The sequence below is a fragment of the Canis lupus genome, chromosome 28 (genome assembly GCF_011100685.1).
Source record: "Canis lupus familiaris isolate Mischka breed German Shepherd chromosome 28, alternate assembly UU_Cfam_GSD_1.0, whole genome shotgun sequence".
NCBI lineage: Eukaryota > Metazoa > Chordata > Mammalia > Carnivora > Canidae > Canis > Canis lupus.
Window position 1 is genome coordinate 11,234,501 of NC_049249.1, and position 268,363 is coordinate 11,502,863.

The window sequence follows — 268,363 nt, forward strand, 5'->3', positions numbered from 1 at the left end:
ACTAGTGGGAGCACTGTGCAAGTCCCACAGACCTGTGGGTGGTGGTGGTCCCAGCTTCCTGTAGTCCCAGCTTCCTGCCTGGAACTCTCTTCAAGAAGCTATTAAGGGTCAGGATGGGATTCCAGAGCCCAGGATAATTTTTAGCATTTCCAAGGGAACAGTGTCTGCTGGTGCTGGGCAGCTCTGTGCCTGACTCATCCGAAAACACTTTATAAATAACCTGGAGGAGGGACGTGGGCTGTCCGTTCTCATGCCTCCCCTTACCCCTGTGCTCTGTAAGCAGGTTGCAGGTACGGAGGGCCCCAGAGCTTTCTAGATGTCAGGGCAGAGCCCCAAATCTGGTCTGAAGCCAGGGCCAGGGATGCTGGGAAGATTGGCGATTGGCACTATAGTGATTCTGGGGCCCCAAGGTCTCCTCCATTTGGCTATGTTGTCAGCACCCCCACTTTCTATAGGGTGCATTGGGCATTGCCGGCTGAGCCAACTGAGTCAGTACGGGCTAACTTGGCTGGATGATCTGGGACAAGCCATTCTCCCCATCTTTACCTTGAAACCCTCATTGATAAACAAGAGGGTCGAACAAGGCAAGTACTAAGATCCTGTCCAGTGGTTACATTTTTGACTCTGTGTCTGGCACGTTGTAAGTGTGGATAAGTAGCAGATGGGAGTGGGGGACAGGGCAAGGAATAGTGACCCACATCTGGAGCCTGGGTGCTGGACAAAGAGAATCTCTCTCACTGTCCCAGGGGGACACTGGGAGCCCTCAGGCCAAGTACAGCGACTGATAGGCCGGCCAGTCATCTGAAAGGTATGCTTAGATAGGGCCTGCTTGTTGTCTCTGAGGAAGAAGAGATGTTGACTTGCTTCACCACAGAAGGCCAGCTAGGACCTGGGAAGCTAATATCAGCTTGGCATATACTGTGCTTTTACTGCTAGAACATTTTTGACTTGTGAGGTTGTGAGTTCCCTGTCACTGAATGAATGTAAGGATGTGGAGGAAGGGATTCAGTTCAGTAGTTCTGATGCGGCAGGGCATCAGGATCCTGGAGGAGTTTGTTCATAATACCTGCTGAGTGGGACTCCTGGGGGTGGGGGCTAGGTGTCTCTGAGCTACCTGGCCCTACGGCAGCTGTGCTACTGACCTCAGAAGACTGGGGCTAAATATAACCCAGCCTCCTTTACCCTAAATGCAGCATGCCATTTAGGTTTCCAGTTCTTTGCAACCACTGACAGTAGATGAAGATCAACCACCTCAGGAGACCATGAATGTGAAGCTTAATCAGTTGGCTTGGTAGCTGCCCAGAGCCTGGACAGATGGCTTCCCTGGAGACCAGCGAGGACATGGCTAGCAGGCATCATGCTTTTGGGGATTACATACTGGAAAGGTCTTGGTATGTTTTGGGGGAAACAAAACCAGAGGGCCTTCAACACTGTGCTCTGTCAGCTAGTCTGGTTCAGACTCAGCCCCTGGCGCGCAGGAGGCTGGTGTAGTAGGAAGACCATGGCCACAGGCAAGTGCGAAGCCCTGCTGCAACTCCCTTCTGCTCCTTGCTTACTGTGTGGCTTCCAGCTAATCCCTTACCCTGTGTGAGCCTATCATTTACAAAGGGAGGGAGTTGGACTTTCCAGTCCCCCCTGACCTGATGTGTCACAGTGCCTCAAAAGACAAGCAGCCGGGACGACGTTCATCTAGCTTCTGGCATCAAGCATTGGTCTGGGGGCAGCCCGGGTGGCTTAGCGATTTAGCGCCGCCTTCAGCCCAGGGCCTGATCCTGGAGACCCAGCAGAGAGTCCCACGTCGGGCTCCCTGCATGGAGCCTGCTTCTCCCTCTGCCTATGTCTCTGCCTCTGTGTGTGTGTGTCTCATGAATAGATAAATAAAATCTTAAAAAAAAAAAAAAAAAAGAAGCCAGAGGTAGAACAGTATTATAAAAACAAAAACAAAAACAAAAACAAAAACCCCAAAACATTGTTCTGACACGTTCTGTTGCGGTGTAGTCTTTTCTCCTTATTTCCCAAAGGAGCCCTGCCCCTTTTAACTTCCCAGTATCTGCTGGGAGCATGGAAGTGGCTGCTTGGCCAGTCAAGCAGCAAGGTTTGCTGCAATGGGGCCAAACAGTTGGTGGGGAGGAAAGGAACGAGCATGCAGACATACTCAGGCAGTGAGGATGGGCCAGGGGGCCACATGTGGCAGGGGCTCCAGAGTGAGAGGCCAGGGCCAGGTGAGCTTCCAGGAAGCTACAGGCATTGCCTCAGAGCTAGGCCTCTGGCCAGCAGGGGGATTCCAGTTAATGATTGCAGAAGTCCCTAAGGGGTATGAGGCCAAGAGCACGCTGGCCAAGTGTTAATGTGCAAGACACTTCTAAAGACAGGCCTGGGTTAGGAATGGGGGTGGACAAGAGGCATTCATGCCATCTCCAAGGGCACGCCAAGGGCCAGGCCTGGTATGTGCACTATTTCCAGCTCTCATGCGACCCTTTCGAGAGGACATCATCTGCCCCAGTTTACAGATGATGAAGCAAGACCTGGGCTATATAATGTTCTCGGAGCCATAAGGCTGGTAAGAGGCAGCAGGATTTGAACTTGGGGTTGGCTGATTCTAAAGCATAGAGGGCTTCCTCTACATTGTGTACCTCCCCTTCTGTTGTAAGCATCCTTCTCCAAAAGTATGGTGGTATCTGTCAGCCCAAGGGCTCACACATATCTGTCCCAGGTCAGCGCTGGGACACTTAAATGTGCACTTAAATGAACATGTATGAAGGAAATATGTTTTAGAATAAAATAGCACTGGAGAAACTGGAAATATCCTAGGATGACCCAATACAGTGTCTGTAGGATTTGAACCTGGTTGCAAAACTGCTGGGGAAATGGAGGTGGAGAAGCGCTGGTGCTGGCCTTGAGCTTGTGTGGTGTTCAGGAGGCTAGCTGCAGAATTGTTGCAATGCTTGGTATTTCCAGGAGGATGTGAGCCACCACACTGGAAGCAACCTGGGAAGGCCCCTCAAAGAAGCAGAGCTCGAGTTGTCTCTCAAAGGATGAGTTGGAGTTTACGTGGCATTTAGGAGTGGGAGAAGAGCATTCTAGACAGTGGAACAGCACGTGAAGAAAGCTCAGAGGTCTGGAGGCTGTAGAGTTGGGGAAATTGGGGTAGTTATGTGGGGTGGTGGGTGGGGGTGGGGAAAAAGTTGGGGTGTGAGAGACAGGGCTATACAGGAGAGCGGAGCCAGATTGGGGAGGGGGCATGTTTGTGTGACTCTCTGACTTTGGCTGAGTCTCTGTTTCCTTAGTTGTAAGTTGGGAAAAATAAGGGCCTCTCTCTGTACGGCGTTGCCATGAGGTTTAAACTAGCTAATGAAAATAAAATGGGGGGCACTGGACCTGACACGGGTTGAATAATTGGTATTGCTCTTGTAGTTGTTGGTGGCGTTAATGGCGATGGTAATGATAATAATAATGACCAGGCTTTCCAGTTCCACTTTTGTCTCTTCTTAACACTGCAGCAAGAGTGATCCAGTGAAAACACGGTGTAGATTATGTCTGTCCTTTGCTCACAAGCCTTAGGGGCTTCTGGAAGCTACAGTCATTGTAATAGTCTTCCAGACCCTACAAGGCCTGACCTTCCTCTAACCTCTTCCCGCCAGTCTGATAACGGCCTCCCTTCTGTCACTGCTCTCTGGTCACACTGACCTCTTTGCCATGCCTTGAACACGCCAGGCTACTCCCACCTCAAGGCCTTTGTACTCGCTTTTTCTGTTTACCAAGCTGCTCCTCTTCAGGAATCCACATGGCTTACTTCCTAGCTCCTTCACATCTTTACTCAAATGTCCTCTCCTTAGTGAGGTCTTTGGCCAAACTATCTAAAATTGCCAGCTGCCTCCCCTCCCTCACATCAGCACCCCCTCTCTTCCTCCCCTCCTTTATATCCCTTCTCTATTACCTATCACCTTCCAACATACTATATATTTGTATCATGTATTGCTCATCACTCCCAATAGAACATAAGCCCCACAAGGGCAGGGCTTCTTGTCCGTTTTGTGCTCTGCTGTATCCCTAGCATCTAGCTCAGAATTGGCATTCAGTGATACATGTTGCTATTTCTTATATTATTGTCTTGGAGCACAGAGGGCAGGAGGGGCTGGCCTTCCCTAATAGGAGTGGCCCTACAACCAGGGGCTCTGAGCTCACCTTGCTTCTTCGAAAGGCATTTCTTCAGTCCCTCCTGTCTCTCCAACTGAAGCCCAGGAGCTGCAGGCTTCTAGCCAACCACTGCAACCCTCTCTGAAGGCCTGCCCACTTATTTCAAAACATGTTCCCCTCCACTTGCTGAGGGGCTCCCTCCCTGCCAGAAAACTCAGTAAACTCAAGGGTGGAGGCGTGGGGTGGATGGTTGGCAGCCTGTGTCCCATCTTTTTCCGGAGGCAGCTCCCTAGATCCCAAAGCAAACCAGTGCCTGGGAGCTCCAGAGCCTGTGTGTCCTGATTTGGATCCGGGGGGCAGGGCCCCAGCTGCAGCCCTCTTCTTCTTCTTTTTTTTTTTTTTAGATTTATTTATTCATTCATTCAGAGAGAGCGAAGAGAGAGGCAGAGACACAGGCAGAGGGAGAAGCAGGCTCCATGCAGGAAGCCCGATGTGGGACTTGATCCCGGGTCTCCAGGATCACACTCCAGGCCGCAGGCGGCGCCAAACTCCTGCACCACCGGGGCTGCCCTGCAGCCCTCTTCATGCAGCTGGAACCCCAGCCTGAGGTCTTTCCAAAGTTTCCTTAGCCTTATGCATCCTCACTCTTTAGATCACTGGGTTGAGTCTAAGCGTGGGAGAAAAGTACCACAGTCACTTGGGTCACTCTGTCATTCCGCTGGGCCAGACTCCTCCTCCTGTAGGAGTGTCTCCTTGAGTATCTCTGAGATCCCCTTCCTTCTCAATAGCCCTGGTCCCAGCCTCTACCCAAACTTGCTGCCTCCATGTCCTATTTGCTTATGGCCAGTTGGAATGGCTGACAATCTGATACATTTCCTGTTTGTCGTGTCCCCTCTGGGCTTCAGAGATAGAACACTTTAATTTGGATGTGTGGCTAATGGAACTGCAGGCTGCCATGGGTGGGATTCTGGAATACACTGACCTTTAGTCTCTGAAGTCATGCCAGGGAAGTGGAGACTTACTGGAAAGAGGACGAGATCTGGTTTAAGACAGATGGGAATTGGACAGACTTTACGACTTAACTGTGTCACCTTGGGCAAGTTGCTTGCCTATCTGAAAAATGGCATAGCAAAGGTATCACCTTTCTCCTTGGGGGGCTGTGAGGATTAAGTGAAAGACTCTAAATGAGGCCCTTACCTCAGGGTCATACGCAGACGAGGGCCAGTGAATGGGATGCTAGTGCTGTGGCAGGGTGTTGGGTCTGTCCTCTACCTGCTGAGTGCTGAGCCACAGGTGGGACCCAGCCATCCCAGGGTTTTCTTTCTTTCTTTCTTTCTTTCTTTCTTTCTTTCTTTCTTTCTTTCTTTCTTTCTTTCTTTCTTTCTTTCTTTCTTTCTTTTTTATTTTTTATGATAGTCACAGAGAGAGAGAGAGAGAGAGGCAGAGACACAGGCAGAGGGAGAAGCAGGCTCCATGCACCAGGAGCCCGACGTGGGATTCGATCCCGGGACTCCAGGATCGCGCCCTGGGCCAAAGGCAGGCACCAAACCGCTGCGCCACCCAGGGATCCCCATCCCAGGGTTTAAAGCAAGGTGGAGGCCAGCGGTCCCCTGGAACCTGTCTTGTCCATGAGGCGAGGGCTCCTCCTCAGGACCCAGCTTCTATCTGGCTGTGGATCTCTATGCAGGACTGGGGCCATGGGGGCAGAGGGGACCATCTCCACTTGGTCCTTCCAGCTGGCCCTTTCTGCTCCTCCAAGATGGGGCCCTTGATGAGGTAGGTGGGCCACCCTGGGGCCTATGACCGAATCCCTGCCCATTGTGTTGGCCAGAACTTTTGCTATTCAGCAGCTTCAATTTCAGAGGCTTTGGAAGTGTTCCAATTTCCTGCTGTCTTGTGTATAAAATGACCCTAATGAGGGAAAGAAATCTAGACATTTATGAGCAGCTGTAAGGCTGGAAAATTTGCAAATAGCATGGTGTCCAGCCTGGGAAAGCTCTTAGGGTCATGAGGCCCACCTTTCTCTTTAAGATGATGGAGAACTTGAAGTCCAGAGAGGGACAATGACCTGTTGAGTGTCACACAGGTAGTAAGACAGTAGTCTGGGATTCAAATGCAGGCTTCCTAACTGTTCATCCAGTGCTGTCAGCACGGCACCCTACCAGTCAGACGCTGATACTGGAAGCCAGTTCTCTCTGACCACGGAGCCTGTACAAGTGCCATTACACTACACTGCCATCAGATTACCTCTTCCTTCTAGAATGAGACCACTATACTTGTAGAGTCTCCCAGGCTTGGCTTAAGATGAGCTTAAATGCCTCTGGGGTGGCGTCCCACTCTTTCTGTTAGGAAACTGCTGCCCAACCTCAGAGCTTTCACTAGGAGGGAATAGTTCCTGCCACTAAGCCTAAAATTCCCATCAGATTCCATTTCACATAATTACACCCTCTTGTGTCATCTTCTGTGTTTCTCCTCCCTCTCCAGTAAGGGCTTCACACCCTTGGAGTCTTGCATGCAATTATTCTATTCTGCTCAACTTGGCAAAGCCCAGAGGTGGGTCTTTTTGTCTGTTATAATCATTCCATTTCCCCTGTTCCTGCATCATTTCAGACAGTTCATCTCTGAACATCTTCCAATTTCAGGGTATCTTTCTGGACTGGTGGTTGCCAAGAACTTAGTTCGGCTGTCAGGAAAGATCCCCTTAGGAGCAGAAAGAAGAGGGATGGGGTCCTCACTGGGCAGAGTTGTGTCCAGGCTGCCAATCACAGGGGCATCTGGAAAGCCTTCACTCCTCCCTTCCCAGATACCCAGGGCTGCCTGCATACTAGTCTGAAGGCAGAGGGGGCTTACCAAACATCCTCCTGGGCACAGAGGGGTGGATGGTGCCCTCTCAGTGCAGGGATGTGAGTTTGGATCTGCCTCCACGTTTACCCTCTCAGCCTCCTTTCCCCACCCTGGTCCACCTTTTTATTCCTTCAGCAAACATTAAGCACCTGCTGCTTGCCAGACCTAGAGCTAGGAAGTGTAATACTATGGTAAACAAGAGGCATATCATCCCTGCCCCCAAGGAGCTTATGTTCTAGTTCTAGTGCTTGAAAGGGGCAACAAACATACCAGCAACAGATGAAGGTGAACACATGAAATACAAGGAGGCCAAGGACAGAGTCCAGGGACAAAGAGTAAGAGGGGCTGCCTGGAGAGGGCGATTCTAAGCAGGTGGCATTGAAGCTGCTGTCCTCCAGACTTCTTGTTTAATTAAATGTCTTTAGTGCCCAAACCATGTTTGTGGGATAATCTTTTGCAACCCAAACATCCCGAGTGATAGAGGTGACTTTGTGTGGATTTCTTTCCCTTGCTTTTTTCTGATTTTCTGTTCTTTAGTTCTTTTTGTACTCCTCAAAATCACATTTTCAGAAGAATCAGTAATGTAATTCCTGTCAATCCAGTTCCTCTTGAACTTTCTATAATACCTGACATTGTTCATTCAGGCTTCCAGAGGACTCTGCCTCCTCAGGCTTCTGTGATGCTCCAGGGTGCTGGGTCTTAATCTGACACTCTTTTCTTCTCACACTGATTCCTTCCCACCATGATCTACTTTTGCTGAACACCTTTTCAGTCTGGGAGCTGGACTTGTCTATTTCTAGAGGTCATTTTGTTCACTGCTTACAAACATCTTGTGATAGCATTTATATTCCCACCATACAGATGGGGAACCGAGGCTCTGTGGGGTTGATGAACTTGACCAAGGTCATCCAGTTAGTAAATGACACAGCTGGGATTTAAATTGACGTATCTTTGACTTAATTACATCATCTTTTTTTTTTTTTTAAGACTTTATTTATTTGAGATAGAGCAAGAGAGAGACAGCATGAGTAGGGGGTGAGACAGAGGGAGAAGGAGAAGCAGGCTCTCCACTGAGCAGGGTACTTGATGTGGGGATTGATCCCAGGACCCGAAGATCATGATCTGAGCAGATGCTTAACCAACTGAGCTACCCGGTGTGCCTCAATTGCATCATCTTGCCCAAGACAGTCTCTTTCTCATGGTTTTTCTTTATCCTTCTTCCAAGGTCAAGTGATGCATTATGGCATCAACTGTGACTTTTATAGAGAGATCCCCTTCAAGTCTTAACCCACAGTCTTGTACTTATTCCTAAAAAATCACAGAAGCTTCTATTCTTTACATCTGACAGGTGTAGAGTTTCCTAATCTGCTTTTGTCATTCCTGACCATGGCGTCTCCCAGCTGTGGCAATGGATGGACAGTCCTGCGTTCTCTTTGTCTACCTCCCCACCTCCTTTCATCTCACGTACTCAGTCAGAAGCAGTGGCCTATGGCGACTCCATTTAAAATGTTTCCTGAATCTGTCCTTTTGCCCTCATTCCTAGGCAGTGACCCATCTTCTCCCCTCTGTCTAGCACAATAGCTTCCTTCCTGCTTCAGCCCCTCTCCTCCATTCCCTCTCTGAGATGCTCCCGTTCCTGAGATGACCTGTTCCAGTACGTTGCTTTCCTTATGCTTCCACTCTTTGGGCCCCCTTGTAGGCTCCCCATTGCCTCACTTTAATGGCTCTGTGTTATCTGGCTCCAGCCTTGTTTGTCTAGAGCAGTTCCAATCAGCCAATATGGTCTGCTGTTTCACATACACCTCCCTTTTCTTCACTTCCAGTTGCCCATTTGTCCAAATCTGTCTGTTCTTACCCTCTAGGTAAGAAACACCTCATCTTTCAGAATCCACGTCTGGTTTTTTGGGCCAGGAGCGGGATCTAGTCACCAGACTCCTGGGATCTCTCCCACTTCAGCTTTCCCATGACACTCATTGCCTCTGTAGGTCACTGAGGCATCTGTCATCTGCTCACTGTGTCCGTGTCATGGTATTTAAGCTGGGTTTCCCAAACGAGACTATGAAGTCCTTTACAATTTAAACCATGCCTCTCCCTGCCTGAGGCTCAGTGTTGGAAAACTGAATGGAGACATCCTCTGTCCTATAAATCAACCTACCTTCCTGTACAAGTATTGATTAAGCATCTGTTACATCCCAGGTACTATGCTGAGCACTGAGAATGCAGCTGAGGAGACAAAGTTTCTGCCCTCAAGGGGCTTATGGTCTAATAGGAAAGACAAATGAATTTTAGAATGTATGATTTGTTTTGTAGGGGAAGTATAGGGTGCTCATAATAGGGGCACCTAACCATGGCTAAAGTGCCAGGGAGGACTTCCCCAAGGGAGTCAATTTTATTTTTTATTTTATTGAATTTTATACTTTACAGTTCTCAATTTTTTATTATCAGATTCAATAAAGAATAACATTTTAATAAATGTACAAGAACAAACAAAATGTATGGAAAAAGAAAATAAAAACTATACTACCCAAGGTAGTGAATTTTAAGTTGGGACCCAGAAAGATTTATCCAGGTGAAGAAGAGGGAAAGAATGTTACTTGTGGAACATATATGAAGGCTCATAAGGGACACAGAATGTAGTACCTATGAGGGACTGAAAACTAGAAGTCCATTATGGCTATGGCTGGCATGGAGGGCGTGAGGGAGAGAAATGCCTAGAAGGGGCTGGGAGGGATGGGCAGGGGACATATGGGCTGGCCCAGGGAAAATAGGAGCCTAGGCTTTTGTGGCCTTAATGAAGAGATGATGATACTTTTTCAGCTAAGGAAGTTTTGGATACAGGGAAATATCAAGGGGCCCAGAAGGAGGAGTAGATGACACAGAGGCAGGGAATGGTGGAGTGGCTGGCAGAACTCTGAAGACCATGGAAACATTCTAATCAGTGGAACCTGCCTTGTGACCTGGCCAGTGGTCAGGAATTCCAAAAACTCTCTAGGGGTTTACCAGGCAAAGCATGGTAAGATGAAAGCCATGGAGAGGTAGCTATAAGGCCCCATGTTGGAAATGAGGTGGTTCAGCAAAGTCTTCTTGGGACTGATGGGCTTTGAGATGATTCTGGAAGGCAGGACTCACAGTGTGGGGTGTTTGGGTTCAGGGCTTCATTCTCTTCTTCTTGGCAGTGTCCAGGGCTCAGCCTTTGGCTCCATGGCCTCTGGCTCTGAGACCCATGGTGGCTGTCACCCTTGAAGAAAGCATCTCTGCTCCTTGCACAGCACATGTCCTTGTGAGAGTGGGGTTGGCAGAGGTCACTTCTCAACACTCATTTCCCACCTAGCCTCTACCAACCTAAGCAAATAGCTACTTTCTTTCCGAGGTGATTGGATGGACTTGTCCAAACATGCAAAACCAGTAAGTGGGTCTGAACTGAGGTCTTTATTTATTGTAGCACCCCCTTACACCATCCAGAAGAATTCTATATCATCTATAAATTAAAATTTTCATTGATATCCATTCCTTCCCATAGAATGAATCAGTTGTAAAATGACTGGTTGTATCTCAAAAAAGGCCAATTTCTTTCTCTCCCTTTTCCAGAGAATTTTGCTTTAATTAATTCAACAAATATTTATTGAGTCAGACATTATTCTAGGCATTTGGGATACATCAGTGAGCATAACAAAGAACATAATAAAGCTTATAATTTAGCAGGCAAGACAAACAGACGTAATAAGTTATATTGTTTGCTAGAAAAGGTGGTGAATGCTATAGAAGAAAGAAAAGGAAGAGAACCAGAGACGTTCTCTAATCCCATGAGCCAACCTACCTTGGTAGGAAGGAGGATAGGGGGCAAGAAGAAGGAAGGGATAGGACCCAGCTTCTGTTTTCTTGTTTTTGTTTATTCATTTTGCTAGGAGTCCTTGTTGCTGGTTGGAATTTTAAACTAATTGCACGTGTTACTTTGATAAAAATAAAAATTAAGTTCAAATAGTGCTGTAACTATATTGGGAGGTGAGGGTGGCAGTGTGAGCTAAGTTCTCTTCTGTCAGTATGAAAAACAGGACAGGTTTCCAACGTTAATAAATCAAGATATAGAAGTACAGGTATATAATTAGCAATGTAAAGGAAACTATTGGAAGAATTTAAAGGAGAAACAGCTAAAAGAGTGAAAAGTCATTTCTTCTAGGGGAAAAACAATGGAGGGTAGGAAGGCATAAGAGTAGGCAGGGGACTCCTGCCCTTTATTATAAATCTTTTGGTATGGTTGAATTTTTTTTTTTTTAATTTTTAAAACCATAGGCCTGTGTTACCTTGATGATTAAGAAACCCTATTCTACTGAGCCCTGGGCAGGGAGTGTCTACAGGGCTGTCTTGGGGGCTGATATAGAGAGTGATGGGGACATAGAGTAGGTAAGCTGTGCCTCCCTTTCTTTTATTTGTTTTATATCTCTGACTTTTATGCAAGAGTTTGTTTGAACAAAGGGTTCTGCAGTTGAAATTGGCTTGAACTTTATGATCTCTTTTGGTTCTCATAATTAGTGATGCTTTATGAGCACCTGTTACCCTTTACGCTCATGCCTGTTTACTTCCTCAGAGAATTGTCATCACTTAGAAGCTTTGTGTTTACCCCCAGCTGGCCATAGTTTGCCGTGATTGGTGAGTTTATTGCTGGTTTGCTTGGCATGGTAGTGACACCTGCAGTCAGTCAGTCAGTCACTGGATGATTACTATTTCAGAGGGCCCCTGGAGGCCCTGGGAGAACAGGGGTCTTTTGATTATTCTGCCCAACCCCCAGCACAGTGGCTGTTATAACAGCAGGTGAGGGTTTTGGCTAATAGTCCTAGAATCTGCAGTTTCTCCTGTGGTAGCTGTGAATTCCTATAGACACTTGCTTCCCACTCCACCTCCTCCAAGGGGGAGAGAGAGAGAAGGGGAGGGAGAGGGAGGGAGAGGGAGGCAGAGGGAGAAAGGAGAGAGAAGTGGAGGCAGACTATGAATGAAGTCAAAGAAGGGAGGCAACTCCCTATTAGCTTAGTCACCTCCTAGTGACTGCGCTTCTAGACATGTGTCACCGTTTTCCTGCTCTGGTACTATTTTTAGGGTGAGTCCCCTCCATTCATGTTTCTGGGGCCTTTGCAGTCATCCCTGTAGCTGCTTTACTGAGTTTTGAGGTTCCAGACGTTCTGTGTTCCCAGGCACTGTCATGCCTTCCTGCCTTTGCACACCATGTCCTTTCATCCGTCCTCTGGAGATATGACACCAACTCTTGAAATCCAAGCTCAAATGTTGTGTAGTTGTAAAACTTTTCCTGGACCCCAACTCTGAGGAAGCTCTCTACACCTTAGCATTTACCATAGTCACCACTTAACATTTTGGTGTCCTTGAGGGATTAGAAATACCCTGTGGTTTTTTTTTTTTTTTTTTTTCAGCCTGGTGTAGGGTATTCAGTAGCTGCTCACCGAGTTAAATGAAGCACAATTGCTGTTCTCTGTTTTAGGAAATCTTGCTTGGCCTAGAAGAAATGTTGCTGTGGGAAGATCTCCAGCAAGGCATCTCCATAAATCTTTTCCTGTTTTCCTCTTGAAATACGAAATTTGGAAGAGTCAGGTAACATCTAGAGAAAACCGCCTATACTTGGAGGAATCCTATCAGGCGAGGGAGCATTATTGCCACCATTTTACTGATCAGAAAACTGAAGTTCAGAAATATTGCGATTTGCTGATGGTCACATAGTAAATAGAGCCAGAGGCTGAAATCCACGTCATCTGACTCCTGGGGCACTGTTTCCTACCACATACTTCCTTGTAGTCCCCACAATGTGCTCTGAGATCACACCATTAAAGACTTTCCAGACCACAGTTTCCCCCTCAAGCTTTCATGCATTCATTTTCCTTACAGACCCACATGTTGAAAATCCGTCTCCCCAGCTTTTTCATTTCTCTGAGATTTGCTCTTTCCCTGTCTCCTCTGCAGTCTGCAGGAATTAATTTCTCTCTCATCTCTTTCCAGAGATCATAATTTCCAAATCTTGGTTTCTTTTTCTGGCTGTGGTCCTTTTTTTGGGGACTTTCCAAGATAGCCGCAGACAGGAGGATGATAACAATGAATTAGTTAGTAGATCTTCTTTGATGTTATTTTGTGGGTGAACTTATTAATTTATGACAAAAACATCAAAGAGCTTGGCTCCTGCAAAGGACTGGCTTGTCCCAAGGCAGCTGGGTAATAATGATTAGTCAGATTAAATCTCAACGTCTTCTTCTGCTTCAAGAGTTAAAGTCTAGATGACTGGAGTGTGGGAACATCCCATCCTGTAGCATCCCATCGACTTTGAGTCAGCCAGTATGAAACTCCCCACTCCAAATGTGGATCTCTCTCCATGGTCTCTAAGCCTTGAGGTCTGTCAAGATTGGTGTAGCAACTGTGGAGGCAATGTAAGGATAAAAGGCTGAGGCTATTAAAGTCTCTTTCCATTTAGGGGAACTAGATATTAAAAGGGATCATGGCCTAGTTCAAGGTTCTTCATAGAGTCCTAGTCCTATAATTTCATGGGAGGGAGAACTCTTTTTGGGCCACGCAAGAAAAGTGCAGCACTATGTTCAGCACATAGCAAGCTTTCCATATGTAATGGTTGAATGGACTTTTCTTTTTTTTTTTTTTTTTTTAATTTATTTATGATAGTCACAGAGAGAGGGAGAGAAAGAGAGACAGGCAGAGGGAGAAGCAGGCTCCATGCACCGGGAGCCCGATGTGGGATTCGATCCCATATCTCCAGGATCGCGCCCTGGGCCAAAGGCAGGCGCCAAACCGCTGTGCCACCCAGGGATCCCTGAATGGACTTTTCAAGAAAGGTCATGGTGCATGAAGTCTCTGGCTGGTTGAAGAGGAGCAAGAAGTAGAGCTCAGGTCTTTGTACAACAACGCCTCCTAACTTACTCACATCTATGGCCATTTACTTTGTTCTTCCACTTTGTTCATGGTGGAAAATTGTGCTCCTCTCTAAAGCCATCCCCACTATGTTTGCTCTGGATCCCATCCTTTGCTAACCTCTTAAGGGCTTGTGTCTGCAATTAACCCTCACCTTCCTGAGCCATCAGTGTTTCCCTCTTTACTAGATGATTCCTATTAGCAAACAAGCAAGCTCTAATGTCTCCCATCCGAAAAGAGCCTCCCCCTTGCTCCCATTTTTCCTTTAGGCCACTGTGCTACTCTTTACTCCCTTTTACAGCAAAATGCCTCCTTAGTAGCTCTCCTTCCTCTTCTCCATTCAGCCTCTGAAACCCACTTTAATCAGGATCTCATCCCTTTCACCACTTTTATCAAGCTCATCAGTGATGATCTTCTAGCTGTGAAGTCTAATGGTCATTTCTCAGTCCTCATCTTATTCTGCACATGAGCAGGTCTCAGCACAGCTGGTAAGACTGTGTTACCAGGTTTCTTGCTTGGTTCCCGGCACCACTCTCTCGGATCTCCTCTTACCTCACTGGTTCTTCCCAACCTGTAAGTAACAAAGTGCCCAGGATCAGTTCTTAGGCAATTTTTCTAGTTATACCCACTCCCTAGATGTTCTCATCTGGTCCCATGATTTTAAGCACTTCACATACTGGTGGCCCTTGTTGTTACATCTCCAACCCTCTACCTCCCTCTTGAAACTCAAGTGCTCATTCCTCTTAGATGTTTAATATGCACATCAAATTTCAAACCTAAATCGACTGAAGAAAACTCTGTGTTCTCCATCCTTTCAGGCCTACTCAGTTCTTATGCTTCCCTTCTCAGTAAATGGCAACTCCTTTCTTCCAGTGGCTCAGACTTCAAAACTTGGAATCCTCTTTGACTCACTTTCATACCACACTCTTACTCTATCATCAGATCCTTCAAATTATATCCAGAGTCTGGCCACTTCTTACAACCTCCATTGCTACTACCCTAGTCTAAGCCACCATCATATCTTGCCTACTCTACTTTAACAGCTTCCTAACTGGTATCACTACTTCTATCCTTGCCTTCCTCCCCCTTCCCTCCTCCTCCCATCCTAGCCCTAGCATCCAGAGTAGTCTTTAAAAACTGCAATTAGATAATGCCATGCCTCTACTCTAAGCTTTCTAAGGCTTTTGATCTCACTTTCTGGATAGAGTCCAAAGTTCTTATCAGGGCCTACGAGTTCTATAAGACCTGGTTCCTCTGATCTCAGCTCCCATCTTTCTTCCCTTTGCCCACTCCAGTCTAGCTACATTGATCCCCCTGCTATTCTTCAAACATGCCAAGCCCACTCCTGCCATCTGCTCTTGGAGTGTCCTCTAAGCTATCCACCCTTCCTCTAGTTACCTGCATGATAAGTTCTTTCACTTCCCTCAGGCCTCTGCCCAAATTTTGCCTTATCAAAAAGACTTTTCCTGACTATCCCTTAAAAAATAACCCTCCTCTCTCATTTTTCTTTATCATGCTTTAACTTTTCTTCCTAGCAATGATCACAACTCAACATATTTTATACTGATTTGTTTATCTGCCATTGATTGTTATCCCCATTAATATGTAAATTAAGTCTTTGTGCATGTAGTTTTTGCTGTAGCCCTAGCTCCAAGAACAGTGTCTGATACATAGTAAATGTTCAACAAATATACATTGAATGAATAGATTTGTTGAATGGATTCATCTAGGTCTTTTGTTATCAGATAGAGTGGCTTCCAGATAGTTGTTTATTTTTTTATTTTTATATTTTTAAAATATTTATTTATTTATTCATCAGAGATGCAGAGACATAGGTAGAGGGAGAAGTAGGCTTCTTGCAGAGAACCCGATGTGGGACTTGATCCCAGATTCCCAGATCATGCCCTGAGCCGAAGGCAGACGCTCAACCACTGAGCCACCCAGGTGTCCCTTCTAGATAGTTTAATTAGTATAATCAAAATCAAGTGTGAGAAACTAGAAGTGGTGTCGTGGAGATCATCAGATTATGCAACTATTTGATACTAATGACCACCATGGGATTCACAGAGATTTTCAGTTTGCTCCTTGATGCCAAATCACTGGCCAAACTCTAAGGCAGAATGAAACATCTGCCTTTAACTTCTTTGGCATGTCATTTATCCTCTAGGGCTCAGTGTATCCATTTGTGAAATAGGCAGCTGAAGATATGGTTACTGCTCTGCTGGTCTATGAGATACTGAAGGGAGGCAGTACAGTTAGGAGGAGCAACCACACAAGCTCTGGAACCTGACTGTATTTGAATCCTGCCTCCATTTCTCACAAGCCACATGACCTTGGGCAACTTTCTCAGTTTTCTTATTTGTAAAGTGGAAATAATAAAAGGATAATAATAGCATTTAATTCAAAGGGTAATTGTGAAAATTATATAAGACAATACATATAAAGTACATAGCATATGGTTTGGTACATAGTAAGTGCTCAATGAGTGTATTAAAAATGAAAAGTTCTGAGAGGCCATTGCTATTGTGTTTTATGGGCAGTAAAGTACCTTAGAATATTAGACAATATGAAATCTGTAAGGGTGTGATGATAACATTGTGGTTAGGTAGGATTCCCTTATTCTGAGGAGAGGCATGGAGAAAAACTGAAGGGTAAACTTCTCAGTGTCTGTCACTTATTTTCTAATAATCTATATCTATCAAGAAAATGTGTCAAAATGTTAACAAATGTTGAAGTGAGGTGGAGAGTATGGTTATTCTATTCTTTCAACCTTTCTGTATGCTTGAAAATTCAAAATAAAAGGTTTAAGAAGAAAAAAAAAAGGACCCTAGAAATAGTCTAGTGAAGTCCAACTGTCATTTTACAGAAAGAAGCTCAAAGGTGAAGATTTTGACCAAGGTCATATACTAGAGGAGCCTGAGCCAGACTCCAGGTCTCCTGGCTGACCATCTCTCCCTTTGTGTGGGTGGCTGCTGTTGCCCCTCAGGTAGTAGCAAGCTGCAGAGGAACAGACTCAGCTTCCCCAAAAGACCAAGGGGTGTTATGGGTGTGTAAAAAGGCACTTGTGTTGGTGTTTCCTTTTTGTTTATTAAGCAAATAGGTAGGTCACTTGGTTGGAAGGTATGAGGTCAAAGTTGTGAAGGCAGCAACCAGGGCCAGACCCGACATCCTGGGTAAACCAGTTTGGCACCATCTGCTCGTGTTTTCCGGGTGATGGTGGTGGTGTATATATATGTAAACGCTGGGATTTCAGGGAAGAGAGGAAAGAGTAGGAGTAGGGCCAGGGTCAGGAAGAGCAGTGGAGAGACTGGCTTAAATTCTGGAGCTCCCTGAAAGAAGGGACCCCCAGGGTTTCTCTGGGGGATGAAATGCAGGCACGTATTTAAAGAAAGGAAATGAGGGATCCCTGGGTGGCGCAGCGGTTTGGCGCCTGCCTTTGGCCCGGGGCGTGATCCTGGAGACCCGGGATCGAATCCCACGTCAGGCTCCCTGCATGGAGCCTGCTTCTCCCTCTACCTGTGTCTCTGCCTCTCTGTCTCTCTCTGTGTGACTATCATGAATAAATAAATAAAATCTTTAAAAAAAAAAAAAAAGAAAGGAAATGATTCTCTGCGGTCTGCAGGATCCTCCTCTAGCTAACAGGGTTCAAAGCAGTGAAAAGAAGAGATGAGGAGAGGAGGGAATGCCCATGCAAGTCTGGGGAGCGGGGAACAGAGAAGGAACCGGGGAGAAAGCACAGAAAAAAATACCGTAGAGGAAGCCTGGGCCACGGTGGAGGAGGAGTTGGGGGAGGGGTGCTGGAAAGGTAAGGAGGCCGCACCTGGGGGCCTGCGGCCGCGTGGAGGACGGTCAGCTTCCGCCAGCTAGCGTGTCTCGCCCCAGAACCGTCCCGCCTCCCTCTTCTCTGGGTCTGGAAGTCTCAGGAGGCCGCGGAGCGAGTGCAGAGCTCCCGGCGCTCTTACCAGGGGGAAGGGCGGGCAGGAGAGGCGGGGCCTCGGGGCCGGGCCGGGCGGGAGCGGGGCCTCTGGCCGCGGGCGGGGCTCCTCTCCGGCGGGCGGGCGCCGGAGTCTGGGGGCCGCGCTTCCCCCTCCCGGTCCGCGGAGGCGCCTGGCCCCTCCTCCCCCTGCCGCCCCCACTCCCGCGGCCGCTGTCAAAGATAAACCCGGCTGTTGCTTGCAGGAGCGGCGGCAGCCGGCGGGCGGGCGGGCGGGCGGGCGGGGAAGAGCCTCGGGCGCGGCCTCGCCTCCCGGGCTCGGCGCCCGCATCAGCACCGCGGACAGCGCAGCGGCGGTCGCCAGTGCTAGGCGCCCGCGGACCCACCACCCCACCGGCGCCCGGGCCCTCGGCGTCCTCGTCAGCACCGTGGACAGTGCCCCGGGCCCCCGCTCGCCGCCGCCAGCCCGCCCGCCCCTGGAGGCAGCACCGCGGACAGCCCACCGCCGCCGGCCTCGCCGCAGGCTCGGAGCGGTCAGCGCCCCTGGAACATGGCCACTGAGGTAGGGGGCGGGCGCCCAGCCCGCAGGCAGTGCCCGACTGGTGCGGGGACACAGCCCCGCTAGGGGCGGACTGGGCGGGAAAGGAGGAGGGGGGGGTGGGGTGCGGTGCGGTGAAGCGGTGGGATAGGGTAGGGTAGGATGGGGTGGTTTTCCGGATCTCTTACTGCGGGAAGAGGTGGGGAATGGAGTGGCAGGGTGGAAGGCGGGGGAGGGGGGCTTCTCCTGAGAACTCCTCTCACCCCTGGCGATCTTCCCCATCTGAGTGCCGAAGCTGCCCACGCCACTTGTCGGCACTGGCACCAGGTTTGCTCCAGAGACCCAGCTGGGGCTTCCCCTACCCTGGACTGCTAGTCTTAAAACTACTTCACTAGAGGATTGGAGGTGAGCTTGCCCCTGTTTTCGGGTGGGAATGCGGCTGGTTGCTGTTGCTATGCAGTGTAGCCTTCCAGCTTTTAAACTCAAAAGCCTGGTTAAGAGATGACAGATCTACCTCCACATCCACACTTCCTTCATGGGGAGGGAGGGGACAAAGAATCCTCAGGCCCAGACCACAAATGGTTGGTTTTAATGAGCTGCCTGCACCAGTCTCCACTTTTGCACATCATGCTTTCTTGCTTTTTCATCCCATTCAAGTTTCTTGACACCAGGGTGTCTAATTTCCCATGTCTGGTGGGAGGAGCTGTCCTCTTCAGGGTGTACTTAAAGGGGTGTCAACTTCAAGGGTCTTGAAAGCTGAACCAAGGGACTGTTGGCTGAGGGCAGAGTCTTGGTGCAATGCTTAAGAGACTAGGAATTTCCACCCATGGTCCCTCACTGCATGTGGGAAATGGAGCTCTTTCTGTTCTCACTTATAAGCGGTAAAGCTAACACACGGAGAAGGGGAGAACCTATTTGATACACAGCATGTTAGCAGCAGAGTTGAAAGTTTCTTCCTTTGGATTTTTGGAGTGGAACTCAGGACACCAGGGCCTCCCCAGGTCTGATTGTTGATTCTTTTTGTGGTGTTTCCCCATTTCTAACCCAGCTGGAACACAAGCCAGGGGAACAACACAGGCTTTTGAATGATTCTGTGCATTGCCTCTGGGCATCCTGGTGAGCAGTGTCACATCAATACCAAGTGTTATTGTTGCAATTCTGTCGTGGCCACACAGAACAAGGTGCAGTTGCTTGGTGCCACTTGGCTTTGTGACAAGGCACAGGATTAGCTAGGAGGGCTCACCTCCTTCCCCAGGACCTTGTGAGGGGGCAAGCCCAAAGCAGACCCATGGAGCTTGATTTTTAGGGTGGAGGAATGTAAAATAAATAAATAATTAGAAAGCTCAGAAAGTGCCAAAGTTACTGAGAAAAGCAGGAAGAACAAAGGAGAAATGGCCAAGGATCTGGTCACCTTCCAGATAGGGCTGCCAGGCTGCAGCAAAGGCTGCTGGTATTGGGCAGGAAGAGATAACTTCAGCCACCTGGGCCTAGCTGGGCCAGCAGTGTGGGCAGAGAAGGCAGCCACATCTGTGATGTGACCTGCCAGATTCCAGGAGGCTCCTCTGTCCCATCATATCTCCATTTCAGGTCTGTTGTGGTCTACAAATTCCAAACAGCAGGCTCACATCTCTAGGTTGAGGCGGTGTTTCTAGGAGGCTGCTGTGAAGCATGCATGACTCTCCCCAGGGAGAGATTCTGCTCATAATGCCTCTGTGAATGTAGCACTTTCCTGTGTACAAAGCACTATCACATGTGTGATCTCCTTTGAGCTTTAGAGCAACCCTGTGAAGTGGGCAAGGATGGTATTATTATCCCCAATTAACAGATGAGCTAACAGGCTCAGAAGCTTGCCTGATCCCTATGAAGAAGCCAAGGAAGGCATCATTATCCCATTTTACATATGATGCAACTGGAATGTGAGAGTTATTCAATAAACTATGGCTCAAAAGGGGCAGGACAAGGACTAGAGCTCGAATCTTCTGCCTCCCTAGTCAGTGTCTTTTCTGCTGCATCCAGGTGTAACCATTAGTTAACAGTGTTGCTCAACAGAGAGGTGGGTGTGAGGGGCGGTGAGATGAGGCTGTGATGGGGGAAGGGATGCCGAAGGACTCAGCCTCCCTATTCAGCCTGGCTGGGTCAGTTTGAGGGCAGAGGGACAGAGGAATGCCCAGAAGGGATGGAGAGCAGAGGACAAACATTACCCATTTCTCAATTTGGCCTCAGGTGGACCCTGCTGGCAGCACTGAGGGAGGAAGCCTTAGCTCTGCCAAGGCACAGAATGTACACGTTCCCTGGGCTGTGGACTGAGTCATTCTCCCCAGGCTGTTTTTACTGTTAGGACTGAGTTAAGATTCCCAGGAAAAACCTGTTGGGAGAAGGAATACCTCATGCCAAACGTCTTGGCCATACCCTTAGGAGTCTGAGTGGGAGGTCCTCAGTTCTAGCAGAAGGTGTTTTGAGAGGTGAAGAGGGGAGGAACAGAGGCAGAGGGAGGGGAGGGGAGAGAGAAGGAGAGGAAGGGGCAGGAAGACAGAGGAGGAGAGAGAGAGAGACACTGAGAAACATTGCATGTCCCTGGATCTCTAGATGGAAGGCATGGGAACTAGATCTTTTCTGCTTCTTAATTTCTGTTCAGGAGTTAGCATTAGGGGAGGAATCTGTGTGAGGAACTCAGAGGAGGGAGGAAGCCTCCTGAGTGATACACTGACCTCATTTGGAAAACTGTAACGAGCCCATTTCCTGAGCGACAAACCTCTGTGAATGTGTGTCACCGGGAGCAGGGTCTGCCCTGGGAAATAGTACAGATAGCCAAGGACATCTGGGAAATGTCTGGCGGGGAGGGCTTCTTTGAGTGGTGAAGTTTGGTCTCTAAGAGGTTTTTATTTTTATTTTTATTTTTTTTTTAATTTTTTTTTATTTATTTATGATAGTCACAGAGAGAGAGAGAGGCAGAGACACAGGCAGAGGGAGAAGCAGGCTCCATGCACCAGGAGCCCGACGCGGGATTCGATCCCGGGTCTCCAGGATCGCGCCCTGGGCCAAAGGCAGGCGCCAAACCGCTGCGCCACCCAGGGATCCCTCTAAGAGGTTTTTAAATGCACCCAAGCAGCATTATCCAAGCAAGGCATTTGGAGGTTTGATCTCTGAGGCCGGGAATTAACAACCAGCAGACAGTGGGTTGGGCTTGGCCCTGGTGTAGGCTTAGAAGAAGGGAAGCCCTTATGCTTGGGTTTCCATCCTGAGGCCTGACTTGGCTGCTTGTGACTCATGATCCTCATTCCTCCTCCATGCCCCAGCAGCCAGGGAGCACGGTGTTGGTTCATTAGCTGAATCTCCTGATTCTTGAGTTGAGCCTCAAATGCATCCTCTGGAATTAGCTAGTTTTTAATGAGGATGGAGATGTGGGCCAGATGGGGCCTCCTGTTGGATGTGGGCAGATTGGGACTGGGAGTGTTCTTCTGAACTCTAGTGCTTGTTCCTCCCCACCTCTACCGGGTTGGCTCTATCAGGTGTGTGACCCACTCTTCAGGCGGCCTCCCTATCCCTGTCCTACTGAAGTTCAAAAATTGGTGCCAACAGATATTACCACTGATTTTCTCTTTCTTCTTCACAAAATGCCTCTTGGTCCTGTTTATACTCAGCTGCCGGCAGGCCTGGGGACAGTGGTGGGAGAGAGGGCAGAGCTGAGGAAGGTAAAAAGTAGATGAGAAGCCCAGGTGTCAGAGTCAGTTAAGAAATCCTGGGGGAGCTGCTAGGGGAGACACAGAAGCTGTGGCCTTGTAGTGAGGTGTGTGCATATTCTGGGATCCTCTTATGGGATTTCAGAGCATCATAGATCTCTTGAAAACTCTCACTCATTTCCTGAAAGCTAAGTAGCTGGCAAGTGCCTGGGGCCTGGCTCTGGCTCTGGCCCAAGGACCCCAGTGATGGGGTTCTTCATTCAGAGGTCCTCAACTGGCAGTCCTAGGAATGAATGTCATTCATGATTGTGCCTACTTGATCTGCTTCATGCTTACAAATGTAAAAATTTATTTGAAACATTAAAAAATCAAGATATTTGATATTAAAGAAATCTGGATTTATGGCTTCTCATAAGATGTTGGAAGCGCAGCATCCTGGGCTCACATTACTGCATGGCAGTGATTGGTCGCTTTCCTGAGACAAGGCATGAGTTCTCTGATCAGTCACAGCCCTCACCCAGCCCACTTATATGCTTAGTCCCTATAAACATTTGCATTTGTAATCCCTGAAAAAGCCTCCTGAATGTCAGGGCTGGAATGGCTTTAAGTGATTACGTTGTTCTAGCTTCTCAGTTTCTAGCTGAAGAAATGGAGTCCCAGAGTAGTGTGGCACCCAGATCTCCTGCTCCCAGGTCAGTGGGCCTTCTTTCCGTAAGAGCCTTTCGATACCTCACAACTGAGTCATTGTGGATGGAGAGAGCCAGTAGATGCTGCCTTGCCTTAAATCCACCCTTCACCAACTACAGATGAATCTGTTACATTGCGCTTTACTGGGAGATGAGGGCTCTGGAGTATACAATGTGTCCGATACCATCTTCTAGCAACTCCTCAAGACTCCACAAATACTCTGCAGGGAGGGAAACAGATTCTTTGTCACTCAGAGGCAGTGTTCTAAGGCTCAGGATTTTGCGGGTTGGAAAGGGTGTTGGCCCCTCCTACTCTGGCTACTTGAGAACATATGGATCAAAGCCAAGAGGAGATGAGACTATACTGTGTAAGGTAGCACCCTAAAATCTTAATGGAATAATAAACTAGAAGTTTATTTATGGCTCAGTTAAGTCCCAGACAGGTGATTTTGACCAGCAGGTGGATCTCCTTCAGGCTGATTCAGGGACCCAGGCTCTTCCCAACTTATGGTTCCATCATTTTCAAAATATAGCTTCTTTGGTTTCTGTGGGAGGGGAAAGATTACAGAGGCTAGTCATTGTGAGCCAAGCCTGTACATACCACTCACATTCCATTCAGTCAGATGCCCACATTTAATTGCACAGCAGGCTGGGGATTAATCTAGCTGTATACATGGGAGGAAGAAGTGGCTCTGGTCAAGTCACTAGAGACAGTCACTAGAGACACATAGCTTCATGGTAGCACACAGTGCATGTGTGCACTAGGCACAGACAAAGGAGGCTGTTGGCGGGAAGAAGTAGAGTCCATATCAGAATGGCTGAAGCACTGGGTTTTTTTTTTTTTTTTTCTCTCCCTTTCTTTCCATTCGCATGATCACTTTCCTTGGTTTAGACACACTTTTGTGTTCCCCTGGACCACTACAAAGGTAATCCATCCCTTCAACTGGCCTCTTATCTCACTCATGCCCAGTTCCCATGCATCCCTCTCAGAGTTGCTTGAATGATCCTTTTGGGGCTAGGGAAATCTATCCTCAAGATCCACTGGCTCATGTCAGTTGGTTTTAGAAGGGCAGAGGAAGGCCACAGCCCCTTTCCTTGGAAAATACAAAAATATGAAATCTTAACCAGACAGAGAAGACACATTCATGAATAACAGTACTTAATATCACCAAAGCTTGCTTTGTTTCTCAAAGTTATCATAGGATCCTAGAGGATGTCAAGGGGGCTTTCTCAATTAAAACTTTGATTGGTGGAATCAAGGACTATTAAGACAAGAGGAACACTATACATTTTTCAATTCAGTCCCAATACTCTGGGACCACATCTCTTATGCAGAGCAAGGGTTCTCTGGATTAAGGAAAGTCTCTGATTCTCCTTTTTTCAGAACTTTGATTAACCAATTATCTGCTCTTACTTTTCTCTCATTACTTATTCTTTCTGCCTAGCTTTTTAAAAAATAAGATTTATTTATTTGAGAGAGAGAAAGAGAGGGAGAGAGAGAGAGGGAGAGGGAGATAATGTGCTATCATGGGGCAGGGAGGGGCAGAGGGAGAAAAATCTCAAGTAGATTTCCCATTGAGTGTGGAGCCCAATACAGGGCTCGATCTCATGACCCTGTGATCATGACCCGAGCCAAAATCAAGAGTTGGATGCTTAACCAACTGAACCACCCAGTTGCCCCTCTTTCCCCCAGCTTTTAAACAAGTTTAAGTGTCTTCCATTCTACACTCTCCCCTCTATTAGAGACTCCCCCCACCCCCCAGCTCTCTGTGATTGCACAGAGATTGTTCTCTGTACTGTCATCCCCTGGGCTCTTATCTAATCCACAAACCAACTCCTATCTTGCTGAAATCTGCCTGCAGTCACTGGAGTAGACCAAGTTCTCTGCCATCTTTGCTCCTTTGTACAAGCTCCTCCCTCCATCTGGGTTGCTTTGACATCCTCTCCCTACCCACTGCCTGCCCCCTATCACTGGCAGCACCTGGCCTTCCTTTATGACTCAACACAGACCTCAGGAAGTCTTTTCTGAGTAAGCATTTCTGGGTAAGATGTTACTTACCCAGAAGTAACAATGCTCTGAAGCATTTATCACAGGCTAATTTATTATATACTTACTTGTCTTCCTCCCTGGAGCTCACAGGCTGTCTTTTGCCCAGCATCCCCAGAGCCTGGCAGTAGTAGGGACTCAATAAATGAAAGGAATGACTGAATGGATTCACCTTAATTACACAGGATGAACTGGCTTTGTGTTCACTCTGCCCTTGGGGCTTGGTCTCCACGTGGTTCCAATGTTTGGCATATTTTACCCAGCGGAATGCTAGCTTGAAATGTGGGTGGCTAAGGCTGGAAGTGAAAGAAAGAGGACCTGTTCTCTTTTTTTTTTTTTTTTTTAAAGATTTTATTTATTTATTTATTCATGAGAGACACAGAGAGAGAGAGAGAGAGAGAGAGAGAGAGAGAGAGAGACAGGCAGAGGGAGAAGCAGGCTCCATGCAGGGAGCCTGATGCGAGACTTTATCCGGGTCTCCAGGATCACACCCTGGGCTGAAGGCGGTGCTAAACCACTGAGCCACCTGGGCTGCCCAAGAGGACCTGTTCTTCTGTGGACTTGAGCTCACTCCCCTCAAATGCTAGTCTGTGTCAATGTTAAGTCTGCAGGCGTGGGCAAGGGACAGAATTGCCCCACTCCTTTCTACCAGGGCAAGGTGTTTCTTTGATTTGGAGCTTCATCCCACTTTATTCAATTTTCTCTGGGGAAATTTGGGCATTTGGGGCCCCCTTCTTTCCTGTGATGAGATGTCCTGGATGGGAAAGCTATCCCTGATGTTCTCTGTCCTGGGCTTTAACTTGACCTGAACCCAAATATCCCTCCAAGGTGGTGGATATATCAGTTCCTGCACCCCCACCCCCCCACCCCCTGCTGCCAAACTGCTGTAATCCCCACTTCTGAGACCTCAGTCTTGTTCAGGGCTGGGTTCCCCAAGCATGAGGCCTGAGGAGTTGTGAATATTTTATATTTGCCAAGTAAACAAAAGTATGAAAGTTGCTGTGTGTGCATAAGACAGGAAAAAGGAGGGAGGAGGAGGGAGGGGAGGAGGAAGGGGAGGGTGAGGAGAGAAGGAGGGGAGGGAGGAGAGAGAGAGCGAGAGAGCGAGAGTGAGAGAAGGATCTGGGCCAGCCACCAGGAAAGGAAGTCTTTTCCTCTTATTAAACTTTGTTTCTAGTTCTGTTGCTGGTTCTAGAACCTCTCCTTTTGGCTCAGCTTTGGCCCTGCTTCAAGCTTTTTCCAGATCTTTCTGGGAAAACTTGAGGTATCTTGTCTGGTAAGCTCCACAGTCCTGCTTCCCCATGGTCTTCCTGGAGCACTTGTAGGGTGGCTAACATCTTGGTTTGCTGGGAACTTTTTTGATTTTGGTGCTGTAAGAACTATATCCTGAAACTCCCTCAGTCTTGGATGATCTAGATGGATGGTCTCCCTGAGTGTGTGTCTCCTGTATGCCTCCTTAGGTCCACAATCTGCAGGAGCTGCGGCGAAGTGCCTCGCTGGCCACCAAGGTCTTTATCCAGAGAGACTACAGTGATGGGACCATCTGTCAGTTCCAGACCAAATTCCCCCCAGAGCTGGATAGCCGGGTGAGGATGGCTTTTTTCTCAACTTGGAACACAGGCCATGATGGAATCAAGGACTTAATCAAATGTATTTTTTTTTCCAGTATAAAAGTATTATGTGTCATATAACTTGCTCAGTCACTTCACATGGAAGAACTAAACAGTGCCCCTGATAGTGTCTTGCTGTCACCACATGAAAAGTTAGAGCTGAAAAGGCCTCAGATTTCCTAGTTCAGCAGCCCACAAAGGTCAGCAGCACAAGAGTCACCTGGAGAGCTTTTTTTTTTTTTTTTTAATTTTTAAAAGATTTTATTTATTTATTCACGAGAGACACAGAGAAAGAGAGGGGCAGAGACACAGGCAGAGGGAGAAGCAGGCTCCCTGCAGGGAGGACTTGATGCCAGGTCTCCAGGTTCACGCCCTAGGCTGAAGGCAGCACTAAACCGCTGAGCTGAGCCACCGGGGCTACCCACCTGGAGAGCTTCTTAAACAAAAGCAGATTCCTTAGTCCTGTGATGGCAGCAGCTTCTGGAATCTCCACATTTTAGCAGCACTTCTTATCCCTACATGCAGAGCTTTAAAAAATTCTGACAGCCGGGTCATCAACCAAGGGCTCTGCCCACAGCCTCTTCCTCCAGACTCAGCTACCGGGGGGTCTTATAGACCACCAGACCCCTTGCAAGGCGTCAGATCCTGCAGCCAACTTTTGCTTCTGGTTCAGGGGTATCTATGGCCCTCATCCCAGGCTGCTGTAGAATTGGCCTGGGGTTGTAGTCTGCCCTCTGGAGGGCGGCGGGCAGACCCTGACTCTTTCATTCAGCAGCTCAGGCCCATCTGAATGGGCTTGGGAAGGTGGGACAGGGCTGCCTTTTGCTAAGCTGATCCCCACCCAGCTTTTAGGGAGCCACGGGCTCTCCTCATCTCATCAAAGGACATGCCTATCCTTTGGGACATAATGTTTTCTTATGCATCACTCCAGATCTGTGTAGGGATAGTGACTGGGAACCCCAAACTTCTGATTATTCTTGGGGAGACCTTTTGTCCTAGATGGGCACGGAAGATCTCTAACCTGTGTGATGGACAGTTCTGATCCTGTAGTGGTGAGTGGGGAAGGGGGTGCTCTGAGGAATGTAAAAAATGGGGCTGTAGATACTTTGACATCTGTTGAATTTGGAGTATGACTTTCCAACCTAGTGTAGGGTTATGTATTGAAGAGACAGACTTAGGTCAGAGCTGTGTAACCTTGTACACGTTCACTCAGCATTCAGCAAATATTTACTGAACAACCACTATGTATGAGGCAATCATACATACTCATAGGGGGTATAGAAGTGAAGACTTGGAGTTTATTTTCTACTAGAGGGTATAAAGACTAAAATAGCAAGTAAATGTGTAGCAGCTCTGGTGGTGACCAGTACTAGAAAACTAAGGGGTGGGGGTTGTCACGGGGCTGGGAGACCTGGGGAGAGGTGAATGGCTGGGGAGACTCGGGGATAAGGTGAGACCTGAGTCTGGGGTGGGAGTGTCTTGGGGAAGAGTAATGCATCCAAGGACACAGGTGTAAAGGACTTACATATTTTCAGGAAGCAGCAGGGCGGTGGGTGTGGCTAGAGTGGGGACTAAGTGAGCAGGAGAGTAGGAGGCCCAGGGGACACAAGGCCAGGCAAGGTATGGCCTAGCAGGCATTGTAAGGACTTCCTGGATTTTACTTAGAGATAAGAAGGCTTTCAAAGCTCTTCTTCAGGGCTGTGACATGATCCAACTTTAGCAGTTCCCTTGGCAGGGCTGGGAGCAGAGACATAAGTTAAGAGGACAGAGATGATGGTGCTGGACCATTGAGCAAAGCTTTGATCTGCTGAAAGTGAAAAAAATGCGTAAAAGTGCATTATTTATTTACTTACTTTTATTGAATTTTTTAAAAAGATTAGACTCTGCAAAGCTTTTTTCAGATGAATCAATTGTTAAATTTATTTTTTAAAGATTTTATTTTATTTTATTTATTTATTTTTTTTTAATTTTTATTTATTTATGATAGGCACACAGTGAGAGAGAGAGAGGCAGAGACACAGGCAGAGGGAGAAGCAGGCTCCATGCACCGGGAGCCTGACGTGGGATTCGATCCTGGGTCTCCAGGATCGCGCCCTGGGCCAAAGGCAGGCGCCAAACCGCTGCGCCACCCAGGGATCCCAAGATTTTATTTATTTACTTGAGAGAGAGTGTGTGTGTGTGAGCCTTCATCCCCCCCGCCGCAGCAGGGGGAGATGGAAAGGGCAGAGGGAGAAGCAGACTCTCTGCTGAGCACAGAGTCTGACAAAGGGCTCAATCCCAGGACCTGGAGATCATGACCTGAGCTGAAGTCTGATGCTTAACTGACTGTGTCACCTAGGCACTGCAGCTATTGCTTAATTTAATCTATAGTTGCCAGATGAATTTATAGAAGTCTTAATTTTTTTTTTAGAAGTCTTAAGTTTTTAAAAAGATTTGTATTCATTTTTCATGAGAGACACACACACACAGAGGCAGCGACATAGGCAGAGGAAGAAGCAGGCTCCCTGCAGGGAGCCTGATGTGGGGCTTGAACCCTGGACCCCAGGGTCACGACCTAAGACAAAGGCAGATGCTCAACCACTGAGCCACCCAGGCACCCCTATTTTTTTTTAAATTGATGTATAGTTGACACACAATGTTACATTGGTACCTGAAAGTGCTTTTAGAAATAGAAGGCATAGAAAGTGCTTAATAAAGATTAGCTATTATGATTATAGATGCAGGCTGGACAGCTTCCGAGCTGTGCACACACATGAGGCTGTTGTGTTCTTCATGACCTCTTACCTTGAGGGAGGTGCCCCCTCTTGCATAGATACTCCTGAGGTCTCACAAATCAGTTGTATGTTTGGAGTCCCATTCAAACATGGGGAACCCCTACCAATTAGGTCCTGGGTGCTTTCACAGGTATCAAAATGGGGGAGGGGGACAGAATCACTAGAATTCTTTCCTGATCCCCTGTAGAAAGTGTCCACATCTACGATACTGTGGGGGTTTCCTGCTTCCAAGGGAGGCCAAGTAGCCATTCTTATTCCCACCTTATAGATGTGGAAAGTGAGTAGTTAAGTCATTAGTCAAAGTCTACACAGCTAGGTGCTGGTCAAGTCTGGACTGAACCCCAGGTCTCCTGACTCCCAGTCCAGCGCTCCGTAGGCAGCCACGGCTTCTCTGGTCTTGCTTGTGGGCATCTTCTGCCACCAGTGTGGCACTGCCACTGCCACCCTCCCATTGGTGACTATACACTGTTTAGGGAGGCCGACCTCAACCTGGTTCCCTGTCGCCCTCTCCCTCCAGATTGAGCGGCAGCTCTTTGAGGAGACAGTGAAGACCCTCAACGGCTTCTACGCAGAGGCTGAGAAGATTGGAGGCAGCTCCTACCTTGAGGGCTGCCTGGCCTGTGCCACGGCCTACTTCATTTTCCTCTGCATGGAGACGCACTACGAGAAGGTAGCTCCCCTCCTGACTGCCCTGCATGCCCGTCCCCAGGGCTCCCCTGCTGTGCCCTCATCCTCAACTGGCCCCTCTCCTTGTAGGTTCTCAAGAAGATCTCCCGCTACATCCAGGAGCAGAATGAGAAGATCTTTGCCCCTCGAGGCCTCCTGCTCACAGACCCGGTGGAGCGCGGGATGAGGGTTGTATCCTTCCTGGCTGTTCTGTGTCCAGTAGGGCCCACAGTGAGGCTACCAAAAAATAGGGACTACCCTAGGGTCCCCTGCTAGGGGATTTCCTAGGACTTCTCACATCTTGGGTCATCTGACTCCTTCTTCCACCACAAGTTATCAATGCTATTTATGAATTTTAGGGTTTGCTTTTATTGGGCTGCATTTATTCAGTGCTTAATACATGGGAGGTATCATATTAACTGCTTTTAATACCCCTAAAGGTGGATGACTTATATTCTCCTTGTCCCTGAGCACACTGAGGTTCAGTCACTGGCTCAGGTTCAGGTTCAGTCACTCAGCTCAGGGTTACCCAGCTGGTGATCATCAGAGCCAAGACTGGAGTCCAGGCCTACACTTAGCTATGAGGCTGTACTGCCCCTCAGGGAATATGCAAATCTCTGTGGCCCTTTACCTGTCTATAGTCTCCTGTACTTCTGGGCGTCTGTCCTTTGACAGATCGGAAAAATGATCTGTGGGCTGCTGGCCCAGGGGTGGGTTATAGGTCTCCTCACCTGGGAAAGTGTGTGCCCGCATCCCATCCCCAGTCACTAGCAACAAGAGTTAAGTTGTTAAAAAAAGAAATTTCACTTGAAAATTGAGAGGAAAAAGTAAAGAAAGCACAAATACTGGAATCTTCTGTTTACAAAGCCCTGTGAGAAGGGCCTCTTTTTATTGAGCCTTTACTAAGTACCGGGCATTGTGCTTCGGGCCTCACGTGTTATTTCAGCCCGTCCCCAGACAGCCTGAGACTCTGTTACTGCCACCACCATCTTGCAGAGGCAATCATCCATGGCTAACAAGTTAAATGCCTGGTCTCAGGCCACATCGCTACCGAGCAGGGAGTCAGGACTGAAGCCAGAGCACCGAAGCCCTCCCACTTGCCTGCAGTGAAACCAAGGGTCCTGGGGTTGGGTAATTAGACCCCCTGGGGCGGAAGCTTCTGATGGGGTGTGCGGCTGCCAGCTCGGCCCTCGGGCTGCTGTGGGGCTGCTGTGGGGCTGCTGCGGTCTTGCCCGGAGGGTGCGGGGGTGGGGGGTATAGCTCGGCCTCCAGCTCCCCTGCAGGCCTCCGTCCGCAGGTCCGTCCGCCCCTTCTGGGCAGCTGGCCAGGGGTCCCTCCTTAACGCCGCCGCAGATCGAGATCTCCATCTACGAGGACCGGTGCAGCAGCGGCAGCTCCAGCAGTGGCAGCAGCTCGGGCAGCGGCAGCAGCGGCGGGGGCGGCGGGGCGGGGGCCCGGTGACTGGCCGAGAGTCCCTGCAGGGAGGTGTACGGCCGGACTGAGGGCCTCTCAGACCTGCGGCGGCTGCGCTACCAGAGCACCCGCTTCTGAGTCATTCTGTGCGCCCCGCTGCCCCCGGGGCGGAGGGAGGGTGACTGGCCCGGGGTCCCGCGGGGCTGTCTCCCGCGCCCCCTCCCGCAGTCGGCCCACTTCCTGCCCTGGCACTTTCCTCGGGGGTGGGGGGTAGGGGGCAGGACTGGTCCCTCCCCGCCAGATCTTCCAGGGGAAGGCTGGGGCGGCGTGGGCAACACAATTTGGACAGCCCCTTTCTTCTGCTGCTCTCCCAACACCCCGAAGGGGGGCTCAGGTCCCAGAGAGAAGTCCCACCCCGCATGATCCCTCACTCCAAATCCCATATCCACCAGGACTCTCTCCCGCCAGGGTCCTGCTCCCCGTGGCTGTCTCCCAGTGTCTGCTCTTTCTGGTGCCACTGCAAGGGCTCTGCCTGTCTGTGATCCTGCCTCCACGGAATTCGAGGTCTGGGGAGATGGGAGCCACTCAGTCCCCTCCTGACCCCTCCTACGCTCCTGGCTTCCCCTTCCTCCATTCAAAGCCTGGAGGCCACGTTGGCCTTGTCAAGAGACACCCAACTCCTGAGATTGTGCAGGACCCCAGGTGCTGGCTGTGGGGCACGCAGCGTGGGGCTCTGAGAGGTTATATGGGAGCCTAGAGAAATGCATCGTGGAGACATGTAGCTTTGGGAGGTTTGAACCTCCACCACTGGAGCCAACTTCTCGAGATTACAACCCGTGTGTATGTGAGAATGAGTGCACCATGGGCATGAATGTGCGTGTGGGCGTGCAGGTGTGTGCATGAGCACACACGTGGATGCATGTGTGTGAGTGCCCTTTGTGAGTGTGTGTGCACACGTGTGGGTGCACCTGTGTGTGAGTGCATGTGTACGTGTATATGACCATGCACTCGTCTGTTCCCTTTGGTTGCCAGGTTCCTTTGGTTGCCCTTCTCTGCATCCTGTCTTCTTTGTATGTGATGGTCTGAGGCTGTTTCCCTGCATGGGTCCAGCCTGTCCTTTGTAAATAAATGTCCTAAAGCTCCTTGCCCCTTGCCTGGGGCTGCCAGCTTGGCTCTTCTTCCTGGTCTCTCCCCCACCTGCAAAGTTCTCCCCACTGTGTACATTCTAGCAGAAGAGACGTTGGGGGTCTGGGAGAGCAGAGCCAACCTTCTGGGGCCTTCTGTGTCCCTCTCCCAAACCCCCTGTGACATGGCAACAGGACCACACATGCTGCATATTCAGCCCACCCAAGCTCTGGAGCTCTCTAAGGCTGCATGAGTGAGGCTTCCTTGGATGTTCAAAGGAGGTGGCAGCCTGCAGGGGGAAAAGGCAAATTCCTTTCTTGAAAGGGAAGAGAAGCACCCAGGCAATGAGGCCCTGCCTGCCAAGGCCCAGGGTGGCCAGTGGGAAGGAAGCAGCCCTGTCCTGGTGCCCTGATGATGGACAGGGAAGGCTGCCTGCCTCAGCTGGCAGGAGGTGCTCAAAGTGCAGGTGAAAGACTAGACACTGCAGGTAGCTTTCTAGAACCAAAGAGGGGTCTGGTTTTCCTTTGGACAAAAGAATGGCATAGGCGAGGAAGGTGCCTACCCAGGAACTGAAGAGGGCAGCCTGGTCCCTGAACCTGAGTCGGGGGGTGGGGTGGGGTTGTCCTGGTGCAAGGATCCCCCACAGAGGGTGGCAACCAGTGGGTTCCACGGCAGCCCCCTGACCCCTGGGCCTGGTCCGTGCTCACCCTGGCCCACTGTGTGGCTGGGCCTTATGTCTGACCTGTGCCTCTCCTGTGGGATGGCTGGGCACAGGTGATGCAGTGGCCTTTGGTTTTATTATTTCTTTTTCCAATAAAAGGACTTGCCCAGCTTGAGGCTCTGTGCTGCTTCTCTCCCCTAATGTGATGGAGTGCCAGTTCTATGCCCCAGAACCACAGTGAGGGGAGGCTCAGCTCCCCACCCGCCTCATGCCAAGGAGGTGGGGCTGAGTGCGAGTGCGTTCCTGAAGAAGCAGTGAATCTGAGATGGGCAGGACCCATCCTGTCTTCTTGGAGCTTGTGGTCTTTGGGGAGGCTACATTAAGGATCCTCTAATCTGGAGCTTTTATGGGTGCTTGCAGCCCTGGGTGGAGGGAATAGCTCGGTTAAAAACCAGGTCAAAAGTAAGTTATAAATTGATTAAATGCCCATGGTTTGAGCTCTTAACCTAGGTTGGGCCCTGTTAGGGAGTGGATCACAGAAGTCACTCAGCTTTAAAGACTAGGAAAGCATGTGAGTGTTGGAGCTTAGCAGGGTTGTGTCTTGCATTTTATAAAACTAACATTTATCGAGCACCTACCGTGTGCCAGATACTGTGGTAAAACCATATGCTAGAGCTGGGAGGGGATTTAAAGATCATCTAAATGGGGCAGAATGGAGGCCCAGAGCGGTCACATGACTTGCCCCAGGTCACACAGCTGGTTGACAATACCAAATTTAGAACCTGACTCAATGCTCACTAAGACACCACAGGGATGGTATCCTGATGGAAGTTGCCTTAGGCTGCAGGGTGGCCAGGGTCACACACTCAGGTCTGTGGACAAAGAGAGGCTCTCACCAGACTGTGGGGACAATGTCCAGCCTCAGGATGGGGGCTTTGGAGAGATCCCCCTCTGGGTGGTGCTGAGTGGCACTCTGGGTGGCTTTCACACTTGAACTTGCTGCTCTGAAGGGGCAGCTGGGCCTTTGCCTGAACCAGGAGGCAGGCTGGACTCACTGCCTGTGCGCAAACCTGGGGTGTGTGTGGGCGATCACAATGGTTCTTTAACATGCAGGTAGATTCTTTCTGTCCTGTTTGCAGGGTTATTATTAGCAATAATAATAAATAGTAGCTAACATTTATCACTACGTGCCAGGCACTAGACTATGACCCCACATAGTCATTCAGTCCTCACAACAACCCTGTGGTGTGGACTATTATCCCCATTTTATAGACGAGGAGACTGAGGCTCACAGAAGTTAAATAACTTGCCCAAAGTTACACAACTAGGAAGTGGGCAGAGCTTGGCTTTGAATCTAGGCAATGTGACTCCAAACTGTGGAAGATGATCAATCCAGCTTCGGGGACCCTGTCAGAGCTCAAGGTCCTCAGCCATGCTAGGTGAGGGTTTGACAGATCGCCAGATAAGAACGTGGAGCTGTGCCTGGTCCCTCCCAGCCAGGGCTGGTACCTCTAGGCATCATGGGAGTGCGGGTGGGCTGTGCTCTCCACAGAACTGTGGGGCCTGCAGGGGCAGCGTGGTGAAGGCAGAGTGGGGAGAAGCAGGTGAGGTGTGGCTTCTCTCTCCCTGGCTTTCCTCTGGTGTCTCAGTTATGGGGGACGTGGGCTCTCCCACGGGTCCAGTCACAGCCATGTCTCTGCCTCCCCATTGCCAGCCTGGAACAGGCAGGCAGCTCTGGATTACCATTCCCCTGTCCTCACTGCCGCCTTACTCTGCTTTCTAGCGTCCTCTGGGGTGTGGGAGAACCCCAGCATTTACAGAAGCTCATTGTGCCACCAAGTGGTGGAGTCGTGCACTGCACCCCGGAATCAAGCAGCTGGAAACATTCCTAGAACCTTGCAGCCACTTCCACCTGCTTTCAGAGGACGTGCAGCAAAGATGGAATCCATTTGGTGGTGGCTCTCCCTACAGCCAGCCCCTGGGGTGCTGCCCTTTTCCTGGGATCACTCGGCTCCCTTCTCCGCAGCTCTGGAAGGACTTACAGTAAGGAAAGTTCCTGGCAGGAGGCACCTGCACCTGGTTTTGGCTTTACTATTGGCCAAGGATGAAAGCAATGCAAATAGTGATCCTGGTGAGACCTGAATTGGAGTTCAGGCTTCATGAGAGTAGCACATGGTGGAGACTCCTTGAGCCTCAGCTTCCTTCCCCAGCTGTAAAATAGGGAACCTAATATTTTACAAAATTACTTGGACTAGTGCCTCTCATCCTTGGCTGCAATTGGTGTCACCTGGTGAGCAAGAGAAACACCGATGTCGGTTCCTAGCCCCAGAGATGCTGATTTCATTGTTCTGGGGGTGCAGCCTGGGCATCAGGATTTTTAAAAAATCTCCCTGGAGATTCTAGTGTGAAAATGAGGTCAAGCACCCCTGATTTCGACAGTACCTAGAGCCTAGGAGCCTTTTCACAGGCCTCAGAAAATGTCTGAGACCCGAATAAAAGTTTTTCAGTTCCACAAAAGCAACGATACACACAATGAGTGCAAGCTATGACTCCACTTATAACAAATTCTAATACAGGCACAATGAATCTATGGTGGTAGAAGTCAGGAGAGCAGGTGTCCTGGGGTGGGGTGCAGTGCACGGAAGGAGGCCTTGGGGAGGCTTCTGGGTGCTCACAATCTGTTTCTCTAGCAGAGTGCTGGTGACACAGATGGGTTCACTTTGTGAGAACTCATTGAGCTGTACACTTAAGATTTGTGTCTTTTTCTATATGTACGGTACATTTCAATAAAATTTGCCAAAAAGGTTTATGGGCTCCAAAATAGGAAAAGAAAACACAAAACTGAATTGAATGTTTCACTGTATATCACAAAAAGTAACACTGTCAAATAGTCAACTGTAATTTAACTCTGTGTGTGTGTGTGTAATTTAGTATGAGTTGTGGATGTCTATGACAATGTTTGATATAATGAGGGGTGAGGCCTCCAAAAGAGATGAAGGTCCCTGGTACTTAAGAAAATCATAAAACAGCCCAGGTTTACCCTGGGAGCTCTGAGCCCTGGCCCCACCTTCTGCACTTCTGTGCAAAATGATGTGCCTTTATCTGGGGAAGAGAATCTGCAGCTTTCAGCATATTTGCAAAAGGGATCACCCCCTAAGAAAAGGCTGAGAACAAGGGGTTTGAGGAGTCAGTAAGACACTGGCTGGGAATGTGCTCCGCATGAAATAGGTGTTCCCGATCCCTTTGAGGTTTCCATCTGACCCTTCTCAGGCAAATTTGGGAAGATTTAATCTCTGGCAGCACCCAGGGCCGACTGTGCAGAGCTCATGGCTCTTCCTCTAAGGGGCTATTTAACGGGCTTGGCGGTTCCACATCTGCCCAATGGCAGAACTTAGCATGAGTTCTGGAGTTGCACCGGACTTGGGGTTTTGAATTGGGGATGGCGGGGGAGGTGGAAAAGTGAGAAAGGAGTCAGAGGGCTGGCTGTAGCAGTCTGCCAACCCCGAGCAATGCACTAAGCTCCCCTGAGTCCCAGCTCTGTCATCTGTTACCCTGAGCCCCAGCACGATGAGAATGCATCTTTGTAGATGATAATCTGTTTCTCCAAAATAAAATATTATTATTATTGCTGAAGTTACACTAGGACCTCATTATACGGCAGCCTTGTGATACAGACTTAAAGCTAGGTTTAAGATTCTTGCATAGAATAAACATATTTATCCAAGGGTTCACTGATTCCCTAATATATGCCAGGAACATTCATGTACATTATTATTCCATTTAGTTCTCTAACACTCTGGTAGGTGGCTATATTTGAATTCTTATTTTATAGATGAGGAAACTGATGTTCCAGGTGGTTAGGTAGCTCGACAAGTGCCCACAGCTAGTGAGTGTCAGAGTAAAGACCTAAACCCAAGTGTCAGACCCCAAATCCTGCTCTCGTTCTACCAGTGTGTCACAGTGAAAGACTCTGTTCTACCTGGATTGCCTCATAAAGACAGATTTCAGACCCAGGGAGAAACACGTGGGCAAATGCGGACACAGAAAAATTAGCTTTGCAGAGGCATGATGGGCCTAGTTATTTTGGAGTAATTCAAGTTATCGATTGCTGTAATGGAAAAGTGATTGGGGACCAGCTAGCACCTGCGAGCAGTCTGAGCAAGGCCCTGGAAGGGGGAAATGTTATATCCAGCTTACTGGACTTTGTGGAAGGCAATGGCTTTTTACCCTGTCCCTAGTTCCTTGCTAAACTTTTTTTTTTTTTTTAAGATTTTATTTATTTGAGAGCAAGAGCAAGAGCCAGAGAGAGAGAGAGAGAGTGCGCAAGAGCTCAGGAGCACGGGGGAAGGGTAGAGGAAGAGGGAGAAACAGACTCTTTGCTGAGCAGGGAACCCCATGTGGGGCTCCATCCCAGGACCCAGGATCATGACCTGAGCTGAAGGCAGACGCTTAACCATCTGAGCCACCCAGGTGCCCCCATTGGGAAACTCTTGAAGGCTGGGGACCTAGTCTTACTCATCTCCACCAACTCCCTCCCTCTGCCCCATGTGCCTGTCACAGTGCCTCGCCCTTGGCAGGTGGATGGGAAATGCAGCCCACCGGGAAGGACAGGAATATTCAGATGTGAAATCCTCTGGCTCCGGGGCAATGTGAGCCGAGAAGGAGAAGTAGCATAGGCAGGTACAGACAGGTAAGTGGCCACTGAATGATACAATTGCACGTGGCCACTAACTCAATTAAAGGTTAGAGGCAGTGACCCTAGGCCATCCCCTGTGCTGGGCAGTTGCTTTGAGTTGCTCTGGCCGTGGTCTCGTGGCCATGATCTCGTGGCTCTGTTCACGATCTCCACCTGACCTGGGAGGAGAGGGTGAGAGGAGGAAGCATGCATCCTGACCTCACTTGGCCCCTGCCTGGTGCTCCCTGAACACCACCATTTTAAGGTGGGTAAATCCCCGTGGGGCTGCTTCCTGGAAAGTCTGGGTCTGGGGCTCTACGGAGTGAAGTACTGTGGGTGAGTGGATGGATAGACAGATGGACAAGTGGATGGATACAGAGAAGATGGGTGCTGGGAGATGACTGATGGTTCAGAGGTGAGCGAGAGGATGGCTGGCTTGAGATGGATGCTCGCAGAACCTGGAGAGGCAGGTGAATGGATGGCTACCGATCGGCCCTGTGCTCCCAGTGCAGATCTAAATACAGGGCTGGAGCTCTTCAAAGGGAAGATACTGTGTAACCTGGTCCCCAAATGAACTCTGCATTTGAGTGATGGATGTGTCTCGTTGGGAAGGATTCTTATAGGTTTAACATCGCCCAAGTTAATGACTTATGGATTGTTGTAAAATCAGGCAGTGCTAGAAGTGAAAGCAAGAGATTAAAAGGCCTGGGACAGATCTTTTAATAATATCTGCATTTTACCAGCCAGGCACGGCACTGTACACCTTGCATGCCTGAGCTTTGTGAGGTTTTCGACAGCTTTGTGAGGTTGCCGGCTCCCCCATTCTGTGGAGGAGGAAATTGAGGCTCAGAGAGAGGAAGTAGTGTGTTCAAGGTCATTAACAGGTCATGTAGGTGGGGTGTCTGGGAGTCAAGCCTTTGTCCATCTGATCCCAGGGTCTCAGGGCGAAGAGAACATTTTAGGGGTATAAGGAAGGAGGGAAGGAAGGAGGGAGGGAGGGCCAGAGGATTTTGGAACAGCTCTCTAAGAAAGAATGTGGCTTTCTGGCATATGAGACACATTCTGCGTGGGGGTGAGGCTTTGAGACCCCTCTCCACCCTCCTTCCTCTCTGTGTCTGTAAATCTTGAGCTGGGGGAGCTGAACGTGCAATGAAGGTGTGTATGGGGTTTACTTTCCTCCCTGTGGCCCAAGCTTGTTCCTCTGCCACGGCCCCCCATGGGCGGCCAGGGAGGTGACTGCACTTCTCTCCTTCCCCAGGAGCACTGCACTCAGGTCTGGGGTGGAGGGAGGAGAGTCAGCCCTTAGATGGATCTTGTGGTGGAGGGAGGCCATACATTAAATGATTCTAGGTGGTAGGTCCTTCATGGCTGCTCTGGGGCTGGCTATGAAGACGGACCATGAGCTCCCTTTACAGCAGTTGTTCTGGGCCCAGACTTCCCTCCTGGCAGGTGGGTCAGGCTCATGAGGTTCTGGGCAGGGACTTCCAGGAAGGGGTGATGCAGGTCTTCCTCCTGTCCCCACCCTCACCCTCTGCTTCCGACCTCGCTGCAGCCTCCCTTCTCAGCTGTGTAGGACCCTCTGTGCACCTAGAATCCCCATTCGGATCTTACTTAGCGGGGTTCCATGAGCCAAGCATGGTTCATGGGTTCACTTGCTGGGCACTTACCCTGACTCTGATGGTGGGTCAGCACCACGGAAAGAACTCTGCTCTGTGTCCTCCTCCCCCTGTCTCATATTTTTGGAAACTGTGGACACAACTGTGCTTGTGAAATACTTTGAGCTTTCTGGAGAAGGAGGCAGAGTGAGCAAGGAGGAGCCCCAAGTAGGAGTCAGACTCCCTGCTAGGCTGTGGTCCCTGGAAGTCACCATTCCTTTTGGGCCCCACAGCTGAAAAGGATGGGGCAGGACGAAATGACTTCTCAGGTCCCTCTGTACCTAATGCTCTAGGCGTCTGTGGCGGCGGAGGGCCCAATCCTCAGGCCGGGTCACTAGCTGCCGGTAGACCTATGCTCCGCATAGCCTGGTGGATTGCACACTCTCCTTGGTCAGTTTACCTTATTTTAGGATTATTCTCTCTGGGACTGGTGCTGTGTGAGAACTCAGCTGAACAGGGCCACAGCCTGAGCCCCAGGAAGGTTTGCTCTGCTCCCTTATGGCTATTTTTGGTTTGAGGTCTCTTCCCTGCAAAGCTGTCAGCTGCCCGAGGGGGGTCAGGTCCTCCTCGTCTCCCTCACTGCAGACTCCCAGGTGACCCGGGCCACGGCAGGGAGTGCTGGGAGCCCTGGGAACCGTGGCACTGAGCACACACAGGCTCTGTCCCGAACTTTGCTACTGATTAATATTATTAACCTTTTAAGATTTATTTGAGGCTTACTATGTGCCAGGCACCATGCCAAATGTTTTATATCATCTTGTTTAATACAATGACTCTGTGAGGTGGGTATTATCTCCATTTTACAGATGAGAAAACTGAGCCTGGGGAGGACAGCACACCTACTTTACATTTCTGCTCAAATGCCTCTTTCCCAGAGTGGCCCACCCTGCCTCACCCTTCTGTGTAAAGGGCCCTTCTGCCTCCGGCCCAGCACTCTAAATGGGCCTTCACGCTGCTGCCTCCACTCCGAGAGACTTAGCGCCTTCTGACACACTATATTCTTTACTTATTATGTTCTTTAGTGCCTGCCATGTGTCTCTAGGCTATTCGGGAATCTTTGCCAGTATTGGACACAGAGGTACAGGCCAAGCCACAAGAGTGATGCTCAGCACACAGTATGTGTCCAACCAACATATGCCAAGTGCCAGTCTGTTAAATAATTTGCCCAGGGACGCCTGGGTGGCTCAGTAGTTGAGCGTCTGTCTTTGGCTCAGGGTGTGATCCTGAGGTCCTGGGATCGAGACCCACATTGGGCAGGGAGCCTACTTCTCCCTCTGCCTATGTCTCTGCCTCTCTCTGTGTCTCTTATGAATAAATAAATAAAATCTTTAAAAAAATAATTTGCCCAGGTGTCAATTAGCTGGGGATGGTTCCCCATAAGGCTTAGGAACACAGGCTTTGGAACCAGTTGCCAGTCTGAATTACGGCTTTTGACACTTAACCAGCTACATGACCTTGGGGAACTTGTTCTTTCTGAGCCTTGCTTCTTCAGTGATAAAACAGATGAGTAACATTTATCCGACAGCATGGGTGTGGGGATTCGTGGGGACATGCATGTAAAGTTCCTGGCGTATGATAGGCGTTCCGTAAATGTTAGCTCCTTTCCCTGAGAAAGGGTCTCTTCTCTTCTTGTTTCTCATTTTTCTCTCATGGTCTACCCTTCCATCACTTTGCTGTTCAACCACAGTTCCTTAAGAAGACGGCTGCTGAAGGCGGGGTTGGCATTGTCTGTGGTGTTAACCAACCCGTGCTCTCTCGCCTCCTCCTTCCTCTTCTGGGATGTGTCTGTTGCTAAGGAGACACAACATCAGCCCTGACAGGATGTGGCTGGGGTTCTGGCCCACACTGAAGGAGAGACGTGGCTGACCCCAGGGAAGGCGAGGAGGGGAGGGACTTGGCTTGCCTTCTGGGCTGGGAGTCTGGGTGGGGTATAACTCTGGAATCTGCTGGAAAAACCTAGCTGGTTCCCTGAGGAAATGAAGCGTTTTTCTTCCTGTCTCCATGGGGCTCCGGAGAGATGACCAGCAGCCCTGTTGGGAGGCTGGAGTGGAGTTCTTGCGTGGGTCACAGTTCAGTGGTACCGGTCAGGGTGGGAGGCCCAGACCCTGGGAGGGGGCCATAGCAGCCAGAGTGACACATAATCAAACTCTTGGCCCTCAGAATGGCACCTCCCCAAAGCAGGGCTGGCAGCTGAGTAGATGCTTGAAGAGGCTGCGTGGGTGATTCATAGCTCCGTGTTTGCTAAGGCCAGCCAAGCTGGCTGGTGAGAGGACTCAGCAGGGGCACTGCCACCATTCCTTGCAGCTGGAGTGTGACTCCGTGGTGACCGTCACAGACCCTGGGCTCTTCAAGGACTCCATTTCCTCCTTCCCCACCCATCCTCTGCCCCTAGGCAGCATGGAGAGATAATGGCTTTCGTGTTACCAGCTAGCCACCCCCAATGGGAAGGAAGCTCCACGTTAAGAGCTCAAGCTGGGGGGTGGGCAGACTGCTCTGATCAAGTCCTTCCTCTGTTTGTCCCAGTTGTGTGAGCCGGACAAGCCACTTAGCTTCTCTGTAAAACTGGGATTGTCACAGCACTTTCCGTTTGGGATTATTGTGAGGATTATACAGGCTGATTCTTCTAAAGAGCTTAGATCTGGCCCAGACACCCCAAGCTCGCTTAATGTGGCTATTCTTCTCATGTTAAGGGGTACGTTTCTGGGGAGAGGAGTGTTCTTGGGCAGAATTAAAATGGTATTATTACTAGTGTTACTGTTATGACTAGAGTGAGCCAGGGCTGCCCCAGATGGGGCACGGCTCCTCTGTTCGCATGATCCCTCGTAGGCCCATGCCATTCGGCCCATGCCTGGAGCTGTTTGCAATTTTTGTTACAAACTCAAGTCTGGTGTAGTATGATGTCAGGAGCCCGAGTGGGGCTAAGGGACAAAGGGAGGACTGAATTGTCTGTGCTTAGAAGGGGAAGGCAAGGGTGTGGGCACCTGCGGGCTTCAGGGGACGGGGAGTTGGAAGAAAGAGGGATGGTGATCTTGTACCTGGCTAGCGTGGGTGTGGCTTGGTGCCCACCCCTCTGGGGCCAGCTCAGCACTGGACTGGGGGCACTTGGCTCAGAAAGCCTGGATTTCTGAGAAAGCTAGGGATTTCCCCTAGCCCGCTGGGGAGGCCCTATTTTTGGGGGGCAGGTAATGCTGAGTTGGGTCAGTACCTGGTTGGCCTCCTGTATCTTTTAGCCTCGTATTTCTTTCAATACAAGCATCTCGGGAACAGGAGACTTGATCCCCTCATTGGACTGTGTCACCTTCCTTGTAGAAGGGACTCAGTGCTTGTCACACAGGAAGCTCTCAATGGATACTTGCCGAATGAATATTTGAGTGAATGAATGCAAAGAGCTTGCTTGGGCAGCTCCGGTGGTGCAGCGGTTTAGCGCTGCCTGGAGCCCGGGGTGTGATCCTGGGGACCCCGGATCGAGTCCCACATCGGGCTCCCTGCATGGAGGCTGCTTCTCCCTCTGCCTGTGTCTCTGCCTCTCTCTCAATCTGTGTGTCTCTCATGAATAAATAAATACAATATTAAAAAAAAAGAAAAGAGCTTGCTTGCTGGTGTAGCAACCCAAGTATCTGGCTAGATTTTTCAGAAAGCCCCTATAAGTCCTATTCTCATTCCAGGCACTGGGCTCCTCCATTTGGCTGGAGGAAGACAGTGTGGGGACAGTAACTGTGTCATTTCTGCTTGCCATAGTATGCCCAGGGCCTAGCTTAGTACCTGGCACATAGTAGGTGCTCAACTAATATTTGTTGAATGAATGAATCATATCCAAAATAAGTCTTCTTACCCTGGAGTTGGGACATTGCAGTTGTGTTCTTGACAGCTGGGGGAATTTGGAACTCCTCTTTGTAACTCATCTGGCCCCACCACCAAGTAGGGTAAAACGACATAAATATACCCTGTTATAAGAAACTCATTGTGCGAGGATTCATGGTTATTACTTTATGAGGTATCCTCTGAAGTTTGCTGTCATCCTGAATTTCTGATGTCCTTGGCAGGCTGTCTCACTAGCTGTCCTGTCCCTTATTTCTCGTGCTGTCGTGTGTGGCCTGTCAATGGACACTGTTATCTTGTCATTTGCCATTACATTTGGAACCACTGCCTCTGTGGGTTTTGGGTTTTACTTATCTTACTATCTTAGATCTACTTGTTCATTTCTAAAAAGCAGCAGCTTTCAGAATGACTAGGGAATAGTCTGAACAGTGACAGCACTGTCTGTTACCCCTGACAAGATGGCATGGTAGGAAAGGGCTCAAGCGTTGGCTGGGGGCCAGCTGGCTCCGTGACCTTGGGCAGATCACTTCATTTCTCTGAGCCTCTTCTCCAGACCCATCCAGACCTTTAATTCTATGTGAACACACAGAAGTGGGCTTCCCAGAAGTGGAGCAATTTTTAAGTTGTTAGATGCTTTCCTGTGAAAATGTAGCTGTTTTTATTTTGAACCTTTTCATTTAAGCTCCTATTCTGAGTGTAAAGACAGTACTAGCTATGAGGAATTCATATTTTGTGATTTATTGGGAGTATTATTATTATATTAGAGAACGGTACGTTTTTGTAAATATGTTTTTAAAATGCTTGCTGCATTCTTAAGTGTGATTTTATTATATCTTGGGGCAACTTTTTTTTTCCTCATGAAGAACAGATCTGTGATTTATAACAAGCCTTCACTACCTAAGCTGGTTGTGAAAGTATTCTATGGTGTTACATCATTCCCAAAGGGTGCTCTTGGCTACAGAAGTTTCCAGGTTTCTAAGCATATTGCAGAGGAGACCAAGTTGTCAGATTCTTTCTAGAAATCAGGGTAACCTGAGACTAGCCATGTCTCAGTCCAGACTGAAGGGTCTTAGAAAGGAAAGGGCTTTATGGATATATCAGACTAAATCTCTTGCTCTTTAGGGAAACTGAGGCCCAGTGTAGAGAAGCGACTTCCTCCAGGTATAAGGCCCAGAATATTCCCTCCACATCTGTCCCTTGCTCATCCTACATCCTTGCCTGGTCCAGTCCCCCAAATGTGAACATTGGTGCACTATCCAAACCACTGCTCATGCTCCGGGCAGACATCTTCCCTGTCTCATGATCTGCTTTCCAAGTAACACATGACGGAATGCTGCTAACTCAGCATTCCAGTCAGCATCTACTTGCCCCAGACACATTTTTGTTTTCACCAGCTAGGCACTAATATCCAGCAGAGAGTTTATTGGCATAATTTCTCCAGAAAGAGGCTGGAAGACTTAGCAAATTCAAACTTTAACATTTTTATCAAGAGTCCCAAAGGGCCACCCTTTCCCCTCCCATCATAACCACCAATTCCAATAAGGCTTTCTCTACCACAGGAAGTCAGGGCGCACAGAGCAGAAACAGCACAGGCCAAACCAGCAGGCACATGATACATGAGTGAATCAACTGAGCAAGCAACCGCCTGGGAGCCATCTTTGTTAAGGGTGAAACAGGGTGCTTGGGACCCCAGAGAATACAGAAAAGACAGGACGATCTTGATTCTTCTGAAGAAGTGAAGGAGGGTAGATGGGGTAAGAGGGGAGCCTTTCCTTTTTTGTTTTCCTCAGAAAACAGGCAAAGAAAGGCTTCACAAATAACTAAGATTACATAAACGTTGTTATCTCCCAAACTTCCCTTTTCAAAGATGGCCACCCCTGCGGTCCATTCAGGGGGAGCACGCAGCAGAATCTACTGGGTGTGGAGAGAGAGACAGGCAGCAGGAGAGATTTAGTTTTCCACAAAGGTTGTTAGTTTTTTCTTTTTTTTTTTCCTTTATTGTTGGGGTTTAAAGTGCATATAACTGAAGGCAAAGTCCAAGGCCTAGAGAAAGATATGAGGCCCGAGAGAGAGGCTCAGAGATTCTAAAGGCAGCAGAAGGATACCCACCTAAAAAGGCCACTTGAGCTGCAAAAAGGATGGGGGAGAGAGAGAGAGAGAGAAATGGGAAAAAGAGAAAGGGGGTTGGGGTAGGATGGGGGTGGGGGGAAGCATTTGGGAGGAAGAAGACAAATACCAGTTCAGAAATTCAGACAAAGACGAGTAGTAGGAGCTAGTTTATATCCCTGGTAGGAGAAGATGGCCTGACTTTAAGGTAGGAACATCTGTTTTAGGACATGTGAAAGGGGAGAAATAAGAAAAACAGTTGCCTCTGGCCAGGGCACAGCACCCCAGGGACCCTTCAGATGGTGCTAGTAGTGGTGGGCATCCTCTAAACCTCTGTCATGGTCTTCCCGGGAGACCCAGTGGGGGTCTAAGGAGACTCCATGCAGCCCGGAGAGGTCAGGGGATGGGGACCTTGATATGGGGCCTCCCCAGAGCTCCCCAGTGGAAGACAGCTTCCTTGTTTCCTACTGGACTGTGGTGGGGCCTTACTCACCCACACAGGCTGTGCCGTCCTCATTGGGCTCGTAGCCCCGGCTGCACCTCTTGTTGGTCCGGCACCTATAGCTTCCATACGTGTTGACACACACAGGCTTGTCTCGAGGACACACGAATGGGAACTGGATGCATTCGTTGGTGTCTAAAAGGTGAGGGGAGTCACTCACCAGGGAGGAGTGGGACAGTGGGTCCTTGCTCAGGCTCTGCCGTCCCACCTACTTTGTGATCTTGGGCATGTCCTTCTCTCTAGGTCTTAACTTCCTTGCTCCTCACTTCAATCCCTTCGGCGGGCTCATCCTCTACTTGACTGCTACATGTTGGGGGTGTCAGACTTGGTCCTGGATCTTCTATCTACCACACTTTCTGTAGGTAGGCCCTTCACACATGGGGGATTCCAGATTCCTATCTCCAGCCCCAACCTGTCCCTGGAGCTCCAGACTTGTGAATCTAATGTGTATCTCACAGTCAGTAGGTCCAAAATGGAACTCTAGATCCCCCAGCCCTCAAACTTCTTCCACCCTGTGACCTTATCTTGCCTAAGTCAATCAACACCACTGTCACCCACTCAGCTGCTCAAGCACAGATAGGAGTGATCCCTAGTTCCTCTTCTTTCCTCTACAGGCAATTTTACAACAGATGCTGCCTTTCTGCCCCCATAGTACCCCTCTGTGCATCCAGGTCCTCCTCCTCTGCCACAGCCTAATCCTAGCCTGTACTACCTCTTGCCTGGATGTCTGCAGCTACCTCCAGGCTGGCACCCTGGCTTCCACACTTCCCTCCAATCTAATCTGCAATTCAGCAGCCCGGGTGATCTTTTGAAAATGTGAATCACACCATGCCACTCTCCTACTTAACTGCAAAGGGCCCTAGGAACAGAGTCCGGACACCTTAAGACCCTCCCTGACTTAGCGCTTGGCTCTGGCACCATCTCCAGGCACGCCAGCCTCCTTCCCAATCCCTTCACATGCTGAACCTTGTTTCTGCCTCATGCTCTTTGGACTTGTTCTTCCCTTGGCTCTTTCTGTGGCTGGGCCTTCTCGTCGTTCAGGTCTCAACTCAAAGGTCGTCTCCCTGACCACTCTGTCTAGAACAGTCTGCAGAGACACCTTGCTTCAAGGGTTCTTAGCCCATCTCATCCAGCTGTCAGGTCACATGTTTGTAGTTGCCCCCACTAGAGCAAATGCCACTCCAGGGCAGGTGCTTGGCCTGCATCCTCTGCACCCTGCACGAACACATAAACATCTGGTGGGTGATAAGAAGGAAGGGGTGGCCCTAAGTGTGACCTCACAGAGTCCTGCTGGTGCTCAGGCCAGATGCTGGAATTTCTGTGGACATGCACCATCTATTTAGAATGGTCACACGGAGAGTGGAGGGGACTCATTTCCTCCCAGGCCACCCTTAGAGCTGTACTCCTTCACTTTCTTACCTGTGGTCCTCTGCTCACGTGGCGCCCTCCACCTGAACACTTTCTCCCCTCTGCCTGTCTGGCAAACTCTCCGTCACCCACCAGGCCTCAGCTTAGACCTTGTGTTTTCTGGGGGCATTTTCTTAGGCCCTCCCCAGCTGGTGTAGGGCCCCACCTTTGCACTCCCACATAATACCGCCCCCCCCCCCAGCCCTGCTCACTCTGCGAGGTCATCACTGTTTCCTCGCGTGCCTCTCCCACTAGCTCTAAGCTCCCGGAAGCCAGGGAGTGTCTGTCTTGTTTACTCTTGAACCTCAGTAGCAAACCCACTGGCCTGGGACTCAGGAGCATCGGCAGAGTGGACTTGGGAAGAATGTTGCCTGAGCGTCTAAAGGCAGGAGGAGTCGTTGACCTGACCCCACACTGTTGGTCACTGACAGGGAAGGTATTGGGTTGAGGGTCTTTTAGATGCTAGGCCTCTTGGCTGTCGCTCTTCCACTCTAGGCCCTCGGAGGACTTCTAGAAGGGTCACTGGACCCTCACAGAGCTGTTGTCCTCTGAGAGTTGAGCTACCTGCCCCCAGCACAGCACGAGGCTACAATTTCCCTTCTGCTGTGTGACCACACTCCACGGCGGGTTGCTCCCCTGCCCCCGCCCCCCCCCATACCCATCCTTGTCTGCCAGCCCCTGGGCTTGCTGCTCCACCTGCTGGCCAAGCTGAAGCCACCAGCTCTCCATGGAAGATGCATGTGCACCATCGCCACTGTGGCCCCAGGGGCCAGGCCTCCCAGTGAGCACTGTCTTGGGTGTGTCTCCTCCCCACACCCATTCTGTCTGTATTCATGGCAGGAAGCACCCTCGTTCCCAGAACTGCGGTGACTCAGCCTGCTGGCCACTAACATCGCTCCCACCTTAGTGAGTCACATGGTACTCGTCTTGGCATCTGGAGCCCCAGGGACAAACAACACATTTCCCTCCCCACTTCTCCCCTCTCATCTGCAACCTGAGCTTTGCCAGGGCTCCGGCTGACATTCCCCAGGGAGATTCTGGCCTCTGCCCCATCCCCTGGGGCCCGCAGGCAACTCACCCATGCAATGGCCGTTTTCCTGCTGGGAGAATCCTTGGCCACACTGCAAGGTGGGCAGAAACCGAGACGCCAGTGAGTTGAGAAGATCCTACCTCAGTTTCCCTCCTAATCACGGCCACAGAGCAGCCATCGCCCTCACCCCAGAATGAGGGGTGCTCTTAACTCTGGGCCTGGGGGCAGTCCCTTCCTCCAGGACCCCTCCCGCTTGCTCTGAGAATAGGAAACTCGGGGAAGGACGAGAACACACTCAGTTCCAACTCCTGCTCCTTCCCCTCATGTGGGATCCGTGATGCCTAACAAAACCCGTCCCTCTTAAACTACAAAGCCCCACCTAAACTACAAGTAGAGGAATCGTTATGAAGCCTGCTCTTTGCTAAGACTTCCACCATTCTAGGGGCAAAGTCTGCAAATTCCTGGGAGTCCAGCTTCAGCCCATGGGACTGTGGGTGGGGCCTGCTTTTCTGGCTATGAGGCCCAGACACCCCACTCACCTCCAGTGGGGCTGGGTCCTGAAGCTGGTCTGCATCCCGGGGGTAGGGGATCTCCAGCACAGAGTTCATCTCCTCACTGGCCACACCCCGGCTTACCATCTTCCCATCTGGCCATGTCACCTCCACACTGCTGGCTTCATCCTTCCCTGTGGGACAGAAGACAGAACTGAATTTTAAAGTCTATTTAATTTTAATTAATTTACATTTCCATAGCCACACTTGGCTAGTGGCTACCATATTGGACAACACAACTCTAGAATTTACATTCCAGTGGACAGGCCAATCAGCATGAAGCTGTTTTAGGGAAGAAGGTAAAGCCTGGTGGTTAGCAGGTTGACTTTGAAGTCCCGGGTTCAAATCTTAGCTGTACCACTGGCCTGGTGTGTTGGAAAGCACATAGTGAGGGTCCGGCATCTTGGAGACTTGGGGCCAAATTCCAGCTCTGCTGCTACTTGCTATGTAATCTTGGGCATGTCACTGTATGTTTATATTTATATTATCACTTATATGTTTATATATTTATTTTATTTTTTTAATTTTTAAAAATATTTATATTTATAATTATAGCTTGCTAGGGGCCATGCTTTCTTTTGCCATTGGGAATGTGCCTGCATTCAGGGGGCTTCCTGGTGGGATAGACAGGAACAGAGAAATAACATCAGATATTAACAAGCTCTGTGAAGAAAACAAAAGTAGGCAAGTGGGTAAAGAGGAACTGGGGGCTGGCTGGGGGCTTTTTCTAGAGTGGGTGATCAGGGACAGGCTCCCGAGGACAAGGCACTTGAGCTGAGGTGATAAAGAAGCGGATGGTGCAAGGCACAGGAGAAGCACCGTTCTGCAAAGCTGAGATGTTTATAAAAGCTAATGGCAAAGCTCAGAGAATATTCGTGGAGAATCCATCCACACATGTTGCTACAACAGTGGTAAAGAGCAGCTTGGAAAGATCTGTCAGGTGTTTAGGCGGTGTCAGCGCTGGCCCCAGCCTCCTGCTTAAGGCATCAGGGCTGTCACTGCACCAAGGTCAGGCTAATGGTGATGAATTGGGGTGGGGGGGAGGGGGCTAGGCCTCACCTGTAGGCAGAAGCTCTTCTAGTGGGTCACCTGGGGAAGAGGGCAGTGCTCAGCCCAGGTAGGAGACAGGGTGTAGCCCCCTCATTACCACCCACCAGGGATGATCAGATGTGGGCCTGGTGCTCAGGGGTCTGTAGATCCAATCATACCCTCAAGCATCATTCGTGGGCTGAATAAACAATACATCACCCACATGTATGCACTGTCTCCCCTCAATGTATGCAGATACTCTTAGAAAAACAAAGGAAACCAGAAAGGGCTGCTGAATTTATAGCAGCTTTGGGTCCTTGGTGTCACCAACGGATTTTACAAGGATCCCTATGGGGGCAGAGGGTAGTCTGTGACACATGTTCATGTATAAAAAAGATTCCTGTGTTTTAGAAAAGGGTTGGCAGCCACAGCGAGACTTGAAGGGGAATGCATGTGTAGACTCCTCTGTGTAGAGATTCACCCTGGGGGTGAGGGCTGGGACAGCGTGGTGTGGACGGGCCCTGCCCCACCTTCCTCCCTGAGTCCTAGCACACAGGGCAAGCTGCCTGCCGTGAGCCATATCAACCAGCCTCTGGACCCTTCCTGCACTGGCTCCCCCCTTGCCTGGCTGCTGCTGTGCCATGTGTTAATGAGGGTAGGGACCAGCTGCCACCTATAGAAGTGTCAAAGGTGAGCAGCCCCTGCCTCTGTGGGCAAAGGTGGGGCAGTGGTACCCAGGGGAGGCTCCCAGAGCAGACCCAGAAGCCAGAAAAAATTTCGCATAAACCTTTCTTCCCCTACTCCCTCCTCCTATAATAATTCCTTTTGGAGGAGGAGGGTGGATATGGGATGGGGGATGGGGGTGGGTATCACCTGTAGATTTTTCCTCTGTTTTGAAATTGTCACTTGAAGTTAAAGAGACTTGGCGTTTTTAGGTTGTATAGTGTCCAAAAGAAGTGGCATATATAAAAAGTAAACATTTTTCCACTAAAAGAAGGAGACAAAGAATAGCAAATGTTTCTCACCTAAGCCAAGAGAACAGCTACATGAATACATTTTCCAGCCTGACTGAAGTGCCACAAATAACTCAGAAGAGTCACCGAATATTCATAGACAATCACAAATTTACATTCCGTTTGTAGCATGCTGTTCTGAGTCCTGCTTCCTCCCTCTCTCCAAACCCAGGGAGGGGCCAGGCTATGAGATAAATAAGCCAAGGAGAACACATCTCAGCAGAGCTCCCTCCTCTGCTGCTGATTATTATGCCGAATCGGGCACCCTGTCTGGGACCTTAGTTTCTTTATCTGTAAGATGGGCATTTGGCCTAGGGCTCTAGCACTCCTGGGGAGGATAGGCCTTCTTCCTTGCAATGTGAGCCCTGCCCCGGCTGACTGTCCCCTTGGTGTCCCTATCTCCATCATCTCTTAGGCACGAGGGGCACCCTGTAGTTCTCAAAGTACCTTCATTTACTGGCAATAATGCCGGAGAATATGTACCCCAAACTGTACCAGGTGTCCTCAGTGTTAGCACTGGATCCTCTCGGCAGCACCACGGGGAGGGTACTAGATTTACAATCTCCATTTTAGAGATAGAAGGGCTCAGGCCTGGGGAGGTGATGTAAATGGCCCACAGTTGCCCAGCTAGGGACATCTGACCCTAAAGCCCATTTCTGCTTTGCCTTTGTTCTACTGCTCACTTCACCTCCATGCCCAGCCCCACCACAGGCCAAGCATCATGCTGGGATCTGGGATTTAGCCAGAAGCAGATGAACCCGGGCCCCTCCTGTAGGAGCGGGCAATGAAGATAGTGATTATTATAATAAACTGGGAACATGCAGCCATAGCATTGGGGCCACTTGGTGAGAGAGGCGGGTGTTAAAAGTCATTTTATTTGGGTGTTGCAGGAGGAGTAGGAGTTTGTGAGGCAGGGAAGGATCAGTCCAGGCAGATGGTTCGGCAAGGCAAAGAGGTATGGAAAGGTCACGTGCATTGGAAGCTCAGGGAGAGGTTCAAAGTGGGGGAAGCTGAGCATAAGAATATGTATTAGGAAAAAAAAAAGAATATGTATTAGGCAGGGGTGGGGGCTGCGGACGGACTTTGGCGCCTTCATGTGTGAGGCTGATCTGAATCCTCCTGACTACCCTGCGACGTGGGTGGTCTATCCCCACTCTCCAGGTGTAGACATTGGCAAGGGGAAGTGACTTGCAGGTGTCTGAGCTAGGACGGGAGCCCAGGCTCCTGTCCCCAGGCTCGGCTGTTCCCTCTCAAGTCCCCAGACGTCTCAGGCCTTTCCAGGCACTGCGTGAGGGCCTAGAGTGCAGTGTTTATGAGCCGTCTGTCTGCCAGGCCTATGTGTCGGGCAGTGGGGCTGCGCACAGAGGGGGCCCCATTAGCCAGCACAGCTGAGAGGTCAAGAGCAGCAGAGTCACCCCCACCCCCCGCAGCTTTTAAAGGCCAAAGGCCAAAGAGGCACAGAGAATTGCGCTTTTCAGAAGAATTACCAGCAAAACAGATGGTGGGAATACAGTTGGTGGAATATTTTTGCACTTTAATAAAGCAACTTTTATGTGGGCCACTGAATTTTCCTTCCCTAAATGAGCACCAGCAGGCTGGGAGGCAGCTGTGAGTCACTTGCAAACAATTAGCTTAAAGGAAGGTGGGGTGCCTGTGTGTGTACGCGTGTGTGTCAGGGATGCCATCAATGCTTGGGGTGGGCTGGCCAGTGGGTGAGCCCCCCATGGGGGGTTGGCAGGGCAAAGTAGATTGTGGGTGCTTGTTTTCACTTTCTGGGTTTGGCTCAGCTGCCTCAGCCCTCCGTAAAGCAGGAACTGGAGAGTTCAGGGTGTGGGATACGTCGGGTGGGTGCGTGGGGGCCAGGATGCAAGTTCAGAGCAACCAGTGTGCTCCAGGGTGGAGAAATGCTTCTTTATGAGAGAGAGAAATGCTTGTTTATGAGCCCAGCTGGCCATCTGCTCCAGAAGGAGCAGGGAAAGGCCAGGGCGGGGTGCACAGGAGGGCTGCAACAAGGTCAGAGCAGGGGTAGGTAGGGGGGTAGCTGACACTGCCCTAGGAGGGACAGTTCCTCGGGACAGACTGAGGGCACTCTGCACAGCACAGTGGCCCCTCTGGGAATTCCAGAGAATGAAACAGCCATCCAGCGAGGTCCCTGAATTTTTATTGCGTGGTGCGATGCAGCCCAGACCCTTGGGAGTCAGGAGAACACAGGAGGGTCTGAGAAGCTAGTGCTCTGACCAAGGCTGAGTGCAGAGATGAGTGGGACATGTGCGTGCTGAGGAGGCAGCTGCTGGAGGGGTGCAGGTGCACACCTATGTACGGGTCCATGGAGAACACTCTCACCACACCCTGCTGCAGAGTCCAGGGGACACAGGGATGATTCACAGAGGGAGGAGGGGAGCGGGGTCTGTTGGGGTGAGTGGGAGTACCGTGAGTGCTGGAGGCGGGCTTTTTTGGGCCCTCTTCCCTCCAGAGACCTCTGGCTCCCGGCACAGTCACGGCCCCACATCTGTGGCTCAGGAATTCAGAACAACAAGGCAGGCCTTCCTTGCATTCGTGTTCTGCACATGTGCCTTCTCACCCCAAGCGCCACAAAACAAACCGCTCAGGACTGGAAACCATCGAACTGTCTGTCAACAGGAGACTTGCTCAATAAATGACAGTGCCGCCACACAATGAAATACCGTGTAGCACTGAAGGAAAGCAGAGGAGGGATGTGCGCACTTGGAACGATGTCTGGTTATATTGTTAAGAGGGGGAAATAAAAGCAAGTTTGGGAGTAATAGGAAGACTATAATCATTTTCGTTAAAAAAAAAACCTCCCGAGGAATATTTATCTATAAACACGCTCCCATGCACACTGCATGCAATAAAAACCTATCAGAAAGCACGGAAGTGGGAGCAGACCGTCCTGACCACTGTTCCTTACCTTCTTCTCCACATTCCCGATACCCCTACCCTTCTGCATTTCTTTTTTTTCATAGCACTTAATATCTTCTAATATTTTATGTATTTACCTAGTTATTATGTTTATTATATATTTTATGTTTCTGCTATTTCCACTAGGATATAAGGTCACCCACGGCGAGGATCTTTGTCTCCCTAGTGTTTGGCACATAGTAGGTGCTCAGTAAATAAGTGTTGACTAAATGAATCAAATGGTACTGGGAGAGGGTGAAGGGAGAAATGTTTACTCTCAATCTTCAAAACAGTGATGAGATTATGGGTTATCTTTCCTTTCTTTTTAACGATGTTATAATTTCTAATTTTCCTGTATCGATATGCATTATTCTTACAATCAGGAAAAAAATTAAATCCTTCTAAGAATGTTTGCAAGCACTGCTCTTCCTGCAGGGCTCCAGGTGGAGGCCACCACCCCTGCTAACAGCTCCCGGGCTCCTGGCAGTCCTGCTCTCACATAGCATCACCTGGCTTTGACCCCCCCTCCTATCTGTTGTCCCCCTCCAGCCTGGCTCTTGGCTCCCCCCACAGTTTGGCTTTTGCCTCCCTCTTCAGGCTCTGCTTCTAGTGGATCATTGCAGTTGTGTGGGCACACAGAACACTCCACCTTTGGGCCTTTGTTCAAGCCAGGCTAGCCCCTGGAATGCTCTCTTCTGCTACCCTGCATGCCTTCTAAATTCCTACCATCTGGCTAGACCTGACACTAGGCTCATGTCCTTGGGAAAGCAGAACTAATTCCTCCCGTGCTGGTCTGGCCAGAGTGGTGGTGCATCCAGATCTGTCTTGCACCGGAATCCCTGTGTCCAGCTGCCTCTTTCACTGTGAGCCTGGAGGGCGGGAAGTATTTCTTCTTTGTCTCATCTGTCTCTTTCCCCTGTCTCTCTGCATCTCTTGGTTTCCCAAGCTCCCTGTCTGCCTGTGTTCACTCATCCTCTCTGTTTCCTCAACCTTTCCTTTCAAGTGGCCTTCTCTCTTGGCTCCTCTTCTTCCTACCCCACCGCTGTCCCCTCCATCAATCAGGAAGGCTTGCGCTATGCTGGATTCATGAAGGAGACCTGGATTGGGGCCTCGGAGCTGTAGGGATGGAGCCCACCTGCTCCTGGCTGTGCCCCTGCCTCTGGCCCTGCTGCCCGCTCAGCTGCCTCGAGGAGTCTCCCTGCCAGGCCCAGGGCTGACCCACAGGGACCAGTCCCCAAGAGCAGCTTTCCTTCAGTGGCTCTCTGGGAGTGGATCCTGGCAATGGAGAGGAGCCTACAGGGGGACCCGTGGAGCAGTTTGAGCCAGAGTTCAGAGGTAGAACAAATCCCCTGGCATCGCAAAATATCAAGGATTGGCAGTCAGGAGCGGCTCCCAACTAGGTGCAGCGTCTATAACCCTGAGTATGGGAGGCAGACAGTTGCGGAGAGGCGCGGAGGCTCTTGGCTCCCTGCGATCCCACCAAATGACCTGGCTGAGGCTTGCCCAGTTGAAAAAGTAGGTCTGTTCTCTTGGCAGGGGCAGATTCTGGCCAGAGAGGAGACCCAATGAAGCCCATGAGCATGTCTTAAAAGAGCACAGGCAGCCCACGGGATGTGAGGAAGGAGAACCTCAGCTCCAGTCCCGTCCTTACATTGCTATGTGGAACCTCAATTTCCTTATCTATACAACAGGGTGGGAGTTGATATCCAGCCAGATACCTGGAAAAACATCTCACCTATGATACCATGGTAATTACTCTGGTGATCATATAGCCTCGCATGGATCACGTGGTAACTGAGGAGACGTGGATATCCAGGAATAAAGAGTCAGAGCAGGAGGGCCTTGGGGGCTCTTCACAGAGCTATGGGAGGTCAAGCTGTCAAGTCACAGTGGTCAAGAACTCAGTGGTGTCCAAGGAGTGGGGTCTAAATCCAACCCCTCTACTTTCTGGAGGTGGGATTTGGGGCAGATTACTTAGCTGGAGCCTCAGTTTTTTGACCTGTGTAATGGGGTTATGATTTATCATGTTGTGGTAAGAACTGAATGTGTATCTTTTGCAGAGGTTGAGCCCAGTGCCTGGCACACACTAAGCGCTTGATGACTGTTGGCTACTGCTATTTTGTGAGAGAGAACTATATATTCAAAAGTCATCGGGGATTCCCGGGTGGCTCAGCGGTTTAGCACCTGCCTTTGGCCCAGGGTGTGATCCTGGAGTCCTGGGATCAAGTCCCACATTGGGCTCCCTGCGTGGAGCCTGCTTCTCCCTCTGCCTCTCTCTCTCATGAATAAAAAAAAAGGTCATCTCGTGGGATGCCTAGGTGGCTCAGCAGTTGAGCATCTGCCTTCAGCTCAGGGCATGATCCCAGGGTCCCAAGATCGAGTCCCACATTGGGCTCCCTGCAGGGAGCCTGCTTCTCCCTCTGCCTATGTCTCTGCCTCTCTCTCTCTGTTTCTCAAGAATAAATTTTTTTTTTTTTTTAGGATTTGATTTATTCATGACAGACACAGAGAGAGAGGCAGAGACACAGGCAGAGGGAGAAGCAGGCTCCATGCAGGGAGCCCGATGTGAGACTCGATCCCAGGACTCCAGGATCACGCCCCAGCTGAAGGTGGTGCTAAACCGCTGGGCCACTGGGGCTGCCCAATAAAATCTTAAAACAAAACCAAAACAAACAAAGGTCATCTTGTACTTGGCCAGCATAGCAAATGGCTACTGTAAAAGTGACAAATGCTTCAACTGCCAGCTGACCCATCCAGGGTGAAACAGCTCAAGAACATGCTTATATAACCAGGCTCTGGGTCCCCTAAACATTTATGCTTCTTTTTCAGACTGCATAAATATTATGTGTTCCTATGAAAACTGGAACACACACAGAACATATGGAAGAAAATAAAAATCACATAGGTCCGGATTTGAATGTCAGCTCTGCCACTGATCTATATCATGTGACCTTGGTGGGTTTCTTAACTGCTGTGATCTTCAGTTTTCCCATTTGTAAAATGGGGATAAGTAATGCCCATTTCACAAGGGGGTTGGGGAGTGGTGGGTCATGAGCATGAAATGAAGCAAAGTGCCACCTGAATGAGTGGGAGTTACTATGTTAATCCTGCCCCTAGAATCGCTGTTCATACTTCCTGCATTTTCTTTCAGTTTTTTTCTTTGCCCATATGATGTGTGTGTAATATTAACACATACATATATATTAACTTCAGAGCATATTGCCTATTCTTTCGATGTTAATATATCACCCCATGAGGTGCTAGCACATGGGGGAGGGTGTCTGATTTTGAGCCTGGGTATATTTGACTCAAATGCTTTTTTAACCACTGCGTTTTAGTAAAGCCTCTCTTGGCTCCTCCACATTTTTCCCAGGATTGCCCCTCCTCTCAAGAAGGCTTTTCAGACATTTCTCCTTCCTAATTTCCTCCCCAATGCGTTTCTTTAGAAATGTTTGATGTTGGGGCAGCTGGGTGGCTCAGTGATTGTCTGTCTTCGGCTTGGGTCATGATCCTGGGGTTCTGGGATCGAGTCCTGTATCAGGCTTCCCACAGGGAGCCTGCTTCTCCCTCTGCCTATGTCTCTGCTTCTCTCTTTGTGTCTCTCATGAATCAATAAATAAGTAATCTTTAAAAAAAAACAAAACAAAACAAAAAAGTTTGATGTTGAAATAATCCTAGATTCACAGGAAGTTGCAAAGATCATACAGAAAGGCTCTGTGTACCTTTCATCCAGTTTCCCTCAATGGTTAGAGCTGACGCCACTTTAGCATGATGCCAGAACCAGGAAATTGACATCGGTACCGTGCCTACGTGTATGCACGCATACATGCATGTGCGCGTGTGTATAGTTTTATGTCATTTTATCACATAGGTGGATTTGTGCAACCATCACAATCCAGATACAGGACTGCTTCATGACCCCAGAGTCCTCTCTGAGGACTTATGGTCATATCCAACCCTGGCAACCACATCTCTATTTTCTGTCTCTGTAATTTTACCATTTCAAGAATATTACATAAATGGAATCAACAGTATGTGACTATATGAGATTGGCCTCTCCCCGATTCCCCATAATGCCCTTGAGAGCTATTCAAGTTGCTATGTGTATCAACAGTTCACTCCTTTTTATTGCTGAGTAATATTCCATGGGGTGGAGGACAACGGTTTGTTGAACCAGTAACCTATTACATCCCGGGTGTTTCCAGTCTGGGTAACTGCTGGTAAAGCTATCATGAGCGATCTTGTATAGATTTTATGAAAACATAAGTTTCATTTTAATTAAAACATACGTTTTCATTCATCTGGGACAAATACCTTGGAGTGCAATTGCTGGGTCTTATAGTAGCTGTGTGTTTGGCTTTTTTCTTTTTAAAGAAACCACTAAACTATTTTGCAGAGTTGCTGTACCATGTCACATTCCCACTGACAACGCATGGGAGAGTGAATTTCTCCGCATCCTCGCTGGCATGTGTTGTTATCACTATTTTTTTTTTTTTAAGCTGTTCTGATAGGTGTGTAGTGATAGTTCATGCATACCACAGATATACCGGATAGCTGTTTATGTGCGGTCTGTATATCTGTCCCTTTATACACATAAAGAGTAGGGTTTTCTTGCTTCCCCTCTCCTAGACAGGAACCAATTTTCACCCCCTTGCAGGTGATCACCCTCCCTCGCAGAATGCGAGGCTTCTCTAAGCTTTCTAGTTAAGGGAAGGCACCAGCGGTTTGCTGAGGCTTTAATCACCAAGCTGGTTCCAAGAGGCCAGGAAAACAGTTGATTTGGACAAATCTGGTTCAGGCCAGTGTTTGAACAAGGCCTCAGTTTTGGACATGAGGATTAAATACCCGGACCCCAAGGTGAATGAATTCAACAGAGGACCACAGTTGGGGGCCCCTGTGAGGCACAGGCTCATTTCAGAGTGGGGTTGTCTGTATGGCTGTGTCTGCCAAGGCTGTCATGGGATCTGGAAGTACCATGCACCTGGCAGTCCTCTGTTAGTGAGCAGGCTTCTGGATGCGTTTACAGGAACCCACTGTCTGGGCACAACAGCTCATTGCCTGCCCCGCCCTCAGCCCTGACTCACCTAAGCCAAAGTGTGCCACGGGTTCCATCTCACACAGGTAGCCCGAACCCCCGTCAATGATCCTCAGGTGGGCCCCACTCCTCTTGGTGTAGAGCACGACTTTAGCTCCCCTGGCAAAGGCCCCAAACTGGGTCCGAGGCACCACGCGCAGCCAGTTATTGCTGAAGCCCTGCAGGGAGGGAAGAAGGCAGGTGAATATGGCGGATGGGCAGGGGGAGCAGGGATGGGGGAAGGCAGGGAGGGTGGGCAGGGGGAGCAGGGAGAGAGGTAGAGAGGGGCAGAGGGAAGAGAGGAGGAAGGTGAACAGGGCAGACAGACTGGCTGACATTTGGAAAGAGAGGCACTGGAAACATGAAGGAAAAGCCAACAAAAGACTCAGGAAAAACAGTTTTTGGAGCAGAAGTGCCAGTGGAAGGCAGAGGGGCAAAGGGCTTCTCCCAGGAGCAGCCCTTCCTGGAGGTTTACTGTGTGACTGTGATTTATTTCCTGGGTTTCTATTTCCCACCACGCTGGACAAGCAAGCATCCCAGGTACCTCCGACCTCCATCCACTTTAGATCCAGGGGAGCACATGGGGCTGGGGTGTCTGTGCACACCTGGTTCCCCCGGAAGACGGACAGCGGCTGAGCCATGGACTCCCCGTGGGACAAGATGAGGTCCAACATCCCGTCTCCATCGAAGTCTGTCACCACACCCCCTGCAACAAGGCGGATTTCACTCTGGCCATCAGCCAGGAGATCCAAGAGGAAGAGGGGCTCCCAACCAGGGCCATGTCCTGGCACCCGTGCCCTGGGGTGGGAGGCAGAGAGCACAGTGCTGGGGCAGGAAGACAAGGGGGAAGCCCATCTCCTCTGCTTTCCCAGAGCCGGTTCATGGGAGGAAGTCAGGAAGGGGGGCTCCCTTTCCTTTCCCTGGACTTTTGCATGGACAGAGTGGGTGCAAATCATTCAGACCATGAGGACTCCTTTCTGATATATTACACATGCCGTTTGTATTTGCAGTTTTGTCAATATGTCATGTTTGCACATTCATGGTCTCCTTTCGGTCCTCACTACAACACAGAGAGGTGAGGAGGGCACATGTAATGATCCCTTCTGTGGGTGTGCAGAACAAGACTCAGAAGCTGAAGCAACCCTTCCACGATCACAAATGAGGCAATGGCAGGATGGGGGCTTGGGACTCCTGATCCAGGGCTCTTTCTTGGACACCAGGCTGAATGCCAAGAGGGGAAGGGTCAGAGTGCAGAACACCCCCCAGCCTCTCTTTTCAATCCCCACCTGGCACCAGAGAAGCTACTGCCCACGGATTTCCAGAGTCCCGCCCCCAGCTCTGAACCTGGAAGAGGGGACCATTGCCTCCTTTACTTCCAGCCTGGCACTCCCAGATTCTCACCCCTGCCTTAGGGTGTCAGTCTTCAGAGTGGCGGGGAAGGAGGGGTCCCGCGCTGTGGGACTGGCTGCCCCATCCCTCTTGCCCTCATCCTGTGCACCTGACAGAGCCTTCAGGTGTCCTCACCTGTGCCCCGGCCCTCAGGCTCCAAGGCATCACCAGGGTTGAGCTCCTCGATGAGGGGGTCTCCATGTTCTCTGCGGATGACACTGCAGGAGAGGAGACAGTCGTTGTCAGATGAGTCACATGCTGGCGAGGCCCCTGCGGGCCCCCTGGATGCAGAGAACCACTCGTTCCAGTCTCTGTTCCCTGAGCATCCCCAGGCCCCACTGTGCATCGGCCACCACCTGGACGCCTACGGAGCCACTCTCTGCTTCCAGAGCCTGCCTACACCCTGCCTGTTCCCTTCTTGGGTTTTAATTTACGTTGGTAAATATTGATTTTTCTTTCTCTAATGGATGAATTATAGACAGCCGGGGGAAGGGCAGTTGATGGATGGAGAAGAGGCAGGGATGCAGCTACCTTCAACTGACCTTCGCTTTCCTTCAAGTGGCCCTGGGTTTCTGAGTTCTGGATGTGCCCGGGATTCAAACCACTCAAAGGCCACCTCCTCCGAGTCCTCCCTGATCATCCTGCTGGAAGCAGTGCCTTCCTGCTCAGCCGTTATCACTTTCTGCCTTGCTTTAAAGCTCGGACGAATGCACCTTATCTCCCCAGTTAGACTGTGAGCTCGTTTGCGGCAGGCCGGGACCACGTGTTACTCACGTGTTACTCATTCTTGCATTTCCCACGGCACCTAACACAGTGCGCGGCTCGCAGGAAGCTCCAAGCACATGCCCGTGGGATGCGTGGATGAAGTCCAGCAGCAAAAAGGGAAGAAAGGGGTCCCTTTGGGCTGCAGGGGCTCTGTCTATTTTAAACTCTGAACCAAGGTAATATTTGCTTCAGAAAAGCCCACTGCGAATGTCCTGCTCTTTCTCCACGCCGAGCTGAATGCTGATGATGGTGGTGAGCTTTCCTCCGATTTTTCTCACTCATTAGATTCTCATGGCCTGGCTGTGTGGAGCAATGCTGGGGGAGACGGAGGGCAGGGAGGGATCTGATCGCCCTCCCCTCAACACTGCAGGTGGCTTTTGTCTGCTCAGGTCACAGAGAGTCACCAGAGGGCTGAGATGTGGCCAGTGATTTCAGGAGCTGGCAGGAGTCCCCTGAGCTGGAGCCTGTGGTGTGGAGAGGGTAGAGTGCAGGCTGAACTGCAGGGCATCTGCAGAGCTGAGCAGCGGCCCTGGCCCTGGGAGAGCCCTCTGTCCCTCTGTCCCTGTGTCCACCTGAGGCATCTGTGCTGCACATCCATGGGTGTAGTTGGGCAGAGGACAGTGTGCCTGTTGCCCTGGGGCATGTGCATCCCTGCTAGAGGTCTGTATACCTCAGCCTGCCAACAACCACAGTCCCTTCGACCACCTGTGTCCCACAGATTCTTCCACAGTTGGGCAGAGACATCCCTGGGCTCAGGTGACAATGCAGTTAAGGGTTCCTAAGGATAAAGCCCAGCAGTTGCCCTGCGTCTATGTATTGGCTGAACAAATTCACCTGCAGTGACCTCTGTGTGCCATCCACTGCGCGGGGCCCTGTGGCCACGATGTGCATCAGGGAGGATGGAGTTTAGGGTCCCTGATGACAGAGAATCTCCTGCAGAGTGCTGAAGGACCACAGGGAGAGGGGCTGGGGAGGGCAGAGCTGGGCAAGCTCGCCCAGGCTTCCTGGAGGAAGGCTCAACTAAGCTGAGACCAGAAAGATGAGTGAGTATGGTCACTCGGACCAAGAAGGAGGAAGAAGAGGCAGAGGGGGCGGGCATTCTGAGGGTCCGACCTGGTTGGCCCAGAGCTGAGCAAAGCTGGTGGAGTCTAGAGCTCAGCCACAAATGGGGAAGTGGAAAGTGTGTGGAGGCTAGGACACAGCCGGGATGCGTCCGAGAGAGGGCAGTGGGGAGCTTCCAAAGGTTTCAAGAGGAAGAGGGCTACAGCCAGATTTCCATTTTCAACAGCTAGGCTGCAGGACTAGAGGGGGGCAGGGGTGGGTGACACCTACGGAAGGCAGGTGCAGGAAGCCCCTTCAGAGTGACAGATGAGGAGCGGCAGAGGGGGTAAGAGGCGAGAACAGATCAGAGGCATGTGTCAATGTGTCAGTGGTGTGACCCTGCGTATCCTGGCTGGCCTGGGAGCGACCCTGTATGCTGGCTGTCCCGCCATCATTAACAGGACCCCTCACTCTCACTAAGCATCTGGTTTGGGTGATGAGTCCCCTGGTTACCCTACTCTTCACTGAAAGATTGCAGGCTCAAGCACACTGCGGCTTTGAGTCCCCAGTATCTCCTACAAGAAGCCTGCCGTGTTCCATTCAGTGACAGAGACAAGTTGGGGCCAAACTTCTAGAGTTGCCAGCTGAGTGGTGGCTCCAGCTGTAGCCCCTCACTCTCTGCTGTGTGCTCAGGACCCAGCCATCTGCCACCGGGACCTGGAGCACGGCCATGTACCTCAGTAGTGGCGTCTACTGCTGCTGCCTGGAGCTAAACCTGCTAACCCGTGGGGCCACTCTGTGGTGACCCTGTCCTGGTCCATGGCAGCCCTGGGCCGGCCCTTCCTTGGGGTGGCCAGAGGGGGGCTGGGCCATGTTTTAGAGCCCCATGGGCAGGTGGACACGGGTGGCGCCTGGGTTCTCGGCCACAGTTATGAGAGCACTAGACTCCCTCATGCTCAGGGGCCCTGGCGAGTGACACTTTATTAGCCAGAGAAGGAAAGCAGTGTCTCTGTTAACGAGCAATTGATCTTCCGCAATTAATCTGGAAGTTGTGAATAAGCTTTTTGCAAGGCACCTAATTAGTAAATCTAGTGCCTTCGGGGGGTGATTACATCCAGTCAGGATTGATGCTTTGTTAATAATTATATTTTAAAACATGCTTAGTCACAGCTCTTGCCTTTTATTAATAGTTGGGGCCCCCCTGGGGTTCAGGGTGGGGGCCTTGGGGAGCCGAGCAGGTGATGGAGCCTATTTCTTGAAGCCAAGGCCCCGTACCCCACCTGCCTCCTCTCCCCACCTGCTCCTGAGCCCCAGTAGCATGTTTTAGGCCAGGAACAGGGCTGTCTCAGGCCACATGGGTCCTGAGGTTCTCCAACGGCAGTTCTCAAACTTTCGTGTGATAAGAATCACCTGATGCCCAGTGTACTTGTTAAAAATAGAGAATCCTGGGCCTCACTCCTGGAGATTCTGATTTAGGAGATCTGGGTGGGCCCTGGGATTCTGTACTTTAAATAAGCACTTCGGGTGATTCTGATGTATTGCCTCCCAACATCCAACCTTTCCTCCCCAGACGCAGATGCTTGCAGATCCCTTCCATTCGGTCACTCTTTTCCTTATCTACCATTAATCATCGCATCCAGCATTTCCCAAGGGATGTTTTGCAGAGCACCAGTCCCAAGAGGAAAATCTTTGAAAGAGGTGTCCTGTGGTCAAACCTATTTAGAATACTCCAGCCACCTTTCAGAAAGTAAAAACACTCATGGTCATGTTAAAGGCTCTGAGAAGTCCTGCAGCCAGTAAACCTGCCTGTCTTTGCTTACCCTATGGGCACCGAAACAAGTTTGACTGTAACTCCTTTTTATGGTAGTGTGGATTTATCTCCTATAGAGTGTGGCTTCTGGGCACACTTTGGGCCGTGTCCCTCCTCCCCCAACAGCAGGAGGCCGGCTTCCTGCCTAGGATCTGTCCTCCATTCCACAGCCTCTCATTCAATCCCTCCTTCCCTCCTTTCTGTTCCTTCATCAGGGGACCTTCCTGCATCTCAGCCCTGGGAGCTCTCCTCTGAGTTCTACACCTTCCTCCCCAGCTCCCAGCTGGCGAGGGTGAGAGGCTACTGGCCAGGCTGAAGCACCTACCGGAAGAGGCGGTTGGCTGAGGAGCTGCGGTGGGCAAAGTTGTTGAAGAAGATCTCCAGCTCCTGGTCATTGTCAAAGTCGGCGGCAATGACTGTGCGGACAGGGGATGGCATGGAGAACTTGGGCGAGGCGATGTCCTGGGGTGCAGGGGGGAGAGGGTGCAGGTCAGCAGACAGAGGTGTGTGTGTGGGATGAGGGAGGTCGACTCCCCACACGTGTGTGTATGCAATCCAAGAGAAGAGATGGTCGACCTAACACCTCCTCTCTCACCTCCCCTGGATGGGACCTGCAGTGGCTGCACTCAGGACCACACAGACCTCGGGCTGCTTGTAGGAGGACAAAGAGGTGAGAGGGATGGTCCCAATTCACACCAGGCAACAGCCAGGTGCTTTACTGGTCAGGGTCATATGTAGCCCTCCCATCAGGCACTTGAGGCAGGGCAGACATTAGCATTCCCATTTTACAAGTGAGGTGATCATGTCCTGGGGGAAGGAGGGGAGTCAACCATGGTTATAGCTAATGATGGGGCAGTAGCCAGGGCTTCAGACTCAAGATGCTATGTCCTTCCCCCTTTTCAGAGAGTCAGAAGCAGGTCTGTGTATGGGGCACTGGAAAGGGCTGTGTATTTGAATCCAGGCTTCTCTGCTGACTTAGCTGTGTGATCTTAGGCAAGTTATTAGCCTCTCTGGTCTCACTTTCTTCATCAGTAACCTGGGGCTAGGAATAGTGGCCCAGGCTGTGAGGACTGCATGTAAAATGCTTGGCAGGCAGTGGGCATGAAATAGATCCCTGGCAATCCGTCCTGGCCCTGCTCACACTCTCAGTCTTGTGGAAGGCAGCAGAGGTGGTTTTTAGCTGTGTTTTTGCTGTTATGTTTCTTCTTGGAAGTATTTTGATTTTTTTGACCCTTGCTTTGGGGGTTTGCAGTATCAGATATACCTGTCCATGGTTCACAGGGAGACCCTAGGCCCAGGAGAACCCAACTTGGACCTCAAAGGGGGACCTGGCAAAGGGTCTCAGCTGTGGGGACCTCCCTTGAAATAGAATAAGAGGTGTGGAGAGCAGCCTTTTGTTTATAAGAATATATATTATGGATGGCTTTATCTCTTAAAGATTCTGACAGCCTGTCTAAATCTCAGGGCCCACATGGAAAGGGCTGGGAAGGCACAGTCAGTGTTTCTGGGAGGGCCCCTCCGCCCCCTGGCCTGGCCCAGCTCCTTGGCCTCTTACTGCAGGCACCCCCTCCATCAGCTGCAGGAATGAGCCTGCCTGGGACAGCTGCAAGCTGCCTGTTCTGGGGAGGCCAGGAGGGAGGTTGTCCCCATCAGCGCAGTAATGAGGCTGATTAAGAGGATGGCCAGTTGGCCAGTATAGGCTGAGCAGGGTCTTAAGAGCTGGAGAGAAAGACCTCAGGATCTCTAGTTCATTATTATTCTATTGATCCTATAAAAATGGAAACCTACATAGCCCCCTTGGGGTTGCCCCACTGGACACCCGGGCTTCTAAGATAATGTATGTAAAGCGCTTAGCACAGTTCCTGGCACATGGAAGGCACCTGATAAATGGGGCGTCTGTTATCATTATTATTGCTCCTGTGAGCTCTGGGGAGGGGCCACCAGAAGGCTTGGCAGTGTTCCTCAACCACAGCACACCGATGTTTGGGCCTGGATCATTCTTTGCTAGGGGTCTGTCCTGTGGATTATAGGACTTTCAGCAACATCTCTGGCCTCTACCCACTAGAAGCCACTAGGTGTCAGTAGCACCCTAATCCCATTCATGACAATCGAGAATGTCCCCAGACACTGTCAAATGTCCTGAAGGAGAAAATCACCCCTGGTTAGAACCTGGGTTAGAACAAAAAGCTGGGGGTGCCTGGGTGGCTCAGTCAGTTGAGTGTTCAACTCTTGGCTTTGGCTTAGGTTGTGATCTTATGGGTTGTGGGGTTGAGCCCCACATTGAGCTCCACGTCCAGTTCCACCTCAGTGGGGAGTCTGCTTGAGTATTCTTTACCTCTGCCCCTCCTCCCCACTTGTGTGTGCTCTCTCTCTCTAAAATAAATAAATCTTAAAATAACAAAAAAGCTGAATAAAGGTGAAAATCATCCAGGATCCCAGAATCAACTGCTTTAGTTTAGGGCATGCCTCCTTTTCAACCAGAGAGCCTGGGTCTCCAGGGAGGGAGCAGCTGGGCCTAAGCATCCCCAGGCTGGCATCCCAGAAGGAAGAGAGCTGGTGGTGGTGACCCAGACAGAAAGTTCCCAGAGACTCCACTGGGGCATCAGGCATCAGGCAAATTCTCACTCCTGCAGGGGGTTTTGGCAAGACCTAGGTACCTCCAGAACCACTCAGACTCCCTGAGATCAGTATCAACCATCCTATGAGAGCTCCCTGAAAAAGCTCCAAACTCTAGCTCATCACAGGGGTGGTGGTGGTACCTCTATTCCTGTCACCAAACAGCCCCTTTGAAGAATTCTTGCCTTGCAGTCTATTGACAGCTCAGGGACAGGACACATAAGGGTTTTGAGGTCATCTTGTCCACCACCTGCCATTTGTCCTTAGGGGGCAACTGTTGGGAGCTCTGTAGCTTCAATCTCTCCCAGTCCTCTCTTCACTGACCCTTAGCGTAAAGTTAAACTTGAAAAGATCAGGTTTTCCAGGAACCACCTGGAAAAATGCTGTCAGTCCAGGAATGAAGTCTACCTCCCAGAGCCTTCATTGCCCTGCTCTTCCCCCTCCATGGGAAGCTGCTGTCCCTCATTTGTCTGGCCCTTTCTGCCCTGAGCACTAGAGATGGAAGCCCAGGCTGGAGTCCACCATCTTCCCCCAGATGTTACCTTTATTGTGGCTGTCCTGCCTCCAGGCTCTGCAGAGCTGCAAGCCCCTTCTCAGCCCCTCCCTGGTGGGAGGCAGGCTGCATCCCCAGGATATGCCAGGGCCACTCACAGAGCTGGGTGGTAGAAGGAGGGAGAGGGCCCGTCTTACCCGGAAGCGGACCTTCCCATGGGCACTCATCTGCAGATAGAGCCGGTGGGGGCCATTCCAGTTGCCATAGACGATGTCCACTTTGCCGTCACGATTGAAGTCGGCTAGGGCAACACCTCGCCCGTGCTGGTGGGGGTCGTCCACACCTGGGGAGGAAAGGCAGGTTCCCTCAGGGCAGTGCCCCCTGCAGGCTCTACAAACACTCACCTTGCTGGAGCTCCTTTGAAGGTGATAGGGAGGATGACCCTCCAGCTGACCCTGCCATCCTGGAGCAGCTTTGTCTCAAGCTGCAGCTGTCAGCTCAGAATTTCTCCATGGGGGCGGGAGGTGGGACAGCCATGTGGTCGCAAAGAGAACCACACCTGTCTTCAACTGCATCTGCCCAGCAAGCACACAGTTTTCACTCTGTTTTGGGGTAGCTTAGGAAGGGGAAGGAGACATGGAAATTCTGGAGGACAAAGGCCTCTCCAGCCACCCCAAAACTGTCAGTGGGGTATATAGTAAGCTGGTCATCACTCTTTTGCTTAAATCTCTCCATGGCTCCCCAGTACTATTGGGTCAAATTCAAATTCCTGCCTGGGGAGTACCAGGCCATCTTTTTTGTTTTTTTAAAGATTGTATCTATTTATTTATGAGAGACACACACAGAGAGAGGCAGAGACAGAGGCAGAGGGAGAAGCAGGCTCCATGCAGGGAGCCCGATGCGGGACTCGATCCAGGGACCTCGGGATCACGTCCTGAGCCGAACGTAGCTGGTCAACTGCTGAGCCACCCAGGCGCCCCGAGTACAAAGCCACCTTATCTAGTCTTACCTAGTACCCCTTCCTCTTCCCCCTTACTCATAAGCTCTGGCTACCTGTATTCCTGTCATTCCTCAAATGAGCCCTGCTCTTTCTGGCTTCTAGGCCTTTGCTCAAGCTTGTCTCTGCTCCTGGAATGCTCTTCCCTTGGCTCTTGGTTACCTGGCTCCTTGTTTTTCTTTTGCTCTAAGCTACTATGTAACCTCCTCAGGGAAGCCTTCCCTGACCCCCATGAAAATAGTTCCTCCCAACGACTTTGTTATTTGTCCTGACAGCCTCTCATTCTTTCCTTCCACTGTGCTGATCACAGATGCAATTATGTTCCTTTGCAGTTTGTTTGCTTAGTGTCCAGTTTCCCCACCATACCTTACATTCTATGAGGGCAGGAGCTGTCTTCTTATTTACCTGTGTTCAAGCAGCATCTGTGTGGCCTGGTAGTTTTCAGTACATACTGAATGAATGAAGATACATAAATAATTTGACAGAAGGCACCTGGGGACATTGGTGACAGCAGAGGAAATGCCACTGCATAACACAGAAACCCACAGCATGCCTTGGGAGCTCGGGGAAGAGAAACCTGTGTGTCCAGCGTCATCTGCTCTCACTGTCTCTGCATCTGCCAGTGCCCACTGAGCTGCTCCTGGGGGAGGACAGGGTGTGGCTTTGCCCAGAGGGATGGCCTGACCTCCTGGCTGCGTAAGGCAGATATGTTCCCTCAAGCCAAGCATGGAGCTGAGAGGTGGTTGATGCTGCTGGTTCTCAATACCCATGCTGACTGTTTCGGAGGACAAACTGCTGTTGGTCATCAGGCCTTTGGAGATGGTGGGCGATAGGACAATATAATGGAGGGGGGATCACAGAATCCAGGGGACCACAGAGCTCCTGGGAATGGGAGCCAGGGGAAGGTGGAGGTGGGGCCCTCTGTGAACCTTGGAGGCTGAGTATCCTTTTGGGGGAGGGGAGGATCTAGACAATGGGTGGGAGGTGTGGGGAGAAGATGCAATGAGCCCTAGGCTTGAGGAAGAGGCTTTGCCAAGGAGCGGGGGCAGCCTCTAACCTCTAGGATTAATACCCCATTAATTCTCTACAAAACTCCCCAGCCCTAATGTCGGTGGCCTTCTGTGTTGGCCCATTTCTCTCCTATCTACGAGGCACCTTGACAAGGAGCTGGTTCCCTTTCACGGGAATAATCGGTGCCAGGCTGCATTTCACAGCAGCATCTGTTTGGGTGATGAATGCCCTCTTGACATGTCTTGTTAAACCCCTGCAATCATTCTGACTTTCAATTACGGGCCTAGCACCTTTCCTCTCTCCTCCCGCCAGATACCTTCTCCCACTCCAACTTGTTCGCTCACCTCTGCTCCCATCTCTTTAACACCTTATCAAATCCTCTAGGTTTTTTCCACCACCACCTCCCTTTCATTTTATGATTTTTCAGCAATGAGAAAATTTGCTGCCAGAGTATATAGCATGATGGGGTGTGTGTGTGTGCATGCCAGGTAGGAAGACAGACCAGGGGAGCTGCTGCCTCTAGCTCTAGCTTTGCCTACAAGGAGAAGAGGGAAAGGCAGAGGGGAGTTGACTGGCTACCAGTAGAGGGGTGGTTCAGAATGGGAACTCCTGAGCAGAGAGTTGCAGGATTAGGGACTTGTCAGTCACAGAGAATGGATTGGCATCTGCTCAGGGATTTGATGTTAGCTGTCAGCACTAGCTGGAGCTTGTAGGACCTTTGATCTACGTGTCTAGTCCCCTCTCGCCTCTTCCTCTGAAAGCTTGAGCTCATTCCTAAGCTGTCCAGAAAGGGGTGAAATCAATCCTTTCACTGGCAGGGTGGGGAGGAAGTGGGTAGGGAGAAGTGCTTGAAGGCCAGGCTGATCACTTCCACAAACTTTAAAAAGTGTCCCTTTTGCCTTTCAGCAAAATTTACTGGGTGACCACTGTGTGCTAAGTGTTGTGTCAAGAATGAACAGTACAGTGCCCAGCCCTTGTAGACATAGATTATTTTAGCAACGTAGAAGCCTGGCCGAGAAGTACATGCAAGAGCAGTGTGAGTGCAGAGGAGAGAGTGCAAATCTCTGCCAGGTAACACAGAGGGAGGCAGAAAAGGCTTCAAAGAACTGAGTGTTGAAGGATAGATAGGATTTTTGCAGATAGAGAAAAGGGAAAAGGCATTTCCAGTAGAGAGAATGGCAGGTGCAAAGGCCCTGAGGCAGATGAGGGATGAGCACAAAGGGAGGAAGGGGCGCAGGGCTGGGAGCCTGACATACTATTTTGTGTGGATTTTAGTCTTCTTACTCCAGTTGTTTGTTTACTCATCTGTTTTCTCCTCTAGAGTGTCCATGCCTGTGTGCGTACATGTGTGTGGGGGGGCAGAGTGATATAATCTTATTTGGGTCAGTATCCCCAACTCTTAGCACCACCTGGCACTTCGCAGGGGCTCAATAAATGGTTACTGGATTGAATATCATGGTTACAGTGCATGTGGGGAGGGGAACTGGAAAGAGGCATCTTGGAGGGAAAATTAATGCTGAGGAGGCAAGCAAGACTCAGAGGAATATGGGCCAATTTTAGTTTCTGAAAAATGGATAGTGGCCAGGAGTTCCAGGCTCCTCCTTTCCCTAGCAGCAAACATTCCCTGTGGCCTGAGCCTTGGGGGATGTGGAATTGAAGGTGACAAGCAATGTTTCCCTCTATGGTGCTCATGATTACTTGTCCCATTCTCCCTAAGGTCCGGGGAGGCCATGCTGGAGGGGGCAGGGCAGCGGCCACACTCACCAGCACTGGCAGCAGCATCCACGAAGGTACCATCACCCTGGTTGTGGAAGAGGAAGTTGGGCCCATTCTCGTTGTCACAGAAGATGTCTGAGGCGCTGCTGCTGAGGATGGGGCCCACGCTGACACCTCGGCCCCCTAGGAGAGGACATCAACCCACAGTAAGTGGTAGAAGCAAAGCCTCAGGCCTGCGAGGAGGACAGGGGTGCCTCCAATGCCTTCAAGAAGCTGCTATGAAGATGCTTCAGAGAGCTTTGAGGGTAGGGGGAGATTCTAACATCTGGATGCTTCTCTGGGCCCAGATCTGGGCTCACAGACCTGTAAACTTATGCAGAGGATGATCACACCAATGATGAGGAAAGTGAAGGGCAAGACAGCCACTTTGTACCCAAGCAAAGCAACAATCCCATGGCCTATGGAACACAGAGGCCACATACAGGTCCTTCCCTTCCCTTTGGAGGCTGATTTACAATAATCCCCTAGCCCAAAGGAGCCAAGATGTACTTTAACAGATGAATGGATAAAGAAGATGTGATTGTATGTATGTATATATATATGTATATATATATAATGGAATATTACTCAGCCATCAGAAAGGATGAATGTCTACCATTTACATCGATCTGGTTGGAACTGGAGGTTATTATGCTGAGTGAAATAAATCAATCAGAGAGACAATTATCATATGGTTTCACACATATGTGGAATATGAGAAATAATGAAAGGGACCATAAGGGAAGGAGGGGAAACTGAATGGAGGGAAATTAGAGAGGAAGACAAACCATGAGAGACTCTAACTCTGGGAAACAAACAAAGGATTGCAGAAGGGGAGGTGGGCAAGGGGATGGGGTAACTGGGCACATGACGTGATGAGCACTGAGTGTTAGACTACATGTGGCAAACTGAATTAAAAAAAAAAATCCCCTAGCCCAAATCTACCCACCACATTTTGATCAAGTCACAGATTTTCCTGACAACCCCCACCCCCACCCTGAGTCCTATGTATGGCAGTCAGGACACTAGGTGCACTCCTGGTCTATGAACATAGAGGAGTGGGTTCCAGCTAAAGCTACCGCATACTTTCTTGACTTTGTTTGATGTAGTCAACAACTGGGAACAATCTGCATGTCCATCAACAGCGACTGGTTGAATGGATTATGGTGCATCCCTACAATGGACCATTCTGCATGAAAAGACTGCATATGCACTGACTTGGGGGAGCGCCCATGACATATGAATGAACAAGTAATGGTATTGGGGCATCTTAGATTTATTTTTTAAAAAAAGGTAAACACATGATATATGTTTCTGGACATGTTTGTGCAGGCTTGTTCTTGAATTTGGGGGAAAGCGGGAAAGGCCACACCCTGAGTTGTTAACCCTGGTGGGGTGGGATTTAGGGAGGGAAGGAGAGATGGTAGTTGGCCTTTTTTGGGAACCTCTTTGTGTTGTTTGGCTTGTTGCAACAGAACAGCTTCTGTAGTTGGAAAGGAAAAAAATCTAGTAACTGCATACTTTTTAAAACAGAAAGAAATCAAGCCAGCTGTACATTAGGGTCTGACGTCTCCAAGATCAAATTTGAGCTACCTGTGTCAAGAAGTCCAATCTTAAGACATCTTGAACAAACAGCCCCAACTACTGGATTTCAAATCAAGCCCTGGAAGCCACATCCCCAAACACTGGAAATACTGGGCAGAAGGCAGCCTGACCAGGACCAGGACATGGATTCTCGTCAGCGAGGCTTTGCACAAGCTGTGTGACCTTGGGCAATTTATGTCACCCTTTGAGCCTCAGTTTCTTCATCTGTGTAATGTGGGTAACATGACTTGCCTTTTCTATTTTAGGATTTTTATGAAGATCACTGAGGTGAGACACGTGAAAGGGCTTTGTGAATCCTCGCTCTTCAGAGTCAGGTCTCTGGACCTGGTGGAGGGGTGCCGCCTCCGCAGAAAGGCAGAATTTCTGGTCCTTTCCCGCCGGGACCTGCATTCTAGCAGACCCCTGGATGGTTATGTGCACAGGAAAGTTTGAAATGTGCAGCTCTAGCGGGCTAGTCAGGAAATAAGAATAGTCTTCAGAGAACTCAGAAGAACTTACTGTTTGGTTATTTGTTAAATAAACGAGCACTCAGGCAGACCTGAGTGATGTTGGGCCACTCCCCCTGCATCCTGCCTGCCTGCCTGCCTGCCTGCCTGCCCGGCTCTGGGAAGAGGTTTCCATAAAATGTGCTAATGTGAGATAGAGGTTTCTTGGTCCCCAGACTCCTCCTGTCCTCCTACAGAGGTCCCTGGAGAAAACCATGAGGCCATTCTCACACCTGTGCAATACAGCCTGCCTACCAGGTCGGGTGTTGGGGGCCAGGAGGAGGGGATGGGCCCAATGGCATTGTTACTCTCTTTGCTCTCATGGTTGAGCTCCAAATTAACACATTCTGAGCCCTGTGCCTCCCATATTCCTCCCAGGTAATCTAATTAGCTCTCAAGGAGAGCCCACGCCTCATGAAAATGGAGTCACTAAATCCACAGTGCTCCTGGGGAGCATCATCTAAGACGTGGCATGCGTTTTTCATTAGGAGAGCCAGAGTGTGGGGCGGGGAGGCTTTCAGATGCCTCTCCTAAGGCCAGCATGGAGGGCTGCTGGGCTGTAACCTGGGCACCACGTCTACCCATTCAAAGAGGAGCAGCAGAGTGGCTGCTGGCAGGTGTCCCTGCCCCCATCCTGCCAGATTCCAGCCCAGGAAGAGGCTTCAGTGAGAAAACCTGGGCCTTGCCTGGGCCCCCGGAAATTCCAGGTGCGGCTCTGGGACTTGCCACCAAACAATTCCATCCTTCCTCCCCACTCTAGTGTCCTCCAATTTCCGCTCTGCCTCTGGCTCTCAAGCTGTGACACATTCTCTTCATTTTCTACAAAGCAGGTTATTTCCCTCTTGGACAAATTTCTAAATCTTTCTAATTAACTAATTGGGTTGGGTTGAAGCCTTGTACCATTTGTAACCTGTAATTATTAGAAAATTGCCATGGTAACCACACTACTAATTAGTGACAATTTATTGCCATGGCAACTGGACCATAACAGAGATGTTACCCACAACTCCTTCTTGGCAAGTTCGCTGCACAGTTGGGGAGCAGGTGAGTCGACAGTCAGGGAGCCAGCCTCTTGGGCACCGGCCCCGGCAGCCTTAGGATGGAGAGCCTAACTAGGGTATGAAGCAGGAGTGGCCAGGTGTCTGAGGCCCTAGCCGTGCTGCAGAGGAAACTCTACTCCCAGGTGGATCATCTAAGTCTTCTTCAAATCTATAAAATCCATCCACCCATCCTAAGTGTAGTCTGATACTTCCATTCTCTGCATGGTCCATGACAGAGGTTCCTGATTTAGTGCCTTCTACTCAGACTTCTCTCCTTGGCCAACTTTTCTCCCTCCTGAGGTTTAGCACATGCCTTATGAGGCCGCCCAAGGGGCAGTTAGGAACATCTTTATTTTAGCCTTGGAGAACCATGTCCAAATAAGGAGTGAAGTTCTACTTTACACCAATTACTTCTTTTGTATTGAGGTGGGCACACTCTCTTGGGGACATGCAGCTCCCCAGCTGGGGCTAGAGAGACAGCCCTGCTGGTGGGAAAGAAGAGTAGGGATCAGAAAGTTTGTATGTGACCTTGGGCACATCACTGAACCTCTCTAGGCATCTGTTTTCTCACCTATAACTCGAGACTGATAATAACAACAGCTTTTTCTCAGGGCTGTCATAAATATTAAGTGTGCGGGTTTTCAGAAGGTACCTTGGAAAATGTCAGGTGCCACATAGTCATTAGCTGGGACCATTTCCCACCTGCTAGGTGAATAAAATCCCCTGATTTCCCCAGCACTTTCTGGATACTAAGGCATCTTTATGCTGCTGTTGGGTGCAAACGCTGCTCCCTGCCCAACCCCTCCTGAAGGCTTCTCACTCTGCCCATTAAGCTGGGTGGGAGAGGTGGAGTCATGGGGAAAAGGCCTCCCCACTGCCCTTCTTCCTCCAGCAGCATTCTGGTACTCCCTGTGATTATCTGCTCATTGGTCCTGAGCCCCGTAGAGCCACCTCTTTTACCTCAAGAACTGCACCCTTCAACCTCTGAAATCCTGCACTCTGGTGATACAGACTCCAGTTTGGGTATGGGCATTCCATTTATCAGATTGTAGCTAGGTGGTACTGGGGTGGTGGAGTGACAATGGGAAAGAGAGGCTGGGTGGAATAAGTGGGGCATGCTGCTATGGACCCAGGCACAAGGAGGCAGGGGGCATTTGCCATGCCACAGAAAAGCCTCTAGGTCCTTACTTGGCCTCTGCACCTGCTCCAGCTCCAGAAACTTGAGCTGTGTGCTCTTCAGGCTCTGGTCTCCCTCCCCATAAACTGGGGAGGGGAATGAGATCTCCAGGGCTCCTTCCCACTCATCCAGGGCATCCTCCGGGCTGAAACTTGGGACAAGCATGGCTGGGAGTAGATTCCTGGGGCCCATCTGGAGTTCACACCAGTGGAGGCTTTGTGAGACTCATTAGCCCAAGAATCTGGACCTGTGGGATTAATCTACTGAGACCTCAATAGAAATACAATTCTTGTGGATGCCAAGGCCTGCAGACTGCCAAGAGCATCCAAGAAATTGTAGAAGAGTAGCAAAGGTGCTGGAAAACATTAGGGGTGGAGGAATGGGCAGTGTGTGTGTGTGTGTGTGTGTGTGTGTGTGTGTGTGTGTTGGAGAAGGGGGAGTGAGGGTCAGGGCTGGATGGTAACAGGGTCTTACATCCTGAATTTCCTGAAAATTCAAACATAGAATGATATAGTGTCAGTGCTGCTACCCACGAGCCCTCTGTGAGCTGTCCAGGTACTGGGCGGGGGCAGAGGGTATTAGACACAGGCTTTTGGCTTCTGCCTCAATCCTTGCAGCTGCCCCCCGCCCCCCCCCCCTCCCCAGGACACTGAGGCGGAAGTGGGCGAGAGAACGGCCGAGTTGAAAAAGAAGTTGTTTCTGGAGAGAGGGCAGGGAAAGGGGTGGCAGGACCAGCTCTGCTCTCCAGTCCCGTGTCCAGGGTGTCATCTGTGTCTCATCCCACTGCACAGTTTTTCAGGTGAGGAAATCAAGGGGTACAGAGGTACAACTGCAGCCAGCAGGCAGCGAATGGCAGTTCAAACCCACATCTGAGTGACCCTAGAGCCTGTGCTATCCTCACAGCACGTTCTCATACATTTCTACACAAGCTCCCCCTTGGCAGGAGAGAAAGCTAGCCCCCTGATTAGGCCCAGAGTGGCCAGCCACTGCCTTTAAAATCTCTTATTTTAGCCAAGAAACTGTGCACCAAGGTTACATTTCTATTATATGAGTATTCATGTTTGTTTTAAAAACAAAAGCAAAAAGATGTCCCTTTTCGTCAACCATCCAATGCATTGACACCTCACGTATCCTGGGGGCATTGGGTACCGCTGGCAGGTCTGTGGCTGCACTCCCTGAGGGTCCTGGGCCTGTCACTCCAGCTCTGCTTGTCAGATCCCACTGTGCTCCTGCTGCAGGAGAGTGCCCGTCTGCCAACCTGGGAGGCCCCGTGGCCCCCACTCTGCTACCCACGGTCACCTCTCTGGAGTTGGCTGATGGGGAGCCGCCAGAAGGCCTCAGCTGGGCTTTAGGCATCTCCTTCTCCTCCAATAATGACTTCCTATAAATCAGATCTGCCCTCCGCTTTGTTCTACACTGCTCCCAGCCAACAGCAAAAATCCCCACCCCGTATCATAAATCCACCTTCATTTTCTTTCCAAATTTCTTGTAAGGATTCTTTAATCACCTCCTTGCAGCCCAGACAGATGCTCCCTCAAAGGGTGAGGCTGAAATGCAGGCCTCCTGGGAAGGGGGTAGAGGCTGGCAGGGGTGGGGAGGCAGGGGGAAGAGGGAAGACCGACGAATTCCAGTGGAGAGGGCATGAAGATGCCCATGACTGCACCCGGCCTGGAGGGCAGGCTGGGAGACGCACGGAGAATGTGTCCAGGGCAGGGGCCGGGCAGGCTTGCTATGCGCTGCCTCCCGTGTCTAGCGTGGCGCTCCTTGCACCCAGCACCCACATGCCCAGCAGACAGCCCTGGCGTCCCCCTGGGCACCTCAGACCAGGAGGTGTCGCTATCTGCTGCATTCCGAGGGTCTGTCCTTTGGCTCCTTTCGTTCTCATGCCCCACTGTGGGCGAGAAAACTGCAGCCTGCAGAGCTTAATAAACTGCCGATGGCTGCCTGGACAGGACCCGCGGGAGCAGGATCCGTACCCAGCACTGTGGCCCGAGATGTGTCCTCTCAGCAGCTCGGCGGCTGCCCCAAGTGCTCAGAGAGGCTGGGGGGACGCGCCCAAGGTCACTCAGGGCCACACAGCTCAGCGCAGACCTCTGGTCCTTGCCGTCGCCCTCCCTGGGCTCCAAGCCAGGTCCCCTCTGCCACACGGACGATTAATTCTCAGGATTCCCTGCGCATCTGGGAAAGTGGGGGCTTCGGAATGTCCTTGAACCAGGAACCGCGGGGCAGTGGGCTTCCCTCCGCTCAACTCGGCCGCCCCTCTGTCGGCCAGCAGCCCTCGAGTCCCCCAGAGTGGGCCGGCTGGACGCTAGATGGCACTGTGACCTAGCAGAGCGGCGGCGCCCGCGGCCCAGCTCCCTTCTGGAGAGGCCTCCCCTCCCCCGCCCTGGCCTGCCCGCTGCTGCTGCCCCTGCTGCCCCGCACAGCCCGGGCTGGCCAGCTGCTTGGGCCACGGACACTGGGGGGAGGGGGTCAAAATCAAGCCCCCAAGTGCCAATCCCTGGGGCGGTGTCCCAGCAGGTGCAGGGCCTTCCTCCTTCACCAGCCTGTCCTGTTTTGCAGGCTGGAGCAGGATTCTTCACAGGTCATCAGAAAGGTCAGAGGGTTGTGGCAATTTAAGCTTGGAGGGGGGGTGGTGGTCAGGGCTCTGAGTGCTAGTTTCTCTACAAATCTTCTGGGTGACCTTGGGCAAGTCCCTTCTCCTCTCTGGACCTCAGTTTGTTCTTTTGTAAAACAAGAGGTTCTTCAAGGTCTGTCCAGCAGATGGGTGTTGTTGGCTCTGGGGACTCGCGGCTCCCTGACTGCATATCTGGCCCTGGCTTGCTTCCTTCCTGGCCTGCTCGGGGGCCCTGCTCATCACTGCCTGCTTCCCTCCCTCTGCCCAAGCCCCAGGGCACCAGCCTGGAGCTGAGCACTGGCCAAGTGCCAGAGACTCAGCAATCAGGCAGGACTCCAGGGGTGGCCCTTACATTTGGGGTCCGTCCCTGGGGCTCAGGGGTGGGGTGGTGCTCTGGGTTAGTTTCCCAGCCAGATGTCCACGTGTCATTAACGAAATGACAATGGTGGCTGAGGGTAGAGCTGAGGGGTTTGGCAGACAAGGAAAGGGTGGGCTGGGGGAAGGCAGGCAGACACAATAGTAACTTGGTGGGCCAAATGGGTTCTTGTCAGCCAAACGGCTTTTGGAAGTCTGCGAAGCTGCTCTAACGTGTCCTCTGGGCACGCCAGCTGCCCCGGCCTGCCTGCATGCTCCACAGAAGCTGCTTTCCCTTCCTTGAGTGGCCCGGTGCTTCCAGCACAGCCTGGCACAGTTGGCTACTGCTCCCGTCCCCATTCGTCCTCCTCAGCTGTCTCCTCTTGGCCCCCTCCTGCCCCTTCCTCAGTTCCTGCCAGCCCTTCCGCCAGCCCAGCCAGTGTGAACAATTCCCCTTCATGCTCAAACCCAGTCGCAACCTCTAGCATTCTTTTATTCAGTGGATAAGCCTCTCTCCCAGACCTTGCCTCCCCCCAGCTCATCATTTTCAAGTGCTTCATCTCCCCGGCCCACTCTCCTTCTCCTGCAGATCAAGGTACTTAATTGCCAAGCCAGCCCAATGCACAGAACTGGGAACTATTCAGAAAAATTGACTGTACAAATCTAGGCTGAAGCTCCTGGATGTTTATTCCTTTTCCCAGGAAAGCATGGTTTATTACTGACACTCAGCCAGAGAGGCTGCATGTTCACGTGTGGCGCTCTCCAGCACTTTGATGGGCTGGAGCTGTGCAAACTATTTTACTGTCTAGCCATTTGTTCCCACAAACTTTGTCAGACAGGTCAACATCAATCTCCCCATTTCACTGAGGTGGAAAGTTGGCTAGAGAAAGGCATCATAAACTCAGGAGAGGCTGTGACAACCCTTTCCAGGTAGGGCTTTGAGAGAGTGCTACCACCCAGGTGTACGGAGGCAGGGTAATGGTCCAAATGACCCCCCACCAGGTATCCTTCCAGCCCCAGGATTTGGATTTGGGCGGGCTGCCACTCTGGAAGTCTGTATGTAGTGCAAGTTGGAATGGATATACTGGGAAGGCCAACCAGCAAGAGGATTTCTATGCCCAAATTACAGGATCAGGGTGAGGGAGGCCAAAGTTCACGTGAGACATTGTTGTGTACAGCTCTGGCTTCCTGATTTTTGGCACCCAAAACAGGAACTGGATTGCTCTGCCATCAGCAGTCTATTGGCAGATTATCAGAGTTTAGTCAGCAGCCGTGCTAGAATTAGAAAAACAGCCTTCCCTAGAAAGATCTCCCTGTCAGAGACTCTGACAATAGGTCCCCCATCCAGAGAGATGTGGGGGGGAGCATGGCTTCAAAAAAAAGGGATGGAGAGGTTTTGGAACAAGAACACAATTCTTTGAGCTCAGTTATCCGAGACAGGACCCAGCTGAAGCTTAGGGATTTAGCACTCCATTTCTGGCCGCTTATGTATAAGTAAATAATTTCATCTGCTGTTTGGCAATAAAGAATGCTTTAAATCTTGGCCTTTGTGATTTGTCAGTTTTCTCCTATAGAACCTGTTCACCCATCATTTGGGTTATAGCAGGGACTGCGGCAAGAGGTTCCAGGGAGAGGATGATGTTACGGTGTTCTCATTCTATGTCCCACGTCCTCCACGGGTCCCCCAAAGCCCTCACCTGCCAGATATTCGCCAACCCTTGGAGAGGCAGTGTTGGAGGAGCCTCCTATGGGTGGTAGGATGGAATAAAGCCTTCATCCTCCCCTTCCCAGGGACACAAGCCCACCCTGTCCTGTGGTCTCTGATGAACTAGACTCAGCCTTGCAGCCCCAGGCACTGCCCCCCACTCCCACCCTTCCAACTCACAGCACCCCAGCCTGCCACCCCGTGTCACTCTGCCTACCTGTGTATTTGCTGACCCCAGCCTCAGCAGCCACATCTCTGAGCGCCAGAATGCCCTGGGAGAGGTCACTGGCCTCGGGGTCCATTTCAATGAGGGCATCAGGGCCCACGTTACCGTAGGCATAATTGGCGATATAGATAGAGTAGCGTCCGGAGCCCTGAGGAGGAAGGGAAGGAGGGTTGGGTGAGCAGGCCCATCTGTGCTCATCGTGATGTCTTTCCCCAGAAAGTGGCTCTCCCCCTCCCCGTGTAGGACCATAGGTCTCTCATGAGTCAGGTGCTTTTCCCTGGGTCAGGTGTGCATGGTCTTGCAGGCTGTGTGCTGCCCAACTCCAGAAGTACTATTCCCAGAGACTACAGACTGCACAACACGCTCCCCCCGCCACCCCCCACCCTGGCATCCTACAACAAAGCAGCCCTGCTTCTCCTTCTATCCTGTTCCAAAGAACACATCCTCCCTCTCCCCCACAACCACCTTTTTATAGACAATTTTCTAATGTGCCTCTCTCCAGCTGAGCTCTCTCCAGCTGCCAGCCAGGGTAGCTGCTCAATAAATATTTGCTGATTGATTGATCTACCAATTCCCATTATTCTCAGTCTCTCTCTCTCTCTCTTTCCCATTCAAGCTCACTCCAGCCAAGATGACAAGCAAATTCTGGAGTCCTCTCCCTCCCCAACTCCCACCCTGGGTTCCCTCATTTCACTATTTTGGTGGCACAGGAGGCTTGGATAGGAAGGGGTCCTCCATCCATTCCCTCCCTCTGTTTTCCCACATTACCAGAAAGAAATAGCATATTGCTTCTGCCTTTATAACACTCAAATATCTTTTTCCTTTGCATCCAGGAGAAGCCTTGAGCACCAGCTTCTTGTTGCTATAGTCATTGCCTGCTCTAGTCCAAAATCCTGCTGATGAATGGTTCTTTTCTGTCTGTTATTAGACCTGTGTCATTTCTTCAATGGATGCTTCCTTTCCCCCAAGAGAGCCACCTGATTTCTACATTTGAACAGTTTTCCAGCTTTCCTCTCATCCTTCTCATCATTCCCCTCCAATTAATCAGATAGTAGATATTTCTTGAGCTCCAACTACATGCAACGTGCTCTGCTATGAATGTCCCTAAGACAATGTCTTCATTCTTCAGTGGCTTCTAGTCTTGTTTAAAGGCAAGTCAGAAACACAAAACAACCTGAGAAAAGCAGCTGAGTTCCACGCAACCAAAGTGTGCTCCATCACCCTCTCTTGGCCCTCGGTTCTCTTGGCTGGCCTCTATTTCTCCCCGGTGGCTCCATAAGCAGAAACCCCCATCCCACCTAACCAATCACTGGCTTTATCCCATCCGTGGGGACATTTTCTTTGGGGGGAAGCTAAGATCTACTGGGGTCTGACTGACTGGTGGGTGAGGCCAACGAGGAAGCTCTTGGTCTCCTGAGGGGATGCAGACATGTTAACAATAGTACAATTATATATATGATTAAGACAGTATATAAGTTAACTATGTTGGAAATAAAATATTTAAAAATGTTAATTAAACTGGAATTAAAATTTTTTAAAAGACTTATTCAGGAGAGACACAGAGAGAGGGGGCAGAGACATAGGCAGAGGGAGAAGCAGGCTCCTTGCAGGGAACCCGATGCGGGACTTAATCCTAGGACCCTGGGATCATGACCTGAGCCAAAGGCAGATGCTCAACAACTGAGCCACCAGGCATCCCTGGAATTAAAATGTTTTTAAAAAGGGAGAGAACATGTACAGCATTTCCTGGTATACAGAAGAGGGGCTCCCAGAGGAAGAGCACTGAACCAGGGGAGGTTCGAGAAAGGTTTTCTTTCCCGAGAAGAGAAAGGAGTCTCAGCTAGGTGAAGTGTAGAGGCAAGAACTTTTCAGGCAGAGGTCATACAGAGAATGATGTATGCAGAGGAACCACAAGCAGTTTGTTCAGTGTTGCCGGGATATAAAATGCAAGGCAGGGCGTGTCAGGGGCTGAGGCTGGAGAAGGAGACAAGGTATTCCCTAAAGATGTCTAAGCCCCATGTGTTTTGGTTTTCTGAGGCTCCATCCATCCTGGGAGCCTACGTTTTCTGAATCTTGTTACCCAGTGGACCCTGGCCCTGCAGCATTAGTGTCCTCTGGGCGCAGGTTAGAAATAGACGCTCTCTGGGACTCCCCAACCCCTGTCCCCTCCGCCAGACTTGCTGCATCAAAGCTGCATTTTCACAAGACCCCCTCACATGATCTCTGTGCAAAATGAAGTTTGAGATGCTCTGTTTCACAACACGGCTTCGTGACGGGGGTGGAGCCGGAGAGAGCTCTGAGGGGTGCCTGCTTGTCTCAGGAGCTCAGCATATGTGTGTGGAATGATCAGATAAAGACTGAATGGGGCCAAAGGAGAAAGTGCGCCATCACTGTACCCATGCCTGACCCTACCAGCTGTTAGCAATCCCATCAACAAATGGGCAATTAAGCCCAAATGAACTGAAAGGCACTCTGCTAGAAATTAGGATGTTTATAAAATTCCATTATACCTAGTTCCTTTCTTCAATGTATGGGGATAATAAAACTTGACAAACATAGATGTGTTACAGTTGCAGAAATTTGCAGGTGGCCTTGACTACAGTCGCTCTGGGATAGTGAGGCAGTTGTAGAGATGAGCCCAGGAAGAGGCTCCCCAGGGCAGGGGAATCCCCCTTCAGCCTCCATCAGAATCACCCCTGGTGAGCCTCTGAAACTGTAGATGCTGGGTCTCATCCCCAGGGTTTCTGATTTGGAAGCTCTGGCGTGGGGCCTGAGAGTTTGCATTTCTAACAAGTTCTCAGGTGAGGCTGATGTTGACCCAGGAACCCCACCTGGAGAGCCACTGGTGTAGGGATATTAGCCTGGGCCCAGTTCAGGCTCTGCCTCTGTGTGGCTCTTTATTTTTGTGCAGGTTCTTCATTCCCTTTGGCTGCATCTCCTCCTGTGTTAAAGGGGAATCATATTCCCCTTGCTTCCTGGCAGGGTTGTTGAGAAGATGAAATCAGACAACACATGTGAAAGGTCTCCAAAAGATAAAAATGCTATATAAACATGAGGCATAATCATTATCGATCAGGGAACGCTTCTTGTAAGAGATCGGCTTTGAGCTGGATCCAGAAAGGTCGGTGAGTGATGAGGCAGCTGCAGACAAAGGGCAGGCAAGTGTGCCAGGTTTGGGGCCAAGAGAGAATGAGGGCTGCTGGAGAGAGGGCAGGAAGGGCACATGGTAAGTTTGAAACATTTACCTGCAAGATGGCTCTCAAACTTCTACCTGCACCAGCGTCACCTGCAGGGCCAGTTCAAACCCAGATTTCTGCCCTTCCCCCCGTCCCCACCCCGGGTTCAGACTCAGTAGGTCTGGAGGGTGGAGTGGGGGTTGGGCCTGAGAATATGCATTCCTTTTTTAAAAAGATGTTGTTTATTTGAGACCCAGTGAGTGAGAGAACAGAAGCAGAGGGAGAAGTAGGTTCCCCATTAAGCAGGGAGCCCAATGTGGGCCCTACCCCGGGATCATGATCCGAGACGAAGGCGGACACTTAACCTCCTGTGCCACCCGGGTGCCCCAGAATCTGCATTTCTGACAATGCTGGTTCTGCTGGTCTGGAGGCCACACTTTGGGAACAGGTAAACTAAAAGGCTCCATCCAGGTGGAGGCTGTGGGTCTGAGGATGGAGTGGGGTAAATACTGTAATAGAATCTGTGGTTAGAAATTTGTGTCTGACACTGGGTCACCAAGAGGCAGGGTAGCTGTGGGATAGAAAGGTGTCTGACTCATTCTCAGGCAGGCAGGGCTCAGTTCCTAGCTGAGTTCCTAGTGCCTAGTTCCTGCCATTTACTATGTGACCAGGGTCAAGTTGCTTAATTGCTAGAAGCCTTAGTTTCCATATCTGTAAAACGGGGGTAATGATAGCAGGTACCTCATCAGCCTACTGTGAAGATTCAGTAGGACAATGCATAGGAACCACTGAGCACAGGGCTTGACATGTTGCTAGTTCATTAAGGTTAACTGTCATTATTGTTGAGATTGCTTTTGTGTTTCCTATACCGCACAGCATTCCTGGCTCTGTTTCCAGAGTGGCCGTGACCTTGCCCTACTTCTCCCCTCCAGTTCTCAGACCCCAGGGATTGCTGGGGTGGCCATGGCGGCTGGACCCAGAAAGCGGCCCCTTCTCCTGGTGGCAGACTGACTGTAGGGGTTCTTTCTAGTTCCCTGAGGCTGAGCAAGCTGTTAAGTGCCTGCCTACGGTGCTGCTGCTGCTGCTGAGTGCCAAAGCTTTTTTTTTTTTTTTTTTGCATTTCACACGGTGCCTTTGTCCTGTGGTTAAACGCGTGGGTGTGCAGATGACCTTGTTAGGACAAAGAGTGCATCTCTTTGTGATTAACCTTCAGGCCCTGCCACCAGCTCAGAGATGATTCCCACCTTGGCCAAGGGTGGGAAGCCTTGGTTCAGCAGAAGCGAGGCAGGAAGCAAGTGGCTGGGAAGAGGCTCCCAGCAGCGGCCAGGCCTGGCATTCCGCATACCCTTCTTATTCTTTGGGGCCACTCACAGAGCCACTGCCTCCTCATTCCTTCCCACCAGGCAGGAGTCCAGGTGGCAAAGATTCAGGTCAGGGCTAAATGTGGCTTCACAGCCCAGCTTGGCTTCTTTTCCCAGCACCAGCTTGTTAAGAAATAAATATTTATACCTGGCACCTGCCTTCTCCCAAGGCCTGGAGGCCCCTGCTGTGAAGATTCACGCTGAATCCCCAATCCCCTCCGTGCCATCTCAATCCTGAAATGAGCCCGGCCCCTTGCCCCTGCCCTCAGAATGGAAGCTAGGCAGCAGCTGGGTCCCTGATTTACTGATGACAGTCTCCAACGCCAAGGAGGGGGCTGTAGGGGAGCAGGTGACAGGAGGGATAAATCACCTCCACAGCAAGCCTCTGCTTCCAGCTCTGGCTGGGGCTGCTGGGATGCAAGCTTGCGTTGGGGCCACCCTATAGGGCAGGTGGCTCCAGCTGCTCCTGCTCCTATCCCTGGGCCTTTCCTCTCTACCTGCTTTGGGTTGGCACCTTCAGTAGGGTGGGCTAGCAGGTACGAAAGCAGTAACAGAGCTACTGATTAACTGGAGTACTTGGACATTTGGGCCACCCTCCACTCATGAACCTCTTTGTCATGCCTTCATTTGTTTCACAAATATTTTAGGGAAGAGCCCTATGGCTCAAGGGCTGGCACATAGTAAGCACTTCAAAAATGTTGGTTGAATCAATGAATGAGTACAAGGTTTAGACCTAGAAGAGTCTGATTCACTGTCCTCATCATACTGCTCATCTATTTTTGGGTCCTCAGGCAAGTCACTGTCCCAAGCTGGGCCTTGGTGCCATCCTCTGCCCAATGGACATGATGGTGACAACCCCTGACCAGTTTCCTCACTGGTTGCTGGGAGAGCCTCAAGGGAGAAAGGATGTGAAAGGAGATTATAACTCACCTTGCACTAGCACCTACTAGGTGCAAGGCCCTGTGGGAACTGCCGTGATGGTGCAGCTTTGGCCTTTGCCCTGGACAGCCACAGTCCGCTGGGGGATGTCTGCCTGTTGGCTCCCCTCTTGGCTCTCACATCACTGTGTGCCCCTCTCTTTTCCCCAGGCCCCTCATGCACCCCAGAACTCACCGTCCTGTCCACACAGGCCACAGAGCGCCCGGCAAAGAGGCTGGCCACACCTCGGGCCACGTTGACCTCATCACTGAGGATGTCTTCCCACCGGTTGTTGCGGAACTTGAACAACTTGTCCGTATACGTGGCCACCCCTGGAGAGAGAAGGGAGGGCTGGTGGGTGGTGGGCATGTGTGCATGTATGTGTTGGGGCACCTGCCACAGGTGGTCGGATCATCTGCGGCAAAGTGAGTGCTCCCCACAACACTCACTTAAACAGGTGAGGCTCTATTTGGGGGCACTCAGGTATTTTCATTTGAGAGAAAAGACTGGCTTATGAAAATGGCCAGTCCATGCCTCAGGAGCCACAGAAGAAATGTTATTGCTACAGTGTGTCTGAGATGACCCTGGACAGCTGGGGTTCACATTTTGCACCATGGTCCTGCAACATACAGGAGATCTGGGGTTGCCAATATTTCAGCACCCAAACTCCACCCAGAATGTCTCTTTCTCCAGCACCTGCCTCCTACATTCTCTGCTGGATCATAGGACCTCATTTGGGTCTGAGAAGAAATGATCTTGGTTGGTAGGAGGGGTTCTAAGTCCAGATCCAGGAAGGGGCAAGAAGTGGAGCTCTGACAGACATGTTGCCCATCCCCAGGGGATCCAGATGGCAGTAGGGTCAGCCCCCAGGTGGGGTAAAGTGTTTGAGCAGCCCTGGGAGGCCCTCGACGGCAGTGGTCTCCACCCCTTTCAGAACCAAATGGAGGCTGAGGACTGCCAGCTCAGGGAGTCACACACACACGTACCACGCAACATACCACATGTATTTGCGGGGGGGTCTGTGGAATCCTGAAGCACGCTCATGGCTAAACTTTATTTTGGGTAGGTGGAGAAGAACTTCTGGTGGCCAGAGGTTCAAACCCTTCTAAGACCACTTAGGCAGAGTTCTCCACTCTGTCATCACCCCTAGTTTATTTCTTGCTCATGTGAGCCCCGGAGCATTCATATTTTAGGAGGAATCCTGTTCTACTCTCAAGGACTGGCATAGGAAACACACAAGAGGAGCAGCTGCAGCCAGGAAGGTGAGCAGGGGAAGGAGTGGATCTGGGGATAGACCCCTGCATGTGACTCTCTGGCTGGCCCAGGGCAGAGGCCACGGCTTAGGCGAAGGGAGCAGCATGCTGCAGTGGTTAAGACCTTAGCATAAACAAGCCCCAGGCCCGGTCCTTGTTCTACCCAGATTCTATGTCTAGGGGCTAGCTGTTGACTTTGGGGAGGTTGTTCAGTATCTCTGAGTTTGTTTTCTTATCTGCAAATGAGACGACAGTAATCAGTACATCCAGTTTACTGTGAGGCATACATGAGATGATATACGTGAAAGGCCTAGCACGGTGCCCCCTCAAAGAGGGTGGGCATTAGCAGTGGTCATTCCCATGTTACAGATAGGGCACTCTCCAGGGTCCTTTAGGGACATCAGCTCCACACTGCAGGGGTCTGGTGAGAGTCAGTGTGTGAAACGAATGGCTGAGAAGGAGTGTGGGAGCGGGTTAGGGGAGGGCAGTTTTAAGGGATCCCTCAGGTGGCTCTCCCCAGGAGAGGCCAAAAGGCCTTGCTCTCCCACTGGTCTCCTGTGGGACTCTCCTAAGAGGGGTCTCCACAGGGACCCATGAGGGCTGGTGCATGGCCTGTGAGGTCTGGAGTTGGCCTCAGAAAGCCTCACCAGGCACCAGGGAGCTGGAAGAGGAGCAGAGCCCTCCTGCCTGGCCTGCCCTCCCAGGGGTGCAGAGGCCCGCCTGGGGGAAGGAAAGGCCCTTCATGAGCAGAGCAGGAAGCAGATCCAGGAGGCCTGCAGGTGGAGGCTTGGGCTGAGGAGCCGCAGCTGGAGAGGGCACAGAGTTGCTGCGGCCTGCGAGGGAAGCCCACTGGGGCAGCCGAAGAGCTGAGTCTGGCTGGAAGCATAGCTGCCGACTCCCATTAGCTCGGGGCCTTGCTCATTCTTTATCCTCTCCAGCCTTGGTTTCCTCGCCTGGGCATCAGGGGAACAGCTGTGCCTCCTCCCTCACATGTGGCTGTGGGGATTCTAGGAGAGAATGCACTGAAGCCCTGGCCCACGGTGGGCTTTGCTCATGGCAGCCCCACACCCCTCCAGGCCACAGCGCCTCCTCACCATCCTCGGGGGCCAGATGTATTTAGAAATTTAGATTTTGTTCTTTCACATTTTAGAAAGGTAACACAGTGCACACACCGTTTATTACATAACACCCCCAGGAGGGATGGGGCCGCACCCTGTAATTAAACACATTAATATTTCTGCAGTAAAATATATGAATATTCACACTGAGTGGGATAAATAAAGCCTATAAATAGCTCGCGTCAGCCCAGGACAGGTTTTGCTATCAATTCATTTTCCCACAAACTTAAAAAAAGCACCTGAGGCTTTCAGAGTGTTTTGGATTCTAGGACTGCAGAACAGAGACCGTGGGGCTGGACTGCCATGCTTACGGATGTTCTCCAAGCAATGGAGGCTTCATCATCCTTTCCTAGTGCTTGGGGGACCTTTGAAGGTGGCCTTGCCAGCATTGGGGTCTCTAGCTGCCACCCGTAGCAAGTGACCCTCGCCCTTCTCTGTCAGACCAGGGCTCCTGTAGAGGGTCCTCCAGCCAGTCCAGCCCCCGCTACAATACTGATGTTAACTTTTGGCAAAGCATGGGCCAGTGTGAGAAAGTAGCTGCCAGCAGCTGGGGATCTGCAGAGCTCAATGGGCCCTCCACTTGCAAGAATTTGCAAAAATTCGGGAGAAATTTCTCATGCATCTGAGTTCCTGCCTCAGTGAGACAGACAAGAGGAGCAAACAGGCCCAGGGGGACTCTGTTCCTCTGTTTGCCTCCTCACCTCCAATTCCTCCTGCTCCCCCAAGATAAACATTTCCCAGAGTGTGCTTTATGGACCCCTGGTCTCTGTGAGCTGCCTGGAGAAAAGATGCTATGATCATCTGAGTTCGGGAAAGACCACACCTTTCATGCCCTTCTTCGAGATTCCCAATGAATATCCATCTATTAAAACTTTGACAAGTCCTGCAATAAATTACCTGCTTAATCTTATTTAATCCAGCCTGTCCCAAACACAGCTGGCTATGAGCCCCTTTTTGCAGCTCACCTATTAGCATCCTGCCAAACTGGCACTGTTCTTAGCAAGTTGCGTTTTGGGGTGGTGCTGTCCAGCCATGCTCTGGGCTTCGTGGCCAGAGGGGTCAGGGTGCCATATGCTGTTAGCCTCTTCCCCTGTTCCACCTCCTGGCTTCTGAGCTGACCAGGGACACCCAGAAGAATAAACTAATTAAGGTAAAATGTGCAACAGTGATGCAGAGCCTTGTAGATCATAAATGGGAACGGCAAAATCAATGGCAACCCCTCTGCAGGCAGAGGCCCGGAGGCCTGGGAGCCTGGGTGAGGAGAGACAGGAGCCCTTGATTTAGGAAGAGCACACGCTCTGGCAGCTGCAACCTGGGTAATTAGGTGTGTCAGGAAGACAGATAAACAGCGAGCTGTCTGGGTCGATGGCACGGGTAGTCACTGCCCAAGCACTGGCCCCCAGCCTGTCGGCGTGTAATCTCGCCTTTTGGCTCCTTGTAGCTGCACTCTGCCCTGGGGTCCCACACCAAGTCAGGGGGCAGTTGCTCAGGAGAGGAGAGGCTGTTAGTTGCAGGAGAGAGGGGCTCTCCTGAGCCCCCTGGGGGAGACTGAGAGGGCAGAGGCCTGGGAGAAACATAAGGGGGTTTGTGAGCAGGGCAGGGGTGCTCTAGGGGTCACAGTTCTCATGAGAAGTGTGTCTGAGGACTCCGATTCCCATCCTGAGACTTTGGCATCTTGGCATTTAAGGAGACTTGAAGGTCTCGGAGTCCAGTAGAACTGGCATTTGCTGCCGGGTGGCCAGTTGGGAAGGCCCAGTAGGCGAGGATGAGCATCTGCCATGCCCTGCAGGTGTCAGGGGCAGTAGGAGATCCACTGGGAAGTAGGGGTCTCAGTTGCTGATTCAGGGCACCTATAGTCCATTCAACAACAGGATGGATAGGTAGAGGAGATGCCACAGGACTACAGTGAAACTAACTTTACTTAACATTTCTGCAGCACTTCACATATATTCACGCGTGTGCCAGGCATTTCACACCCCTTTATTCATTGACCGTCACCACAACCCCTGAGCTGGGTACTACTTTCCTGACCAGTTTACAGATGAAGGATCTGAGACACAAGAGACAAGGGAGCTGCCTAAGACCCCGCAGCTAGCAGAGCTCTGAGGGGTAAAGACAGGAGGATACGTCCCGGAGATGCCATGAAATCAGGACGGAAGATCACAGTGATCATGGAGGGCTTCATGATGAAGGAGGCACCTGAACCTGGACTCCTGTTTCTAGAGGACTTCAGGCTCTGCATGAAGCTTCTCTTTAATAAACATCATCTCACCTAAGGCCCACAGCTGCCTTGAGAGGTGGTGCAGCCCCATTTTACAGATGGAGAAATTGAGGGGGCAGACAGGTTAGTCAGGTGCCCAGGGTCACAAAGCTAGTATGTGGTGGAGACAGATTCAAGGCCTGTGCTTCTGAGTGGTGCACTCTGCAGCTTAGGCTGGGAGAGGGGAGGGGGGTGCTCCAGGCAGGCAGGGGGCATAGACAGAGACACAGAGCCTACATGTTTGCCCAGAGAGAAGAATTTGTGGAGGTTGAGGAGGAAGAAGTGTGGCAGGGCAGGAGAGACCCACTAATTCCAGGACTGAGGGCAGAAGGGGACCTCGTGGTTCTGATCTGGGGAAGATACTGTTTCCAGAACATTAATCTGGCAGTGGAGTGAGGGGTGGTCTGGTAAGGGAGAAAAGGTGGCCACTTCTGTGATGATTGTAGGAGTAGGAGGAAGCATGGGATTCAGGAGGCTGGTGCAGGAAGGGCAGGGGGGATTGGGTGGGTGTAAGGGGTCAGAGTGGGACAGTGACTGAGGCAGGGACACTGGGCCAGCTGGGAGCAGGAGCAGAAACCTGGCTTCACACCGTTTGCATGTGATAGGGTCACAAAGTGGCTGAGAAGACAGAGCGACCAAGAGGTCGCTGGGCACGAAGGACAGCAGGGTGCAGAGCAGAGAGGCTGGAGCTGGGGTGGAGGGGAAACGATGTGTCCCTGGAGCAGCCTCATTCAGTTGTAGGAGGAAGAAGGGGCAGACGTTGGAAGAATCATCAGACCGAAGGGAAGGTTCACATCAAGGCATCAGTGTCAATCTAGCAGATGGCCCTCAGTTTGCTATCCCGTCATCCCATCCATATCAAGCTGCCTCCAGAGAGTAACTTGGAGCCACTGCGAGGGTGTTCGGGTCATAAAGGGCTCTTCCTTCCTTCATTGGCCTGAGTGCCTCCTCCCCCACAGGCTGCTGCCACCTCGGGGAGATGAAATGACTTGCGGTCTGGTATAAGGGCAGAGAGAAGAGTGAACAAGTGTGTGGCAGGGAAGAGGTCTCTGCCTCCAAACTCCAAAATAATGTAAAGAGATTACTGCCAAACAGCAGGGTTAAGGAGTGGGCCAGCCTAGGCTGATCTTGGGCAAGTCACAAACTTGTCCTTATTTGTAAAACAGGATCATGAGAATGGCTACCTATTCATCAGGCTGTTGTGAGAATTCTATAATTCATGTGAAGTACTTAGAATATTATATGGCATGATAAGTTTAATAAATAATAAAAACAATATCATCATCGTTACCACCATCCTCATCACCATCACCATCACCATCATCATGACCACCCTCACAGTCCTCACCATCATGACCATCACCACCACCACCATCCTCACCATCATGACCATCATCACCATTAACACCACCACCACCATCATCATCCGGGGATGACAGGGCATGACCACTTCAGGTCCTCAATGAACTACTATATAAACTGACATTGAGTTTGAAATGCTTTATAAGACTTAGTTAATGGAAACTCAGAAAAGCAGTGATGGCCCCAGAGGAAGAAAGAAATAGTTCAGGATATTTCAATGAAGAAGGAACCCAGACTCCCTCCTGACCCTAATATAATTTCTGACCCAAGTCTTCATCCTTCCATCCCAGGATGAAGATGGAAATCTGACCAACCTCTGCCAGGTGCTTCACTCACATGTGCTCACTTAGTCCTCTCCAGGGTCATGTCAGGAAGACAGTTTCATCATTTTACAGAGAGAAATTGAGACTCTGAGGGTCAAGTCATTTGCCTGAGGTTGCACAGTTGGTATTAAGTGGCAAAGCTGAACTTTAAACTATGATCTGACTGCAAAGCGTTCCCCACCCAACTCTGTATTAAAGAGCTGGAGTGGGGGCTGGTGGAGGGCAACTGAGTCCCTGGCTCCTAAGGAAACGTGTTCTGTGTAAGGACTGAGAAAATAGCCTTTGGGGCCCCATACCATTTATGGGGCTGCTTTGATAGCCTCATCCATCCTTGCTTCTTATGGGGTCACACGTAAGAGAAGCCTTTTAGGGGTGGGGGGCAGGAAATCTGGACAGGTCATTAACTTGTCTTTCCACATGGGGCCAGGCCAGGTGAGCTGAAAATCAGAACACTACATCTAAGAGAAGCATGGCTGGGACTTAGAAGCACCTGGAAACTGACTGGGAGAGAAGGTAGAGATTCAGCACAGTGTGGCTCAGGCTTTTCCAGGCATTGGAAGTCACGGACATCCTGTTAAAGTGCAGATTCTGGTCTGGTAGGTCTGGGGTGGGGCCTGAGATTCCGCATTTTAGAACAGCTTCTAGCTGTTGCTGATGCTGCTGGCCCATAGAACACACTTTGAGTAGCAAGATGCACAGTGTCTGGGTGTAGCTGGACTGGCCTGGGTGAGGGAGCTGCTGGACCAGGGGTATACTCTCAAGAGCAGATGGCTCAACTGTTGTGTGGGCAGAAGCTGGAAGTGCAACATGCCCCCAACTGCCTTTCTTTTTTGGCACAGTGACTGACCCCTCCTCTCTGAGAGGGTACAGAAGCCCCTGCCAATGGCCTAAGGTTGACACAGAGCTCAGAAGCCATCAGTGAAAAGAGTTGATAAATCCAAGTTCATAAAAATAAAAATTTTCTGCATTGCAAATCCCATGATGAACAAAGACAAAACACAAATGACAAACAAGGGGAAACTATTTGCAACATGCATTACAGACAGAGGACTAATTTCCCTAATTTATAAAGAGGTGTTACAAATCAATAAGAAAAAAGCCAATAATCAATAGAAAAACTGGGCAAAGGCAGTGAGCAGATAAGAGATTCAAATATATAAACATATGCTCAGCCTCACTTGTTTTGAGAAAAATGAAAATTAAGCCTACACTTAGGTATCAATTTTTTCCTATCATATTGGCAAATATTTAAAAAAATTATGGCACATTGTGTTGAGAGATGCTTACTCGCTTCAGGGTCAATGGGAGCATCATATGGACTGTTCGTGTAAAGGGTGATTTGGCAACGCCTATCAAATCCACACACATATATTCCTCTGACCCAGCAATTCTTTTCTAAATATGAACACCCCTCCCAGATATGCCTGCAATTGTGGACAGTGGCATGCTGTACAAGCTTATACATTTGGTGGCACTGCTTGTATAGGAGCAGAAAATAGCAAACCATCTCAATGGTCATCAACAGAGGACCAATTTGGTGAACTGTAAATCAACACAATGGAGTACAATACAACCATCAAAAGAATGAGCAAGCAGTCTGTGTGCTGCTATGACATAACATCCAAAATTGGTTGTTAAACAAAACAAGCAAGGAGCAGCAACGTGAGTAGAGTATGCTACTATTAGTGTAGAAAAGGAGGGAAGCATATGTAGATTGAAGGTAGATTATCGATGACTTGTTCTTTTGAATGGAGTAAACATGATATAGTGGTGGGGCTCCCAATTCCTGCTGACCCATCTCCTACCCATGCCACCATGACCCCAGATCACATAGGCAGGAGAGCTCAGGGCCACAGCGGCTGGTGTGGCCAGCACTGGACCCCTAGGGGGCATGGGCTCTGATTGGGAGCTGCAGGAAGTCCCCGGTTCTTGGATGTTGAGGGAGGTGCTGGAACCAGCCTCTTATTCCCCTTTGTCCTACACACTCTCCTTCCTGGTTTTCACCAAGTAATGTGTTGCCTGAACCACACTGGCTTATAGTTTTCCATGTCAGTTAAGCCATAAGCTAGCTTTGATGGCCCAGGCTTTCTTGGGATTGTGGTCAATTTTCCTCTGTTCCCCCCCCCCCTACCTATTTTCCAATTCTTATTTTTTTTAAAGATTCTTTTTATTTATTCATGACAGATGCAGAGAGAGAGAGAGAGAGAGAGAGAGAGAGAGGCAGAGATGGGCAGAGGGAGAAGCAGGCCCCATGCAGGGAGCCTGATGTGGGACTCGATCCTGGGACTCCAGGATCACACCCTGGGCTGAAGGCAGGTGCTAAACTGTTGAGCAACCCAGGGATCCCCTATTTTCCAATTCTTAATCCTTGATCCAGGCCCCCCTGGTCCTCTCTTCTGGGTAATATCTTGTTTACATGATGGTCCTTTTCTGTTTCTGTTGCTAGAGTCTCTCTCCCCCATGGGCTAGGAGGGGGGCCTGGCCCCTCTGCCCAGGACACTTCTAAAGGCTCTGGCTTTCTTCACGCTGCTGGATTCTAACAGCTACTGCTTGGAGAGCACTTACTAAGTCCTAGATACCATTGTAAGTGCTTTTCATTCGGAGTCTCAGTTGTTCATTCAAATATATGTGTTAAATGTTTATTAAGTGAGATTAAGTGGTCTTGGAGATACAGCAACAAACAAGACCAAGTTTTTATCCCTATGGAGCTGAGTAGAAGAGCAGAATAGATGAACACACTTTAACATAACATAACATAACATAACATAACATAACATAACATAACATAACATACTTTCAGAGAGCACTGAGTGCTATGGAGAGAAATGAAGCAAAGTAAGGCCAGAGAGAGATAGGGGTATGGTTTTAAGGTTTTCAGGCAAGACCCCATCTGAGGATGAGCCTGAATGAAGGGAAGGAGTAAGCCCTGAAAACAGTGGTGGGAAAAGCATTTCAGGCAGAGGTAACAGCAAGTATGAAGGCCTCAGGTGGGAACACGGTGAGCAAGGGGAAGTGAGTAGGCAATGAGGTCAGAAAAGCAACCAGGCTCACATCAAGGAGGAATGTTGTAGGCCCTTGGTAGAGCCACTCGAGGGAGTCGGGCTTATGAAGTTGATGTGATTTTTCACATTCTACAAGGAATACCCAGTGAGTAAGGTGCAGATCTCAGGGTTGTACAAACTAATTCCTACTGCCAGGATGCAGGGTCTCAACCCCCTTCCAGAGATTCTAATGTTGCTATCCCAAAGGCTGGCTGAGGAAGAGGATGGGGCCATCCTTGCACAGGTCTCTCCAATGCTCCAGCACAGGCTGAAGGAGCCCCCAGGCACATGCCACAAGCAGTGCGGGCTGGCAGGGCTCCTGGAGGGGATCTCAGGTTCCCCATGGTAGGCAGCATGGCAGTGGCTAAGCGTTGTGCCAGCTGGACCCAAGGAAGTGCTGACATTGCACAAATGTCCCAGCTCTACACCATGCCCACTGTCGATGAATCAATTGAATCACTGGACTGAAAAATTAACTCAAACCCACAGACATCCCTCGAACCCACAGAAGGTCACCAGGAGGTGCATGCCTGGAACTGAGGCTTCTGGGCCCTGTTGCCCTTCCCCAGCACTGGGGGCCCAGGTCTAGCCTCTCCTAGATGAACATTTGTGCCCTGAAACCCAAGAAGCCCAGGACCTTTTCGGGGGTGGGGGGCGGAGTTGGTGGAGAGCTCCACATTGCCTGCTTCCCCTTGTTTTCGCTTGGCTGGCAAAACTTCTCTCTGGCCTAATGGCTCACGCCTTGTCTGTTCTTCCTGGATTTATTTACCAAGTTTTTGATGGTGCTCTCAGGATGTTCAAAGTCTACCTGGGTTGGAGGCACCAGTATAGGGACTTTGCTCTCACGGAGCTTAGAGTCCAGGAGAATTAGGTGCCTTGAGAAATCTCAGGCTGCATTGAGGATACAGTATAAATTTCAGGAGGGCAGGATTTTTGTCTGCTTCATTCATGGGGCATCCTCAGAGCCTAGAATAGTGCCTGGCACACAGTAGTTGCTCAGTAAATATCTGTCCAGTGAATGAATACATCTGTGAACAACAGGAGCTTTGGGTAGGTTAGGCCAGGCCGAGCAGGGAATCAACATGATTGCTGGCGGGTGGGTAGCTTTGACAGCACATGGGGAATCACTTGGAAAGCTTTATAATCTGGGTAACTGGGTTCTACCCCCAGAGGTCTGGATTGGCCTGGATTGGGGTACACCATGGGAAGTGGGAGGGATAAAAGCTCCCCAGGAAATTCTAATGTGTAGCTCTCGCTGAGCACTCTGCTCTAGGATTCCCAGCAGAAGGCTCCGAGGACATGGGAGGGGCTACAGCCTCAGAACCACCTGACCAGCTCCTCCCAGGTGCTCTGTGCTTGGTGAATAGGGAGGAGAATCTGTCCCCTTCCTCTGGCATCCTGCCTGCTGGGCCTATGTGAGACATCACCCACCTTCCACAGTTCTTCCCATTTCTGCTTCCCTGCCCCACTGCATCTTCCTGGGGACTCACCTCTTCCATGGCTGTCCCTTGCTGCTGCTCCCCTCCTGACCTTCAACTTAAAGGGTTGATCAGCCCATCAATTAATTGTGTCCTAATCCAATCTTGGCTTAGTTGGAGAGAGGGTAGTAAATCCAGCTGGGTAATCATGCCCTGATATTTGTGTAGGGATAATTACTATCTCTCAGGCCTCACTTGGTGGCAAGATGAGATGAAAACCCATAAAACACCACTCCGGGCTGTGGCTCATTGTTTCTTGGCTGCACAAGGCTGGCTGCCAGCCAGTCAGCCCCGCCTGCCCCTGCCCCTGGCACAGGCCCCAACCCCTTCCCCTCCCATTCATGCCACTGGCAGGGCTTAACATCAGGGGCAGTCTAGGGGCTAGATCCTGGCCTGGCCTCAAAAACCAGTAGGGGAACTTTATGGGCCCAGAGAAAGCCAGTGTGTGTGTGCTGGGGCTGGGGAAGAGGCAGGGAAGGCGATCCCCACAGCTAGGCAATCCCCTACCTTTGGGAGACTGGAAGGGTCTGGGATGATGAATACACAGGTCTGAACCACAGGGCATTGTCTAGACCAACCCAAGAGGACGCTGCCATCTGGAAGAGTCCAGTGCATGTCCCACCTGGCCTCAGAGACGTGAGGCTCTGCATGTTTCAGGAAGACACCATGGCCTGGGACTTCCCTGCAGATGTTATGGCTCCATGGGAGTGGACTTCATTCTAGTGGGCTGAGCTCGGGCTTGAGAGAATATGAGAGTCAGGGTTTGGCAACCACCTTGATCTTTAGCCCAAGAACACAGCTGCCAACTTGTGCAGCACTGAGGACTTGCTATGAGCCAGGCTCTTCACGAGGCCCTGAGGACACTGGATTGAGTAAGGCCATGGAAACTCTCTCTCTTTCTTTTAAAGATTTTATTTGTTCATTTGAGAGAGAGAAAGAAAGCATGAGCAGGGGGAAGGGCAGAGGGAGAAGCAGGCTCCCTGCTGAGCAGAAAGCCTGACACAGGTGCTCTGTCCCAGGACCCTGAGATCATGACCTGAGCCGCAGTCAGATGCTTAACTGACTGAGCCACCAAGGCGCCCTGGCCATGGGGTATCATTATTAAAGGATGGATGTAGAATCAGACCCCTGGGTGTGAGTCCTGGGACTTAAAAGGTATGTAACCTTATGCCAGTCATGTGACCTCTGTCCCTCAATTTTCTCAACTCTAAAGGGGGATGCCGAAGACCAACCTGAGTGAGCTGCTGTGAGGCTTACATGAGATAACGTAAAGTGCTTAGACCCAAGCCTGGCACACAGTCAGTGCTACTCAAGTTAGCTGTTATCAGTATCCTTACTGTTCTTTAGTCTTCTGGACATCAATGTTCCTCAGCCATTCGTTGGTAGGTGGTCCCTGGGTCAGCAACAGCATTATAGCGTGAAAGCAATGCAGGATCCTGGGCTGCACCCAGACCCATTGAGTCAGAATGTGCATTTACACAAGACCCCCAGGTAAGTCGGCTGAGACACTCTAGGCTGAGAAAGGCTCTGTGAACTGAAGGTCTTTCTGCTTCCAAGTTGTTTCCCCAGCATCTAGCATCTCTAGTCTGGTTTGGAGTAGCTCAGCAGGAATTTGTAGAGTGAATAAATGAGCTCAGCTAAAAGCTGTGGGGGGCCCTTGAAGGATTTCAGAGCATTCTGAAAGGTCCTGTAGAAGCAGCATGGAGGGTGATTCCAGGGGACCATCTGTCCAGTGAGAAGTGCTGAGTGGCTGAGCCATGGCAGGAGCAGTGGAGGGGGGCGGGCGTGGAAGCGGGGGCGGGTGCTGCTCAGAGTGGGAGGTGAACACGGCAGAAAGTCTGAGGGAGATGAGGGGCGCTCCTGGACGGGTAGTGATGGGGTCTCTGCTAGGCCAGAGCAAGCTCCTGGAGGCAGCAGGGGCCTATGCCTGGGGGGGAGCCCCTCCCCCGAGCTGGTGCTGGGAGGAAAAGAGTGGGAAGCAGGAAGAGGCCCAAGGCCCCAACCCCTTACCTGAGAAGGCATTATTGGTGTTGAGGAAGTAGATCTCCTCACGGCCATCCCCATCAATGTCGCAGGCTGTGACCCCAATAGCATTCCCCTGCCGGTCCCGCAGCGCATAGTAGGGGGAGCTGCGCTCATCCACTGCAATGTTCACCAGTCGCTTTTGAGTCCGGTCATACTTCAGCACCAGGTTGGGGCCGTTGTACCTGCAGGAGGAAGGGGTGGGGGTGTTGAGGAGGAGCAGCTGAGTTCACCTGGTGTCCTCCTGCCCAACAATGGGGCTTAGAATCCTCTGGGGCAGGTCTACAGTGGGGCAGTTCAGCCCTGAGGCATCCCGGGGAAACCCTCGCCTCAGGGGTCCCTGGGTGTTTGGTGGGTATCCCTGATTCAGATACAGACTCACTCAAAATAAGAGTCAACTGGGCCCACCTGGGACGCAATATAAGAAGCAGTGGCACAGGGGGAGCCAGCGACAAGCCCCTTACCACAGGCTTCCCTGAAGAGAATGACCACTCCCCTACATCTACCTTGGCCATTTCAATGTCAAAGCACTTTCATGTTTATGATCTCACTAATTTAAATCTAATAAACAAGTGAGGTGGCTTGGGAAGCTGTATTATTAACCCATTTTGCAGATGAGACAACTGATGAGCTTCATCGGGGAAACGGAGACTGAGTGCCCTTCCCCATGGTAACACAACTAGTCAAATGTCAGGTGCTAGGACTTGGACCCAGGCTCTTTCTGTGCAAATGAGTCCCAGAGGAGCAGAGGCTTTGTTGCTGAGGTGTGGAATGAGTCTCTCCTGACAAGAGTCCCAGCATTTAAACAGTAGCATGAGATGAGCATCTCAGATGGGTAAAGATTATGAACACATCTAAAGCCAGAGGGTGGACCTGCTGGAGCTCTTTTTCTTTTAAAAGATTTTATTTATTTATTTGGGTGATGGGAGAGAGAGGGAGGGAGAGAGAGAGGGGGAGAGAGAGAGAGAGAGAGAGAGAGAACACGCCAGAGTGCACAAGGGGGAGGAGGGGCAGCAGCAGAGGGAGAAGTAGACACCCTGCTGAGCAGGGGGCCCTCATAGGGCTCGATTCTAGGACTCTGGGATTATGACCTGAGCCGTAGGCAGCCACTTAACCAAGAATGAGCCATCAGGTGCCCTGCAGCTCTTTTTCTAAGGAACTCAATATGAAAGATTAAAATGCTCATCTGTCCTCATCTCATCTCATTCTCCTGCAGCCACACAGCCTTCAGGCTATACCGAAGGCCCAGGCATGTTCTTGCCTCAGGGACTTTGCACTTGCTGTTGCCCCTGCCCATGATGCACTTCCTCCAGAGAGCCACAGGACTGTTTCCCTCTGTCACCAAGTTCAGGACCTGCCTCTATTGTTGCTTCTCAGTAAAGTCTTCCTGGCCACAGGCCTGAAACCTGCAAGCACTGCCCCCCACCTCACCCCCGCTCCTTATCCTTCGTTCCTGCTCTTCCCCCAAAGCTTTTACCAGCAGCAGATAATTCCCTTGTCTTTTTGTTTAGCTCTCCCTTCTATGATTGATCCCACTAGAATATCAGCTCCACGAGGGCAGAACTTTTTGTCTGTTTCGTTCCCCAGGCCCTACCACAGAGCCTGGCACAAAATACGTGCTCAGTAAAAACTTGTTGAATGATCAAATGAATGGAATCTCAGAGTCTAGGTTGGAGTCATAAAGGCTTAAGTGTCCCACAGTCAGTTTCTTCCCACTGCCTTTCCATCTGGAGAAAGTACCATGTCCAAGGTCACCCTCAGACAGTGTGGTCATGAATGTCTGAAGGCCTCCTCCTGCCTCTAGAGAACACCAGCTTGCCAGGCTCTCCAAAAGAACCCGGCCAATGTCCATCCATTATTCCTGGCCTCCTGCCTTTGTTTTAACCTAAGTGTGTACATCCCGCGTGACGTTCAGCTGAAGGCCTCCGGCTGTCCTGGCTGAGAACACTTTGGGGGTGGGGATGGGGTGGGCGGAAAGACCTCTCCAAGGTCTTTGAGAGAAATCACTTCTTGCTTTCCTGAAACTGGTCCAACTTGGCCCTCTCCTTCATCACCGAGATGCAGAGCCAGTGAAGTTTGGGGAGTGCTGAGCAACTGGCCAGGCGCCTTCTGGCACCCACAGTGTGTGAAAGCACAGAGCTCAGTGGGCGCTGAGTCAGCACCCGGTGATGGAAGGTCGTGCCTCAGATGCCTTGATGAACAGTGTCTGAGGGCCGTGAGTTGAGGGCATGGCATGACCCATGGGACATGTCTGGGCAGGAGAGACAGAACACTCGGGTTTCAGCACCATCAGCAGCTGGCTCCAGCCCCCAGGGACAGAAAATACCTTGGGTGCTACCCACGAGTCCTCCAAGCCTCCAGGTCTTCTGGTTGCTACCATCTCTGCTGCTCCTCACAAGACACCATGGCCCTAGAGTGCTGGGTTTGTTAAGGGTACTATCAGAAGAATGGTCTCACTTGAGCCCCACAGAAAGAGGGTTGATGAAGCATTTTTCTAGAAAAGGAAACTGAGGGTCAGGGAGGCGGTGAGCTGTCCAAGGTTACATAGCTGGTACGTGGCAGGGCTGGGCTTCTGTCTCCAGGCTCTAAATCCTGTGTTCCTTCCACCCACCATATCTACACTCCTGGTCCTCTGATTTCTTTTTCTGGTGGCGGCCCCCAAAGTAGTGACCATGAGAAATGCCCAAGAACTGCATGTCAAAGGGGAGATAATAGGCTACTTTGCTACAGCACTTTACAAAGCATGTTCTCATCCTTGATTTCATTTATTTCTTGCAGGTCTTGACTTTTCCCCAGATTAGTTTTGTAACCCTAGGTTGGTTCCCCTCTGGGTTTCTCTTCTGCAAAGTGAGAGACAGACTAACTCAGAGGGTCACAAAATGTGTTGACAAATGTGGCCATGGGGTGGCAGGGGCATGGCTCTGCACATAGTGGAAGCCAGTCCTCTTGCCCTGAATCTGGGGTGGCAGCTGTGCACACAAGGTTCCTACTCCCATGGTGGTGGCCCTAGATCCTCTTTTCTTTGAAGAACTTGGAGGCGCTAGTTCCAGGGCACTGCCTAGGGGGTACTGGGGTGGGATTGCCAGGCTGGTTCAAATTCCTCCATCTGCTACAGAGTGAGCACATGCCATAGAGTCCTGCCTAAACCTAACTGGTGGCCTGGGATGAATCCCAACACTCTGGCCCCTTCTCTCCTGCCGCCACCCCTATGGGACTATAGATGCAAAGCCAAACCAACAGCTCCTGGGTAGGCTTCTTGACAAGCCATGACACAAGGCCAGAGGTAAATGCACAGAGTTGCCACTCCTCCCTCCACCCAGGCTGCCCTCTACTGGGTCTGCTGGACTGACATTTGAACCTCTTACAATCCTCTCCTAAGATAATCAGGCGTGTCCCCTCCCTCTTCTCCATGGAGCAGATGCTCCTGTTGGGTTCCTCACCATCCCCCGCCCTCGAATAGGCTCTGCCTTTTCCAGCTTCTATGACTGCTCAGCTGCAGACACCCCCTTCCACAGGGGATGGTCTCCCTACCCTCCTGCCCTCCCATGAAGTCTGCCCCCACTGACCACCTCTTGGCTGAATGTGATCTCTTCTCTGGATAAGCAATGTTCTGTGCCTCACTTATTCCTATGAGGGCAGAGTTGTTTGTGTTCCAACATCACTTCCCTTCATTAAAACATATGCTTCTTGAGCCCGGGAAGCATGTGGATACATCTCTGCACTTGCTGAGCCTAGAGCAATGGTTGGCATAGAGAAGGTGCTCAACGAGTATCTGTCCAAGGCAGAAATAAGTGAGTGAATAGATGGATAAATATAAATAATCACATGCAGCGTGAATAGGGTCGTCGCCACAGGCCAAGTACCTTTCTGAGCACTGTACACTCACTGTCTCATTGTATCCTCATGACAGACCAGGATTTTGCAAACGTGGAGACTGAGGTCCAGAGGTTGGCCACAGTCACTAACCCACCCACAGTCCCTCTGGGTGGCAGTCCCCATGTCGATAAGCTTGGGGGTGCTGGACATGAGGGATGTGAAATTTCACGTTTCCTCTCTCTGACACTTGCCAGAGATTGCTGGTTTCTTCCAGAAATTCAAGAGGCTTTGAGGCTGAGTTAAATGGGATCAGGGAGTGGGACAGTGTCCCATGCTGTTGAAAAGTAGCTGTGACTTCATAATATCAAAGCTGGGCCAGTAGGCAGAAGTGATTGGCTGGGTGGCAACTGGAAAATCTGCCTGAGAGACCTTGGCAGGGCACAATCTATACTTTGTTCATGCTGTCCAAGTCTGGTGCCAGTCCCCTGGGACAGTACTGCTGTGGACAGGGAGGGGCCTTGGGGGTGGGCCCAGGAGCACAGCATGGGCACAGGGGCCTGGCCCCCATCCTTTCTGGCTGTGACCTTGAGCTTGTCACCGAGTGCCTCACCTCTAACCCAGGGCTGCTACATACCTCATAGCATGGCTGTAAAGCTGAGACAGTGTGTGTGATAACACTTGGTAAACTGTGAAGAGTTACACAATTATAAGTTCTCATCATTATGAAAAGTAACACAAAAGCCAAGACCTAATCTCTCACTCTCCAGTGACCATTTTGAGAGTTTCTAAACACACTAGTTATTTCTTATCCCAAACATCCCACTCTTGATCTCTCATCCTCTAAGAGTATGTTTCTCTACTTAAGCCCTCCTTTCATAACCAAACTTCTTGAAGATTTGTCTTGGTATGCTGTCTCCCCTCTCTCACCATCCATATACCCCGCCCTGATCCACATTCCCCCCAACTCCAGCAAAGCTACACTGGTTACTGTCATGGGGGGGTGGGGCTTTCAGGTGGCCACATCAAGGGACAGGCTTTCTATCCTCCTCTCTCTTGGCCTCCAGCTGCATCTACCACACTGGCCAGCTCTCTGAGCATCCACTACACCGTTTCCTCTTAAAGCACTCTGCTCTTTTGGATTTGAGAATACATCCTGCCCTGGTTCCCTTCTCTCTGGTTATTTCTTTTTGCTCTTTGTAGATCCTTCCTCCTCACCCTGCCCTCTTGATGGGGTCTCCAGGCCTACTGCTGGGCCCCCTTCTCTCTCTTCCCATTCCACTGGGGGATAATATCCATTCCCAACTCCCAAAATTTCTATCCCTACCCCAAATCCCCAGTCTGAGTAGACTCGTATATCTGACTGCTTACCTGACATCTCCCCTTGCATGCCCCACACTCACCTCTGATAGAATGTGTCCAAAATGGAACTATGCTTGCTCCACCCTCCTCCTCCCTGCAATGGGCACCCAAGTACTAAAGCCCAAAACCTGGCACCAACATTGGTTCTCCCTCCCCCTTGTTGTCACATCTCATTCACTGGCCAAACCTGTCATTTCTACTTCTTAAAATATTTCAAATGCTTTTCCTTCTTTCCTCCCCCACTGTCACCATCTCTGGAGAGTCTACGTTTACTGCTTTCTCGCCGGCCCCCAAAATCTAACCTCCCCACACTGTAGCCAGAGTCATCTTTTAAACACATAAACTAGGGATCCCTGGGTGGCGCAGCGGTTTGGCGCCTGCCTTTGGCCCAGGGCGTGATCCTGGAGACCCGGGATCGAATCCCACGTCGGGCTCCCGGTGCATGGAGCCTGCTTCTCCCTCTGCCTGTGTCTCTGCCTCTCTCTCTCTCTGTATGACTATCATAAATAAACAAAAATAAATTTAAAAAAAAAAAAAAAAAAAAAAATAAACACATAAACTAGATCAGCCACTCTCCTGCCTAAAACCCTTAGGTGGCATTCCTGCATGTCAGAATGACCCCTTACCATGCCTGGTCTGGGAGCCTGGCTTGGTCTGTTGCTACCTCTCTGACCTCCTCCAACCACACTGGCCTCCTCTCAGTTCTCAGCATTCCAGCAGGTGCTGTCCCAGCCCCGTGCCCTTTCACAGGGCTGCTCCCTCTGATGAGGACACTCTCCCTCCACTTCCCTCTTGCTTTGTCCTGGGCTGGCCCTTACTCATTCTCTATGTCCTGCCTCAAAAGGCATCTCAGAGAGATCATCCACTGGTCGGTATTCCAATCACTACATCCACTGTCCCACTCTTGATTGGGTACCTATTTATTGCCCACTTCTTCCAGTAAACCATAAGCTCCATGAGGGCAGGGACTGTGCTTTGTTCACATCTGTCTTCCCATCACTGAGTACATAGTGCTAAATAAATACTTGCACAGGGAACAAATGAGAAGGAGCCTGTAGAAGGTGCAGGATCATTGTGGGGTAGCTGAGCAAAAAATCAACTTTGACCCTCCACTTTCATTAGTTTTCAAAAGATAGGTGCAAACATAGTCATGGCAAAGAGGAGGCTGAGGGCTGGTGCCCTGGGTAAGAATCAGAGAGAACAATGAAATGTTATAGATAGATACAGAGAATCTACTTTTTTTTTTCTGTTGAGAATCATTGACCCATGTGAAAAAAAGGCCACTTAGGCAGTTAAATAAAGGGAAGCCAGATAAAAGGACATAATAATTATTGGGTACCTACTGAATATTAGATATGGTACTAAGTAACTTATATACAATATCTTATTGTATGTAAATGGATATTTAAACATTTTGAACAATATGATATATAAAATATGCTTAATTTTTAAAATATCTATTTAAAAAATTAAGAATAGGAAACTTTTTTTCACTCAAGGAGGAAAATAATGAAAAATATATAGCTATTCAACATTCTAGTCAGGGGAGAGAGGCAGGGCGAAAAGAAGAGACAGGTGTGCATATACATAAACAAATAGAGACACAAAGAATGCACAGCAATGAAAATTGAGGGACGATGAACCCCTGAGTACAGAGAGAAAACCACACACATAAATACAGATAAAGAGAATGGCCCAGATAGAAACAGACACACATGGAAAGGGGGATATGGATATCTATGGAGACAAATAGACTCTTGGAAGGACACAAAGTCAGAACTCTGAGATATCATGATAGGAGAAACAACCCATCTTGTGGCTATCTTGGGCATTTCCTCTGAGGAGTTTTAAAGATCTGTGGCATTTTCACAACTATGAGCTTAAGGGGGTATTTATTCTTGTTCACTTCAATATCTTTATTTTATAGATTTAAAAAGTGACCTTCAGAGAAAAGTGACTTTCTGAAAGTCAAACAGCTAATGATTAGACAAAATAAACTGAAAGACATACTTGTTCCTTAGTCTAATGCAGGATCAGCAAAACTATGGCTTTTGGGCCAAATATGGCATGCTACTTGTTTTTGTAAATAAAATTTTATTGAGACACAGACATGTTCATTCATTTATGTATTATCTGTGAGAGCTTTTCCTACACAACAGAACTGTATGGTTCCAAAGTTGATAATATTTACCATTTGGCTTCTTGCAAAAGAAGATCTCCAACCCTTGGTTTAAAGGATTGTCAGCCTCGGGGTGCCTGGGTGGTACAATTGGTGAAATATCTGACTCTTGGTTTTGGCTCAGGTTGTGATCTCAGGGTCATGATCTCAGGGTTGTGAGACTGAGCGCCGTGGTGGGCTCTATGCTCAGTACAGAGTCTGCTTGGGGTTCTCTCTCCCTCTGTCCTCCACCCTCCCTGCACTCTCATGGTCTCTCTCTCTAAAATAAATAAATACATAAATATTTAATAAAGGATTGTCAGCCTCATATTATAGATATATTACAGGTTCGAAGTGATCACTATCATAACAGAACACAAAATTAAAATAAGCTCTAGTAAAAATTAATTTCGAGTCTGTGCTTGGGAATATACAGTTTTCTGAAATAGGTACTTCAGGGTGAGTATAGGTGGAATGTAAGGAAGATGTTAGGTCTTAGGATGGAGACTGTGAGGTAAAATAATGTGTAGGGAAAAAGGAGACTGAGAAGAGTTGCCTAGGATGAGAACAGGGTCCCATGTATGGGGGTTTTTCTAAGGCTAAGAAATAAAAAAAAGCATGTGTCCTTTCAGTGAGTAAAGAGGTTAAATTGAGAGTGCTGGATGGTCTCCAAAGATGGCTGCCATCATTTTCTTTCTTCTCCGTATGCACATGTTATTCCACTCATCAAGAGGTGGAACCCCTTTTGCCTCCCCTTGAATCTGGGCTGGCTTTGTGACTTGCCTCAACTGCAGAATATGGGAGAATGGAAGTGATGTTGAAACAGTTCAGGGCCCAGACACTAAGGGGCCTGCCAGCTTCCCCTTTGTCTCTGGGAGAATCTGGTCACCATGTAAGAAATTTGGTTACCTTGAGACAACCACACTCTGAGAAAGCCCAGTCTAGCCCCATAGAGAGACCATGTGGAAGATCACCTAGGCACCAGATATGTGAATGAGGACCTCATGGGCTGTCCAGCCCAGCCTACAGTTGAATACAGCCAAGTGAGTGACACCAGCTGATGTCCTGTGGAGCAGAAGAATGATCCAGCTGAGCCCTTCCCAAATTCCTGACCCACAGAATTGTGAGAAATAATAAATTGTTTTTCAGCTACTAAATTTTTGGAAAAGGAAGCAGATAATGATGGTCTATCATTTCAGACCTAAGGGGAAAGGAACTTATCCCTGGAAAGTAGGGGAGAGTATTATAAATCAGTGGGATCTCTAGTTCAGTCATTTCAGTTCACAGCAGACAGGTCTCCCCAAGGAAGGCCTGGAGCCATTGGGGTGATACTTGGATCTCAGAATAGCTAATGGTATGTGCAGAGGCTGAGGGTGGAAGGGTACTAAAAATACAAGGATTCTACCCCTGTTTTTCTACCCCTCCCTCTCATTCTTCTTTCCTTTCTAAGCCAAATCTGTTTCCTATTTTGAATGTACAACCTTGACATAGGTCATTTCTTTGGAAACATGTGTAATGCTCTATTTTTCCTTTTTACATATTTAATTGTTTGAAAGCCGTTGAGGTTAAATAGGACCAGAAAACATACGGGAAGGCATTTAAACAGGATATTCACAGATTGTATCCTAGAAGAGCATATATCCAGAGGCCAGATATTAGTTTAAAGAAATGGAGACTTTGGTAGTGGGAGGGTTGCAGGCATGATGTGAAATCTGGGGCTGGGGATTTTATAGGGGAGTAAGTTTGGTACATCTGGAAGGGGCATCCCAGAAAACAAACAAATAAATTTGATCCTGAATTAGGAGCTAATCAGGGTGGAGAAGACCCCATAAATAAGTGCAAAGAAGTAGATAACTTTGTAGAGATGGAAGACAAGAACCTTTTGTCCTAAGAGGTGGATAGTTTTTCAAGAAAGTGATGTTTGGCACCAAAAGGTCAGAATAATCTGTAGTGATGAGTGTCTGTTCTGTAAAAACTCCATGCAGACTGATTGATTTATGTCTTGTTCTAAAAAGATCTGTGCTCAGTATGTGCTTTATGCCCTCGGAATTTCTTATATTTTGATGAGTGTGGAAGCACCCAGAAGGCAGAGACTACCATTTCCAGCTCTTTTCCCCACTATACCTAGGACAATGCCAGGAAAAGATAGGTACTCAGTCATTTCTGTTGATGATGATGACGATGACGATGACGATGGTGTTGATGATGATGATGATAGTGAAGACCATGCCTCTCCTCCTCAATGCATGTTTACTTCAAGAAAAGAGGAAGACAGGGAGGCAGGAATCCCATGAACAATTAAAGGAGGGATTCAGGTGACAGATGGACGCTGTGTTAATCAGGATTTTTTGGTTGCAAGTGGCACCTGAACTGAAGAATTTTTTGGCTCAGATGTCCAAACTGCCAAAACAGAAAGGCTACAGCCAGGTCTCAGGGTGATTGGAACCAGGGTTCTGACCAGAATGCTGTCTAGGTTTCATTTCTCCTCTCCTCTTCCTCCTTCCTCTGTCTGTTGGCCTCCTTCTCTCACACCATCCTCCTCCACAAGGCTGTGGAGACTGTGGCAACACTCTCAGCCTCGCCCTTCAGTTTAGGTACAGACAGCAGATGCTTTCTTCCCTCAGCTCCGGTATGAGATGTCCCAGGGCAGGGCTCTGATTAGCCCAGGTTGAATCATGCGCCCATCTTCAGGAGTGGGGAGCCTGTGGTTGCCAGCCTTCAACTGGTACCAGAGCTAGCAAGAGCAGCATCTTAGGAGCTACATATTTTCGGGGAGAGAAGTACCAGGAAGGATGAGGGATGTGTCTCCAGACAGACAGTCACTCATCTGGGTCTGTACATTCCAGAGACAGACTTGCTAGGGCCTACTGATGGAAAGCAATGATTCCCTGGCACCACTGAGTCCCCGCATCCTCTAGATACATCTCAAGGTCTCCCCACTCCCCTCCAGAAGCCCCAGAAAGAGGTAAACACAGAAAGTGGAGCGACTGTCTGACTCACTGTGTTCTGAAAATGGGTCCGGTTCTTGGCCTCCTGCCTACTCTTCCATTGCTGGCTGCAGGGAGGCAAGAGGACACAGAGAGTTGGCAGTGACAAGCCCAGTGTGGGGAATGGGGGGATACGAGGTGAGCTCTGGCCCAACTCTGTGATCAACCTTCTGTGGGTTCAGGCAAATAACTTAAACTTGGTCCCCAAATACTTTAAATGTCTAGACACACTTATTCCCTCATGCTATAATTACCTGGAAGCTTTTAGATTAAAAAAAAAAAAAGTCTTTGTCTTTGTCTCTCTTTTGGCTAAGGAGGTGGGCCAATTCAGAGGCAGAATAGCAAGGCAAGTAGCCTATGGATGCCTCACTCATCTTTAAGAGAGAAAAAGATAAGCCAGTCATTCTCTAATGACTGCATTCCACCCTTCTGGGATCCTGTTTCTGGGATGGTCCACACAGCATGGCACACGATATAATTCTCGGCTCAAAGATCCTCCAGCCTAATATGGCAAATAAGGAGGGGCTCCAATCCCTAGCTTTTAGGAAGAGGGAGAGTTCACTTCTCCTGGGGTAAAGCCATTACAGAGAAGGTACATTTGATCTAGAACTTGAAAGGAAGCATAGGATTTTCATAGAAGATATATGAGTTAGGCATTTACAAAAGAAATAGTGTGAGCTATGAAGCAGAAAAATATGCCTAGGGAATAGAGGGGAGACTAACTAGATGATACAGAGATGTGTGTTGGATAATCGTGGAAAAGAGTAGAAGGCAAACTGGAAAGTATGTGGCAGCTAAGGTTGTAGAAGATGTGATATATAAACTAAGACTTCAGATTTTCTCTGGTGGGAAATGGAGAGCTGCTGGAGGATTCTAGACAGGATGTACCATTATAACAGTACTGTTTTGAAGAGCACTGTCTGGTGGTTGTGTGCACGAAGGATGGGTCAGGGAAGAGACTTGATATGATAGTGCAAAAGAATGAGAATTCCCTTAAATTATTCCCAAAACCCCTGAACTACTTTGAGTGGGTTTTTGTTCCTTGCAAGCAAATGACTCCTAAGACAGAGCAGAGTTAAGAAGGCACAGAAATTAAGAAAGCAAGGATGAAAGAGGCATGGCCAACCTTGCGAAATGCTTTGAAGAAGTCTAAAAGGCCAAGGATTGGAACAAACAAATGGATTTGGTAACTTGGAAGGCACCAATGACCTTCAGGGAAGCTGTTTCCTTAGAGAGGAGAGAGGAGCTAGGGTGAGGGGAGAAGAGCATGGATGGGCAGCAGTGTAGATGACTCACTAAGGACCAGGAGGGCTCAGGAAGGCCTAGGATCCTGGTTAAGGCTACATGGAGTTGAGTGACAGTTTTACACCGCTATGGGGCCTGTGCATGTTTGTGGGTGGGAGGAAAAGATCCAGGAAGGCAATAAATTTAGAGGGATCCGGGGAAGATGTGTAGAAGGTGGAGGGGGCAGAGTCTAAAGTAGCAGCAGTCTAAGCTCAGATCACCTGCAATTAAGAGAATAAGAGGAAAACAGGATGGGTAAGAAGAAAGGATGAGGTGGAAGAGAATGACTAGACAGTTGGGGCCCAGAGACCTTGGTCTGCTCCTAGGTGAAGAAATGAGGTTCTCTGAGAGGAGGTGTGGAAGTCATAGCTTGAGGACAGAAGTAGTCAAAATTATAACCGAGGAGCTAATACGTGGCCACTTTCCATGGTAAATGGGGCATGCAGGGTGAGCCACCTCAGGGGTGAAGTGCGGACAGCTTGATGGGTGGTAAGACACAGAGAGCAGGGGGAGGGGAGGGACAGGGTCAGGGTCAGCTGAGGGGGCAGGGAAGACACACTCTGCAATCACAGCAGGGAGGCCAGAGCAGGGGCCAGGGAGTCCTCCAGGGGCAAGGTAAAGGCAGAGGTGGAGTGCAGGCCTCTGGGAGCCGAGCTCAGGTTGGGGGCAGGCATTCTGGGTCTTGGACCTGGAATGGGGGCTGCCTGCCCCTCCGCCCTGGGGAATGGCTGGGTGACGTTGGTGGGAGCATCTTCACTAGGGCGTGAGTACTGGGCTCTGTGGCTGCAACATGGGGGCAGCAGAAAGTTCACTGGACTTGGAGTTCGAACGGTGTGGTGAAGAGTATGACTCAGAAGTCAGACCACCTCGGGGCATATCCCTGCTCTGCAACCGTCTAGTGGTGTGGACATTCTTGGGTAAGTCACCCAGCCTGTCCATGCCTGTTTCTTGAAATCAGCTCCTCTGCCACAGGGTTGTCTGAGGATTAAGATCATACCTGTAAAGTTGTTAATACGGTGCTGGGCAAAGAGCAAATGCTCAATAAACACTAATTAGCACGTCTGTCTTCTTCCATATACACTCAGTGCCTGATACACGATGGGAACTCGATAAATATTTTTGAAAGAATGAATTATTATGATTATTATCTGTAGCCTTGAGCACAGAAGACTGAGCTAAGAGTTCTGGACTATATTTTATTCTTCTAGCCCCTAACACAATGTCTGATAAAGGAACCTGCTTCCATTCTCGAGGATTCAGTTTCCTCATCTATAAAGCAGGGCTAATAATACTTGTTTACCCCAAGGTCAGATGAGATGACCTATGTAAACTGAGACACAGTGGTAGGTTTTGTGTGTGCATGCACACACACCCACACATGTGCATACATGCATGTGCACACACACAATATATGGCTGTTGTCTGCAGCACAGGCAGCCGCCTGGTCCCCAGGGAGCTCTAGTTCTTCTACCCTATTCGACAGGAGCTGAATGATAGGCCCATTGAGCTGCAGGAATGCCCAGTGAAGGGGAGGTGATAGGAATTTGTTGAGGCCTGGTATGGTGCTGTGGTTTTCTCCAGCAAGGAGGAAGTCCGGGGCTGGGCACCTCACTGGACATGAGGTATGCAAGAAGCTGCTTTAAGTCAGCCTGGCCCGATGCCTGTGTTGGACAGGCAAGGAGAGACACAGGTGACTAGGCACAGGTCACAGGCCCTGGTGAGGGCAAGAGAACAGACAGGTCTTGGCTGGCGAAGGGCAGACAGGGCTTCGTGTGAAAACAAAGAGCAGGCGGGCTCCTCTCGGTCACAGCTCATGGGAGGATGGAGATGGCCATGTTCAGCTGAGAACAGTCCCGTCCTGCTAGCCCAAGGCTCTGTCCAACTGGAGTCCTGGCCCAGACTCTAGCTGGGTGCACCCCCTTGACAACTAACTGCTTGGAATTTCTAATTTCAGTCACTGTTGGAGTTCCCCACCCCCACCCAGCCCGTTGTCTGTCAGATTACATGGGCCTTGCTATGTCGGCCCCTTTCCCCTTTGCCTGCCTGGATCTCCACATGCTCTCTCCAGACCCTGTGGATATACAGTTCTGCCTGCTGGACTCCACTCCCTATTCACCCTGCTATCCCATCCCAGGGGGAAAATCAAGTTCCTTCTAGTTTTTTCTCATGCTGCAGCTACTGGGAGCATGCCTGGCTGTGTCTTGAGAAATAATAGGTGGAGGAGGCAGCAAAAAGCCTTCTAGTTGCTATGGAGTGTTAACTGATGAATTAAACTCTTCATTTTGATTTGAAGGAAAGTCCTAGAAGAGACTCTTGCTTTAAAAAATATAAAGCTGCCAACAATGAAAGGCATTCATTCAGAGGGGTCTTTGTTGCCAAGCTGGCTTGAATTCCCTTAGCCATGCATTAACACTAATCAGAATCTGGCTGTTGGAGCAAATGTGCATTAAAAGTTTAGTGATAGAAAATGTTGTGTGTTAAGTATTAGCAAGAAAGTACCAGATGTACCTAGATAGTTGTTCTTTAAAGTGCTTGCAGTATTAAAAATTACCTATCTGGCAACTACAAATAAATAGAAATAAATAGTTATTTTAATTAAAAATGAAAGGTACATGACTATAATCTAAGACATAAGGTACTGTAGACACTATATGTTTGAACTACCCATGTAGAGTAAAGCCCCCGCTAGAGCTAGTGCACTGTGATTGCAGAAGACAACTCGCAGGAAGATTCTTGCTACTCAAAGTGTGGGTGGGAGCAGGTGGCACCAGTAGCATTTGGGAGCATGTAAAAAATGCAAAATCTGGGGCCCCAGATCTCTGAGTCAGAACCTGCATTTTAACAAGATGTTCAGGTGATTCCCAGGCATATTCAAATTTGAGAAGGGCTGGTCTGGATCAGTGTGTCTCAAAGAGTAGCCTGGTGACCATTTAGATCTGAAACAGCCAGAGAGCTTGTTAAAAATGCAAATTCCTGAGCCCTACCCAGACCTGCTGAATCAGGATGTCCAGATGTGGAGTCCAGGAATCAGCATTTCAAATGATCTCCCAGGTGTTTTATTTTTTTTAAAGATTTTATTTATTTATTAATGAGAGACAGACAGAGAGAGGTGGGGGGGAGAGGCACAGACACAGGAAGAATGAGACGCAGCCTCTATGCAGGGAGCCCGACGTGGGACTGGATACCGGGTCTCCAGGATCACAACGCTCTGGGCTGAAGGCGGTGCTAAACCGCTGAGCCTCCCGGGCTGCCCCCAGGTGTTTTTTATGTTCACCAAACTGAGACCCTCCCAGTCTTTCCAGACTCATGGAGGTCCACGAAGGGCCAGTTGACACATGGCATTCCGAGTCCTGTATGAAAGGATTCGGATGGGCATCACCTCTGCTGTGTAGGGGTTTATAACGACATTGATACAGCTAAGTGGGGAGAGAGTAAACTATCGTATAAAAAAATACCTGTTAGGATTATATAGTGAGTATATATTCACAACGCATTGGACTCTCCCACACTCGTGGCTATGTGTCCTCTCTGAGGGTGGAGAATAACAGACATGTCGTCCTGACCCTTCCTAGCTCTCCTCATATTGCCAAGCTCACCTCTCCTCCAAGGGGCCATTCATTCTTTTGGGCTACTGGGCCGGGTCCAGCTCACTGCTCAGCCACGTGAGCATCCTGCTCAGACAGAACAGGGAACCAGTGATTCATTTCATTAACCTTTTCGTCTAAACCCTCTCCTCTCCTCCTTGCATCCACCACCCCTTTCAGGGCAGCAGGTCCCGGCCCCGTACAGCTCTGCCAGAGTTGTTCCGAACACACAGGTCAGGAGTGGGTCAGATCAAGCCTGGGAATCTGTGAGCACTCATTCCTGGGGGATGGCATGAGCTTTCTTTTTTTTCCTTTTGATGTCTGCATTTGGTTCCTTCAGAAAGAGAGAGATTCAAACCACAACACTTTTAGAGATAAGAGAAAACCAGCTAGCATCTTTTGAAACCCAATGTATGACAAGGGACATGGGGCAGCATGTGATAGGAGCCTGGCTGGAGGTCTCTGTTGACTAAAAGCTTCAATAGATGGCAAGGAGGCCAGCCCCTGAAAGTGGTCCTATAGTGGAAAAATGTGTAGGTTGGGCTAACCCAGCCCTGATCTCAGGATTCAAAACATACCATGCAGTTGCAAAATGCTTTCAGGTTTACCCACATGTATGACTTAATCCTCTCAGCGATCCAGTAGGGATCATTATTTATCTGTTCTCCCCCTTTCTTCTTCTTCTTCTTCTTCTTTTTTTTTTTTTTTTTTTAAGATTTTATTTATTTATTTGAGGGAGAGAGAGAGAGAGAGTGAGTAAGCATGAGCCCGGGGGGTGGGGGGTGGGTGGGGAGTGGCTCGGGAGGGCAAAGAGAGAGGGAGAAGCAGGCTCCCCACTGAGCAGGGAGCCCAATGTGGGGCTTGATCCCAGGGCCCTTGGATCATGACCTGAGCCAAAGGCAGATGCTCAACCGACTAAGCCACCCAGTCGCCCCTGCTCTCCCTTTAAATGCAAAACTAAGACCAGAAGTTAGTCATGAGCCTAGAAAGCTGGAAAGTGTTGGGCTGGGCCTTGGATAGGCTTCCTCTGACTTCAAATTCTAGTTTCTTTTCACCCAACAATAATGCCTTATTCTAGTCATGAACTAACATATTATTTTAACTAGACCAGGGATTCCTTTTGGCACAGCTCTCTCCAAATTATACCAGTGAGTGCAGAACTAGCACGTGATACTCCCTCAGCAGGTGTGGTGGCCAAAAAAGAGTTACTGCTTCTTTACTTTGGGGCTCTGGCAAAGTCTCGGAGGTGTAGGTGAAAAATCAATGCCAGATGGCTCTCGTGGAGAAGTCTCCATGGTCCAGCTGCCGAGGAATCACCCTGGGAGGGACGTCTTTGCAGCTAGAGAACATGGAAGCCCATGCTGGACCCTGGACCACACGAACCCCACGAACCCCACGTGGCAGCAGAGACCCAACTTGGCTCTGCGCCACTTTGAACGTTCAAGCCGAATGCTGAAGTGAAATGGGGAGGAGTTGCTGTAGTGAGAGCAGAATCCAGGAGGCATTCCTGCTCGTGTTGAGAGCCCCCTCCAGGCCCAGATGTGGATGGTGATGAAGCTCGATGGTGACAGCGGAAATAATGCTCCTGTCCGCACAATCATTGGACTCAATAGATAAATGCAGACCTGTTGTCAGAAATGACAATCTGGGTAGTGCGAATAACTGACTCAACACAGTGATTGCTAGAGCTGAGGCTCAGGAGGGAAAGGGAAATCTGAGCAGAAACCTACAGTGACCAGGAGGTTCTGCCCCTGGAAGGGTCTTCAAAGAGCCAAGAGGGCTCCTGACAAAGCTGGCTTGCCCACTTCCAAGAAGGAGGCTTGTCCCTTTGATGTAGGAGTTCAAGGATTCCAGCATGTGCCCTACTCCTCAATCTTTGTGTGGAACGATTCCCATATACAGAGTGTGTACTGGGGCCAGGCTGGGGTGTGCTGGGGCTGCGAACCCCTATATCAGCTTCCTAAGGCTGCTGTAACAAGTTACCACAAACCGGGTGGCTTAAAAGAGAAATGTATGCTCTCAGTGACCTGGAGGCCAGAAGTCCGAAATCAAGGTATGGGCAGGGCCACATTCTTTCCAGTGGTTCTAGGAGACAATCTCTTCCTGACCTCTTCCAGCTACTTGGCTATAGGGGCTGCTTGGCCTGTGGCCGCTGCACTCTAGCCTCTGCCTCTATGGTCCCACTGCCTCCTCCTCTCTCAAAATACCCTCTGCCTCTTCTAAGGAAGTATAGTGATTGCGTTTAGGGCTCACCCAGATAACCCAGGATAAGCTCTTCTCAAGGTCTTTAATTTGATCACATCTTTTGCCATTAAGATACCATAGGATCCAAGAAGTGGGGCATGGATTTATATTTTGGGGGGCACCATCCAACCCACTACAGCCCCTCTGAATTAATGCATATTTTCTCATAAGACACATCCATTAGGAAGGTAAGAATAGTAGCTGGGGGTATATCAGATGCTTCATAGGCATTAGCTTGTCTGGTCTTCCCAACAGCTCTGTAAGGCCAATATTTGCATTCTCCATCACAAAGAAGGAACAGAAGCTCTGAAGTCCTTATTCCTTCAACATCAGTGAGGTTTCTGGTCTGTGACCTGTGGGGCTTGAAGGTCCTTGAGGACCCCAAGGGGAAGAGGAGAAGATGAGCAAGGCCCTAAGCCTCTAACCCTCTTTGCCCACAGCAGTTCTGCCCCAATCTGATTTAGATATCAGGAGGCTGTAAAAGATTTTTTTGTCCCAAAGGGTTCCACTGAGAAAATAAACTTTGCAAACCACAGCTCTGCACTCCACTGCCTTGGATTGCTTGGGCAGGGGCCCGGGTTTAGGAGCTCACATCTGAAGGCAGACATATTGGGTTCAAATATCCTCACTATCCTGACCTTGTTCTGTGTCCTTGGGCAAGTTACCTGACCTCTCTGAGCATCACATTTCTCAGATGTGTTCAGTGGAAACAATAATAGTATCTAGCTCAAAGGGTTGTCGTGAGAACTGAATGGGATAATGCACATATAATGCTTACAGAGTGCTCAATAGAGAATAGCTATTTTTTTCCATTGTTCTTTTCATTGGCTTGTACATACCTCTACGATCAGTTCCCCTGATATTCAATCTGGAACCCCTTGAAAATGAAAATGTTTCTCCATACAGGTGGGTCCAGCTGTTTCTCCCTCACTAGTTTCCAGAGAAGAGGTATGGCATCAGCTCAGGGCAATGATGGGCAACAACACTCTTCCTGGCTCATATTTGAGGGTGCTTCACCCATATTATGCCCAAAGGGTCTGAGACACATTCAAGGTGATGAATATAAGGTGTAGCCACTGCCTCAGATGGGAGTCCACAAAGAGGCTGTGATGACAAAACTTGTAAAGGTGGGCCCTGGAGGGATAATCTGTGATAATTACAAAGGTTTATTTAGTGACATCTGTGGGGTTCTAGATGATATTGGGACAGATGACCTACTGCCGCAGTGACCAAGCACAACTCCTCGTAAGGTGCTACATAAGTGACAAAGGAGGGGGGGCGGCATGCCTGCCTCTGCTAAGCCTTACTATTACATTTGTCATCAGATGAATGAAACACGTGAGTTCCAGAAGGCAAGCTGACTGACACCAACTTCTTCAATATATTCCAAGACAGCTGCTTTAAGCACAGGTTCTGATTGAATTTTAGAATGTGTCATAATGAGAGCTTAGCATTTATTGACTTCTTGCTGCCTGCCAGGCACTGGGCTAAGGACTTTATCTGCATGTTCTCATGTTTCTCCAAATGAACCAATTATCCCTTTTCACAGATGAGGCACAGGAGGTCAAGTGTCTCCCCGAAGGTCATGGAGTTGTGAAGCGGTGGAGCACGATGCAGACTAGGGTCTGTGTGAGCCTCTGAAGCCTGTGCTCTCAATCCAGCCATGACCCTACTCTAGGAGCTGTGTTCTCAAGAAAGAACTTGCACTGCCTGCTCTGGTTCATCTTCATTTTTGATAGGATCTTATCCTGACTGAAAATAAATGTTATATTCAGAACTGGTGGCTCAGCAAAACAAAACAAACAAAAACACTACCACCATCCACAAAACCTGAACAAACAAAAACTTGCTTTGGGCGAAATTCTCTTTTAAATCACAGAAACCTACAACTCTAGGTTCTCAAAAGTACAAACACTAACACAGACACAGACCTACTTTCTCAAGGCACAGTGGCGTGCCAGAGTAACAGACATACTCTCAGATGGAGATGTCAGGGGCAGAGAGAACTTTCTGGAAAGTGCACTTGGAGAAGAGGCTTTCATTTGAAAAGAAGAGGCCTCACTCTGGGGAAGAGAAGGAAATAATCCAAAAAGATTTTGGGACAAGGGTATGCCTGGCACTGGTGGGCTCTTGGCAGGGGCCAGTGGCAGATTTCTTAGAAAGAGGAGAGACAGGGTTCCTGGGTGGCTCAGCTGGTTGGGCATCAGACTCTTGGTTTCAGCTCTGGTCATGATCTCAGGGTTATGGGATCAAGTGCCACCCCCGGTCTGCTTAAGATTCTTTTGCTGCCCCCCTCTCTACTTCCCCCACCCAGCTCCTGCATGCATGCTCTTTCTCCATCTCTAAAATAACTAACTAAATAAATAATTAAAATCTTAAAAAAAATAAAAGAGGAGAGAGAGAAACAGAAGTATGGTGCAGAAGGAGAACGGGAGGGAGTGATAACAGAAGGAGTGTGTTCTCCTGCAGCCCTGGGAAGGTGGGCCTGTTCCTAACAGCATCAGCACCCTCAATAGAAGCAGCAGCAGATACTCACTGAGTGCTTGTTATAAATGACGTGCGCATTAGCCCAATGACTTCACTGACCTTTGTGACAACTCTGAATAGTAGAATCCATTATTATCCTCATTTTACTGATGAGGAAACTCAGGCTCAGTAAAGGGAATCAGCTTGCCTGAGTGCACAGCAGGAAAGCGGCAGAGCCAATTCAGACCCAGACCTCAAGCTTGTTCTGATATAGTTCTCCTCTTACTTTCCCTCTGGCTGATTCTTCTGAAGGTGGTAGTTTCGACATGGCGGGGACTGTCACTTGCATTGACTGTATCTACTGCATTAGGGTATTATGGACTCTCCATGTCCAGGAAATCAGATCCAAAGTATAAGAAGTCAAAGACACACTGGGGGAGGAAGGCTTAGACGCAGGATGTGGTGATGAGGTTCCTCTACACAGGAATAACCTCTTGCCACTTCCTGTATCACTCAGGACATGTGGATTTGAATCTAGGGGGATTGGAACAGGTCCTATGGGGCCCCTCTCCCTCCCATCCCTGCACTATCCACTGGGGTTGCACAACGGGAGGTCCCTTCCTTCTTTGCCTCCTCTTACCCCTGCACAGTCCCTGTTGTAGCCCCAGCAGAAGAGTGGGAGCTACTACAAACAGGACACTCATAAAAAGGGTAATTTATTAATACACGTTTGGCTCCCTCAGCCCCAGGGCGCCTTAGGGAAAAGGTGCAGTTGAGAGACCATGTAGTGGGCATGCTCCGCCTTCTCAGGCTGGAGGAGAGGATGGGCACATCACATGCCAGTTGGCAAAAGAAAGGGGACAATTTCTTTGCTTTCAAAGACATCCCAGTGCATTTAATGGAAATAGCAGTGGAGGACATTAGAAATTAGTCACCCTTTTAAGAGAGCAGTGATCTCTTGCTGCCCTACTCCATTCCGTAAGCCCTACCTGGAGGAGTTACAGTATGTTCCTTTAAAAAACAAATTAAAACTTGATTTTTTTAGAGCAGTTTTAGATTCACAGCAAAACTGAGCAGTAAGTACAGAGAATTCCTGTGTTTTCCCCGTCCCTGCACATGTGCGGCCGCCCCCATTGTCAACACCTCCCCCCTGTGTGCGAATGTTACCATCGATGAACCTCTGTGGGCACATTATTGCCCAAAGTCCATAGTTGATATCAGGGTTCACTCCCTGTACAGTCTATGGGTTTGGAGACTCTCCTTTTTTATATGATAGAATAAGGAAGGGATGACTGGCTCCTGGCTACCTACTGGGGTAAGGCGATAGCCAGCATTAGCCTTTAAACCCTGGGTAAGCCCTTACACCCATACCTTATTTGTCAGAGAATATGACCAACTATCTATCAGGGAAAGATAGCAAGAAAGAGAGGCAGAGAGAATCCACAGGATTCTGAAATCAACAGGAATAAATTCCATGGGACCACCCCCTGCCCTTGCTGCTTTAAGGAAGGCTGTTCTGTGGTTTATCTTCACCTCGGATAACACTGGGGAGAGACCAGAAGACTGTCTGGAAGTCCAAGAATAGCAAGACTCTCCACTCAAGCCTCAGAACCTATATTAGCAGCAAGTATAAAGGAGAACCAGGCTACTCTGTGGTTCCATAGAATAGGCGAGACTGGATTCAGATCTGATTCAAGCCCCAGGTGGGGGAGTTACCAGCAATAGGTGCAGGATTGCTCCAAGAATTAGAGGGGATAAGTAGCAAGTCTATGGATCAGGGGTTCCTATGACCCGCCCTCCCCACCCCCCGGCTCAGTAATTCTCTGGGAGGACTCTCAGAACTCAGCATATAGTGCTCACAGCCACAGGGAAGGGGTACAAAGAGAAATAAGCAAAAGGAAAAGGGTGTACTAGGTGAAGTCTGGAGAAACAAGCTTCCAAGAGTCCTCCCCACATGGAGTCCCAGAGAACATGTGTGATTGCCTAGCCAACAGGCTCTGACAACATGTGTGAAATGCTGTCCACCAGGGAAGTTCATGTAGGCACTCTCTGCCTCCCATGTACCAAAATTCCAGACTCCTGAAGAAAAGCAGATGTTCAGTACAAGCCATAGTGTCAATAGAGTTTAGGCACCATGAGTCATTTTTATTAGTTCTGCAGATGGTGGGAACCTTCTCCAAGTCCAAGTTCCCAGAAGCCAGCCAAGGACCAACCTTGCAAGCAGGACTCTGTGGAGAATGGTTTTAGGCCTGCTATGTTAACTCTTCTCTGAACAGCCTGCTTCATTGTTTGGCACATAGTAGATATTCAATAGATTGCAGTTATCATTGCCAGCAGCACCACATTTCTGTGCCTTTCTCTGTACGAAGATGAGCTCATCATGCCAACACTAGCATCCTCCCATCCTCCAAGTCAACGCAGTTACTCACTTGGAAAATGAAGAACGTGTGCATATAGGTGCACACACATATCTGCACACACAAGTGTATCTAAGATAAAGTAACTGCTTATAATAAACCCTTCCCTCTTCAAACAGAATCATTTTTTTTCACTGCTGGTCTTAGTTTGCCATTTATAATTCTGAATAACATGCTTCCTGGACCTTCAGCTTGATCATTGATAAAAATGGGTTCATCAAGGCAGGACCAAGGACAGGGCCCCAGGCACTCTATTTAAAGCCTCCCTCAGACTTTTGATTCAATCTCAGGATATGATTCCGCTAAGAGAATAATCATCTGGCTCATGGGTCAACGTATTGGTTACCATGATATGTGGGGAGGCTGTTGACTGCTTCACTCAAATAAAAATAAACTGTGTCTACAGCATTCTGCCAACCCACCAGCCAAATGCTTCCTTGTAAGGAAAACAAGGTTAGTGGTGTATGGATTGCTCTTATGCAGCAAGGGCTAGCTCATGGTGATCATACACCACATCCAAAAAACTTAAGTCACTGGTTCAAACTTAACAGATACACTTTTTTCTTCCCATCTGAAATAATTTGTCTGTTCTCTTTTCTGACTGCACCATTTTCCCAGGATCACCAGATGTAATTAAGAGCATAGCTATGTTCCCCAGCTCCTGAGATGCGCCTTGTCTTGTGGTTTCATTTCAGATGGCCACATGTGCACTTCACCTGCCTAGGCTGTGGGCCATAGTGTCAATAGAGTTTAGGCACCATGAGTCATTTTTATCAGTTCTGCAGATGGTGGGAACCTTCTGAGGCTGTGGGTCCCTTAGTCGATTACTGGTTCTACCCATTCAAGTTTGAAGGCTCCTCATGGAGAAGACAGAGGTCAACAGAAATTTAAGTTCTACCTTCTTTCTATCACGTGCAACATTCTATTCCACCTGTCTCTCCTATTCCTTTTCTCATCCTTTGTTACCCCGAACAAGAAATACAACAACACTGCTCTCCAGGACATCAATGATTAGGTATAATAGTCATTAAAAATTCACCAAAATTATAGGAGGCTCATTATACTATTCTGACTACTCCTGTATATGTTTAAAATTCTTCAATATAATTTTTTCTCCAAAAACCAATGAAAATCATTTCAACTATATTAGAAAACATTAATTACCAGTCTGGATCTTGGGTCAGAAGGAAAGGAGGGGAGAGACTAAGCATGTGTTCAGGGAGGAGACCAGGCAGACAAAGAATCTTGAAGAAATTACCAACCTCTCTAGGGCCTTACAATCCTAAATCTAACAGCCAAAATGCACTCTCTCCTTGTTCTTCCTTCCCTTAGGGTGGTGATGGCTAAGGAAGAGGGATTTGCTACCATATGAACATAAACGCCCCAATGTTCACGTGCACTGATCTCATGCCTTCCCCTACAAGAAGCACCTACCCCTGCCCAGGCTTGCATCTAATTTTAACAGTAACTGGTTAATTTTCTATGTACTTGTGATTAGTCTTTCTTGTGTCTGCTGTCTTTTTTAGAACACAAGATCCTAGAAGATAGTTTTCACGTCTCTAACTTTAAAGCCTTGGAACATCACCATGCTCAAGAAGCAAGCAAATTCCTCCTCCTGGGCATTCAGTCTCCACACCTGCTGGTCTTCTTCACCCACTGTCCATCTGCCTTGGGTCACCACGGCTGGGTGTCTCTATCCAGTGTCAGTCACTGCTCCAGGCAAGAAAAAAGAGGAGAGGCTGAGAGGCCACAGCAGCCTTCTCGAACAAGCTCAGGATGGACAGATCATAGGCAGTACCTAAAAGAAGTTTCTGATCCACAGAAAACAGGACACTCTGCATCGGTAAGAAACACTCAGAGCCATTTTTCAAAACTAGCAGCTGTAAAGGAACGAATGCAGATCGCCGTTCAGTGCGCACCAACGCAGACTCATTCCACCCTCAAAGAGCTTCACAGTCATTATTAAAGAACACATTTCAGAACATAATGTTATTAGGCTATTGATTGTTGTTGGTTTCGATGTTTAATTCAGTAACAGCTCGAGTTGTGGAGAGCTTTAAATGAAACGGATGCTCTGAAGACGTGCACAGACGCTGCAATTTTCCACTGGGTTTCACAGGGAGCTCTGGCAATGCCGTGGGGACAAGGGGCTCCTGGCGCCGTGAGGTTCTTACAGGCGGGGAGCTCACAGGCCGGCTGCTGAGCAAGGCTCTGCGGTTTTTGGTACAGAAAATAGAAAAGGCGGAGAGTTCCACATGAATCCAAACAACATCCGCTCCCTCTGTCACCACGCATTAAATGATCCGGGACCGAAATTCAATACACACCTCGGGCACTCTTGCGGAACGGTACCCGCGCATCTTGGCGGCATCAACACCCCAGGAGGAAGAGAAAAGCAAAAAAAAAAAAAAAAAAAAAAAAAAAGAGAGAGAGAGAGAGGGAGAGAAGCTTTCCTTTGAACATACACAGAGATAAAGACCACAGTGGGAAACCCCCACTGGGACGACAGGACAGGAGGTTCCAAGGCTGCAGCTGGCCTACACTGCTGCAGCTCCTTGATCCTGAGGCTCATAGGCCAGAAGGACCCCAGTAGTGTGCAGAAAATCCAGGGACAGTGTCCCTGGGGCCTGTCATCACTGTTTCCTGTCCATTCCACTCTAAAAACGTTCCCTAAAACCAGCCTCCCACAATCCCTAGAGTTAGTATCTCCTCTTCTTTATGTTTTCATGCTCTCCTCTTGAGCCTGGACCAGTGGTCCTTGAAGTGTGGTTCTCCTGACCAGCAGTATCAGCGTCTCCTGGGAGCTGGCTTAAAATGCCAATTTCTCATACCCTATCCCAGATATGTTACATCAGAAACTCTAAGGATGAGGTCAAGTAATCCATATTTTTAAAAAGACCTTTCCGGGTAGTTCTGATGTGTGCTCAAGTTTGAAACCACTGGCTTGGACTATGGAGCAGGCTGTAACGGTCTTCTGCCTCCGGCGTAGCCCCCACACGCCACCAGAGCCACCTTCTAAAGCACAAATCTGATCAGCCTAGGTGCCTAGCATAGCCCGGCATATAGTAGGTGCACAACAAATATTTATTGGCTAAGTGAACCTATGACCTCTGCTTTTAAAACTTTGATGGCTGGTTATTCATGGCCTCCACAAAATAACCCAGAAACTCCTCAGTAAGAGAGAATAATATTTATCTGATTGTTATTTCTTTCTCCTACTATTTTTATTAGCAGTTACCATTTATGGAGGACCAACATCCTGCCGTGTGATTTGGTGAGTACCTTGTATTATGATATTCTTTTTTAATCTGTCAACCCTGTGAGGTAGAGAGAGGTGGGTGCTCTTTACAGATGAGGGAATTGAGGCTCAGAGAGTTTATGTATCTTGCCTCAGGACATACAGGCACCAGTGATGGGCTGAAGTTCAGTCCAGGTTTGTTTGGCTCCAAGGCTCATGCCCTGAATGTATTTCCTTTCAAAATCAGTGACTGCTCTGTGGTCTTCCCACCTACATGCTTTCTCTGGCTTTGGCTTGGGCCATAAGTCTCTGAAGTCTCACCTGATCCTCCTTCAAGACAGAATGAGTGACTTGCTAATTATATTAATGATCCAGGGCCTTAAATTGGATGGCTTGTGGGGGCCTAAAAATCCTTTGATGAATATTTCCTCAAGTGTGGTCCTTGGATCACTTGGAGAGCAGAGCCAGAAATGCAGAGAAATGTGGAGCCCCAGGCCACAAACCATCTCCGTCCCCAATTCACAGTGGGCTTGGTGTGGGGGTCCAGAAATGCCTCTTTCTTAAGGGCCACGCTACCCCCAGGGTTATTGTGCACGCTGATGTTTGAGGTCCTCTGCCCTGGACTGTGAGCTTGTCCTGTCCACATGGGTTCCCCTGGAGCAAATGTACAGGGCTGCCATTTGACAGACCACCAGAGAATGAATGAATGAATGAGCCCTTTTCTCTTAAGAGGATTGAGGTGGGGTGGGGTATTCCATAAAACACTCATAGGAGAAAAGGCACAGCAGAGACAGGCTTTCCAGATGTGGCACCAGCTGCTGGCACACAAGAAACAGGCCTGGGTGTGAATAGAAGACACATGTTTTGAACCACAAAAACTTGACATATCGACTTTGGCAAGGCTTGCCGACCATGCAGTGCTGATAATGTTATTAACGCTGAATGTATTTGCCTGACCTTATCAGGCCTTATAAAGAGCACAGGAGTCTAATTAAGTTCAGATGCCAGCACCTCTAACTTCTTTCTCGATAGCTACTGAGCCCATCATTTACCCTGATGTTCCTGAAATGGCTGGTCTTTAAAACCAAAGGAAGTGAGTCATTAGCATGTGTAAGGCGCTTGTCATGATTTGTGGTAAAACCAATCTGGAGCCCAGAGATGGGGGGCTGTTTCATTCTACTCGCTGTTATATCAGTCAGGCTGGTAGGAGACCCGGCCTTATTGTCCCATCACACTCACCACGGGGGTCTGTCTTCAGTTTCCTTCTATTCAACCTGCACACAAATGAATTGGAAGGGATGCTGATGGGCCAGCTGGTCAAATGGGCAGATGACATAGAGCTGGGGAGGAAACCAGGTCAGAGCTGGTGTCAGAGCCAGGATCCAAAAGGGACCTGTGAGTTAGGAGTGATTTATGGGGGCCTTTGGCAGGTGTTCTATGTCTCCACCCTTGAAACAAATAGTAGATAGTAGCTGAAAATAATAGCAAACATTTATATAGTACTGGGTGCCAAAAACTAAGAGCCTTTACACACATTAACTTGTTCTATTCTCAACCCCCTGTAAGGCAAATTCTGTTGTTATCCCCATTGTTAAGATGAGGGAACAGAGGCAAGAACAGTTAAGTAACTTGTCCAGGAGACTGTAAATCCACCCACCAAATCTCCCCTTTCTGAGTGCACTTGAGTACTCCCATTGATGGATCATTTATGACTGCTAGAGGCAACTGCCCCCTCCCCCACTTCCTCTTCTGGCTTCTTTCTTTCTTTCTTTCTTTCTTTCTTTCTTTCTTTCTTTCTTTCTTTCTTTCTTTCTTTCTTTCCTTTCTTCCTTCCTTCCTTCCTTCCTTCCTTCCTTCCTTCCTTCCTTCCTTCCTTCCTTCCTTCCTTTCTTTCTTTCTTTTTTTTTTGTAAGCTTTAACTTGCAGGAAGTTATCCCTTATATTGATTGCAGTGAATCTGTTTGAAAAAAAAATTAGGGTAGTCCTGTTGGAGATACTGAGATGTTAACTTGAGGTGGCTACCCCTCAAATTATAAGTTGTTGAAGTCACTGAGGACTATACTAATAGAGATATAGTATATGAGCAGAAGGAGGTGACAGGGTCCTGTTCTTCCCTGGGCTGAGCAGCCATACTGGGAGTGCTTTGTTCAATTCTAGACAAGTCAGTGAACTTAGGAGGCTGCTGGCAAACCAAGCTGTCTGAAGAAGGGTGATTCAGTCAGTGTGAGAAGCTGAAACCAGGACTCAGGATCTGAAGAAGAAGATGGAGGTGTTGGGCTTGGAAATGAAGAGACAGATGGGGCAGGGGGTAAGGGTGAGTGTTATGGCTGTGCTGGAGAAGGCATTCAGGCTAAGGATAGAGGCAAGGGGAGCAGGCAGGCCGGAAAGGCTGATTTTCATTTTTTAAAAAGCTTTTAGTTTGGGATAGTTTTAGATTTATAGAAAAATTGCAAATTGTCCTATATTCCACATACCCAGTTTCCTATATCATTAACCTTCTACATTAATGTTACATTTGTCACAGTTAATAAACCAGTATTGAGACATTATTAGCTAATGCCCATACTTCATTCAAATTTACTTAGTTTTCAACTTTTTTCCTTATAGACCCTATCCAGGATACCACATCACATTTAGTAGTCAGGTCTCCGAGGTTCCTCTTCCTTTTTTTTCTCCTTTTCCTTGTGACAATTTCCCACTTTCTTTGGTTTTGGTGTCCTGAACAGTTTCAGGGGCACTGGTCAGGTATTTTGTGGAATGTCCTTCATTTGGGATCTGCTTGATATTCTTCTCATGGTTAGATTGGGGTTACAGGTTTTTGGAAGGAAGACCATAGGGGTAAAGTGCCATGTTCATCACATCAACAGTAGATACTATCAACATGACTTATCCCTGTTGATATTAACCCTAATCACCTGGCTGAGGTAGTTGCCAGATTTCCCCACCCTTTCTGTATTGTACTCTTTGCAGGAAATCACTATGTGGAGGCCACACTTAAGGAATATAGCTGTGGTTCACTTACTTTGATGATGAAGTATCTACATACATTATTTGGAATTCTTCTTCATGGGAGATGTGTCTATTCTTGCTCATTCATATATTTGTTTAATCATTTATTTATATCAGTGTAGATTCATTGATATCATTTTATACTTTGGGTTAAATCATATTTTTTTGTTATGTTTAAATTGTTTCAGCCTTGGTCACTGGAAGCTCTTTCAGGTGCTTCTGGCCTTTTAAACATGCCTGCCAATTCCTTACATTCTACCACTAACAGGTGCTCAGGTTCATCTTGTATATTTCCTGCCCTAGTCTTAGAATCAGCCATTTCTGTAAGAAGCCCTGGTTCCTTTTATTGGAAAATGGTTTTAGAAATCAAGATCTGGGGGCCGGGTGTGCTCATTGCTATTGGGGTGTTCACTGGTTCTAGGCCCTCTCAGATGACAGAGCAAGGAAATATGTGTATATCTAACCCATGGATGTATATGTATTTGTGAACATTTCTCTATATCACCATCTGTATCTATATGGAGCTAAACAGGAGTTCACATGGATGTCTCTATTACCACATGAATCATTCTGTCATAGGGAAGGCTGATTTTTAAGCAACAATAACAAAAAACATTCTGTGAAGTGATGGATATATTAACTAGCCTTATTGTGGTAATCATTTCACAATAAATACATGTGTCAAACCATCATGTAGTACACTTTAAACTTATACAATATTACATGTCAACTATATCTCAATAAAGCCAGAAAAAAATCCAATATTAAATAAAAGACACTCTGCAAATTTGGGGCTGGTTGCTTCTGGAGGTAGCAAATGCTCCATCACTAAGTGTATTCAAGCAGACTGGGCAGCTACAAGGAAAGAGATCTAGTGGGCAAAATTGGAAAAGTAAGTTCACTCTATATTTGAGGTCCCTTCCTGACCTATGACTATTGAAACAGAAGCACCACGTAAGGAAAGAGTATATCTGGCTTCCCAGAAAGATTCATAGTCTTCTACCTTTCAGCAGTCTAGGATCCAAGCAAGGAGAGAGAGTTGGCATTTAGGACAAATCAAGGAAGCACTATTCAACTGGTGGGAAATTTATAGCATTTGTAATCCAAAGAAGAGAAAACAGGCTTAAAATATAAATGAAACTCAAAACGGTCTTAAATTCACATATGACAGAGCCAGAATGGATTATGAAAGGGGAACTATGCTGGCTTATAGGAGGGACATGTGCCAGAGGACTGATATCTAAGGAGTTGATCTTGCTGTCTCTTTAGGAGTCCTGGATGTCCATAGTCAGAGGGACAATTCTTAATGCTTAACTACCACAACCCAGCATCTAGTCAGGAAAAATGGGGCAGTCCAGAGGCCCAGAGAAGAGACAAGGAACTGACCATCCCGAACACAAGAAGGCTGAATTTCCCAGGAAGGGGATGGGAAAGAGGAATCCCTCCTTGGTTAGCGTTTTTTCTTCCTGCTAGCACCTTCTCCAAAAGACCTTAAAATCACGTCTTCAGGAAAGAAAAGTGATGAAGAGATAAAAGGTGGGTCCCAGTCCCAAAGATTTTGAGCTAGTACATATGCAGTCTGGCTTGGAGATTTTTTAAATAATCTCCCTTAGGTGACACTGATAACTAGACTTTCTCAATGGCATCTGGAGTGACCTGGTGATCTGAATACCAGAGTTTGCCCAGTTCATGTTTGTTATTCTGAGTAATTATTAGTAGGTCCCCCTTCCTCCCATGTCAAAAATGCCCTGGTTTGGGTGGCAAATGATAGGGTGACCCTTCTTCATACTGATATGTCCCTGAGCCACAGACGGAAGGGACATATCACACAGTTCCAATCTCAGAGAGAGTGAGGGTTCTCTATCAGGAATGGGGAGAGGTTCATGTTGGGACAAGAAAGGGTTCTAGAATCTCTGGGGTCAGAGACTTGGGGGCCAGTGATAAATAGATTGATAAAATCACCTGTGGTTTGAATGTGCCTCCCCTTCCCCACCCCCTTAAGAATCATTGCTTAAAGAAGGTGCTGCCTCTCAGCCCCAAGCCTCCCTTTGGGTCCCTGCCTTTCCCATCTCTTTTTTCTCCTTTCTTTCTCCCAAACCTGCCGTTTCCCCTGTCAATATCAAAGGGCTGCCATTGTGCTTCGCCCTGTTGATGATGGCTCTCTAGATGAAAGAGTTAGCTGATCTTTGGTCAAAAGTAACCATGGAAATCTGAGACATTAGCCATTGCCCGCTGGGGACCTCTGATGGGAAGCTCTCAGATTCTCTCCACACTCAGGAGAGATGGGATAAATCACAGTCGACCCCACAGAGCCACAGATTTGAAACATGGGTGTGGTCACGTTTGCCCCCCCCCCCCCCCCCCCCCCCCCCCCCCCCCGCTCACCCCAGCCTGGTAACCCTCAGGGTGCGTGCCAACTGTGCCTGGTAACTGTGCCAGAGGAGCAGATTGCTCCTGATACTGGAGGCAGCAGGCTTCTCTCTCTCCCTGCCACTCCCCATTCTTTAGTGACCTCGCACAGTATCAGGGCTTTAAATACCATCCGAACGCTGACAACTCCTGGATTTATGTCTCCACCCCAGACCTCTTCCCTGAACTCCAGACTCGTATATCCAACTGCCTACTCGATATTGCTCTTGAATGTTTAATAGACGTTTCAAATGTAACTTGTCAAAAACTGAGCTCCGATGCCCTTCTACCTCCATCCCTCCATCCCTGCTGCTTTTCCTTCCTCAACTCCTGACTTTCTAGGTCCTGGGGCCCAAAGCTCCAAGTTCTCTTCCCCTCACACCCCTGCATCCGATTCATTAGTGAATCCTACCATCTGTACTTCGAAACAGGTGCAGAATCTGGTTAATTTCTTACATGTCTCTAACCTCGGGTCTAAGCTCTGTCATCTTCCATGTGGACTCCCGCAAGAACTTCTGAGCAATTCTTTCGGCCTCCCCTTCCCTTTCACAGTTTCTCCTCAATACAGAAAACTTCCTTTTAGGGTGTGAGTCACATTGCTGTCACCCCTCTGCTCCAAGTCTGTGTCCTAATGGCCTTCCTCTCACTCAGAGAAGGAAGCCAAAGTGAGCAAGTAGCCCTTAGGGCTAGTAGGGTCTGCTGTCCTGGCCACGCTCAGACCTGACTTCTCACCCCCTCCCCTTCCTCACTCTGTGCCAGCCCCACTCCCCTATATTCCTGCCTCACGGCCTTGATGGCAGCTGTCCCCCTACCTGATGACCTCAGATTTCCTCCCTCACCTCCCCTAGCGCTGGCCTCAGGCTCCTCCATGCAACATCCCTGACACCTGGCATTTACCTCCTTTCTTCAGTTCATCTCCTTAGCACTTACATTGTCTAACACATGACACAGTTTGCTCATTTATCTTGTTTGATGTCTCTCTCCCTCACTAGGACATAAACTCCAGAAGGGCAGGAGTTTTGGTCTGATGGTTTCCAGCAGTATGTCCACGCCTAGACAGTGCCTGACGCAAGACAGGAGGCACTATGAGAATACTGGTGATTGTCTGAAGGAATCTTTAATCTATGAGCAGCACATATAAAGTAATAAATAAAACACTACATATTTATAGGAAGCTGATCACAGGACACAAAGACAACTTACAAAGAGTGAACACATCTGGCTAATGAAGACATAAAAAAAGAATTCACCTTCATTAGGAATGCTCAAAGAAATGCATATTAAAATGACAACATGTTATTTTTCTAGTATTGGAGTAACAAAAATAAACCAAATAATAACATTCAATGCTGACATGCATGTTCATACTCTAATAGAAGGAAAAGAAATTTGTATAACATTTTTGGAAAGCAACTTCGTAATGTGAATCAAGAGTTGAACATTTTTTTCATATCTTTTGATCGATGACTGGGAATCTATTCTAGAGAGCCCAAACTTCAGATAAAAGCTATGTACACCTATAGATGAATGGATAAACAGAATGTGACATATACATACAATGAAATAGTAGAAGCTTAACAAGGAAGGAAACTCTGACACATGTTGCAACATGAACCTTGAGAATAGTATGCATAGTGAAATAAGTCAGTCACAAAGAGATGGGTACGATATGATTCCTCCTATATGAGGTACCTAGAAGAGTCAAATTCATAGAGACAGAAAGGAGAATGCTGGGTTCCAGGGGCCAGGTGGAATAGAAATGGGAGTTATTCTTTAATGGGTACAGAGTTTTAGTTTTGCAAGATGAAAAAAGGTCTGGAGATGGATGGTGCTGATGGCTGCATGACAACGTGAATGTCCTAATACCACTGAACTGGACTTAAAAACAGTTAACATTCATGTTATGTTCATTTTATCACAATTAGGAAAAAAAGCTACAAGACTGAACACAGAGCTGCCAGCTAAGTTTGCCAACAGTTTTTCTATGTCCCTGGAGAGATAGAAAGCATAACATATATTTGCCAAACGAAAGTCTTACTATACTGTGTCAATGTTTATCTTGTAGTATATACTTCTCTTAAAGAAAAATATTAGAAACAAAAAAGCAAAATAAAAAAGGCTTACGCACACCATTTTTTCATGGAAGCACTATATACAGTATTAAAAAATAGAAACCAACCTGTTGATAAGGAAGTGGTTGTGTAAATTGTGGCATAGCTACAAAATGGAATATTACGCAGCTATTAAAAATCTGGACAAATACTTTTTGTAACCTGGAGAACACCTGTGATACAATTCTGAATAAAGAAGCGGGACACAAAATTGGCAATACATTTGAAAAACCACATAGCTTTCCTTTATCGATTCCGAAGCACAGAATTTCTTCCGCAGGTGTTAACCTATCTGAAATGTGATGCATCTCACTCTCTTTGGAAAGAAGCACTGTATCAAGTGTAATTGCACATTCTTAGTGGCACATAAAGTAATGATGCGCTCTGAAAGTAATACGCCAAAATGTTAACAGTAATTATGTTTCTTTGTATTTTTCCATATTTTAAAGAAATTTTATAATGAGCTTATATTGCTTTTAGAATCAGAAGGAAAAAAAGTTATGTTAAAAATATCTTTTCAAGAAGTGTTCACTGCCTGACAGGATAAAGCACCAACTCCTCAGCCCCTGTGCCCTCTGGCTTTGCTGCTTTGATAGCTCCTTTCCAGTTTTCTCCTCACATGCTCTGCGAATCAGCCCACTATTCTTGCCTCTTCCACACCTCCATCTTCATGAAGTGCTCTTCTTCCTGCCTGAAATATCTCCCCCGCCCCAATCCCCACTCTCTCACGTGTCTACCTGGTGAATTCTTATTTATTTTCAAGGACCCACCTCAAAAATTCTCTCTTCTGTGAAGTCTTCCTGTTTATTCCCTGCCCAGAAAGCAACAGTCCCTTCCCCTGTGGTTCCAAAGTGCTGCTTGCTGCTTGCTCCTGCTCTGGCCCAAGCTTTTGAACAAGGCATCTGAACCGTCCCTGCCATCTTGCCTGCTGCTCACGCCTTGAGAATCTGACTCCATTCCCTCTCCCTGCTGAAACCTTTCTCCCAGGTCACCACCCACAGCCTGCCAAATTCAAATTCTAACGAATACCAGTCCTTCTGTTCTCACTTCCTCCACCCTTTTAGCCTGTGGCTTCCATGACATCTCACTTTTCTAGAATGTTCTCCACTCGATTTTTCCTTCTTCACCATCACTGCATCTTCTTTTGATAGTCACCAAAATGCCAGTGTGTCCAGCTTCCCTTCCTTGGCCCAGTGGTTCTTACTTGGAGGTCTAGCAGGTCTGAGGACAGGCCCTAGGGATTCAAGGACCTCCTAAAGTGGTATGCAAAATGCTGTGGCTGTGACGGTGTGCACATTTTACCTGGCGATACAGTCACAGCATAAAAGATCCCATGTCCTCCCCCCCCCAAAAAAAAAGGTTACAAACGATTGCCCTACACATTCTCTCCAGTGACCTCATCCACTTTTTATTTGAAGATAAAATACCACTTATATTTTTATCTCCCCTCAAAGAACTCCTAACGATGGGCACCACATACTGTGTGGGAGATATTTTTGCATGGGGAGGAGGCGTTTCTCTTAAATCACAACTCAGCCTGCTCTGCCTACACACATTAGGAGGAGGGGAAGAAGTCTCAGAGAGTCCCAGGAAGGGGGGAGGTCTGTGTAGTAGGAGGACTGGATAGATGGGGAGTACCCTGAAAGCACGACCCAAGAGGAGGAGCTGGCCAGGCATCTGTCCCATGCAGAACATGGAGACTAACTTTGTTGTGTATTTCCTCCAACGTGACGCTCCAGTCTGGCAGTTCACCACCGGTTACTGCTCAAGCAGCAAGGTCATCATCTGCTTACAACTTGGAAAAATATCAGAGACAACACTGCTTAGGGTATTCAAATAGAAGTCCCTTCCCGGGACTGGCAAGTCAGGTCATTCAACGCTTCCTAATTTCCTTAAAAACAAAGGAAAAAAAATTAATCTGGAGGGGGAGAAATGGCTATGTTGAAAATTGTCTCCAGAGCTGTTGAATTCTTGAAGATATAAAATGGATTTCATCTTTTAATCTCAGTGTCTCCCCAGCATCCCCTGCACCCCACCTGCCTCACCTCTGTCTCTGCCTTCGGGCCCTGCCTGGTGGGAGGGTGGACTCCCACTGTAACCTGGCCGGCTGGCTGGCTCCAGACTGCCTCTCATTTGGGACCAGGGAGGACCAGCTTGGATCCTAAGGCCGGCATTTATGCTCCCGGCTCAGAGATGGGAAAAAAGACCCTTTCTTCTGCTTGATATATTTAGTAACGACCTTAAAGAGTCTGCGAGGCTGAATGAATTGGTGCATCTCTGTGCATTGGAAGCAGCTGCCGCGGCGCAGACAGGAGGAGGGAGAGACTAGAGGGAAGAGGGGAAGGCGGGCGGCGGGAGGCGTTGGGAGAAAGGGAGCGGGAGTAGGGGGAGGAGGGAGGGAACACACTCGGGCAGCAGTGGGGAGGAAGCCAGAAGGATGTGCGGGCAGCGGCAGAGAAGGCTGGAGTGTGCACAAGCTCCTGGCTGTCTCCGGTGGGATGGCCTGGGATCTATTCCCTGGTGACTCTGGAGGGGGTCAGCACAGGGAGGGGTGCCAGTGCAGGTGGCGGTGGCCAGAGCCTCCTGCTAAATCTGCCTAAACGGCAGCACTTAAGGGCCCAATGAAGGAATCCAATTTGCTCACAAGGAATGTCTACAAATTTATATGTCCGCATTTAACACAAAGTGCTCCCAGACCAATCCCAGGGCAGAGCAGGACCTGGGGCCTGGCTGACTGATTCAGCCGGTCCTCAAGCTCCTCTCAGAGATTGCAGGCTTGGGGAGGCAGGCAGTTCCTGTTCCTGACCTGCCTCCTGGCTGGAAGGTTCAAAGGACATCAGACCTCCCAGCTCTAGAGCACAGAGGTATCGAGTTGTGTGTGTGTGTGTGTGTGTGTGTGTGTGTGTGTGTGTGTGTTGGGGGGGTATTGCGGTGGGGTGGGGGGATGGAAGGGTAGAGACAGGGAGCTTGCAGACCTCTCTCTCTCTTCCTTTTCTTCAGAGGAGAAGTGGCTACGAGATTCATCACCTGGCATCAAAGAGGAGAAAAAGGATTAACCCTGTTACTGCTCTGGCCCAGGTTAGGACTAAGCCACCTCTTCCTCCTTAAGGACATAGGGTTGTTGTCGGGTGGCATTTCTGTTCAACCTGTCAGCCACATCTCCTTTGCAGAGTCCCAGTGGACCCTTTGTGCAAATGATGGAAGGGCACCCCTTGCTCTAGGCTGGCACAGCCTCACACAGGTGCAGACCTGCAGGAACTCCAAGCCCCTGGCTCACGTGCAGAGACTCTGTCTAAATGCTACTTTTTCCTCTGCACCAGGAACCTCTCCCACCAGAGAGAAGGAAGCAGAAAGCACCTGGCAGATCTTGTCTGGGTCCATCCTGTGAGGAACCAGCTTGCTGCTGCCTCTTGGGGCCATGAACAGCTCCAAGCCATGAAGCCATGGAAGAAAAAAGAATCATCTCCCTGGTGCATGGTCTCCCTTCCCCCAACCACATCTTACATCTTAGGACTCTAAAGGGACCACAGACATGGAGCTCGGAGCCCCCAGAGGAAGAGAGATGTGCTTGGCTGGCCTCTGAGGACCAGAAAGACTCTCTGGGAGGTAGGAGGGAAGCTGCCAGCCTGGAGAGCCCATCCTTGGCTTTCTAGAGCTCAGAAAGGCAGGCTACAGCAGCTAGCTCTCCTCGAGGGCCTCACTGATTAGGTGGCTCAAAAGCCTGTAGTGAGGGAGTAAACAAACATCTTCAGTAGGTCCTCAGTGCTTACTCTGCTTCTAACAAAGCTCAACAGAGTTGATTAGTGATTTTTAAATGAAGGTAATAAAAAAGAAAACCAAATGTCTTGTACACGGAGTTTAGTAATTACCAATAGGGTTTAGTAGTTACCAGCCTGGTCACTGGCTCCAGGTTGCCTGGGTGCCACTCCCAGCACCACATTCCCTCCCCTGCCCCCAGGTTACTTCTTGGCCCAGGACAAAGTTACCTGACCTGGTTGGGCTTTACCTGTCTCACCTGTGATGTGAGGATGATACCGTAGGTACCCACCTCACAAGGTTAATGAGGTGACCAAATGAACTAACACATGTAAAGCACTGAGAACCTTACCTGATACAGAACAAGAGTTTAATACCATAGATAGTATGCATTTCACTAAAATGCTCATCCCGGGGTTGAAATCCTGTCTATCCCACAGGTAAACCAGATCCACTGACCCTCCTTCTCAGAAATCATTCCAGACGTCTCTAGTTAGTTTTAACCTCCTCTCCTACCCAGCTCCCAACCACTCTCTGTTCCTGCCTTGAATCCCGAGTTTATTACATTCTGTTTTGCATGCTAGATATCTGTGGATGTGTCTACGGGCTCAACTGTACTAGATTACAATCTTGACAACAGGGACTGCGACTTACACATCTTTGTTTCTCCTCAAGTCATTAGCAAGCTTCCTTCACACAGCTCAAGAAGTATTTGTTGAATTGAATAAAATGTAGACAAATACAGGTCAGCTCAGTCATTTTTGTTAATTTAAGCCCATAGATCATCTTGGCAAAAGGTTAGAAACAGAGAATCCCCTGAACAACTCAAGAGTCTTTGCTGGACCTTCAGGAAATCACAGGACAAGGGGGAGTATCTGCCAAGCATTTCTATGTAGCTGGGATTCACTTGCAGTTTACTGCCAAATTAGCGTTGGCTTTGCTTGGAATTTATGGGGAAGTCCTGAACAGCTGGGCTAGGTGGGGCCCCTGACAGCTAAGAGGGCCCAAGGTAATTGATAAAGGGGCCTTTGCTCAGGCATCTTCTGTGACAGGTTTTAAGTCCTTTGGCAAGCTGCTCGTCATGACAGGAGCTGAATTGTGATGTCTGGAATACTAGGATTGAGGAACACTGTCTGGCACATGAGCAAGAGGGGAGCGAGGGTCAGGAGCTATAACTGGATCTCCAAAATTTCTTTTTAGGACTGGCTCTGCTCACCCAATGGGGCAGGGCACTGTGAAAGGTGCCCCAAATCAAGTCTTGTCGGTTTTTTTCCTCTCTGGATAATAATGGCTAGTGCAGTGACTTTCCTGCTGTATGCTTTGCTTTGCTTTTCTTTTCTTTTCTTTTCTTTTCTTTTCTTTTCTTTTCTTTTCTTTCCTTTCCTTTCCTTTCCTTTCTTTTCTTTTCTTTCCTTTCCTTTTTTTCTTTTCTTTCTTTCTTTCTTTCTTTCTTTCTTTCTTTCTTTCTTTCTTTCTTTCTTTCTTTTTCTTTCTTTCTTTCCTGCTGTTAAAAAGAAAGCCAGCCATTTACTATCTATGCTAATTTTTTCTGGGACCATCTTAATGGTGACTCTCCAGGGTACCAGTCCAAATTTGCGACTGGAGAGCCCTGGGGAGGAACATTCAGCTCCAAGGCCCTGATAGAAAATCAAGATCTGGTTAGCAAGGCAGCCAGTAAACTAGAGGCAGCGATGCCTCGGAAGCATAACCAAGAAGAGAAATGTTGGCTTTATGGAGTGGTTTTTGCTATCAAGTCTGAAAACCTAAAATAAGTCAAGAAGTTGTCTATCGAAATTGATGAGTACTTCACGAGTGTAAATCAGAGTGGCAGGGAGCCAATATGCTGCGGTCATCAGTATGTATGTCCTGACCTGAGGCTGTACCTAAGACAAAGTATTTCACACCCGCCAGGACCCTACTTCAGTCTTTCTGGAGCTCCTGAGGGTGGCAGGGTGGTCTCCATAGCCTCTTCCTGGGTGTTATATCATCTGAGTGGACTTCAGCCTCAGCTCTTGGACCCTGTGTAGGTAGAGGAGGTCAACTGCAAGGACACAGACACAGTCCATCTGATCTAATAGTCAGAATACAAAATAACCCGAAGGCCTGGCTACTCAAAGTATGGTCCATGGATCAGCCGTGGTGACATATAACTTGGGAACTTGTCAGAAATGCAGAATCTCAGGCCCCACCCAGGACCTAGAGAGTGAGGATCTGCATTTTAACAAGGTCTGCATGATTTGCATATACATGAGAGTTTGAGAAGCACTGTCTTAAGCTATGCTTCTTACTGACCCTGTTACCTTGGGAGTGACCCTTTCCCTCTCTCCATCTCAGTTTTTTATATACAAAAAATGGGAATATAGACTCTCTTTTCTCTTATATTACAGGACTATTCTGAGGACCCCATATGTATGGATATTAGGACTTTCCAGAGCTAGGTAAATGTGAGTAGTTGTTGCCTACCTATAACCTTGGCTGGCTTTCTGCTCTTCACATGCACCAAGCAATTCCTGCCTTAGGAATTTTGCACAAACTGTTCCCCTGGCCATATGACACTTGGAGTCGTTCACTTCCTCTGTGCCCTAATTTGTTTAAGAACTCAGTTTTGACATTTTTGATACAGAGACTCTTCTTTCTGGCCCTTGAAAGACTAACTCCTTTTGTCTTTCAAGTCTCAGCTCAAATATCCTCCCTTCAGAAAAAGGCCCTCCCACTCTTAGTGTAGTCTAAAACTACATCTGCAGTGTCACCCCAATTTGCTTGCTTTATATCACTTATTGCTCTCTGCAATTATCTTGTTTTGAGTGTGTGTGAGTGTGTGTGTGTGTGTGTGTGTGTGTTAGCTTCCAACAAGGGCTCCATGAAGGTGAGAGTCTGGTCTGCTCATCTACCACTCTTTCAGCAATTAGAACATGGACTGGCCCTGAGGAGGCATTACATACATTTTGTTGAATGACTTGATGAATTCACACTTGTGGCTGGAAGTGAATGTAATATAACCTGTGGGTGAAAGTGGGCTGGGGGACAGGGGGAATGGGGCTGGTTCTCGACTCATCTGTTCAGATGCCTCAGTGATGTGTCCCTCAAATGTTATGGGTCAAAGGGTCTAAGAATCAACTGGAAGTTCTCTCGGAGAAATTCTTCCTCCAAAGCACAGTTTTTCACTGGTCAGGAAGAGGGGTGGGGCTATCCATAGGCTCATGTGGCAGGTGAGTTCAGTGACCTGCAAAATGCTAAAGCAGAGGTTGACGGACCAGTAGCATCAACCCCACCCTGGACCAACTGCATCAGAAACTATGGGGACAGGGTCCCATGATCTGTTTTAATAACAGCCTCCTTATTGTTATTCTGATACACAACAATGCTTGAAAACCACTGCAGTAATGAAGCAGGAGAATTCCCCTCTTCATTCCAGCTCTGGACTACGAAGCACCCCCAAGGCATACAATTTGGTGTTCAATCAGGAGCTGGGGAACAAATGGACAATAGGACCACTGTCACACCCTGCTGGGTATTTTGCTTTTCTTCCTTCAGCCTTTACAGGACTTCCTCTGATGGCTGGGCTTGAAGTGGGAGATGGTTAGCACTGAGCGATTCTTCTTTTACCAGTGCTTTTTTAGTGAGTCAAGCTGATTTAATTTTAATCAGCCGAGGCAGCAGAGCGGTGGTTCTTAGCCCTGGCTGCACTTCAGAATCACCCGGAGTGTTTTAAGATCCTGATGTGTGGGTCCCACCCCAGTTCGAGGATATCAGAATGTCTCGGAGCGAAGCTAGGTACCAGGACTTTTTAAAAAGCCAGGCCCAAGATCCACTGCGGTATTGTCAAACATCATCTCTCCCAAGCTTTCCCGGTGACAGGAATCACTTGAGGGCACTTGTTCAAACTACCACATTCTAGATCTCTCTGCAGACCACCCTATTGGAGAAGCTCCAAGGACCTGGGGGCTGTCTCTTTAACAAACATTCTGGATGATTCTTCTGGGCAAGTTTGAGACACACTGGTCTAATGGCCTATATCAGCTCTGGGATTGAATTCTAGCTTCACCACTTAAGTTGACATCAAGAAAGTTTCTTAAACTTGTTTCCTCATCTTTAAAATGGGGTGGGGTGGGGTGGGGTAAATAATAACATTATTCTCAGAGGATTGCTGAAGAGTCCACAAGGAGACTCGTGTAAAAGTGCTCAGCACAATGCTAAGAACATAACAGGTGCTCAACAAATGTAACTTGACATCCCACCCTCATAAAAGGTGGGTTTCTGGAAGCTGATTCTAGCAAGGCACTTACATTTTGGTCCTGCCTTCCCTGTAAACAAGAGACCACGCCTACCATTTGCTTCTAAGCTTCTTGAAACTTCAATACTACATTCTACATTCTAACAGTCCTGCTCTTGCCGACTAAAGGATGGATTTTAATCCACTATCATTAGTGACTGTGAGGAAGTCTTGGAATTTGCTTCCACAAAACATTACACTTAGGTTTCTTTTTCTTTCAATTTCACAATTGGGTTTTTAAGAAAAAAATGACGGAATGGAGGAAGTGACTGATTCCAAGTATCATATTAAACAAATCATGTTGGAATTGGAAGACACCTTAGATCATGTAGTCCAACCTCTTCACACCATGACCAGGAGGTAGAAGGCTTTTCATTTCCAGCACACTGACACCAACTCAGAGAGAAGAAATGGAGACATCTATAAACCAAGGCAGAGGCTCAAAGTAATTTGGTACAAAGAACAGATAGAAAGATGACCCCATGAAGGCATCCAGCATTCCTCCAACATTTTATAACATGTGTGGATTAAAGTGCCCTTCTACACACACACACACACACACACACACACACACACAGTAGCCACCAGGCCCCTTGTTATTCCTGGATGGACTGTTGTTAAATAAGAATGAAGCTGTCACTCAGCTCTGGAAAGAGCATTTTGGAGACCTTCTCGGTTACCACAATTATTGAAGAACACGTTTTCAACTCTATCTTGCAATATCAGACAAAAGAATCTGCAAAATCCCTCTGATTCTTGACAAGGTGCAGAAAATCATCAAGCGGCTAAAAAAACAAGGCATCTGGAGCCCATGGAATTTCTGCTAAAATTTTCCAAATTAGGTGAAGAGAAAGATATAATTGCTCTTCCCATTCTCATTCTGAGGATCTCAAGTGCTGAAAAAATTCTTGGGTGACCCTATGGATGCTGTGATTATGATCATTAAAAGTTTTTACTGATTATAAAAAATGTACTTTGTGCAAATTTTACAAAAATGGGAAAAGTACAGAAAAGCATAAAGAAGAAAATTAAAATCACCTCTAAATCAACCACCTAGAATAGCTATTAATACTTTGGTATATTTCCTCCTAGTCTGTTTCTGTGCATATTTAAATGTTTTACAAAGTTGGGACCATAGTGTACAAAGTTATATATAAGGCTTCTTTCCCTTAGTTATGATATTAGAAATAATTCCCTCACATCCTTAAATATTCTTTGAAGGGAATTTTTAATGATCACATAGTATTTCATCACATTTTGTATTCCATAATTTGCTTAACCATTTTGTTATTAATTGATAATAAAACTGCTTCTGTTTTTTTGTATTATAAAAAGGTTCAACAAATAGCCTTTCACATAAATTTTTGAACATATATTTCTTTTTTTAAAAAAGGATTTTATTTCTTTATTTGTGTGTGTGTGTGTGTGAGAGAGAGAGAGAGAGTGTGTGTGTGTGTGAATGAGCAGGGAAGAGGGGCAAAGGGAGAGGGAGAAGCAGACCTCTTGCTGAGCAGGGACCCCCGAAGAGGGGCTAGATCTCATGACTCTGAGATCATGAGCCAAAGGCAGATGCTTAACTGGGTGAACCACCCAGGCATCCCAACCATATATTCCTGATTATTTCCCTAGGGCAGAGTTATAAAAGCAGAATTATAGAGTCAAAGAGTCTGTGTATTTTTAAGGCTCTTAGTATCTTTTGACAATTTCTTTCCAGATTTTTAAAAATATCATCTTTGCTAACACTATTATAATCTGTTTAATTTTTTTTCCAGTTTTGTTACTGAAAACTAGAGCCTGATTTTATGCTGTATCTTTGAAAACTCTAAGTAGTTATATATTACTCTCCTATTTTCCATTTGCATCTTCTTTTTTGTAAATTATTGGTTATGATTATTTTAAGAACTCATATACAGAGTGAAATTACATATATCAACTTAAAGGAAATTCCTGCATAGGACCACTCGTGAGCCTTCTCCTAGCATCTCACTGTGGCTTTAAGTCATATAGACTCAGACTCATATATGGTTACTTTCTCCTCTTGCCAATGGCAAGAAAAATTCAGAAACCATAATCTCATTCTTTTTAACCTTATCTGATTTCATGAAAGCCTCTGCCTTACTCAAATGATAGCTACTGTTGGAAGATGCCCATCAATACAAATGTCCACCAAAACATGTCAACATTTATTTCTTCCATGATGCTCTATGGGCAGAAATCTCTGATAATATGTACATTTTCAGCACCTTCAAGGTCATCACTAAAGTCAAACAAGGTTGGGTTTTCGTTCCAATGCTCCTTGACATTTCTTTTTCTGATGGTAAGTTATGTCACTAACCATCTTCTAGCATGAAGTTAAATCAGTCAGTGGACAGTAAATCTCTGCTGACTCTGAGGGAGAAGTAAAACCCACTCTGATCTAATCAAATCTAATCATCAAGCTCAAAAATGCTGCTGCTGCTGCTGCTGCTGCTTTAATTTCAGGAACAGATCTTCACACAACTGTCAACATCATTACCAAAACACATCAGAAAATTGGATGAAGGTGCAACATGTAGACAATCATAATCCCCCATCATCAATCTCTAGCAGTCCCCAGTTGACAATTCAGATTAGGGGTAAGCCTCCAGGGGACACACTTTGTAAATCAACTTCACAAAAGAGCAATATTAACCCTAGAAACACCTCAAATGTGCAAATTCTGGTGCTGGCGAACTGAGAAGTGGGAATGCAAAGAGTGACTCAACATTTGAACACAGTTTACAGTCTTGCCCATTTATTAATGGATAATATGCTACAGACAACTAAGGATTGGAGGAGGTGGGAGAGTTGTTGCCTATGGAAAGTTTTTCAAGTGCACAGAGTACATGAGCAAACAACTTTTGACAAGCAAAAGCCAAGAACATTGAGCAACGGGGCCCAGTAACAATTCTGCTAGGAAACCATGTGAACCTTCAATTGTAGACTCTTGAAGTGACCCTTATATGATTAGTGTGGTACTGAGTATGTTCAGGAGAATGGCAGAGCAATGCTTTTGAGAATAAATGCCAAATGAATGTGAAACATGCCAAAGGACAATGGTGATGTCCACCAGGGGGAGGGAGTCCAAACACTAGGAAAGCCATAGAGTGGTAGAGCTGAAAGGACCTTTGAATTCATCTCACTCACCTACAAATATTTACTGAGCACCTATGTTGTCTCAGGCACTGTACTTAAACTTAAGAAAACAGGTTCAGAGAGGTTAAATAATTTGTCCAAGGTCAGACAGATAGTTAAAGCCAAGACATCCACTGAGAAACTAGCATTTCAATTTTTTATGACAAGAGATAGAAAAAAAAATGTTTGACAGAAATGAGTTACAGAACAAATAAATAATCCAAGAGGGTCTTGAAGCCTGCCAAAAGTAGAGATTCTTCTCTCTCCCTCCTTGTTGGGCTGTGATCTTTTGATCATAAAGAGATGGAAATTGCAAGACACCAAGAAACAGGAGTCAATTCTGAAAGCTTCACTCTTCCTTTTATTTCCTATCAAAAGAAACACCAAGAATGACCACATTTCTCTTGCCCCTGTCTTAAAATGGGATTCTCGAGTTGTGGAATGGCCCAGCACCTGGACTTAGCAGTGTGGTGGGGGTGCACGACGGTCGATTTAGCCATTCCTAGTCTGACTGGATGTGGACACAGGCAGGTGACTACATCAAGGTGAGGGTGTGTTATCCCCACTCTTAAGTTTCAATTTGGGACCCACAGTGTCATCCAAACATACATGCTTCCCCCATTGTTATTTTGGGGGAACTTAAGGGCAAGACTCTCCCCAGTCTAGGAGAAACTTAAAAAGGAAGGAAGTATGATGCCTACATAAGAAGCCGTAAGTAGAGTTTGCTGAAGGAGGCTATACGTTCTCTTGTTTTAGATTTGAAGCCCAGCCTTGGGCAGAGGACATGTATCCTGCTTAAGAGCCACAGACAAGAGCCATGTCTATTAAACCTCATCTTCTTCCATTGTGGACAGGAAAAACCCTTAGATGGCTGGTCTACAGGGTGGATTTAATAAGAGGGTTCTCAGACTCAGAAAAGTCTCTCGTAAGATTTTCCAAAGGGTTTTTAAAACAAAGTCTAATTTTTTAGGCTTAGAAACAGGACTCCACCATTGTGTGTGACCTAGAAAATGAGATGGGCTATTTAATAAAGATACCAGAATCTATCCATCCAAGCAAGTATCCTCTCCCCTCTGAGCCATCATCCAGATATGCCAGATATTTATCCCAAGGCTGCTGCCATTGTTTTTAGATACTTTGGGGACTCCCTGGAGAATTTCCTTCAAATTGATGCCACATTATTTGGAATAAGCACAATGGTGGCAGATCCTCATCCTGTGAGGCTGGATTTTATTTTTGGAAACAGTCAAAAGGCTTTTTGGCATGTGTAGCCAATTCCGGTGAATAACCAGCTGATTGAGCTGGTAATGTTGTTTTGGGTCCAAATTGAGGCATAGTTATAAGGTCACATGTTCTTGTGTGGCATGGAAACAGCCCTCCAAGGCTATTTCAAATGAGGAGGCCCTGCACTGTTTGAGTGGAGGCAGCACCACCAGACCAGGTGTGTGACCTTCCAGCAGGCCCCTGAGGAGGACAGCACTAATTTGGGCAGGTGATGCTCAGCAGGGTTCTTTGGTTATAAATAATACAAATGATTCTGCCTAACTTACGTGAACAGGAAATTGATCGGCAGGATACTGGGAGCTTGCTGGTTCAAAGGAAAGTCCAAAGGGCCAGTCTCAGAACAGACAGTTCCAGAAGGAGCTGGAACCCTCTGACAGCCTAGCTCAGGTGCAGTAATAAAACTGAGTAAATTCCAAATGTTTCTTCCATCATTGCATTGCTCTGCCCCAAAATGACAGTGTCAGGGTACATTCCAATTGGATAAGCTTACTTAGGGCTTGTGCCCACCTCTTGGCATATGATGAAAGAACCTCTGGGGATCTTTTTGGCTTCTGTAGAGTGAGGACAGTATTCCTCGATTACCAATTCTCCAAAACTGCCCACGAAAGAGGAGAAGCAATTTCCCATGAGGAAGGAAGTGTAATTTTTAGGAAAGGGGAGTAAATACTAGCCCCTCAAAGTGACAAGCATGAACCACAGTAAATCCTGCTATTACTATTACTAATTATACATGTTATGTATAATATTAAGCTTTGCTCTATTTGTCAGCAATTTTGTCACTTTTTAAAAAAGATTTTATTTATTTAAGAGAGCAAGAGAGAGCATGAGCAGGGGCGGGTGTGGAGGGGCTGAGGGAGAGGGACAAGCAGACTCCCTGCTGATCAAGCAGGGAGCCTGATGTGGGGCTCCAATCCCAGGACCTTGGGATCCTGACATGAACTGAAGGAAGACACTTAATCGACTGAGCCACCCAGACTATCCAACATTTTTGTCACTTTGTAAATTACATTGGCTTCATTAGTCATCTCCAGTTCCATAAGCTTATGGAAGTTTGCCCCTTTATTATCACTTAAAAAATCTGTAGGTCTACAGTCTGGTCCATCTTCTCCAGAAGAGGCAGACCCTGCCCTCATTCCTCTACGAGTCCAGGGAATAAGTTCCGTCAGTTCTCCTCTTCCTAATGAAGACAGCAGGAGTGCTTGCTCTCTGCAGCCACAGCCACATGTGGCAGTCATCTGAGGCCACACTATAAGGCTGTGACTGTGGATGGGCTGGGCATGAGTGAACAGCCTTTGGTCTACCCAAAGGTACTTTGGCCTCTGCAAAGCGTCCAGGTCCCCTGTGCAGACGGAATGTGCATGCTCTCAAGAAAACCAGCCCCAGCCTGTGCAAGGGAAAAACCACCTTCCAAACTGCACACAAAGGGAAGGCAATGAGCCTGCACCAAGACCATCATAAACATGCAAGGCAGGCCCCAAGGCTCCGGGGAACTCATTTGACCTCACTGTCCCTGGCCAACAACAAATAGAAGAAGCACATAGCTCACTACTTTCCTGTTGAGTTTCTCCAGGAAGTTCTTCCAAGCCAAAGTACCCAAAGAGAGCCCCCAAAGCTGGCCTCAGCCCTCTATAATGCTGTTTATGGAGCCTCTGAAAGCTAGCAAAGCTTCAGGGTCTGGGGAAGGGTGGCCTTGGGAGAGAGCAAGTGTGAAAGGAAGAAAAGAGGCTGCCACATTAGCTAGGAGCACTGTGTCTGACATGAGGCCCAGGAGTGGGAGGAGGGCTGCTGGGGGTGAGCTACACAGAGGGCAGGGAGACCAGGCTCACAAGCAGCCTGCCCCCACACCCAAGGCAAAAGGTGGAGTGCTGGAGTTCAAGGCCATCAGCAGGGTCTCATCCCACTAAGCCTCAGTTTCCTAATCTGTAAAACCAGGGCAGACCCCCTTTGAGTGGTATCATCAGAGATAATGTACCATCCAGCCCAGTGCCAGCACATAGTAGGCATCAGTGAAAGGCAGCTCTGCCTTTTTGGGATGCCAACATTATATACAGCAGTGCCTTCAAGACTTTGAGATCTCTTGCCACAGTAAAATTTCAAAACACAAACTTTGCAGCCACTCAGAGGATGGCCAATGTTTTATTTTTGTCAACTAAGGACCATAAAAAACAACAAACAAGCCCAACAACAACTACCACCTATGATATGATATTTGTAAAATTATTTTCCAATACCAAAATAAAGCAAAAAGAACATCTTAGAATTAAAAATGTCAGTCTTTTATATGGAATATTTTTAGCCTTTTGAAAAAATTGCGTCATCCTTATTTAGTGAATTTTGTTACAAAGTGAAAACAACTTCATTCCAGACTGACCTGGCTCAGGAACCAGTGGCAGGAAGGAAAGAGTTTGGGCCTTGGAGCCAAATGGGCCACAATGTCCTCCCAGCTCTGCTTCTTAATAGCTGCTTGACCTTAGCAAGAGACCAGGCTTGTGGGTCTCACTTTCTTCCTTTATAAATAGGAAACCATAGCACCTTCATAAGTGAGAGTATGTGTGAAGGGCAAAGCAGAGTTTGGTAGATAGTAAGTGCTCATGAAATGCTAATGCCGGATCCTCCCCAAATTGGAGAGGACTGGATTACTTCTAGCTCATTCACATAATTGAAGAAAATATTCACATTGAAACACAATATTTGAAACACATCTACACACAAATACACATGCACAAACATGAATCTAATATTTGGGCAAGCTTGGATCCCTGTAGCCCTTCAGTCCCCATGATGGACCCTGGTTAATTCCTTTCTAAGCCACGCTCTCACAGATGGCACATGCCGAGCACTTAGAGACACTGATTTTACTCATCTCTCTCCTCTTTTGTTCTTTTTCCTTGACTGGAGTTCATCTGGAACATTTATCCAGACTTCTGTACTTTTAGTTCATAATTCTGAGCATGCAAATTTTCTTGGAATTCTAGCTGGTGTCTTTTTTGCATCACTGGATCTCAATAGGTTTCAAAAGGACTAAAATTGAGGGTTAGAAGGGAAGATAAACGGGTGCTGAAGTGGATGGTTTAACTGAGGGATTCTAGGGCAGCCTGAAGAGGGGAAGGGATCTGTGCCCAAGCCTCTGGGAGTGGTGATGAAGATGTGCCCGCACAAGACTGTGTAAGATTTTCCCAAAAGACATGCATGTGTGTGAGTGTGTATCCTGTTTCTTGACAGAAATAAAAAATTCCTTTTTCTTTGTTTATTGCTGTCTATCCCATTAGAATGTCAGTTCTGTAAGAGCAGGAATTATAAATGTCTTGGCTGTGTCTGTGTCTCCGTGTTGAAGACAAGCTTGGGCACACAGTAGGTGTTCGATGACAGGTATGGGCACACAGTATGTGTCCAACAAATGTTTGGGGATTGTTGTTTGTTCAGCACTCTGCTCTCCTGGATCTAGGAACAGACTTTCTCCTATCTAGAGGATCAACCCTTCCTCCATTCCCAACTAGATAATTTCCTGAACCACAGGGATGAGTGCATGGCCACTCAGAATTCTTTTCTTGTCATTGGAATTTTCTTTCTGGTTGTTAGGTTAGAAAGATATATGCCTACGAGCTGCTGGTAGTTTAGGTCCTAGAGCCTGGGAGAAAGATGCTCTGAAATAATTGGGCTGACAGGCCAAGACACAGAAACAGGGATAAGAGGCACAAAGTCAACAACAGTGATCCTAGCTGTGTTGGACTCTGGCTCCTGTCAGTCCAGATGTCCCCCTGCTGCCCCTATGCCTGCTTTCTTGAGGCTTGGCTAGTCAGCTCTTTGAGTTATATGAATTACCCCAATATGCTTCCACTAGATTCTCTGTTCCTTGGTGGGGAGGAAGATAAGCTAGCAAGGGTTAGTTTTTATTGTGCAGTCAAAAGAGTTCTGACGGATCAATTTTCTTAAAGGTGGAAGTGACCACAGAGTAGCACTCGGGTGTTTGTTGACAGGTAAGGCTCTGAAAGATCTCCTGGGTAAAAGTCTAGTAAGAAATGATGATGAAGGTGGTGGCAGTAGCTAATATATATTTTTAAAGATTTTATTTATTCATAAGAGACGGGGGGGGGGAGGGGCGGGGGGCGGGGCACAGAGACACAGGCAGAGGGAGAAGCAGGCTCCATGTAGAGAGCCCGATGTGGGACTCCATCCCAGGTCTCCAGCATCACGCCCTGGGCTGAAGGTGGCGCTAAACCGCTGAGCCACCCAGGGATCCCCAGTAGCTAATATTTGAATACTTTCCACATGTCAGACACAGGACCAAGCATTTGGTATCATTATTGTTTTGCCACTACCATAGTGCTATGTTGCAATAAATGGATAGTTATAATGGTCTCCACTTTATAAAGAAACCAAAACTCAGAGAGGTTAGGTAACTTGTTCTAAGGCCCCGCAGAGAGGAAGAGAAGGTGCTAGAGTTTTAATGCAGGTTTGCATGACTCCACAATTTCTTTTATGCCTTGTACAGGTTTCTTCTCCCTCTTCCCTTTCTTTGTCTCCCACTTCTCTGTTCTCACACTCTTTCTCAACCTCTTGCCTGAAGTCTCTCACTCTCTTCCTTTCAGTGACCCTTCTCTGGCTCTTTTAACCCCATTGTTTTGACAGTCCATGAAAACATATTTTAAGGCCATGGTTTTCAACTCTTCTCAAGTATGAAGATACCTTTTCAATGTTTAAAAAATCTCCATATAATAGTAACTGTGCTTTAGTGTCTATTGATAAAATGCCCATGCACAGATGGAGTCTCAGATGCCTTGTAATAACTCTGTGACCTCTAGGTTAGCATCTGTTACTTTCAAATATATGTGTGAGAAGTCACATAACCATCCCTCTTACTGCTACCTGCTTGGTTTATTACAATATAGAAAAGGCTTATAAATGCTACTATAGAGTTCTTCTTTGCTCACCCTCTGCCTTAAGGCTACTAATTTCTTCTGAAATGTGGTCTTTTTGTCTCTCCTTTAATATGTTTAATTATTTAAAAAGGCATGAACTTACATTTTATATATCATCTCTTGATTATTCAGGGGCTGATTAATTCATGGACTGCCCCAGTCATGTCCTTCTCTTTCTATCCCCATTTGTTTTATCATTCCATTTCTTATTAGCATCTTTTAGTAAGAATGGACAGTGGGAATGAGAAATGATTCTGGTTACAAATTATGAGTTCTGATAAAAGATTTGGTTAGAGGAAGCTGAAATTCTTTCTCAGAGTAAGAATTTCTTTAATTCATCAGGCATATTGATTCTCTCTGAGCTCAGTGAAGGCAGGAGTTGCTCTCATTCACTACTAACCTCGGGCTCAGCAAGGTGCCTGGCACATAGGAGCTTACTTTAAAAAATTATAGAATGAGTGAATAAGAGCTGGCTAATGTAATAGGGGTAAATAAACTTTTTCCTAGGTGGGACATTGATTTATAGGAAACTAAGTAAAATACAAGACAACCTATTTTAGGTTCACATGTCTGCAGACAACACAGTATAAAAATGTCTAAATGACTGTGTTAAAATTAAAAACAAAGATATACAGTTCTAATTAGAAAGCAAAAAATATTCCACAGTGTTATGCTATTCCATTGATAGAGAAAGGCATAGACAGAGAGATACATGGAGGTTTCTAAGATGAGGGTTAGTGGACGTAAACTGCTACTGTTACATTAGGCATTAAATAAACATAATCACCCCCAACGCACCAACAACTGAACATTTAATATGTGCCCGGTGCTGTGATAAGCAATTTACATGCCTTCTCACTTTTGTCTTCCCCACATTTAGGAAGTATTATTACCTGATAAGCATCAGGAAGTTACCAGTGTCCCTTGAAAATTTCTTTAGCTTTCCAGCTTTTTGAACCAAGAATGAACTCATCTACTCTTTGCTTCCTCATTTTTAAATTAAAGATTTATTTCCCAATGAAATGTTAGATACATTTGAAACTTAGATTTTAGATATGTCCTTGGAAACTTTGAGATATCTGTTATTTCACTAGCTCTTGCCTTTTGACATTAATGAGTTGTATGGAAAGGAAACTTTTATAATGAGACTTGCCATACTTTTCAGAGTCTTCCTAATTTGTGGAAGCAAAAAAGGTTTGCATGTAGGGATGCAGTGGGGGAAGGACAGAGTTCAGTCTGTGGACCTGCTCCAGGGCCCTGGTGCTGTCCAGGGATCAGGTGCTGAAATGGCTTAGCCAAGGCCTTCCCAAGCCAGCTCCAATGCAGCAAAGGCTGATGGGAGGTGGGAGAGTGCAGCTTTGGCTATAGTCTCGTGCAGCCAGAGTTTCCCAGAATAAAGAAACAACTTGAAAAGGTACTGGAGGAACAGGAATTATGGCCCATCTTGTTTGGAGGAAATTGGGGAAAATGACCAGCTTCCTCTACCTCCTTCTTTCACACTTTGCTTTACTTAGCGTGGAGGGAAGAATATGGACAACAGACTACGGATGAAAAAGTGTATGTTCAAAAAAATCCAAGGCTGACATTTGTAGAACTGGTTAGTGATACATTTTGGAGAATTTCACTGCCTCTCTGAGGCCCAATGATGCTGTCAGTCCCTTGGGACTACTCGACTACTCTGTCAACAAATAATTATTGTGGTGTAATAAAAGGGAAACGAACACAGGGACCTTGGCTGTAATGAGTAAGAGAAGATCAAACCTGTGGCATCAGAGAGGAGTTCCATACAAGGGAGAAGAGCCTTATTACTACAACCTCAGATGAAATTCAGTGTTAATAAGAAACTGGAAGAACTGGAATATTCAATGGGGAGATGAACCTGATAAGTGTGCCAACCATGGAGTGAGTTTCTTTTCTACAGCTCACATGACATTCTACTCTGTTATTTATATATGTGCCTTATCTCTCTTACAACTAAGACTGCTTGAAGAAAGGGACTGTATTCTTGTATCTCCCAAAGCAACTGAGCACACAGCTATGCACATAAAAGGAAGGCATGTAGGATTTGTTTATTAAATTTACTGATGTTGCTCTCAATGCTTAGGCCCTTAATTAAACTACTTCTGAGTATAGCTAATGTTTATTATTTTCATTAACTCTTTTACCTAAGACCCTCCCTCCATCTATAAGACCCCTGCCTATTTCATTTTATTCATTCACTGAACACTGACTACATGCTAAGTGCTGTCACTGCACAGATGGAAAAGAGAAAGTTCTTGCCCTTAGTGGTTGGCAATCTAATGTGAGAGGAGAAATTTTAAAAAGAATTTTTGATATAAGTATATAATTAAATAACATTGTGATATTTCTTTGGTTTGAGTTTCCCTCTCAATCTGACCTAACTAGCAAAAACTCCTTCAGAAACACGTTAACACTGACCGCAGATTGTCAACTGCTCTTACATATGCTTAAGAATTCTCTTTGACTAGATAGCCACAGGGTCTCTTTTGGGGCCAGGGACTGTTATGTTCTGATCTGCAGCACAGCGTCAGATAGGGTGCTTGCTCTAGCCTGCAAAAAGGCTGCTTTGTGTAAAATTTTAAGTCATTAGTTTTGGTGTAGGAAAAGTTGCTCGAGAAAAAAGGCTCTTGAGAAAAATTTATTGGTAAAAAGGTGCCCCCAGAACTAAAGTAGAAGTGCAGGAGACCCCCAGGTCTGAAGGCCTCAGGGACAGGAATCACAGCCTTAATGTCCCAGGATTATTCCTTCTTTTTTCCTCTCTGGGTATCATCTTCATTCTCAGATTCCTCCATGGGATGGGGGACATGGATATACCCCTAAGTGGTTTTGCAATACATCCTTACAACTCATGATCCAAGAGTAAGTTAGAGCTTTCTTTGATTCAGTTTGAAAATCTCAGATCAAGATACAGATTAGACAGCATTGGTCACAGGGAACCGCAGACTATTGACTGGCAGTTCCACAGGATCCTGTGGTTAGAACAATTCCCCAAAGGAGAGGGAATGTTCATCCCAAAAGAAGGAATGAAGGTTGTGGGGAGGTGCAAAGAGAAGATACCCTATTCTGTGTGATGAGCCCATCAGTGCAATGTTGCTCTCCAGGATAACTCTCAAGCAGGAGAATCCTCATCAGCCTGTTTATCTTCCCAGTGCCCATTCATGGCCAGCATACAGAGTGACTACAGCACTAGGGCATGTCAAAACACACTGGATACTTGTCCATGACTTCATATGGCTGTAATTCTACTCTATAAACAACATAGAAAGATGGCTACTGAGGGGGAAGAGGTCCTTTTTGATGTACACAGTCACATATTTGCTTGGTTGACATAGCCAAACACTGGTGACCTTACATGGCATCATCTAAGGTGGATTTTGATCTTGACTCTCCCTGCTCCTCCAGAGAGGCACAGTCCTAAAGGTCTGGCCTGACTATCCAAGTGCCTTTGACTTACTGCACCTGCTTCTCTCCCCCCCCCTCCCAACATCCCTATCCCTCTCCATCTCACAACCCAATCTCCTATGCTGTAGAGCTCTTTCTATTTTGCAAGTGAATTCAAGCATTTCTGAACAGGAAAGGGGGATAACCTCTTAAATATTTTTCCTTTAGCTGTGCATACTCTCCCTGGTCCTCTTAGTAATAGAAAAACAAGCTTTGGAGGTCCTAAACCATTGACAACTCCAGACTTCTGTTTCCATCCATATAATAGACTGCTGAAAGACCCTCCTGCTACAAAAAAAGTAGATTCCAGATAAAATATATTTTTAATGTATTAGTGGGCTCATAAACTTAAGGAAAATCTCCAAGAACTTCCCTACTCCACAGAAAAGGGAGTTGAAACTAGATCTGGCAGTGATGAGCCTAAACAAATGGGAATAAGGGACTCAGAGCACTATGAAGAGTATTACTAACTCTTGAGCTGGCAGCATAGTGAGGACCCTGAACTTTAGAGTCCTGCATTAATCCATGACCCTTGGAGAGAGCTAGTGTTCCTGATTAAAAACACTGCCTTTAGATAATTACAAGAACAACAATAGTCATTATAAGTGGTTGGGTTTTCAAGGGGCAAAGTTGACATTCTATATGTATACCAGGAAGGGTTGCTCAAGACTTAAAGTGGACTAAAGTCTTTGTAATGTTATAGAACGGGGTTAAGATGATTTTAGAGTTTGTTAAAAAATATATCATAAAATTTCAAAGAAATTTCTAAAAGAATAGTAGAAGATAAAAGTCCCAAATCAATTAGAGGAAAACAATGGGATTTAGAAAACAAGTATCTCCCTCCTTCCTCCCCCCAAAAAGCTGTTCAATCAATTTTTTAAGTTGTTTTTTAAAAAGATTTTATTTATTTATTTATTTATTTGAAAGAGAGAGAGGGAGAGAGTATGATCAGGGGGCAAGGAGGTGCAGAAGAAGAGGGAGAGGCAGATTCCCCATTGGGCAGGGAGATCATGCCCTGGGATCATGCCCATTGGGCAGGCCCTGGGATCATGACCTGAAGAGAAGGCAGACACTTAACCAAGTAAGCCACCCAGGCACCCCTCAATCAATTTTTTTTTTAAAAGCAAGAAAGGAGGGATGCCTGGGTGGCCTAGTCAGTTGAGCGTTTGACTCATGGTTTCAGCTCAGGTCACCATCTGAGGGTGGTGAGATTGAGCCCTGCATCAGGCTCCGCACTCAGCACACAGTCTGCATAAGACTCTCGCTCCCTCTTCCCTTCTCCCCCTAAAAAAAAATAAATAAAATAAATCTTTTTAAAAAAAAGCAAGAAAGAAAAAGAAGCACTGAAAATATGAAAATTGAACAAATAAGAGAAACAAGTTTAAACATATTAATGCTCCCATTAAATGGAATGGACTAAACCCATCAATAAAAGAACAAACAGCTAAGAAAGAAACATAAACTACACATGCTGCATACAAGAAACACACATTAAACTTAAGGATTTTGGAAAGTTCAAAGTAAAAGGATGAAAAAAGATATTCCTGGCAAACAATAATAAAAAAGAAAGATGGAATTGTTCTAATAATAACATTAGGCCAAAAGCATAATTATGGATAGATGAGGTCACTTTATAATAATGGCTCCATTCACCAGGGAAACATAAGAATCTAAGATTTATTATGGTTATCATTTCACAATATATACAAATATTAAAACATTGTGTTGTAAACTAGTATTATATGTCCATTACATCTCAATAATAAAAAAAGGATTCTAAAGCTGCACCTAATAAAATGAACTCAACATATAGTAACATAGAGTCACAGAAAGAAATGGACTACCACAGAAGTACATTTCAAACCAAGCCTCAATAATGAAATATTAGAGAGAAGAGAAATATTAATAAAGATTATGATTTGAACAACACAATTAACACAATTTAATGGACATATGTAAAATAATAGTTCACCTTTCACCATTTCTATGACTTTCAGCAGATCTCTGGGCCTCAGTTTCCTTATCTGTAAAATGCGACAATACTATCTACAGTGCTCTTGTCAAAGGCATCACCTAAGATGTGTCATTATTGCTGTATCTCCAGGAAAGAAAAGACTTCTAATTAGTGCATGCTGCCCATTGTAGGTCACATCCCAATCTTTGTGATGTTAAAACGTGAAAAGATGTGTGACCCCCTGTGACGGTTTAAGATGAGATGATGTAAGTAAATTATAAGGTCCACGTTGTTAACTCCACCCCTTCAGAACTGACAGTAATGAGAGGAGAGCTTGGCAAAAATTCAAAGTGGGGAATATCACAGCTTTTTCCATCCTTGCATGTTTTCCTAGGTATCCACACCTCAAAAAAAAAAAAAAAAACAACAACAAAAAAAAACTTCTTCAGAGGGGAGATTAAGCCCTCACCATAGCATTCTTGAAAGAAAGTGACTCACAGGTCAGTAGCACTGGGCAGAAGGGGTGGGGAGACCCGTGAGAGGGAGGCAGGGGTCAGAGAGGTCCCCCAGAGCAGAGGTGATGCTGGGAGTGGAAATGGCAAAGAGAAGTGTGAGATGTGTTAGGGAGAGGGTGGGAGGGGGGCAAGGGGAGGAGAGGGAGGGGAAGGCCAGCTGCTGTAGGGGTGTAAAGGTGGGGAGGATGGGCTTCACCAGCAGCCTGCCCCGTGCCTGGGACTTCAGGAGGCTGAGGCAAGACCCTCCACCCAGCCCACCACTTAGAGAACTGGGGAGAAGGCCAACTTTAAGGAAGGTGACTGGAGACAGGGCCTATATCCACTTTCTGAATGGATGAAAAACTCAGACTACTAAAAGTAGCTTTGCCTTTTTCAGCAGAGGCAATTTTAGGGTCTAAATTATATTACTATTTTGGAATAGCTTTTTATAAATATTCTTCACTATGTGAAAATCAGTTTTTTGTTAAATGATTTTTTTAAAAAATTAATTTTAAAACAAACAAACAACAAAATTCAAGTAAGCCTAAAGCTGTCTTTGACCTGGAGAGGACCTTGCTCCTTTGTTAAACAGACCCAGATGCTACCTGTCCTTTCAAATGCCTCCTCCAAGGCCTTGGTGATTCTCACCTGGGACTGCTCTCCACCCTGTCGGACTCTTGGAATGCTCACATCTCTCTGTGAGTGTGGGTGGCTCATGACCTCACCCTGTTTTGCTGTGTTGTGTCACCAAGGACAATGAGATCTTAAAAAGTTCTGAATCCCTCTCCCTACCTCCAACCATGCAAGGCATCAGGTGTTGAACAGTGAGCCGCCTGGTAAATTAAGGTGGTTGGTCACTAAGGACCAAAGTGTGCTTTTGGGGATTCTTCCCCAAACTGCACGTGCTCCTAAGACAAGGGATTGTCATTAATTAAAAATAATACTTTTGTTGCTGGTGTACTTCCTTTACTCTTTTAAATGATACATTTGCTTATGAGGTGGTATATTTATTTGAATGCTGTGAAATTGTTAAAATAATACTATTAAAATTCTCTAAGGTAATGGTCAGCCCCTCTCTAAAAAATCACACCACACATCTGATGTATTGGTTTCCTATTGCTGCTGTAACAACTTGCCACGAACTTAGTGGCATAAAACAATATACATTGATTATCTTACACTTCTGTGTGTTAGAAGTCCATCATTGGTCTGTGTTGAAATCATCTCCTTCTAGAAGCTCTAAGGGGTAAATCTATTTCTTCACCTTCTCCAGCTTCTAGAGTTTACCTGTGACCCCCTCCCTCCATCCTCAAAGCCAGGAATGGTATGTTTACGGCTTTCTTACATCACATCACTATGACCTCCTCTTCTGCTTTCCTTTTTCTAGTTTTGAGGACCCTGTGAGATTACATTGGGCCCCACTCGGATAATCTGGGATCATCTCACTATCTCAAGTTCCTTAACTTAATCACATCTGCACAGTTCCTTTTGCCTTGTCAGATAACATATTCACTGGTTGTGGGCACAAGAACACAACATCTTTGGAAGGCCATTTTTCTGCCTACCATACCTCCTGTCACCTCCCTCTGGTGGGGAGTGTGTAGCAAGGTAACTATGAAGGGGCTTCAGGCCCTTGGGCTGTCAGGAGAGGCTGTGACTTGGTGTGCAGGGTAGAATTTTTGTCCACTGCTTCTGGGAAGAGGGAAGTTCGGATGCACCAATGAGACATCTCTGGAAAACCTGGTATGCACCGCTGAGTAACCTTTTTAGAAAAGTTTTAGGAATGGGTTTAAAAGCCCTGGTTCCTGTTCTAGCTCATGTCTTATTAGTATTCAAAATCAGGGGTAGTCCATGCTTAACCACAGCAAAAGAGCTGGCACCCCGCAATCTTTCTACCATGATACCGGTGACAACAAATCTCGGGGTGAAGGGCGAACCATTTAAGAAATATATTTTTGCAGACTAGACTTTAGAGGAAGTCCTCTTAGCAGTTTGAATCAGAAAGTATTGAAGTTCCTCAATCTGGTTTTTAACGGCGGCAGCTTCTTTTGCAGATGTAGAATAGGCTTTTTCCTTCTTGGAACTATCAGATCTAAATTGATCAAGTGCAAGCCCTGGAGCCTACGTGGCCATATACATGGTAGGGGTTTAAATAGCTATTGGATTCAATAATCCCCAAACTTACCTTTTATTTCTAGGCTATGAATAAATAGAAAAAGATTGAGATTGGAAACAATTTGGCAATATTTTTTAAGATCCAAAATGTACATAGCATTCCTAACATCTTCACTTCCTGGTATCTATCCCAGAAAAATATTTGCATATGTGGGTAAGGATGTGTAGTTCAGGATTGTTTGCAATGGTCACAGATTAGGGACAGCTTAAATGTCACTTGAGGGGGGGCAAAACAAATGTGGCATGTCCACACTAAGCAACTTAAAAAAATAAACTATATCTATATATATGAACAATAAATATACAATATAGTGAAAAAAGTGAGTTTTGGAACAATCTGTATCAGTTTGATTCTTCCAAAAATTATGTATTTGCAACCTGAGAACACATCTGTAACACAGAAATTTCTAGAAGTATAAACAGCAAACTGAAAACTGTTATTCTCGGAGAGGACTAGGATGTGTTTGAAGTAGGAGTGAGGGGTTTATAAAGATGGATTTTTACTTTCATCTATATTGTGAGAATTTTGGGTAATAAAACACATTTAAGTGTTATCAAATTGTAGAATATATTTTAAATTAACAGAGAAAGATAAATTGAACTGAATGACATAGTTTAACATTTTAAAGTTGTCAGAACTGATCAAATCTATTAAAATGTTTTACAAAGCAACAATTAGGACAGGAAGTTCAAAACTATTTTTCATATTTTGTTAAATGTCTGTAGATGTATATGCATATACACTTATAGAGACTACATATATCTAAATATATTTACATGGATACTACATCTATCTACCTATCTACTATCTATACCCACTAAACACACTATATATCTCTATCTATGCTATATATACTTATGATAAAACACATAAATGCTGCTTTGGTTAAATCATAGATAAATATCTCATTCTTTATCATTGTTCTTATTATTTACAATGGCAAAATATCTCCTATATGATTATGATTAATCTGGTAATTGAATACAGTTTGCCTTTTAAATAATTCAATTAACTTTAGTAAATTAAAAAAGTTTTCTGACATAGTTGCAAAATTAAGAACAAAATGAAACACTGCTTTACGATATGTAGCATCCCTTTAAATGAAACCCTTCCAAGTGTGAAGCATGCGACAAGGTTTTATCAAATGAATGCTCTGTGTAGAAAAACTGATCTAAATTGTGATTTAAACTTTACAACCACTACAATCTTTCCATTTGAGCAAAACTTCTGTTGGAAACTGAAAGGGTAAGGGGGTTATCTCAGACCTCTGGGGATATCCCAGGAAACAAAAGCTGCTCTAAAGGAATTGTGCAAGATTGACACCAACAGGAATTCCTTTCTAGACTATGTGAGACTGTAGATTGGGTGTTTAGTTCCACTGAGAAAAGGGGAAGCTACTGAGCTTTTTATTTACCCAGGGAACCAGTCCTGAAGATCCTCAATGGTCTGTGCGTGCGCGAACGTCTCTTGGGGTGATCAAATCCTCCCCTCACCCTGCAGGGAGGAGACTGTATGCACAGACCGCAATCATGCACCTGCCGGTCCACAGATAAGCCCTCCATATGCGGAGGCACTCACCCAGCTGTGGCGGAGGAGCAGAGCCAGCCCATTCCCTCCCCCATCCCCGCAGAACAAAGGGCGGTCATTCTCTGCTCCTCCCAGAGTCAGATGCACGCACATGCCTTCCATCACAATTAACTCAAGAAACTGAAACACAACACAAACTCACCCGCAACATGCTCAAAATCAATGCCATCAATACCCAGAACGAGGATACCGAAAAAGCAAAACAAAACAAACCTATTCAAAAAGTAAATACTCAAAGCAACAGGGCTCAAGTCAGACACACTACAAGGTCAACAAATCTAAGACAAGTTCAAGTGCATGGTGCCTGATAAACTGAAGAGCTGGCCATTATCCCAGGGGTCACAAAGGTAAATGCCTTCTGAGACCAGCTAATGGAAAGGTCTGTAAGATAATACAGAGTGGGCCTGTCATGAGCTGGACCGCAGGTGCCCCAGGTAAAGGTATTTACATTCAATTTTTAGAAATTTCACTCTTGCAGCATGATTCTTAAACAGAGTCTACAACCAAACAGAGAGGGAAACTGAGTTAGATATAGGTATAGGGTAGATGACAGAGAGTAAGAGTCAAAGCCAGAAATGTGGCCAAGTCCACAGAGAATAAAATGCAGAGCAGTGATCCTCGCTGTCATTATTTGAAAGAATGGTGACCATTTGGTTTATATCTTCAAAGGCAAGAGCAAAGCAAAAGTTAAAAGAAATGGCTTATTAAACTCTAATATGAGGGATTCAGATTTGTCAAATAGATTCTTGACATAAGTAATTGAGCTAGATTACAAAAAGATTGCACACATTCTCTTGGAAGGCTTTAAATAAATGGAGCTTCCAAGCACTGTAGGTATGGCTTTATTGGAAAGCAAGGGGTGGACCAAATGACCTCCCAAGGTCCTAATTTAAATATGTCTATACAGTCAACCCTTGGTTATCCAGCCCAAAGAAGAAGACAGTGACAAATCATCCTAAGCTGAAGATAATAGAAAGTTATATTTGCCTTTGGAATGTATTTTGGTACTTAAATTAGAACGTGTCTTTCTGATGCTCTGAGAATTCACAATGCTTCACAACAGCCACAAAGAAGGCCTGACCTGGAGCTGGGAAGCTGCCCACTTTCACCATCCTGTCCTCCATGCAAGCCTTCTCCTTTGCTGGGAGTGGCCATATCATCTTGTAAAAGAACACTCGGCAGCCCAGACTTCCCCAGACAGGGCCTGCCCAGCTCAACCCTTCCCTGGGACAAGAGAGAAAGGTCTCTCCCTGATTGATCTCTGGCTGATTCAGGAGGAACACCCAGGACAGTCTGAGTTTTGTTTCCTGAGGAGGACTCCAAAGTGCCGCAGGCCCCACAGTCAGCAGCAAGCTAGACGGGCTTATCGTATCTACTCTGAGCTGACTACAAAGGATGGTCTAGCCTCCCTAACACAGAGGACATAGAAGCAAATTTCTTGAGTTCCTTGGAGGAGAGAGAGGGAGGGACTTCATGGAAAAGACAGAGGAAATGAATGCCTAGCTCTTGGAAAGAAAGAAGCTGCATGCTCAGGGGATGCAGTGGCAGCCCAGGCACGTCCAAGGATGGGTGTGATGAAGAGTTGTACCTGAAGCCCATGTCCAAGGTGAAGGGTGAGCACACTCACCGCAGTAACTTGTAGGGGGCCCAGGAGGAGGGAAGGATGATTGCCTTACCATCCTGTCTGTCCTCTGTCAGCTCCCAGGGTCTGCCGGAGGAGGAGGGGTGGCAGAAGGTGGGAAAGGCTGGTGCCATCCAATGGGAGGCAGGGCCAGCTAGAACATTTCAGAAATGCGACAGGTCTCTGGGAGGCGGGATTTGATGAGGTGAGCTGCTCTGATTCAGAGAGACACTGGATCCTCACGGCACTGAGAGCAGACAAGCTGCTCAGGTCACCTCAGGCAACAAGGGTCATTACAACCATTTCTGATTTTCTTTTTTCTATCACACTCTGCTCTTTCATTTTTCCTTCTTAAGGCCCAGACAGATGCTAATTTCAATGTGGCTATTTAATATAAATGAAAAAAATTAAAAATTCAGTTCCTCAGTCATAGTAGCTACATTTTAAGTGCTCAACAGCTACATGTGGCTAGTGGCCACCATATCGGACAGCACCAATGTAGAACATCTACATCATCATGGAAAGTTCCATTGGATGATGCACACTCATCCAGACTTCGAAGAGGTCTAGAATTGGGTACCTCTACTCTTCACAGGGTAGAAGAAATTAATAAATGGAAGAAGTGTGCTTTACAAAGTATCTTTTCTATACATCATCACTGCTGATCCTCACCACTGTCCTGTGTGGTAGGTGGGGATAGCCTTCAATATGCCCATTTTAGGGATGAGAAAAGTAGGCACTGTATAGCTAAGTAACGTGAACAAGGTTTGCAACTATTGGGTGGTACAGTGAGGATTAAAACCAAGTGCTCCCTGGGTGGTGCAGCGGTTTAGCGCCTGCCTTTGGCCCAGGGCGCGATCCTGGAGACCCGGGATCAAATCCCACGTCAGGCTCCCGGTGCATGGAGCCTGCTTCTCTCTCTGCCTGTGTCTGCCTCTCTCTCTCTGTGTGACTATCATAAATAAATAAAAATTAAAAAAAAAAAACCCAAGTGCTCCAATTACAAGGTAAATGCTTTATACAGTTACATGCAACTGCTACAAATAGTGTTACCTAATAGCGACTTTATTCAGGGCTGCCAGAAAAGCTCAGACCTCTCAGAATGAAGAGTACAGGCCCTTGTGTTTTTATTGATCCACTGATTTTTGAAGTGATAACAAAACTGCACAACTGTGGTTCAGTAGTTCTAGAGTTAGGGAGCCCTGGGGTTCAAATCCTGACCCATGCATGTCCCATGTAATTGATGAGGGCAGCTCACTTCCCATCTCATTTCCTTTTCTTGTCTCTGTACTTCATAATGTTGTCCAGAGGATTAAAGAAGACAGTGCCATTGAAAGGCTTAGCACCACAGTGCCTGGCACATATTAGGCTCCATAAATAACACCTATCCATGGTTACTGGCAGAACTGACAATGCCTGGTGCATGTAACACCCTGCTGTTGCTTCAGAACAAGGAAGCACTACAATCATTCCCATTTCTATAGAAGATACGCCTGAATCTCAGGGAGTAAGGGACGGACTCAAGGTCGTGCAGATAGGAAGTTGTAGATCTACGGCATGAACTCAAAGCTATTTGGACTCCAAATCCTATGCTTTTCGTACTACACAATGTTGCTTCTTGAGAGAGAAGGGAGCAGTGGGCCACATGCTCTAGAGGAAGTTTAGCTATCCTGAATTCCCATCATCCTCCCTTCTTTGAAAGGGACAATTACTGCCTGCCTAGTCTTATGGGAAATGCCCTGCAAAGGCAGCTTTGAGTATCCCCTCGATCATAATGATCACCTTTAAGCCCTTCCGACATAGAGATTCTACAGTCCCCCTGCTAAAGAAGTGTTCCTTGCATAACGAAGGAGACTTAAAAATATGAAGAGAAAGCCTTGAAGCAGAGCATTCAGATTCTCTTCCTGAAAAATTCTCCAGCCTCCATCCTCTCACTGCTCTAGCAAAAGGTAAGGACATAGCATACCAGAGGCCCAGCTGAGCCCAGCCAAGACCTGTGAGTGGGAAGTGAGTGGGAATCTGAGTATTGCAAGCCACTGGCTTTTGAGATTCGTTACTCAGCCTTATCACAACAAAAGCTGACTAATGTATCCGTCAAACTCAGGGTGGGAAGCACTTACCCTGCCACAACGATCTCAAAATCTCCATCATGGTCCACATCGGTGACTGCCACACCATAGTTGAGCTGGGTGGGGTTGCTGTCATAGTCAGGGGGCAGAACCGAGCTGGTGACTGCAGTGAACATGGGTTCAGCACGCTGGGACCCCTCGGTGGGGGGCAGAAGCCACAGCAACAGCAAGAACAGTAACATCCTGAACATCTGAAACCAAAAGTTAAAAATGTTACCAAATATGTAACCAAACAGCCCAGAATAGGCACAGAAGTGCCTTTCCCAGCTGTTCATGGAGGGCGTGGCCATTCCTAGGCTGCCACTTTTCCCTAAGACCTGCCCTGACCACTGTGTTTAAAACTGTAGCCTCCCTACATCACACCTGATCACCCTTATCCTGCTTTGCTTTTTCTTTTTCTATAGCACCTACCACTGTATAATCTACTTATTCATTATATTTGCTATTTATTGCCTCCCTCTGCTAGAATGTAAGCTCCACCAGGGCAAAGATCTTTGTTTTGCTTACTTATGCACACCAAGCCAAGGACAGGGTCTGGCACATAATAAGCACTCAACACATATTTGTTGAGTGAATGAAGGAAGGAAGGAATGGTTGAGTATAAATACACTGGGATCTTCCGTACTCTGAAAGATTGGGGGAATGAAGAAAATAACCACTCTTAACAGTCCAGGGGTGGAGTGAGACAGACCCCTATTGGGTATCCTGGTCTAGAACAATAATAGAGGCAGTGAAGGATTATCCTTCTATGGGTCATGCCCCAGAGGTAGCCTGGAGGGAATCTGGGAATTGGCAGGTTCCTCTGGCCAACGTCCCTCCCTAGGGCAGCTGGCCATCATCTCCAAATCAGGAAGCGATCAGTTAGGGAATGTATTCCAGCAGGATCTGGCGGGTGGCGTATCATTCACTTGGAGAAATTAAACCATTGTGTGTGTGTTTTATTATAAATTAATTATGTATAATCCATTGTATAATTCATTATTATATCTCTAACATAACTCAGGGTGTTGCCGAGCAGCCTGGGGCCATGGGAGCTGGTGGCATGTACCCAGGAGACTGATGAGAATGGCCAAGGAGGTGGAAGGACTCCACCCCCACTTTGCATGAGCTACAGATGGCACCACCCTGAGACTCTGCCTGCAGGCCTGGAATCAGAACTCACAGAGTGTTCAAAAGGCTCTGCTGGAACAAGTCCCATGAAGGCTGCGCAGGTCCAGTCCTGCAGGCAAAGTGGTGCCTTCCTGCCTTCAGAAGGCAGCAGACCCCTTCTTCATGGAACTTTTCCTGCTGGCAGGCCAGTGTGTCTGGCAGCCAAGAGCAAGGCTGAGTGAGGCTGATGTCTTCATGAACAGAAGACGTAAAAATTGACTCTCCATATGGAGACAGACGCTCTTGCCAGCAAATGAGCTCGCCTCCATTCAGGACCCAGAAACCCACGAGGGCCCAGGCACTGTCTTCATGGTCAAACATGATTCAGAAGCCTCCCTAATACCTTGCTGGTAAGGCTGGGGAGAGACCCAGGGGCAGGGCTCCCACCCCAGGGCAGAAACTAACATCTTGCAGGATGTTCATATGGCACAAGTTGGGTGTTGCACTATCAGAGTGAGGTCAAATCTAAATTATGGAGATGTCTGAACAAAACAGTGTCATCTACTGGGCTGTCTAACCACTGAAGGCAAACACATCACTATGAGAGTTAAGCAACTCTGCAGGAAGTTTGGTTGAATAAAGGAAACTTCTAATTGGATTAATGAGCAGCTGGTGGTAAAATGAGAAGCTAAAGAGTATTTAATAATCAGCGTAGACATGCTGAAATGTAGGGTGGATCTGAAGGTCACTAGTCTTTTCAGGGTATGACCTCTATTGTAAGAACAACAAATGAGTTTCAACTTGAGAGCCAGATCCAATTGATTGGCAGTGGATTGAAAGAGTACTGTGATCAGATTACAAGGTCTGCAATGGACAAAGAAAAGGAAAATGGCATTGGGTATACCTTCCAGAAGCTAGTTAGTCCCTCCCAGGCACCATACCTGCAATTTGGGTCACTGCCACCAGGGAGGCAGGTCTGATTGGAGTAATACAAGCAACTGTTAGAAATTTTGTAATGAAGGCCAGGAGGGGTATGAACCATGATCCAGCCTGTTGATTTTTTACCTTTTCTGTGAAAAAGTGAACTTAAAAAAAAAAAGATTATTTATTTATTTGAGAGAGAGAGAGAGAGCGAGAGCACGCACGCACAAGCAGAAGGAACAAGAGAGGGCAGGGACCCTGATGTGGGGCTCAATCTGAGGACCCTGGGATCATGGCCTAAGCCAAAGGCAGATGCTTAACTGACTGAGCCACCCAGGTGCCCTGAAAAAGTGAACTTTTAATTAAAGGAGCCATATGAAAGAGGTAGCTACTCTGTGTTAACCATTTCCGGATAAATAACCCAAAGCGAGATTAAAAAGAAGTAATACACGTATGGGCTGAACTCTATTTTGCTTGGTAACCTCAAACAAGTCACAGCCTTGTTGAGTGCCAGCTTTTCTTCTCTAAAATGAGAGTTTGGGAGAGACTCTAAGGGTTCTTTCCAGCTCAAATTCTATGATGAATTAAAGGATTTTTTTTTTTTTTTAGAAGCAGACCTTCAACAGTTTTTCTCTCTAGTGTCTTCTATAAACTTCAGACCAACCTGTGTGATTTTTCCTTTCTGAGCACATTAAACATATTTTGAACAAAACAGCTTTTCAGCAGGATTCTACAGTAGTTCCCCTACAGAGGCCAAAGCCAGACCATCATTAGTGTGGAATCTGAAATCACCCCACATGAGCAGACCAATTGATGGCCTCCCCAGTGGGACAGGGGAAGAGAGGGGCGGGGAGATGATGTACTTTACAAGTTATTCTTCTGCTATGTCAAGGGCACCCAGTGCACCTACCTGGGCTGCTTAGAACCAGCTGTGAGTTAGAGGGGAGGCTGTGAGCCTGTCTCCATGGCAGATCAGGAAACAGTTGTGGTAAAGAAACTCAGGAAAAGGTCTGGAAAATATCTGCCTTCTACTCTCAGGGCTCACATGAAAGAGGTCACTGAAGGTATTTCTCTGTACCTTGGATGTTCAGACTGGTCCCCAGGACAACAGCATCAACATCAGCTAGGAATTTGTTAACAAGCAGGATCTTGAGCCCCACCCTAGACTAATAAATAAGAATATGCATTTTAATAATATTTTCGGTGTCACAAATTCACATCAAACTTTGAGAAACATTGCCCAACTGGAACTGTACACTGGAATCACTGGGGGGAGTTTTTAAAGAATACTGTTGTCTGACAATGATTTCCTGGTCATGACATCAAAAGTACAGACAACAAAAGAAAATATGGTTAAAATGGATTACCTCAAAATGTAAAACTTTTGTACCTCAAGGACATTATTGACAGAGTGAAAGGGCAACCCACAGAATGGGAGAAAATATCTGCAAATCGTCTATCTGATAAGGGATTAATACCCAGAATATATAGTTTCTACACCTCAGCAACAAAAAACAACCCAATTAAAAATGGGCAAGGGACTTGAACAGACATTTCTCCAAAGAATGTATATACAAATGGCCAATAAATATGTAAAAAGATGCTCAACATCAGTAATCATTTGGGAAATGCAAATAAAAACTACAATAATACCACGCATACCCATTAGGATCAATATAGCAAACAAACAACAAAACCCAGAAAATGGCAGTTGTTTGTGAAGATGTAGAGGAGTAAGACCCTTGTGCTCTGCTAGCAGGAAGGTAAAATGGCACAGTTATTGCAGAAACCACTGTGTGGTAGTTCCTCAAAAAAATCCCAAATACAATTACTATGTGATCTGGCAATCTCACTTCTGGGTTTATACCAGAAAGAAGTGAAAGAAGGGGCTCAAACAGATATTTGTACACCCATATTCACAGCAGTGTTATTCACAATAGTCAAATGGTGGAAGCAACCCAAGAGTCCATTGACAGCTGAATGGTAAGCAGACCGTGGTCTACACAAAGAATGGAATATTATAACCTTTAAAAAGGAAGACAATTCTGACACACTCTACAACACAGAAGTACCATGAAGACACTGTTCTAAGTGAAATAAGCCAGTCACAAAAGGATATATACTATAATTCCACTTACATGTACCCAGAGTAGTCACATTCACAGACACAGAAAATAGATGTTGGTCCTCAGGGGTTGTGGGGGAGGAGGAATGGGGAGTTAGCATTTAATAGAGACAGAGTTTCAGTATGGGAAGATGACAGAGTCTGGAGCTGGGTGGTGGTGATGGTTGCACACTAATGTGAATGTACTCAATGTCACTGAACTGTACACTTAAAAATGGTTAAAGTGGTAAATTTAGAGACCAGATCTCATACCAAGATATTCTCACTTAACTGGTGTAGGGTGCAGCAGGGACATCAGAATTTTTAAAAGGTCCCCATGTAATTATAATATGTTGCAAAATTTAAGAAACTGTTCTATACCAGTGCTTCAGTACTTCTCAAACTTTAATGTGTATATGAATCACATCTTATTCAAGAGCAGATTCTGATTCACTAGATCTGTGTAGTAGGGTCCAACATTCTCTATTTCTAACAAGTTCCCAGGTGATGCCAATGGTCCTGGTCTGCAAGTTACACATTGAACAGCAAGGCTTTTCTATACTATAGCTCCCAGTCAAGAAACCAGGGTGTACACTACAGTGAAGATACAAGATTAGTTCAAGAATCTTCTTTGTCTCTAGATCTAAGGAGCTGAAATCAGTTGAAGGTTAGGCAATTCCCAGGGCTCCAGGCTCAGTTTATCCTTACACACTCAAAGTACTGACTGTCTTCAGCTCAAAGTTAAATCACCACACTTGATATGAAGTGACAAAGAAGGATTCTGACTCCAGTTTTTATGAAAAAGTGAAAAGAGGGGAAGGGTTGGAACTGGAGAGAGGTGAGGTCAAGGAGAAAAGAGATGGTTCCATCAAAGGCTACAGCCTAGAGAAAATGGGGGATGGGCAGGAATTTGCAGGCTAAGATAGAGATGCATGCCAATGTGTTCTTAAAAACCATCATAGCACCTGATACTAGTAAGTGCTCAATTAACATGTGTTAAATGTACAAAGGAATATGTCTAAATGATAATGTGAGTCAGCAGAAATTGTTTGCAGCTTGTCATACAGTTATTTAAAAACTGTTCTTTCCCTAAAGCAATGCTTCTCAAACTGTAACATGCTGACATATCACCTGAAGATCTTGTAAAATGCACATTCTGATTTGGTAGGTCTGGGGTGGGACCTGAGTTTCTTCACTCTAGCAAAATGTCACATGATGCCTATGCTGCTGGTCTGCAGACTTTACTTTTAGTAGCAAGGCTTTAGACCAGTTGTTCTGAACCTTACCTGGTCAATAGAATTACCCGGAAGTTTTAGAAATATGATGTGGCCCAGGTCCTTCACCCAGTTTCTGATTAATTGGGTAGGGCTTAGGCACTGTGTATCTTTAGAAGCCCCCCAGATGACTCCGATGGGCAGCCTGGGTTGGGAACTGCTGCCCTAGACTCGCGGTCCTCAGATATCTGAGGTGGGAGCTACAATCTGATTTAAAGAGAAAAATGTTCCTGCTGCTAAGATTCCCCACCAGCTTGTTGAAATATATGAAGAAAACCTACTTAGCTGGAGAATGTCAAAGGAAGAGGGGAGATAGAGTTTGGGGCAGAAAGCAGAGCAGGCTGGTACTGCCTGTAGCGGAAGGGCAGCCAGCACCCGCAGTGCCCTCACATTTTACACGGCTGACTCGGGAAACCTCCTGTCACACCACTGTGAACATCTGAATCTTTTGGGAGAGTGTGGAGAAGTTAAAAATAGAATTAAAAAGTAGGTTGAACTGAAATTTTTTGTTTTCTTGAATGGCTTGGATATTAAGTGCCTACTATGTATTTGAGCACACGAGTGGCGAGGAGTAGTGGGTTAAGCACGTGAGTGCAAAAGGAGGATTTTCAGGGCAGAGCAGCCTGGGATAGGAGAGGCTGACTACCAAAGGCAGAGCTCGGGCAGAAGGGTGCAGGGCCAGAGTACCTGGGGCCCCAGTAAGGAATGTGGGCTATTCGCAGGGGAGTCGTGGGGAGGGGGCAAAGGAGGGTCTGGCTTGACAAGAACAAGGGATGGTAGGACTTGTGGTTCAGGCAGTGAGAAGAATTGCTTTGTAATAATACTTTTTTTTTTTTTTAAAGTGCTCTATAAGCAAACTCCTTGAACAATCCTCAGCAGGATAAAAAGGGGAAAAAATCCCAAAGCCTGGAGTCAGGGACCTGGATTTGGATCTCAACCCCCTCTATAAACTAGGTAGTAACCTTGGGCATGTTCCTCAATTATTCAGATCCTCAGTGTCCTCATCTGTAATCTGGGAAGCAGATGACACACCACGGTTTCAAGGGTTAGGTGAGCTAGTGTACACCTCTTGGGGGCCAGACAACGCAGTGCTCACTCCTCGTTTCCTTTCTTTTCACACAGTGTTAGGTTAGTTAGTCTGTAGACATTGGCTGTGGGTTGGGTCACATGCAGCCAAACTCAGTTTTGTGTGGCCTTGGGACTTTCCTGAATTGGGTCTGAAAACTGGTAACCAAGCAACCCAGATCTCGGAGTGGGGTCAGGCAGCTGTGGGGAGAGGCTTCCAGGGCAATTTCCAGGGTAAGCAGTTCTTTAGCAATTATTGAAAGAGCCAAGGACACAACCCCGAGCTTTCACAAAACAAGAGCCCTGAATGCTTCAGATGGTGAGAGTGAGCAGGGAGCACAGACCCTTTCCAGACACTGTAGGAGGGCAGAGTCTTGCTCTACAAAAGAGCCCTGGATGCTTCAGAAGTTAGAAATGAGCAGGGAGCACAGAACCTTTGCAGACACTGCAAGGGGGCAGAGGCTCCAGGGAGAATGGCAGCAGCAGGAGCACTCCGCCCTGCAGTGGCTGAGCCCCCAAATCTGCACAGAGCCCCACAGGAGTGCCTGGAACCATCTCTGGAGAAGAGCTAACAGAAGTTATCTTGGTTCATTTACCCACAGTGACACTCCCTGTGGACCCTCAATGAGCCTGGGATTCTGCTAGGCAGTGCTGAGGTCACTGGGAGAAACTTAGTCAACATTTGCAGTACAGGGTGAGGGGTGTTGGGCAGGAGGGAGCACAGAGAGATATCTAAAGGAGCTGGGGGGCAGGGCAGGGAGCTGGGAATGCCTCTGAAGAGGTAGAGTGGTGTCATTGCAAGTTAAGTTAAAGGATGCTAAGAGGTAGCTGGACAGGAGAGGCAGGAGGGGAGAACGGAGAGGATCCAGAGAGCAGACCCAAAGGTGTGGAGGACCCAGGACCCAACTTGCTCTTTCAGAACTGCCTATTCAAAGGCTCTAATCAGGGGCACCTGGGTGGCTCAGTCAGTTAACCATCTACCTCCAGCTCGGGTCATGATCTCAGGGTCCTGGGATTGAGCCCCTCATTGGGCTCCCCACTAAGCAGAGAGTCTGCTCTTCCCCCCCCCCGCTATTCCCTCTCTCTCTCAAATAAATAACATCTTAAAACAAAACAAAACAACAACAAAAAGCAAAGACCCTGATCCCTGGATCATGAGTTGGGAGGAAGCATTTTTTTCTCACTCCTAAGGTTGCCATCCAGAGGATCTTCCATTTAACTAGAGCAATGGCGCTCAATTGGGAGTAATCTTGCTCCTCCACCTGCCCCCTGGAATACCTGTCAATGTCTGGAGATATTTTTGGTTGTCACAACTAGGGAAAGGGGGTGCTATTGGCAACTAGTGGGTAGAGGACAGGGATGCTGCCAAATTTCCTACAGTGCACAGGACAGCCACCAAAACGGAAAAATATCCAGACCAAAGCATCAGTAGTGTGAGATTGAGAATCTTCAGTGCTAGTGCTACATTCCTGGCCTCCCTCCTTCCCCCAAGTCCTTGTCCTGAGGGCTGGAGCAGGGAGTCACAGATTGGTCAGTGTGCAAGAACTGGGAAGAGCAGTCCTTTTTGATATGCCTCCCTGCAGAGGCCACTCTATCCTGTGCTGAGGCTGGCCAGGCAGCCCCAGCCCTTCCCCCGACTCCTTCCACAGTGAGGGCTGCAGTGGCAGGTGCCCCACAGACCCCACTCTGAAGCCTGGCCTTCCAAATAGTTGTATCTGTGATGATGGTGCCTGAGGCCTGCCGCTCTCCTCCCTTCTTCCTCCCCCTTACAATCTTTCAGCTGGTCCTAAATCCGAGTAGGGAACGGGGATGCTACTCATTGGGCCCCTTTAAATCCCAACACTGTACTCAAGGTTGGAAATCCAGTATCACAATTGGCTCTTGCTTCTTCGTTCTTCCTTACAACCAACCACTGGATCACAACACCCATTCTGCCCCATGAATATTTCTCAAACCTGCCCAGTCTTTCCATCCCCATCGCTGGAGGTTGCCACTCCACCTTTCACCTGGACAGTAGCAATACTTGCTAACTATCCTTTCCTTTCACCTGGTGAGCCACCCTAGCCAGAGAGAGAGACCCAGGGAATGATCGGGCTAGAAGGGTGTGTTAGAAAGAGCACTGTGGCAAAGGGTTGTGGAGGAAGCCACAGAGGGTACAGCTGGGGGCTGGGACTCCAGCTGGGAAGCAAATATTGTGCCCAAGTAGGAGAGATAAATGGGGGCCCGGAGATGCCATTCACTTGGTCATTTATTCAACCCGTGTCCCCATGCAGCCACACCACAGCAGGCACTGGGCTCACCCGAGAATAGCTGGGAACAAGCAGCCCCAAGCTTGCCCCATGGCAAGCACTTGCCAAGGAGTCCCTCCACCTTGAGTGTCCTGGTCCTTCTGCACTGCCACATGCTAGACCTTCTGCACCTCCCCACCCCAGGGGCCACCAGGTCCTCTGCATCTTCCCCAGCACCCAGAAAATAGAAGGCTTCCTCCTCTTGCCCCCTGCTCAGGGAAAGCACCCCACTCCTCCTACAGCCGCATGCACAGACACAAAGCAGACATGGTCCTGCTCCAGAAAAGGCAGACAGAAGCTCAGGGGCCCCATTGAGGAGGGGCCCAAGAGACTGGCAGGCTAATGAAACAGGGTACTGGAAGTGAGAGGACAAATGGAGTCTCACAGCCTGGTACTTCAGGCGCGGCAGCTCCTTCATGAGCATTATTCACGAGGCAGGCTTCCTGGTCTGTAAAACGGCCCATGAAATGAGGTGATGCCTGTTGTGTGCTGAGCCCAGTGCCAGGCCACCTTGAGGTCCGTACATGGCACGTGAGGGTAACAGCAATGGTACTAAGACAGTATAGTGCTAACCACTGCTTGTGGGATGCAGGGAAGCAGCTCAGGAGGTCAAGCCCGGGCCCACTAGGTACTCCCTGCTCCAGGAGCAGTGGCCAAAAGTTGAATGGAATGCCTGGGACTGTCATACTTTGAGGAATAGGCTTGCTTCCAGGACTGATTTGTCTAGGGAGCTCAGTGGAGTTTTTCTGACTTCTTCAGTACTGCTTTCCAAACACAGGACTCCTCCATTTACTGATATACACATGCGTGCTCAGTTAGTAGATGCCCCTGGGCCAGGTTAGAAATGACACCTAAGGCATGGCTCCTGACCTCAAGGAGCTTGCAGTCTGTTAGGGCTGAGGCACAGTACAGAGGGATAAGCTTAGAGCAGCAACAGGTCCAAAGTATAGATGCAGCCCATAGGAGGGATGGGTTGGCTAGTCATGTGAGTGGGCAGGGCAGGTGGAAAAGGAAAAATGAGATTCCAAGGGAGCTTCATTCCGGGGGATCTACAGGCCACAGCATGGGTGTGACAGCTTAGTGCACTGGGCAAGTGCAGTGGTTGCTGGAATACCATGTCTGGGGTGTGAAGTGCAGGGTACAGGGGAAGGTGGAGGTGGCAGTTGGGGCCCCTAGAGCCTGCCTGCCATGCCCAGGTAAGGAGCCTGGGAGTCACACCATGAGAGAGGTTTTGAAGTTAGCTATGACATGATCAGCCATGCATTTTAGAAAGAGCATTTTAGATCTGGGGCAGCAGTGTGCAGGATAGACAGACTGTGTTTCTGAAAACCGAATACAAGACTCACAGAAGGGATATGGGCATCCTGGGGCAGCACAGCAGCATGGCACTGGATGACCTCCAAAGTGCTTTTCCAGGCCTAAGAATCTATGGGTCAGGGTTTCTTGTTTTTTTTTTTTTTTTCCCCTAAATCACTTAAAATGCATTAATGGACCTTGCTATTTAGAAGAATGCCCCTGGGGATCTTTCTGTGAAGCAGTGATTCACTCCCTAGTCTGTCCTCAGTGGAAATCCAAATTATCATCTATTCTCTCAGCTTAAAACGAGGCAAACCTGCACTGAGCTTCCTTGCAGCAGCCTGGTGGGAAGAAGAAGGGAAGGGGAGTAAGCACCCAAAGTGTGGTAAAGAGGAAGAAAACCTTGGTCTTGCTCAAGGTTCGGAGCTGGCCATCATCTCATAGGGTGGGCCCTGCTTGGGCTCCTCCATCCCTACTTGAGCAGTGGGACCTTGAGGGTTCTAGAGCCTTCTGGGAAGAAGGAGCCAGAAGGAAAACTGGCCCTCACTGATCCAGGCCAGTCTGGAGATCCACTTTCAAACAAAGAACCACCTCTTCCCCAGAATGGCCACCGATGTTCACTGATTTATTCATCCACCAAGTACCCACTGAGCTCTTCCACATGCCAAGCACCATGCTAGGCACTGAGTGTGTGACTGAGAACAAAAGACACAGTGCCTCCCCCGACATTGCTTACAAAGCAGTGTTTCTCCTTCTCAGGGACTCTTGTGTCCCCACTTGCCAAAGACATCTTGGATATACATAGCTTCTCTGATGAGAGGTACATGGTTTTGATCTCCAAGAAAGAGTCTGTTCTTAGAGACCAGAATGAAAGGGAATGTGACATTACTTCGACAACAAGTCTGCAGGTGATGGAAAGGGCCTGTCAGTTTAGCTCCTTTATTATAGGGATGGACCAGGGTGTAGCCTTAATCCTCTAAGGAGAGACTCAAGTGACTTCCTACCTCTAATCCTGAGCACGTGGAGGTCTTGCTCAGGTGAAAAACACCAAGTGAGGCTGTTTCCACCAATCCTGCCAGATCTCCTCTGCCCATGCAGGCTGGGATCTGGCTCCCGGGCCTGTTCTCCATATAGAGAGCTGAGTCAGAATTTGTCTGATGTGATGGGTCCTTAAAGACATACATCAAAGTAGGGCAGGGTGGGGATGCCGAGAGAGAACCTCCATTGGGGTCCACGCTCTGGGAAGGTGGGGAGGCTACTGTTAGGGATGAAGTCCCTGCAGTCCCTCCCCTGGTCACCGGGACAGCATGAGCTCATCAGTGATTCCCGTGACCTTGTCACTGTACTTGTTGGGGGCAAACAAAGATAACAGTAACTAGAAACAACAGGAAGGGTCATTTTATACACTCTCTGCACTTGCAATTCTTCTGTGGCTAATTAAAGTAATATGTCAAAATGTCCCTTGGAAGAGATCTTTAAGAATATGTCTGTTAAGTAAACAAGGTTTTACTAATTAATGACACGCCTTCCCATCCCTCCGTGAGGTTCCTTGCAGAACTTCCCTGTGCCAAGAAGGTTGAGCAGGAAAGAGTGAAGTTGCCACCTCCCCTTCCCAGAGGGAGTGGGGACAGATCCAATCGCTTGTCATTTGTGAAGCTATCAGTTTCTCCTCCGGATGTTGATCAGATTTCCTGGGCTGGAACCAACTTACAGGGCCAGGGTACTGGAATTTTTCCAAGAAGAAAACGCTTTGCTTCTTACGAAGTCAACACGGTTTCTTTCAAGGAAAATTTTTATCTTTTTTTTTTTTTAAGTGGCTAGGGTTTTTGAAGGGCAAATCTTTGGACTTTCCTCTAAACATAATGATTATGATATACTTATTTGCTAAGACCACCCCCTGTCTCTCTCTCACACACACACACACACACACACACACACACTCAGAGAGGCATGGGGGTGGGGGGATGATGAGCCCAATATTACACAATGAGTCAGTGGCACAGCCAGAAATAGAACTTTCCAAACTCCCAAATTCTTAATAATAGCAATATTAATAATAGTCTCTTTATAATTTTCCAAGTGTTTTCACAGCTCACATTTAATCTATGCAGCATCTCTGAGAGTCCGGGTAAGTGGGTCTTAGCAAATCTGAGTTCTAGACCAGCAGATCTGAGTTCTAGACCAGCTTGGCTGCTTGCTTGCTGCAGGATCCTAGCTAGTCTTTTCACTTCTCTGGATCCTAGCGTCCTGAGCTGTGAAATGGGAAAGCCAGATGAGAACACTTCTGAAATCCCTCCCACCTCTGGCATACTACAATTCTGTGTGGTGGTGCCCCAGCCCAGGTTTCTCAGCCTTGGCACTATTGACAAATTAGTCCAGACAACTTTTTGTTGGGGGCTGTCCTATGTATGGTAGGATGTTTAGCATCATCCTTGGCCTTGACCCACTAGAGGCTGGTAGCACTCCCTAGCCCAGGGGTGACAACCAAAGATGTTTCCAGACAAATGGAACAAATGGAACATCCCAAATGACAGGGATGCTTTGGACCTGCTAGTCACTGCCAAAGGACTCCAGTAAGGTCAAGATCATGAGTGGTTCAGTGGCAAAAGGTCTTCTTGTCCCTAAACCTGTTGCAGGTCTCTACTTTTCAAATGCAGCCTCCAAGTCCTTTGTTGCTTCTCATTTTTTAAATGCCCTAAGTGGTCCAGGGTGTTTTGGGTGTGATAATGAACCAATTGATTTCATACTTTTTCCCAAGGAAAGTTCACAGGTTTATGTCCCCTAAGCAACCAGCCAGGCTCCCCAGAAATCCCTCACAGAGCCCTGGCTGGCCTGGAAGCCTGTATCTGCAGCCTGCAGGAGGCTCGGTGAGCACGGATTTGTCAGCACTCTTAAATCACTGGGCTCCAAGGAAGGCTTCTCCCAGCACAAAGATCCTTCCTTAGGAATCAATAGCTCAGGGCCCTTCATCACATTCAGAATTATCCTGGGACCTGTAAAATTTCTTTTCCCCAAGTATGGCAGAACCCGAAAATGAGAACCCCAAGGTGGGGGAGGGAAGAAAGCAAGGAGGAAGCCCTGCCAGGAAGGCCTTGTCCATCAGCCCAGATGTTGCTGTGAGCAGAGGCTGATGTGCAAACCTGGACCCTCAGCCTCACTTACTTGGAAAAGGAAGCCACAGTGTGGTTCCCAGTGATCCCGCAATAATATCCCCTTCCAGCTGAATACCTCCTCGTATCTTGCCAAGGGCAAAGGCATGTTAAAGACCATCATCCTTGATCTTCACTATGCTACCTTCATCACGGGGTTGCCAGCTTCACCCCCATTCACCCTCCATTTTGCAAAGGAGGAAACTGAGGCAGACCTTCGTCCCAGGTCTCTAAGCCAGAAAGTGGGGAGCCAGATTCTAAGCCTGTGTCCTTTCTACTACACTGGGCTGCCTTCTCGATGAGAGTAGGGTAAGGATCAGCCCTCCAGTGGGGCTCATGAAAGCAGTGACTTCTTATTTTCTTAGGGTCTAATGCCACTTTTCAAACTCTGTCTTCTCCCCATTCAATCAAAAATCCAGAGATCCTGTACTACAGCTATATTTCATGTAATTATTTCCCTCTCCTTATTCAGACTAGTCCAAGCCTTGGGAATGCAGGTCTCAGCCAGAGCCAGGAGCTGGCACAGACCTCAAGCACAGCCTCTCAGAACCCCACCTCTTAAAGGAAGGGGCTGTTGCTCCCTGGTGGTTCACATAATCCTACTATCTCCCTCCTCCCCCGAAGACTAAAACCAAACTTGCCTGTGAGCCTCAAGGAGCAGAGAAAACTCAAGCATCTTCCCTGGCACCAAGCATCTCTTGGTACTGGTTCCTCCTGAGGGTTGCCACCACATCTGCTGAGGCTCCAAGGGGACCCCAGAGGAGCTCTATGCAGTGTGCAAAGGAACAGGGTGGGGAGAGGAAACAGAGGGGTGGCCCCCAGGCCACTCAGCAAGCCTCCTTCCCAGGGCCCAGCTCAGATGTCGACAGTCAGACTCACAGAACAGAAAAAGGGCAGTGGAAATGGTAGTATACTCCAGGTCACCCAAGAAGCCTAACACGAGGATTTTGCAAAAATAGAACATCCTAGGACTCTGCCCTTGAGCTGGGAGCAGCAAATATGGGGAAATGGGCAAATAATGGTTGGGAACTCTGCACTTCACCCAGGATCTGAGTAACAGAGGTGCCACAGGCAGTGGTGTGATGCAGGACAGGGCGAGCCTACTCCAGCATGCCCTAGTAAAAGAAAGAAAGAGCTCTGGCCGGGCTTCTAAGACCACAGGGAGGGACCGAGCACTTCTGATTCCTATATGCATGGACTGAGAACTGGAGTTGCTTTGTTTCTGCCTAGAAGACTGCTTGGAATAATGAGATAACACAGTAGATAGAAGGAAAAAAAATTCAGAATTTCTATTACATATGTACACATTCTATACATATGTATATTACAATAACTTCATCTGCTTCTTGCTCTGAATAATTGATTTGGAGAAAATTTCCCCAAATTTACTAAATTTGTTAATTTACCAATGTCAGCAGTTATGAGTACCTGGTATGCTGAGAACACACGTCCATCTCCATAGTAAAGAAAAGCAGGTCACAAGATTGGAATGAGCTCTGAGTAGAGAACCGGGAATCCTGAGACCTAGTCCAGTGTCTTCCATCAAATAGCCATGTGACCTTGGGCTAGATACTTGCCCTGACTGGGCTTCGGCTTTTTAATCTATAAATTAAGTATGCATGCCAGTCTTGGAGATGGGATGAGGTTGGACTAGATGCTCTCCAAGGATCCTCCCTTCTAGCCCTAATGCTCTTGGACTCCATGCTCTCCTAACGAGTTCAAAGGACCCACCAGAACTGAGCAAAAGGAATGATCTCAGAGAGCAGGTGGGGCTGAGTCCCAGCCCTCCTGCCCTGGAATGTTGTTCCTGCGTCTGCCCCAATGCACCTGAGGCCACAGGACCACCTGATGGTCAGGAAGCCTGTGGTAAAAGGGCTCCCATCATGAAGGTGAGGGTTGGGGGCTATGGCCTGGGCTTGCCCAAAGTGTTTAGTTACCAATGGTCAGTGAAGGGCAATAAGTGGGAATGTCAGTGGTCTTGAGCTGGGTGCCTTTGGCGCCCCCTACTGGACACCAAGGAGCCTGCTGCACCTTTAACCTTCCATCACCTCTGCAGGCAAAAAGACTGAGAACAGGAGACTGTCCTAAGCACTTTCACAGTACCGCCTTTGTGGTCCCTGGTCCTCTCTCCACCATAGTGTAGGTTTGACTCCCTAGAATGACACAGGCGTTTGGTCCACACACTCACAGGGGCACTCCTGTGTAGCGATAGGACGTCTTAAGCAAACATCAAGGTGCCAAGTAATAAATATCAGGGTTCAGAACACCAGGTGCAACCCAGATGGAGAGAGGGGAAGAAAGAGCAACAAGCAGGTATCTCATTGCACAAATCCCCAGTGGAGAGAAGGTGTTGGGAAATGCAGCAGAAAAATGTTGACTGCAGGCTGAGGATGGAGCTGGGTTTGCAGGTATAGATTGATAACCCCCACAGAAGATCTCCATGCTGAAGCAGTTACCCTAGGAGTTCAAGATGCCCATTGTGTTCAGGAATGGGGTACAGGTGAAGAATACACCCCAGCTGAGCAGCATGCCTTTGACCTTCTCCAGAGTCTATTAGCGCCAAATGGAAGCCAGAATATTCTAATTGTGGTCCTCTGTGCCAGCATCAAGACCCTAAACTTTCACCGCTTCTTAAATTGACTTTAGGACCTGGTGCCAGAATGATGTTCTTAAGTCAGAGGAAGAGAAAATGCTTCTCCAAGAGCTATATTGGAAGAACCGCCATGTTCCCACTTTTCCATCCTCCATCTCCCCTTCCTCACCGCTGGGAGTGAGGTACAGCATGACTCTCTGAACTCGCTCTGATTCAGTCTTGGGTATCTCCAGCCCCAAGTCATCAGGGTAAAAAAATCTCCCATCAGTAGCAATTCTCTTCCCTGGTAAGTTCTCCCCTGATTCCAGACAGCACTACAGAGTTGTCCCCTAGACTTGGAGCCTTCTCCCCTTCTTTTCCACCTGGCTTCACTTGGGAAGTCCTGCACCCATCCCAGAAGACATCTCAAGTGTGACTCAAGAATGTGTCCTGCCTGGAGAGCTGAAGCATCTCCTGGGATGCAGAGAAGCCACCCTAGGTGCACACCCACCACCACCACCGGTAGCAATATTCATTAGTCATTCCCGGAGGCAGGGGAGTGCCCCCCTCCCAGCCCCAGGAGCATTTCCCGACCACTCTGGGAGGCTCTCATCCAGGCTGGCATGACTTTGGATTCTTGAGTTGGTTTTTGCAGAAACGGGACTAACCAGGGCTCCCAACTACTGTACTGCGAAGTGACGCGCTGCTTTGTTGGCCATGCCCCCAAGCCCGGCCTGCCGCCCCACCGAAGCCTGTGTGTGTCCCCACGGGCAGAGGAGGACCCTCGGCGCCCCCGGAATGCCTGAAGCTGGTTTGCCTGAGACAGGCTGCGTGCGAGGAGACCACACCTCGGTCCAGCAAAGGCAGCTGGCGCTACGCGGCTCGCGGGGCTGCGTCCGGAGCTCTCTGCCGCCCGGCGCTGTGCCTGGGCGCTCGGCTTCCCCGGGGGAGAAGCGCCAGCTCCTTGGGGGCTCTTCCCCATCCCGGCCGCGTACACCCGGTCGAGGCCAGCAGCTTCCCCGGCCCGGAGCTGAGCCCGGCGGGGTGACTCCCAAATACCCGCCGGCGCACCCCTCCTCACCCGCTCCGCCCCCCTCGCAGCCCCGGGGCCCCCCTCCCCGAAGCGCTGACCTCCAGCGCCCCGGCACCTGCCCCGCCGGCGGGGCGCGCTGTGGTCCGCACCCCGCGTTCCCGCGTCTCCTGCACCTGCAGCCCCGCGCCCGCCTCGCCCCCAGCCCGCGGGGGAGGCTCGGCGCGCCAGTCGGGTCCTGCGCCCTGCGCCCTGCGCCCTGCGCCCGCCTCCCGGCAAGTTGGGGGCGCCGCCGCCGCCGCCTTCCGTGGCCGTGGCCGTGGCCGTGGCCGTCTTCCCGGTTCCGCGGCCGCTCTCCCGCCCCCGGTGCCGGCGGGTCGGGAGGGGCGCGCAGGGCGGGAGAAACTTTCTCGGCCCGAGGGGTGGGGGCACGCGGGCGGGTACTCACGCCGGGGTCCGCGCTCGGAGCCGCCTTCGGGCCCTCTGCGCCCCACCGCCCGGGGGCGTCGGAGCGCGGGCGCTGCTGCCGCCGCCGCCGCCGCCGCCTCCCAGCTCCCGGCCCGGTCCCGGGCTGGCCTCGAGCCTCCCGCCCCGCCGCCGCTCGCCGCTTTATACAACTCCACTCGAGCGCGCCGGCCTTATGTAAAGGCTGGCGGAGACCCGCAGCCAATGGCGCGGCGGCTGGAGCGGGGGCCCCGGGCGGGGGGCGGCCGCGCGGCCAATCGCGGCGCCGCGAGCGCGGGCAGCCGGTGGGGGAGGGGACGCCTCCCCGCGCTGATTTAGGAGCCGGGATTGCGGTGGCAGCAGCCGGCGGCCCGGCCGGCCCCGCGCGGCGGGCTCTGGGTGGGCGGCGGCGCGGGCGGCTGGAGGGCGGGCGCCCCGGTGCTCCCCCGCGCCCCCCGCGCCCCGCCGCTGCGTCGCGTAACCTTCAGGAGGCGGCGGGGCCTGGCGGGGCCTGGCGGGGAGGGCGAGACGAGGGCGCCTGGCCGGGCGCTGGGGGCACTGGCGGGCGGCAAGCGGGGGTCCCCGGGGAGGAAGCCGGGGGGAGGGGGAGGGGGACGGGGAGGGGGCGAGCCCTGGGGCCCTGGGGCCCCGCGACCCCCGGCCCCCGGCCCCCCGGCGCGCAGGGCCTGCTCTGCCCCCCGCGCAGGTCGCGAGCTGGCGTCGCCGGGCCGGGCCGGGCCGGAGCGGCCGCGCGAGGCGAGGCGAGGCGAGGCGAGCTGAGAGCGAGATTTCGCGCTGCGGAGCGAGCGCCGAGCCGATCTTTATCCGGCCTGGGAACGTGTCCGAGCACCTCCCGGGGCTGCTCAGTATGGAGAGCGGAGCTTCGCGACGGCCCGGGGGGCGGGGGGCGGGCGAGCACAGCTCCGAGAGCAGGCGCGGCGGCGGCGGCGGGCCGCGTCCGCTCCCCCCCGCCCCTCCCCGCGTCCGCTCCCCCCCGCCCCTCCCCGCGTCCCCTCCCCCCGGCCCCGGCCCCGCCCCCGCCCGCCGCCGCCCGCAGTGCCCCCACCCCACCCCATCCCGCCCCACCCCGCCCCGCCGTGCCCCCGCCGTGCCCCCGCCTCCGCAGCGCCGGGGCCCAGCTTAATCCGGGGCCCCCCAGCAGGCCCTGTGGCTCTGGTCTTTCCAGCCCCCCTCGCCGCTCTGCTCGCGGGTACTGCTGACCCCCTCCTCGACCCCCAGCCCGCTGGTCTCAGCCTCTCCGGACCCGGGGCCCTGGCGGGCCAAGCTTGGGAAGAACGCACTGGGGCAGCAGTGCCCCAAATACCCGTGCGCTGGGCAGGAACTGGCCGAGGTCGGTAACACTCTAAGACGAGTCCTTTGTTTTGCGCCTGGAATCGAGACTGGCACCGAGGAGGCGCCCAGTGAGGATTTACTAAATGAATTGTGAGCTTCCATGAATAAAGCCTTTGGGTTTCGGAAACCTGGGGCTCGAACGGGGCGCTGGAAGAGAAGGACCTGGGGATGATGCTTCGTCAGAGAGGGAAGGAGCTAGGACTGTTTCCCCATCTATTGATGCCTCTCTTCTGGGTACTTATAAAATGACTCTAGTGGGGTTTTGTTGTTGTTTTATGGAGGCCCCCTGCCAAGCAGCCCCTGGCCCTAGTTATCCCCAGGTTTTGAGCAGAATTACCAAGCCTAGTTTGGCCCTGTTTTCAGGTCTCTGTGATCGTCCTCTGAAAAGAAATAGCTAAGCATAGGCGATCTTTGTAGCTCTTGGGCCTGGAACTAGCTCAGGTCCTTAGTCCTTTGAGGATTGTGGACCAACTGAATGCTTCCTCTAGACAAATACACAACACACACACACACACACACACGTAAGCACATCTCCAAGCATCATGTCTTGATCATTAGGGATCTCAAATCTTTTATGGGGCTCTGCCCAATGTCAACCTGTGTCCCTAGGGGTCTGGGGTTGCGGCTTATAATCATTTCCCTTTGGGGGATCAAAAGAACCCTTTTGAAACTTTCAAGAATCTGATTACTGCTATGGGTTTGTTTCTCAGGAAAATAATCACATACTTGTATACATGTTGCCATGCAAATTTAGGGGGTTCATGGATCCTTAAACCTTAATCTAAGACCCCAAATTAACCTTCACTTAGCAGCAAATAAACTCTGCCCCAAGGACACGCCTGATTTCCCAGCTCTTTCCATAACAAGTCCAGCCTGCTCTGTACCCTGCTGCATTATGCCCCCACCATGCTTAGAGGGCATCTAAGTCATATGGGCTTGGCCCTGGCATCTGAGAGGCCGTCTCCACACTTGTTTCTGCATCTCGGTCCCTGCCGCCCTCTTAGTGTGGAGGTAAGTTGCAGGTTGTCATGTTTTGTGTGATCAGTGAGAGTTCCTTAGCCAGAAACTCCAACTCAGGGAGATAACAACTGGCTGGTAATTAACCATTTTCACTCAATCCCAAGCACCTGAGCACACCTTTCTTGGTTTTTGTTCTCACCTCTCTCTGCCGGCGAAACTGCGAGCAGCAGCCCCAGCTGTGGAGCCTCACTTTACCTAAACCCGACAGATTTAGTAACCAGTGCAGTAATTATCAGCATTAGCCATCCAGATGTGAATAGGCTGTCTGCACAAAACAGCTCTATAATGATGTCACACTTTCCTGCAGCTAGCCAAATAGGAGTGCAACAGACCAGAGGTGCTGGGGAAGGGCAGAGAAATGCAGGAAATGACGGAGATGTTCTTTCCAGGAAGTTCTCCGGGGAATGCAATCTGGTTTCTGCACTTGAACTCGTAAGGGTTGAGCCAGTGGGCCAGGTAGATCTGTTCCTATAATTTTGAATTCCTCTAATGTCTTCCACATCCATTCACCCAGTTCATGTCTGTGTCCACTCAGAGTCCAACCCTGCCCTGCCTGTCTCGTTGTAGGTATCTTGCCTTCATGAACTGCCTGGATGCATCCTGCTTCCTTGGGACATTTGTGCACTGCTATGAATTGAATTGTGCCCCCCCCACTTGCCCCCTGCCCTGCTCAGTCCCACTTCCTTCGCATCCCTTCATATGTTGAAGACTTAACTTCCAATATGACTGTATTTAGAGATAGAGCCTTTAAGTAGGTAATGAAGGTTAAATGAGGTCACAGGGTAGAACCCTAGTCCTTAGGATTAGTGTCCTTATAAGAAAATAAAGAAACACTGGAGATTTTCCCCTCTCTCTGCACACGGACAGAAGAAAGGTCACGTGAGGACACAGATAGAAGTGGCCATCTGTAGACCAAGGAGAGAAGCCTCGGAGGAGACCAAACTTTGCCACACCTTGATCTGGGACTTCCAGCCTCCAAGTGTGAGGAAATGAATTTCTCTTGTCTAAGCCATCTGTGTGGTGTTTTGTTATGACCACATGAGAAGACTAAGGCACGCACATTTTCAACATACTTCCCCTATCCTCCCAGTACCCCAACTCCAGCCTTCTCCACTCTGGGGAAGTCTCTCTCCATATTATCCTTCCACAAACCTTGTCCATTCTTGTCCAGGACACTTGCCTAAGATGTTTTCTCATCCTCTGACACCGAAACTAAGTCTCACCTCCCACACCACCATCCCAAAGTGCTCTGGCCAACGAGCTTTGCCTTTTCTGCTCTCTTGCTGGTGGTCTGCAATGTCTTAGCACTCTATTATGTACATAGTTCAGTTTTCTAATTATTTCCTATGCAAAAAATGTGGCCATCTGGGCAGCCCGGGTGGCTCAGCAGTTCAGTGCTGCCTCCGGCCCAGGGCCTGATCCTGGGGACCCAGGATCGAGTCCCATGTCAGGCTCCCTGCATGGAGCCTGGTTCTCCCTCTGCCTGCGTCTCTGTCTCTCTCTCTGTGTCTCTCTCTCTGTCTCATGAATAAATAAATAAAATCTTTAAAAAATAAATGTGGCCATCTTACCAGAATGGAAGTTCCCTTAAGTCCTGAGTTTGTATGTTATACTTGACTGCTTCATGGAAGCCAGCATGAAACTGGGCACTGAGTGAATACACAGGGTTTTCGGATTAATTTATTTCAATTAAACATGATTACTTTAAAAAATACCAGAAAGTTTATGTGCCAATTCATTTGCTAAAAGCTCAAGATATTTTGTGTGCATCATTTTGGCATTTTGGTTATCTTGAAAGTCTATTGGAGGGGGGGCTCTTGGGAACTAGCTCCCTGTTATGGTCCAGCCTCAGATGGGTTACACAAGTCATTTAGAGTCATGCCAAGTCAATCCTTCTTTCTCCACATCAGAAGATTTGCTATCCTTCCTCTCCTTGTCACCCTCCCTGATCCACCTGGCTGTCTTCTCATTCTCCAGATGGAAAGAAAAGGCCAGGGAATCTCAGATCTTAGAGATGCTTCTGTTCGAACAGATCTGTTGCAAAAAAAAAAAAAAAAAAAAAAAAAAAAAAAACAACAGGGAGGTTGCTACAGTTGCTACAGTTCCTCAAACCCTTATCTGAAGCCAAAGGGGTTTTAGAATTCAGAAAAGTACCGTACATTCTGAGACATCCCCTGTGAGGTCTTGGGCAGCATCTCTTAATGGGACCCATGAATATTTCTTCAGTAAAAATATGAATGTTCTCATGAAGCAAGTGTGAGGATAAAATAGCCTCACACCAGTTTAGGTAGATGTTGTCACCAGATGAGTTTTGACACCAAACTTGCAAGAGAAACAAAACAAAATAAAAATGCACCTCTTGACTTTCGGAGATCTGAGAACTTGGAACTGCAGATGAGGGATTGTGGAATTAGGCTTGGTTGTCCCTAAAGAAATGCATGCTTTTGTGAGGGTGTGGGAATGCAGCAGTAGTAGCAAATGAGAAACCATAACCTGTACAAGAAGTAAGGAGTTTAAGGGAGGTGAGGAAATAAACTCTTCTCAAGCCAACTTGTACTGCACTATTGTTCCTTTCTTCTAAGGAACACATATTTATCAGATGGCTGGTGAGTTTTAGATGCACTTGTGTTAACAGTGGCTTGTAAATGACAGATGTGCAGAATGGACCTAGTAGGGGAGGCAAGTAGGGGTGAAGGCACGGAAGCTCTTATAGAGGAGCCACAAACCATGGTGGACTTCTGGCTGGCCAGGGAGACCTAATTCAGAACAGCTTAAAATGGGAGTGCATGCTACAGGAAACTTCTCCAGGTAGAGAGAGGGCAGATCTGGGGAAGGAGACTAGAAAAAGGAGAACATTATGGGATCCTAGAAAAGCTGGTTAGAAAGGTCAGAGCCTCTTAGGGCTGAGGGGAGCCTGGGAGCGATGCTGCAGGTAGACATCTGACAATAATGTCAATCTGCATCTATCTGGGTGCTTTGAAGTTTTCCCACACTGTGGTGGAGTGGATTTTCAATCTGAGAGGCTGGCTGAGAGTATGACACAGAGACAAGGCAAGGCCATGGTGAACCGCTGAGTGCACAGCTTTCTATCCCTGCTTGAGATGCCCAGCCAGCAGTACCTTTCACGGTCAGGGGGCTCCCTGGAACCCAAGGTCAGTAGCAGGAAACTTCATCTTGACTTTTAAGGCCAGCCTTGTTGCTACCCTTGGTCCTGCTTTGCCTTTGCTCCAGGTCCTAGTACGTGCTCTTACCTTTTTCTTCTGACCGAACTCTGTCTGGCCCTCCCAGCTCCAATAACTGGCTCTCTATCTCATTCTCCCATCCTTGTACCCAACCACATAACCTAGGTTTTCAGGCACTAGGATTCTGGAGTCCAGATGCTTTACTTCCCTTCCTGTGGCTGAGTCTTTAACACCTGTTGCCTCATATCCCTCATATCAACTGCTTTCTTGAACCTCCACCTACTGCCTCATGCCACCTTCCTTTGACCAGCGCCCTCAACCTGGCCTCACTTCCTCCTGCCACTAGCTGCCAGAACCTCCCAAGATCCTGGCCCTGCCTTGGTGGGTAGGTCTTGATCCAGGTTCCAGCCATTCTTGGTATGGCATATCCAGCTGCCAACCCAGACATGTTTGTGACAGACATGAACTCATGGTCATGGTTTGAAAGAAGAAGAATAAAAAAGCCTTTAGCAGTTGGGGAGTGGAAGCAGGAATTTGCTAGCAGCAAGTGCCGGGAGCTCCTGGGCCAGGGGTGACCTGGCCAGCTTCATCCTAAAGGAAGAGAGAAATGGATGAAAAGTGAAGAGGAGAGGAAGGCAAACAGGAAGGAGTAAATAAAAGGAGGGAAAGAATCAAGAGAGGAGAGAAAGGGAAGGGAGGATGTTGGGAGAAGAAGCAAAGGGTGGAAGAGAATGTTTCTAGTCTGTTTGGATGTGTAAACTGAACATGAAAGTCTTGTCATCAACAAAGAGTCAAGTATTGATGCAAAAGAAGATGGAAAGGGTAATTGTGTGGGAAGAGAGGGAGTGAGGGAAGGAGCGAAGGAGGGAGGAGCCTTAGGGTAAAGAGAGGGAGGAGGGAGGAGCAAGACCTTGCAGAAAGGAGGTGGGTTAGAGGTGGAGGGCTGCCAAGAACAGGTGGACAAGAATGGACTGCATCTGGGAAAGGGAAACCGTGTTTGAAATGTGCAAGGGGTATTATTTCTGATTACTCTGTCGTGATTTCATTAGCCAGGGTTTGTGGAGAATTCCCTTCCCCCTGCCACTTCTCTCTGCACCTCTTGGTTCTTTCCTGATTTGTTCGAAAACTCTATCCTCATCTTGACACCCCATTCCATTAAAGATAGAATGGATTTCTCACAGGTTCAGTTTCAGGGTCTGGAGGTATTGTTATGAACCGCCAGATGCGAGGGTAAAATGAGGACGATAAAAACGATTATAGGGCTTTTATAAGGAACACATGAGATAATGTATGCACAGCACTTAGCAGAGTGCCTGGTACATAGTGAGTGTCCCAGAAATGGTGATTGTCGTCATTCTTGTCTTTCCTCCAGTCTCTGTGCACGACCTGTCACCTCCACTGGCCTGTCCTTCATTTGAAATGCCACTCACTTTCATCTCTTTCTCTTTACACCCTTTAGCACCCCACTTTTGTATTCCTGCAGTAGCAGATCTGGAGATAACCCTGCCTTCATACTCTCCCCACCCAATCTCTAGTAACACTTTCAGTTTGTGCAGAACTTTACAGAATTAAAAAAAAAAAATCCTCATTGACACTTACTATGTGGTAGACACAAAGGATGGCTCAAAGGAGTGCGTGACCTGCCCAACCAGGCACAGCTAATGAAAGGCAGAGCTGGGATGCAGATTTAAGTCTCTTGGGCACTGCCTCCTATCCAGAGAGTCAAGCAAGTCATTACTTCTCTCACAGAGACATGATTTTATATTTCCCATAAACACCTTTAGGGTCTGGCCCACAAGAGGTCCTCAACTGGTGTCAGTTGGTCACTCCTTCCAGGCACCGAGAGAGACAGAGGGTCACCCTTGGCTCAGCCCCACCCCTTGAGATGGAAGGGTCCACTCCGTTTCAATGTCGCTCTGCTCACATCTCAGAAGCAAGAGCCCAGCCCTGACCCAGGGCCATGCACATGGTGGGTGAAGGCTGACCGGAAGCAAAGCCAACGTCCACACGTTGGTGAGTGAGGAGAAAATCGGGAGGAATTATGGTTGTTTGAGTGTAGCTCAAACTAGCGAGGATGAAAGCAACTCCATGCTCATTGCAACAGAAAGGAATTGAGATTTCATGAAAAGAAGGCTTTCTTCTCCGCGCAAGAGTTGTGAGATGTTAGAACCAGATTCCTGCAGAGGTTGTAGAAACTGCTCCCCTGGAGGTCTTTAAGAGCCAGAGCACAATTTGCTCTCCAGCGAGGTGGCTACAACAGCTGTGTGTAAGGCTGGGGCACGGACAGCAGGGAGGTTTAGGACATCTCAGGAGGCCAGAGGGAAAACCTCAAAGCCAGGCCCAGGGGCTGGGGCAGGGAGGGGAGGGCGGGCTCCAGGGAGGCAGGAGGCCAGAGGTTCAGGCAATGTGAACAGCAGTAACAACGTTGAGTTCTGAGTGAAGAGCCCCACAGGCTGTCTGTTGTCTGATCTGTCCAATTACTGCCTGCTGGCTGGGCCGCTGAGCACTGCAGTGGGGCGGGAGCTCATTCTGGACCCTCAGGAGGCGATTGGACCCAACCGGACAAAGCCAGGTATTCTACGTAAGTAAAGCAGGGTGCAGAGGCTGGCCTGTTACAATATGAAATGCAAATAATAGACCCCGAAGAGTGCTCTTTCACCAGGCTCCCTGAGCAGGGATGTTTGGGGAGGATTCCAGGGCCACAGATTGCCCCAGGTAAAAGCACATCTTCCTGAGGACCCATTTTTATTGGAAGATGTGCTAGGGGCAGGGGGCAAGAAGAGGTGCGGTAGGTAATTTAACCGGTAAGAAATTGAAAATACACTTTTCATTTTGATAAATCTAGATATATCACAGAGTTGAATGCACAGCTGTGCATGCATCTTTTAGACAAAAGACCTTTCAGACTTCCTGTTGGGTGAGATCCCCCAGGCCCCTGGGGTGGGGGTGGGGGTGTGGGATAAGCCTTTCTTCTGCTTTGAGAGTACTTTGGCAGTAAAGTCTTACCAGAGCTGCTTTAGTCTATACAAAGCACTGTCTCGTGCACTGCCTCATCGGGATATTCAACATGCATTTAAGCATTTTCTGTGGGCTGGGCACTATGCCCTTTATGACAAAGAAGTGGGTGTTTGTATTATCCCTGTAGTGGAGTTGAGGAAACAGGCCCAGAGAGAGGGAGTGATTCCCTCCCCCTCAACAAAATTCTCATCTGGCAAAGGAGGCTTAGGAATGTGGGTGCTCTGTTTTGGAATGTCATGCCTATTCCATTGTGCCTGCTGCCTGTCCCCGTCATGCTGCCCATCCTCCCCCCACCTGTTCCCTATCAGTAGCAATTACACAGCATTCACTGCCTGTGCCCCCTCCTAAGAGCCTTTAGGCAGGAGGGACAGGTCCAGGGCAAATGGCGAGCCCAGGAAATCCAGCCGGTGCCTGTGCCTATTCTCCTGCCTCTGATGATGGCATGCTGTGCACGCATTTACAGATAAGGACATTAGCACAGAGACACCAATGTCCCCGGGTCACAGGCAGAGCATCCAACTCCTAGGTTGGGCAGGAGGAGTTCCGGCTCAGTGCATAGCCCAGGGGTTTCTGGGATGTGACCAATTCACTGCACAGTCCAGAATGGATGGGTCTCAGCCAGCATTTATTCAAGGCTTGTTAGGTGTGGGCTCTGTGTTAGGCCAGTGGGGGAACAAAGATGAATGAGTCCTTTTCTGCCTTCAAGGAGCTTACAATACAGCAGGGAATTGATGCCGAACTCATGTGGAAAGAGATAGTGAATAGGAACAGGCTGGGGAGATGTGGCCAGCAGGTGATGCCCCTCTTCCTTCATCCTGCAAACTCTCCTGGCAATTGTAGGGCAGGAGAGGTTTCCCAGGCTTGGTGACTGGGCACCTTCCCTCCCTCTCTCTATGTGGAACTCTCCTCTCTCTCTGCTTACACATGGTCTCCTGGGAGCTCACCATCTGTCAAACGTTCTCCAGTAGGCACCACAACCAAAGCTACCAAGGGCTGTGCTCATAAGCTGATCTGCCTAAATGGAGCGTCACAAATGCTAACAGCTCACACCGAAGCCACACTTCTATATGCTGGGCACTGTTATGTGGTTTTACTGCTCCAATCGTCCCTGCAAGCCTATGATTCTAATTCTTTTATGCCCATTTTACAGATGAAAAAGCTGAGGTTATGTAGATAGTAAGCAAGTGGCAAAGCTGGGACAGACACTCAGGTACATTTTAGACAGCCATTCCACACATGGTACCCCACTGGGGCCTCACGATGGTATCATGGTACAGGTAGATGGGGAGATAGGGGGCCCTTGAATGAGCAAATGCATGGACAAGGTCAACTGGTCTGAAGGTGAAGTAGGGACTAGAAGCCAGGTCTGGCTCTTAGCCTGCTATCCTTTCCATGACTTTCTGTTGCTGAAATTGGAAAATATTCCCTGTACGTTTCCAGTAACCCTGTACCCACCCAACCAGGCCTTGCCTCCAAAGGGTCTTCGCCCTTTCCTAATGGTGAAAAGTCAGGACCAGGCACTGGTGGAAACTAGAAATCTTGAACGACTGCCACCTGGTGGTGTCCTGAGTGGTGGCGGCTGAACGGAGCCCGGGGCCTTGAGGCGTGGCCTTGAGGGGTCGTGATTAAGAAGCCCGTGAAGGGCAGCCCGGGTGGCTCAAGGGTTTAGCGCCACCTTCAGTCCAGGGCATGATTCAGGAGACTGGGGAGTCCCCCGTCGGGCTTCCTGCATGGAGCCTGCTTCTCCCTCTGCCTCTCTCTCTCTCATGAATAAATAAAATCTCTAAAAAACAAAAACAAAAACAAAAACATAACAAACAAACAAAAAACACGTAGTAGTAGAAGTTGGACCTTACTGACTGTGGAGTGTGTGCCAGGGGCTCTGCTAAGCACTGGCAACGGTTTCTGTCACATTCCTCCCACTAGCCATGTGAGGTTGGTCCTGTTTACATCACTCCCATTTCAAAGATGAGGAAGCTGAGGCTCACAGGTTAAGGAACCTGTTCAAGGTCATGCTGCTGGTAAATCTTAAAGCTGGTATTCAAATCCAGCTCTGACCTCAGGGACTGCTTCCTCCTAGACATTCCTTGTCCTGCCTCCCCCTGCTTTATACCATCCAGTCACTGCCTACTGCTCTTATCTTCATCTTATCTCTTATCTCATACCACAGCCCTGGCTCCCTGACCTGTAGCCACTCTGCACTTTTCTGCATTCTTCAAGAGGGCCTCTGCACCTTCTGTGCCCTCTGCATGGAGTCTTCTCTCAGGCTTACCCATCATCTATTACAGATTATACAGGTCTCAATTCATAGTGGTCACCTCCTCAAAGGTGCTCTTCCAACCGGGCAACCAAGGTGCCTCCAGGTAAGCCCAGTTCCTCACTGTCCATTGACTTCCCACATTGCCTTCTCAGGGTTAGGCACTCTCTGAGATGATCTTGTTGATTTGTTTATATGCTTGTTTGTTGTCTCTGTTCCCCACTGGGAATGTCAGCTCTGTGAAGACAGGCACCACTGCATCCCGGGTGCTCACAAAATAGTTGCTCCTCAAATACTTGCTGGATGAATCATTGGAGGTGGCAAGGGGAAAGGGGCTCTTCAACTAGAATATTATGCATTTAACTCAGAGGCCTTCTCACTTCTCCTGTGGCTTCCTGTCATCCCTGCCTCATTTCTCTTTGGCCCCCTCCCCTATACATCCAGGACCAGTAGTGAACCGAGGCCACGGTTTGGACTTGGTTTAATTTGGTAGGCAGAAAATTTTAGACTCAGTAAAAAGAAGATGGCTTGCATTTCTGGTCCTCAGTATTTGATATAGTTGAAGTGTCTGAGCTTTTTTGGTAGTGGTTGTTGTTAATTCTTGTAATTAGCTTGTATCTTATAGATATTGCTCTTGGTCATTTAAAAAGAGACTTAATTGGTCATTCAGGCTTGGAACCTATTCTGTTCTCCGACTTTATTACTTCCTCCACCACAGTCAGAACCTGGAAAGGTAGATTAGCATCTCAGGATTACAAACTGCCTGTTCCCACTCACCTACATTTGGACATGCTCCAGAAAGCAGGCTCTGGTTTGTGAATTTGAATTTAGCATCCTGCACTGGTAAGGAGAAACCCAGATCCAGGCACAATTCCTAGGGTCTGCTGGAAATCTGAGCAGAGTACAGATGCTTACACAGATGAATTTCCATCCAAAGATGCGAGTGGCCTCGGAAAGGAAAAACCACCATGGCTAATGGTTGTTAGAGCTTCCTTGATGTAATTTCAGAGAAGGAGGCGAGCCACAAACCAGGTTAAATGAAACCAGGAGAATTGAACTCTGAGCCGACAGCCCTACTAAGGTGATATGATGGTAGAGCCATATTAGGGGTGGGCATAGACTAGGAAGGGGCAGCCTGACTTATCCTGAGCCAGCCTCTGTCTCACCCAGTGTCCTTCCTTAATCTCAGAGATAAGACAGAGCTGGCTGGTCTTTCAGATTCCCCACTGCTCTGAGGTTCTAGGCCTTTATGGGGTTGGAGGAGCAAGAGTAAAGGTTGGCAGGAAATGAAGCTAATGTTGACTGAATTCCTACTCTACATCAGACACTGAATGGGTACGGTGGCATCAGGTCCTTGTGGTCTCTATTTTTCAGATGAGAAGAAACAAAAAAAGAAGTTAAGTGACATGCCTAAAGTCACATAGCTGGAACACGATGGGGCTTCGCCACAAAGCATCTGGCACTTACACACCGCCTCCACCTGATGCTCCAGAATATTTAATTCCTAGAAGTGGCACTCACCTCCTAAGGAGCACTGCTCTGGTTCACACAGTGACCGGGAAAAAGAAGAGCACAGCTGGGTTTGTCAGATTTCTTGTTTTTTTTTTTTTTTCAATACAATTCTCTGGCTCCTAATTAGGCAGCTGAGGGGTGAAAAGCTAACGTGGATGTAAGTAATGAGCAGCGGACCTTGTGTCACAGGCCGACCCTGGATCCAGGACCCAGAATGATTCTGTAATTATACCAGCCAGTGTTTATGGAGGGTCTCTGATGTGCCGGGGACTGACAGCCCCATCAGCAGCTGAGGGCTTACTATGCACTAAGCAGGCGCATGTACCTATTGGTGCATTTCCTATGAGGGGAGTCAGATGACTCTCCCTACTTGCTGGTTGAGATCGGGTCTCTGCCTCTGAGAGATGAAATAAAGACCCCAAGGTCAAACCTGTTTCTGCTTCTAGATGGTGGAGGAAGAAACTGACCAGGAAAGTGAAGGAACTGTATTTTCTGAATGAGAAATTGGGGCACGTGGTCTGATGTGTTGACTGGTCATGGAGCAAGCTTTTGGAAAAATCCAGGAACAGTTGTCATTGCCATGGTTCTTAATGCAGTCCCCCACACCACTCTCTGACTGCCCAAAGCCTTCCTTCAAAGGCTTATCTCTCTGGCATCCCTCCCCCAAAGAATCTTATGCTCTAGAATTATGACTTCTTTTATTTATTTATTTTATTTATTAATTTTTAGATTTATTCATTTATTTGAGAGAAAGAATGCGCACATGAGTGGGGGGGGATAGGTGCTTAATTCCCAAGGCACACAGTGTTTAGTCAGGAATGTATCTCCATTGTAACTCCATGTAGGCATTTGAGATAGGAAGTACTCTGAACTTAACATGAAGGGACAGAGGGAGAGGAATAAACAGATTCCCTGCTGAGCAGGATCTATCCCAGAACCCTGGAATCATGACCTGAGCCGAAGGCAGACGGTCAACCTACTGAGCCACCCAGGCACCCTGGAATTATGACTTCTTTTAATATACAACCAAACTGACCATTCATGGGCAAAACACCCTCTTATCATTTTGCAGGGTGGCTAGAAGAAAATGATTGTTATAATTTATACTAAGATGTGAGTGACTAATAAGCCACCAAATACTGGCAGCTGCTTGTCCTTTTAAAGAGAAGCTAGTTTATCCACCAGATATCTCTCTCTATTGGGATTCTAGCTGCCTGGCTCTCCAGGCTCTTGTAGGGGCAGGGTCATGGGTGGGGGGGTAGGTGGAGAGAGAGACCACCCTTCCCAAGGGGCTATTTTCTGAATGGAGATGTTTGTCTCTTCTTTCTGACCTCTGAATAGAGTGCAGTAGCACAGGGAGAGCTCTTGGGAAATCCAAAAGCTGCCCTTGGCATTGTCTCATCTTTCTAGACCTTCTCTTCGGTGAGAAACCATTTTAATAAGGTTGTAATTTTGTTATGGAATTTTGTAATTAAATATCCTTTAAAAAATGAGTTTGCAGGGCCCTATCTCCTAATTTATCATAGACTTAATGCCCCAAGGTACACAGTGTTTAATCAAGAATGTATCCCCCTTGTAACTCCATGTAGGCCTTAGAGATAGGAAGTACTCTGAATTTATCACGAAGGTTACTTTCTGCTCTTGAGATGTTATTCTGTTTACCAAGTGGCAAAATAAATGGTGCCTTCTTAGTGAGAAATAACAGGCTCTCCCTCATCCCTGCATTCATCCCAGTCCCATGGGCCTCTCATCCTCAGAGGTAAATCTATCCATCAGTTCTCCATACAAAAAATGTTCAGAATTGGCTTCTTCTTTTAAGGAGCAGAAGCGCTCCCCCTGCTGGCTAAGGGTACCCAATACAGCTGTGTGCTGCAAAACCACGACAATTTGGACTTTGTTCAAACCACGGATTGAGCACCTACTATGTGCCAGGTGCAATGCTAAGGAATATAAAAATGAGAAAGTCCAGGCCCTTGTCCTCAAAGAGCTTAGGGTCTGCTCAGAGAGACAAAATGTTATACATGAATTTATACAATTTAATACATGAAACTATGTAACATCTAATTGCTGTATCTTCAGAAGCAAGAAATTACTTCTGTCTCCATGGAATAAGAGAGTCTCCAAGGTGGTGATAAACATCTTATTTGCATCTTGAGAAAGCAGGTTAGTTTCAGAAAGTGAAGAGGGGGGATCCCTGGGTGGCGCAGCAGTTTAGCGCCTGCCTTTGGCCCAGGGCGCGATCCTGGAGACCCAGGATCGAATCCCACGTCGGGCTCCCGGTGCATGGAGCCTGCTTCTCCCTCTGCCTGTGTCTCTGCCTCTCTCTCTCTCTCTGTGTGACTATCATAAATAAATAAAAATTAAAAAAAAAAAAAAAAAAAAAGAAAGTGAAGAGGGAGAGAATGGTCAGTGTAAGGAGTCCTAGAATGTTAGGGGTAAAAGAGACCTAAAGGATCATGTATTTTATTTTATTTTTTTAAAATTTTTATTTATTTATGATAGTCACAGAGAGAGAGAGGCAGAGACACAGGCAGAGGGAGAAGCAGGCTCCATGCACCGGGAGCCCGATGTGGGATTCAATCCCGGGTCTCCAGGATCGCGCCCTGGGCCAAAGGCAGGCACCAAACCGTTGCGTCACCCAGGGATCCCAGGATCATGTATTTTAATCTCCTCCTTTATAAGCCAGGGAAATGGAGCTCAGAGAGGCCACGTGTCCAAGATGTAAGAGACATGCTCTAGAACAGAGACTGGAACCCACTTCCTTTCACTCCAACTCCAGGCTCACCAAAAATTCCAGGTGGCAGGAGGAATGAAAGATGGGGGTGGGAAGAGCCGGATATGTCAGGGAAATGGAGAAAGGAGTCTGAGTCGCCACCACAAGAAATCCAATCCCATTTACTGAGGAAGTGAAATGGTCTGGTTAATTTAATTTCCTAATTAGATGGAAGTTCAGCAGAAAGGCTACATTGTTAGAAATGTTAATTTTTTAAAACTTCCTAAAATGTTTTATTTCACTTTTCTGCCTTAGCAAGTGAAATAACGGTAACAGATCATTCATTGATAATTCTGGATTTTTCAGTACCTTACAATATTTTAGATGTAGACAGCATGCAAGCTTACAGGTATATATCCTTGGAGGGCTTTTAAAATTCGTTAAAGGTAATATAATGCTTGCCATTTGTATCCTTATCATCGGCCATAGTATTTGGATTTATTTATCGGGGTGGGAGAGTTGAGTACAGAAAAAATGTGATTAGATGAGGGGCCTGTCTGACTTTTCTCTGGTTAATTGAGATTTTGCTGGGTTATTTGGGTGGTCTCTGCTGAGCCCCCCCTCCCCCCAGCTCTGCTCTCACACCCAGCAGGGCTGTGTTGAGCAGCAGGGTTTCCGTGAGGAGCTCTGCAGAATTCCTGTGCATGCTTTGGAAAGGAACAGCAGGGACATTCCACTGAGGATACTGGCTGGCTCCTACCTGTAGTGGGAGCTGGGACATCCCTGAAAAGTTGTGAGCAGTGGCCTTGTCTAAGTGGGGGCACTGTGGCATTGGCTTCAGCCCGGGTGTGGCAGCCAGCTTCCCAGATGGCCCTCAAATGATGGCCCGATGTGGTTCCCTCCTACGTGACACCAGAATTGAACTGTAGAACCAGGGCTCCTGGGTGGCTCAATTGGTTAAACATCTGCCTGCAGCTCAGGTCATGATATCAGGATCCTGGGATTGAGCCCCATATTGGGGTCCCTGCTCAGTGGGGAGTCTGCTTCTCCCTTTCTCTCTGCCCTTCCCCTTCTCCTCCCCTGTCCCCACCCCTGCTCCTGCTCTCTCTCTCAAATAAAGATAAACCTTTTTTTTTTTTTTTAAGAATTAATCTGTATAACCAATTAAATAGTTGACAGTATCTCACTTCTTGGTTGGATTATAAAAAGGCATTACAGCTTCCATCTCGATGACTCTTTTTCTCTCTGAGATCATTTACTCTGGGGGAGGCCAGCAGCTATGTTGTGAACAGCTCTGTGGAGAGGTCCACGGGGCAAGGAAATGGGCTTCTAGCCAACAGCTACATGAGTGAGCCTGGAAGTAGGCTCTAGGTGATGGCCATTCTGGCCTATGTCTTGATGGTAATCTTATGACAGCGGCTGAACCAGAACTAGTTTAGATTCCTGACCCTCAGAAAGTGTATAAGATAATAAATATCTGTTGTTTTATGTTGCTGAAATTTAGGTTAATTTATCACATGACAGCAGATAATGAATATACCAAGCTAGCAACCTCCCTGGGCAAGAGAACTCAGGCACTGCTCTTTCCCAGCTCCAGTCAAGTAGCCAGGGGTAGTCTTGACATCCTGGAATTTTAAATCCAGAGGGGCCTTGGAGCTTAGCCAGTCTATTCCCTCATTTTAAAGATGGAAAAAGAAGGGCTGGCAAGGAAGAGGCTTTGTGTAGAGCCCTGCTGAGGCCAAAACCTGGATCTCCTAATTTGGGGTTCAGTCTTTTCTCCCCCAAATTCCTATTCCCAGGACCTAGTCAGCGTCCCTGTTCACTGTCTCATCCACCAAATATTTATTATGTGCTTGGTGCTGTGTTGGGTCCTGGGGCATTGTGGGGACTCATAGCATATGTCGAAGTTACTATTTGAATAGCTCATAACTGTGATAATGGGTATATGGTGAATGAATGAATGAATGCATGAAAAAGACTGGAGTACAATCAGGAGACTCATGTGCTAGTCCTCTCTTTGCCTCTCTTTGCTAGTCCGCTGAGCATGGAGGCTGATGGGGGCTCCATCCCAGGACCCTGAGATCAAGACCCGAGCTGAATACGAGAGCCATAGATGCTCAGTTTCCTTTGTCATTCTCTGTAAATGAAGGTTCCAGGCTGGTATGCAGTACAAAGAATTAGATTAATACATAGAATCTTAGACTTTTAGAACTAGACAGGATTTTGGCAGGAAAGTGATGCTGAAATTTTAGAATGATAGTGTGTCCCTTTGAAAACGGAAGAATCCAGGGGCTCTTAAGCCACAGGCACAAAACATTCTGCATACAAATTCTGGGGGATTCTTTGAACATTTGACATCCATCTGTGGACTTCGTAGGGATCCAGAAGCCAAGCATCCCTGCTCCAATCTAACCTCCTGTTATTTTAGGTGAGAAAACAAGACCCAGAGAAGGGAAGTAACTTGCCCCACATCACACAGCAATTCAGTAGCAAAGCCCATGCCTGAACTCCTGAAACCTGGTCCAGTGCTCTAGCCACACAGAACCCTGCAGACAGGTCCTGAGGAAAGTATAGAAAAACTTCAGGAAATCTCTCTCTCTCTCTCTCTCTCTCTCTCTCTCTCTCACACACACACACACACACACACACACACACACACACACGTACGTTAATATCTCCTGGGGAGAGGCAGCGTGGCTTACATGATCAGCTCTGTCTCCAGCACTAGGCTAAAAGGCGACAGCGGATACCTCCTACAACTGTGCGATTGGAGTCAGGACTGACAGGCATGGAGAGCAAAGTCTCACGATGTGGGTGCTCAGGGGTGAAGCCCCAGGGACAGTTGGCTTTGCTCTGCCCACTGGCTGGTCCTGGGTGCTCAGGGGCACCTCTGCGATGGAGCAGACAGTCCACATTTACGCAGGACCCAGGTTCTCCCTGTCACATTAGCAGGTAGTTCAGCATAGTACTAGGGAGCAGGGGCCCTGGTCCCAGCCTGCCTGGGCGCAGAGTCCTGTTTTGCTACATTTTTACGGTGCCATCTGGGGCTGCTAGCTGACCTTTCTTCGCGATCTGTAAAATGGGACCATGACAGCCCTGGCACCACAGGCTTGTCGTGAGGGTCCGGTGAGTTTGTTTGATAAAGTGCTTAGAACAGAGCCTGGCATTTAAGAAGTGCCCAGTAAATGTATGATAAGCAAGGGCATAAAATTCATACTCCTTCAGGCATCACTTTTCTCTGTGGGGTCCTTCAGAGCAGAGGCTACTAAACTTTAACAAATGGCTACATTAAAAAAATCAATGTCATTGAAGTACAAATTCCCTACAATAATATGTATGTATTATAAGCACACATTCAAATGAGTGAGTTTTGACACGTTTATATACTTTTGTAGCCACCACCCATAATCAGGATATAGAATGTTTCCACTACCTCCCGATCTCCCTTTACTCCCAGTCCCAGGTAACCATGATCCTTGCCACCAAAGGTTATGATGACACATCTCTATCAGTAAGCAGATGATAAGCTGCCAAAATATATGTATGTCTCCCAATATATGGATTCATTTATTTATATATCACACATGTCTTGCTGTCCGTATGTATAATATACGCTAGGAAAGCTAAATTTCTGTTTTATTTTTAATTTTAGTATTATTTTTTAAAGATTTATTTTATTTGAGAGAGAGAGAGAGAACGAGGGGAGGGGCAGAGGGAGAGGAAGAGAATCTTCAAGTGGACTCCCCGCTGAGCATGGAGGCTGATGGGGGGCTCCATCCCAAGACCCTGAGATCAAGACCCGAGCTGAATAAAAGAGCCATAGATGCTCAGCTGACTGAGACACCCAGGCACCCCACTTTCTGTTTTATTTTTTAGATTAAGAAAGAATGATAGGGGTACCTGGGTGACTCAGTGGTTGAGCATTGGCTCAGGTCATGATCCCGGGGTCCTGGAATTGAGTCCTGCATCGGGCTCCCCACAGGGAGCCTGCTTCTCCCTCTGCCTGTGTCTCTGCTTCTCTTTGGTGTCTGTCATGAATAAATAAATACAATCTTTAAAAAATGATAGAAATGATTAAGCAAATGGACAAAATGTGAACGATTGGTATATTTGGGCAAAGGGGATATGAGCTTTATTTATTTATTTTTTTACAAAGTTCTTGAAACCTTCTGTAAATTTTATCAAAATAAAAAGTGATAACAAATAAAATAAACCTAAATAGCAGTAGACAGAGCCACTGTTTGGCACTTGGAGTGCAGGTCTTCCTCAGAACCCCCAGGAGAGTTCACCTACCTTGCTGAAGCCCGGGCCCCACCTGGCTGGAAGAAATCCAAAACTCCAAGGATGAGGCCTTGGGCATCTGCTTGGCACCTAGTGAGGGGGCCAGCCTCCTCAGTGTGCAGGAGAGGGCCCCTGCAGCTGGCTGAGTCCACACTGGCCTTTGGGGTAAAATGGGCCATACTTGAGTTTGGTGGAGAGAGGCCTGGTTCCAATTGTCAGGAATGTGTCTGTGAAAATGCTTTGTATCACAGAGGCCTGTTATGCACGAGGGCTTCGAGCATCTACAAACTGTAGGAATGAGGTAGCTTAAAAGTGATTAAATATAGAATTATTATATAAATGTAATATAAAGCATCAGTTAGGTATCACACCACCTCTGCCGCTACTACAACCATCGCTACTCCTACTGCCACCGTTACTACTGCTGCTGTGACTAGTTGGGGCAACCAACCATCCTGATGACTGTCCCACTGTGAGCGCTGGAAACCGTGAATTCCAGGAAGGCCCTTGGTTCTGGGCGCATTGGGGATGTAGGGGCATGGAGAGCCTATAACTAGTGTTTTGATTGCTGGGTCTCTTCGACCATCACCACAGGGGTCTGCTCAGGCTGCCCAAAGAAAATTCCACAGATTGGGGATATTGAGCAACAGAAATTTATTTCTAGAGTTTGGGGGAGCCAGGTTCTGGCTCTTGGAAGGTTCAGAATCTCCCAAGAGCAAGCTTCTGGCCGACTTGGTTTCTGGCTTGTAGACAGCCACTTTCTGGCTGCATTCTCACCTGGCCTTCCTTCCCCATGCATGTGGGGAGAGGCGAGTGCTCTCTGGTGTCTCCTCCTCCTTTTATGAGGATGCCAATCCCATCAGGTTGGGGTCTCAGTCTTATGACCACACTTAACCTTAATTCCTTCTATAAAGGCCTTATCTCCAAATACAATCACACTAGGGGTTAGGGCTTCGATGTATGCATTTTGTGGGGTACCATCTACCATCCAGTGCGACTACCACCATGATAGCCACCCATCCCTCCTGTTCCTGGCTTTAGTCAAACCTGCCCCCTCTTAGGAACTCCCCACCCCCCACACAACATTCTCTGGTCTTTATTTCCTTCCACCGCCTTGCCCTCTTCTGTTGGTTCCTAACTTGCTGCTGCTCCCTAGGAGTGTCCTGTGTCTTTGCACATGCTTTTCCTCTCTCCTTGCCTTGGTCAAGGGAAACTTGACTTTTATAGGAGCTGGATCTACAAGTCCAGAAAAGAAATTTCATAGAATCCTCTCATACTGGCAGCCTATCTCTCCTTAAATCACCCCTAGCCTCCCCCTTCTCTGATTGTCATGACAATGGCCATCTTGGCATCCGCTGCCCACTGGCTGCGTGACGGGGTGCATGGGGAGCTTGCGAAGGTTAATGAAGCTGCTGGTCCTCCTGGAGGTCGCAGTCACCCCGAGTCGAGTCATGCCCCAGAGCCCTGTGCTGGCCTCTTCCTGTCGCCAGGACATCATTAGAAATGTTAATTATTAATTATCACTAAAAGCTCTTTTTGCTGCATTGCTGTTCTCAATAGCTCTCACTATCTTTCTTTTATCCCCCCTTTCTCTCTGTAACTGGATCCTGGTTCCTGGGTCTCCTGTTTTTCTTTTAGTCCTCTTGCCCTGATCACTTATCACCTGCAGGCTGGGGAGTTGGGGTATTGTGGGGCAAGGGGCACCCAGGGAGAAGTGACGGGGCATCCTTTTCTTGTGGCATTCTGGCCAGAGAGCCCACTTCCTTCTTTTAAAGTATTGAAGACCCAAGGACACAGACACTGGGCAGAACCTGGGCAAGAACTAGGTTCTGGAGTTTTTGGTGAATCTGAAAAGCCCCTGTTTCTTCCTTCCCTCCAGCAGGGGTGCCAAGGCCCAGTGTTGTTGGCAACCTTGGGAATATCTAAGGAGACGTAATCTGAAGAAATCCTTGGGAGGATCTCTCCACCAAAAATATGTCCGTTACCCTGTTATGGTGCTACACTTCTATCCCCAGGGAGGCAACCTGGTGAAGGGAGAGATTGCTGGAGAAATCGGGTGGCAGCTTGGGATTCAGAGTTCTCACTACTTGTTCTAGAACTTGGGTCACCTCTTTTCACTTTGGGCCACATAGTTCAGTGAAAAGAACAGGGTTTTGCCATCAGGAGACTTGGGTTTGAATTCCTCTCTCCCATGTCCATCCTGTGTCAAATGTCACAAGTCAAATGACTCCTCTGAACCTCATTATTAAAACATGGCAATGATCTCTTTGTCTGGGTTGCTGGGGAATTTAATGAGATCGTGACCTCTAGTTCTAAGCCTGCCATATTGAGAGGCTTGATAAGTGTGCATGTCTTATGTATAAAAAAGAGATGAAAACTCTTGTTCTTCCTATGAGACAGAGCTGGGAACGTTGAATTTCTGAGCACCTGCTCAAAGCAATTGTCACAAAGCTGCTATTGGTATTTTCACTGCTTATGAAAGAGGCAAGTCAGAGAAAGAAAAGTTAAATAACTTGCCTGAGGTCTTGTGCTAGTAAAGTAGAAAAGGTAGGAAGCCTTTGGGACAGTTTAGGGACAACTGTGTTGTCCAAAATGTGGCCATTTGCCAGATGTGGTCACTGAGCTCTTGATATGCGGCTAGTCTGAACTGAGGTGTACTTTAATTATAAATTATAACCCCAATTTAAGAGATGGTATAAAAAGAGAGGGGGAATGGGAAATGGGTCATTAATATTTTTTATATTGATTCCATGTTAAAATGGTTGTATTTTTGGATATGCATTGATTTAAGTAAAAAATGTTATTAAAATTAACTTTACCTGTTTACCTGTTTTCCTATTTTGAGTGTGGCTACTAGAAAATCTTAAATGACATAAGTGGCTCACATTATATTTCTAGTGGACTCCGTGGCCTAGGACCCCTGCTCAAAACCACCCACTGTATTGTCTTCAGCAATGAGGATTTGTAAATATTAAAGTGATAGGTTATGACAGAATAGGAACACCCACATCAGCTCCTACATGCAAGTTCATAGGGTTTTGCCAATATGAGAAGTCCCTTTATTAGGATGCAGGCACTACTGACAGAAGGGTTCCTGCAGGGTGGTTGAGGAGTAGCTTAACAAGGGACCAAGCCTCTGACCTTGAGTCTTTACCTGCCTCCCTGCCACTCATACTGGGAAGAGAAGAGAAAGGAAAGGAAGCTTGTCTGAGACAAATTTTTGCTCCTCATGTCTGCCCCAGCGTGGGGTGGGGGCTCACCTCTGGTTCAGGGACATCCCAGCCAGCTGCTCAGGGATCCCAGCAGTGAGGGAGGGAGGCAGCGCCCCTGGGGCCATTCTTTTCATGGTAAGCGTGCACCACAGTCCTGTAACTTGTGGCAGACCCGTGTGAGAGCCTCTGGTGATGGGAAGCTTGGTGGCCCTGTCTGCCTCATGGTTGGATATTTGTTAGAAAACTCTTCTTTTTACAAGGTGCTTCCATTCCATAAATCACTCTGGCTTCTATTTTCTGGAACTGTGCTTCTCAAAATTCCAGAAAATATGGCAGGGAGTTCAGTGCCTTCTAAGACCCACTGGGTCCAGATCTCCAGGAGAAGAGCCCAGGGATTTACATCTCTCTTGTCTCTTTCTCTCGCTCACCACTTTCTCTCTCTGTCTCTTTCTACCCTGTCTTCTCTCTGTCCTTCTTCTCTTCCCTCCTTCCCCCCTCTGTCTCTATCTCTCTCTGTCTCTCTCTGCCATTCTCTCTCTCTGTCTGTCTCTCTGTCTCTCTCTCTCTGTCTCTGTCTCTCTCTCTCTCTCACACACACACACACACACACACACACACACACACACACACTCAGTATTATAAGAACCAAACTCACAGGCAGACACTCAGATAGGTGTCACAGTGCCTAACAGTGTGATCAGTTGTGACATATGCTGCCAGTAATTTTTCCTAAAAATAAAGTGGCAAAATTTGCAAATTATTCACTTCTTAAATTTAATTATGCAGATTCAAGAGTATTCCTACAACAGTGTTGCTTTTACTCATTCATGTTCCTGGGCATTTTTAAAACATCTTTTTATTTATTTATGATAGGCACACAGTGAGAGAGAGAGAGGCAGAGACATAGGCAGAGGGAGAAGCAGGCTCCATGCACCGGGGGCCCGACATGGGATTTGATCCCGGGTCTCCAGGATCGGGCCCTGGGCCAAAGGCAGGCGCTAAACCGCTGGGCCACCCAGGGATCCCGACATTTTTTGATCAGAAGAGAAAAGTGTGCATTAAGGCCACATCATAAACATGGCACACACCCATGCCCTCTCCCATCTCTGCCCAGGGATGTCAGGAATTGAGGAGAGTATGGGTCAGCAATTATGCTAATACTGAGCATGTGCTCTGTGACTAGCAATGTACTAAGAACTTTCTGTGTAGTATTGCATCTGACCCTTACACTCATCCTTGGAGGTAAGGGCCATTACTATCTTCATTTATACAAATGAGAAAACTAAAAAGAAAGGTTGGATAACTTGCTAAGGTCACCCAGCCGACAAACAAACAAACAAATCAGAATAAGATCTGGAACAGGTCTATAGACCTGTCTACCTTGATAGACTGGAATTATTCCATGACTATTGGAGACAGCTGGGAAAATTCATATACCCCTTGCCCAGGGACCAAAATACAGGAATCCTGCCAGGTTTCTATGAGAGGTCCCCAGGATTGCAGAGCAGAGGGAGCAAGGCAAAGCAAAGGAACAGGTTATTATTCTTGGGACTTTGGCCCCAATCTCCGATGCAGGGTGCCAATGAGCCACATTGAACCCTTTGGACAACTCTTTTACCTCAATGAAGACAGCCTAGAACCAATGCCAGCCAAAAGGCCTGCTCTGCCAGCTTCCATGCCAAAATGTCTACCCAATACCTGGCTTTTAATATTTCAACTCGAGGAAAAGCCATTCTTGCCAGCAACGAGTAGATGAAAGCACAAGACACCAAGAGCATGGTTGCACAGGCTCTACCCCCACAAGGCTGCCCTAGTCAGCACCTTCAGACCTGATCAGCTGTAGAGTATTCCTTCTGGGAGATGGGGAAACAGGAAGAGAAGCTGTGACAGTTTCTTGACTACCAGACTCGTGTTGGAGGCCAGAGAGTCACCACAACTAATGTGACTCTGTGGTGGCAATGACCAGTTATGGTAAGTTCTTTACTTTCTTGCAATTGCAGCGGTGGGAGGGGGTGTCTAAACATGAGGGTCTGCCATGGGAATGTGTTGGACATGTGAATGTTATTTGTCCCATGGATCCTGGCAGATGAACGTTGTGAACGACTGGCCTAAAGGTATCCAGTGAGGAAGTCTGCTCCAGCTTCTGCATGACAACCTGTCACATATTAGAAGCAGCACCCACACACCCTTTGATTCGCCTCTTCTCCTGGACCAAAGTTTTCCAGCTCCCTCAAGCCTTCTTTATGGACATGACTTTCGGCTCCTGCACCATCTGGCTGCCATTCTCAGGACGTGCTCCAGTTTCTCAATGTCCTTCTTACTCTGTCATGTCCAGCTCTGAGCCTTGCGTTCCAGACAGGATTGACCAGTTCTGAGCAAATTGAGGCCGTTTTATGATCTACTTCCCTTAATGTAGCCAAGATTGTGTTCACTTTATGTATCATGTATCAACCACATAACACAGCTGGATCAGGCTGAGCTAGTGGCCAATTTACAGAATAACAAACAAATAGGTCATTTTCACTTGGACTGCTGCCAAACCAGGTCTACCCTATCCGGTGCTTGTGCAATTAGTTTTTAACCTAAATGCAGGACTTTGCATTTCTCTCTTCTCATTCCATCATGTTGGTTTCAGCCCTGTTTTCCTTCCTGTTGAGGTCATTTCTTATTTCCATTCTGACATCTGTAGTGGTAACTATACTTCCCAGCTTTCTGTCTGCTGCAAACTTTATTAGAACACCTTGTACGTTGTCTTCTGAGTCACAGGTAACAAAGCCAACGAGGTCAGCGCCAAGGACAGAGCTCTGTGGCATGCCACTAGAGACCTCCTTTGGGTTGACACAGAAAAACTAATCAACATTCTTTGACTGTGGTTGCTCATCCAGCTATGACTCTACTTCCTGTCCTGTGACCCAATTCTCATTTCCCCATCACATCCTCAAGGGCACCAGGTAAAACATTTGTCAAATGCCATGCTGAAATCAAGATGCATTGGGTCCATATCATTGCCTTGATCTGCTGCCTGAACAAGTAGAATTGCTGCTGACATGCAATGGGCAAGATATTTACCTATCTCAGGGGTGGAAAAGGAAAATAAATGTATAAATGACTGAGGGATTCACTATGGAAAATATAGGGAAGCCCATTTAAAGTTGAAGGGTTAGTACATAAGCCTCTTCCACTAGCAAAGATTGTCTATTCCCCCAAATATTTATATTGTTTGAACAGTCTATCATGTATGATAATTATTGCATGCTTTTTATTCTCCCCAATGAAACTCTGAACTTTTTTCTTCTCTTTTCCTTTCCTTTCCTTTCCTTTCTTTTTTTCTTTTCTTTCTCTCTCTTCTTTCTTTCTTTCTTTCTTTCTTTCTTTCTTTCTTTCTTTCTTTCTCTCTTTCTTCTTTCTTTCTTTCTCCTTAAGGTGCTTTTATATCTCTTGTCAACAAAAGGTTTTAAAAAATATACACCTTAAGTCAGGGACTGTGTCTTAATCACTGAATAATAATGTAGGAAAAGCACCCAGTCCAGGATCTGGCCCAATGTAGGAGCTACAAAAAATAGTATCCCTTCTGTGCCCACAGCATATAGTGCGACAGCCTTATACTCAGTAGGTGCTCAACAAATGTGTGAATGGATGCACACATGCCTGAATGGTTGTTTCACATCTCCCTGGCAAATGTAAGGATATGGGACAAAATAAGGATATGGGAGCAAGGACACCAGGAGACCTGGTACCCAGGCACAAAGTTGAGCTGAGTCTTATCAGTGCATGTCTGATTCGTATCAACGAAGCCAAGTTTACAAGAGGCTGATTGTAGCATATTTATTTACTCTGAGAACTACCATCTGACCCCACCTGGAGGGAGAGGCACATGTCTAGCTGGAGGATGTTGACCAAATACGCTTGATTAGTTGTGGGGGAGGGGACAGGGGATCCCAGAGAGGGCAAGAGCAAGTACGGAGGAAGGATGAACTCAAGCAGCATCTGAGAGAGAGGTCAGGGCTCAAAGAGAAGTCACGTTCAATTGGTCATCGGGTCTGAGGGGCATGCATGAGGTTTGGCATGGGAGATTAGCCAAGAGGGCAGGTGCCAAGTAGGAACTAGAAAAATCAAGGAGGAGAAGTGGGCACGCTCTGAGAGGGTCCAGGACTTTCACGGCAGGTACGCCTAGGAAGCTTAGAGCTTGCTGTTATTGGGGCCTGCTGCATAAGACCTGGAGTGGTTTGGCCTGGTTGAAAGACCCAGAACTGGCCAGACTGTTACCACAGTTAAGTGCAACTAGATACATAGTTTTTCCTGCTCCATATTGGAGAAACACCCATGTTTCTACATCATCCAAATGCTCTTTTAAAATACAATGCTTTCCTTCGTTAACCAGACAGCCTGTTATAACAAGAATACTTGCTTCTTATTCCAGGGATCCTTTATGTGTCCAGGAGCATCTTTGCACTCAGGCAGCCCTGGGTTCAAATCCCAGCTCTGTCATTTGTAGCTAGGTGATTTCAAGTACTCTACTCAGCATTTCTAAGCTTCCGTTTCCCCATCTACAAACTGGGAATAATGATTAACATCTACCTTATGATACTGTTGGGAAATTAGATCGGACATATCTACAATGCCTGGCAGGTAGTTGTAGTAAACTGTATCTATCAGTATTAACTCTGTGACCTTGGGCAAAAGTCACTTAACTCCTCTGAGCCTCATTTCCATCATGAACATGATAGCTGTAAGAACTATGCGGACATGGAAAGGAAACATTTTGTAGAGTGTGAAGTACTCGATAAATGTAAAAATTCTCATTAGTCACAGGTTGCTTAGGTAACTTAGTCTCTTCTGCATACTCTCCAAACCCAAAGTCAGGACCTGCATCAGGCTTCTAGGGGGAATTGGCAGAGGGGACACTGTGATGCTTTCAAAGTCGTGTGCAAAATGTTGTAGGCACTCACATACTACAAATCCCTCTGGGGAGACTGACTACAGCTTTAATTATATTTTCAAAGGAGTCCATAGTCCCACAAAGACCAGGAAACACTGCCCTGGGGTTGTGAAGCTGTAGGAAAGCTATAGTTTCCCAACATTGCTATAAAATCTGGAATTCCTTAGAGTGTGGCAAAAGAATAGAGTCGGTGCTGTGGACATCTGGGGCAGTTCCAGATATAGGTCCATTTCCCTTTGGTCTTTGTCAAGCACCCAGGAATTCAAAGTCCTGCTCTTCTACACCCTGCATGTTTCTAGAAGCACTGCACATGAGCCTGAGCTGGCTATTCACCTAGTCTAAATAGCCCTCCCTATTAGCAAAAGCCTTTCATGCTATTTCCAGAGTAATTCCAAACAAGCCTTGAGCTCATTTAGAATCATGACCCCCATTTTGTCAGTGGTGAAAAGGGCTCAGAGATGGTTGGGACAGTGGCCAATAGAGTTGATATGCAGATTGAAATCAGCACTATGGGTAATTGGGACTTGAGACTGAGGATCTGAGTTGTACACCAGGTTCTCCCTCTACGTGGCTGATGGAACTGGCTAATTTAAGAGCTCTGGCAGTACAGAGGTTGGTGAAGTGGCAGAGGGCAATTGTTAGGTGATGTGTCTGGTCCTGGCCACTCTTCTTTCTGGCCCACCCTGAGGATGGTGAAATTGGGTTGCTGTCTAATGTCAGCACCCTTGCAAGATGATGCCATTATCTTCCCGCCCCCTTTCTTCCTGAGGCTGTCAGACTGGGAATAACTCCCGAGATCTGAGGAGTCTTGAAGTGGAGGCTTAGACCAGCATCACTCTAGGCATTGGGAAAGCCCCCCTCTCTTGTTCTCGACCTTTCTTTGCTTTGGGCGACCTTGTATCCCATAGGGCATCATGTTCCCAGACCTGAGTTTGGATATTGAAGGGAATAAATGGTAATGGTCTCCTTTGATACGAGGAAAGAGTATCCCTGCATGGTCCAGCTTGCTGAGATGTGAGTTCAAAACCCCGCCTAATTGTGGCAGGAAGAGCCAACACTTCCGTAGTTATTTAGTGTAGTACTAAAGTTTTAGGGCCGGTATTAAGTGCATTTAATTCTTCCAGCAATCTGACAAATAAATGCCATTATAATCCCTATCTAAGAGAGAGGGAAATTGAGGCAGGAGGCAGGGAAGCAAATGACCTGCCCAAGGTCACACAGCTAGTAAGTGGTGGTGCCAGGATTCAAAGCCAGTAAGCTTGGCTCCGTAGTCTAAGTGTCTAAGTGCTTTAGCCACAGCACCATATTGCCTCTTGAAGGAGAAAGCACCTTTTTGGGCCCTGCCTCATTTGTGCACATATCTACCTTTGGGAGGAGGCGTACCTGGACCAAGGAAGAATGTATGAATTCCTGGTTTGAATGGTGTACCTGGCCTCAGTTTCCTCATTTGTAAAGTGGGGATTGTTCATGTTACTTTTTCCCACAATTATTGTGTGGATCAAATGAGCCCCAGGGCAAAGGCTTTGTAAACACTGAGCATTGGCCAATGAAAGGCATTGCCATTATCATTATTGGTTGAACAGCTCTAAGTGTCCCAGCTCCTGGGGCGATGCACAGCCTGTGATTCTGCTGGAGCTGGTGACTAGAGACCGCTCCACCTGCTTCTCTAAGGCTTAGCCTCCACCCTTCCTCCCCCTAGTTTTCCCTCAGAGGAATTTGGAGGAGGTATTTTGTTTTCCAGCCCAGAACTCAGCCCAAATCCCAGGCGGAGAAGATAAGCCAAGACACCGACCTATTTTGCCAACACATTTGCTCAGGTGCCCTGGCCAGCTCCCAACCCTGGCAATCCATCATCACCAGCTCAAGCAGCCACTTGCTGCAGTTCCACTGTCTCTGCTCTCATTTGCCCTCTATCCCAGCCTGCCACACAGCACCATCATGGTCATTAGGTGCTGCCTTGCACTTTCGAGAAGACCAAACTCCAGGTCTCGGGATATGGGGTACAGGAAAAAGGATTTGAAGGAGAAAAAATTGTGGCCTATGTCATGTTTCTAAGATTGTCCTGTCCTTTCTGCTTCCCACCATTGCAGCAACAGATTCAGTTGAGCATCTGCCTGTTTGGCTGACAACTCTAATGGCAACATGAAGGAAGGCTCCAGAATTTGAGGAGGGGCATCCTATTCCCAGGCATTTCATTCACTGAGCTGGTGTGCTTCTAGAGGCAGATGTGGTTCCTAGTTGGTTGAGGTTTGAGGGATGGAGAGAAGGAGTCAGTTCAGTGAAGGAAAGGGTGTGAAGGAAGAAGCTGACAGTGGGCGGTGGCTCTAGGAGTCAGTCTGGCTCAGAGTGGGGAAGGTGCATAGTGGGATTGTTGGGCTCATGGTTTACTGGAGGCGGGGGGGGGGGGTGTCCAAGAGAGATGTGGGGAAATCTAGGTAGTACAAAGGAGGACTGATAGGGGCCTGCCTTGATAGAAATATAGATCTGGGGGTTGCTGGGTGGCTCAGTTAGCAGTCTGACTCTTGATTTTGGCTCAGGTCATGATCTCAGGGTTGTGAAACCACATGGAGCTCTGCGCTGGGTGTGTAGCCTGCTTAAAATTCTCTCTCTCCCTCTGTCTCTGCCCCTACCTACACCCCACCTCCCTCCTCACGCTTTTTCTCTCTCTTTCTCTAAAAGAAATAGATATATAAATAGATAAATGAATAGATATATAGATCGATCAATCGATCAATTGATCTGGAAGTGGCACTGTACTGGGTGGATGTCCCATGAGCTCCTCATTTTATAGATGGGGAAACTAAAGCCCAAATAGATGAATTGTCTTGGCCAGGGATGCATGAATAGTGGCAGACATAAAACTAGAACAAGCTTTCAAGTCAGACCTGGGAATAACTCCCAGTTCTGATGCTTATTAACTGTGTGACATTGGACACCTTACTTAACCCTCTGAACCTCAAGTGTCCCCATCCATAAAGCAGAGATGATAATGTTGACTTTGCAGGGCTGTTCTGAGGCCTGTCCTTTCCAGTGTACACACTGATCTTCCTGGCTTGGTAGCCTTGGCATGTGAGGAATCCAGAGGCTTGACATATTCATAATCTGGGTTGTTTTGTGGGTGGATTTTGGTGAGTGCTTGGGTAGCAGAGCAGATGCAGCGAGCAAGGATTGCGATACGTTGGAGAAGTAGGAGGTGACCGTGGGCCTTCCCAAGTCCCTGGCTTCATGTTCCTGGTCTCACTTGCCTTTCAGTGTCTCCTTCTGGCCACCGTCTTGCTGACTTTCCTTCTTGTGTCTCCTTTCACTTAGCAGTAAAAAGAAGTACATTCATCATCACTTTCTGTTTTTAATAGATAGTACACTATAGACCCTGATCTTTATTTTAAAACCCCATCTCTTTCTTTGTCAATTTATTCAATACTCATTTATTCAATAAGTATTTTTTGAGCATCTGCTATATGCCAGTCACCGTGCCAGAAGTTGGGGATATAGCAGTGAGCAAAGCAGTTTGAATTCCCAGACTGCATGAACTTATATTCTAGTGGGGTCATTCATTACCCACCTCCACCCACACTGTTCAATTAATACACTTAGTTTCTATTTTTATAATTTTTCTTCTTTGGCTGACATGTTGAGTCTTTGGTCCTCTGTATTGTAGAATGCTCTCCAACATGGCTGAAGCCTGTTTCCTTGTATAATCAGACTTGGTTATAAATCAACGTGTAAAGGAATGCAAGTATGTGGCAAAGCAAATAGCACCCCTCCTATCCCAGCTCACATGCCCAACCATGCTGTTTTCCAGGACGTGAGCATTCCGGCTCAGCTAAATGAGCGGTGGCAGTTGACTGTCCACACAGCCCTCCCTTCTGCTGTCCTGCAGTCACTGGGGACAGACACCGTGTGCTCCATCCTTAACACAACGCAGCTGGGCATGTGTGTGTGTGTGTGTGGGGGGGGGGCTCAGATTTGCTGAAGAAACGTAGGTAGATGGGTAAATGGGTAAATGAATAATCAGAGCTTCTTGGAAAGGTCTGGGGGAGAGCAGGACCAGGTACTCTAGTGATCAACTTTGGTTGGGGTGTCTAACCACGTCAGGGCTTTGTCTGAGGGCAGATCTTATCCTTGGGGATGGGGGACACAGAGCCTTTTCTTCCTGCTGAGTCTCTTCCTCCCGGAAACTTAATCGTTAGTTTTCCCGCAGGTGTCGCAGGTGCCGGGGTGTACGAACTCCCCAGGACTGTCTGTGAGGGAGGGACGGTCCTGCCTACTCAGAAATGCTCTTCTCAGGAGCAAACATAGAAAAAGGCAAAGGAAGGCTGTCCCTTGTGCAGTCAATGCCTGTGAACCGGGGACTCATCCCCCCTGCGCAGGAGATGAAAGGCCTGAACTGGGGACCTCCGCTGTGCACCGACAGGAAGCCCCAAGAGCACAGAGCGCACGGCTGCCACCGGAGAAGGTCGGCGAGGGGGCCGCCAGTGGCGGGCTGTTGAAAACAAATGGGGCAAAGAAACGATTCAGATGCTATCGATTGGAGCTGAGGTTTGCAGAACAGCCGGAAATGACTTACTTGCCTTCACAACCTATAGGGGAACCGAAGGCAGTGAGCCTGGGCAGACCGTGCTGAACCCCGCGGAGGGTTTTCATGGCCCGGCCCTCCCCCTCCCCCGAAATACCCACACGTCAACCACAGCCGCCCCCTTCCCAGCCTCTCTGAAACTAGAGCCCGAAACTGGAGCCCAAGAGATGGGCTGGGGACCCGGCTGCCCGCTCCCCGCTCCCCGCTGCGCGCTCCGCGCTCGTAGCCTCCCAGGCTTCGGGCGCGAACGTCCTCCTCAGCCTCCCGCCAGGAGAGGAGGCACGTCCTGCTGCCACCGCCACATCTGGCCCCTGATCCCCGCCTTGCCACTGTCACCACGGCCTCTGCTGTGCAGGCGCCTGGATGTGAAGGAACACCGGCCCCTTGGGTTAGCGGCAACAGCCCTGGAGCTTGTGTGCTGCTGGTTTACTTAAGGGGAATCCTTGGTCAGTTACCAAACCAAACCCAGCAAAGGGAGTACAAAGGCCTGTAAATGGATGAGTTTGCAGAGCAGAGACCCTTCAACCCAAGATGACTCAGGATTAGCTCAGTGGGCACAATCGACTGGAAGCCCAGGCCTTTTCTTTTCTTTTCTTTTCTTTTCTTTTCTTTTCTTTTCTTTCTTTTCTTTTCTTCTTTTCTTTTCTTTTCTTTTCTTTCTTTTCTTTTCTTTTCTTTTCTTTTCTTTTCTTCTTTTCTTTTCTTTTCTTTTTTTTCTCCTTTCCTTTCCTTTCCTTTCCTTTCCTTTCCTTTTCTCCTCTTCTTTATTTTTCTTTTCTCTTCTTTCCTTTTTTCTTTCTTGCTTACCTCTACCCTGTGTTAGTCTACCAAGAAGCAGATTCCAAGACAGGATTGAAGGAGCATCACTTCTATTGAGGGCAACACCTGTATGAGAGAAAATGAGGACGAGCTTTAAAAAAGCTGGAAGAAGCAATGTAAGTCTGACCTGGAGTGTGGGAGAGAAGGTGGACATTCCTGACAGACCCTAGTCTAAGGAAGTTTCAGCAAGGCTATCTTTGAGCCTGGGCTGGCTGCCTAAGGGGTCTGATGTCCCCTGGGCATGGGCCTGCCATGAGCATATCCCTGCTGTGCTCAGTCATTAATGGGGAGCAGGGCCTTGCTGTCAAGTGGGTGGTGGGTGGTTTTAGATCCTGGCACTGGGAGCCCTGGTCAATCCTGTCCCTGCACTCGGAGGTCTATCAGGCACATTCTCATGGCCACCGTGACCCTATCTATTCTGGCATGCCTGAGGCCAAGTCTTCAATGGACTCCTCCTCTCCCTCTAGTCTGACCCTAGATATCTACAGGACTTCCTTCCACTCCTGCCTTCTCTATAAGGCCTTCCCTGGCCACCCTGTCTAGAATTGCAATTTTCTGTCCAACACCTCCTTGCCTCCTTCCCTGCTTCATTTTTCTCCCTAGCTCTTATCACTCTCTAAGCTGCCATATCATTCTCTCTCTCTCTCTATCTCTCTCTCTCTCTCTTTTTTTTTTTTTGATTGTCTCTCACCCCTACTAGGATGTAAGTTTCATGAGGGCAGGGATTTTTGTTCACCTTGTTCAGCGTTGTATCCCCAAAGCCCAAACAGGGACTGATACTTAATATTTGTTGCATGAATCTAAGAATGACTATTGTTCAGAGTATCTGGGCTCAGTATCTCCAGTGGCTGGAGAGACAGGTGTCATGGTCAGGGGTTAATAACAGGGGGTTTGGCATTGGACAGACTCAGGGACTGGTCCTAGCTCCATCACTTATGAGCTGTGTGACTTTAAGCAAGTCACTTAACCTTTCTGGGCTGTAGCTCCCTCTGGGGTGAAGTGAGAAAAATAATCTACCACTGTCAAGATTGTTTTAAGCTTGAGAGGATTCTGATTACCCCAACTAAGCCTTGAAGAAGACTTTTCCAATTTAAAAGTCAGCACTCACTAATAGTTTATCAACAAACATTTCTTTATTGAGGAGGAACGTTAGCTCAGCCCACTTCCCATGGGGCCCTTTCCTGCTCCCTCTCTCCATCACCTTCCTCCCCACAAATAGCGGGAAGATTTTGGAATTCCTCGATCTGCATCATAACTAACAACCTGCATTTCCAATGGGGAATTACTTTGCATACACTATAATATGGCTTACATAATTAGAGCTCTATAATGGCAGGCACCACATATCTGGTTCCTTGCTACATCCCCAGAGTCTAGAGCAGAGTGGGTACTCAGTAAATATTTGCTAAATCATTACAGCTGGCTGGAAGGTTGGTGTTATCCTCCCTCTTTTACACTATTGAGACCAAGGCTTGCCCACAGTCTCAGAGCAAATAAGTAGTATGGCCAAGACTAAACCTTGGACATATCTGATCTCCAAACCTGAGAGTTTTCAATTCCACAGTACTGCCTAAGGAAGGCAGTTCTTCTACATGATCCCCAGAGGGAGAGCCCAGGATGCAGGCACACACTCATGATGGGTCTCAGGATGCATCCAGCCCCCTGCTTATAGAAAGTCTCAGGGACCCCAGTTCAGTGCTGGGGAAGAACATGGCCTCAAACACGTAGTGCCTTTAGGCCATTGGCTTTTATTGCCAGCACATTATTTTGCAGGTTGAGCGAATCATCCTTGGCTGGCAGATAGACGTATTTTTTTTTTTTTAATTTTTTAGCTGCTCCTGAATTCTTGACAATGTTGAGTCATTCCTTGGCAGGACATTGTGAATGTTGTGGCAGTTGGGACAATTGATACAGGCCAAGTGGCATAGTTAGCTAACCTATAGGTTTTCTTTCAACATGGCGCAGAGTTTAACCCTGTTCTAGGCAGTCTAGAAAGAGTGGGACCCTGACAGAAAGCTTTCAAAGTCTCCAGGGTAGCAGGGTGGGTAGAGGTAGCTGGAGCACAGAGGAGGTATATGTGTATATTGGCAAATGAGGAAGTCTTTTAACAATTCAGGATGGGCTGTTTGTGCTTGAAATAAACTCAGGCATGCACATAATATACAAACACCCTGTGATGAAAACCTTGAGTCTTTATTGTACAAACAGCTGTGTTTGCCTTTAAATGATACAAAATTAAAGCAGTGCTACATAGAATAGAGTATGGCATTAGCCAGGGTCAGCTCTTTGAGGATCAGAGGAAGAACTGCTGATGGGGCATGGTGTTTGAGAGGCACCTCAAAGGCTGTTCTTTCTCAAAGTCTCCCCACCCCTCTTCGGCTTTGTGGACTGTGATTTTTCACATCCATCACTGGTAGAGGGTATGCCATTGGGCCTTTCATCAAAGAGCAATGGTATACGTATGTGATGAGCATAGTGACAGATGAACACACCAGTGCACAATAACACTTTAGTCATCCTAGGTGTCAAGCTAGCTGAGCTGATGGCCTGGAGAGTCTGGGAGAGTATAGGTGAGAAAAGAGTATGGTTTGGTTGTAGAGTGAGTGCTTGTTGCTTTGACCTGCCCAGCATCTTTTTTTCTAGACACAAGATCCTGATTTTTCCTTTCAGAAATGATCCCTTTTCCAATCTTAGTCCATGGAATTTCACTCTCATATGACTGAGGCTTAGTCAGTTGGAGCATTGCATCCCCTTGGCCACTGTAACTAGTTTACAAAAAGGCTTGTGGTTGAATCAAGCCAATAGGAGGCCTCCCCTAGCCTTGTGTGGAACTATTGGGACAGAGTCATATTCTTGGGGGGTTGCTGAGCTGGTAGGGTATAAGGCTGGAGCATATGGATAAGGGTGGAGGAAATAATGCAGACAGAGCCTGTCTGAGAATAAAGGCAGAATAGAGAGAGAAGAGGCACATGTTCTTCCTCAGGATATCTTTAGAGGTCCTGGATCACATCATGCCTGAAGTCATTACTCTTAAGCTTTTAGGTTACATGTGACAACAAACTAATAAATTCATCTCTCTCCAATCCCCTTGCCTTTTTTTTTTTGCCTAAGCTTGTCACCTAAAACTAAATCTTGACTGTTATATTTTGCTTGTTTACTGCTCTTTCTCTCCCAACAAATTGTAAGCTTCCTGAAAAAAGGGATTGTTGTCTCATTTATCTTCACATCTTTGGTATCTGGCATAGTAGAACTTCATTACTGAACTGTACCAGCCAGAGAGAAAGGGGCTGAAAGACAGCACTTTAAGCAAGGTGGTCCTGAACAAGAAGATAATCTATCCCACAGAATCAGGCTGAATAGATGTATCTCTTTTCTGAGTCATTGTGTGAGGAGCTTGGCAGGAAATACCAGAGTGGAATACAAGGAATAGAGCAGAGGTTGATCCAGGGAAGACCCCCCAGTGATCATCAACAAAGAGTGGGTGGGTGCTGATGTTACCTTCCAGAGACACAGAACCAAATGGGGCTTGGAAAGCCAGGAAAAGCAAGAATGCCTTCCCAGAGGTCAAAACTGGCAAACAAGAGGTAACTGGATGGATTTTGGAGAGGTGTCAATACCTGTGGTTCGGTATTTGATGGAGAGGTCAGCTGCATTCAGAGGGGGCCAGATGGGATGGGTATGGATGGGAATATTGGGAGCCACTCTGGAAGGCTGGACCCAGAAGGGAAAACAGAGACAATATTCCCCATTTTCACCTTTCTTATGGGACATTTTAATTTGTTAATAGAAGTAGTTGATGCCTCTCTTCCAGCTCTACCTGTTACAGAGGTGAGTGAATTTGAGTAGGAGAGTTGAATTATGGGTTTTAGAGGCATTTCAGCATATCATGGATTATATAATTATACATCGGTACAGACCGCAGCCCCTGTCCAGGTGTCCTCTCTTCCAAAGTAAATCTAACTGCTTGTCATTCCCATCCACCAACCAGAAGAGACCATGTCACATTTCAAATGAGCTCAGGACATCTGATGTCTAAACACTGCTAAGCCAGGGACTACTTTTTCTTCCATTATCAGATTTCTTGAACCTGTTCTCAAGTTTCTGTCCCTGGATGCAATGCTCCTGAACAGAGGCAGGGGAAAGAGTATCACTGGCTGAGGTAGGCTAACCATTGAGTAAGCCTGAACCTCCAGGATTGCTGGGGGTGATGGAATAGCAACCAGCAGTCAATGGTTGCCCTGTTTAGAATTCCTAACCACTTTCCACAGGAAATTTTGTTCCATCTCCTTCTTTCTCCATTCTATGACTCTGCCAAATCCTCACTCTGGCACCAATTAGAAGTTGCATGGCAAAAAATGAGTCAGCATAGTCTTCTTTTCCCATCTTTGGCTCTTGGCGTTCCTGGCTCTTAGGTTGCCCTCTCCATGGTGTCACTATGGGAAAGGGCTATGTGGTAGAGTCAGTGGGTATCACCAATGAGCCAAGAAACCTGGACTCTAGTTCTAGCTCTTCTAGACCTTCATTCCTTGGCCTTGGAAAGGAGTCTTCCCTTTATGAGCTTCAGTGGCTTATTGATTCTGTAATTCTGGAAACTGATAAAGTGAAACCCTTTTCTACCCTCTCCACCCTCAACCTCTCTGTCTCTTTCTCTCTCTCCTCTGGGAAGTTTGGGTACTTGGCCTCTGTGTCTGGGTCTTGCATGTGAGATGCTTATAGTCTCTTTGGCCTGACCTCTGCTCTTTATACACATCCTTTCAGCCACACCTGCCAGTATATGGCTGGTTTTGTCAGTTGGGAAATCTAAAGTTGGCAATAACATTAGAGGAGACCAAAATATTGGGCCACCCGAGACTAACAGGGGTTTCAATAAATGAAACTTCAGCATTTAAAAGATTCAAGTCCAATTCCCTCAGAAAAGTTCCTGAAAATAAAGATTATCCACTTAAACACCCAAAGATAGATAGCATTTACGAAAAAGGCACTTTGCACGGAAATCAATCTTTTTTTTTTTTTTTTTAATTTTTATTTATTTATGATAGTCACAGAGAGAGAGAGAGGCGCAGAGACACAGGCAGAGGGAGAAGCAGGCTCCATGCACCGGGAGCCTGACGTGGGATTCGATCCCGGGTCTCCAGGATCGCGCCCTGGGCCAAAGGCGGGCGCCAAACCGCTGCGCCACCCAGGGATCCCCGGAAATCAATCTTAATGTTGCCTTTCACAATTCCAAATCCCTGGTGCTCTATTAAGAAATAGCCCTTTAACCTTTCCTTGGCTCTCTATTCACCAGCACCCTCCTCAGGTGGACCTGCTTGGCTTTTCTTCTTTTCTGTAATGACGGTTATAGGAAAACTGGAGGATTAGCCATGGTACAGCCACCCTGTGCTGAGCACTGATATCAGGAAGGATCCTGGTCATTTGGTTCCCATCTGCAAGCAATTACAGATGAAAGGGAAGGTAGTGAGAGGAATGCATAACCTCTAGCTCAAATCTCTAACCTTGGGAAATTCTTTCCAAACTCTTATGCAGAGAATAGTCTTTTAGAGTCCTTTGCCTACAACCCATGCACATGTTTCTGGGTTTCCCAAGGAAAAGGAAGCAAAACTCTTCTCACTATCTTTGGATTAGTGCTAGCTCAGAAGTTGGGGGAAAAAAATCAAGTGATAAAATGAACAATGACATTCCTTTCTTATCTTAGATCAGCTTTCCCCCCCATTACAACAGCATTTATATCCATTTGAAAAACAGTAAGACATATGTGTGAAAGGCAAATTATTTATCTGTTCTATAGATTTTTCTTGGTTGTCTTGCAAACTTGGCATTCTCCTATAATAATTCTGGGGCCCTACTAGGATCTATTACCTGGATTGGAAACCGCTGTTCTAGAATAACATAAAAAGCATTGATAGCATATATTGAGGATTTCCTAAATACCTGTCACTATGCTAAGTGCTAAGTGCTTTATATACATTCCATTTGAGTCCCATGACAACCTTATAAAATAGATACTTATGTCCATTTTAGAGATGAGAAAACAGGCTTAGAGGAGTAAAATAATCCTCTCAGGCCCACACAGATAGGAAATGGCAGAGTCAGGATGAAGACCCACATATTTCTGATTTCAAACCCATGTTTTTAATTACAGAAATAGAATTTGGCATATATTGCTGTGTATCCTTTGTAACTGGCTTCTTTGAATTTAGCTCTTTGTATCTACTGTAGATCCTAGCATAGAAGAAAAGCTCAATAAATACTTTTTAATTAATTGATTAGTGGTGAGAGTTTTCTAAGAATTTGATTCCTATGATTTTACTACTTATTTCCAAATATAGCGTCATTTTAACTCTCTTGAGTATAGGCCATCAGTGATTTGGATGGTGACTACACTTAACATGGTGAACATTGAGTAATATAGAGAATTGTTGAGTCACTGTTTTGTATACTTGAAACCAATAGAACATTGTATATCAACTATACTTCAATAAAAGAAAAGATCTTGGATGGCCTTGGCTGACAAGTATCATTTTTTAAAATATGAGTATAGTTGACACGCAATGTTACATTAATTTCAGATGTGTTGGCAAGGATGTGGAGAAAAAGGAACCCCAGTACACTGTTGGTAGGAATGCAAATTGGTACAGCCACTGTGGAAAACAGTGTGGAGGTTCCTCAAAAAATTAAAAATAGAAATTCAATATGATCCAATAATCCCACTACTGGATATTTGCCCAAGGAAAACAAAAACACTAATTCAAAAAACATATGTACTCCATGTTTTTATTGAAGCCTTATTTATGATAGCCAAGATAACTCAAGTGTCTCAGTAATAGATGAATGAACAAGTATAATTTTCAGTATTAAATTCCAGATCAAGAATTAATAGATAGATATCAGAGAAGGAACTTAACTTGGAGTCTTGACTCTCAGTTTAATTGGGGGCTTGATGAAGATCATTTTGTTTACAAACCATGAGTCACGAATTCTATTTCCCAAAACATCTGGTTAAGCTTCTTCATCACCACCAGCACCATATCATCATCATCATCATCATCATCATCATCATCATCATTAGTACATATTTACAGAGATCCTTACAAGGAACTTTTCTAAATTTTAAGTTCAGATAGGTAGAGGTATGATATGGCTCTTGTCCTTGGGGAGCTTCCAATCCAACAGGAAACCATGGAAAGCTTCATTGTGGAATCTCCTTTAGTCTGGGTCTTCAAAGCAAAGTTGTTTAGAGAAAAGGGGGAGCAGAGTTAGAATTTGTACTATTCTAGACAGAGGGAACAATATAAACAAAAGCAAAGAGATGTGGAAGTGCATATTTAAAGAAATACATGTTTAAGGAAGTAAAAGCAGTAGAACGGAGAGTGTGTAAAAGTTGTAACCCATCTGGAATATATTTTATGTGGTGTGAGGTAAGGATTCTTATTTTTTTTCGTATGGGTGATTAATTGTCCCAACACCATTTAGTGAATTGCTAATTCTTTTTCCTACTAATTAATTATAACATCTTTTTCTTATGCCAAATTCCCTCAATTATTTGGGTCTCTTTCTGGAATCTGTTGTTTCATTGTCTTCTTTTTCTATACCTGAGCTGATACTGCATTATTTAAATTCATATAGCTTTGTAATATGTCTTGATATCTGGTAGTACAAGCCCCTCTTTGTTCTTTTTAAAAAATAGTTATGACTATTCTTGCTCATGGGCTCCTCCATATGAATTTTAGAAGTTGCTAATCAAATTCCCTGAAAAATCATAGGGGCCATGAAGAAAATGCCCTGAGACATAGAGGGAATGTAATGGACCAAGAGGCTGGTAAATTAGTTTGAAGGACAATAATGGAGGCTTAGATTTTCAACCCAAGACCAGTAGAGCCCACAGCCCATGTGGGCATTTCCAAAGAAGCTGAGATATCTTCTGGCATCCTGCCATTTCCCTTACAAACACTGTCTGTGATGCCTTGCACATGGAGTGCTTCAGACTGGTCCAGAACAATGATGTCTCTGAAACCCCACATTATGGGCTGAAGAGAGAGCTCAACCTGTGTTGGAAGACCAAAAAAAGACTATCCATTTTGCCTATTCAGAACTCAGAAGTGACCTGAATCTGAAACCTTGAGGCAGCTCCTTTCTCCCTGTCTTGGTCTTTTCACTGCCTCTGCCCCCTTTCACATGCAGCCCTTCCTGGCTGCCATCTGTCACAGTTACAGATGATTGAACAAAGATAAGGAGAGAGAGTCAGCCACCCGTTGTATCTTCCCCCCAGGACTAATGTCAACTTTGGATCAGAAATCATGGAAAGTAACCCTGGCCCTTGGGCGAGGGAAGGGAGCACAAAAGCCCTTTGGACAAGCCTCTGAGGACAGACTGCCCTTTCATCCATACAATTTCATTAGCCACAAGACAGAGACATGTCTGCTGGAAGTGCCTCTCCTCTGCCTACTTCTCTGTTTTCTCTTCTTTGGTGGTTATTTTTCCATTCAACAAGTATTCACTGAATACTTGCTATGTGCCAGGTGCTGGGTAAACAATGTGAACAAAACTAGACTTAGTTTTTGTCTTCATGGAGCTTATAGTCTGGTGGGGGAGGCAGCCATCAGTAAGCCAACAAGCATGCAAATACTTCTTTTCTCCTCTGCCCTCCTCTCCTCCAAGTACAGTTCTTCCTCTGGAAACTTCTGCCAGAGATGGGTAGAGATTAGGTAGGGGTAATACATCCATATAAAGGACTCCACTAAGCATACCAGCCTGGGGGTGATAGAGTGGGAGATTAATGGGTGATTAGAAATGTGTAAGGGGCAGTCTGAAAGGGTCTTGAGAAAATCCTACCTAGGTTCCTACTTTTTCTGACACTTCTAAGTGATTCCCACCTCCATTTTTGGTGGTCAAATCGATGTCCCATGTCTGAATAATACCATCCACTTAACAACATAAATTGTAGGAAGATGGAGGAGTTTTTCTGCTCTATGTGAGGAAGAGGAAAATGGTGAAAAATTTTATATCCAAAGGTGATGGGTAGGAGGACAGAACATTCTGGTAAGGGATCCTGATTTCCAAGAGGTAATTTGCAAAACATCCTCCACTGGAGGGGTTCCTGGTGCTGGTGACAGTGATGTGATGTGTATGATTGAAATTCTGGGCCAACTCTGCAGCCAGACTACTCTGAGAACACAGAATACATGAAAAAGGGAAAACAGTGGTGTGGCCTTGAACACAAAGCAAGATGGGGCACCCAGGTGGTTCAGTGGTTGAGCATCTGCCTTTGGCTCAAGTCGTGATCCCAGGGTCCTAAGATCAAGTCCTGTATCAGGCTCCCCATGCTTCTCCCTCTGCCTGTGTCTCTCATGAGTGAATTACAAAAGAAAAAAAAAAAAAAAGAAAGGCAAGGCAAGCCCATGCAGAAGATGGAGGGGGAGAGAGCATTGTCAACCCATGACAAGGAGTACCAGAGGACTCTGACCAGAGCAGAAATTATGAAGAGCTTTGGGCTGATCCCCAGAATCCCAAAGATGGAAGTCTTTTAATACCTGATTATGGTTGCATGAAATCTGTAGAAAAGCAAATAACAAACCAGAAGTGTGGCCTTGGAAAAGTCGTGGGGCACCAGTTTTGCATGTATGAATAAACTGTGGTTGGGAAAGTGGGATGGGGTGCTGAGAGATGGGGTATTTGATTTTGAAGGTTTTTTCCACTGTTAATATCATGTGGTTCTGTTTCTACCTCCATGAAGCAGACACCACATGTCTAGAAATTTGTAGAGGAAAATTTTTGTTTTTATAAGTTTAAGTTTTTGTAAGTTGGGAGTCTATAGGCTCTTTGAAAGCAATAGATAACTTCCTAGCACAGGAACTCGCATCAAGTTTTGTTGGGTGAATGAATGAGGAAAAAAATAAAACGGGAAGTTCCCTATTACCAAGAAGTCTACTTCCAGGTTGGAGACACCAGATCACATACATGAAATAGTTAAAGACGTCTGCTAGACCAATCCATATTTAAGTTTTAAATTATGATTTGACTCCCTGATTCCAGGGAATACTGTGGACAGCTCCATGATGCTGAAAATAGACCTAAAATGAGGTGAATGCACTTTTCAATTCAGTGTTCACCAGCTCATTCATCCCACAAAAAATCATTGAGGGCCTGTTGCATGCAGGCAGTATCCAGGTACAATAAGGAAGAAGAAAGTCTTTGAGTGTTTTAAAGTTGAAAATAACCTTAGAGGTAATGACAAAAACTATTACGACAAAGATTTCCAAGAAAACAGGAAAAGAAATACAAAAGAAAGACCACTTCCACTAGAAAGATGACTTCAGAAAGATTTGGAAACTTTATATAACAGGTATGTTTTATTGAGTGTCTACTATAAGCCAGGCTGTATATATACATTCTTTCTAAATAGTCTTATAAAAGTCCAGAGAGGGTATGGTCCCAAATAACATGACTTATAAATAGGAGCAGGATCAAGGCTCATGTCCGTTTCCTTCTAAAGCCTAGAGTCTTTATAAACCCTCATGATCCTCTCTTAAGGCCACCATTAGAGGAAGGAACATTCTAGTCTATACACAGTTTATGTGAGCTCATGAAAGAAAGACAATTTCCTCAGTTTCCCTTTTTCCTCCAAGTGTCTCCTTGCCATCTTGGTCATGTGACCACTAACTGGTAGTGAGGGAGAGCAGAGAGACTCCAGAACTGTTTGAGATGTATGAGGTGTATTAGGCAGAAATCTTTCAGTAAGATAATAGTTTCCACAACTCAAACAAGCCCAATCAAAATGATAGGTAGTTAGCACAGAAGATTAGAAGTTGAGGTATAGATCCAGCTTCAGATGCTGAATCTTGGGAGAGAGGAGGTGGAGAGAGGAGAGAATGAGGGATGTCATCTTGACTCTGCCCCCTTCCTCCAGCTCTCATTCTCTGCTTTGCTTTATTCTGGAGACAGGCTCTTTATCACGTGATGACAAGATGGCTGCCAGGAATCATACCCTCTCTGATGTGCAACACCAGCAGAAAAGTATCTTCTCTCTCCCAGATTTCATGCATTGATCACAGATAAGATTCTGATTGGCCCTGCTTAGGTCATATTCACATACCCTGACAGATCAACCCAAGTCTGATGGTTTTACTTGTTTGGGGGAGAAGGGCACAGAAATGAGGATGATGGATCAATTGGCATCACCCAAAGTAATGAAGGACCCTCCTAAAGAAACAGAAACAAAAAAAAACATGATGAAGAATCAGATTGGACAAAGAAAAGTATAGTAGAAATACACAGTCCCAGGCAGTCAGGTCAGGGGTTCCCTAGATGATCTTAACTTCTGAGAGGGAAGGGGGGAGGCTGTGGGAAGCAGGGCTCAGGAAAGGTGAGAAATCCCTGTTTAGTAGGCTCTTTAGGACTAAAAAACAGTTCTGGTCCTGATTTTACCTGCAGAGCTCACCTTTATAAGGCAGAAGATCAAGCCTGTCCACAAAATCTATGACCTCTGTCTTGATACAATTCTCTGCAGTTTACCAAAGACTATCTTACCACCTTCTTCTGAGAGCCTCATAACAACTTGGGCAGGTAGTAAGGGCAGATATTACTTCCCTATTTTACAGGTCAAGAAACTGAGGCTCTGAGATGCTAAGGGACCTGCCCAAGGTCATTCAGTTAAGTTGCAGAGCTGTGACTACCAACTAGCTCTCCAGCATACAGAATTAATTGTCTATGAAAAAAACTCCAACTCAAACAGGATTGGTAAGTGATGAGGAGAAATCTCATTGGTCAGACAAAAAGCTGCAGAGGGAACAGATCTGCCAGTTGGAAAGGCAAAAACAGGAAGCTTGGCCCGGTTGCCCAAGAAAAGAACAAAGAAATAGCCAGAATTTATAGGTGTGAGAAGAGAAAAATCAAAGGAAGAAATGAGATGCGACCTGCAAAACACATAAAAGGAAATAGAAAAACATTCTTTAAAATACACTAGGAACAAGAGAAAGATAAGGGGAAATGTTTCTTCCTAATAGATGATGAGGGAATGCTGATAATAGATGGCACCAAAAATGCATCGGTTTTCAATGCTTTATTTCTCGGGTAGCCAGAACAAACTGCATACAGACAAAAAGGCAAGGAAAACAAGTGGAGAATGGAAGGTAAAGGGAAAAAATTCAAGATCTGGGATCACCAGTGACAGGGAAGGCTGGAGGCACCCTAGATGTCATCTGGCCTCACCTCTCACTTGATTGACCATTAAACTGAATATCAGTCATGGGGACTGAGATGCCCAAGGCCACTCAGTTAGTATAAGAAGAGCCAGGCCTGGTGCCTGGTTCAGTGTGGTTTTCTGGCACCCTTGGGAGATGGAGAGAAGAGAAGAGACAATGAGGGATAAGCCAAGACATGTAATATGTAGTACAGGAATTAGTCAAATGCACAATAACCTTGGTGGAATATGGGTGAAGGTCAGTACTTGGGGAGGATCAGGGATCCAAGGTAAGGAGGAATGTGCCTTGACCAGGGATCAAGTCTTGCTCTTGCTCTGGCCTCCAGGCTTCTGCCAGTCTTTTTTTTTTTTTTTTTTTTTTTTTTAGGGTCTCAAATTGCTAGATGCCCACAGATCAAGTAAGTGTCTCTAGATTACTGGCTGTTGTCTGGTGCTTGGATGCCGCTTGCCTTGCTTTTTCTCTTGAATTTGCCACAATAATGCTGCCTAACCACCCCAGTTTTCAGAAGCTTAAACAGTGCAGTTTTTTTTCTTTCTTTTTCTTTTTTTAGTTTGCTGTGGGTCACTGTTCAGCTAGGAAGTTTTCCTGTAATAGTTGCATTCTTCCACATTCGTGGAGTGGTTGGCTGCTGTTGGCTGATCTTGGATGATTTGGATGACTGAAATGTTTGTAATGACTCAGCTCTCGATCAAGTGTCCATCAGGCTAGCCCAAACATACTCTCATGGTATAGCAGAAGTGCATGGCCAATGAGCCCAGTCGTACAGGGAATGGATGCACAGAATCACCTTTTAAGTTTCTGCTCACAAGCATGTTTGCTAATGTTTTGTTGATTAAAGCAAATCACATGGACAAGTCCAGAGTCAAGGTGGGCAGGACTATAGAATTACAGGGTAGAGAGTATACAGGGTAGCTCCATTACCTGGAGCTATTTGCACAGCCAGTCTATACCAGGCCTCTGTTCCCAAGGTCTTTAGCTCTACTGCCTTACTTTACTTCCCACCATCTTGGTCCTGCTTAATGAGCTGCTTATCTGGCTCCCGACCCTCATCATCAGGAGCTCTATGGTGCCTAGGGTCCCACAGCCCACTTGCTAGTGGGACAATAAGCTGATTCTCACACCTTGTCCTGCCCAGGTAGATGTTTGGATATCCCTAGCTACACTGAACTTGCCTTTCCTAGGACTGTGATGAAGACACTGCCCACTCAGAACCTGTTTACTGTGCCAGAGTCTCAGAAGCAGTGTTCTATCAAAGGTTTTCCAAACTGGAAACCCCTAACCCATAGGAATTTATCAGCTGGCATTTACTTTCAAGTCCCTCCTACCTGTGAACATATGTCAAGAAGAAGCCAGGTAGATCCTCTGCAGCCTTTATTCCGGGTCCACAACACCCTGGACTCTGTTCTCTGAGAGGAGGTTAGGGGCTAAATTCTGTCCCCCTTCCCAAATTCATATGTTGAAGTCCTCTAATGTAATTGTATTTGGAGACAGAATCTTTAAAGAGGTCACTAAGTTAAAATGAGGTTATTAGGATGGATCCTAATCCAATTGGCTGTTGTACTTACAAGAAGAGAAAGTTCAGGCATAGGCATGTGTGAGCATAGAGGAAAAACCGTATGAAGACACAGGGAAAAGATGGCCATCCACAAGCCAAGCCAAGGAGGAAAGCCTCAGGAGAAACCAACCCTGCTGACATCTTCATCTCAGACTTCTGGCTCCAGGACTATGAGAAAATAGATTTCTGTTGTTTAAGCTACCCATTTGGTGATACTTTGTCTTGGCAGCCAGAGCAGATGAATGCAGAGGGAAAGGCCCAGTCTTGGATGTTTGACTAAAGATATCAGATGCTGAGTGGTAGTCCTCCCTTTGGCACTGTAGCTCCAGATCCCAAGACAGAAAATACTTGGCCAAGATACCAATCTTATGTGAATGGATGGTTTGCATTCTGAAGACTGGGTATGTCCTGACCTCCCTACTTGATAAGCCCTGGGGCAGAACTTACCAACTAGAGGACGGATCCTGGTTGCTGAGCTCTGCTTCTCCAGATAAAGCTAAGGTTCCCTCAGTTCCAGCTCCTTACCTTGTCTCACCTGGCCTTGCATCCTCTTTTATTCCTATCCTCATCTTCATCAAGCCAGAAAAGTGGTTCATCATCTCCTGGCCTGAGATCCTGTTGCCCAGAGATGGGGTTTTGATTTTCATGAATTTTGAATGTCAAAGCCCATTCTCTTCTATCACCCTCAACAGTACATACTAATTGATCTTTCTTCTGAAAGAAAAACATTAATGCCCCTATGATTTAATAAAGGAGAGAAAGTGTGTTTCATTATAAGGCAATAAATAAGGTTCCATGTTAAATTCTAAGGCAGGAGGATTACCTGTCAAAGCAAGTTTTTTTTTTTTTTGGGGGGGGGTGTTAAAACACAGTTTAGGTTGGTGAATGGGACAGGCTGGTGACTAGGGGATGAGCCAGGTGACCACTGCACTGCCAGGGAGGACAGTGCCTTGGGGTGAGAGTCAGAAGATCCAGCTCTGAACCTGGTTGGTCAGGCCCTGCACTTAGTGGGTCTAGTGCTGTGTGCCACTTTGCCAGGTGTTGGGGATACAGGGCTGGATATGGTGAACATGGACCCTGCCCTCATGGGGCGTTCACTCTCTCTCAGCATGACACTAGGCAGTTAATTCGCAACTGAGCATTGGTCTCCCCATCTCTAAAATGAGGAGATTGGACCATGATTTCTAACATTCTTTTCTGCTCTAGCATTCCACTGGAGCTGTCCTTGGATGGAAGGTGTTGAGGACTATGTCACGAAAGTGGTGACTCTAAAGATGAGAGAGGAGGAGGGATAAATTTGAAAACATTTCCAAGAATGAACTAACTCTTTGGATATGGGGAAGGAGTGAATCTAAAGAGGCAAAAATGCCTGAGGTTTTTAACCTGAAGGTTGCCATCTACAAGGAAAATGGAAATTGGGAAAAGGACAAAGATGAATGCTGGCCCAAATTGATTATTTCCTGGTAATGATACAGATGGGTCAAAACGGTTTTTTTCCAAAAATGAAAAGGTGTGTGTAGAGGTGGGGAGGTACTCTGAGGCTGTATATGTATATGGATGAAAAAGACCTAGGGGTCCTAGTAGAAAGCAGTGTTGCAGTAGAAAATAGTTCCTAACTATGGTGGTGTGATGACAGATGGGAATTTCACATGCACGGGCCATTCTGCATGTGTGTTGGAGGCCTCGTGGCTGGAGAGGCAAACTGCCAGGTCATCACTCCATCCCTGGGAGACTGTGAACCTGAGGCGATGTCCTTCTTAACACTACAATTTTTCATCTTCTTAAGGAGCTGAGGGCCTGGTAAAGCAGCCAGTCCATAAGTGTCCACCATTTAGGCAACTCAACATACATTATCGTAGTACCTTCCAGGCAACAAGCTAGGTGCCAGGGGTGCAGAGATGAATAAGGTTCCTGTTTACAGTTAGGGGTGGGGTGAGGAGAGAGACACACGACGGAGTCTGATGCAGGCAGTCTGTGACTTGTGCTTAAAACAGGGTTGTGGGCAAAGTGCTGGTGATTGATTCTGATGGCTGAGTTCTGAGAAGGCTTCGGAGGAGGGGGCATTTGAGCTGGGCCTTATGTGCACTCTATATTGGAAGAGGTTAGCTAAATGTAGGGACTTACAGAAGCATCATCTGTGGACTCTGGCAGGAAGAGAAGGGTGGAGGGGTAGCAAGGGGAATGAAAAACATTCTGGACGGAGGATGTGAGCAAGTTTTGAGGGGGTTTGAGGTTTCCTAAGATGACCCTGCATGTCAGAGTGCCCACACAGGACAGAACCAGATACACCAATTTAATTCAAAATGAAGTGGAGTCACCATCCAGAAGATGGGAGAAGCTGCTTTGGTAAGAGGGGGAGAGTCAATAACAGGGGAGGGAGGGAAGAGGCAGTTACAAGCAGGCAGGGGGAAGTGGGAGGTTTCAGACTATGCTGCTCTTTCTAAAAGGTGAAACAGGCCAATGCCGCAAAGGCGTGGAGGCTCTGGAGCCTGAGGGGCAGTGCACTGATGAGCTGCTTGGTCAGTGAAGCAAGGCAAGGAGCTGGGATGGCAGCTGAAAAGATCCGTGGGGTCGGGAGGAGGAGGGAGGCAGCAGGTGGCCTGGGAATTCTTAGCTCCTACCTGAGCTGCCTAGCCTGAGCCTGGGGCTGGAGGTGAGGGGGGCCACAAGCTTGCCAGGATCTGCACAGAGGGGGTTGTGGACCAGCTGGAGGCCTCCGAGCAGCAGGGGAAGTGATCAGACTATAACATACACAGCAGAGCTTCTGAGGCGGTGGGGCCAACCAGGTGCAGCCTGCTTACCTGCCAGGTATCGTAGACAGGGAACAGGTGTGAGCCCAGACCCCCGGTCCGCTCTCACTGGCATCCTTCCTTGGAATCTGCCTGCCTTTCCCACCTCCCTTCTTCCCTTGCACCCTTTCTATCACCTCCTTTCCTTTCAAAAAAATTTATTAAGCATTTATTATATTTGTACCAGGCGTTTTTCTGCACAGAGGCTAAGAGAGCTTTTTAAAAACGAAAAACTCAGGCTGGGTTATAGTTAACACCGGCCTGGCTCCCCGCCCAGAGTCCGTGAGACCCTGTCTGCACCCTCACAGGCTGGGGGGATAAATCTTGCTGGCTGCTCTCCTCCTCTGCCCACCCCCCAATCGAGGGCATGCCAAAGGGAATTTGAGGTAGGGCTCTCAGGTTCTTGGGCAGTGTCTCCCCCCACACAAACCTATCTTTCTCTCAGCCATAATCACCTTCCTGATGTCAACCTTAACTTCTTTCTCCCAGTCTGCTTTTCTGTAGTTCCTGGCCTCCTCACACGGTTCTGAGAGAAAGCTGGAGGGTTCAGCTGGGAGGTAAGGTTGGCAATAGTGGCTGCCACTTACAACAACCACTCATCATCAGGCATTGAATTCGACATGTAACTTCATTGAAACCTCCCAACAGCTCATTAAAGGTGACATGATGCCCTCCATTTTTCAGATGAGCAAACCGAGGCTTAGGTTAAGTCGACTTTTCCAAGATCACACATCTGCTGCGTGGAAGAACCCATATTCCATTGCAGGCCTACCTGATTTTGAACCCACCCCTGAGAATACACTCTTTTAACTGACTCCCTATTGCCTTTGAACAAAGCCTCGTGGGTGGTTTCTCACCTGGGGTGAGAGACAGATGGTCCTTTCCCTCCAGGCCCATCTCCCCTCCCCTGTGAATCCAGTCACCTTCAGTTCCAGCACCATCCACATGCTTAACACATCCAGTATTGCTGTATGGCCTATGGGGGGGGGGGGGTGTCATTTCGCCAGCAGCTTTTCAAAGCAAGGGGAGCAAAGGTAATTTGGCAGCAAAAAAGACAGAGCTCAGACACATAGAACACCCGAGGACAAGGGCAAGGGAGGGAGTTGGTTTCATTTTTCAATCCTGGTGACTTTATTGGCAGGACAAGGTAACCAAGCGTTGCCAAAGCGAGTTCATCAACCGCCTGCGCTTTCCTCTCCGGCAGGAGCTGAAGTTCCCATCCCGATCCAAGCTGGGCGGTGTCCCAGGGGCAGCTGCTAGCTCTAGCAATGAGTCTGTCTGCCACCTCTCCTCCCTCCAAAGCCCCCACTTGCCCTCCTCGATAATCCAGTGCTGATGACTGTGATGTGGACAGCAAGCTAGCGCGGTGCTCATTCACTGGACTCCTCTCAGCTCCACGTTAGTACTGGAGCCCTGTTCCAACAGTGCTCTGGGGCCCCTGAAAGGCCTGGACTGCCTCTGAAAGGCTGCTCCCCATCTCTTTGCTTGGTTTCAAGTTTTCATCTGTCTGCTTAGCTGGCTTTGGACTCCAAGCCCCAGCTCTCGCCCAAACATGTAGACTCTACATTACCTGGGAGGGAAACAGTCGACCTCTATCTAAGATATGGAGAAGCCAAGGCCCAAAGAGGTTAGGTCTTGAATAAGAGGACATAGCTATGCAGTAGAGATGCCAAGGTTCAAGCCCTGAGGAGCTACTATACTATACTATGCTGTCTCCATCCTGGCAGGGGCCTCCTGGGAGGCAGTGTTTGAACTGGACCATGAAGTACAAGCAAGATTTTGAGAGAGGGTATGTGAAGAGCATAAAGGACACCACATGGTAAGCGGGACAGACAGGGCTGGGATATCATGTGCAGCCCCACTTCGATGACCTGCTCTGTCATGCTAATGACTTTGAACCTCATTATAGACATGGCCAATGGGGAGCCACTGGGATTTGGAGGTAGAGAATGAGATCATCTAATGTGGGTTTTAAGGTCAGTGGGGTTTCTGGGGGAAATATCAATACTTCTTGGAAATATTTGAACACCAGCCCTTGGAGAATCAGATGAAAGAATTAAAGTTGAATCTAGGGAGAATATCTTTGGAACTGAGGTGAGTCTGAGGTCAACAGGAGAGGAGGCATTAGAGGACTTGTGTGTCCTAAGTGGCACTCAAGGCTGGCTCTGGGGGATGTGGTTCTTGCCTGGGCCAAGGCGAGATGTGTAGGGGCTGCCTCACTGGGCACAGAGAGAGGATGGGTTCATGGGGTTCCCATCAGCTTAAAGATCAAGGACCAGGACTTAAAGAAAGAGCCATGAGAGATGAGAAACATTTCTTTCAGGCCTCAGGACTCACAAGGGCAGGGGCGCAGGGGCCCATGAATTTGGAGAAAGGTCCAGGGCTCCAGGAGTGGTGTGGAGTGGACTCTGGAACTTTCTCCAAGAGCATAGAGCCTAGTCTCTCATGATATTTCAGGGCCGAGAGGGAGAAGCTCTGTCTTTCAACATGAGATCTCTTGAAGGAGAAGGCTCAGCAGATCCCAGGGTTCCAGCCCTTTGTAAAAGGATTGGCTGAGTTCCCCAGCTCAGGACTATACCCCTGGGATCAGGCTCCTGGGGTTCAGTTAGACAACCACTCAAAAGCAGGCAGGTTCTCAGCTGGGGAGCTAGAGGCAATTTCAGAGGCTAGAGGCATGCCTGCCTCCTTCCCACCCCACTCACCTATTACCTGTCTCCTGTCTTACTATGCTCCAGCCACACTGGCCTCCTTTCCTTTAATTCCCTGCTATCCTCCCTAAGTGGGGTGGTGGTGGGGGGTGGGGGTGTGTGTTCATGCAGTCTACCCCACCTGTCCCTTTCCCCTAATCATCCCTACTTGTCCTTTGGTCCTTTGGGTCTTAGCTCAGACCCACTTCGTTAGAAGGGACTTGCCTGACTCCCACACTAGAGGTAGGCCCGATTCCTGGATCTCATAGCTCCCTGTACATCTTTACCATAGAATCCTCTTGTGGTTTGCAATTCATAGGCTTATGTGTGTATGTGATTTTGTTCATGTCTGTCTCCTCCACTAGACTGTCAGCTTCCTGGGAGCAGCTGCTGTACCTGGCACATTGTGGGCACTCAGGGGTAAAGCTCTCTGGGCAGCACTTCCTGCCACTGTACCAAATGGGACATGAGACTGCCCTGTGCCATCATATTAGCCATGGATTTAGGAGTCTGGCAAGGCCAGGGGCTCAGGCACAGGTGAGCTGGCAAGACCACCAACAGCCCCTGGTGAGGTATGAAGATCCCTCAGGAGGTTCTGCATCCACTTTAGGGCATTCTAGTGCATCTACTCAACCATTTAAGAGACTGATTCTTCTTAAGCATATTTCTGCTGTGGTTGTCCTCCATCCAACCCAAGTTTCTATTTTCTTCTATAATGTCATCCAGTAAGAATGCTAGAAGATGTTGTGATTATTGTGATTTTTCAAGCAACTCTAGAGTCTTCCTTTAATTTGATATAAAAACCTATGAGGGGAGCACCTCGGTGGCTCAGTTGGTTAAGCATCTGACTCTTGATTTCTGCTCAGGTCATGATCTCAGGGTCGTGAAATTGACCTCTGAGTTGGTCTGTTCTTTGGCTGTGGAACCTGCTTAAGATTCTCTCTCTCCCTCTGCCCCCCCCCCCACATACTCTCTTTCTCTAGCAAAACAAAATAAAACAAAACAAAATAAAACAAAACAAAACAAAATAAAACAAAACAAAACAAAAAATCCTAGGAGGCAGCAGGGCAGATATTCTCTTCCTCTTCTGTCCTCATTCAACAGGAAGGGAGGAAAGGAGACCCAGAGAGCAATAGGACCTGCCATGGTCACAGATTCTGTAACCTTGCTTTCCTCACTTCTGGGGCAGAGCCCTGTTCCTTATGTTCTTGATGCCTTCACTGGAAGCCGTCATCATCGGCACATATTTCTCCCTTACTCGCAGGACCTCTCTTTGATGGATCACTTTTTCTTTGGGTTCAGGGCAGCTGTTGCTTGGCAGAAGAGTGAGAAGCACGGAGAGGGATATTCCATTTGGAGTCTCTGGTCCACCCCAGTAAACTCACATCTTGGAGCGTTCCCTTTGTGCCAGGCACAGTACTGGGGCTGCCATCCCTGTTACTCTTCAATAGTCCTTTGAGATGGGGCCAGTGTTGAAAACCTATTTTGAAGATGAGGAAACTGAGGCTCAGACAGTATGACTTGCCCAAAGTCACACTGTTGGCAGTACAGCTAGGACCCAACTCCCTGTCCACTTGACTCCAAAGCCCATGGGCTTTCTACAGCCTCAGGTTACTCCCCATTGCCACATTCCCTGGGAGGAACCCAAGAGAAAGGCAGTGCACATGCTGGATAATGGTTGTCTTTTAACTGAGGCAAGAGTCATCAGCTCCAAGAGATGTGACTCAGCCCTCTCAATGGGTTTGTAGATGAATGAAGAGGATTCTTCCCCAGTCTGTTCCTTGACTCTTTCCTGACAGGGCAGGATGTACCCAGAGACCAGAAAGTTTATTTAGAAGTTCAAGCCTGTCTTCCCCCAAAAGAGATACGAGTAAGTGATGGGGCATTTGTCAAAGGTAAAAAACAGGACAGAAGTCAGTGGCAAGCAGGGAGAGGAAGGAGTCAAGGGGATGGTGGACAACGGAGAAAGACAGAATGACTCAGGAAGAGGGATGGGTGCCCTGGGGGAGGGGTTGGGGACAGGACTGGATTGGCGAGCTGCAATTTGTGAAGTTTACAGATAAATCTTGGTCCTTTCAGCAAAGCTTATCTGTAATGGGCTCGGCTTGCTGAGGCCTCGTCTCCTGTAGACATAAATCATTTTCTAATTTATAACATGAATAATTGATTTTGCCTCTGTAGCCTCAACAATAAATCTCCCGATCACACATGCATAAGAAAATAATAATAATGAAAGCGATCAGGATATGCTGCCATCGATTAACTGTGAGAGGGGCCACTTGACTCGCAATTCATGTTTTAAGTATTCCAGGTGGCATCACGCCCGCAAGCCACTCCTGCCCCTTGCCCCCTGGACTCTGCCTGTCATTAGCGGGGAGTGGAGAAGAAAGGGGAGAAAAGCCAGGGCTGGCCATGGCCAGCCACAGTTGGGATCAATTCATATGTTTCCTTGTGGTTATCATTCATTCAATGAGCAGCTAGTTACTGAGCATTTCTCACCTGGAAGGTCTTGGGGTAGATGTTATCGGGGGCAAAGCAAGACCTACTATTTGGCTTCCAGGAACTTTTGATCCGGCTAACAGGCAAAGCTTAGAACACCCAGTTTGGGGGTGAGGAGGGAGTGAAGGGGAAAGAGGCTTTCACTGGTGTGGTGTGGACACTTCCAGGCTGGGAACCCTGGAGCCCTCAGACTCCTCCCTCTCCCTCCCCACCAGGTCTCCCAGATCAGGGGTCTCCGCAGGGCCCTGGAATGCATCCCCTCCTCTCCATTCCTCCACTATGGCCTCTGTCATCTGTTTCCTGGCAATGACCTCCTAAATGGCAGCCCGTAACCTTCTCGCGTCCCTCCCCCCTCTATCCTCCTGGAAGCAGAGTGATCTTAAAAATGGCAGGTGGGCTTTTCTACAGACCCTTGGGTTCAAATTTCCCTCTGCCACACTCACCCCTCTCCTTTCCAGCTTTGTCTATCAGGATTCCTCCCCACTCTGAGCTTGAGTCATGTTCAACTTTTTAAAAACTTCCAAATGTGTCCTGTTCTTTTCAGTCTCAGAGACCTTTTATGTGAGTTCCCTCTGCCTGGTATACTTCGTCCCCACCACTGCCCCTCCGGTTCCCACCCTCTAGGTGTCAGCCAGAACGTCACAACTGTCCCTGATGTGTACTTCTGCCACACTGGGACTTCTTCAAAGCACGGATCACACTGTCAATCTCCTGCTTGGTATTTTCCCTTTCTGTTGATGATAAAGCCCAGGAGGCCAAGATCCATATTTCCTTTGTTTGACACTGTTTCCTCAGGACCTAGTCTAGTGTCCGGCACATAATAGGTGCTCAATGATGCTTGTTGAATGATTAGGTAAATGGTTGTCCTGCCTCCAGTATATTTTCTGTCTGGATCTTCTTACATAGAACTTTAAAAAATTTTTTTTTATTTTTTTAATAAACACCATTGCCAGATTCTTCTTCTTTTCAAAAATGTTGTCAGTAGTTGTCAGTGCCTATGTATGAAGTCCAATATCCTAGCCTGGGCCTGACAGTGGCTCCCAAGTTCCCTCAGTGGGTTCTCTGCTCACTTACTGAAATCCTCATCCTTCAAGACTTGGCTCAGCTGCTAACTCTACCATAGAACTTGTTTCCTTCCTTAAAACCCTCTGATGGTGCTCCTGAGCTGCTGAATGTAAGGGGAGGCATTGCAGAGTTTCCAGTGGAAAATGTGGCCAGATTTGGGTTTAGGTTGATTGTTCCTGAAGTGTCATGGGAGATAGAACTGAGGGGGATGGGAGGGGAGGGAGGCTGGCCTTTCACTGTGAACAGAATCCTAGCCCAGCACCTCAGGTCCAGGGAGCCAGGGACTCGCTCAGGGCTTCCCAGTGATTCACCACCAGGCTTAAATTTATACCCACTTGATGCCAAGGCTGCTGCCATTTTATCCACTCAGTCATACAGCTGATCTGGCCCCTGGGACTGTGGTTTCCCAGCTCCCTGGATCCCTGGCCTGAATCCCAGGGTCTCCCTTACAATGGAATCTAAAAATAAAAGCCGCTTTTATAATGTAAGTGAAGAGGCAAAGGACCCAGGCAGGGTTTGAACAGACAGAAGTGATGCCTGCAGGGCTCTCTGGGGACACGGAGACTGACCCAGAGGCTCTGAGTGCAAGAGGAGCAGAGGCCAGGCCTTCTGGCAGGAGACAAAGTGTCCCTGATGGCACGTGGAAGGCCTGACTTTCCTTCCCTCACCCACTCATAACCTACACCTTTCCTGGCTCTGAGCCCATGCTTTGCCCAGTGCTCTGTCCTTATCCCCAGGGAGGGCTTGCATAGCCATCAGAGCAACACAGAAGCATCAGAGAGAGCTAAGGTGCCATTGAACCAAAGCCACACAGTGAAGAGGATGGGGGTGCAGTGGGGGTGAGAGAGGGCAGGGGAAAGGACATGGCCCTGCATATTGAAGTGACTGACCACTACCTTGAACAACACACGGCTCTTTCTAATGACAGTCTCTGGATATTACTGCTTCCACCCAAAGGGTACTGAAAATGCCCTAGATAAGCGCCCATGCCAGGAAGATTGTGCCACACAGTCCTTAGACCATTCCAGTTCTGAGAGTGGGATCCTAGATGAGTTGCCTTCCTGAACCATAGTTTTCTCATATGAGCAATGATAATTTAAAAAAACAGTAGGGTTTTAATTTTTTAAAACTGAGGTATAACTCACATGCAATAAATCACATAAATCTTAAGTGTATAGCTTGGTGGATTTTTATACTTGTGTGCACCTGTGCAACCATCACCCAGGTCAAGATACAAAGCATTGCCAGCACCCCACAGGACTCCTTCAATCTCCTTCCTAGCCAGTAGCACCCACCCACTTCATCTCTTCTCTACCAAGGGTAATCCCTCTTTCCGATTTCTATAATTATAGATTAGGTGGGTGTACTTTTAAATTTATATAATAATATAAATAATAATTTATACAATATATATTATTAAATGAAATAGATTGTATCAAAGCACCTAGTATTGTACCTGGCATATAGGAGATTCTCCGCGAACATCCAAGGAGGCATAAGGCAATTTGAATCAGAAAGACCTGACTTTATAACCAGTTTCATACTTTGTCAGCTTCATGATATGCTGAGCCTCGATCTTCCCTTCTGGAAAAAGGGATAGTAATAATTCCTCTCTCATGGGGTGGTCATAGGCATTAAATGACATAAAGAAAGTATAGTATCTGAACAGTAAGTGCCAATAAATGTCTGCTCTGTGCATCTTCCAACTATGTTGATGCAGCCAACACCCTAGGCTTTGTTCTAGAGAGCTAGTTACTCTGCTATATTCCAGTGGTTTTCAAATTGCATTTCCTAGAGCCTCAGGATTCTGCAGTCATGAATCATAGGCTGAGGGAAAGGGTGAGAACAGGAGAAGGAGAGAGCTTAGTGGATGGGATTTGAGTTTCCTACTCCAGGTCAACCAGAGCAGCTATGTTGTCATCATTTGACGAGTGGAAGAGATGGTATTTGTCAAAAGGGTTCTACTTCTAAACAGAGTTTGAAAACCTTAATTCTATTCTGTAACCATAGAGTGTTGCCCAACATGCCAGCCAGATGTTGCATAAAGGGGAGAACAAATGAGAACATATCCATGCTAATTGGTTAGACCTTCCTGAAAACCTCTCCGGACAAATGCCCTTACACTTCAGTGCAAGGACACCGTAAAATGCAACCAGAAATGAATGAAGCAGTTTCTTTTTTTTCCCCTCAAGAATAAATCCCTTTTGAGGGACATCTGTATTTCTATGTATTTTATTAATTGTAACACAGGAATAAAATAATATTTTAAAAGAAAATCTTTCATGATTTCATCACTTTAATACAGCAACTATGAAGCCCATTAAAAAAAAAAAAAAGCCACAGTGCACGTCTGCTGTTTTTGTCTGCCAAGAAAGTACTTGTCCCTCTCCTGGTATCAGCATCTCATTTTTCTTCTGTGGAGTCCCCACTTCCCTACTCTTGATCCATGTGGGATAAATCTGGTTTCAAGAAAACACATTTGGCCCAGGCGTGGTCACTCAGGGAATTCCATCCCTTGGGCCAGGTGATTGTTTAGGGAAGGGCATCACACAAGCCAGGCCAATAAGAGTCTATCCTGGGACTTATTTTAAGGAACTGCCAGGAAAGTGAGGCCTTCTTTTCCATTGGATTTTAAGATTAAACTGCTAGGACTACCATATTTGGAAGGCTTGCTTAAGAGTAAAAAGAACACAGGAAAAGAACTGAGAAATCAAGAAAGACCATGTCCTGAATACATAATTTCAGCCCCTGGATGCAGCCATGCCTGAAAGAGAACCCAACTGTGGATGTTTCAATCCCTGAGACAATAAATTATTTTTCCCTTAAAAAGGACTTCTTTCACCTGCCAACAAACAAGCTTCTGTTTAATAAGCCAGTATATCAAAACTTAATCATGTAAGTTCATTTCCCTTCAAAACTGTCACCTTGGGAAGCAACACTTATTCCAAAGAATGTTTTAGAACTCCTCACTGAGTTCTAAAAAAAACCTCCATTAGTACCAATTTAACAATCAAGTCATCTCCTTACTTTATATCATTGCGAGGGAGGAGAATAATATTCTCTTTGATCACCAGACTTAATTCTGATCAATCATATCCAAACTCCAACCTGCCCTCAGAGGGAGCAGACGTACTAATAAGGGTGCCAACTGAGCATGGGTTGCATATACATCTTTGAATCACTGTTTTGCTTTTCAAGGTGAATGAGAGAAAATTAATTTGCTTAGATGATTGTAATATGAAATATCAACCTCATTATCTTTGGTCGTACCTCAAAAATAATAGCAGCGCATGTTCTCTTGGCCTCTTTTGCTCAGAGAACCATATGGACTCCATCTCCCCCGGTCCTGAGGAGAGGACTCATAGTCCCATTTCTCAAATAAGAAAATCGAGGCAAACTTAAGTTCAGAATAAAGCTTCTTTTGTGAGTCTGCACTGATGTATTGGAATCTAGAATACTATATGGAATCACCAAACAAAGAGATCTCCAGGAGGCAAGGCTGGAGCAGAGACAGGTGGGGCCAAGAGGAAGCCAGATGAGGAACCTGGGAGGGAATGATCATGTAAAGGCAGTCACTCACCAGGAGCAGGCTGAGACCATGTAAGACCAGAGGGGATGCCTAGCAGAGAGGTGGAGCCCTGGCTCTGCTGGCATTTCCTCCTGCAGCTGGCAGTGGGGGTGTGTGGGCCCCAAGTGCATAGTCTTTCCTTCTGTGGGGTTCTTGTCAGTGTGTGCATGACCCAAGGAGAGAGCCAAGAGGGACTCCAAGGCTCCTGGCTTCCAAGCTCTGCCCAAGAAGAGCTGTCCTACCCTCAGGAGAGCTTTACTGTAACCAGGCAATTTAGCCTCCCAAGCAGTTGGACAGGCCCTGGAGATAATAAAGAAAGAAGGTAACAGAGTGGATCTGCAAAGCCTTTAATACACAGCATTAAAAGGTAATGGGAAAATCGATGGGCCTATACAACAGGGTCACCCCAACTGCCAGCAGTGCTGTCTTTAATGGGACAGTTGGCGCCCCAACCACTACAAGGCCACTGGGCAGGGACCCAGCCTGACCTCTTCAGAGCTCAGATGGCCTCCTGGACCCTGGGACTTCCTACTTGGATCAGAACCCTAGGGGCCCACCGTCTTTTCTTCCATGGGCACATCCCACTCTCCTAACCCTGGCCAAGTGACGTAATAATAGCTACCATTTATTATCACTTTCTATGGGCCAGGCTCTGGGCCAACAGTTTTCTGAATTGTTGCATTTAGTCCTTACAACTCTATAAATTAATTACTATTACCGGAGTCTGTATTTCACATATTAAGGAAAAGAAGATCCAGAGAGATGCATGTGTCCTTGATCGTTGGCTAGGAGACAGGGTGGTCGGGTCAACACAGATCATAGCACGTGAGCTGGAAAGGGTCTCACAGAACATCTGGTCTGACCCCTCAGGATGGAGGAGTGCAGCAACTTGCCCTGGATTGTACAGCTGCTCAGTAGAAAATGTGGGACTATAAAGCAGGTGTTCTACCTTTTAGTCCTGTGTTCTTTGTCCCCATTATATCATCCGATCATTTTCATCCACAAAGCACACACTCCACTGGCTTTGGACTTCAGAGTCATTCATTGTAATTAAAGGGATGGTCACTTAGGAATTGTTTCAATTCGATGCAAAGTTACTAAAGCCGTTCCCTGTGTTCTGGTGGAGTGGGGGTTGAAGAGCAAGGAGGTCTGGTTATTGTTCTTAAACAACAGCATCTGGCTGGGGATAGAAAAACACACAGACCTGAAACAACCTTAGAATAACTCTAAGACAACAAATAAGTAGGAGAGTAGGGGATGCTAAGCGGGCACACTGTGCATCGGGGACTTAACAGTAAAGGAAGGTAGCCTCCGCCAGAGGAGGCTGTGTGGGGCAGGTGCGGGTGGTGAGGCGCTTGGCCCCGGAGAGTTGGAATTAGAGAAAATGGGGAGGGGGCCTGTCTGGTGGCAGAAACTGCCGAAGTAAAGGCCTGTGGCTGGAGAGAACACAGCAGACCTGCAGGGAAGGAGGATTCACGCAGCTGAAGCAGGGAGATGTGTTTGGGGTGGCAGGGGACTTGGACTCCGTGCGGAAGGCAATGAGGAGCCAATGCAGATGGTTAAGCAAGGTAATGCAAGATGACAGCGATGAGCTTAGGAAGGTGGAACTGACGCTGGCCACCCTAGAAGGTCCGAAGGCTGGAGGACTGAATTCTAGGTAGGAGGGTGATGAAGGGAGCCTTCCAGGCAAGAAGCAGTGGTGGTAGTGGAGAAGGGTAAGAGGCCAGAAAGCAATCGAGGGGTGAAGCCCAGAGAGGCTGCAGCGAGGGGTCACGGGGGCTGGGGGCATGGGTTGAAGGAGAGAGGGTATCAAGGGGAATCTATGTGTTACAGACCCAAGAACCGGAGAGGAGGGTGACTAATGGGGTGGTTTGGGAGTTGAGTTCGGGGGTGTGGGGTGCAGGTGGGGAGGGAATTATTTGGGAGGAAGGATATCAGGCCACATACAGGAAGACCCAGGGAAGGGAAACAATTGGAAAAAGTAGCTTTCTTCTTTTGAGGGCCATTTTCTTTTGAACTTCTAATGGGAAAAGAAGTTTCCATTGTGGTTTTTATCCCTCCGAATGTTTCCTCCCCTTAAGCTCCCTTCAATGGGCTTGTGCTGTGAGCCAACGGAGTGGGGTTAGGGGCAGGGGCTCGGGGGCCCGCTCAGCCTTACCCACCTGGGGCCCAGGCAGTAAAGGGAATGCTCACAGCGTGGTCAGCCCCCTGGATGAGAGGCATGCAAAGTGCTTACCCAGATGCCTTGCACACATGTGCTCCATATGCGTTAGCTACCGCACGGTTATAAAACCAAGTTTCATATATGACTATGAACATGTGAACTGGTTCGAGCTCCCAGACCACCGAAATGGGTCGAGACTTCCATGGAATGTGGAAAGGAGGTGGAGTTGGAGGAAACGCTGTCAGCCTGGGTTAGCAGGAAAGTTTGAGGTAGCAACTTGCCCAAGCTCACCCAAGTGTCTCCTGCCCTGGTCTCCCAAGGGGATTGTGGAAACTGCAATTCCTGGGGCCTCTGTAGACTCAGAAAGTGGAAGCTTGGGGACAGGGCTTGGAACTGTGCTTTCAATAAACTCCACAGGTGATCCTAGAGCAAACAGAAGTCTGAGAACCTCATTTTATCTGCTAACGTGAATCTCCTTGGCAAGATCTCCAGACTATGTGATCACTACCAAAGTGACGGGGAGCTCACTCCTCCGCTGACCAGCTCATGGACCTCTTTGGAGTGAGTTCCTGGTTAATAAAGTGTCTCCCAGTCTCCTGACTCCCTAGGACAAATGAGAGGCAGAGGAGGGAAGAAAAGGGAAGTAGGATCTGGAAGCAGGGAAGAGAGGGAGACTGAGGACGCAGGAGACGACTGAGCCGGGGGCAGAGGATCGGCCGTCACTGGGGTGAGGAGAAGGGAGCGGTCAGAGCTGGCTCCCTCCCGGTGCAGTCACGCCAGTTATTAAAGGAAAGAAGAATGAGTCTCTGTATCTCGGTGGAGCAGGGCAAGAGTCATCAGCAGCTGTTATTAAAATCCTTTCCTCACCAGTGAAAGACACTTATCGCTCTTCATCAGCAAAGCTCTCTCTTTTTGAAAAGGAAAATCAACTTAACAGGTGGGGACTGTCCTTTCACTCCTCCTGTGAAAGCGTCCAAGGCGGCCTGCCTCCCGACAGCCCCCCAAACTGGTGTGGGGCTCACAGAGCACCCCCAGGTTAGCAGGAGAGAGATTCTGGGCCCGCAGTGCCTTGGCACTGTATTCACCAGTGGGACTCTTGCCCACTGCAGGGAATGTGTGGGTGGCAGCTGTACCTGATGCAGGGGTGCGGTACAGGGCGGACGGGATCCCTAAACAAGAAGTCCTCTGGGGGAGTGCTGCGGCGGCATAGCTGCAGGGGGCAGGGTCAGAGTTGAGCCCTGGGCTCCTGCTGGTGCCCCTGCACCTGCTCTCGACTTCTTCTGTCCCCCATCCCGCCAGAGGCATCTATCCTGAGCACCTCGCCACCTTGCTGACAAAAACTCAGAAATCACCCACTGCAGCAGAAAACCCACCACCAACTACACACTTTAGCTCAAGCCCTTAGCTCAAGGCTCTTCCAGTCGTGGCCCGTGGCCCGGGGAACCCTCCAGGTCTGCACTCGCCTTGCCCGGCCAGGCTGCAGGCTAGCAGCGCTAGTCACGATTCCCCAAACCCATGCTGCCCTTGCCTGCCTCCTTGCTTTTGCTCGAGGCGGAGGCGGTTGCTCTGCCTGTGATGCCTCTCTCTCTCTTCTCTGCCAGGTGATCCTCTTCGTGGCCCAGCTCAATGTCTCCTCCTCTGGGAAGCCTTCCCTGACCTCTCCAGGCAGAACTAATTATTTCTTCCTCCAGGCTCCCATAGCAGGCATGCTACTGTTTTAACAATTAGCGCACTATATTCTAGTTGCTTGTAATCCCTTGTTTATATCTGTCTCTCCTCATTATAGGAAGTTCTAGCAGGAAGGGGAGGGGGGCTGTATCTTGCTCCTCTTTGTATCCCTCACATAGTTCTTAATAAAAATACTAGCTAGCCTGTATTGATGGCCTATTCGGCACCCTGAAGGGCCTTCATATACATTATTTTGTGTAATCCTCCAGAGTGTTAAACCCATTTCACAGAAGAAGAAATTGAGGCTTGGGGAAGTGAAATGACCCGTCCAAGGACGCATGGTTAGTCGACAGCAGAATAAGTATTAGAAACCAGGACTGTGTGAGCTTAGTAAATGTTTGACTGACTAAATGACTCCCCTGTACCCCACCTCTGGTGCCAGCGGCTTCTTAGGCAGACTGGCAGAGGTACCGTGCTGATGTCTAGCTCCTGAGCCAGATCCATTAATCCAGCCCTCCCTGTGTCTGTGTGCTCAGGCTTTCTCTGCCTCCAGGGCATCATACTACTTGCCTTGAAGGCTTTGTCCGCTCTTCCCCAGACAAGGCAAGGCCCTAGAGAAGAATCTTTGTCACCTTCCTGGAACCAGCCCTCATCACTCACCCACCCTCCCTCTCCCCCGTCCCGCAGTCCCTCCCCAGGCCTGCTCTGCAGTCAGCACTGCAGCTTCTGCAGCCTCCCTCCCTTGTCCTCGTCTAGCCCTGGCCTGAGTCCTGGAAACCCTGCACAGGATGGTGTTCTCACTTCCGGCCCCAGGCTTCATGGAACTTGGGAGAGGGACAGAGCTCCGGGCAGTTGTCACTACTTCTTCCTACACTGGGGGATGCAGGAGTAGATCGTCTCTTTTTAAGCCCCAGTTTGTAAGGCCAACTCCGATTTCATAGCTTTGTAAGAAGAGTACTGAGTGTTGTCATCTCTACAGGCCCCACAATTCCTGGCCCAGACCTGTGTGGGTAGGTAGATGCCCAGGAAATAGTAAAATGAATTCATGGAAAACACTGAGAACTTGCATGAATGATTTCCAGACACACCACTCTCCATCTCAATACATCTTAACATATCCTGCGTCAATCTTCATGTTGCTCCCTCTGGCTCTAGAAAGGATGGTGTCTCCTCACCCCTCCTCTCTCAACCTGACCCCTCCATCTCTGCTGTGCCCACCTCCTTGGAGGGCAACTCTCCCAACTGCCCTGGGACAGATCAGTGGGCCATGATGCTCTCCCCTCCACTATTTCCAGCGCTCTAGCAAACTGGATGGACCCCACTTTAAAGGACCAGCAGAATTTATCCTATTTCTGTATCTTCTTAACCCAAAGTAACGAAGTACCAATCATAGAGCAGAACCTGCCGTAGAAAAGAAATGTGGTTCAGTACCACCCCGAGGGGCACAGTCGAGGCAAATCACACCCGTGGTTCCCCAGTGCCTGTGACAGTGCCTGGCACATGGTTAAAGCTCAAGAAGTATTTGTCGGGTGAATAAATGAATGGATGGATAGCCATCGTGTTTGTGATACTTTTCTGTTCATTCCAGGTCTGTCTATCTCACTAACACTGCTGTCCTTCTAGCTCTGTTACTCCAGGGACCTCTCTCCACCCTCCCCTCACCCATACCTCCATCAGTTCTTACCTTTTTATCACCCCATGGCTCCCCCACCCCATTCTATAAAGCACCCAAAGGACTGCACAGCTCCCACCTACTCACTTCCATGAGAACAACCCTTCTCTTCCTGGGGTTTCAGCCTCTCCCCTCCTCTCAATTGCCCGAGTGCCCTTATCTCTTCTGTCTTGGCTCATTTCCCTACAAATCCGCACCGTGATGGGCTATTTCAGCAAAGAACTTGCCTCAGTCACCTGACCCCTAACTTCCTGACCTCCCATCCTACCCGTCTTTGGCTCTGAATGGCTCCCACTCTTTCTTTCTCTGCCAAGGGAGATTGCCTGAGAGCCCTGCAGATCAGCATCACTACAAATGCACGCTGCCTGCCTTGACAGCTTTTAAAAAATGTGTATTTAAACAATTTTATAAAGGGAAAAAAATCTCTTCGCCTCCTCGCACCAACTGTTTACATAATTCAGTGACCTTTTATGAACCATAGCATTGTATTAGCATCATTTTCCAGGGTAGAAATCAACTTATCCATCCTATTTCATCCTCTACCTTGTTCGCCTAACATTTTTCTGTACACTCTTTCTCACGTATTGACAGAGAACTCCTATTTATCATTTGAAATGGTTATATAATATTCCATCATATTAATGTTCCATCGTTTACTTAACCATTCCCCGATTGTGGAGCATTTGGGTGGTTTCCAGGATTCTCCTGTTATGAACAGGCAGCAATAAACATCTTTTTGCAAATAGTTTGTATTTCCTTTTCAGTTATTTCCATGGTGTATATTCCCAGAAGAGACATTATTGGGTCAAAGGCTACGAACACTTTTATGGCTTTTGTTGCAAGTTGCCAGACTGGCATCCAGAAAGACTATACTAATTTGCAATTCTCTGGTCCTTTTATTCATATTTTGTAGCTTCCTAATGAATTCCTACAAGGTTGTTCCAAATCTCCTGGGTTTGCCAGGGGCCTCCAGCCACCCTCACCCTCCAGACCAGAGGTAATTTTACTGAGAAAGTCACAGGCATGTGTCCCCGGCTTTCCTCAGCTCCCTTCCCCATCAAGATTTCTATTTTCACTCCAACTGATTTCTGAGGAAGAGGTGCCCAATTTCCTCCCAACAAACCTCCCTGCCTGCAGAGTGACCTCATTCCCTTCTGTCTCTTCAAAACCGTGCTGCATTCACTTTTCCACCCTTCACATCATCCATCTCTTCTGCTCTTTCTCCAGCCTACAGACATCTCGTCTCCCTTTCCCTAAAAGCCATAAGCAATTTCCATTCTCTCCCAAACTATTCTCTTCTTCTGTCACCGTCCATCTCTCAGAAAGGATGAGCTTCACATCACCTTCTCACCTGCCACATTCTTCTCTGCTTTTTGCCCTTTCATTAATGACCAACGCTCAACCGAAGCGGCCATCTTAAGGCCACCAATGATTTTCTCAAACAAGTGATTGTTGACTATTGTGCCCTTGGGAAATTCGCTCCTGTCTGGGGTGCCATGGCAGTGCAATTTCCTTAGAGCCCCTTCTTTCCTATTAATGTTGTACCTCTAGAAGTATCCGTTCTTGGACTTTTTAGTGAACTTCAAATTACTTCTGCCTCTTACTCTACAGCAGCCAGAAGAATTGGGTGGGAATGTGGGAATGATCCCATTCCCACCTCTAGTGGTAAGCAATGACTGATCTAAGGCCATGAGTAAAAACCCCTTCCTCCTACCACACTGATGGTTCAGGGGAAAGCAGACCAGAGCAATCAACATGTGGCACTTACGTGTGACCTATGGTGACTTGGTGAGAACAAAGCTCAAGACTTTTGTTTCATAGCTCAGAGAAGCCAGTTGTTTCTCTCCTCTTGGGTGTAAATGATAAAGCATATCAATCTAGTTGCTGATTGCTGTTGGCTACCATCTTACAACCTTGAAGCGATCTGGTATGAAGACGAAGTCAAAACACAGAATAGAGCAGAGTTTAGAGAACTGAAGTATAATGGATCCAGATCCCTGATGGTCAGCAGCTGGGATTTTTTAGCCACACAAGTCAATAAATTCCTTGTATTATTTAAATCATAATGCTTAAGGCTTTCTGTTACTTGCAATTGAAACTTATAACCATTAGAGCCCTCTTTACTAGTCTCCTTTTATGCTTTTTATCTCATTGCTCTCACCCATTCTAGCAGCTTCCACAATCACATCTATGTGGATGATTCCTCTACACCCCTAGCTAACCCCTGTCTCCTCATCTCCAACTCCAGCATTGCCAGCGTTTTGCTGAGTAGCTGTATGCAATCTATGAAGCTTTCATTTTAGCACCATCATTTAACACCACCATTTTCACCACCACCCAAGCCAGATCAGCTTCCTTTCTTCCCCATGTCTGATTGTTTAGTTGTGCTAGTTTGAAACTTTAGAGTTATCCACATACTCCTCTCCTTCACACCCCACAATCAACGATTACAGTCTTACACTTTCACCTCTGGCTGCATCCTCACCTTCGTTACCTCTCTTCCAAGTTGACTCTCTTCCCAGTTGGTCTTCTTGCCTCCTGGCTGCCCCAGCTGCTGACCACCCTACACAACACCTTTATCAGAAACGTCTTCCTGAAACCCCAAAGCAAGCAAATATTTTCAACGATTTTCCAATGTTTCAGATTTATACCAAATTTTGCATCCTAAATCTTTAAGTCTTCCCCTGCAGGGTCTCTCCTGATCTTTCTGATCTTATAATCCCATTACCTTCTCATTGGTGCCCAGGCACCTGCCAAAGTAGGCTGTTTACTATTTCTTTCACATCTTACTGCCAATGAGATGGATCCCACCTGGACCACCTTCCCTTCATATTTCACCCATTGAAATACTGCTTATCCTTTAAGACTCATCTCAAAAGACATTGCAATAAGGTATACTGTGATTTCTCCAAATAGATACATATTTCTTTTTTGAACCCCGACAATGCGTTACTCTTGTGGCACTCATCAAAATAGAAAAGTAGATTTTTAAAAATCTCTTAAGCACAGAGCGCAGGGTCTTGAAAATAGTAGGCACTTAAATAAATATGACATTAGCCCAAATCAAGGGGAACCTTATGGATAGGAGATGCTATAAGAAGGTGCCTGACAAGGAGACTCTTATTCTTTTATCCCCACCTCTTTTTTTTTCTTTTTCTTTCTCGTATTCCAGCTAGGGATCTATCAAGTCAATAAGCATTTATTTGGTACTAACTATGTGCAAGTTAACCTTTGAATCTGGGAGTTGCTAGCTTTGAGCTCTTGCATCCTGGGATGATTCGGAGCCATGGTTCTCTAAGCATGGTCCATATGGATGTTCCTGGAAGGTGAGGGCTGATGGCTGTATGGCTATTAAGGCTAGTGGGGAAAAAACCCAATGGACTGGATCCTGGCCTGGATCTTTCACTAACTAGCTGTGTGACTTTAAACAAGTCTTTTCACCTCTCTGGGACTCTCTTGCTCCTTTACCTATGACACAATACAGTTAGGCTGCAGTGTTTCCCAAAGCGTGGACCTCAGAACACTTGCATCAGATTTACCCAAGTGACTTTTAAAACTCAAAATTAAAAAAAAAAAAAAAAACCCTCAAAATTCCCTGGACTCAAGTCAGTCCTTTCACTGCTGAAAATGAATCTTTGGAGGGAGGGTCTAGGGGTCTTCAGTTGAGCAAGCCCTCCAAGTGATTCTTATTCCCACTCAAGTTAAACAGCTCTAGAATTTTTAAAATTACAAAGTTCCTTCTATTCTAAGATATGGGGATTACTGGATTAAGTAATGATTTCAATGATTTTGCAGTGAAGAGTAGAATGGATGAGTGAGTAATCCAGAGGGCTGCTTGCCCTAACAAAGTGTTGTGGAGCAAAAGGTTAGAGCATCCCTACTCTATGGTCTGCTACCAGGGTCACAGCCCTAGGGCCACACAGTCACTGCCTGCTGCCTGCGTGTCTGCTCATTTGCCTCCTTTCTTATCTATCTTATCTCCCTTTCCTTTCTTCTCTTCCTCTTTTCCCTTCCCCCATTTTCCCATCTTCCCTCCCTTCTTTCCTCTTCACTCCCTCCCTCCTTCCTCCTTTTCTTTTTCATTTTTATTTCCCATTCTTTCCAAAATCCCATCGGCACCCGGGTAAACACATCATTAGCCATACATTCATTTGCAGTTACCTAATATACTTTTTTTTTTTTTATGAAGTCTTTCCAGCTCTTTCAATCAGATGTGAACATTTCCTGCTCAGAACTCTCAAAGCACTTTGAACCTCTCTTATGCCATTAATCATACTTTGCTGTGTAATATTTCTAGGTCTGCTCTATTGTAGGCCCCTGAGGAAAAGGCTGCTTTGTTCATTTTTATTTCCCCCTTCTACAGTGCCTAATGTGGAGCCTTGCACATGTTGATCATATTTTTGCATGTATGTAGTATATCTTGTTTAATAAGTATTTTCACAGACATTAGTGAATAGCAGATACTGAGTAGGAATTTGCTGAATGGATCAATGAACGAATTCTTCTATTTTCCTTATCCTGGCTTTGAACTTGTCTTATCTCCTGTCTTAGAGGCAGACTTGTACTGTGGCAAGACCACTGAGCTTGGAATCAGAGGCTTGAGTTTGAAAGCTCTTTCTACCTTTTAATAGCTGTGTAGTTTGGGCAAGTTGTTTGACTTCTCTGAACTATGATTTTTTTTTTGAACTATGATTTTTATCAATAAAGTACACATATAGAATGCCTTATTTTTAGGGTTGGAGATGATGAACTACAATTACTTGTGAAAACATCTGGCACATAGCAGATAATTTTAAAATACTCGTTAAATGAAATCTTCCCTTCCCCCAATGCTTCACTTCTATTAGACTGCCCCTTAGGGCAAACACTGGCTTTTCTAAATCTTTCCCTCCAGATTTGTATGCTGTATCTTGGTGCACTGCATATAAAGATGCACAGAGTATATTTTGTGGACTCTTAGAAATAGTGTGATAAGGTGAAATACATATGGGAAACACACAAGCTGAAATGAACAGACTGTATTTGTCAGGATTCTTTGCTGCAAGGTCTATAAGCCCAAGTCAAACAAGCCGAAAGAAAGAAAAAAAAAAGAATTTATCGACTTCCATAAATGAAATGTTGTAGAATGGGTATGGCTTTAAACACTGCTGCATCCAGAGGTTACAAGACTAAAGTTAGAGTCCTTCTAATTTCCCATTTCTGTGGCTTCATTCTGAGGCAGGATTTCTCTAGTTGGTGGGAAGGGTGGCTATCTTTGTGTCTGCATGCAGATCTCATGGAAGGATTCTCATTGACCCTGCTTGGGTCCTATGTCCACATATAGACCAGTCAGCAGGTCCAAAGGATGCAGTACTATGGCTGGCTCAGGCTGGGTCAGATGCCCACTTCTGTGGCCCATGGGGAAGGATGCAGTGGTTGACTGATCATAGGAATGAGGGGGAGGTAGTTCCTCTAAAAAAGAAGGGATGTCGACAGACAAAACTGGTTTAGTGACAAAGAGAAAATACATCCTTTTCCATAAGATGTTCAAAACTTCCTGCTTTGTGCTTTTTAAGGGGCCCAGCTTAATTCACTGTTATTAGGGAAAATGAAACCATTTTGAGTGTCTCTAAGCCTTAGGCTCAGGACTAAGGTCTAGGGTAAAGCAGAGTTAAAAAAACAAAACAAAACAAAACAAAAATGGAGCACCTGGGTGGCTCCGTGGTTGAGTGTCTGCTTTTGGCTCCGGTCATGATTCTAGGGTTCTGGGATCTAGTTCCACATCCAGCTCACCACAGGGAGCCTGCTTCTCCCTCTATGTCTCTGTCTCTCTCATGAATAAATAAATAAAATCTTTAAAAAACAAACAAGTGGGGGCAACTCAGTGGCTCAATTGGTTAAGTGTCTGACTCTTGGTTTCCACTTGGGTCAGGTTGTGATCACAAGGTCATTGGGATGGAGCCCTGGCTCCAGCTCTGCAGTGGAGGTGGAGTCTGTCCTCTCCCTCTGCTCCCCCACCCCCACACTCTCTCTTTCTCTCTCTCTCTCAAATAAAGAAAATCTTAAAAACATAAAAATAAAAAAAAAAGGGAGACTAGGTTTGAAAATTCCCTGAGCGGACAAAACCAGTTGAGTCATACAAACAAAGCTCAATTTAGCTTATTTTGTAAGACTAACTTGACCTGGGTCATTTCTTTCTTATGTCTCTGAAAATGATAAGCATAACTGAAGCTGTTTCTCAAGGTTGATGGGAGGTAACCACTGACCACTTCCCTATCATGTAAGGAAATTCTATTTTAACCAATGCCTTTGAAGAATAAACAGTCACTGCTGTCTCACTACACATGCTGCTTTGTAACCATAAACTCCTGAGCCCTATTCCATGTTTTGGTTTGAGTGCTCCCAGTTTGCAAATTGCCTTTTTGGTGTGGGCATGATTAACTTCTACCAACGACTACTTTGGTTATTCATTGGTATTGCTTCTGGTATTTCTGAACTTTTGACATTCTATGGTGTGAGAAGTGGAATTTGAAAAAGACTCCCAATGATTTTGAGGCCCATGAGTGAACAGGTGCTGGTACCCACAGAGCCCATTGCACTCCCTGCTATCTTGCTGCCCCTGGGATTCAAGGGTAAGTCTCTCTTGGATCCAAGCTCCACTCTCTGACTATATCGTGAATTTTGTTTGTCAAAACCTTCTTGGCAAGTCATCCTATTTTGTTTAAAAGGCTTTGTTTAAAGGTTTCTGTGTTTTGGAATTGCTGTTGAAAAACAGCCGTTCATGGCCCTTCATAGTTAAGACATCTTAGGAAAATCTTAGGAAATCTAAAGCAGAGATGGGTTCCACCTGTTCTGTGGACCAAATTCTTGTGTCTTTTTGGAAAAATGGGTGAACTTTTGGAATTGTAGTGGCCACTTTGGGGAAACTTTCACTTAGATAAGTTTACCTTAAGGAGCATCCTTTAAAGAGAAATTCTAAACCTCTCAGAGACAACAAAATGCATTCTCTGATTGGTTTGCAGAAGCTTCTAAAAGACAAAATGACTCATAAGCAGCCCTAGAAGGATCTTGATGGCATGCAAATAAAAATTTTTTAGTGAAAACTCTTTGGCCATCGGAATACGTACTCTTAACTTAATCTATCTGCCCGAAACACAATTTGGATACGATTATTCTTTTAAGTTTTTTGTCTGAGACATGGTTAAAAATTTTAAAACAATAGCAATAAGGTCTGATATATCCTAGTATAATGTTTTCAATCATAATTCCAGCTATTATCTTAAAATATTATACATCACAAAAACATCCTAATTTAGTTGGTGATTGCGTCATTTGTGTGTATGTGTGTCTATATCTGTGTGTATGTGCACTCTCATCAGATCTTTAACCATGGCCATTTTTAAGTCTTTTTTTGTTGTTGTTGTTATTTATAGACAGCTTTGCTCTGATGCTTTTGCAGAAGTGTTCCTGCAAAAATGCCTCATGTTCAAAAAGATACATGGAAAAGACCCTGACAAGTCTTCTAAAAAGTAGGTTTCTGATTAACTTTAAGATCGTTCACTAAACTGGGTAAGAATTTCTAAAACTTTTATGGAAAACAGATTGATTCACAAAGCTATTAATCCAAGATGAAGCAAAAACAAGAATTAATTGCATAACATTGAATGAACTGATGAACATGATTATAATTTTTATGACTTCATTCAAAACATTATTAGTTCTTTAATGTACTGTTTTCTAGATTTAAGGACCTTTTTTCCTCCCCTCTTTAAACTGTGTATACCTTACAGCAATTTGGTAAAGTGTATCTTTGCAACAAAGGTTGAAACACTTATGTTTTTCTCTCTATCTGATCCATCCAGAATTCTGAAACTCTTATTAAATATTCTTCTTTTTTCATGATGGTATATGTATTTGTATAAGTTCAGTAAGAATCTATTATCCTTGTTACGAGACACAATTGAATAAGTCCTAAGTTTGGCTTCCAAGCTTTGAGAAGCTTTTGAAAGTCCAATCTGAGATTCCTTATGAAAAGTTTGAGCAAAGCAGTTTTAAAAGAGCCTATATTTACAATCAGTATTCTTGCTGTGCTTATGTAAATAATCAGGCCAAATTTATTGAAACTAGACTTAATTTGCAAACAAAGTAGCCTTACTTTGGTTATCTTTGATAGAAATGGGGATGATTATGGAGAGAAAAATTATGTTTCAGTAACGTGCCTTTGTGGATATCAGATTCGATTACTGCTAATTGTCTTTGAGGTTTTGTTTTCTAGCTGTAAACTGGACTGGATCCTAAATTCTTCAGTTTCTTCTAACATTTGGCTAGAACTCTCCAAATTAACGTTTCCAATTTTCTCCCACTCTTTGAACTTGCAATCACTATGAAACTAAAACTTTCCCTTTCGTGAAGCCATGCAACCTAAAGCTGGACAATCTGATGTAAACTTCAAGGAAATCACTGCAACAGCTCATGTGTGGACAATTTTCATGCCTGTGGCTATGTGGCTGCTCAGAAAGATCACCAGAGACATTGACGCTGTAAACCAGGAAAATTTGTCAGATTGCCACTGCCTGCCCTCGCTCCATCTGAAGATGCTTAGAACCTGACATCTAGAAATCTCCATTGGCTACTGTCCAAATTTGGAAACTGAATTTATAATTTTCTCAAACTATTAACCTTTGTTTTTCTTATGTTTCCATAGGATTGCCTCTTGTTAAATCACCTGATTGCTCACATCATGTAGAGGCCTACCTAAAGTGGAAGCTTACCTGACAGCACCCCCAAAAGAAAATGTCCTCATGTTCATTCTGTCCTGAGTAGTCACCAGGATATAAGTTTGCTAATGTAGCATGTTATGCCTGTGTAAATAATTTTAAAAAAATCACAATATGCTTGAGTTATTTAATTGGTTAAATCTTGGCTCCTGGGGAATCTCTGCTCTGGGGAATTTCTCAATCCTTGGCTCTTGTTCTCCTCATAGTCATCATATTAACCTCTCTGGTGTGTTACAGACTCTTGAGGGTTTTAAATGCCAGGCGGCAGCCACTTAAAGGCCAAATGGTATCCATCAGGCTCGGAGAATTGGATGAAATCAAAAATAACCACAAGTGATATAGACAGTGGCTGCATGGCCTTCTAACCTGACAACTCAACTCGTGGAAACACTGAATGTGTGACTCTTGGATCTGATTACATCAGGGGTGTTACCTGAGAATAGTGCTCTATTGGTTGGTCATGCTCTCTGAGAGGGGAGAATTGTTAAAATAAAAATTAGATGGAGACCACCTTTGAAAATTCCCTGAGCAGACAAAACCATATGAGTCATATAAACATAGTTCAATTTAGCTTATTTTGCAAGACTAACTTTTTTTTTTTAAAGATTCTATTTATTTATTTATGAGAGACACACAGTCTGGCAGAGACACAGGCAGAGGAAGAAGCAGGCTCCCTGTGGGGAGCCTGATGTGGGACCGATCCCAGGACCCTGGCATCATGACCTGAGCCAAAGGCAGATGCTCAACCACTGAGCCACCCAGGTGCCCCTTGCAAGACTAACTTAACCTGGGTTATTACTTGCCTACTACTTGTCTAATTACTTGCCTATTACTTGCCTACTATGCCTCTGAAAATTATAAGCAAAACTTAAGCTGTTTCCCAAGGTTGATGGGAGGTAATCACTGACCACTTCTCTATCATTTAAGAAAAATCTAATGTTATAACCAATCCCCGTGAAGAATAAATAGTCACTGCTTTCTCACTACACACGCTGCTTTATAATGATATTCCCCGGGCCCCATTCCATGTTTTGGTTTGAGTACTACAGTTTGCAAACTGCCTTTTTGGTGTAGGCACAATCAACTTTTACTAATGACTACTTTGGTGATTCGTTGGGTTTAATTCTGTTTTTTTCTGAATTTTGACAGCAGTGGTAAAAAACAAAAACAAACCACTGGCTTTCTCTCACAGAGCTTCCAGTCCAGTGAGTCCCCAGAAACCTCTCTCTGCATGGACCATCGCCATTTCTAAATGCTCTTCCCTACCTATGATCCTTGGTTTCCAGGAACGATTTCCAGGAGATGCTAGTTACGGTACACAAACTAGGAGAAGTATCACTTTGTGCCGTTATCATCCATTTAGAACCATCACTTAGGTGGCTGAGCCAGCATCTCCTGGCAGAGGTTACAGAATCAGAGACAGTGAGATGAAAACACGAGTAAGGTCAGCTCCCTTCAGAAGCTTATGCCCAGTTGTGGAGGATCCCACAAGGAGAAGATTGTGGGGATTACATGGGTGTTTTTTTTTTTTTTTTCATTTCGTTTTGTATTTGTAAATTTAAAAGTGTTGAGGGATGCCTGGGTGGCTCAGTTGGTTGGGTATCTGACTCTTTTTTTTTTTTTTTAAGATTTTATTTATTTATTCATGAGAGACACTCAGAGAGGCAGATACATAGGCAGAGGGAGAAACAAGCTCCCTATGGGGAGCCCAAGTGGGACTTGATTCTAGGACCTTGAGATCACGACCCGAGCCAAAGGTAGATGCTCAACCACTGAGCCACCCAGATGCCCTGGCATCCGACTCTTGATCTCAGCTTAGGTCTTGATCTCAGGATCATGAGTTTGAGCCTCATGTTGGACTCCAGGCTGGGTGTAGAGTCTACTCAAGGAAAAAATATGTCGAATTGTGGTAAAATACACAAAGCATAAAGTTTATCTTGTTTGCCATTTTAAGTGTACAGTTCATTATTATTAAGTACATTCATGTTGTTGAGTAACCAGTCTCCAGAACTATTTTGTCTTGTAAAACTGAACCTCTGTACCCATTAAACAACAACTTCCCATTCTCCCCTCCCCCAACCCTGGTAACCACCATTCTACTTTCCGTTTCTGTGAATTTGACTAGATACATAAGGGAAATCCTATAGTATTTGTCCTTTAGGGACTGGCTTATTTCACTTAGCATATATCTTCAAGATTCACTTATGTTTTATTTATTTATTTATTTTTCACTTATGTTTTAGCCTGTGACAGATTTCTTTCCTTTTCAAGGCTTATAATATTCCATTGTATGTCTATACCACATTCCAGGTACACTTGGGTTGCTTCCACTTTTGGGCTATTGTAAATAATGTTGCTATGAACATGGTGGCCAAGATCAGTTCCGATGGCCAGAGCCTGAGTGTTCTGAAGCTTGGCAACATTGGCATGAGAAAGGGCCCAAGTAGAGCCCTCAATGGATAAGCCCTGTGTTTGAAGGGGAAGCGTGAGGGCTCAGGGCGCCCTCTTCTGGTATAGGCCAAGGTAGAGGAAGAGATGGTTTCCTGGACCTGAGGAAGCGTGTCCAGGTTTGAGGGAGAGGATCCAGAAAGAAAGGAAATGCCAAACTTTATCTTCCTCACAATTTGTCCAGCCCTGGCCCTGATTTCACACTTTGTTGACTAATCTTTGGAACTCTTGTCAGGCCATTCGAGATGACTTCCAAGCTGTAACATTGCGCTAATTACTTTAGGAGAAATCTTGACTCATTCTCCCAGATTCACTGCCCTCCTCTTCTGAGCCTCCATCAAGGCAGCAGCCGGCAACCCCAGCCACCCACCAGCAGAGCTTGGCTTCCCTCCTCTGCCATCCTGCAGCGCCAATTTTACTTTTGTTTGCCAGAGTCGCTTACATCAGACTTGGTGATTTATCTGTTTCCCTGTCGTCTGCATGAGACTGAAGTCTGGAGCCAGCCGTATGCCATGTGCCCGTGCTGTTCCTGGCACCGAAGGGGCAGGTGTTCAACGTGGATTTTTTGGAACGTGGAAAAACAGTAGTTCTAAACCCTGATTAAATGGGGGGCTGTGTGGTGGTGCCCAGCATGAGTAGAGTGTTAGCTGGAGGCCGAGCCAAATAGAAGGAGAGTGTCCAGGGGACTTTGAAATGGCTGCCAAAGACAAGGGAATTGCTTGTTGGAACCAGGCGACCCAGGAGCAGGTTTCACGGTGCGGTAGATCAATACAATTCTTTCTAAGGAAACAAACAGAATCAATGCCAGCTTGCCCCAGGTCTCCGAGCAGATCTGAAAGCCACGGCACCCATGGATGGCTTCATGCTGACTTTGTGGAATACAACAACGTTTCCCCATTTGGGAGACTGGAAGACACTTTATTGAATTTCATACCTGCAATTGCCCCTGGGCCACTGAAGACCCAATACACAAGCATATAGCAACAGACAAACATACGATTGATGGGTCAAACGAGTCCTTTGATATTAGGGCTGGCATCCTTGCTGCCATTCCATGTGCCTCCACCCGCAGCAGACATTGCCCACTGACATCCACACACTCGCTTGCTGAGCAGGGACGTAGCCTCAAAATGTTCTCACCAGTGTTTGAGGCAACCACTGCCAAACGTTCATGGCTGGGACTTAATGTGAAAGCTTTTTACCTTTCCTGATTTAATTCAACCTAACATCATTCCAGTAGGTCTCCTTTCTACAGGTTTCTGGAGGGCTGCTCTAGAGGCTTTGTGAGCGAGCCTATTTGGTTGTTGAATAGCTTAAATTGTTAAACCTCCAATTCAATTAAAACACAGTGTTCTTACTGCAGGAAAGGCCTTGGTTAGGTGTTGAGAAGGAGCTTCTTAAAACATTTCCAAAATCTACCTCCTTGTAATTCTTCCCAATGGCCCCATACCTGCTTTATGGACAGCACACAGTATGCTTCTCCCTTGTGACATGACAGCCCTTTCACTACCTGAGGATGGTTGTGCCGTCTGTAACTCCTCCCTCCCTCCTTAGTCTTCTTTTAGTTATTATGTTTTTCTAGAGGAACTCTTCTAAGTGCTTCTAGCTGTTTCTTACAGAATTTGGTTTTCAAACCCCTCATTCTCTGGTTCGCCTCCTGTGGTCATGCTCCAGTTTGGCTACCTTCCTCTCAAACTTTGGTGTCCAGAATACACACAGTGCACAAACCAACACAGAAGGACATTTAGGTAAAAGTCTTGATAGATGAAAAGGAGTTCACTAAATTAACAAGGTGTATCAAGGTGTCTCCAGGCACAACTTGTTTGAGGTGAATCATGCAGACTCTTGTACAAACCACCTCCTGTTAATTTTTATGATTTAACAATTATTCTTGGGATTATAAAAGTTCAGAGTTCTGAAGATGCTTAAAAGGCACAATCACCCCCATCTGATGATTGAAATTGCCAGACTACATCATGCCCTGCAAATAATGGAGGTCTTGAGTATCTTCCCTAGAGAAATCTTCATGATTTTTGAAAGCAGTCCATTCCATTTTTTGACTCCTCTGTTCAAGAGTTCCTCCCTTTCAGTTGAAACCTGCCTCCTTGTACTGTTAGTCATTTTTCAGAGTTATCAAGAGTTTCATTTGCTCAGCAATATTCTAGGCATTGTGTGCGCATGGGCGTATGCATGCCAGTGGACATGAGTGCTCCAGAGGGGGGATCAAGGTGGAGGAACAAGGACAAGTAAACTCAGATTTTTGTCTCCAAGGAAATGACACTTTTGTGGGGGCAGGGGAATCACACACACACACACACACACACACACACTCACACATACACACAAACCAAGGTTATTATCAAGCATAGGCTAGCTAATGTGGAAGCACAGAGGAAAAGGTAGTTACTTCCAGTGAAAAGAGCAGAGATGACCTGTTCTTGTGTCTACACAGCAGCCAGAATCATCTCTTTAAAAACCAAATTGGATCACATTACTCTCCTGCTCAAAACCCTCCATGGCTTTCTACCACACTCCAAAGTGAAGCCAAGGTCCTCATGGTGATCTATAGGACCCTGCCTGGCCTGGCCGCTCACCACGTCTCACGACTCATTTTTCCACTGGTCACTGTGACTCCTTGCTGTCCCTTGAAGCCACCAGACTCCTGTCTTAGGGTTCTCACCTGTTTGCACTCCCCCAGACCTCCAAATGGCTTGCTTCCTCACTTCATCTAGTTTCTGTTCCATTGTCAGCTGTGCTGAGAAACTTCAAACCCACCGCCCACCATGACTTGTCATTTGCTATCCTTCCACACTGCCTTATTTACTAACTAAAATTTATTACTACCTGATTATCTTTATGTTTATTCATTAACTGGCAGTCTCCTAGTGGAATGTAAGCTTTAGGAAGACATGAATTGTATCTGTTCTGTTCCTGCTGTATCCCTAGTGTGGCAAATAGGACCTGACATATAATAGGTACCAAATAAATATTTGTGGAGTGAGTGAATGAGTCAATCTTCTGGATAACTTATTCTAAAAAACTAGCAGCAGTTGATATTAACAGCTAGTGTACTTGATTATAGTTTCTAGAAATAAGTTCAATCTCTTTGAAAACGAGCCCTAATAGTTTCTCACTTGAAATAGTGTGGTGTGTCCCACTTTTCATGATTTCTCAAAGATTTTGACTGTGGCTCTGAGATCTGCAAATTCTTTCAGCTGTTTGGAAGATTTTCTACCTAGGCCTAGGGACCTAGACAAATCGCATGCACAGAGAATTCACATCTAGCATGAGGATTACAGTCTCAAGTCAGCATAGAAAGCTCATATCATGAGCATCCAGTGACATATCATGGATGTTTCCTTGAATATCCTCGGTATTGCAACAAATCACTGATTCTTTAATTGTGCACCCAAGGAATTGATTTGTCTGCATTAGGAGCCCTGCAGTATGAAGAATATGGATCTTTGAACACCCAACTCACTCTTACTTGGTTAGATACTTTTCTTATAGGAGGTGTTTGGGAGCTAAGTGCTGGAGTCAGAACCTGGCTCCATCACTTACTTACTTGCTATATGGCTATAAGCAAGTTATTCAAGCTATGTATGCATTAGTTTCTTCATCTGTGAAATGGGATAATAATAGCACCTGCCTCATAGGGTTATACAGAGGACAAAGTTTATTAATGTATATCAGGTCCTTAGACCAGCACCTGGAACATAGTAAGCATTTCAGTTAATATCAGCAATTATCTTATTATCTCCCACCTCGTGTTTCAACTAGGGCATGGGCTCAGTGAGTGGAAAGGTAGGCAGAATGTGCTAGACTATTTGAATTGTAATTGCTTGCTCATTTTCTCTCAATTTCTTTGTTTTTCTCTTTCCCCAAATGCCAATAGTTGAATTTGTAGGATATGATCTTGCTGTAAACTGCTTAGGGGCTTTCCTACTGTTGGGATTCTATACATTCTTATATTGATTATCATATGATTTCTAGTTTGAACTTCATAAAGACTGGAGAAGGTAGGGAAAAAATTAACGTGGAATAGCTTGACCTCCTCGTCTCTGCTACGTATACATTCTGAATTTTCCACCACCAGTAGGTTTAGCCTTTTCTTTTTTTTTTTTTTTAAAGATTTATTTATTCATGATAGACATAGAGAGAGAGAAAGAGGCAGAGACACAGGAGGAGGGAGAAGCAGGCTCCATGCACCGGGAGCCTGACCTGGGTTCGATCCTGGGTCTCCAGGATCGCGCCCTGGGCCAAAGGCAGGCGCCAAACCGCTGCGCCACCCAGGGATCCCCGGTTTAGCCTTTTCTTACTGTTCTCCTCCAAAAGGGCTATTGTGTTTGGCTCCTTTTAGCTTTTCCTGGAGAACTGGCTCTTTCTCTAGCTTCAGTTTTTTTGGACACTATTCTTACAGATTCATGTTCTTTTCTTTCTCTTAGCACTGAGAAAGTAAAAAAATCAGGGAGAAAGGCAACACTGCAGAAAATTCATGAAAAATAGTCAGCCAGTTTTTTTTTTTAATATGAAGAACAGAAAAGAGAGAGGAGGCCTGAGGAGTTGGCATGAGAAAGAAACATTTGAAGCTGTTATATACAGCAGAAGCTACTGTCCTACCCAATGTGATGAATTCCCAGAGGCCAGAGCTATGGGAGACATGTAGGGCTCTTGAGGGCAGCCCTCCTGGGATGGAAGCTAACTGTGAGGGTAGATGAGCAAGATTTGGCCACACCTGGTCAGTTCAGTTATTAGAAGTATTTGTTTTCTTTGTAAGGCCTGGGACCGAATTCCTTGTTTCTGGCCTGATATTGAGACTACTGAGGGAAGAGCTTAGTAAGTGCTGGATATTATTATTAATATCATCCTTTGGCCCAATACTTGACTAATTCATTCACTCAACAAATATTTACTGAACACTTCTGTTCCAGGCACTGTATAAAACATTGAGGTTAAAAAGATGAAGCAGAACAGTCTTTTAGGTCACTTACGTCTAATGAAGAAGAGAGGCACGGACAGGTAACGCTCACATAGCAGCGTGAGGGCAGCATACCCGGTTCGGTGCCCCTGAAGCAGTCCTCCAGGGCAGTGATTTCTGAAAGTACCAGGAGTGGAGTGAGCAGCTGAGACAGAGGAGGAAAGGGAGCCAGGGCAAGGTGTGTCGATAAGCAGGTTATTGCTGTGGACAATTGGGGCTCAGTCCCTTTGGGATTTCTCAGAGCTAGTATAGAGGCTCAGTGTCATGCCATCTGGGGGGAAGAATCTGGGGTATTTGTCCATTAACTTCCCCCTCTGGCTTGCCTTTCTACTGCCTATGGCCATGCACGTACCTTTTACTATAGGTACGTGCATGGCCATAGGCAGTAGAAAGCCATGGGTGTGTAGGAAATGATGGTGCCAAGAGGATGTAGGTGGGCATTGACAGTGTCTGTTAGCTGCCCTTATAGCAACAAGCACAGGCCACTACCAATGCCACAAAGAGGAGCTCCCAGATCAACTTGGTTGGGTCCAAGAAGCCTTCCTGAAAGAGGAGATAGTTGAGCAGTGTCCTAAGGGATGCTTTACTTAGAAGCTATGTGGCAACGGCACAGGCAGAAAGTCCTTGATGTATGATGACACTAAAGATTTTGGATTGAGAGTTCTGGCTAGGGTAAAAAAAATTCCTACTTGTCACTCTTTCCATGGGGTTTGGGAGGTTGAGAGTAGGATAAGAACTCAGATGGCTGACATCCTCTCCAGAACTGGGGAAGGAGAGAGAGAACAGCAAGCGGAGAGCATGTGTTTGCTTTTTGTAAAGAAGGCCTGAGAACTTTTCTGGGTTTGCTCCAAACCTACCCCAGGTTTCTGTGTTTTTGTAATTAGGTGTTTCCTCAGAACATCCTTCCTTCCAGAACTGCCATCCCACAGCCCTGCCCAGCCCCCAGATGCACTCCCTTCTTCTTCAGCACCACCTCCCAATTAGACCAAGGATGTGGATCGGCTGCCCAGAATTGCTCTCCCCACCTTCAGCTTGCCCTGAGCAGAGTTCAGATTGCAAATTTCCCGACATTCAGAGAGACCCATTAATATTTAGCATGTTACATTTCCAAAGCACTTTGCTAACACGAATTGATCTTTTCAGCACCCCCTTGTGAGACAGCTCAGTACTGCTAGCCCTACTGGGGACATGAGGCTTTGGGAAGATCAGCTACTCAGGTTAGGGCCACGACTGGTGAGTGATGGATCCAGATTAGAACCAAGGGTCGATGACACCAGTTGTCTCAGCCTCCAGACAAATCTCCAGAGTGGCCCCAACACCCCCACCCTGCCCAGAATGTCTTGGAGCAAATCCAGCCTTCTGAAGGTTTAAATAGAATGGATTTGTCATCTTTAAGAGTGGATTGCTTATAAATCAGCTACTGTTTATGGAGCCCTTATTAAGTGCCAAAAGCTGGGTACATATCATTTAGTACCCACAATCCCCACCCACCTTCTGTGATATCACTACTATTATTATCATTGTATGCATCAAAAAGCTGAGGCAAAGAAGGATTAAGTAACTTGCTTAAAGTTGCACAGCTAGTAATTGCTAGAGCTAGGATTTAAAACCAGGCTATTCTGCTTCAGAGTCCTGATGAACCAGCCCGAGGGTGGGTGAGAGGGACCTGGTTAAGCAGAATTACGCTTTGAAAAGTTCTGCTTACTCCCAGGCAATTCATCATATGCTTTGCAAGATTATTTCTGGAGGTAAAGGGATTGAGGGTGGGAGGCTGTCAGCTACAGTGTTCTCGAGGAATGAGAGTGTAAACTAAAGTTGTTGGTTACTTGATTTCCTCTGGTTTTACCCTTGGTTTTCCTCTCCCAGCCTAAAAAGGCAGAAAAACCAGTTCATCCAATAAATGAGTGTGGGACCTATGTGCTATGCATTGTGTTTAATTATGGCACTCATTCTGGTGGGGCAGAGACACACTTAAATAATTATGATTTGGTGGGGAGCATTATGACCACGGATGATGAGAGCTCACTGGGAGGACGATGCAGAAATGACTTGTTGGTCCAGAGAAATTTTGTGGAGGTGATGTGAGTTGGGTCCTAATGAAGGTGGAGGAAGGAGGGAATGGGCAGTTTAGGCAGAGAGCACAGCATGTGCAAAGGAAAGGGCATGTGAATAACATGGATGTTTGGAGAGGAACAAGGAATTCCTTCTGCCTGGAGTTGGGTTTCTTGAGTTAAGTGGGACAGATTTGGTCCCTGTTGCTCGGGATGAAGGACTGGATCATGAATTCTAGGATATCCCTGAGAATGTAACTCTTTGTGACATGTGAAGCTAAAATCTTGATGTCCTGCTCTTGAGTGGAAAAGGTGATTTGTTTAACCAAGTTTTTACTATAGGTAAGGCACTGTGCTGGATGCTGTGGACAAGTGATATGGAGCAATGGAAAACAGTTTGGGTCTAGAAGGGGAACTGAAGAAGGGGCACTGTGCCTCTACCACTCTCTTAAGGGAAAAAACAGCTTTGAAATTTAAAAATTTAAATTAAAAAATCAATTTTTTCCCTACTCATCTCTGTTCCTTATGAGCGCAACCTTGTGTAGTATGCATGCTCTCTCTCCTTGGTTAGCCCAAACCATTCCCATCCATTTTATGCTTTAATCCTCATGATTAACCAAAGAGGTAGGTGGCTTTGGTGGGTCTTCATTTTACAGATGGGGAAATTGGGGCTTGGTGAATCATCTAAGGTTCTATGTTATATAATGGTAGAAGTTCAAGGTGGCAGAATTTACTAGACTAGTCCTCAGTTATAGCTCTGAGTAGTCAATCTCAGATCAGGATGAGCATACCATCACCAAGCCATTCCCTCCGAGTGGGCACTGTGGCATTGGATTGTTTAGCCATAGAAACCTTGAGTTCAAGGGGCAGATAGAATAGCCCTTGTGCTGGAAAGCGAACTGTAAGGATGTGGTGTGTGTGTATGTGTGTGTGTATGTGGTGAGAGTGCTGGCATAGCTCACAGCTGGATGATCAGATGCTGTGACCTCACAGCACAGAGGCAACAAAACAGTAATTTCTGCCATGTCTTTTGTAAGGTGGCTTTAATAAGAGTTGTAGGAGAGTTTTCTGGGCTCCTAACTTAGGCTTTGGGGGCCTGGTGTCCCCACTGTGCATCAGAGTTTTTCTCTGTTCTGCTTTTCCTCATGAATTAAATGGGGGCTGACTGTGGATACCCTGCCCTCCTATTGTCCTAAAAAGTCTTATCTTTGCTCCAGTTGATGCCTAATACTCATACATTTCTAGATAGTAGCAGTATTTATTAATGCTAGTCATAAGGGAAGGATCTAAGTACCTAAAAGCCCAATAAAATTTGGATCCTTCTGGGATTATCAGCTGAAAGTCACAAAGGAGAGAATCCTCAAGTTAGGGGTTAACAATCAGGGCCCACACTTCCAAGGGGTAGGCTTCTTTAGTCCTTCCCTCCTGAGAACATTTTCTCCTCCATGTTCCATGCCATATGGGTAATTAAGGTATTATACTAGGAGGATAGTGAAACTCCAGGGAGAATGTAAAATGTCTCCCAGCAGAGGGTTGTGGTTTTTTTTTGTCTTCTCTCTCTCTCTCTCTCTCTTTTTTTTACATATGCCTTGTTCAAACTGTGGATTTGAAAGCGAGGGTGGTGATGTCCATGCCCTAATCGCTGAGCAGACAGGCCATGTGCAATCCCTGAGTCTGAGAACCAGATATCCTACTAGTTATCCAAGGACCACAAAGGGTCATGCTACTAAAGCAAGGGACTTGGCATTAGGAACATCTGTCTGAGAGGCACTGTAGTTTAGTGGTTGAGAGCTCAGACTCCAGAGCCAGATTGCCTTTGTTACAACCTCAGGTTTGTCACATATTAGCTTCACAGCTTTGGGCTTCAGCATCCTCCAGTGTAAGATGACGGTGCTGTTACCCAGGGTGAGATGGGAAAGGAAAGAAGCCTCAGTTCTTTTCGCTGCCACAGTAAAGAATCACAGGATAGCAAAATGAAAGCAAAGCAGAGCAAAATTTTATGAAAGAACACTTTAAGAGAGGATTGGGCCAATCAGGAGAGATGAAGGACCCAGAAACTCAAGGGTGTGGGCTTACATTAGTATTTTCTTTTGGGTGGGTCCTAGGGTCGCAACATCTGAGCCACTGGCCTGGATGGTATAATAATTGGCCAACTAGTGTGTCCTTTCCCAAGATGCATTCAAAATACCTGCTAGTGCAGTAGGAAACCACAACATATTTCTATTCTAGAGACATAGGTCAAGAAGGAGCAAGGTGGAGGCTTTCTGCACATGTAACAAGCACAACAAACTTAACTCTTCCCTTGCGGGGATGCCGGACCCCAAACTGACTGTGAGATGGGTGGAATGGGGTCCCAGCCTCGGCTGGGGCTCTCTGTCAGGATGTCTGAGGTCCACCCTCCTGTGGCTCATGCCTGTCTTCCTGCCTAACCGTAGTAATAGATGGTACCTTGGATGGTGGTGTGAGGATTCACTCAGATGAGACGGCTGAGCTTTGCACAGCTCCTGACACACATTAAGCACTGTTAAATGTTAAGTGCTATTATTTACTAGAGAGAATCCTTTTGTCCTCTGTGTGTTTCTTTTCCTTCCTTAGGTCCTTGACCTCCTCCCTAGTTGCATTCCTGAAGCCAGCTGAGCTAGCACCCTCCCTCTTCTGGTCAGGGGGTACAATGGAAAAGCAGCTTGCACAGGGCCTATTTTTTCTTTTGTATTGTTATACAGCATCACCTTAAACCAATACATGACAGCTCATTTTAATCCAAGAGCTGAGGGCCCTTTAAACCAGCCATTCCTTATTTATTCTGTTTATAAAAAAAAAAAAAATCAAGGTCCTTTGGTTTCATGTTCGTTTATTGTATTTTGTAAGGCACCAAGCACATATTGGATACTATGTAAATGTGAAATACTCTAACAATAGTAACTGAGACAGATGAGAAACTCAAGGAAGCAAAGTCACCATTTTGAAGTTAGCTTTTTATTGATGGGTTGAGTGATTTGGAAGAGACAATGTGGCTCCAAGGCTAAAGAGCCAACAGGGATTCAGAGGGCAAAGGTTTGAATCTCAGTCACAGCAGCAGCTCTAGTAACCCCAGGCAGGCAGTTTCCTTTCTCTTGACCCCAAATACTCCCCGAGAATACTGGGCTTAATGCCACAAAACCATCTCCCAGGGATGTTAAACCAGGGATGCTGTATGTGGTTGTGCAGATGGTACACAGCACACTGAAGGAGTAATTAGAAGCTGAAATGTAGTCTATGCTCCGTTCATCAGTCTGTGCACCCTGGTGATGGGCTGTGTCCACCTGGAGGAAGGAGCACTTTTTTCCCCCCTCATTTGCACAAAGGTACTATATAGGCTATTGGAGGCCCTATATGAAGCAATGTGACATTGATAGGGCATAGGGTTTAGCACGTAGAATGGATGAAATTGTTTAACACAGTTACCTACTATGTGCCAGGCCCTATTCTAGGGGGTTGAGGATATGGAGATGAATATGACAACCTCAGTCCCTGGGTCCTCTCTTTCCTTCACCAGCCCATTGTCCTCTACATGCAATCTATCAGCAAGTCCTGTTGACTCAATCTGCAAAATACCTATCAAGTCCACCTACTTTGTTTCACTGCCAGCACTTTGTTTCATTATTTCTTACCTAGACTATAGCAACAAATGGGCTCCCACTTCTACTGTGGTCCAACAAACAAAACCAAGAGTGAATAATATCAAAATGTAAATCAGATAACATCATTCCCTTGTTTAAACCTTTTTGGTGGCTATAATTTAATCCAGGGTCCTTACTGTGGCCTCAAGCCCATGCACACCTGGTTCTATGCACACCTCTTCTTGTCATCTGGATCACTCAACCCACATCTGTCTGAATTAGTCAAGGTTTTCTTGAGAAATAGGAGTCAATAGGATATCTATCTATCTATCTATCTATCTATCTATCTATCTATCTAATCTCCTATTTATGTGTATGTATATATAAGAGATTTATACATTTTTTATATCGTGAGGACTTGGTTCCCGTGATTGTAGAGACTGAGGAGCCTCACAATCTGCCTTCTGCAAGATGGAGACCCAGGAAAGTCAGTGGCGTCTGAGTCCAAAGGCCTGAGAATTAGGGGAACCAATAGTGTGAATCCCAGTCCAAGAGAAGTAGAAGACCAACAGACCAATATCTCAGCTCAACAGATAGGCAAGAAGGGAATGAATCCTCCCTTCCTTTGATTTTTGTTTTATTCGAAGGTTTAGCAGATGTGATGATGCCTGACCACACTGGAGGGGGGAATAATCTACTTTACTGAGTCCACCAATTCAAGTGCTAATCTCTGTCAGAAACTTCCTTGAAGACACACCCAGAAATAATGTTTAATCTAGGCACTCTGTGGCCCAGTCAAGTTGACACAATTAATCATCACACCATCCCAGCAAAACTGATGATCCTGTCCTTCAAACAGCCTAGCTTTCTTTTGTATAACCGGATTCCTTCAGCTGGGACACTTTTTCCCTTGACTATCTCTTTCTCATCCTTGATGCTCGGTGGAATGATCACCTCAGAGAAACTTTCCTAGCCCACCTTGTTAAAGTAGTATAGTATTTCCTGTTCACTACCATTTATTTTCAGGATGCCCTGTCACAAAACAGCCCAGCTCAATCTGTAAGTATAAAGGTTTTTGTTTATTTTCTGTCTTATCTGCTAGATTCCAAGCTCCTTCACGGTAGGGAGCATGCTTATTTTGTTCTCTACTGTATATCCTTCAGCATCTTGCTAGTCTCTGCCGCACGGTAATAAATAACAATAAATATTTGCTAAATGAAGTTGTTACAAGGAATTCATCTAATAGGGGAGTAATCACCACAATACAATGTAGAGATGCATGAGATGATAAAGGCAGTAACTTGCTGGCAAACTGACTCTCCAACAAACACCCCAAAGGCCATGATTTGTCATTTATTTCCAAGGTTGTGTAAATACTCCCATCACAGCTGATTTCAAGCTACCAATGGTTTAGAAACTGAATTGCAAAATTCCTTAGTACTTAACAGTTGGTTCTTCAGACCTGGTGTGATCTGGGTCTAGCATTTTACTGGAAGAGAGGTTGGCATTGGGTGCAATGAAAACCCAGGAAAGAGATAGTAGTTCATCTTGGGGGAGCTCAGCAAAAGCTTCTTGGAGGAGGTGACACTTCATCTGTGTTTTGAAGGATGGGTATGTTGACTCAGGCCCTGATAGGCCAATATTACACTGGTTAATGTAGCCCTGCTCCCCGTAGCCCACTTTCAACCATCCAGTCTCCCCTCTGCTTGCCTGGGAGTTATCAGCTGACTCAGCCCAATCTTCGGAAAATCCTTCCATATGGCTGGTGTTCTCTTGGGTTTGCTTTTAGTCCAACAGAGGAGAGTCAGACAGTGTAGGAGTTAGTAAAGGGAGAAGGAGAAGGGTTTTCCAAACAGAGGGACAGCTTTTGCAAAGGTGAGAGAGCAAATGCAATCCAATAGTTTGGTGAATCTGGATATCTGTGTGAGGGAGTGGGAGGAGATTAACTCCTGATAGGTTTTGTTTGATAGAGGGAGGAGCATATGCTGATTCCCAACCTGGGCTGGAGCAGGCAGCAGAGGGGAAGGAAAAGAGACTGCTTTTCTTGCCTAATTGTTATCACAGCTGGTAATCGGTGTTGTTGTTATCATTGTTGGTTTTGTTTTTTGGTATGTAATCATTTGATTAATATCTCTTTCAAGAGAATGTAAGCTCCGCAAGGACAAAGACTATCTTGTTCATTAGTATTTTCTTAGCACCCAGCACAGTACCTACTGTACAGTAGGCAATAAAAAATATCTTTATTAGATGAGTCAATCACGTGGGAACCTTTAAAACCTTGCCTATGCCCACCTAACCTAAAATAAGAGATACTATATAAGTCTCCCTTCTCTGAACCTCCTAATCACAATATGGGATGGGGACAGTGGGGGAGTAGTGGGGTTGGCATTCTTGTTTTGTAAAAGCTACCTAAGGGATCCACCTCCATACCTCTTCCCAAATCCAATCAAGT

General features: G+C 47.5%; 2 protein-coding genes and 2 long non-coding RNA genes across 6 annotated transcripts; 1 reads left to right on the forward strand and 3 right to left on the reverse strand.

Annotated features, from left to right (window-relative positions):
* Positions 1–1,245: 1,245 nt before the first annotated feature.
* On the forward strand, positions 1,246–33,205 carry GOLGA7B (golgin A7 family member B). Of its 2 annotated transcripts, none has more exons than XM_038578463.1 (6): positions 1,246–1,391; positions 12,470–12,579; positions 26,242–26,367; positions 29,683–29,835; positions 29,922–30,023; positions 30,745–33,205. In XM_038578463.1, exons 1-6 carry the CDS (start codon positions 1,358–1,360, stop codon positions 30,853–30,855), a joined length of 636 nt encoding a protein of 211 aa, XP_038434391.1. In that variant the 5' UTR covers positions 1,246–1,357; the 3' UTR covers positions 30,856–33,205. The 2 variants fall into 2 exon arrangements, with proteins under 2 accessions (XP_038434391.1, XP_038434392.1); XM_038578464.1 differs by lacking the exons at positions 1,246–1,391; positions 12,470–12,579 and adding an exon at positions 18,240–18,392 and having other exon boundaries at positions 30,745–30,962; positions 31,129–33,205.
* LOC119866570 lies at positions 12,327–17,891 on the reverse strand. The gene is made up of 2 exons (XR_005380477.1): positions 17,717–17,891; positions 12,327–13,390 (listed from the first exon to the last, which is right to left on the reverse strand). It is a non-coding gene; the product is annotated as an uncharacterized LOC119866570 (long non-coding RNA).
* CRTAC1 (cartilage acidic protein 1) lies at positions 30,685–179,485 on the reverse strand. Of its 2 annotated transcripts, none has more exons than XM_038578461.1 (15): positions 179,335–179,485; positions 162,090–162,289; positions 98,197–98,393; positions 85,547–85,683; positions 79,888–80,044; positions 70,697–70,831; positions 67,122–67,267; positions 64,141–64,277; positions 60,335–60,417; positions 59,416–59,516; positions 58,821–58,989; positions 48,764–48,909; positions 48,273–48,315; positions 45,779–45,922; positions 30,685–31,306 (listed from the first exon to the last, which is right to left on the reverse strand). In XM_038578461.1, the coding sequence occupies exons 2-15, from the start codon at positions 162,287–162,289 to the stop codon at positions 31,170–31,172; spliced, it is 1,932 nt and encodes a 643-aa protein (XP_038434389.1). In that variant the 5' UTR covers positions 179,335–179,485; the 3' UTR covers positions 30,685–31,169. The 2 variants fall into 2 exon arrangements, with proteins under 2 accessions (XP_038434389.1, XP_038434390.1); XM_038578462.1 differs by lacking the exon at positions 30,685–31,306 and adding an exon at positions 44,645–45,306.
* A 39,515-nt stretch (positions 179,486–219,000) lies between these two features.
* LOC111093023 lies at positions 219,001–238,416 on the reverse strand. Its single transcript, XR_005380264.1, has 3 exons — positions 238,278–238,416; positions 236,464–236,591; positions 219,001–219,429 (listed from the first exon to the last, which is right to left on the reverse strand). It is a non-coding gene; the product is annotated as an uncharacterized LOC111093023 (long non-coding RNA).
* Between the last annotated feature and the right edge of the window lie 29,947 nt (positions 238,417–268,363).

What these genes read in the sequence shown, in the direction of transcription:
- GOLGA7B (XM_038578463.1), top strand. Translation starts at nt 1,358, where the DNA reads ATGCTTTTGGGGATTACATACTGGAAAGGTCTTG. An exon ending in TACATACTGGAAAGGTCTTG is followed by an intron (nt 1,392 to 12,469) that starts GTATGTTTTGGG and finishes TCTCTGTTTTAG; the next exon opens with GAAATCTTGCTTGGCCTAGA. An exon ending in TGGAGACGCACTACGAGAAG is followed by an intron (nt 29,836 to 29,921) that starts GTAGCTCCCCTC and finishes CTCTCCTTGTAG; the next exon opens with GTTCTCAAGAAGATCTCCCG.
- CRTAC1 (XM_038578461.1), bottom strand. Translation starts at nt 162,289, where the DNA reads ATGTTCAGGATGTTACTGTTCTTGCTGTTGCTGTGGCTTCTGCCCCCC. An exon ending in TTTGAGATCGTTGTGGCAGG is followed by an intron (nt 98,394 to 162,089) that starts GTAAGTGCTTCC and finishes TTCCTCCTGCAG; the next exon opens with GTACAACGGCCCCAACCTGG. An exon ending in AGGACCCAGCCCCACTGGAG is followed by an intron (nt 48,316 to 48,763) that starts GTGAGTGGGGTG and finishes CCCACCTTGCAG; the next exon opens with TGTGGCCAAGGATTCTCCCA.